Consider the following 242843-nt stretch of genomic DNA (forward strand, 5'->3'; position numbering starts at 1 on the left):
CACCTGTCTAAACTGGAATGCATAGATTCATGCCTTGCCAAATGAGGAGTTAGGGTGAAAAGTGATTAATATCCATTCTTTAATGAGTTTCTAAGTCTTTCTGAACATGTTTTTATTCTATTTATTGCAGTGGTATAGTAACATTTTCATGTTGGTTGCTGTACAAAGCATGATAATACCTTTATTAAAGCAATGTTAATGACATCCATAAGATATCATAAAATATTATATTCTTAATAGGAAATTTGTTATATATAAATAACAATAAAGATCGTAATAAGCTCTCCTTAATTCTGTTTATTTTGACTTCATTATTAAGTTTGGAAACATAGGTGTCAAATTTAGACCTTATTTATATGTAATTATGAAGCCAAATAAATGTTAGAGATTAACTTAAAAAGAGTTTTGTGGCTTAACAATTGAAGTGAGATAGTGAGATCACAAGGGGCTTAATCATTTTGAATTGATTCTACAGATGTCTCCTTTCTCTAAATGCCCTGTAAGCTTCCTATCTTCCATGAAAGGTTATTCCCATAATCCTGGCACATAAAATTAGTCATATAACTCTTTTCCATTCTGAGATTTCAAGGATTAGGACTTTCAACATAGAGAAAACGTGCTGTGTAGAAGCTGAATGTACAAAAGGCAACACTTGGCAACGGAATCCAGTATTTCCCAAGTATTTGAGGAAACTTACAAAACCCAAATCTCTAGTACTTGCTTTCACATTTGCTATCAGAACCAGGAAGGGAGGCCTAGAAATGGTTTGAATGGAAAATTTGTTGTTGTAGAAGGGGTTCCCATTCACTGGTGAATAGACACAACGTATTTCCCAACCTTCTTTTAATCCAAGATAGCAACATTTTTACTGGAGCCAAAGATAAAACCAGTATTTAATCTCCTAGAAATTAGGAGATTTATGACTCTGGAAATGGAAAGACTTTTCATATCCAGCCACATAACCAAGTCATGCAAGAACATAATAAACAAACCAATCAAACAACAAGAATAACAACCACAACATGGTCCCCATTCTGTCTTTAACCTCTGATAGAAAGAGCAGTAATGGTAAGACGAGAAAGCTCTTGTCAAGTGTTTTCCTCATCTACTGTTAATGATTTATTCTTACATCCTGTCCCAGTCCAATTATCAAAAAATTCTAAGAGAGATCCCTTTAACTGACTTGTAATGAATTCCAGGGTCACATTCCAGATATTGTTTTCCCCTGAAATCGTGTAAGTGCACATCAAAATACTATACTTTTGGTGTGAATCTGAGCCAAATTCTATCGTATTCTAAATAAAGTGAAACTCCTATCAGCCAATAGGGCACGGTATCAGTTTCAAATAAGACAAGTTGGTAAAGTCAGGAGAAATGACTTCCTCCTTCCTCCTGATGTGCTGTATATAGATGTATTAGCACTGCCTTTTAATATTTTATGTGTTCAACAGAGAGGGAACTAACATCTTGTTAATCCTCATTTGAAAACAATTTTGCGAATGTAAATGTAGCAGGGCTTTTGCCTTTTTTCCTTCTTCATGAAAAACAAGTAGTGCTGGGGAGCAAGTGTTCCTGTTCAACTGCTGTCACTCATTCCCAGCTCTGTTTAGAAGAAATAAGCACAGATGGTTGGTCTACTACTTCCCCAACGAAAAATTTGCCTGTTGGCCGGGCGCAGTGGCTCAAGCCTGTAATCCCAGCACTTTGGGAGACCGAGGCGGGCAGATCACAACGTCAGGAGATGGAGACCATCCTGGCTAACACGGTGAAACCCCGTCTCCACTAAAAATACAAAAAATTAGCTGGGCATGGTGGCGGACGCCCGTAGTCCCAGCTACTTCGAAGGCTGAGGCAGGAGAATGACGGGAACCCGGGAGGCGGAGCTTGCAGTGAGCAGAGATCGCGCCACTGCACTCCAGCCTGGGCGACAGAGCAAGACTCCGCCTCAAAAAAAAAAAATTGCTTATCTTTTTTGTGTTTTATTCCATCCTTCTCATTGTCATGTGAACAGTATTTCAAGGGAAGAAACTTCTGTAGGGATCTTTGAAATGTTTATCCACTGCTTGTGCATGAAAGAGAAAAAGAAGAAATTAATGATTTATTAAAATTTCAGGAGGGGAACTCAAAAACGCTTTGTTACAAAAAAATTTCATTTAGAAACCGTGTATTTTGCATGCAAAATTGAAGTCTTCAGGGAAGTAAGTTTTTATATCAGACTTGCATCCTAAAGTACTCATTTAATGATGACAGAACCACTTCATCCATGTTAAAAATACCTGTGTGGGTCTTTTTTATTTATACTGTGGCTTAATGAAAATTTGTCTATTGTAAATATATTAAGAAAAAGAGCATAAAGACTTTTTAACATAATTTTCTAAGGCTGAAAATACATACAAACAGTAAAATACCCAAATCTTAACTGTACAGCTCAATACTTCTTTTGTTTTTAAACAAACTTAGCCCTTCTGTGTATCCAGTACTCAAATCAGGACATTTTATATTATTACTTCTTCTAGACACTATTTCATAGGATAGCTCTTATGGTGATTTGGAACATAACTGATGAGTTTTTCAATTTTTAGTGAATTAGATCGTAGAATATGTTCTGTATCTTGCTTCTTTCATTCAATATTTAGTTTATAAGATTTGTCAATCTTTTTGCATATAGTTGTAATTTGTTAGGTTCTCATTGCTATATACTATATCGTTATACAAATATAAGTTCAATTTGTGGTTATTTTGAATGGTGCCTCTCTGAGCATTCATGTATTTGTCTTTTGGTAAATATTGCTGGGTATATGCTCAGGGTCATAGAATATGGTTAGATTTAGCATACATGGGAAATGGTGGTGCCCATCAGTTTACATTTCCATCCACAATGGGAGAGAGTTCTAGTTGCTCCGCATCTTTGCCAACACTTGGTATCATTTCTCTTTTTCATTTGAACTGTTCTGATGTGTATGTATCACTATTTCAATTGTGGTTATTTTGAACATTACAAAATTGGCAAAGAATAACTGATTTTATTAAATCATATTTCATTTGAAGTAATGTGGGTCTACTTTGCAGTATTTTTCCTTATTTACATGATTCATAAGAAGAGTGATCATGAGATAGTCAACAATATAACAGCTTGGAATGAGATTTTTGATCAGCTATAATTGTAATGTATTTTATCTAAATATTATTTAACTGTATTAGTAACTGTGATCATTAAGAACAAAAACAAAAGGTAAGCAATTCCTTAGATTAACATGAAACAACATTCCTGCCTTTTGAAAGAAACTTTTCTGACCTGTAAGTAAATGATGTAAATCAATTAATAGCTTAACTGAAATTAAGAGATGAGTCTCAGTTTTCATTGCCTACATTATATCTGTGTTTCTGGAGAAACAGAAACACAGTATGACAAACCTACGGTCTGCTAGTTTCTTCTCACCCTGCCAACAACTGTTATATTACTGTTTAACTGGTTATATGCAACCATTTGTTGAGGAGGATTGTTTTGTTTTGCTTAGTTTTACTTTTTAAGGCAGACTCTTGCTCTGTTGCCCAGGCTTGAAGTCTATGAGTTTTATACTCAGGGTCACATGGTCAATGAGATGTAATCACAGCTCACTGCAGCCTTAATCTCCTGGGCTCATGTGATCCCCCTGCCTCTGCTTCCTGAGTAGCTGGGACTACAGGTGCATGCCACGACACCCGGCTTGTTGAGCAGAGTTTTGATGAAAATCATTCATCCCTTCTTAATTACAAACAGTAAAACCTTAGAAAATGTAATTAGAGAAAAAAATAACATTTTGCACCAAGCTAATTGTATCTTTACCTTTTATTAGTTGGTTTCAGGATTGGTACTTATTGATGGTTCTGTTTTGGAGTATGCGTTCCCTGGGTTTAAGTCCTTGCAGCACACTTTATAAACATTGTGTGGCCTTACTTGAGTAACTTAAGTTACTTAACTTCTCCAGATCCCAGATTCTCAACCTGTAGAATGGAAGTAATTATAATACAAACATTATGTGGTGGGTTAGTCCAGGTCCTCCAAGAGGTAGATGTTGAAAACGAGTTAAACACAGGAGGATTTTATTAAGGGAAATCCCTGTGAGAGAAAATGGAGAGGAAGCTGAGTAAGCCTGGAAGAGGTCTCAGCTATGAGGCAAGTCTGACCTAGAATGAAGGAAAGAGGAAAGGAAGGTTGAGTGGAAGCATTGGAGCGTAATGTACAGTCTAAGGAAGGGTGAGAAAAGGCTTCAGGGAATCCTGAGCCAAGACTGGTCCTCAGAGAAGCCCTGTGTCTCCTAAAGAGGGATCTGCATTAGCCACCCTGTGGCCCTCAGTCATTGACTGAGGGGCAGATGCAGAAACAGATTTTAGAGTGAAGCAGCAAGTGGCCGTAGGCAGTTAGGCTTTCCATACTTTGAGGTCTATGAGTTTATTTATTTATTTATTATTTATTTATTTAAATTATACTTTAAGCTCTGGGTTACATGTGCAGAACTTGCAGTTTTGTTTCATAGGTATACACGTGCCATGGTGGTTTGCTGCACCCATCAACCCGTCACCTACATTAGGTATTTCTCCTAATGCTATCCCTCCCCTACACCCCCACACCCCACAGGCCCCAGTGTGTGATGATCCCCTCCCTGTGTCCATGTGTTCTCATTGTTCAACTCCCGCTTATGAGTGAGAACATGCGGCGTTTGGTTCTCTCATCTTGTGATAGTTTGCTGAGAATGATGGTTTCCAGCTTCATGCATGTCCCTGCAAAGGACATGAACTCATGTCCTTTTCTATGGCTGCATAGTATTCCATGGTGTATATGTGCCACATTTTCTTAATCCAGTCTATCATTGATGGACATTTGGGTTGGTTCCAAGTCTTTGCTATTGTGAATAGTGCCACAATAAACATACATGTGCATGTGTCTTTATTGTAGAATGATTTATAATCTTTTGAGTATATGCCCAGTAATGGGATTGCTGGGTCAAATGGTATTTCTAGTTCTAGATCCTTGAGGAATTCACACACTGTCTTCCACAATGGTTGAAGTAAATTACACTCCCACCAATAGTGTAAAAGCATTCCTATTTTTCCACAACCTCTCCAGCATCTGTTGTTTCCTGACTTTTTAAGGACTGCCATTCTAACTGGAGTGAGATGGTATCTCATTGTGGTTTAGATTTGCATTTCTCTAATGCAGGTCTATGAGTTTCTTATTCATGGTCACTAAAAAATGCTTATCATGAATTGAAATCTCCGGATAGAGTAAAGCAATGCCTAATTCATAGTTACGCACTTATCAATTTATTTATTCATATTATTCATTATCATTATGAATATTCAACACATTAATAAAAGAGTCACATGTGCAATCTTCTTGGGGTATTGGGAGAGTAAAGAATAACATAGCGGTGCTACAGGTAATTTAAGAGATGGCTTCTCTCTCTATATATATATATGTACATGTATATATATGTATGAGACACAGGTATAATTATTTTCCTTCTACTATTTGTTATTGATGTATACTGCCAAATCCCTAACGGATACTGGAATACTTAACTCTAAGCTCCCTCCACGCCTACAAAAGAAGTGGGTACAAGGTTATTTTTTAAATCAGAAGATTTATTAATAGTATTTTTATCGTGTCCAATTGATATTATCATTATCAAAAAGTTTAATCACTTATTATTACTTGAAGGACCTCGTTAGGAAATGTTCGATCCACGTTTTTTTTTTTTTTTTTTTTTTTTTTTTTTTGAGGCAGAGTCTCACTCTGTCGCCCAGGCTGGAGTGCAGTGGCGTGATCTCCGCTCACTGCAAGCTCCGCCTCCCGGGTTCACGCCATTCTCCTGCCTCAGCCTCCCGAGTAGCTGGGACTACAGGCGCCCGCTACCACGCCCGGCTAATTTTTTGCATTTTTAGTAGAGACGGGGTTTCACCGTGTTAGCCAGAATGGTCTTGATCTCCTGACCTCGTGATCTGCCCGCCTCGGACTCCCAAAGTGCTGGGATTACGGGCGTGAGCCACCGCGCCTGGCCTGTTCCACTTCTTAAAACTGGTCACTGGAAGTACATCGTCTTGGGAAGAACTGGATATTTCTTGAAACCCCTTTCATATAGCCATATTCTCAAACATAGATCCTTCTTTTATTTTTTTCAAAGATTTTTTTCCATTACTGTAGAAAATTCAGAGGGTGTTTATGGATAGTGCAGTACTCCGCTCAAATACAGGGAACGAAAGTTACATTAAAATGATAATATTTTTTGCTGAAAAGTATTATGATATTTAATGTAAGCAAACAAATTAGTCAGCTGATAGTGTTTTGTTTTCATGTTTTAAATGTCTTGGCCGGGCGCGGTGGCTCAAGCGTGTAATCCCAGCACTTTGGGAGTCCGAGGCGGGCGGATCATGAGGTCAGGAGATCGAGACCATCCTGGCTAACACGGTGAAACCCCCGTCTCTACTAAAAATACAAAAATTAGCCTGGCGTACTGGCGGGAGCCTGTAGTCTCAGCTACTCGGGAGGCTAAGGCAGGAGAATGGCGTGAACCCGGGAGGCGGAGCTTGCAGTGAGCCGAGATTGCGCCACTGCACTCCAGCCTGGGGGACAGAGCCAGACTCCGTCTCAAAAAAATAAAAAATAAATAAATAAATAAATAAATAAATAAATAAATGTCTTACTTCAATAGCTTTTGGAGCACAAGTGGTTTAGGTAACATGGATAATTTGTATAGTGGTGAAGTCTGAGATTTTATTGCACCTGTCACCTGAGTAGTGTACATTGTACCAAACATGTAGCTTTTTTATTCCACACCCACCTGCCAACTTCCCCCTTATGAATCTCCAGAGCCGATGATATCACTCAGTGGAGAGTCTTCAACATTCAGGGTGGAATCTTCAGGGTGTGGCCCTCTATCCATTGCTTTCCACCGTTTGTACTCTCTGCTTTATGAATAGAGGCCTGTTCTCCCTGTCTGCCTTGTTCACGTACCTTTGCCGTTTTCCTTGCTGGGATGACATCCTTTGCCCTGAAGTTCTCATTAACCATACCATAGATGTCCTCTTCTTACCTCAATACATCCAAGGCTACCTCAAGTCATAACTTCTCCTTTAGTTTTTCCCTAGTGTCTGAGTTCAAATGGGCTTCTCTATATCCAGAATATCTACCACCTGTCTTATCTTTCCTCACACGTGGCACGTGCAGTTCCTTCCATCTACTTTCATAATGTTGTATTTTAACGGTTCAGTTGTGTTTATATTACACTATTCTGTCAGGCAAACAAGGGTATTTATATGGCTGAAATCTACGGTATTTTTAAAATGTAGTAAAATGTAATGAATAAGCATACAAATGAATGAGTTAATTAATCTATTATATTCTTGGTTAAGTAATGAGCATTATGAGGACAAAAATTGAGTCTTACACCTTCTTAGAATCCTAAAGACCTAGTACAGGACTTGGAATATAGCATTCACTTAAGACATCTTTGTGACTAATGAATTTAAATATTTTTATTAATTCTAAGTTGACGTATGATTGTAATTTGGGGAAGGTAGTGAAATTTCAAATGGCTTTCACCACCTGTGAAATGACCCTTTTACCTACCACATGATTTACCAGATCTTTGTTTAGGTGAACCTAGGCGAAAGCAGATTGTTTCCTCTACTTAGGAAATACTTTGCACATTTTTGTTGCTTATAAATTTGATATTTTAATTTGTACAGTTATAATTTATGATATTGACTTGTACAGTTAATATATTTTTACATATAATATATATTATATATTATATATAGTTATACTATATATAATTTTATTTTCTATAGTAAAGAATATCATTACACATTAACAAAATAGATATAACTGTTTTCTTTCTACTATTTGTTACTGGTGTATACTGCAAATCCCTAATGGATACTGAAATTCTTATCTCTAAGCCCCTCTATGACTATGAAAAGAAATGGGTTCAAGTTTATTTTAAAAATCAAGAGTTTATTAATAATATTATTGTTATCATGTCCAATTGATACTATCATTATTAAAAAGTTTAATCACTTATTTCTTGAAGGACCTAATTAGGAAATATATATGTGTGTGTATATCTATATTCTATCTATATATATCCTATATCTATATTCCATATATATTCTATATCTATATTCTATATCTGTATTCTACATATATTATCTATATAGTCTATATATATTCTATAGATATCCTATATAGTCTATATATATTCTATAGATATCCTATATATAGTCTATATATATTCTATAGATATCCTATATATAGTCTATATATATTCTATAGATATCCTATAGTCTATATATATTCTATAGATATCCTATATATAGTCTATATATATTCTATAGATATCCTATAGTCTATATATATTCTATAGATATCCTATAGTCTATATATATTCTATAGATATCCTATAGTCTATATATATTCTATAGATATCCTATAGTCTATATATATTCTATAGATATCCTATATATAGTCTATATATATTCTATATAGTCTATATATATTCTATATATAGTCTATATATATTCTATATATAGTCTATATATATTCTATATATAGTCTATATATATTCTATATATAGTCTATATATATTCTATATATAGTCTATATATATTCTATATATAGACTATATATATTCTATATATAGTCTATATATATTCTATATATAGACTATATATATTCTATATATAGACTATATATTCTATATATAGTCTATATATATTCTATATATAGCCTATATATATTCTATATATAGTCTATATATAGTCTATATATAGACTATATATAGTCTATATATAGTCTATATATGTATCCTATATATATTCTCTATACATATTCTATATATATATATATATATATACACACACACACATATATAGTAGCCTAATATTTAAAAAATAAGATTGGGACTGCGTAAAATAAGCTGACCCAGACAATAGGGGTACAGACATATGTATAATTCAGCAAGAAATGGTAACAAAGTGAGATATGTCAACTCTTTGTAGCATATTGTTAAGTAGTATTAAAAAACAAGTAATTTTTGGTTGGGTCCATTGAGAGAATAACATTATTTTTAGAATGATCTAATGGCACAATAAGCATTTTAGCATTTTACCTGCAAAAGCATTATAGCTGTGCCAGTTTCTGTTCCAAGAAAAAAATACATTGGTGTATTCTCTAAAGGAGGAAATTCTGACCTCAACTATGTTCAGATAGCTGTGGCAGACAATACTCTGATCAGGTACTAAGTCATATATCTTTCACATTTCCCTTTGCTAGTTATACTCAGCATGTGGTTGGAAATGGAATCAAAGCCCAGTCTGGAAATCCTGAAGTCAAAGTCAAAGTCAAAGGAACTGATCCTGTGATAAAGCAGATTATTGATAAACTGAAGCATGTTATTCAGGTAAGTCCTGATCCTATATTTTTTGGTATAGCCAATAATAAATAATAAGTGGTCACTTTCTGTTACACTTGATAAATTTGTTAACCCTATCAAATAATCCTACCCAAAATATTGTAACACATTATTTGTATCAGGACTTTTGGGGATATTTAGTTTAATGATTTTTGTATGCAGTCAATATGCAGTGGTATTTTAATGTTGGACAATCTGTATATGTGAAAAGCAAGCCTCAGCCTCAGCATTTCAATAATGAGAATCTCAGGACATGCATTGTCTTCAGTGAATAAGTTTGAACATGGGAATCACTGTGACAATTAAAGAAAACACATAGAAGACCATAGAAGATGCCAGAGTTTTCTTTCAGGTAATTCTCTGAATGTTGCTATGAAGGTTTTTGCAGCATTTCAATACAAATTAGGTCATAGATGAATAATATGTACTTCTAATATTTATTTCCTATATCACCTTTTATATGTTATCTTATAATCTACCTAATGGTTGTTTATGAAATACTTCTGTTTTATCTTCAATAATATTTTTCATCAAGTGAGTGTGTATTGCTGTTTTTAATACATGACAAATGAAGCGTGAACATATTTATCAAAATAATATTTCATTGAAATAGTCTATTAATAGGAACCAAACATGATGTTGCATGTTGTAAATATTACTCTGCATTCTGCATCTATTGATGTTTGGGGAAAGAAAGGCTATTTTTTTTTTAGTTAATAGTCATTTTATAAAAATTTATATTTGAATATACTTTCATTTTTCCTAAGCAGAACTTTGCATGGCTAGTTGATGCTTATTTCTAGTATCGTGCATCAGAAACAATACCTAAATAGTACAGAGTTTTTATTGCATACAACATATTCCAGAGTCAGTAGTAGGCTTCTCATAATTGTTCTGCAAAGACAAAGCTTAAGTTTATGCAGAGCCAATTCCTGGGTTTCCATTTTTCACGAGTCCCTATCTCTCAAGGAGAGGATATGTAAGAAGGACTTGGGGGTTGGTGTCCAATACCATAGACTTCTCCCTTCTGTGAGGCAACAATGCTCATTCTACCATTGATACCTATAGAAAACAGAGCTCTCACCCTGGCTGGCAAAACCAAAAATAAATTCTATTGGAAAAGTCTAAGAGAAAAGTGGTATCATGACTACTGATGAGTTAAACCTTCCAGCCTCTGCTGAGCTGGTCCAGTTGGTACCTCACAGTATCGTCCACTGTAGTATAATATGTACAGCTAGATTGTTTGAAAATTCGACCGCATAATTGATAATAAAACCAAAAGAGCTTTAATATTAATGTTCTCTCATTGAGGAGTGAGTACAATCTCACTGTGAGGACACAGTGAAATCTTAGGGGTTTCTTAAGTGGGGTAAGCATTCCACAGAGGATGGAGGAAGAAAAACTAGAACTTAAATATATATTTATTCCATCTCATTCTTTTATATTTCTTTGGTTGTAGTAAGGTATATAAAATATGTAATATATTAGTACAACAGCATATACATATAATTTATAAATACATAAATATACATATTAACTGGACATTTGTTCAGATTGTTTTTCTAAGATATATACATGATGAAAGCAGAACAGAAACCCTGTTACAGATAATAAGGATAGAGCTGTTCCATGAGAAGTGCAGTTATAAGAAAACACATTCACAGAGGAACACATAGATACCCAAGATAGAAAGGATTATAAAAACCCTTAGGAGGAGGGTTCACATATTTATTACCCATTCAGCAACCCCCCTCCCCATTTCTTGTTTCGTAGGTTTCAAAGCCTTTTCAAGGTGGCAGAGGGAAGTCATCCTGCCTTTCTTTTTTAGCTTCTGTGTGAACTTGAGTCCCATTCTTTATTCTTTATAGGAGTGTGCAGATCTCCGATTATTCATGCTTAAGTTTCATTCTGGGGTTGCAAGAGAATATCAAATGCAGTGCTACCTTTGAGGTCTATCATTTTAAGATCTGCTAGATTTATATGATAGAAATGTAGATTTTTATAGAGGACAGCAGAAAGTCATATCTTGCACAGGTGTCACTGAAAATTTACCTTTAATATCTAAGAATATGCTCTTTCATGAACTGCTCTCCTGGAGATGAAGAGAAGTGTTTTACTTTGCCAAGTTTTTATTTATTTATTTATTTATTTGAGACAGAGTTTCCCTCTTGTTGCCCAGGCTGGAGTGCAACGGCGCGATCTCGGCTCGCTGCAACCTCCGCCTCCCGGATTCAAGCGATTCTCCTGCCTCAGCCTCCAGAGCAGCTGGGATTACAGGCACGTGCCACCACGGCCCGGCTAATTTTTTTTGTATTTTTAGTAGAGACAGGGTTTCTCCATGTTGCTCAGGCTGGTCTTGAACTCCCGACCTCAGGTGATCCACCTGCCTTGGCTTCCCAAAGTGCCGATTACAGGTGTGAGTCACGGCGCCCGGCCTACTTTGCCAAACTTTTGACTACTGATGGTGTACGCGTGCCCTGGCAGGGATGGCCATTGTGCTGTCAGTATCAAGAGATGGCTGACAGCACCCACCACAATGTCAGCTATGAAAGGATTCAGAAAATAGCCTTCTGTAAGTCAGAATTTATTAATTAAGGAGTAGGGCCATGGAAGATGTCAACATAGGAATAGGTTTCAGATTCTAAACTGTAGATTTAGATGATCACTTCTTAGTGTCTGTATAAAATTTACTTTATTTTTTATTATAACATGAAGTTCGCTTTCCACCTTTATACTATGAAAAATGCCGTGTCTCACAATAGGGACATACCTGTGTTAAAGTATATGGAAGTAAATCAGCCACAATAGCAAACATTGCCTGCATGGACTCACCCAAAAATGCCTTTCTCGGCCTGCCATTGATCTGAACCTCATTTCTACCTTGCATTGTCTGCAATTAGAGTCAGTAAGGAAGTACATAAAGATTTTTACTTGGAAAATGTCACTTTTTAATGTTTTAATAATTAATTCATTCAAGATACTCAACAAATGCTCACTGAGTTTCTAGTACGGTCCTGGTTCTGTACAGGCACTGAGGTTAAAGTTGTGAATAAAGCAGACACAACCCTGCTCTCATGGGCTTTCCATTGTAAGAAAAAAGTAAATAAACAAACCAATGAAACCAGTATTGTAGCTGACACATGTTATGCACAAAACCAAACAAGTCGAGGTAAGGAAAGATATTTAAGAAGAGTGTGCTGGTGAAGGCCACTCAGGGGCAGATGTTTGGGTTGATGCTGAATAAGGAGAAGAAAGGAGTCATGGGAAAACCTGTGAGAACTGTGTCTGGGGCAGAAGGCAAAGTAGGTATAAAGGCCCTGTGGCAGGAATAAGTTTATTTTATTCAGAGAACAGAAGGCCAGGCGGCTAAAACAGAGTGAGTTAAAGGGAGGAGATAAACATACATCATGTTTTGGGGAGTCCAGTAGGCTCTGGTAAAGAGTTTATATTTTCTCCTAAATAGACTAAGAAGTCATTTTAAAACTGTAAGCAGAAACTAGCTGCGCGCAGTGGCTCATGCCTGTAATCTCAGCACTTTGGGAGGCTGAGGCGGGCGGATCACCTTAAGTCAAGAGTTTGAGACCAGCCTGGCCAACATGGTGAAACCCCGTCTCTTCTAAAAATACAAAAATTAGCCGAGCACGGTGGAGCGTGCCTGTAATCCCAGCTACTGAGGAGGCTGAGGAAGGAGAATCGCTTGAACCCAGGAGTCGGAGCCTGCAGTGAGCCAAGATCGCGCCACTGCACTCCAGCCTGGATGACAGAACAAGACCCCTCAAAATAAATAAATAAAAAAAAATACATCACAAATTTAATAAATAAATAAATAACTGTAAGCAGAAGCTGATACAATTTAATATATGTTTTATGAGGACTTCACTATGAAAACTGGACCCTGCGTACAAGAATGGAAAAAAGAAAGTAACACAGACAGAAGGCCACATAATTGGAGCTAGAATAATAAGAGTGGATAAGCTGAGAAGTGCATAGATTTAGACAAATATTGGAAGCGGGGTTTTTGGGATTTGTTAATGGATTGGAAATTTGAGAGACGGAAGAAAGATGATAGCGAGGTTTGGTGGGGTGATAGTGTCACTAAGTGAAAAAAGGAATTCTGAGAGAGGAGCAGGCCTGGCGGAGGGTCCCTGGGATTGATTAGAAATCAGTGGTTTTGTTAACTGTGAGATGCTTGTTAGATGCCCAAGAGGGATGTGCAGAACTCAGGGAGACCACACAACTGGAGGTGTATGTTTGTAAGCATCAGCACGTGGATAGTATTTAAGCCCTGAGATTGTATAAGGTTGTCACCTTTCCTTTAGAGTATAAATTCACACCAAAACTATTGGTGGAGATGATAGGACAAGGGAATCATACAAAAAAAATTGTACTGCAAAAACCTATGAATGAATAAAACATTTTATTAAATGTATTTGGCACCTTGTATATACTTAGTTGATCTAGGACAGAGAAGATACTTAGTAACATTCATTTTTTCTTACTGTAAGAATAATGACCCAGGAGGCGGAGGCTGCAGTGAGCTGAGATCAGGCCACTGCACTCTAGCTCTAGCAGACAGAGTGAGACTCCGTCTCAAAAAAAAAAAAAAGAAGAAGAATGAATGCTCATCAGAGGGAACTGAATTTTATTATTCTAGGAAATCTGATGGAAAAAGTGAAAAATAAATATTAATACCATTTATAAAACAATGAAAAGACTTATAAGAGAAGCCATCTAGGCTTTTCTCTATACTTAATTATACATATAAATACATCAGTACTTTACTTCAAAAAATAAGATCATAGGGTACATTTGATTTTATGATCTGAACTCCTCACCTGACCACACAAAACAAATACTTTACCATGGCATTAAATAGTCTGCTATCTGGTTGTTAGTGCTGGCATATTATTCTATCACATGGAAAGATTACAGTTTTCCTTCACCCAGTCACCGAAAGTTGGATATTTAGGTTGCGACCAGTTTTTCATGATAATAAAGACTAATAGGAATAGCAGTAGACATAAGATGTTTTTGGCATCTTTTTTTTCTTGTAATACGTTCTACATATTGAAACTAATAATTGTATTTTGCTACATATTGCCACGTTTTTCTCAAGGAAAATTATAGCTAACAGAAAGTGTCAGCTTTCTCTGTGTGTTAAGGGTGTGGGTGGAAGCTCGGCAGTGACACTGAGACATATTGGTATGGAACATCATTGGACTCTCTAGAGATCAAGGTAGCAGTCCTGTAGAAATGTTAGCCCGAGCTGTGTGTCACCTGGGAGTACTCCAAGGACGGCCAAAAGAAATATTTTAGTTAGAAGACAATTTATAAGAAAAGTTTAGAAGCTTCCTAGAGAGGTCATAGCATACACAATTTTATTTCATCCTTTAGGACAAGCCCTATATGTATATTCTGCGCACATCTCCTCCTGCACCCTCCTCAAAAAAAAAAAAAAAAAAAAAAGCTGAGATCTGATGTAAATAGATAGCTGTGAATTATAGCTTGGTCCTTAAGGAATATCTCAGAAACTTCAATGTTCCTTCACCCTCTCCGCAAATCTCTCTGAATTGAGAATGGGAACCTTGGCAACAGAGGGGAGTCATGCACCTCCCTTTTCCATCTGTGACTCTGACATCTTCCTCCAGGTCAGCCATGGTGCAAACTCTCACAGTTACTTTCTGGCAGTTTCCTGCATTCCAAACCTGTTTCTGAAATGGGCAATATTTGTCCCCTTGAAAATCACCTGTGATAAATGTGGTATAGCCCATGGCCAGTGAAAATTTTCCTACAGGGAGACATATTCCTAAGTGTTAACATTAACTTTTTCAGATGTTTGAGTCAGACTCAATTGCCCTTTCATATTATAGATTGAAAACAACACTTGGTTGATGTTAGTATATCTGATTGAGGAAATATGAGAGCCTTTTTAATTTAGATTTGCTCGCCTAGAAAACTCACTTTGAAACTTCTTGGTCATGTTATGTTTGCTTATGGCAAAGTTATCAGCAAAAAAGTCACTGTTATGCAGCAATTTATCTTTAAACACTAAATGACATCTATCATTTTTCAAAGAAAATAATGTCAGCAGTTAAAATCCTAACTGCTTGAGCACTGTTAGTTGACAATTATAATGCCCCATTGCTTAGAAATTAATTGACCTACTTTCAATAAGAAACATAAAAAGTAATATCACAGCAATTTTCTGGATCTATTTTATTCCAAAACCAATAAATGTTACAGTGTTGTTAAAAGTAATAGATTTAAAAACATTTTATTTTCTTAAACTTAACAATTCAAATAACATAAAATAATATTACGTTTCTATTAAGTATTCATTTTTATACAGACCAAAAGTTCTTTAGAAAATGTCTTCATGTATAATATAAATTTGATTTTTAGATGTGAGAAAAGCAACAATCATAATCGTTGCCTAAATCCACAAAATAAGTAGATATTCTATAATATGTATTTCGGTAATCACAATGTATTGGATTCAGGCAGAGATGAGAGACACTCTGATTTTAGTAGAAAAAGACTGTGTTAAATTACCTCTTTGCCTTTTCTCTGTTCCTAGGATAGCAATATAATAAATAGTAACTTTAGAACTGGGATACACTGAGAAAATGTTCTAATTTAAATCTCAATAGATGATTACACAGGTAGTGTTTACACACACACACACACACACACACACAATGACAGGAGTTTTTAAAGATATTAGTATCTCGGAATTTTTGAATTCTGAAAACTGTCCAAGCTTTTATCATTAAATCACTTGTTATGAAACCCATTTTAGAAACACACTTTCCTATTTTTAATAGCCTATGATAGTCATACAGAATGAGTTAATCAAAATTGATTGGTCAATTGCTAATTGCAATTTCTTTGACCGTAGCATGTCAGCTGATTCTATGAACTTCTACAGACTCTTTCCCTTGGTCCGGGAATTGCCACAACACTCTGACTCCTTTCCCCACAACTCCATTACATGATATTGTCACCTCCCCAGGCTTACGATACTAATATTCCAGAGAGACGAACAGTCCTTGATTTTGAATAGCAATGCAGTAGTGACCAAAACAGATTTAGTTTTGGTTCAGAAGAAAGTGCTGGATATGCCCTCAGTAACTTTCCATGGTCATCTAATTCAGCAATTAGTTTGAGTAAATTCAATGGAAGGCTGCTTTCTGGAATGGGTAGTGTAATGTACTGACTTCCCTATTAGACATTTCATTTAAAAAAATCAATTGTCCGCATAAAACAACCATTTCAATCAGTGTACATTCAACTGGAAAGGAAAGTTAGAGAACTTTTTTTGAAAGTAATGGGATTGGGGTTGGCCATTGCTAATTTCTTTTTGATTAAAGCATATGTAATTGTTTTGTGTTGGATAAAAATTTGACTTTTTATTTGCGCGGATGCTGCTGATCTTATATGTTATCATTTCCCATTCAGACTTGAGCTGTTTATCTGCCGGGTTTTCTGTTCATAAAATGTTGAAAGGACGTTAAAATGTAGAACTTTTACATTTTTTATTTAGGTGACTAGGACAAATTCTGGTAATTTGTAGGCTAAAACTTAAATGTATTTCTGCTTAAAATATTTTTGAAATGTGGTTTATTTCACAAATGAGGTTCCAAACTATAACCAGCTCTCACTAAATTCTTATTTATTTATGTATGTATTTATTTATTTATTTATTTTGAGACGGAGTCTTTCTCTGTCGCCCAGGCTGGAGTGCAGTGGCCGGATCTCGGCTCACCGCAAGCTCCGCCTCCCGGGTTCATGCCATCCTCCTGCCTCAGCCTCCTGAGTAGCTGGGACTATAGGCGCCTGCCACCACGCCCAGCTCATTTTTTGTATTTTTAGTAGAGACGGGGTTTCACCGTGTTAGCCAGGATGGTCTCAATCTCCTGACCTCGTGATCCACCCGCCTCGGCCTCCCAAAGTGCTGGGATTACAGGCGTGAGCCACCGCGCCCAGCCAAAAGATCATTTTTAAATTATGTATCTGGGAATATATTATCAAACCAGGCCTGAAACTTATTAAAAAGATGGTAAAATCTAATTTAACTTCATTTAATACTCCTTTTCTCTTAGTCTTATAAAAGCAAATGAGCTTGTTGGCTTTTAATTATGAAAATATAATTTTAATTTATAAGACATATATAACAAAGCAAGATAGCTGCTAAATTCACTCTATCCTAGTAACTTCCTATTGCATACATTCATTTTTAATGTAATAAGAAAATCCTTTCAAAATTTTTAAAAGAATCACATTACCCAAGAAGAGGCTCAACATTTCTAGAAAATAAATATGTTCTTAAGACACTTAATAATTCCTGAAATGAAGACCTAATTCTTCAGAGTTTTAAAATATTTGATGTGCACTCTTTACATATATAGAGAGTTTAAATTTAATAATTTCCCTTCTTAAAAAATAAGTGAAACATACCACAAACATATCAAAGCAAGTTATTCATACTTCTCATTTAAGTAACTGTATTGTCATAGCAAAATTATTTTATATAATCAAAAAGCACAAAAGCCTTATTAGAATACTAATTTCAATGTCTGTTTCACAGATTTGCTCAGAATAGATTTTTTCATGCTTCTGCACTAATTCATTGAAGGACAATGTTTTACCGATTCCTGAAAAAATATCATTATCTGCCCCATAGTGGTGGCTCATGCCTGTAATCCTAACACTTTGGGAGGCCGAAGCTGGCAGATTGCTTGAGCCCAGGAGTTCAAGACCAGCCTGGGCAACATGGTGAAAACTCATCTCTACCAAAAAAAAAAAAAAAAAAGTAAAAAGTTAGCCGGGCAAGGTGGCGGGCACCTGTAGTCCTAGCAACTCAGGAGGCTGAGGTAGGAGGATCACCTGGGCCTGGGAGGTTGAGGTTGTGGTGAGCCATGATTATGCCACTGCATTCCAGCAGTGGGTGACATAGTGAGATCTTGTATCAATAATAATAAGATAAAATAGAAAATAAAAATATCATTAACTGACATTTTAAAAAGTATATTTCCCAATGTATAAATATACTTTGTGGATTAACAAGAGAAAAATTTCAAGATACTGTAAATTTAAAACAAATCTTTATGTATAATACCATCGTAATGTCTTTGACCAGGAGCAATCTATCATGTGAGATAAAAAATATTAAATATACATTTATTGAATAAATGAATGAAAATCATGATTACCTTGATCACTATATTTAAAATTTAAATGAAGCAGGAAAGTAAATCTTCCTAATTATCATATACTTAACATAACTGTTTAAAATCACTCTAATAACAAGTAATATGTTAATTTTGAATTATAATTTTAAAATGCCTGTATTGTTTCATTCACTCATCCTTCCATTAGTTCAGTGAACAAATATTGATTACTTACCCACTATGTGCAGGTATCATCATAGATTCAGGGAGTACAAAAATGATTAAACGAGGGGATCAGCTGGAGTGACCGTTTTCTAGAAACAATGCCTATTTCAGTTATGAACTAGTCTGTTTTGAAGAAAGTGGTGAGGGAAAGCTGAAAATCCTATTTTCACTTTATTCAACAAATCTTATTGAGGTCTTATTATGAATCAGGGGCTCTCCTAGGTAGGGCATACAAAATTGATTAAGACTGTGCTTGCTTGCAGAAAACAAACAAAAAAGCATCTCTATAATAAAAAGGAAAAAGAGGAAATTCCCTTTGTAGGTTTCATAGTTTATAGTGATACTGCTGATGTTGTCTCAGAGAATTAGTCACAATTATAGGAACTCAGAAGGCATTCCGTTGAGATGAAATAGAGACTAAACTAGCAGAGATTACTTAGTGAAATAACAATTCGAACATAGTTATAATTCATTTTAGAAGATATTATGGCTCACACATAGTAGATGTGATGACTGAATAACAGGAATGTGGAACGATGGCACCTTGGTAGCCATTACCCATTGCCAACATGATTCTGCATTAAAAAATCTGTGCAAAACGGCCGGGCACGGTGGCTCACGCCTGTAATCCTAGCACTTTGGGAGGCCAAGAGGGCGGATCACGAGGTCGGGAGATGGAGACCATCCTGGCTAACACGGTGAAACCCCGTAACTACTAAAAATACAAAAAATTAGCTGGGCATGGTGGCACGCGCCTGTAGTCCCAGCTACTCGGGAGGCTGAGGCAGGAGAATCGCTTGAACCTGGGAGGTGGAGGTTGCAGTGAGCTGAGATCGCGCCACTGCACTCCAGCCTGGGCGACAGAGTGAGACTCCATTTCAAAAAAACAAACAAACAAACAAACAAAAAACACAACTTTGGAGTATATTAATAAACATTGTTTTTTAAAAAAAATTTTTTAATCTTTAATTTCCGTTTTCACATATTTCTTCTTGCTTCCAAAAGGAAAGGAGTGGGTAGCTCTGTTGCCTGTACACCGTCCACGGCCCCTGGATCCGGGCGGGGTCCCCCGGGCCACCCGGGGGTCCACATGCAGCCCCCGGGAGGCCAGTGCGGGGTGAGGTCCGGGGGCCGCCTTATTGCTGAGGTCCGGCCGGTTGGGGCCCCGGCGGCCGCTAGGCGCTCTGGCTGGGCAGCTCCTGGGAGATGAAGCGGCGCAGGCGCTCCAGGTACTGGCTGTAGAGCTGGATGTCTTTGTGCCCGGCGCCCTCCACCCACAGCGGCTCCACGGCCTTGGGGCAGCGCTCCTAGAGCGCCAGCCCCTGCGAGAAGTCGATCACCTCGTCTTTCGTGCCGTGGATGATGAGCACGGGCGACGTGATCTTGGACACCTTCTGGATTCTGCGGGAGGGGCGTGGGGCGGGTGAGACCTCACCGGGCCCGGGCCCCGCCGCGCCCCGCCCCGCCCCCGTCCCCGACCCAGTCCCCGTCCCCGCCCCTGTCCCCGCCCCAGCCTGCTCACTTGGGGAAGGCGTCGAAGCAGTAGGCTTCTTGGTGTCGGGAAGGCGACGCTCAGGTCCAAGGTGAGCGGCGAGTGCAGCACCACCGCGGCGGACTTGTAGCGCGAGGCCAGGTCCACGGTGGGCACCGTGCCGATGCTCTGCCGGTACAGGATGATGCTGTCCGGGCTGATGCGGTACCTGGCGGCACCGGAGCAGGGTCAGCCGCGGCCTCCGACTCGCGCGCACCCCTCCCGCCAGCGGGCGTCCCCGGGCCCAGCTCCGGATGCGACTCTCCAGTCTCCCGGCTCAGCCTAGTCAGTGGGTCAGGCCCAGGCTCCACAGCAGTCCCAAGGGCCACCCCCAGTCCCCCAAGAACGCAGCGGTGGGCGGAGCCGGCGGCCTGGTCGTGTTCCCTGGCGCTATGGTTCACTGGCGTTTCCTAGCCAGGATCTGCTGGATCCTGGCTAGGGAGTCCTCCTCGGGCTAGGGTAGGGGAAGCCCTGGCGCCTCTCCTTTTCCTGGTCACCCCGGGGCGCACACTGGGAACTATGTGCCCCCCCACATCCCGAATGCTTCACGCCTTCCTGCCCAGGTTAGAAAGCTGTTCCTGGTGCACTGGCCGGAACAGGGTACACTCTTCCTCCCTGCAGCCCTTGCCCACCCCCTTGGCCATGAGGAATTCAGGCAGCTGTGTCCCCAGATGTCTCCACCCAATTTTGGACTCTCGGGGTCCCATGCCCAATGAGGTGCCAGCCCAACCCAGGTCAACATCGAGGTTGGCGGCTGCGGGGGCAGCACCTCCTCCCACCAGCGCCTTCCCTTGGGAGTGGACAAGTCCTCGGCCACCTCAGCACCACCAGCTCCCACCCAGGGCCACCCCCACCGCCAGGTCACTGGTGTGCGGCCCCTGGCCCAGCTGATCCAGCACCAGTACCAAGGCCTCCTCGTGCCCAGTCCCAACCACGCGGGACCCACGTGCTACCCTGTCGATGCCGCGACCCCAGAACTCTCCTCCCACATGCTCCAGGCTCTGATCCCAGGCAGATGCCCTCCTGCGAGGCAGGAGCATGGGCAGGTGTGCGTCCCGTCTGCCTGGCATTCGGACTCCACCAGCAGGGCTGTACCCCTCCTTGGCCTGGAATCCCAGCCTCCTGGCAGCACTCCACAGCTCACTGTTCACCCATGCCCCAAAGGATGCTGCCTGGCTTGTGCCTGTGGCCCCAGCTCTGCCTCAGCCTCCTTGGCCTGCTCCCTGGCAGCCAAGGCCAGTAGTGTGCTGAGCCAGCCCAGCCCTGTCACCTGCTCCAGGCAGGAGCCCCCAGCTGCCACCTGGATGTCACCTCTCAGACAATCAAACAAGACACATCCTCAGTGGAGGCCCTGAGCGCGATCTGGCCTCCCCCTCACGGCTCTGGGCCGAGGTTCCTGCAGGACAAAGCAGCAGCAGGACAGATGGCTGAGCAGACAGAGCTCAGAGCTGGCCATGGTGGGTGTGACTCTGCCAGTGCCCTGGGCAGTAGAGACAGCAGGGAGCTGAGGAATCTGCATGAAGTGGTGCTTGGTTTCTGCGCCCACACTGCCAGGAGACCCCCAGAGCCAGGGTGGTGCCAGGGGACCCAGCTCCCAGGCCCACAGAAGGGACTGCCTGGGATATCGCCAAGGCAACGAGGACCCCACCTCCCCAGGGCCTCTGACTTCTCAGAGCTGCGCCTGGCCCCTGCAGGAGCGGGGCAGACCAGTGAGGGGCAGGGCCAGGACGAGACAACCCCAGCGGGTGGCAAGCAGGAAAGGCCTCCAGAGGCCCACGCGGGTCTTCTGATCCAGAGCAGCACTGGCCCGGGCGGTGGGCGGTGCTCAAACACCAGTGAAGGGCCCAGGCAAGCGCAGGGCTGGGGACCTGGATGTTTACGAGGGCTGGATCTGGAATGGAGGCTGGCCCAGACCTCAGGTGTGTGCTGGGGGTCTGCACCTGACCCTGCAGGCCCTGCCCCGGGATGGCCGAGCTCCACAGCCACAGGGCCTCATGGGCCAGGCCTCGGGACCTCGATGCAGCAGCCTCGCCTCACCTGGCCCCAAGTGCTGCCTCGGCCCGTGGGCTCCCAGCCACACGTGCACAGACCCCCCCCAGACACCACCCACCCCCTCCCGCCGGGTGGCGTCCACGCCCCTGTGACAAGCTCAGCCCCTTCCTGTCCTCAGGCCAGGGGATCCCAGGGAGCCTGGCTCCACAGGCCAGGGTGTGGGCGGACCTCCTGGCCATACCTCAGCCATGTGGAGGCGGCACCCGCACGCCTGAGCTCACCTGTCCGGCTCTCTGGCCGCATGCGTCCACTGTGGCTCCCCTCCTGCAGGGCCGCCCACCTTCCTCCCAGGGAAGCCCGCCCCTCCCCCTGGCCCCCGGCCTGGTCCCCTCTCCGGTGTGCCCAGGCTGAGCTGCCCCCGGGGTCGCCCTCACCTGGTGCGCAGGGCCTGCCGGGCGGCGTCGATGTTGGCGTAGAGGTTCGTCTCGGAGGGCCTGCCCGAGCTGGCACCGTAGCCGGAGTAGTCGTAGGAGAAGATGTTGCAGTGGAGGCGGGAACACAGGCCAATGTAGAAGCTGCTCATCTGGCCCAGGTCCACGCGTTGCCTTCCTTGTTCATGCACCGCTGGTCAGACGCAGTTCAGCTGATGTAGGCTGGGCTTGGCTAGCATTGGCTTGAAGCTGCAGCTGGTGTCCAGATCTGTTCCATGTATTTGTGATCCTCCTCAGCCCTCCCGGGTACTTGAAGCATGTTATTGTTGTGGCCAAAGTCAGGAGTGCAACCTGCCTGTGCAAAAACATGCCAGGCTTCTGTTGCCTTAAATCCTCTAAGATACCCCTTTGGCTTAAGCAGAGTCACACAGCAAGGATCAAAGTCAAGGAGTGGGGAATTATATCTGTCCCTTAGAGATGGAGATAGGAGAGAGTGTGAACAAATGACGGAAAATGATCTCATCTACCAGAGTGTCCTTAAAGATTTTAACATAATAAATTCAGTATTGTTTTTGTTTGTTTGAATGAAGCTTTGCATGGACACAGTACAGTACAAAAGTACTATTTGAACTCTTTCTCCACATTCATAAAATTGCTACATAGTTTCTACCATGATTATATTTTTATGATCCATTTTTGTGTACAGATCTGAAAACTTTATACTAGAATTTATTAGCTGAGGAAAGGAACATGCACTGACATCATCATACACAAATATTTCTCAACATTTTAATGCTTGTGGTATTGTTAATGTTTCTGTGGAAAAATACTTAAAATCATAGAAGTGATTTCTAAGTCAGTTATTGATTTATTCTGATGAATTATAAAAATCAGACTAAATTAGTAATAGAGAAATTACACTTGAAATACTAGTCTGAGCTACAAATGAGATGGATTTTTGTGCTCATCATTTGTACTCTAGTTATGTTTGTTGAGATTGGGTTATGAAAACATCATTATAACATTATCAGCAGAAAAGCCTGTTGTGCTATAATTAAATCATCTAAACAATCATTTTTGTGGTCTTAATATCCTGGATTTCTCAATTCATTGTAGTAGATAAGAGTTCTCTTTAAATACTACTTATTATCGGTAGCTTGCTTTTCTGTGAAATCTAGAAAATTTAGAATTCTGCATTAACATTTAATAAAATACATGCTATCCTAATATTGATGCATTATATTTATCTATACAACATGCAACAAGAGAGAAATATTAGATGAATTAGAATATTTGCAGCCTATGGCAATTATCTGTAGCCACATTTTTTTTTTTGTCTTCAGAAAAATGTAGATGATTTTGGAAATGGACTAGTTCTAGTCTCAATCTAGGAAGAACTACTTATGGAAGTTTTGTGTACAGGATACTGATGTTTTCAAATATAATGCATTATTATTTTAGTTTAGTTTCTTTTGCCACATACTTAGAAATTGTTCAAGTGAACAGGCTATTAAAACGAATGGTATAATAAATGGTATAGATAGGCATTGTAAACATCCCACTTTTCCCAAGCCATGAATTTTAACACTGGATTAAGGAGATGAAAATGGAGCCATTGGGAATGTGGATTCTTTGCTAATAATTATTTTTCTTCTTTAAAAAGATTCTTCAAAAGGCAAGAATATGGAAGTATTTCAGGAGATATTCTTGAGGTATCTAAAATACATACTCTTCCTATCAAAATCAATAAATAGATTGATGTAAGTAAGATAAAGTCAGGGCAACTGATTTTGCATGTGAGTGTACACACAGACACATATCCATGTTTTCTCCATCTGTTCTCAGTTACTGAATTATTAGACTCAGCTGACCACTTGACTGTGTTTAATCTGATAAACAGACTCTTAACAAGAAGAACAATATTTTAAACACTGGATTGTTCCTACTACTTCTCAGCGTGCATCAGCTACTCTCTTTCCCCATCCTATCTCCTGCCAAATTGGTCTCTACTTATCTGTTCCACTTGGAGACACTATTTGATGTTGCTATAAATGACTTAAATGAATATTCACTCTACCTGGTTTCATATTAATTCAGTTTTCATAGGATGGTCTCTGTGGGATCAAGCAAAAGGACTTAGTGGAATATCTCTTATGACTCCATAAAGTAAAGAATGTGGTGAGTTTAACAGAGTGCCCCTTCCTTTACTAAATGTGAATGATGTGTCAGTATAGGGGGCCAGAGTGAAAAGTCCTAACATACGTTTGTTTGGGCAGCCAACAATTGGTCACATTGCACATTTCATGTTACAAAGGAGCCTCATGGTAGTATAAATGAGGGTCAGGAAAAGACACTTAACTGTGCTCTGGGCTTTAAAATGGAGCCAGGGCAAGAATTCTGGAATTTGACAATGTCAGGAAGGAAACCTCTGTAAGCAGGCACGCAGGGGACTCCAGAAATCTCTTCTTTGCCCCTACAACTCTGGACTTTCAGAAATACACACCCCATTCTCCTGTATTAATACACAATTCATGTTCACAACATCAAAAACCAATTTTAAAATAGTAAACCTAAGGTAGATGGAAAGGCATTATAGCCTCAGCATGCCCGAGATGTGAGGAGCAAATCAGAAAGATGTGAGTGTGACAAGAAAGGGACATTGTGCTAACCAATCATTTAAAATTTTTACTTCAGAGAAATGGCAATATTTCACAGGTTGTTTCTCATCACCAATCTCACAAATATACATGTTTTTTGAAAATTTTCCTCTCAATTCTTCTCCTTGACAGTGAAGTCCAGAAGAGGTTGGTTTAGATCTAACTCTTTTCAGCCTCAATACTCCATAATCACTTTGGCTTTTTTGATTATGACTGGACGGCATGTACTATTATTTTAATATTAAAGATTTAGGTAATAATTTTAAATGTTATCCTTAAATAACTATGGGCTTTATTCATTTACTGTATATATTTCTCAAACATTCATAAGAACTTAAGGATTTTAATTCAAATGGTCCCTAAAGTAGAAAATGCACTCACAGATTATGCATATGTCTTTTAAGAAACAGAAACGTGCCATTTGTTATTAAATTGAGTAGACTTTGTATCCTTTAGAATTTGGGCAGAGTTTTCTTGCTATATTGTAGAGAACCTACAACCATATCTTAATTTTCTTCTTTTTGAGGTCTTCAAAATTAACATTGGCATTGGTCCACTAATTCCTTGTTTTCTATTTTTGGATGAGTGTGCATAGATTACCTCCATCTTAATTTTCAACATAAACTTTTAGCAGACTCTTTCACCTTTCATTGCCATGTAAGCAGATGTGATTTTTATTCTTTTTTCCTTTTCATTGAACAGTTACTTCATTTGAAATTTTTCACTTGATTTAATTTAACTTTATTTTTTGGTGGTAGATACATCTGTTGCTACCTGTGTCTGGTTGGCATTTTAATGTGTTGCCTCGAAGCTGTAACCACAATAGTGGCACATTTTCCTGCTGTTCCTTTATTCTTTGTTCCATGTGTATCTATTTTCAATAAATTGCATTGGTATATTATCATAGATTTTCTTTTTGTCTCTCAGATTTTCTGTTGTAATTATTTTTATTTATGCCTTTGGAAATATTTTATGATTGTTACATAAAACAGCAGAGCTCTTTCAGAAAGTTTTCATGGTTTTCCAAATGTACATTCGTATAGATTATTTAGTAGTTATTACACAATGATCTTTGGAGCAATAAATGCTGTTATATAAGAACAATTCCCAAATGTAATTTGAGTTATAAGCTAGCCTTTGATGGCCTAGAATTGATGTACCTTTATAATTCTAATCTGCATGCAAATTTAAGAAGACCAAGGATTGAGGATTGGGTGCATAATTTTCAGGGCCCAGTAAAAAGTGAAAATGTAGAACCCTTTGATAAAAACTTACAAAGAATTTCAAGATGACCATAATAGGCCATGCACAAGGCCTTTCTAGATGGGTAGAGTGACCATGAAGCCATGGGCATTGTTTGGTTTTGTTTAATCTTACTGTTTGGTTGTAAAGCAGATCTTTAAATCAAGAGAAAAAAGAACACCAAAGAAGATCTCTGTCAAAATGTTTGAAGCATTATAGAAGATTAGATCCATATAAATGAAAGGGATAAAGAAAAAGCACATATCCAACCTCAAATATAAAGCATGGAATTCTCATATGAACTCCATTATAGCACTTGATATTTCAGCTCTATTTTCATTTTTGAACAACTCTAGATATATCTATATATTTTAGTCTAAAATTTAATTTTTATAAATTCTAAGTACTTCCCCAAATTCTACCTTAGATAAACAATTCAGAGATAACTCTGTTTCCTATTCTATTAGGTGGAACCATATGAAATTGTCAGTATTCAGCCTTTTTTGTCCTACAAAAAAATGACAGTTTTGTGTTTCCACCTAACACATGGCAGCCCAATAAATATGTGAAGGTCAGGACCACAGAGCTACCACACTAAACAATACTAAATGCCTACACATACCCTTTCCAAAACCCGGCAGGTCTTCTTTTCCCCAAGCGAATCATTCTTTGACTCTTCACCCATTATTCATGTGAGAAATTTTCCAGGCACTTCAACATGTCAGCTGAGTGACTGTAACAATTAGGTTTATTAATTCTCCTCTCACAATTTGACATTCTTTATTGAAAAGCATGATCTAAATGTTGACTAATAGTCTGCATAGTGAAACATATTTACTAGTTCCAATGACCTAAAACAGTGTAAACCATGATTCAGAAATTTATTTTCTTAAAAACTTCTAAACAAAATGTCTGCTAGGATAAACCGGTGCAATTTCTATGTGAAACCTAAGAATTTCAATGACACATTTTCATTCTTATTGCCATCAAATAATCCCTTTAATAGTGCCCCATCTTTCTTACTCCTTCATATGATTTTCTATATTATTATTTTCCATCACTCATTCTGTTAAAACTATAATAGTTTCTTCAGAGAAATGACAGATTTTCCCACTTCAGAGGCATTTCTGCATTGAGCTCTCATAAACCTCTCTAACATGGTGGGCAATAGACTCAATAACATTTGTGTATAAACTCAGTTGTGAATTACAAAAGGCTCATCTATAACGTCAAAAAGCAACTCGGTAAAAACAATTCTATTGAAGATAGTATGATCTAAATATATAATTTTAGGATGGCTTCAACTGAGACAAAAATAGCATCGATACAGTGTGGAGCAATGAATTTCTAAAATTTTTATCTGCTTAACATTTTTCATCAGCACAATTTATACAGAAGCCCAACATGAGACATTCTTGTTCACATGGAATTTCTCTGCCCGCTGGAGCCCTGTAGAAATCCCACTGTGTTGGTAAACAGCAGCAGCAACAAGAAGATACTAAACTTGAATTCTCAGTGGCTCAACCAAACCAAAGTTTGTTGGTTGCTCCCATAAAGTTCAATGTCAGTCAGAATAAACTCCTCTAGCCTTAACTTATGACACACATGGCACATAACCTTCGAAGTACTGGCAGTGGAAAAGGAGAGAACTTGGGAATGAGGCAGGGGCTTCATGGTGAACATGGTGAAACCTCATCTTTACCAAAAATACAAAAATTAGGTGGGTGTGGTGGAGTGTGCCTGTAGTCCCAGCTACTCAGGAGGCTGAGGTAGAAGGATTGCTTGGGCCTGGGAGGTCAAGTCTGCAGTGAACCAAGGTGGTGCCACTGCACTCCAGCCTGGGTAACAGAGTGAGATCCTGTCTCAAAAAAAAAAAATTATTTGTGAGGGTGAAATTTAAATACCTTTGTGCATAGCTATCAGTTATTCTTTGTTTTAATATTTAGTTTATTGTGAAATATAACACATATAGAAACATACATAAAACAACACACAGGGCCAGGCCCGGTGGGTCACGCCTTATAATCCCAGCACTTTGGGAGGCCGAGGCGGGCGGATTACTTGAGGTGAGGAGTTTGAGACCAGCCTGGCCAACATGGTGAAACCCCATCTCTACTAAAAATACAAAAATTAGTCAGATGTGGTGGTGCATGCCTGTAATCCCAGCTACTTGGGAGGCTGAGGCAGGAGAATCGCTTGAACCTGGGAGGCAGAAGTTATAGTGAACCAAGATCGCGCTACTGCACTCCAGCCTGGGCAACGGAGTCAGACTGTGTCTAAAAAAAAAGAAAAAAAAATAGGCCGGGTGTGGTGGCTCACGCCTGTAATCCCAGCACTTTGGGAGGCCGAGGCGGGCAGATCACTTGAGGTCAAGAGTTCGAGACCAGCCTGACCAACATGGAGAAACCCCATCCCTACTAAAAGTACAAAATTAGCTGGGCGTGGTGTTGCATGACTGAAATCCCAGCCACTTTGGAGGCTGAGGCAGGAGAATCGCTTGAATCTGGGAGGTAGAGGTTGTTGTGAGCTGAGATCACGCCATTGTACTCCAGCCTGGGCAACAAGAGTGAAACTCCGTCTCAAACAAACAAAAAACAAAACAAAAACAAAAAACACAGTGTAACATGTTATTATAAAGTCACTGCTCAGGGACCAACTTGGCCGCTCCTGTGCCTCTAGAGGGAAGCTCCTTCCCACTGTTCTTTAGAGTTTTATATGTTAAGTACAGGAGTCAACAAACTAGGCCTATGCACCACATCTGGCACCCAGCCTTTCTTTATTTTTTGAGATGGCGTCTCACTCTGTCACCCTGGCTGCAGTGTGGTAGCACAATCTCGGCTCACTGCAACCTCCACCTCCCAGATTCAAGCAATTCTCCTGCCTCAGCCTCCTGAGTAGCTGGGATTACAGGCGTGTGCCACCACACCTGGCTAATTTTTATATTTTTGGTAGAGACGGGGTTTCACCATGTTGGTCAGTCTGGTCTCGAACTCCTGACGTCAGGTGATCCGCCTGCGTTGCCCTCTCAAAGTGCTGGGATTACAGGCATGAGGCATGATGCCTGACCCAGCCTTTTTTAAAATGAAGGTTTCGGCTGGCGCGGTGGCTCATGTCTGTAGTCCCAGCATTTTGGGAGGCCAAGGCAGGTGGATCACCTGAGGTCAGTAGTTGGAGACCACCCTGGCCAACATGGTGAAACCCCGTCTGTACCAAAATACAAAAATTAGCTGGGCGTGATGGCAGGCACATGTAATGCCAGCTACTCGGGAGCCTGAGGCACGACAATCACTTGAACCCGGGAGGCGGAGGTTGCAGTGAGCCAAGATCACACGATTGCACTCCAGCCTGGGCAACGAGCGAAACTCCATCTCAAAATATAATAATAAAAAAAAGGATGTCCTTTTTTGTCTCTCAACCCCGTTTTTTATTTTTTTTTATTTTCAGACAGGGTCTCACTCTGTTGCCCAGGGTGGAGTGCAGGGGCCCGATCTTAGCTCACTGCGGCCTCAACTTCCCCAGCTCACATGATCCTCCCACCTCAGCCTCCCAAATAGCTGGGACCACAGGTGGGTACCACCATGCCCGCCTAATTTTTGTATTTTTTGTAGAGATGGGATTATGCCATGTTGCTCAGGCTGATCTCGAACTTCTGGGCTCAAGTATCTCTCTGCCTCCACCTCCCAAAGTGCTGGGATTACAGGCCTGAGCTACCATGCCCAGCCCTGCTTTAATTTAAAGTGTATTACATCTGATATTAGTACAGCCCCTTCAGCTCTTTTTTGGTTACTATTTTAATTGTATCTTTGTATCCTTTTACTTTCAATCTGTTTCTGTATTTAAAATGTTTATCTTGTAGATAGCACATTGGTGGATCATATTTTGTTCTTCAATCCTTTCAGACAGTGTGCTTTTCTTTCTTTCTTTTTGAGACAGAGTTTTGCTTTTGTCACCCAGGCTGGAGTGCTATGGTGCGATCTCAGCTCACTGCAACCTCTGCCTCCTGGGTTCAAGCGATTCTCCAGCCCCAGCCTCCTGAGTAGCTGGGATTACAGGTGCGTGCCACCAGGCCTGACTAATTTTTGTATTTTTAGTAGAGACAGGGGTTTCTTCATGTCGGTCAGGCTGGTCTTGAACTCCTCACCTCAGGTGATCCACCGCCTCAGCCTCCCAAAGTGCAGGGATTACACGTGTAAACCACTGCGCCCGGCCAAAGTGGTGGATTTTTTTTCTCAGAAAATCTATTCCATTCTTTTTCCAGAAACCAAATTTGTACAAGTTAACTAAAATAAATATTTATACTCTAATTTTTTTGTTCTGAGGTCTTACTGAGTTTTTAGAATTTTATCTTTACATGTTTAGAAAAATTAGAAAATATAGATAAAACATAACCAAGAAAATAATAACAACTTTCCTTCTGTTCAAAGTTCATTACTATTAGCCGAGTGCAGTGACTCACACCTGTAATCCCAGCATTTTGGGAGACTGAGGCGGGCGGATCACTTGAGCCCAGGAGTTCGAGATCAGCCTGGGCAACATGACAAAATCCTGTCTACAAAAAATACAAAAATTAGCCAGGTGTGGTTCCATGTGCCTGCAGTCCCAGCTACTGGGAAGGCTGAGGTGGAGAACCACCTGAACCCGGTAAGTCAAGGCTGCAGTGGTGCAGCCTCTGTCCCCCAGGCTGGAGTGCAGTGGTGCAATGTCGGCTCACTGCAACCTCCGCCTCCCGGGTTCAAGCGATTCTCCTGCCTCGGCCTCCCGAGTAGCTGGGATTACAGTCACGTGCCACCACACCTGGCTAATCTTTGTATTTTCAGTAGAGAAGGGGTCTCATCATGTTGGCCAGGCTGGTTTTGAACTCCTGACCTCAAATGATCCACCTGCTCTGGCCTCCCAAAGTGCTGGGATTACAGGTCTGAGCCACCACGCCCGGCCGTTATTTTTCTTTCTTAGAGGCAGGATCTCAGTCTGTCGCCCAGGCTGGAGTGCGGTGGCACGATCTCAGCTCACTGTAGCATTGATCTCCCAGGCTCAGGCGATTCTCCTGTCTCAGCCTCCCGAGCAGCTGGGATCACACGTGTGTGCCACCACACCTGGCTAATTGTTAAATTTTTTTATTTTTGTTTTTTAGAGATGGGGTCTTGCTATGTTGCCCAGTCTGGCAACATGGGATCCTCCAACTCCTGGCTTCGAGGGATCCTCTCGCTTCGGCCTCCCAAAGCGCTGAGAATTACATACGTGAGCCACCATGCCCGGCCTATATTGTTTTATAGTTCTTCAATTTTGTTTTGTGGTCGCTGGAGGTGTTTCCTTCTTTGATTCCCTGCACAGTGCTTCCACAGCTGCTCCATGGAATCTGCCCAAGACTTTTGCTGCGTTCAGTTGAACACACAGGAGGAAGCTCTTCAGGCCCCAGCCAGCCGACCGCACAAAGATACGTTGTCATACCCAGGGGAGCTGGTCTCGCCACTCGACCCGCGCCCTGGATAGCTCCAGTTAATGTGAGCGCCACCACCCGCCGCGGCGTGATCAAGAGCGCTCAGGGCCAAGCAGTCTCCCGTGGGAGTGCGGGCGTGCGTGCGTGCGGCGGAAATCCCGCCTTCCGGTGCCCGCTGTTGGCCTTGGCCGCAGCCAGGGCGCTCCAAGTAGGAAGATAAGCGGGATTGCTGGAAGCGGAAGAGTCGGGAGGAGCGGCGAAGGGCTCCTCTTCCCCATTGGCTGCGCCCACGGAGCAGCCTCGTTGCGATTGGCCGTACGCGGGGGGCGGCAGTCCCGCGTCGGCCCGCCCCTCGGGCCGCGAGAGGCGCCGGGATCGCGGGCGCCGGCTGAGCCAGCGGCTCTTGGGAGGCTGCGTCCGCGCGCCGGCGGGGCGAGGCGGCCGGGCCCTGCGCGTCAGGTCCTGGCCTGGGGCACCTGGGCGGCCGGTGGCGGGGGCGGTACGGGCGCGGGGCTGGCGGGCGGCCGAGCCCGGGAGGCGGGCGTGGGCGCGGCGGCCGCACCGGGGCCTGCGCGGACCACCCGCGGGGCAGCCTCGGGCCTCTCTCCATCTCTTAAGTGGTGGTGGCTGTGGGTTTTTCTGCAGGCGATCCTTTTGAGTAATTTGTTTCACGCACGCGCCCTGCTGTGGGGTAAAGCGGCAGATTCATGCTGCTGTCATTTGTCGTTAAAACGATGGGCTCCCTGTTGTGTGTGTACTTCTTGGATTTGAGGGCAGGGGGATGACATTGTGACTTGGCTTCCTGTGACCGTCCATTCTCAAGGTCTCGTCAGCGTGGTGCAGAAACTCGGCACACCCTGCCTACCTTGGAAGGAGGCTTTCCCTTCCCCACCTCCCTCTCCCTCCATCTGTTCCCTTTCCCTCTCTCCCCTCCACCAGCTCTTCTCTCCCCCCTTTCTGTTCTCTCTTTTTTCTTTTCTGCATTGAACCTTTCGGGAGTGTCTTTGTAAACTATTAAAAAGCGTTAGGTCTTCAACGTATGTGTTTACTTGCAGGCCTGAGACCTGGGAGGAAGCTGGAGAAAAGATGCCCTCTGAATCTTTCTGTTTGGCTGCCCAGGCTCGCCTCGACTCCAAATGGTTGAAAACAGATATACAGGTGGGGTTTGACATGTCTTTTTCTTGGTGTGTTTCTGCTTCCATGTTTAAATTTCTCGTGTAAGGCTTTTTTTTAGGGTATGTAAGGGGAAGTCAGTTGTATCTTGCTGAATTAGAGGAGCAGGTTTATTTCCTGTAACTTAAAATGTAACAGTCTTTATGGCTGTTTTTGTAGATCGTGCGCGGCTGCCTTTTAATTAGTTTCTTGCAAGTGCACGAAACTTGAGTTCTATTAATAGAGAAAATTTTTTTCCTATTTATTATTACTGGTTAAGAAATCTGCCACACTCCTAACCATATCATGGTGACTGTTGTTTGTTACTGATCGTTTTTGAGCTGTTGAGTTAACTGTGGAGGGGAAAATTGGAGAAGTAAGTTGCAGTAATTATGGCCTATAGAAACTCACTCATTTTATGAGGTCTTGTGTTTGTGTTTCTGGAGAGACAAGAGTTAGTTCAGTTGAGCTGTTTGTTTTGTATTTGTAACTCCTTATTAAGAGGAGTGCTCAGATTTTCACATCAAGAATGTGAGGAAACAATGTTGGCCTTAGATCCTAATTTTTTGATTTAATGAGATAATTGCAAGCTTGTCAGGACATTATTAAATAAATAATAACAGTAATATTTCGATAGACAATTATTTACACCCAATCTACTTTTATTTGGAAATGGCTTGGAAAAACTACTTTTGGAACTCCTTATCAGCAGCAAAAAGAAGTGTTTGAAATATTTTGTGTGTGTCTGTATTTTCCTACTCCCTAAGGTTAACCATTTTAAGTATTAAGTAATGTGCCTTGACTGTTCATCAAAAGTCGTGTAAGCAGTAGTTGATCATGCATACTTACACTGAAGTGTTATTGCCCCTTCCTAATTTTTCTTTTTCTTTTTAAACAGGTATTGAGTGTTGGTAGATATGAGAGTCCAGTGTTTAGAGCTGTGTTGCGTGGCCGGGCGCAGTGGCTCACGCCTGTAATCCCGGCAGTTTGGGAGGCCGAGGCGGGTGGATGCCCTGAGGTCAGGAGTTGGAGACCAGCCTGACCAACATGGTGAAACCCCGTCTCTACTAAAAATACAAAATTAGCCAGGCGTGGTGGTGTATGCCTGTAATCCCAGCCACTCGGGAGGCTGAGGCAGGAGAATCGCTTGAACCCGGCAGGTGGAGGTTGCAATGGGTCAAGATCATGCCATTGCACTCCAGCCTGGACAATGAGAGCAAAACTGTTTCAAAAAAAAAAAAGCTGTTGTGGATGATGGGATTGTTATTCATAGTGTAATGTTACATAAGACAGAGTACAGAGAATTGGGTCAAGAATTGGTGTACTTACTCTTTGGGTTTGTTTCTCTTTAAACATTTCCTTTGATTTAGCTATAATGATCTGTTTTGTCATTTTAAGTGGATGGGAGATGTGAGAGATGAGTACTTTCATATTTCTGAAATCCTGAGATTCAGGCAAAGTTTTAATAATTGTTTTATATTAGTGTTTATGTATTTTGAGAAACTTTTTGGAGTAAAGGACTTTACGTAATGAAGTTTTTTTCTTAATAATTGTAATTTAATAACTGCTAAACATGAGTTCTAGTGTCTTGATCTAAAACTAGTTTAATGCTGAATTGAGTTCCTATGATGGATTGGGCAGATAAACATACAGTGAAGCACCATTTATATCTTAGAGGGCCTGTTGTTTTGATTTATTAAGTTTAATACACAGTACTTGGCCCTTGTTACACATTTCCAATATGATTAGAAAGTCTTTTTTTTTTTTTTGAGACGCAGTCTTGCTCTGTCGCCCAGGCTGGCGTGCAGTGGCGCAATCTTGGCTCACTGCAACTTCCGCCTCCAGAATTCAAGTGATTCTCCCACCTCAGCCTTCCGAGTAGCTGGGATTACAAGTGTGTGCCACCATGCATGCCCGACTAATTTTTGTATTTTTAGTAGAGATGGGGTTTCACTATGTTGGCCTGGATGGTCTCCTGACCTCAAAGCGATCTGCCTGCCTCGGCCTCCCAAATTGCTGGGATTACAGGCGTGAGCCACTGCACCTGGCCAAAAAAAAAGTCATCTAAATTCCTCCTAGGAGTAAGGGAAATGACTAGGTTTTGGATAGTGTGCACCAGAGGAAAAATGTGTTACAGGTCTAAGTAGCATGAAAAAAGTGATTGCTAAGCTTTGTTTTATGTTCCACCAGCATTGGTTGTTAAACACAAGGAATGAATAGTGGTGTTTTCCCCTAAGGAATAAGACATGGTTTCCCTCTTTGGGGAGCTTCCCTGCAGACAGGAATTGCAGATGGAAGCCTTGTGCTCACAGGTTTTACCCTTATCTTGTTGAGGATGGCTCTCCCAGCTGGAGTGGGAAGCGCTTCACTGCTTGAGACTTTTGTATTGGAAACAGAATTGACACCTGGGTAATGAATAATACATGGGATAGGAAGATGTTTCTTAGCCATAGGATTTAACCGATCTGTTTTCCACAGCTATTTTTGTTTGAAATGCCCTTAAAAGTTTTAGTAACTTTAGAAAGGAAGAGTTTTTGGAGTGTGAAAACTTACAATGCTTGTGTGTTATAGAGAGCACTTATTGACTTCTTTATCATAGACATTATTTGGATACGTCAGGCCTAGGACCCTACATCCAGCAACCTCTAATGCAGGGCTCATTTTATGCCAGGCATATATATCTGGTTATTACATATAAACAGTTTAATTGTACAATACTTTTTTTTTTTTTGAGACGGAGTCTCACTCTGTCTCCCAGGCTGGAGTGCAGTGATGCCATGTTGGCTCACTGCAAGCCTCCTGGGTTCATGCCATTCTCCTGCCTCAGCCTCCGAGAGCTGGGACTACGGGTGTACACCACTACGCCTGGCTAATTTTGTGTACTTTTAGTAGAGACAGGGCTCCACCATGTGGGTCAGGTTGGTTTTGAACTCCTGACCTCAAGTGATCCACCCGTCTTGGCCTCCCAAAGTGCTGGGATTACAGGCGTGAGCCACCGCGCCCAGCCTGTTCAACACTTTTCTGCTTGGTGTGTGGAGTTATTGAATCACCATGTTTTCCTTCACTGCTCTTGTGAAGAATAATACGTTACAGAGCTAAGAGGTGTCAGTCACATCACTTTTTATTTTTACAGTTAAAGTACTTCTAATCTGATGTGATTGGTAGTTTTTTAGCAAACCAAAAAGTCAGTTAAGCAAAGGAACCATAAAAAACAATATATGATACCTTAAAAGCTTTTTATTCTTAAAACACATGCCTGTTCGCCAGTTTTGTTGTAAGGTAAAGGCGCATGTCTTTGAGCATAAGTCCAGAATGGAGTTATCCTGCCCCTTCTTGCATAAGCTGCACTCAGATGAATTTCCTACAGTTTCTATTTTTGGGTTCTTTTTTAAGTGGCACATGAAATTAGATATGCATGAAGCAATTTTTTAAAAAACTTTTTATTTTGAAATAATAATAGACTCTCATGAAGTTGTAAAGAAACTAGAGAGGTCATTGTATATTTGTGCATACTGCCCCAGTGGTTACGTTTTATGTAATTATAATAGAGTATAAAACCCCAGAAATTGAAGTTGGTACAATGTGTGTGCGTAGTTCTGTGCCATTCTATCAAGTGTCTGTAAATGTAACTACTACTACAATTTCCTATGCAGAACTGTTTCATCACTACAAAGATCTCTCTCCTGCCTCTCTTCTGCCACCATCTCTAACTCCTGACAACCACTAATCTGTTCTCCATCTCTATAATTTTGTTACTGTGAGATTACCAAGTGATATGTTACCTTCGGAAATGATTTTCTTTACTCAGCATAATGCCCTCAGGTCCGTCAAGGTTTGTTGAGTATATCAGTAGCTAAACTGGGACCATTTATTTGTCTCTTCATCTAATCATCAATTAAGAATGACTACGCATAAATGTAAGCTTTTAGAGTTAAGCTTATTGTATATAAGTATTGTCACTTCGGCTGGGCGCGGTGGCTCACGCCTGTAATCACAGCACTTTGGGAGGCCGAGGAGGGCGGATCACTTGAGGTCAGGAGTTCAAAACCAGCCTGGCGCCCATGGTGAAACCCTGTCTCTACTAAAAATAAAAAAGAGCCAGGCGTGGTAGTGTGCGCTTGTAATCCCAGCTACTTGGGAGGTTGAGGCAGGAGAAGTGCTTGAACCCAGGAGGTGGAGGTTGCAGTGAGCCGAGATCATGCCATTGCACTCCAGCCTGGCCAACACAGCAAGACTCCATCTCAAAAAAAAAATTGTCACTTCATGCTTAGAAATATCAGTAGATGGCTACATGGCTGGGTGTGGTGGCTCAGCCTGTAATCCTAGCAGTTTGGGAGGCTGAGGTCAGGAGATCGAGGTCATCCTGGCCAACATGGCGAAACCCCATCTCTACTAAAAATACAAAAATTAGCTGGGTGTGGTGGCACGTGCCTGTAGTCCCAGCTACTCAGGAGGCTGAGGCAGGAGAATCGCTTGAACCCAGGAGGCGGAGGTTGTAGTGAGACGAGATCGCGCCACTGCACTACAGCCTGGTGAGAGAGCGAGAATCCGTCTCAAAAAAAATAAAAAAGATCAGTAGATAAAAAAAGTATAAACATGAGTATCTTGATAAATTCTATTCTCAGGCTTTCAGGTTCATAATCCAGTTGATAGATGACATGTAGAAATAAAAGAATTTGTAAATATAGGAGTCTTCATTGACGTTTTTAGGACTGGATTCTAAGGGTGGTTTTTACCTCTAATATCCAAATACTGCTGCCTCAATAGAACAATTTTTGTTTTCAAAATTCCATGATAAAAAAGATGTAGTAACCCTGTATGTGACATTTTGTCAGGTTAATTGAGAGCATTTTGCAGCAAAAAAAATTTTTTTTGTAGAGGCAGGGTCTTTCTTTGTTGTCCAGGCTGGTCTAGAACACCTGCATTCAAGTGATCCTCCTGCCTTGGCCTCCCAAAGTGCTGTGATTACATGTGTGAGCCACTGTGCCTGGCCTGGTGTTTTAGAGAACTAACTTTTAACTTTGGTTCTTGGAAAAGACTAGTAATACTAGTTATTAAAAAAAAAGGAAAAGGGATTAGCCGTAGGACTTTGATGACAATTCCTTTTTTTTTTTTTTTTGAGACAGAGTCTCACTCTGTTGCCCAGGTTGGAGTACAGTGGCAGTATCTCAGCTCACTGCAACCTCCACCTCCCAGGTTCAAGCCATTCTCATGCCTCAGCCTCCTAAGTGGCTGGAATTACAAGTGTGCACCACCACACCCAGATAATTTTTTTTTTTTTTTTAAACAGCGGAAGAGGTGATTTATTATATGGTTGTTACACTCGGCCACAAATAAACACAGAAATAGTCCAGAATGTCACAGGTCCAGGGCAGAGGACCAACATGGGCATTTTGTTTATGAGCAAGGTGGGTCTCAGGTGATCGGCGATCAGAGGGCGCTGAAGTTCTAGATCCATTGAGACAAGCTCTAGACAGTAGCATGCAGTCCCACAACTTGTACCAGCATCCCCAGCATCTGGCATTCCATGTTTCTGTTCCTGTGGCCTCCACGGTGCAACAAACTAGCGGTTTACTTGGACCTCTGCCTCATCTTTCTTCTTTTGCGCTTCAGCCTGCGCATTCGCTTCTTCCTCCACTTGGCTCTCATGGCGCAGAGGTTTCCAAGAAAATGGCGCTAACGCCGAGAGCCAGATAATTTTTTATATTTTTAGTAGAGATGGGGTTTCACCATGTTGCCCAGGCTGGTCTTGAACTCCTGAGCTCGTGATCCACCTGCCTTGGCCTCCCAAAGTGCTGGGAGTACAAGCATGAACCGTGCCTGGCTGTTAATAGGATCTTTTAATTGCTTGACCCTATTAAAGGTAGTTATTTTAAAAGTGTGTTTATAAACCTTGTCCGACCCCATAGATTCCTTAGCCGCCTCTCTCTGTCCCTCTTGGTTGACTCATACCTGTGAGCCGCCCTTCAGCTCCAGTGTCCGCTGTGATGTCACGCAAGAGAGTTGGAGTATGGCTTCCTGACTGCCTACCAAGGAGCCAGTGACACAGCCTGGAAGGTGTGGCGAGTGTGGGTGTGAATTCCCTGTGGTATGAACGTTCACCACTTTACAAGGAGAGATGAGGGAACTCAGTGTTTTTATTCCTCCCTTTTTTCTTTCCTCCTTGGACTATTTTATGGTGTAGTTTCTTCTTGCAAACCTTCTGGAAAAGCCACATATGCCTAGTGAATGTGCTGGCTGAACAGTTGGTTGTATTTGCAGCTCATTGAGAAGAGGTGGCACTAACATAGGGGTCAACACATTTTTTCTGTAAAGCACCAGATAGTAAATGTTTATGTGGGCCGTACGTGCTCTTTTAGAACAACTCACCTTGGCCATTGTCCTGCGAGAAGCTGCCAAACATGTGTATGGCTATATTCCAGGAAAACTTTGTGGATACCAGAATTTGAATGTCATATAATTTTCATTTGTTGACATATGTTTTTTTTTTTTTTTTTTTTTTTCTGAGAGGGAGTCTTGCTCTGTTGCCCAGGCTGGAGTGCAGTGGCGCGATCTTGGCTCACTGCAACCTCCACCTCCTGGGTTTAAGCAATTCTCCTGCCTCAGACTCCGGAGTAGCTGGGATTACAGGCGTGTACCATCATGCCTGGCTAATTTTTTTTTTGTATTTTTAGTAGAGACGGGGTTTCATCATGTTGGCCAGGCTGGTCTTGAACTCCTGACCTCATGATCCACCCGCCTTGGCCTCCCAAAGTCTGAGATTACAGGTGTGAGCCACCGTGCTTGGCTGACATATGATTCTTTTGATTATGTTACAACCATTGAAAAATATAAAATCACTTTTTAAATATATATTTTTCTTTTTTTAGGAAATTAAAGGAAATAAGAATGGCTCCTACATAGGCAGAGTAGGCTAAAATCACACTTAGCTGACTGTGAAGTCATATACTGCATACCATTGCTTCATTGATCTCCTTGTCTCACTTTCCCACTTCCCTCACCCCATTGCCCCGAGCTGACATCTGCTGAGCAGAGTGTCAACACTTCAGTTCATTCCTCAGGCTCTTCTTTCATGACAGAAGTCTTTATATTTCTGTTTTCAGGATCTACTCTTGGTCTGTTCTGTTGACTTCTATTTTTTTTTTTTCATTTTTCAATGATGTGGTCTTGTATCTTTGTCATTATTACATTTGCTTGACTTTCAGATATTGTATATGCAATATTGTAGCAATAAATTGAGGCTCTGGGTAACAATATCTTCCTCCAGAGAGGATGTTCTAGGCAATCCCAGGTCACTGCAGTCCCTTTGGAAATTGAGAGAATGCGAAACTGGGCTGGTTTTCTGTGAAGGCTGGTCTACTTCTAACTCACCTGTATTTCTGGTGTGTGGCCCTTTGAGGTTCCAGCTCAGAGCATGGGGTCTGCCAGGCCTCCTTCTCCTGTATGAGGGCCCTGGGAGTCTCTCAGAAGCTCCGTTTTGCTTCTCAGTCTCATCCCTGCTTGCTTAGGTTCTCTGGGCCTCTTTCTTCCTCTCGTGGGTCTTAGACTTTAGGAAGACCTCACTCTCTTACTGCTTCTAGGATGTCTTCAAATCGACGTACTTAATGTTCCTGTCTGACCTTTCTAATTGTTCTAGGAACCTGTTCTTAACATTTTTTATATGTTGTCCTACGTTCAGTAGATGTTTAGTATTTTTCTGTAGGTTTAAGAAAAAAAGCCATATACCTTTACTCATCTGCAAATATTTGAAGATTACTTTTCTGTCAAATTGTAAGGACATGAAAAAGAAACATTTTCTAACCTATACATTAATCAGATATTAATTTGTTATATTATTCAGTTTTGGATTTTATTGCCTGACTCTATAGTTCTGAAGTCACTTTAATAAATGCCTTAACGGGCTGGGTGCGGTGGCTCCCGCCTGTAATCCCAGGCCGAGGCGGGTGGATCACAAGGTCAGGAGATCGAGACCATCCAGGCTAACACGGTGAAACCCCGTCTCTACTAAAAATACACAAAAAATTAGCCGGGCGTGGTGGCGTGCGCCTGTAGTCCCAGCTACTCGGGAGGCTGAGGCAGGAGAATGGCATGAACCCGGGGAGCCAAGATGGCGCCACTGCACTCCAGCCTGGGCGACAGAGCAAGACTCTGTCTCAAAAAAAAAAAAAAAATGCCTTAACGGTTTGCTTGCCTAGTCCTGATTGGTATTAAAATATTGGTGGCCTATGTATGGGAGCGTGAAGGCTTGCCCTGGCTGCCGTGCTGCAGGTGTGGGTGCATGTTATGGTGTTGGTGGGAAGCGAATAAGCCTTGGAGTTGGGCCTCTTCCCAAATCCCACCTCTCACAGCCTCAGTGTTGTGTGGCCTTTGGTCAAGTCATTGGCCTTCTGAGCTTCAGTTTAGTAACTTACAAAAAGTGAGCCTGTTACTGCCTCTTTTGCTGGGGTCTTTTGACGATGAAAGTGCCTTTACTTGCCATGTCATTTCAGAGGTGTAAGATAGGAATGTGAGATTGGAAAAGATTGGAAAAGAGTTCTCAGCCCAAATAACCTAATTAGAAGCTTCTGGGATCTGAACCAAAAAAGTCAAAAGTTGAAAATCTACTGGGCACGTTTAGGTAAGTCAGCTACTAATAAAAAGCTAATTGGAGACAGTTGTAGAAATAAATACTCTCACTTTACAAATGGAAAGTCCCATTCATTTTTTTCTTTTTCTTTCTTTCTTTTTTTTTTTAATGAATAGGGTCTCTGTCACCCAGGTTGGAATGCTGTGGTGTGATCAGAGCTTACTGTAACCTCAAACTCCTGGGTGCAGGTGACCCTCCTGCTGTAGCCTCCTGAGTAGCTGGGATTACAGGCACGTGCCATGCACTTGGGTAATTTTTACATTTCTGTAGAGACACGGTCTTACCATGTTGCCCAGGCTGATCTTGAACCCTTGGCCTCAAGCAGTTCTTCTGTCTTGGCCTCCCAAAGCTCTGGGATTACGGCGTGGGCCACCATGCCCTGCCTGTAGTCTCCATTCTTCTCAGTGCCACGGCTGTCTTCCAGTTGTTCCCAGGCTGCTGCTTCCTCAGTCAGGATCCTGTACTGTCTGTGATCTGGAGAGCTCTTCTCCTGGGCTTCACTTTTGCTTGTTCACAGTCTAACTCTCTGGAGACCTCCTCCAGTGAGGCTTGCTTTATTGCCTTAGTAATGTTCCACCTTTAAGGTGCCCAAATTGTTTTTTGAATGGTGCTTACCATTTATTTGGGTCATCAGTTCCTAGGAGGCTTCCACAGTGCATGTCCTTCCAGGAGTCCAGTGTCTACCTTCCAAAAAAGAATTCCTTGTCACTCAGAAGGACAAGGTCTGGCCTATCCTCTTCCTTCCCAGTGCTACCCAGGTAATAATCGAAAGGTGGTGGTAATTATTCTTGTTTCCATGTAAACTGGGCTTCCTCCTTGGCTTAGTCTTTAAATGTTCCATCTTTTGGCTTTTTTTTTAAAAATGGTACCTCTGTAACACTAATGTTTCTCAATCTAGGGTGTACCGCAGAACACTGATGTGTGGAGCCCAGCCAGTCTGGGGCGATCTTAGAGTGCTTTCAGGGCTGGGCAGGGGTCTCCCCTCTCTGCTTGGGTGTTGGCATCTTCTCCAGGACATCATCTACAGTCCATTTGTTGACTACTCCCAGATTTGAGTCTCTAGCCCTGAACACTCTGCTAAGATCTGGATCTATATTTACTGAGGGTTGGTGGAGTGGGGAGGAGCTCCATGTTTATGTTCAGTAGTTAGTGCAAATCTTAGTGGTTAAAACGGAACTAATTCTCATTCCTCTTCTGTTCCCTCCCTTATTTTCCCTTTCACATTTGATTTAACTTACGTGATTTGAAATAGTTTCTTTTTTTGTTTTTTAAGTCAGAGTCTCACTCTGTTGCCCAGGCTGGAATGCAGTGGCACCATCACGGCTCACTGCAGCCTTAACCTCCCCAGGCTCAGGTGATCCTCCCACCTCAGTCCCCTGAGTAGTGGGACTACAGGTGCGTACCACCACGCCTGGTTAATTTTTGTATTTTTTGTAGAGACCGGGTTTCACCATGTTGCTTTGGCTGGTCTCGAACTCCTGCGCTCAAGCAGTCGGCCCACTTTGGCCTCCCAAACTGCTGGGATTACAAATGTGAGCCACCGTGCCCTGCCTGAAATAATCTTAAAGACTGTACTTCCCTGTCTTGACTTGTACTGTCATCCTTTCTTTTTTGGACCCTTGGTAATAGCCTTTTTTTTTTTTTTTTTGGATGCAGTCCCACTCTGTCACCCAGGCTGGAGTGCAGTGGTGCGATCTCCACTCACTGCAACGTCCGCCTCCCAGGTTCAAACAATTCCCTTGCCTCAGCCTCCCGAGTAGCTGGGACTATAGGTGCGTGCCACCTCACCTGGCTAATTTTTTGTATTTTTAGTAGAGATGGGGTTTCGCTGTGTTAGCCGGGATGGTCTTTATCTCCTGACTTCATGATCCACCCGCTTCGGCCTCCCAAAGTGCTGGGATTACAGGCGTCAGCCACCGTGCCTGACCAGTAATAGCTTCTTAATTCATCTTCTCTGTTTTTGTTTTCTGAAACACTTTAAGACACAGGTCAAATGTCGTATTCCCTTGAGTGCCTAAAGATAGTCTGTAACTCCTGGAGCACGGCCCACATGGAGCTGTGAGTTCTGACCACTGTTAGCCTCTTATCATGTGCATTGTGGTAGGGTTTGGACTGAACCCCAGTGCACGTATTCACTGCCCTCCTCTGACTGAAGACTAGAAGAGTCAAACCTTTCCATTCACTCGTTCAACTTCAGGGGCCCTGAACGTTTTCGGCTCACTTTTTAATTTTATTTTTTATATTATTTTAATTTTTTAAATTTAAATTAAAAATTTTTTTTGACAGGGTCTTGCTCTATTGCCCAGGCTGGAGTACAGTGGAGTGATCTCAACTCACTGCAGCCTCTACCTCCTGGTCTCAAGCAGTTCTCCCACCTCAGCCTCCCAGGTAGCTGGGAGTACAGGCGCGCCACCACCTCTGGCTAATTTTTTGTATTTTTGGTAGAAATGCGGTTTTGCCATGTTGTTCAGGCTGGTCTTGTACTCCTGAGCTCAAACAATTCACCTGCCTTGGCCTCCCAAGTGCTGGGATTACAGGTGTGAGCCACCATGCTCAGCTTTCTGGCTAATTTTACAATTTTTTTGTAGAGACAGGGTCTTGCTATGTTGCCTAGATTGGTTTTAAACTCCTGGGCACAAGTGATTCTCTTGCCTCAGTCTTCCAAGGTGCTGGGATTAGAGATGTGAGTCACTCTACCTGGCTAGGGCTCACTTTTTAGGAAGGAGTTTACCTCTCCCCCACCAGCTGATAATTTTTACCAAAAGTCATATGTTTTGGTTCTAAGTATGTTTATGGCAGTTATCCTGTTAGTGATGTGAACAGAAAAAATAAGAGTGCTGAGAGAAAGCTGTTCCTTCTACAAAAACTGAAGGATGCTGGCTTGGTTTCTGTCGCTGCAGAACAAGTTACCAAACACAAATTTGGCAGCTTGTAACAACAAGCATTTACACTCTCACAGTTTCTGTGGGTCAGGAGTCTGGCCATAGCTTAGTTCTATCCTCTACTTCAGGTGTCACAGGCTGTAGTCAAGGTGTTGGCTAGGGCACGCTGTCATCTGGAGCTCAGGTCCTCATTGGTAGAGTTGGATCCATTGTGGTTGTGGGACTGAAACCCTGGGCTCTTGGAGGCTGCCCCTCCCCACAGGCAGTTCATTGGCTGCTTGCTTCTTCAAATTGAAGACCATCTCTTCAGGACGGTGCGGGGGGATGGAAAAAGGGAGAGGCAAATGGAAATCAAAAAAGAGCATAGTGGTTATATCAGACCAAATAGATTTCAAGACCAAAACTATAAAAGGAGACCAAAAAAGTCATTATGTAATGATAAAGGGGCCAATTCAGCAAGAGGCTATAACTATTATAAATATATGTATATATGCACTCAACACTAGAGCACCCAGATACATAAAACAAATATTACAGCTAAAGAGAGAGATAGGCCTTAATACATTAATAGATGGAGGCTTCAACACTCCACTTTCAGCATTGGACAGATCAGATCATCCAGACAAAATTAACGAAGAAACATCAAACTTAATCTGCACTGTAGACCAAATGGATTTAATAGATATTTCTAGAACATTTCATCTGATGGCTGCAGAATTTACATTGTTCTCTTTAGCACATGGATCGTCCTCAAGGTTAGACCGTATGTTAGGCCACAAAATAAGTCATTAAAAATTCAAACCTTGATACTAAAAGCAGACAAAGACACATCAAGGAAAGAATACTACAGGCCAATGTCTCTGATGAATATTGATGCAAATATCCTCAACAAAATACTAGCAAACCAAATTCAGCAATACGTTAGAAAGATTGTTCATTGTGACCAAGTGGGGTTTATCCCTGGAGTACAAGGATGGTTCAACATATGCAAATCAATTGATGTGATACATCATGTCAACAGAAGGATAAAAACCATGTGATTATTTCAATTGATGCTGAAAAGGCATTTGATAAAATTCCACATCCTTTCATGATAAAATCTCTTAAAACTGGTTATGGAAGAAACATACCTCAACATAATAAAAGCCGTATATGACAGACCCACAGCTAGTATCATACTGAATGGTGAAAAACTGAAAGTCTTTCCTCTAAGATCTGGAACATGACAAGGATGCTCAGTGTGGCCACCGTTATTCAACATAGTACTGGAAGTTCTTGCTAGAGCAATCAGACAAGAGAAAGAAATAAAAGGCCTCCACATTGGAAAGGAAGAGGTCAAATTATCCTTGTTTGCAGATGATATGATCTTATATTTGGAAAAACCTAAAGACTCCACAAGAAAATGATTAGAGCCGATAAATTCAATACAATTGCAGTATACGAAATCAACATACAAAAATCAGTAGCATTTCTGTGTGCCAACAGTAAACAATATGAAAAAGAAATTAGAAAAGTAATCCCATTTATAGTAGCCACACATGAAATTAAATACCTGGGAAGTAACCAAAAAAGATAATTACAAAGATCTCTGTAATGAAAACTCTAAAACGCTGATGAAAGACATTAAAGAGGACACAAAAGATGGAAAAATATTTCTTCATGGATTGGAAGAATCAATATTGTTAAAATGTCCATACTACCCAAAGCAATCTACCGATTCAGTGCAATCCCTAGCAAAATACCAATGACATTCTTCACAGAAACAGAAAAAAAAAAATCCTAAAATTCATGTTGAACTACAAAAGACCCAGAATAGCCGAAGCTCTCATAATTGAAAAGAAACAAACTGGAGGAATCAGATTACCTGACTTCAAATTATACTACAGAGCTATAGTAATGAAAACAGCATAGTACTAGCATAAAAACAGACACAGACCAACGAAACAGAATGGAGAATCCAGAAACAAATCCACACATCTACGGTGAACTCATTTTCGACAAAGGTACCAAGAACATACACTGGGGAAAAGACAATCTCTTCAATAAATGGTGCTGGGAAAACTTGATATTCATATGCAGAAGAATGAAGCTAGATTCCTCTTTTGCCATATAAAAGTTAAAAAAATTATGTTAAGTATCTTCTCTGATCACATGGACTGTAACTAAAAATTGATAACGAGGAATTTTGGAAACTCCACCAACACATGGGAATTAAACAATATGCTCCTGAATGACCAACAGGTCAGTGAAGAAATTAAGAATGAAATTAAAGTTTCTTGAAACAAATGGCAATGGCAACACAGCATACGAAATCTGTGGGATATAGTGAAAGCAGTACTAAGAGGAAAATCAAAAAAGTAGAAAAACTTCAAATAAATAACCTAATGATACATCTTAAAGAACTAGAAAAGAAGGAGCTAACCAAACCCATAATTTTAAGGACAGAAATAATAAAAATTAGAGCAGAAATAAAATGGAGTTGAAATGAAGAAAATAATACAAAAGATCAATGAAATGAAAAGTTGGTTTTTCTAAAAGATAAATTGACAAGCCTTCAGGCAGGCTAAGAGAAAAAGAAGACCCAAATCAGAGGTGAAAAAGTAGGCATTACAACTGATATTGCAGAAACTCAAAGGGTCATTAGAGACTACGAACAGCTATATGTCAATAAATTGGGAAACGTGGAAGAAATAGGTAAGTTTGCAGGCCGGGCGTGGTGGCTCATGCCTGTAATCCCAGCACTTTGGGAGGCTGAGGCGGGTGGGTCACTTGAGGTCAGGAGTTCGAGACCAGTCTGGCCAACATGGTGAAACTCCATCTCTACTAAAAATACAAACATTAACCAGGTGTGGTTTTGCGTGCCTGCAATTCCAGCCACTTGGAAGGCTGAGGCACGAGAATCACTTGAGCCTGGGAGGTGGAGGTTGCAGTGTGCTGAGATCATGTTACTGCACTCCAGCCTGGGTGACAGAGTGAGACTGTGTCTTCAAAACAAGAAGGAAAAAGAAATGGATAATTTCACAGGCACATACAGCCTTCCAAGTTTGAACCATGAAGAAATCCAGAACCTGAACATACCAATAACAGGTAATGAGATTGAAACTGTAATAATAAAAAGTCTCCCAGCAAAGAAAAACCCCAGGACCCGGTGACTTCACTGCTGAATTTTACCAAACATTTAAAGAAGAACTATTACCAATCCTAGTGAAACTATTCTGAAAAATAGAGGAGGAGGGAATACTTCCAAACTTATTGTAGAAGGCCAATATTACCCTGATACCAAAACCAGACAAAGACATAATCAAAAAAACAAAACAGGCCAGTATCCCAGATGAACATTGATGCAGAAATACCCAACAAAATACCAGCAAACCGAATTCAACAACACATTAAAAACATCATTCATCATGACCAAAGTGCGGTTTATCCCAGGGATGCCAGGATGGTTCACCATATCCAAATCAATGAGTTTGATACATCATATCAATAGAATGAAGGATAAAAAACCATGTGATCATTTAAATTCATGCTGAAAAGGCATTTGATAAAATTCAACATCCTTTCATGATAAAAACCCCCAAAAAACTGGTTATAGAAGGAACACACCTCAACGCAATAAAAGCCATATACAACTGACACACAGCTAGTATCATACTGAAAGGTGAAAAACTGAAAGCCTTTCCTCTAAGATCTGGAACAAGACAAGGATGCCCACTGTCACCACTGTTATTCAATATAATAATGGAAGCCCTTGCTAGAGGAGTCAGATAAGAGAGAGAAAGGCCGGGTGCAGTGGCTCACACCTGTAATCCCAGCACTTTGGGAGGCTGAGGTGAGTGGATCACTTGAGGTCAGGAGTTTGAAGCCTGGCCAACATGGTGATACCCTGTCTCTACTAAAAATATAAAAATTAGCTAGGCGTGGTGGCGGGTGTCTGTTGTCCCAGCTACTCGGGAGGCTGAGGCAGGGAAATCACTTGAACCCCGGAGGTGGAGATTGCAGTGAGCTGAGATTGTGCTGCTATATTCCAGCCTGGGCTATGGAGCAAGACTCCATCTCAGAAAAAAAAAAAAAAAAGAAGAAGAAATAAAGGGCATCCAAATTGGAAATGAAGATGCCAAGTTATTCTTGTTTGCAGATGATTGTTATATTTGGAAAAACCTAAAAACTCCACCAAAAAATGATTAGAACTGATAAATTCAGTAAAATTGCAGGATACTAAATTAACATACAAAAATCAGTAGCATTTCTCTCTCTGTTTTTTTTTTTTTTTTTTTTTTTTGAGATGGAGTCTCACTCTGTGGCCCAGGCTGGAAAGCAATGGCGCAATCTCGGCTCACTGCAACCTCTGCCTCCTGGGTTCAAGCGATCCTCCTGCCTTAGCCGCCTGAGTAGCTGGCATTACAGGCGCCTGCCACCAGGCCTGGCTAATTTTTGTATTTTTAGTAGAGACAGGGTTTCACCACATTGGCCAGGCTGGTCTTGAACTCCTGACCTCAGGTGATCCGCCTGCCTCGGCCTCCCAAAGTGCTGGGATTACAAGTATGAGCCACTGTGCCCGGCCAAATCAGTAGCATTTCTATATGTCAACAGTGAACAATATGAAAAATCAAGAAAAATAATTCCATTTATAATAGCTACAAATAAAGTAAAATACGTAGGAATAAAACTAACCCAAGAAGTGAAAAGATCTCTACCACGAAAACTGTAAAACAGTGATGCAGAAAATTGAAGAAGACACACAAAAAAGGAAAAGATACTCAGTGTTCATGGATTGGAAGAATCAATATTGTTAAAATGTCTGTACTACCCAAAGCAATCTACAGGTTCAATGTAATCCCTATCAAAATACCAATGACATTCTTCACAGAAATAGAAAAAAAAAATCCTGAAATTTGTATGGAATCACAAAAGAGACAGAATAGCCAAAGCCATCCTGAGCAAAAAACAAAACTGGAGAAACTGCATTACCTGACTTAAAATTATACTACAGTCACTTCCTGGTCTTTTTTGGCTTAGATCAAGTGCAAAGTTTACTAGAAAGGTATACCAAAACAGCATGGTACTGGTATAAAAACAGACACCTAGACCAATGGAACAGAATAGAGAACCCAGAAACAGATCCATACATCTACAGTGAACTCACCTTTGACAGAGGTGCCCGGAGGATACATGAGGGAAAGGATAGCCTCATTGATAAATGGTGCTGGGAAAATGGGACACCCATATGCAGAAAAATGAAACTAGACCGCTCTCTCTCACCATACACGAAAATCACATCAAAATGGAGTAAAGACTTAAACCTAAGACTTCAGACTATGAAAGTGCTAAAAGAAAACATTGGGGAGACTCTCCAGGACATTGCACTGGGTAATGATTTCTTGAGTAATACTTCGTAAACACAGGCAACCAAAGCTAAAATGGACAAGTGGGATCACATTGAGTTAAAAAGCTGCACAGCAAAGGAAACAATCAACAAAATGAAGAGACAGCCCACAGAATGAGAGAAAATATTTGCAAACTACCCATCTGACAAGGGATTAATAACCAGAATATATAATTAGCTTAAGCAACTCTATAAGAAAAAAATATAATAATCCAATAAGAATGGGCAAAAGATTTGAATAGACATTTCTCAAAAGAAGATATACAAATGACAAACAGGCAATACGAAGAGGTGCTCAACATGGTTGGTCATCAGAGAAATGCAAATCAAAACTATAATGAGATATTATCTCACCCTAATTAAAATGGCTTATATCCAAAAGACAAGAACAAATGCTGGCAAGAATATAGAGAAAAGGGAACCCTTGTGCACTGTTGGTGGGAATGTAAATTAGCACAGCCATTATGGAGATTAGCTTGGAGGTTCCTCAAAAAACTAAAAATAGGACTATCATATGATTCAGCAATCCCACTGGTAGGTATATAGCCAGAGGAAAGAATATCAGTATGTTGAAGAAATAGGTACACTCTCATGTTTATTGCAGCACTATTCTCAATAGCCAAGATTTGGAAGCAACCTAAGTGTTCCCAGCAGATGAATGGATGAAGAAAACGTGGTATATATACTCAATGGAGTACTATTCAACCATAAAAAAGAATGGGATACTGCCGTTTGCAACAACATGGATAGAACTGGAGGTCGTTATGTTAAGTCAGGAACCGAATGTCATGAGCCAGACCCAGAAAATCGAACTTTGCATGTTCTCACTTATTTGTAGGTGCTAAGCAAATGAAAGTAATTGAACTCATGGAGATAGAGTAGAATGATGGTTATCAGAGACTGGGAAGGATAAAGTGGGGGTGAAGTGCGGATGGTTAATGGGTATAAAAATGGAGTTAGGGCTGGGCACAGTGGCTGACGCCTGTAATCCCAGCTCTTTGGGAGGGCAAGGCAGGTGGATCATGAGGTCAAGAGACCCAGACCATCCTGGCCAACACGGTGAAACCCCATCTCTACCAAAAATACAAAAATTAGCTGGGTGTGGTGGTGTGAGCCTGTAGTCCCAGCTACTCTGGAGGCTGAGGCAGGAGAAACCCTTGAACCCAGAAGGCAAAGGTTGCAGTGAGCTGAGATTGCACAACTGCACTCCAGCTTAGTGCCAGAACGAGATCCGTCTCAAAAAAAAAAAAAAAGTTAGATAGAGTATATAACCCATATATATATACATACAACTAGTGTGTATCCACAGAAGTTTAAAAAAAAAAAAAAAGATGGGCAAACATCTGTGTCTCTTTTAATTAAAAATGGCTTTTTTTTTTTTTTTGCCAGACAAGAGAGCTTCTGTCGCATACGCAGTTTTCAGAATGGATGCCTTCCCCCAGTGTCTGAAATGCTCCCTTTTCCTGTTCTGGGAAGCCTTTTCTGACTCACAAATGTTGACAAGCAAAGGCGTTTTTGATTTTGATGCTCACAGTTATTATAATTATTATAAATTTGGCCAGGAGTCCCTATCAGTCTTTGAACAGCTGCTTTTTTTTTTTTTTTTTTGAGGTAAAGTCTTGCTCTGTCACCCAGGCTGGAGTGCAGTGGCATAGTCTCGGCCCACTGCAACCTTGGCCTCCTGGGTTCAGGCTATTCTCCTGCCTCAGCCTCCCAAGTAGCTGGGATTATGGGCGCCTGCCACCATGCCCAGCTAATTTTTGTATTTTTAGAAGAGACGGGGTTTCAGCATGTTGGCTAGGCTGGTCTCAAACTCCTGACCTCAAGTGATCTGCCCGCCTCAGCCTCCCAAAATGCTAGGATTATAGGCGTGAGCCACCGCACCTGGCCATGTTTGAGGAAACAGCTTTTTCTTTGAGGAAACAGGCTCATCTTTGTCTGCCCTGGCCCTTGAATCTACTTATTTTCTGAAGAGCCCTAGCGTCTTTTATCGGGAAATGGTTCTGAGAGACCAAAATCTGGGTGCCGCTGTCAGATTGCCTTTGATTCTAGTCCTTTAAAAAACAGAGTAAGCAAATATATTCAAAAATAAAGTTCATAGATTTCCAATTTAAGTTGTTTTTCAAAATTTCTTTGATTTTTTTTCCTCTTTTCCACTGAAAACCTTAATTTTTTTTTTTTGAGATGGAGTCTCGTTCTGTTTACCCAGGCTGGAGCGCAGTGACATAATCTCGGCTCACTGAAACCTCTGCCTCCTGGGTTCATGCTAGTCTTCTGCTTCAGCCTCCCGAGTGACTGGGATTACAGGCATGCACCAGCACACCCGGCTAATTTTTTGTATTTTTAGTAGAGATGGGGTTTCACCGTGTTGGCCAGGCTGGTCATGAACTCCTGACCTCAAGTGATTTACCTGCCTTGGCCTGCCAAATGCTGGGATTACGGATGTGAGCCACCGTGGCCGGCCTAAAACCTTAATTTCTAAGAACATTTAATACTTTATCATAAACATGTTTTATTGTATTTACACTGCTTTATTGTGCAACATGAAGTAGTTCTAAAATTGTGACAGTGTTATCAATACCGATAAATATTTTATTTTTCATTATAGTATATTCTATTAATGATATGTAGTTCAAAAGTCCCTTGACATACTTTTCTTTGTATGTGCATGGGTTAATTTGCTTGTTGCCAGTTGTAGGTTTTGCTTTTTTATGATTTAATTTTAATTTTTGAGGATGAAAGTCATGTATGTTTCAGAAGTAAAGACATATAAAGTATACTCACAATATTGTTGCTTTTTCTGGTCCTGCTGCCTTTGTCCATGTCCCCTCCCCATTTCCCCGTAGGTAGTCATTGGTACTTGCTTTTGGTTTATCTTTTCAGAGCACATGCACGTGTGTGTGTTTGTGTGTGTGTCTTTTTTTTCTTTTCTTTTCTTTTTTTTTTTTTTTTAACACCGAGTCTCGCTCTTGTCACTCAGGCTGAGTGCAGTGGTGCGATCTCGGCTCACTGCAACCTCTGCCTCCTGGGTTCAAGCAATTCTCCTGCCTCAGCTTCCTGAGTAGCTGGGATTACAGGCGCCCGCCACCACGCCTGGCTAATTTTTTGTATTTTTAGTTGGGACGGGGTTTCACCGTGTTGGCCAGGCTGGTCTCAAATTCCTGATCCCCCGTGATGTGCCCCACTCGGCCTCCCAAAGTGCTGGGATTACAAGCATGAGCCACCTCGCCCGGCCACGTGTCATTTTTCTTGTATGTTACATAAGAGGTAGCATAGTATTTATACTATTATGCACCTTTTCATTTATATTTCTTGGATGACTTTCATGAAATGTAAAATGATTAAATCACTAATTCAGTAAATCATTGATTTTATTACCGAATGATGGAATACATAAGGGGGATTGAGATTTTTTTCCCATATCATTCTTTAAAAATTGCAATGTGAGTGTGAGCACTCTGTAAGCTTATCTCGTTTATCATTGCCAGCTTGCATTCACAAGAGATGGGCTCTGTGGTCTGTGGAATGAAATGGTTAAAGATGGAGAAATTGTATACACTGGAACAGAATCAACCCAGAACGGAGAGCTCCCTCCTAGAAAAGGTAAGGGCCTTTAACTAGTGTTTTTTATTTGGTAAAGACCATTATAAAATGCATTTTATAGAAATTTTGTAATGTGCTATAGGAACAGGAGCTTTGAGCTTAACTCTTTGAAGTTTTGCTTTTTACTTTGGAGATTGTTGTCTAAAATGGTAGTTAATACAAGCTGCCCGGATTTTATTGTTTTACGTGAATTGAAGGCATTTTTATTGCAAAACCATCTTGCCGCATTTGTGGTGTTCTTTGGGGGTGTATTAAACACTTATTGGAAGCCTTTGGCCTGCAAGGAAATGCCATTGAACAATCTTATTTAGCGTTGTAGTTTTGCATGCTCAATAAGACTATCATTATGTTGTTCATAACAGTGGCTGTGTTTCAGAGTCCCCATTGAGGTTTAAAAAAATGGTTGCTTGTATACACCCTAAACTTGTTGAATCTGAAAAGATCCTTGGTTGAGAACCATTGTTGAAGTTCGTTGGTCCCCCTGCTTGAGAGTCATCAACGTGGATAAAGCTACCACTTTAGAAAGTATTTATTCTAAGTTGAAATAGCTCAGTTGGGAGAGCATTAGTCTGAAGAAAGTATTTCTTCTTCTTTTTTTTTGGGGGGAAGGAGTCTTGCTCTGTTGCTGAGGCTGGAGTGCAGTGGCGCGATCTCAGCTCACTGCAAGCTCCACCTCCCGGGTTCATGCCATTCTCCTGCCTCAGCCTCCCAAGTAGGTGGGACTACAGGCGCCCGCCACCACGCCCGGCTAATTTTTTGTATTTTTTAGTAGAGACAGGGTTTCACCGTGTTAGCCAGGATGGTCTCAATCTCCTGACCTCGTGATCCGCCTGCCTCAGCCTCCCAAAGTGCTGGGATTATAGGCGTGAGCCACTGTGCCTGGCAAGTATTTCTTCTTCTTTTGTGGAATGAATTGGGATGGTGTCCACTTGAAAATACATGGGGATCGGGCGTGGTGGATCATGCCTGTAATTCCGGCACTTTGGGAGGCTGAGGCAGGCAGATCATTTGAGGTTGGGAGTTTGAGACCAGCCTGGCCAACATGGTGAAACCCCGTCTCTACTAAAAAATACAAAAATTAGCCAGGCATAGTGGCGGGCACCTGTAATCCCAGCTACTTGGGAGGGCACGGCAGGAGAATTGCTTGGAGCCGGGAGGTGGAGGTTGCAGTGAGCAGATATTGTGCTACTGCACTCCAGCCTGGGTGACAGAGTGAGACTCCATCTCAAAAAAACAAAAAACAAAAAACACAAAACAAACCATGGGAAAAAGTATTAGTCTCCCTTTTCAGTTTCAGTGTCAAGCAGAGTTACCTGTGTTTTTAATTTATTTTTTATATTTGTTTGAAAATATTCACACACACACACACACACACAATAACTGACAGACGTGTACAGTGAGTGGCTGCAGACCCACCTCCATGTTCTGCCACCGTATTTGGCTCCACATCCTGCTGTCTGTCCATCCACCGTTTGTCTCACCTAGCTCCTTAGACACTCATGTATGTAATTAATTCTAGTTCAACTTTGTTTTTGACTTTCAGGTAAAATTTATATATAATGAAATGTATCTATTTTGAGTTTACCATTTCACAAGTTTTGACAAATGTAACCCGTGTAACCCACATCTTTATCATGAGTCTTGCTCAGAAAGTTCTCTGGTGTCCTGCCCCTTCTTCCCAGAGGCAATAGCTGGCCTGATGTTTCTCCAGCATTGACAAATTGCGCCTGTTCTAGAACTGCATACATGGAATCATGTAGTCGGGTTCTTCTGTGTCTGGCTTCTTTCACTCTGTTTAGTGCTTTTGATTTTCATCTTTTTTTTTTTAAACAACATAATGGGTTTATATTTAATATAGCACTTCTCATCAGGAGGTGTTACTCAGTTAATATAAAGTTTTTTTTAACATTAAATCTCTTTTCCATGTCAATGTCTGTAGTGTTTTTTTTTCTTTAACATTAAGTCTTTTCTCCATTTCAGTATTAGCTACACTGAATACATTTTTCTAAGTGATTTTTTTTCTTTCCAGAGATAAAAGTTTCCCTTTTTGGCTGACTATTGGATATCTAAATTTGGGAGATGACAAAAGTCTAATAAAAATACAGAGAACAGACTCAGTGATTTAGGAGGCAGTGATTACGACTGAACAGTGGCGATTTCCTAGGATTCTGGGCAAAATCCATTTATGTACCAATTTGTTCCCATTTCATGGAATCAACTCAGAAAGTAAAACTCTCCTACTTACTAATTCTTGGAAACTTTCGGACACCAAAGCTTACATTTAGTTTCAGTAGCACAAAGGTTTTCAGGGTGAAGTTTCATTCATTAGGCCCTTCAAAGTCACATCTGTTCATTTTTATCTTTCGTGCGTATACTCGCAAGCAAGTACAAACGCCTGTAATACTGAGAACCACACCTTTTAACGAGAGAGCAGTTGCATCACTGGCTTCCACTGCCTTGACAACAGGTAGCACCAAAAGCAGTGACATAAGGACTAAGGACAATTGTGTTGAAACTGAGGTCATGATGTTGGGATTTTGAGGGCTGAATGTTCCAAGTAAATGGTATATATAGAATTCTCTCTGACTTGAAATTTTCCCTTTCTGGACCTCTGGATGCTGAGGCTAAGAGTGTCCATATGACAGTGTCTTCCAAGACAGGAATCAGCAACCTTTTTTTTTTTTTTTTTATGTATCAGTAATTCATTCTGTATGTTTTAAAAAGTTTTAACCTCTTCTTCCTAGCCCTCCAGTATTTGTTTATAAATTAAAACGTTTCCCAAAGTGTTTTCTGTGAAACAGTAGTTCTAAAAGGTGCTCTAAGAAAAGCTAAGTACATGGCAAAATCCAAAGTATATGTTTTATTCATTACATTTGATGAATATTTTTTGTGTGTTTTTTCCTCTCGAGAGGGAGTCTTGTTCTGTCGCTCAGGCTGGAGTGCAGCAGCATGATTTTGGCTCACTGCAACCACTGCCTCCCCGGTTCAAGCAGTTCTCTGCCTCAGCCTCCTGAGTAGCTAGGATTACAGGCACCCTCCACCATGCCCAGCTAATTGTTGTATTTTTAATAAAGACGGAGTTTCACCATCTTGGTCAGGCTGGTCTTGAACTCCTGACCTCATGATCTGCCCACCTCGGCCTCCCAAAGTGCTGGGTTTACAGGTGTGAGCCACCATGCCCGGCCCACATTTGATGAATTTTTTTGTCCTTTGTTCTTTTAAAAATCATGATTGGAAAGCAGAGCATAATTGTTTTTTATGTAGATCCCAACTGATTCGGGGTGTTAGGGAGATATTTTGACATTCAATAAATGTTTTTGTTTTCCATTATTAAGACTATGAATATTTCATTTTATTTTCTGAGACAGGGTCTCAGAATTTGTCAAATATGTAAAATTTATAGCCAGATGTAGGGTGGGGGTGGCCTACTTTCTGTAAAGGGCCAGATAGTAAATATTTTAAGGTCTCAGTGGACCCTATGGTCTCTGTCATAGCCATGGGACCTTGCAGCTGTAGTGCCAGAGTAGCCACAGACAATACTACGTCAGCGGGCAGGGGACGTTCATTCTGTAAACTTTATTTATGGACACGAAAAGATGAAGTCCACAGAATGTTTGCAAGTCACAAAATACTGTTTTTCTTTTGATTATGTTTCAATTATTAAAAACTATAAAATACGGTGGCTGGGCGTGGTGGCTCACACCTGTAATCCCAGCACTTTTGGAGGCCGAGGCAGGCGGATCACCTGAGGTCAGGAGTTCGAGACCAGCCTGGCCAACATGGTGAAACCCCATCTCTACTAAAAACAAAAAATTAGCCGGGCATGGTGATGCACGCCTGTAATCCCAGCTCCTTGGGGGCTGAGGCACGAGAATCACTTGAACTTGGGAGAATCACTTGAACCTGGGAGGCAGAGGTTGTGGTGAGTCAAGACTCTGTCTCAAAAGAACAACAAAAGTAAAATACTTTCCCTGTTTTCAGACCATACACAAAGAGGCTGTGGGCTGGGTTTGTCCTGTGGGCTGTGGTTAGTGACCCCCCCACCGCCTCCCCCCGACTCCCCCTCACACACACGTAGGACAGAGTCTGGCCTTTAGAACCAGCACCTGTGTTCTCACCTGAGCTGTGTTCCTGGCTGGGTTCTACTCTGTATTCTGTGACCCAAGGTGTCTACCTTGGTAAACTGGAGGCTGTTTTAGTTTGCATTCCCACTGGCAATCTGTAACATTTCTCTTGGTCTGTGTCTTTGTTAGCACTTGGTATTATCAGTGTTGTTTAGTTGAGCCATTCTAACAAGTCTAGTGGGATCTCATTGTGGTTTTAATTTGCAATTCTGTAATGGCTAACAATGCTGAATATCATGTTCTTTTTTGCCACTCTTGTATCCTCTGTGAGTTTCTGTTCAGATCTTTTGCACAGAAAAAGCTGTATCATGGAACCAGTAAAATAACCAAGGAGAGGTTGATTAAAGTTCTGTTTATAACCCTAGAAGATTCCTGCCCTAGGGATATGGGATGGCTGAACGTAGGACACTGACACTGGACAGATGAAATAGCAGTTTATTAGTCATGCATGCTCACAGCCCTGGGGGTGGGGGACACTGCATGCCACATGGGGGCTGCACTTGGGAACAGAGTGAACCACGAGGAGCTGTGGGAGGCACATTTTGTAGTAAGAACAGGGTGAGGTGACCTTGCTTCCCATGGGAAGATGTGACTGGCTTGTTTGAATAACTCTGGGCCGGCAGGGATGAGCAGGCTGGGGTCGGGTCTCCGCGATAAGGAGGTTGTTTGGCTTTGGGATCTTATCCGTGAGAGCAGAACTCAGGGGAGACCTTGTGGTTAGGCTATTTGAGGCCTTCTTGATTTTACCAATGTCAAGGCAGCACGTAATATTTAGTCTTAATTTCAGGCCACACGAGACATTCTTCTGTATCTACTTTCCGTGGCACTTTTCAAAAGGTTTTGTCCTTAGTGTTTAGCAGTTGATTATGATGTGCCTCGTCATGGCTTCCTTTGGATTTATCTTGTGTGGGCTTTGTGCAGATTCTTCAATCTGCCTGGGTTTATGTCATTCGCTGAACCTAGGAAGTTTTCAGCCATTAGTTCTTTGGATATTTTTTTCAGCATTCACCTTTTCTCTCCTGTTATTAACCTGTGGGGTCTGTGCTAATTCTAGGTAGTTAGTTTCAGAATTGAATTGCACTGTGGGACACACAGCTGGGTGTCGCAGAGAACTGGAGAATTACTTGGTGCAAAAGTCCATGCATTTGGTGTCAGAAATGTTGTAAACAGAGGAACTGTTTCCTTCGAGATTTTTAGATAGTCATTATTTGTAATCTGGATGGGATATCGTGTCTTTCACCGATTGAGATACATTTTTCTAATTATGTTGTTAGACATTTAGTCACAGCCTTCTGTGATGGAACGTGTTTACACTTCAAGGTTAAGGTTAGTTCTGTCTTCTCTTCGCTTACTATGTAAGGAGTTTTATGACAGTTGTTTTTGACTGAAACTTTACATTGTCAGTGGCCTAAAGTGATTTTTCTCAGCTTTTCCTTTGTTTCCCAGTGCTCTTGAATTATGCTGTCAGTCACAGTGCCCCTGCATAGCAGTGCTTCCCAGTTGGCAGTGGAGTAGGGCCTTGTAAAGAGTTAAAAGATTTTTGAATCATACTCCTGTTCTGCACCCTCCCTTTTCCCATGGGTGCACAAGCATTGGGACTCACTGGATAAAAGCAATTGGTGTGAAATTGAAGTAGGTAAATATCAAAGACTTAAGTTTCTCAGTTGAGAAATGTACTAGGAAGTAGATGGAATATCACTTTGGAAGACATGCTTTAAATAATTTGTTATATTGGTTTCTTTTTTCTTTTTTTTTTTTTTGAGACAGAGTCTCGCTCTGTCACCCAGGCTGGAGTGCAGTGGCGTGATCTCAGCTCACTGCAAGCTCTGCCTCCCGGGTTCACGCCATTCTCCTGCCTCAGCCTCCTGAGTAGCTGGGACTACAGGCGCCCGCCACCACGGCTGGCTAATTTTTTGTATTTTTAGTAGAGATGGGGTTTCACCGTGTTAGCCAGGATGGTCTCAATCTCCTGACCTTGTGATCCACCCGCCATGGCTTCCCAAAGTGCTGGGATTACAGGCGTGAGCCACCACGCCTGGCCGATATATTGGTTTCTTTATGAAAATTATACTGGGTCTGTTAGAGGTATGATTGATGTATTTTATTTTTAAGTTGTCCAACATTCAGTTAATGATGTGTGTTGTAACTTTTCGGGGAGGGACATTTGCAGAGACTAATGGTATGGCATTCTGAAAAGCGGTTACAGATTAAAAAATTTTTAATTCTGCAGATGATAGTGTCGAACCAAGTGGAACAAAGAAAGAAGATCTGAATGACAAAGAGAAAAAAGATGAAGAAGAAACTCCTGCACCTATATATAGGGCCAAGTCAATTCTGGACAGCTGGGTATGGGGCAAGCAACCAGGTAATCTTGTGAATTTTGGCACTTTGGAAAGGTTGATCTGACGCTCCCTTTCTAAATAACTTGGATGGATTCTTAGTATTTTTTTGGTAACAATTTTAAAAAAAGTAAATAAAAAATTTAAATATTGTGGTAAAATATACATACCATAAAACTTACCGTTTTAACCATTTTTATGTATAGAGTTCATTGGCATGAAGTATATTCACATTGTTGCCCAGCCATCACGCTTGACTAATTAGAGACAGAATCTCACTGTGTTGCCCAGGCTGGTCTTATACTCCTGGCTTCAAGGGATCTCCCTGCCTCACACTCCTGAGTTGCTGCGATTTCAGGTGTGAGCCATCGCACCTGGCACTACGTGTAACTGTTTGAGGAAGCAGTAAACTGTTTTCCACAGTGGCTACATTGTTTTATATTCTTGCAGCGGTATGCTAAGGTTCCCATTTCTCCACACCCTCACCAACACTTTTTGTTTTCTGATGATAGCCATCCTAATTTGTGTGAGTAGGTACAGCATCTCATTGTTTTGATTTGCATTTCCCTGTTGATTAGTCATGCTGAGCATCTTTTTACATGCTTATTGACCATTTGTATACATTCACTGCAGAAATGTCTATTCAAATCCTTTGCCTGTTTTTTTTTTTTTTTTTTTTTTTTTTTTGGAGATGGAGTTTGGCTCTTGTTACCCAGGCTGGAGTGCAGTGGTGCAATCTTGGCTCATTGCAATCTCCACCTCCCAGGTTCAAGTGATTCTCCTGCCTCATCCTCCCGAGTAGCTGGGATTACAGGTGTCCGCCACCATGCCTGGCTAATTTTTTGTATTTTTAGTAGAGACGAAGTTTCACTATGTTAGCCAGGCTGGTCTTGAACTCCTGACCTCAGGTGATCCACCCACCTTGGCCTCCTAAAGTGCTGGTATTACAGGCATGAGCCACTGCACCTGGCCCTTTTGCCTTTTTTTTTTTTTTTTTTTTTCTTTGAGACGGAGTCTTGTTCTGTCGCCCAGGCTGGAGTACAGTGGCGTGATCTTGGCTCACTGCAACCTCCGCTTCCCGGGTTCATGCCATTCTCCTGCCTCAGCCTCCCCAGTAGCTGGGACTACAGGCGTGCACCACCACACCTGGCTAATTCCATTTTTTAATTGAGTTTTTTGTTTTGGGTTATAGGAGTTCTTTATCATGGATGGACTTTCATAATCTCTTCCCTTTATCCAGCCCAGTAAAAACCATACATTTATTCTTTGCTTACTTTTTTTTGTGTAATTCAATTTTTTAAATGTCTAATGCATTTTCGTTCCAATTAAAAATATACATAGAATATTTCTTATAAAAATGTATAGATTATAAAAGCAGAAATTTCACCTGACTGCCCACCCCAATTTCAGTTTTCCTCTAAGAGTTAGCCACTATTATCCCTTCGGTGTGGATATTCAGGGTTTTTTTTCCTTGCATGGACATACATATGTAAATGTACATACATAAAAATAATTTGTGACGCCCGCCATGGTAGCTCACGCCTGTAATCCCAGCACTTTGGGATGCTGAGGTGAGAGAATTGCTTGAGGCCAGCAGTTTGCGGCTGCAGTGATCTATGATTGTGCCTCTACACTCCAGCCTGGGTGACAGGGTCTCTGTTTCTTAAAAAAAAATTCGTATTTGGGGTTAATAGTAGTACCTACCTCGTAGGTTATTATAGGATCAGCACAGTAGGCCAGACAAAGTGCGTATGCTATTATCTTGCATGTAGTAAGTACCAGCATGTACTACCTGTTATCCAGAAATGTTCTGAAATGTGCCTTGTATTTTCTCTCTTTCCGTTTGGATCAGTCTTCCCAGAAGTTATCAATTTGAGTTTTTTCAAAGAACCAGTTGTTGGTTTTATTGATTTTGTTTTCTTTTTCATTGATTTCTGCTTTACTCTTTATTATTTCCTTTTTTCTGCTGGCTTTGGGTTCCATTTGCTCTTCTGTCTTTCCTAGTTTCTTAAGATAAAGGCTTAGATCATTGACTTTAGATTTTTTGTCTTTTCTAACAAGTGTTCAAAACTATAATATAAATTTCCCTCTAAGCATTGTTTAGCCACATTTCACAAATTTGGAAATGTTTATTCATTTTCATCGTCATTCAGTTGAAAATATTTTCTAATTTCCCTTTTAATTTCTTCTTTTACCCGCTTATTATTTGGAAATTGTTATTTCATTTCCCAGTATTTGGGGATTTTCAAATATCTCCTGTTAATTTCTAAATTAGTTGTAGTCAGAGAACATATTCTGTGATTTCAATGTTGAGGCTTGTCTGAAGCCCCAGAATATGGTGTATTCTGTGGAATGTTTCATGCACACATAATAAGAATGTGGCTGGGTGTGGTGGCTCATGCCTGTAATCCCAACACTTTGGGAGGCTGAGGTGGGTGGATTACTTGAGGTCAGGAGTTCGAGACCAGCCTGGCCAACATGGTGAAACCCTGTCTCTATGAAACATACAAAAATTAGCTGGGTGTGGTGGTGGGTGCCTGTAATCTTGATTGCACCCCTGCACTTTAGTCTGGGTGACAAAGCGAGACTACATCTCAAAAAAAAAAGTGTGTTTTGCTGCTCTGTAAAGCTTAATGAGATCAAGTTGATAGTGTTCAGGTATCCTTGACTTGAAATAATTTTCTGCCTACTTGTTCTATTCACTGTTAGGAGAGGAGTTGAACTAACACACAAGGTTGGCTTACTACATTAGTTTGACATGAATCTCAGAGATCTTACCCATACCTGATTATTTAGTAACTTTAAAGATACAAGTTATATCCTCACTTGTGTGCTCAGGCAAAGTGGGGAGAGATGTGGGAGAGTCTGTGCAACTCCTGCAGGTCCGTCCTCTTTGAACCCCGCCTGAGAGATGAGACCTCTCACTGAGGTGTGTTGTCCTCTCACTGAGGTGTGTGGTCCTCTCACTTAGGTGTGTAATCCTCTCACTGAGGTGTATAGTCCTCTCACTGAGGTGTGTCTTCCTCTCAGATGTGTCGTCCTTTCACTGCGGCGTGTCATCCTCTCACTGAGGTGTGTCGTCCTCTCACTGCACAAGGAGCATTAAGGATGTGCAGTGTTTCCCTTTTGTAGTCAGATAGTTTATACACCTTAGGGAACGTTTTCCAGGGAGCCATGTCCCGTAAGTCCATGGATTTTAGGTATGTTTACCAAACACAATCCTAAACTAACCACATCTTGCTAAAAACATTTCATAGATAAGGACACTTCTCTTAGCGAATACCAGTCATTTATTTATAGAGAAGCCAGTCTCAGCGTTCTGGGGAGATCAGCCCCAGCGACTGGCTTTATTTCCCAGGAGTATCTCCATCATGCTGGGGAGGCATGAAGAGCAATTTCACTGCTTAGTTCCTCTTTCTTCTCAGGAGAATTGAAATCTCTCATGCTAATTATGGATTATTTTCTCTCAGCTCTGCAGGTTTTGCTTCATGTATTTGAGAACTATGTTATAAGGTGCATGCACTTTTAGGATTTTTACATCATATTTGTAAATTTGACCCCCTTTATCTCCAGTGACATTCTTTGTTGTGAAGTCACCTTGGTCTGACTACTCTCCTTTCTTCTGATTTGGTGTTTGCCAAGTTTAGCTTTTTTCACTTTCAACCTTTGTGTATGTGTAAAGTGCATTTCTTTCAGGTATCATATAATTAGGTCTTGCTTCTTTATTCACCCTGGCAACCTCTGTTTTTTATTTGGAATCTTTAGACTACTTGGGTTTAAATCTATCATCTCTGGCGTTTTCAGTTACATCTTTCACTTGTCACTGTCCACTCTCAAATGGTATTACACTGCCTGAGCCGCGGGGCAGTGCTCTGACCGTAGCTTCCTGCTTCTGACATGTTCTTGGTTGGTAGTGTTGCTGTGTCATGTCCAAGTGAAACATGGTATAAACCCCACAATATGATGTTTTTGTTTTTGCTTTAAATAGGCAATTACATTTTTTCCCCTCAAATTTGAAAAGAGAAAAAAAAGTCTTTTTTTTTTTTTTTTTGAGATGGAGTTTTGCTGTTGTTGCCCAGGCTGGAGTGTAATGGCACAATCTCAGCTCACTGCAACCTCCGCCACGCAGGTTCAAGTGAGTCTCCTGCCTCAGCCTCCCTAGTAGCTGGGATTACAGGCACGCACCACCGTGCCTGGCTAATGTTTTTGTATTTTTAGTAGAGACAGGGTTTCACGGTGTTTGCCAGGCTCGCCTTGAACTCATGACCTTAGGTGATCCACGTGCCTCAGCCACCCTTAAGTGCTGGGATTATAGGATTATAGGTGTGAGCCACCACACCTGGCCTCTTTTTTTTTTTTTTTTTTTTTTTTCTGATACGGAGTTTTGCTCTTGTTGGCCAGGCTGCCAGGATGGAGTGCAATGGCATGATCTTGGCTCACTGCAACCTCTGCCTCCTGGGTTCAAGCGATTCTGGCTCAGCCTCCCGAGTAGCTGGGATTACAGGCATGCGCCACCACACCTGGCTAATTTTGTATTTTTGAGTAGAGACATGGTTTCGTCATGTTGGTCAGGCTGGTCTCGAACTCCTGATCCGCCTGCCTTGGCCTTCCAAATAGTCACTATGGCTGGCCAGAAAAAAGTTTTTTATGTTAACTTACATTTTACCATTATGGGCACTTAAGGTTTTGTTTCTGTCCCAGCTGCCTTGTGTTATCATTTTCCTTCAGTTTGAAGATCTCCCTTTACCGTTTCTAGATCTGCTGACAGAGAAGTTTTTCAGTCTGTCTGGGTATCAATTTTGGCTCTATCTCTGACTCTACACAAATCACTTTGTCTCACCTTGGGCCTCTCATGTATAAAGTAGGAATAAGTGGCTGGGAGCAGTGGCTCATGCCTAATCCCAGCACTTTGGGAGGCTGAGGTGGGTGGATCATGATGTCAGGAGATCGAGACCATGCTGGCTAACACGGTGAAACCCCGTCTCTACTAAAGATACAAAAAAATTAGCTGGGCGTGGTGGTGGGCACCTGTAGTCCCAGCTACTCGGGAAGCTCAGGCAGGAGAATGGCGTGAACCCAGGAGGCGGAGCTTGCAGTGAGCCAAGATTGCACCACCACTCTAGCCTGGGTGACAGGGTGAGACTCCATCTCAAAACAAAAAAAAAAAAAAAAAAGAGGAATAAGTATAATATAATGTAAATAATTAAAATTATATATAAAATAAGTGAAAGTACTTAGAGAGTTGCTGTGCAACTGACATGAAGTAATGCATTTGAAGCTCCTAAGTCAGTGCCTGGCACAAATGTTTGATAAACATTTGTTGTGATTTTAAAAATCTGTTGTTTTGCCTTTCTCCTTGTTTCCCCTCACCTAGGTATCAAAGTACCTACAGTTATGGGTGGGTAACTAGACCCGAAATACACCTTTCTTGCTCAGATTAAAGCCCAGCTTATTGACTCAGGGTGGCTTTAATGAAGAGGGTTTACTTGGAAGCTCTGCTTGCTCACAGGTACAGAGCTTTCGCAGAACCGACTCTCTACCTGGCAGCCTTGAAGGGGCTTGGATTCAAAGCATATTCTTGAGCCACGCCATCTTTAATCAAACTGCAGGTGGAATTTGTAGCTGTTAGAATAGCTCCTATTCCTTTCATTCCTTTTTCTGTTTTTTGCTCTTTCATCTCAACCGAAAAAGAAAAACACATTAATTTTGAGCCATAGGAATTTAGAACTTGTTTTTTCTTTTGCTTAGATACGTTTGACTAAAGCTTCCTTTTTCACAGGTTTATTTTTTTCCAACGTTTTATTATGAAAAAAATTATACAGAAAAGTTGAAAGAATTTTACAGCGCGCACCCACATATTCACCACCTGAGACTGTGCCGCTGGCATTATCCCACGTGCTTTATCACCGCTCTCTCCACCTTTTCGTCCCTCTATTCATCCATCAGTCCCTCACATTTTTTTTTGCAATGTTTCCAAGGAGACCTCTGGACACTTGCTTCTCAACGTTGCAGCGTGTAGGCCCTCAGCAGGAGTTCAGAAGTGCACATTTCACAGTGAACCTTCTGAGAGTGTTGACAGATCACAGCTTTTCTTTTTGTCTAACGAAAAGGGCTTGCTGGCCATTGGGTGTTGTAATCTTTTAGGAGAGTAAACTCTTAGTAACTATCTAAATCATTCTTAATGATTCTCTCTGCCGTGTAAATAGGTCTGGGAGGACCCTTTCTGACATTGTTTTTGGCATAGGTTTTAGCTTAAGGTGTTGTAAATGCTGTTTATCAAGATGATGAAGTTCCCGTTTGTTGCTATTTTCTGAGAATTTTTATCATTCATGAGTATTGAATTTTGTCATTTGCTTTTTCTAAATCAATTGATATGTAATTATGTGATTTTTGTTCTTTAGCCTATTAATAGGGTGGGTTACATTGATTTTTGACTGTTGAACCCACTTTACATTCCTGGAATGAAACTACTTGGCAATGATGTGGAATTCTTTTTATATATTGTTTAATTCTACTTGCTAATAATTCGCTGTATATTTTTGTGTCTCTCTCTATATATTGTTCTGTAGTTTGTACTGTCTTTAGGTACAGTACCTAATATTAGCTTCTTAAAATGTTAATATTAGCTTCTAATATTAGCTTCTTAATATTAGCTTCTAATATTAGCTTCTAATATTAGCTTCTTAATATTAGCTTCTAATATTAGCTTCTAATATTAGCTTCTTAATATTAGCTTCTAATATTAGCTTCTTAATATTAGCTTCTAATATTAGCTTCTTAATATTAGCTTCTAATATTAGCTTCTTAATATTAGCTTCTTAAAATGAATTGGGAAGTTTTTCCTCTTCTAGTTTCCAGAAGAGATTGTTTTGAGTCCGTGTTAATTCTTTTTTAATGTTTGATGGAATTATCCAGTGAGTTCATTTGGGTCTGGTAATTTCTTTTTTTTCGGATTCTTTGAATTATGAATTCAGTTTTCTTGATAGTGGTAGGGCTATTCAAATGATCTATTTTATATTTGGTGAGTTGTGGTAATTTGTATTATTTGAGGAATAAGTCCATTTTGCCCAAGTTGTCAAAGTTACATGTGTAGAGTTGTTCCTAGTAATTCCTAATTATCTTTTTTGGTATCTTTAGAGTCCGTTTCATCACTAATGTTGGTAATTTATGTCTTTTTTTTTTTTTGTCAGTCTTGCTTAGAGAGGTTTGTCAGTTTTATTGATCTTTTCAAAGAACCAGCTTTTTGCTTTACTGTTTATTGGTTTTCTGTTTACACTTTGTTTCTACTCTTCCCTTAATTATTTCTTCTTTTCTGCTTACTTTTGGGTTGATTTTGCTGTTTTTCTTTCTTTTAGGTTGTCGAGGCGGGCACTTATATTATTGATTTGTTTCCAAGTTTCTAATGTACCATTTATTTAGTGCTGTAAATTTCTCATCACCCACTGTAGCTCTTTCCCATGCATTTTGATGTATTGTACTTGCATTTTCTCTCAGTTCAGAATATATTTTAAAATTTCCCTTGAGACTTCCTCTTTGATCCATGGATTATTTAGAAGTTTATTGTTTAGTTTCTGAGAGTTAGGCAATTTTCCTGTAATTGTTCTCTTGTTGACTTCTAATTTGTTTCCATTGTTTGAGGGAACATATGCTGTGTGATTTTAATTTCAAAAAATTTGTTAGGTTTGTTTTATGCCTCAGAATATGTTCTAACTTAGTATTTGTTTTGTGGATGCTTGAACAGATTATGTATTCTGCTGTTATTGGCTGGAGTGTTCTGTAAATTTTGATTGGATCCAGTTGATTGATGGTGATGTTGAATTCTATATCCTGGCAGCTTTTCTGTCTTCTAATTTTATCAGCTGTAGAGAGAGACTTTGAGGTCTCCAACTATAAAAGTATAAATGTCTTTTTCTCCTTTCAGTTCTATTCATTGTTTCTTTGTTTGTTTGGTGTATGCACGTTTTGAATTGCTGCGTCTTAATGGTGGATTGACCAAGTTCTCATTTTGTAATGTTGCCATCTGTTCCTGGTAATTATCTTTTTTTTTTTTTTTTTTCCCGAGACGGAGTTTCGCTCCTTTTGCCCAGGCAGGAGTGAAGTGGCGCGATCTCAGCTCACTGCAACCTCCAAGCCCACCGGGTTCAAGTGATTCTCCTGCCTCAGCCTCCTGAGTAGCTGGGATTATAGGCATCTGCCATCACACCTAGCTACTTTTTGTATTTTTAGTAGAGATGGGGTTTTGCCATGTTGGCCAGGCTGGTCTCAGACTCCTGAGATCCACCCACCTTGGCCTCCCAAAGTGCTAGGATTACAGGCGTGAGCCACTGTGCCCGGCCTTCCTGGTAATTATCTTTGCTCTGAAGTTTACTTTATTTGATATAAATGTAGCCAACTTCTGCTGTCCTTTCAGTAATGTTTGCATGATCTTTTTTTTTTCTATACTTCTATTTTCAGTTTGCCTGTTTGAAGTCACTTTCTTATGGACAACATATAGTTGGATCATGTTCTCTAGTCTGCTCTCCTGGTGTCTGTCTTTTAATTGATGCATTTAGACTGTTTACATTTAATTTAATGTCATTATTAGTAAACTGAGGCTTAACACTGCCATTTTGTTTTGTATTTTCTATTTCTTCTGTTTTTCATTTTTTCGGTTTGGTTCTTCCTGTCTCTCTGTGGTTTACTTGACCATTTTTAGCATTCTATTTTATCTGTAGTGTTTTAGAGTGTATCTTTTTGTATAGCTTCTTTAGTGGCTTTTCTAGGTAATATGTTACATACAGATTGAGCATCTCTAAACCCAAAATCCAAAATCTGAAATGCCCCAAAATTTGAAACTTTTTGGCACTCCAGCATGATGCCCCCAAATTGAAAATTCCATTCATAAGTACTTAGCACGAACTTTGTTTCATGCACAAAATTATTAAGCATGCTGTATAAAATTACCTTCAGGCTCTGTGTATAAGTTATATATAAAACATAAATGAATGTATTTAGACTTGGGTCCTATCCCCAAAATATCTCATTTATATGCAAATATTCCTAAATCTGATAAAAATCTGAAATTTGGAACACTTGTGCTCCTGAGCATTTTATAAGGGACACTCAACCTGTGTATATATGAACACTTATCAGATTGTACCTGGTGTTGTCATTTACCAGCTTCAGGGATATAGAAACTACCTCCCTTGACGTTCCTTTATGTTCTCCTGTTCATAACATACTTGCCTTAAATATTTCATTTACTTACATTGATAACCGCATATGACAATGTTATAATTTTTGGTTGAACCTTCAGACGTAATTTAGCAAAGTCAAGAGGTGAGGGAAAAGTCTATTGTATTTATGCATTGGTGTGCTTGTCATCTCCTCCTTCCGGAAGTTCCAGGGTTTTCTTTGATGGTTGCCATTCTGCTTAGAGAACTTCCATTAGCCTTCCTTTGGTGTGGGTCTTCTGGTGACAAATCCTGTTTCACTTCCTCTGAGAATGTTTTGCTTTCCTTTTCATTCCCGAAGGACATTTTTGCTGGATATAAGAATTCTGGGTTAATGGTTCTTTTCATTGTTTGAAAAATATTTTGTACTTTCAGCTGGGCTCCATGGTTTCTGATGAGAAATTCGCTGTCATTTGACTTGCTAATGCACGATAGTTAAGGCAGTTTTTGTTTAGTGGCTTTTGAAATGTTTTGTCTTTTGTTTTTTGGAGTTTGATTATTATATGTCTTAGTTTGGATTTCTTTGGGTTCATCCTGTTTAGGGTTTGCTTACCTTAGATCTGTAGATTTATGTCTCTTGCCAAATTTGGGAACTTTTAAGCCATCACTTCATAGAGTACAGTTTCAACCCCACCTTCTTTCTCCTGTCCCTTCGTGAGTTCAGTGACCGGAGTTGTTATAGTCCTATAGGTCCCCAAGACTGGTTTTTTTTTTTTTTTTTTGCTGGGACATTTCTTTCTTTCTCTCTTCCCTTCCCATCCCGTCCCATCCAGTCCCGTCCCGTCCCATCCCTTCCCGTCCCTTCCCATCCCTTCCCGTCCCTTCCCATCTTCGGAGTCTCTCCCTGTTTCCCAGGCTGGAGTGCAATGGACGTTCTCGGCTCACTGCAACCGCCGCCTCCCTAGTTCAAATGATTCTTCTGTCTCAGCCTCTCGAGTAGCTGGGATTATAGGTGCCCGCCACCATGCCCGGCTCAGTTTTGTATTTTTAATAGAGATGGGGTTTCACCATGTTGGCCAGGCTGGTCTCAAACTCCTGACCTTGTGATCCGCCTGCCTCGGCCTCTGAAAGTGCTGGGATTACAGCTGTGAGCCACCGTGCCCTGCCTTGGGGGCATGTATTTCTTCTGTGTTATTCACATTGGATAACTTCTATCTTCTATGTCACTGATTCTTTGCCCTTTTTCCTCCATTCTACTGCCGTGTCCATTCACTGAGCTTTTTATTTTGGTTATTGTATTTTTCAGTTCTAAACTTTCTATTTGGTTTCTTTTTTTTGTCTTCCTTTTCTTGTCTTAGGCTTTCTGTTTTTTCATTTATTTCACATGTGTTTGTAATTGCTTGTTGAAGCCTTTTTATCGTGACTGTTTTTAATTATTTGCCACATTATTCCAACATCTTTCATCGTGGTATTTCTATAACTGTTTAAAATTTGGTTTTAGATCTTCCTGGTTCTTGGTATCATGAGTGACTTTCTCAATAGAACATGTTGTTAGGCGACTCTAGGTCTTACTTAAATCTTCTGTGTAAGTGGTGAAATCTTTCTGTGACCCTGCTCTGGCAGGGATAGGGCGTGCTTCACCTCATCGCTGGCAGCTGGAGACGAAGTCCAGGCTTCCCACTTTGCCTAGAGGCCCCTGGTTACTGTGAGGCAGGGGTAGGAGTTCTGACTCCCCAGTGGTGTCCATGGTTTGTGTATTTTCTCACCCACTGTTTCAGAGTGTACATGACTGATGGACTGGGCAGTCAGGATTGCGACGGAATAAGCAGGAGGGTGTCAGGGAGAAGGGCACGTGGGTGCTCAAGGGCAGAGCTGCCCTCTTGGAGCTTTGGGGTTGTTTCTGGGCTCTGCAGCCAAGCAGAAGGGAGATGTATTATTTAAAAGCGGCAAATGCAGTGACTCTTCAGGAAGGGCTTAGCCCTTGAAGTGCTGGGCCAGCTCCTTGCCTGAAGGGTGGCTCGGTGGGGCTGCCCTGAGAAGGGCAGGGGCACTGCTTTACCTTTCAGTCTTTCACTTCTCCATCTTGAGCCCAGTGTGCAATTCAGTATTCTTCATGTCGTTTTAAATAACTATTAGCTCTTAGCTGCAAAGCTCCAGGTCTCACATCCTACTGCTGGTGCTGGGCACAGTGTGCGCCTCCCTGTGCCTTTCCAGGGAGTGGTGAGATGTTTCTCTCTACTGCCTTCTAAGGCCCTCCTGTCCCGTGGAAAGCATATCCAGGTAGTGGGTAGCCAGAAAACTGATGTCTTCTGCACAAGGGGAGGCAGCCAGTAGGGGTGTTGCTATTACCTGTGAGGATCCAGGGCTGCGAGGCTGGTGGCTGCTGGCCTCCAGGCTAGTAAGCAGCAGAGAGGCAAGCACAAAAGAGACCAGCTGTCACCTCGCCACTGGGAGCTGTGCTGTTAGAGGGGATTGGTGGGAGGTAACTTACAATTCCCCTATAATGATCTGTGCTCTGAGGCAGACGCATGCTTAATTGAAAGACCAGAATCCTTTGAATTATTTTCACTCCTGTGATTGCCTTCTAGCTACTTATAAAACACTTGTTAGTATGGAAATTTTCAAAGATGCATAGAAGAAGAGAGAATAATATAATGAAATATCACTTACTCACTAGTTAGAATGTGTATTCTAACTTGTTACTTTATCTTCCTCTAAAATATGTCCATAAATGTGTTTCATGAGTCATGCATGCTGGGTAATTTTATCAAGACATCGTTTTTATATTGAATTTGGTTTTGTAACATGAAAATAATGGCTAGTGTTTTTCTCTGTTTAGGAGATGTGCTGCTGATAAATATTGACTAATATTGACTTCAAAGTTCTGTGTTAGTAATTTTTTTTTTTGGGAGACAGAGTCTCACTGTCACCCAGGCTGGAGTGCAGTGACAAAATCTCAGCTCACTGCAACCTCCTCCTCCTGGGTTCAGGCAATTCTCGTGCCTCAGCCTCCTGAGTAGCTGGAATTCCAGGCGTGCGTCACCACACTCGAACTAATTTTTGTATTTTTTTTTTTAGTAGAGAAGGGGTTTCACCACGTTGGCCAGGCTGGTCTCGAACTCCTGACCTCAAGTGATCCACCTGCCTTGGCCTCCCAAAGTGCTGGGATTCCAGGTGTGAGCCACTGTGCCCGGCCAACATCTTTTGTATGATGTTTCCATAGAGAGAGGCAGTGTGCCATGGTGGCTCAAGAGTCTCTGTCATGTGCCGCACTCCTCTGTGTGGCCTCGGACAAGTTGCTTAACCACTTGGTGGTGCCTCAGTTTCTTCATCCATAAAATGGATGGACAACACTGCTTGACAGTGCTGGGTGTGAGGGTTGCCTGAGCTCATGTGTGTAAAATGGTTAAAACCATTATTGCCACATATCATGCCTTCGAGTACTACCTGTCGTCATCATCCATTTTCTCAACATTGCAACAAACTGTGGCCACATTGTCCACAGGTGAGATGTTTTCTTGTCTTATTTTCTAGATGTGAATGAACTGAGGGAGTGTCTTTCTGTGCTGGTTAAAGAGCAGCAGGCCCTGGCCGTCCAGTCAGCCACCACCACCCTCTCAGCCCTGCGACTCAAGCAGAGGCTGGTGATCTTGGAGCGCTATTTCATTGCCTTGAATAGAACCGTTTTTCAGGAGAATGTCAAAGTTAAGTGGAAAAGCAGTGGTATTTCTCTGCCTCCTGTGGACAAAAAAAGGTAACAATAAAGCGAAGAAAGAATCCTGATGCCAGTTAAATATAAAATTCAGACTGTTTTGTTTCAGAAAGTTTAAGGTTTTCAATATAGGCTGTCTTCACCTTCTGAAATTTATTCTTGCTTTCCCTTTTTGTATGTTTTGTATAATCTGGAGAATGGATTTGCCAATTTGCTCATGTAGTAACAGACCATGCTGTGTAATCTGTGTCATTATTTTATTTTATTCAATAAAATTTTTCTTTTCTTTTTTTTGGAGAGACAATGTCTTGCTCTGTCACCCAGGCTGGGGTGCAGTGGTGTAATCATAGCTCATTGTAACCTTGAACTCCAGGGCTCTAGTGATCCTCCCGCCTCAGCCACCTGAGTAGCTGGGACTACAGGCACATGCCACCATGCCTGGCTAAATAAAAACAATTTGTGTGTGTGTGTGTGTGTGTGTGTGTGTGTGTGTAGATGGGGTCTTGCTCCTGGCCTCAAGTAATCTTCCTGCTTCAGCCTCTCAGAGTACTGGGATTACAGGCATGAGACACTGCGCCTGGCTCTGTGTCATTATTGTAAAGACGTTTTTCTGTCAGTAACTGTGGAAGCCAGCCACAGCTTTAGATCAGCTCAAGTATAAATTGGAAAATGAGTTCTGAACGTTGTATATGTTTTATTTTGTTTTGCTGCTGGGTAGGAGATAGATTGTAATGTTTAATGCCCAACTAGTTTAGATGCTTCATGTTTTTCCTTCCTAATGTGATTTTCTTATTCTTTTATTACAAGAGTTGCCTTTGGGCTGGGTGTGGTGGCTCACACCTATAATCCCAGCACTTTGGGAGGCCTGAGGCGGGCTGATCACCTCAGGTCAGGAGTTGGAGATCTGACCAACATGGAGAAACCCCATCTCTACTAAAAATAAAAAAATTAGCCGGGGCTTGGTGGCTCATGCCTGTAATCCCACCTACTTGGGAGACTGAGGCAGGAGAATTGCTTGATCCCGGGAGGTGGAGGTTGCGGTGAGCGGAGATTGTGCCAGCCTGGGCAACAAGAATGAAACTCTGTCTCAAAAAGAAGCAAAAAAAAGAGATGCTTTTGGGCATATGAGTTTTAATTTGTTGATGCCTGTTAATGTATCACAGATTTCCACTATTTGCTAACAGCCACTAGAATGTTTAAGGCTTATGTAAATTTGTACTTTTCCAAAATGAAGCTATCAGACTTTTGTCCTCAGAAGGTTAAACTACAAGACTGCCAGATGAAACTTATATTTTGTGTTAGGAGTGCTGGCTTTATTTGACTGTGATAGTGACTTTGACTCCCTGGAGAGAGCACATAGAAGGTACGGGAGGCAGAAAGAAACAAGAGCAAAACCCTGATCATCTTGCTCCCCAGAGACAGGAACGGTACTTGTAGCTTGTTTCCTTGTTTTCTTATGTTTTAATTTTTGTGTTTGTTTTCCTTTTTTGTTTCCTTATGTTTAAATATAGTTGAAATCACATTACAGTTGGCTGTCTGTATCTGTGGGTTTCACATCCACAGATTCAACCAACTATGGATCGAAAATATTGGAAGAAAAGCAATAAAAAACAACACAACAATAAAAAAATACAAAGAAAAAACAATACAATATAACATCTAATTCCAGAGCATTTACCTTGTATTGGGTGTTACAGTAATCTAGAGATGGTTTTTTTTTGTTTGTTTGTTTTGACATGGGGGTCTCACTGTTGCCCAGGGCAGTGGGGCCATCATGGCTTCCTGCAGCTTTGACCTCCTGGGCTCAAGTGATTCTCCCACCTCAGCCTCCCAAGTAGCTGGGACTGCAGGCGTGTGCCACAATGCCTAGCTAATTTTTGTATTTTTTGTAGAGCCGAGGTCTCACTGTGTTGCCCAGGCTGGCCTCGAGTGATCTGCCTGCCTTGGCCTCCCAAAGTGCTGGGATTACAAGCATGAGCCACCATACCTGGCCAATTTTTTTTTTTTTTTTTAATTTGTATAGATTGGGTTTTGCCATGTTGCCCGGGCTGGTCTTGAACCCCTGGGCTCAAGCAACCCTCTCGCCTTGACCTCCCAAAGGGTTGGGATTATAGGTGTGAGCCACTGTGCCTGGCTGAGATGATTTAAATTATACTGGAGGATGTGCACAGGTTATATGCAAATACTACACCATTTTATATCAGGGACTTGAGCATCCTAGGGTTTTGGTATGGAGCCAGGGTGGGGCAAGCCTGGTACCAATCCCCTACAGATACCAAGGGACACTGTACATGTTGTATTTTTGAAAATAGTTTTAGGGTAAATTAAACCAAGAGACAGATGAGATTCCTACCCATTTGGTAATAGGAGTGCCATGGTTCTTTCTTCCTTCCTGACCGGCTGTGATGGTCATGAATCAGTGTTATGTATGGGTCGGCGGTAGGTGCTAAGATTGTCCAAGCACTGTTGTGTGTTTGTCGAATCAAACTGAATTCCCTCAGCTGCAGAAATGGCTGAGAGCCCAGCTGATTTTTCTCTGCTGTTTCCTTTGTGATGACATAGGGTTGGTGGATTAATTGGAATGTATCTTTCATTAAGTGGAAGAATTCCTAAAATTTTAAAAAAGCCCCCCTTTTTTTTTTTAGATAATTGTGGATTCACATACAGTTGTAAGAACCAGTATAGAGATTCCTTTTGCTGTTCGTCCCGTTGCCCTCAATGGTAGTTAGTTGCAAACTGTGACACAGTCATCACAACGAGGGTGTTAATTTTGATAGCCTGCCTATCTTATTCAGATTTTCCCAGTTTTACATGCTCTCAATTGTGTGTGTATTTCTTTGCAATTTTTTCAGGTGTGGATTTTCTGAGACCACCACTGCAATTGGTACATGGACAAGGGCCCTTTATACCCACATTCACGTCTTCTCTCCCCATCTTAACTGCTGGCAACCACTCATCTGTTCTCTGTGTCTATTATGTGATTTTTTGACATCGGCTTTTAAATTTTTTATTATTGTTATTATTATAATTTTTGGAGACAGGGTCTCACCCTGATGCCCACAAGCTGGATTGCAGTGATATAATCATAGCTCACTGCAGCCTCAAACTCCTGGGCTCAAGCAGTCACCTCATTTCAGCTTCCTGAGTAGCTGGGACTACAGATGCATGACACCACACCCAGCTCATTTTGTATTTGTAGAGACTGGGGTCTTGTTGTGTTTCCCAGGCTTGTCTGGAACTCCTGGCCTCAAGCAATATTGACTTTTTTCACTCAGCATAATCCCCTTAACATTTTCCCAAAGGGGTCATTGCATGTATCATTATTTTATTATGGCTGAGTAGTTTTTTTTTGTTTTTGTTTTTGTTTTTTTTGAGACAGAGTCTTGCTTTGTCGCCCAGGCCAGGCTGGAATGCAGTGGTGCGATCTTGGCTTACTGCAACCTCTGCCTCCCAGGTTCAAGCAATTCTGCCTCAGCCTCCCATGTAGCTGGGACCATAGGCATGCACCACCACGCCCGGCTGATTTTTGTATTTTTAGTAGAGATGGGGTTTTGCCATGTTGGCCAAGCTGGTCTCAAACTCCTGACCTAAAGTGACTGGCCCACCTCCTGTGACCACACTTGGCCCATGTGCTTTCTCTTGTAAGGACTGTGTGTCCTGTTACATGTCTGTGTCTTGTCGTGTTCGTATTTCTCATTTAGGAGCAAAGATTTCCATATTCCAGGTACCCAGTGCCCTTCTCAGAGGTTCTTGTGTTTCCTCTCTGAGCTCCCGGTGCATTATTCAGGCACTTGTGGATAAGCATGTACTGTTGCCCCTGGCCAGCCGTGTTCTTCATTGCCATTTTTATTACATATTGTATCTTGGGGAGATCCTTCTATAACAACCCTTTTTTTTTTTTTTGTTTTTTGTTTTTTGAGATGGAGTCTTGCTCTGCCTCCCAGGCTGGAGTGCAGAGGTGCAATCTTGGCTCACTGCAACCTTTGTCTCCCAGGTTCAAGTGATTCTCCTGCCTCAGCCTCCGAGTAGCTGGGACTACAGGCACCTGTCACCACACCTGGCTAATTTTTGTATTTTTAGTGGAGACAGGGTTTTGTCATATTGGCCAGGCTGGTCTTGAACTCTGTATCACCTGTTTTTATAGGATTTCCCCTGATCATGAAAGCAAATTTTAGTAAATTTGGAGAATATAGTTTATAGTAGCAATACTGTAATATTAGAAACATGATATAGTGTAAAGTATAACATACAATTACTTGCTGTGCATGATTGAGATTATATATGCATTTTTATTTTATTTTATTTTAATTTTTTTGAGATGGAGTCTTGCTCTGTCTCCCAGGCTGGAGTGCAGTGGCGCGATCTCGGCTCACTGCAAGCTGCACCCCCCAGGTTCACACCATTCTCCTGCCTCAGCCTCCCCTATATATGCATTTTTGTATTCTAGCCTTTTCTCTCTTGTACAGGATGATTTTTATGTTGTACCATTTGCATAACCTTTTACAACATGCAGAATGAAACTGTGACTTGTGAAATTAACATACACAAGTGGTGAAAAGCTTAAATAGACACAGGAGGGTGATGAGCACCACCGTCAGAAGAGGGCAACGCCCCACGGAGTGGGTCAAGCACGCAGGGCTTCACCCACGGCCAGGAGCAGACCTCGAGTGGAGGACGCCGGAGCTGGGGCGAGCCAGGCTACCCTCTGCGGCTCTGCTGCTCTTCTTCCAGCTCCTCTCCGGCCTGGTCTCCCATGTGGGGTTTATTCTCCCTCCATTTATGTATTTATCTGCTTATCGTCTGCTTCCTCCCAGTAGAATCTCACTTTGGGAGGTCATTTCATGAGCATTTTCCCAAGACATTTAAAATTCCTTATACATTTCTTTGATTCTTAAAGAGAAAACTTTTCCTTTACAAAAGACATTTGATGAAAGTTGTTAAACAACAAAACGAAAAATCCACTTGTGATCCTGTCACTTGAAGAAAACCATTGCTCGGATTTTGGTACACACCCTTTCATAGTATTGATTTTATGTAGTATCTGCACCCTCTGCTGCTGACTGGTTGTATGTTCCGTGTGTGTCGTCTGCAGTTCCCGGCCTGCGGGCAAAGGTGTGGAGGGGCTCGCCAGAGTGGGATCCCGAGCGGCGCTGTCTTTTGCCTTTGCCTTCCTGCGCAGGGCCTGGCGATCAGGTACGGTCCCTGGTGTGGCGCGTTGTTCTGCTTCCCTAACGCATCAACAGACTGGGTTTCGAGCTTGGTGCAGCCACCATGTGCCCTTTGGCTGATCTCATGTGCTCTCTGTGCCTCAGTTTCCTTGCTTGTGAGATGAGAGGCTGCAGAGGCTGTTTGGCTTTTCACATCTGTGCTTTAAAGAAAAAAAAGAGAGTGTATGCACCCCCACCCCCACGTCAACCACTACCATGGAACACCTGAGTACAGACTTAATTCTAGAAGAACAAGAAGTTAGTGTATTGCTCATGTGACAGCCATGAAACACAGAATTGACTGGAGCAGCTGTGCTAGATTTTGGCCTGTTGAGTGAGGGATTGGAAAGGTGACAGTGGCGTCATCTCTCGCTGAGGGGTGGGAAGCCCAGCGGGAGAGTGAGGGGAGTGGGGGGGGCTCCTCTGACGCGTGTGTGCGCCCAGGCGAGGATGCGGACCTCTGCAGTGAGCTGTTGCAGGAGTCCCTGGACGCCCTGCGAGCACTTCCCGAGGCCTCGCTCTTTGACGAGAGCACCGTGTCCTCTGTGTGGCTGGAGGTGGTGGAGAGAGCGACCAGGTTCCTCAGGTCCGTCGTGACGGGGTGAGTTCTTTCCTTTCTTGCCTTCTGCACGCAGACAGCTGGCCTGCTTGAGGCTGGTTCTTACCACCCTCGCTTTAGAGCTAAGAAGCCTAGTAGGTTGGTTTTTCACCTGTTTTCAGCAGGCTGTCAGTGCTGTGATTCCGGGTCTGGGTTCTCAGCTTTTGAGGCGATTTGATTTATGATACTCTGACTAGACCCAGGAAGCTGTGATACTAAATGAGACGGACGAGAGAGGATGCTTAGAGATTTGGCCATCAGTCATTCGTAGAGGTTTGAGCGCTTACACTGTGTGTCTCTCTGTGATGATTAGGAGCTGCTGTTCTGAGTGCGGAGTGGTGCTTGGTTTGAAGTCTTATAGATAATGTGGGAGTAAACAACTACTCAAGATCAAATTCTTTAGTCCTGTGGCTGATCTTTTTTAGTGTAAAAAATTTTGAATAGGAATCATTTGTGTGTAAGAAACACATGAACTCTGGTCTTGGGTGCTATGCATTTTTGTTAAGGTTTTTAAATTTAAAGAAAATCTAAAATTCAACAGGAAGGACAGATGCAGAGGGAAAGTGAGGCCACTCCTTACCCTCCTTGCAGAGGTCAGCACTGTGCCTTCTTGCAGCCGGCAGGAGGCCTTTGGCGTTTGTGTCCCCGGCTCTGAGTCCACTTCCTGAGCCTGCTGGTGAAGGCATCACCACAGAGTTTTAACGCTGGAGGCCCTGAGCGTAGGCTTGGAGTTGATTTCACAAATTCAGCTGTAATATTGATACCATAAGATCCTTTCTCTGCAGTCTTAGGATAGAATTTTAGAAAATTTATTATTGAGTAACATAGAAAAGTTAAAAATATTTCATTGATCAGAGATAGAAATTAGTGTAGACATTTTGCCTCCAGATTCTAAGGTGGTTTTAGAAATTGGTTCTTTAATTCTGTAGGTAAATGCTGATACTGGTATAGTCTTATACGTCATTGAAACTGGAAAAGATAGCTAGATATTCTTCTACTTATGTTTTTGATAATGAGATAAATTATTTTATGCTTCATATACTTGGAGTATGTCATCTACTGTAATATAGTATCTGAGTGAACACTTTATAGTTGTGTAAGCTAATTGTACACTTATAATCTCTGAATAAATTTGAGTAGCAAGTATCAGAAACTTGATCCTAAATATTAAAAATACATCCTTCCTTTGGAGGGAGCGTGTAGTAAACGTGTTAGTGTGATTGTAAGCATGCTGTCTTTCTGGAGGTCGCTTTGTTCCTGCATCCACTGCTTTCATTTCAGGGATGTTCACGGAACGCCAGCCACCAAAGGGCCAGGAAGCATCCCCCTGCAGGACCAGCACTTGGCCCTGGCCATCCTGCTGGAGCTGGCTGTGCAGAGAGGCACGCTGAGGTGAGGGCTGCCGCAGACGGGAACGCTTTGGGGAAGCGCCTGTGTATGGAAATACCTGTTGCATTGTGTGCGTTTCACTGAATCGTTTGTGACCGCAGCAGATGTGGTGCTCTGTACGGAGAACCATGTCCCAGGGCTCTCTCTCTTTACCTTTTCTTCACTTCCTGTTTTATGCTCAGTGTTCTAGCCTGGGAACTGTTCTTTTTTTTTTTTCTTTCAGTTTTCTTCATTTATTTATTTTTATTCCATGAATTTAAGATCCTAGAACTTTCATGTAAACGTGCTCTTTGAGCTTCTTAACTGGTCTTTCTTATGAGCAGAAGGCGATGTCTTGTGCTAAAGTCTTGGTGTCAATTCAGTGATTTAATTACCACGGCTTTAGTTTAGTTTCCTTTTAAATCCCAAGTATTTGTTCACTTCTATCCAGCTATTTGCTTTTATTTTTGATCAACTGTGAAGAAAAGAAGTTAATCCGTTTTTACTAGAATAAATATCTTTTCTCCTTTAGCCAAATGTTGTCTGCCATCCTGTTGTTGCTTCAGCTGTGGGACAGCGGGGCACAGGAGACTGACAATGAGCGTTCCGCCCAGGGCACCAGCGCCCCACTTTTGCCCTTGCTGCAAAGGTTCCAGAGCATCATTTGCAGGAAGGATGCACCCCACTCCGAGGGCGACATGCACGTGAGTGTCATGATGGAACTTTGTGTTTAGGTGGCACTCGAGTCTAGTTACTTTTAAAGCAAGACTAGCATGCATGTCAACGGCAGTGTTTTTCTCTGGCGTGTGTGTGTTTGGTGGTAATAGCAGCGAGTCAGATGAGACAGGTGTGGGTGGTCACTTGTTTGTGGAGAAGACTCGGATCAGTGAGCACTGACTTCCTTGTCAGCACACAACCAAGGTTGAAACATTCACTTTTAAATAAATACCAGAAAAGAACAACGAAAATAGCGGCCTGCTTTGTTGGCCCTTCCTATGTACTGGGCTCTGTGCAGGGCGCGTCACCTGAGCTGTCACTCTGTTTGGTACCAGCTCCCGCCTTAACGGGTGTGGACAACAAGCTGAGGGAGGAGCAGGCGTGCGGGGCCCTGGGCCTAAACCTCCAGGACTGCTGGTCTTTACATGTCAAGTACAAGTTGGATTTTGCCAGTCTTTTTGGGAAAGTCTTAGGCATTCCAATATCGTGCTTTGGTTTAATTTTTCTATTATTGGCAGTCTTTTTTTTTTCCTTAGATGGAGTCTTGCTCTGTCGCCCAGGCTGGAGTGCAGTGGCGTGATCTCGGCTCACTGCAAGCTGGGCCTCCTGGGTTCACGCCATTGTCCTGCCTCAGCCTCCCGAGTAGCTGGGACTACAGGCGCCCACCACCAAGCCCAGCTAATATATTTGTATTTTTAGTAAAGATGGGGTTTCACCATGTTACCCAGGATGGTCTCGATCTCTCGACCTTGTGATCCGCCTGCGCCTGCCTGGCCCTCCCAAAGTGCTGGGATTACAGGCGTGAGCCACCATGCCCAGCCTATTATTTGGCAGTCTTTAAACTAATGATAATAGGGCTCTTCTGCCTTTAGAAGAATTAGAACTATGATTTAATTTGCAAATGAAAGTAGCTGTTCTCCAGAGTGGGCAACGTTTAGATTAAAATAAAGGTTTTGGTTTTAGATTTCAAGGCCAGCTTGAGATGCTGTGCTGGGTTCCCACAGAGGTGGTTCTGCCTTTCTCCAGGGGTCCTAGGCCTGTAGGGCGGTTTGGTCATGTTAGTAATCTGTGTGGATCCATCTTACCTGTGGTATCATAAATGTATACATGCGCAGTCAATGTTGTGTATGCGTGTACAGCAAATTTAGACATTTACACAGTCAGTTTATATGCTGCATAAATATATAGATGTATAGTATAACTGTATCATCGACATTGTCATTTGATGGGTCAAATGAGTCAATACCAAAATATAAAGAGTGGTTAAAGGTTAATTGTGTTAACTTTAATTTTTCCCACCATTTCCGAATGTTTGTTTACTTTTCCTTTCTAGCTTTTGTCTGGCCCTCTGAGCCCCAATGAGAGTTTCCTGAGGTACCTCACCCTTCCACAAGACAACGAGCTTGCCATTGATCTGCGACAAACGGCGGTTGTTGTCATGGCCCATTTAGACCGTCTGGCTACGCCTTGTATGCCTCCACTGTGTAGCTCTCCGACGTCTCATAAGGTGTGTGCAAGAACCGTGTACTCCATGTGTTTTGTAGCTAGTACCACCTGTAGGTTCTCATCCTGGGCCCGTGTGGAGACTTGCTTTTTCTGGTATTGGTAGGGGGAGCTGGCCTGTGGTTTTTAAACACGTTTGCAGTTGAAGGTGTTATCCGTGTTGAGAGTGAGTGATGAGCAAGCTGAGGCGCACAGGCCTGGCGACCCAACCTGGGGGCCCGGGTTCCAGGTTCAGGTGGCACAGCCCCAGAGAGCTCCCCTTTATCCACAGCCCCAGGCCCTCCCACCTTCTGCAGGGGGTTCCACAGCCTTCTTCATACTCTGAACGCGGACTGTCTTAGTATGTAATGCTGGTGATAGTAGTGACAGTATAATTATATGTTATATATTATATATTATATATCTATATTACATGTCTGTCTGTCTATCTATCTATCTGCCTGCCTGCCTATCTATCTATCTATCTATCTATCTATCTATCTATCTATCTATCTATAAATAAAAAGAGTGGGTTCTCCAGCCTGGCCAACTTGGAGAAACCCTGTCTCAACTTAAAAATACAAAAATTAGCTGGGTGTGGTGGCACATGCCTGTAATCCCAGCTACTCGGGAGGCTGAGGCAGGAGAATCACTTGAACCCGGGAGGCGGAGGTTGCAGTGAGCCAAGATCGCGCCATTGCACTGCAGCCTGGGCAACAAGCGTGAAACCCCATCTCAACAAACAACAACAACAAAAACAAACACAAATAGTGCTGCAAGGCCTGACCTGGAACACGTGTCCTCCATGTGTGCACGTGTGTGTGCCCGTGCACATGCACAGGTGGGGAGGCACCTAGTGTGGGCTGGTTGTCACCAGATTGCTCCCGTACAAGTTGATTTCTCTCACCACCAACATGGATGCTGGTCTCCCAGCCTTGTGTGTGGGCTTTTGGGATTTTGCCTGCTAAAGCACAAAATGGTGACCCTGATATAGTTTGAGCATTTAAAAATATATTAGTATTTAAGGGCCATTTATAGTACTTTTTAATGGGCTCTGTTAAAATGAAATGCAATGGAAATGGAAAAATAACCTGTTCAGTTGCTTCATCTTACCTGTTAAATGAGGTAATACAGGATGGTATGAGCTATTTTGATGTTTTGAATCAGCATATTTTCTCTTTATTTGCTTTGTTTTTATTTTGTAGTAGCTCAGTGTTACTCCCAGCCTTTTTTTATTGTTGTTGTTGTTAAAGGAAATGTTTACTTTCTTATCTTACAGGGATCATTGCAAGAGGTCATAGGTTGGGGGTTAATAGGATGGAAATACTATGCCAATGTGATTGGTCCAATCCAGTGCGAAGGCCTGGCCAACCTGGGAGTCACACAGATTGCCTGTGCAGAGAAGCGCTTCCTGATTCTGTCACGCAATGGCCGCGTGTACACACAGGCCTATAATAGTGACACGCTGGTGAGTGTTCTGGGCACTGTGCCTGCAGTGTTCCCTTGCGGGGCAGGGTCTGTCCTACAGATGCACAAGCTCTGGTGTTTCTTTAAGGCGTTTGATTTCTGAAGATTGACAAGCTTCTGTTTATTGTATATTATGTTTAATGATCTCAGTTGTAATATTGTCAAGATTTGGGTTGTGAAGATTAGGAAGTCCTTACAGTGAAACTCATTGCTAATCGTGAGATTCCCGTTTGTAAACTCATTTCCACGTGTAAACTCATTTGACGTTGGGGCCAGACAGGTGACAGGTGAGGGAGTTGGGCCTCGTGGGGATAGTGGCAAATTGGGACGTGGCATGTTTTCATTAAAGCGAGGTGTTCCTCCCTGTCGGCTGCGTGTCTCTGTGGCATGGGGCTAGCCTGCCCTGCCCCTGCATCGGCTCTGGTCTTGCTGCAGAGCACTTGGAGGCTGCCCGCTGTTCTGTTGGTGCTGGGTGGGAAGGGCTGGAGAGCCGGCCCCGTAGTTCCCAGAGACTTATGCCCCACTTGGAGTTACAGCAGGCTTCGCTTGGGGATACATGATAACGGAGAGCTGAGCTGGTTTCATTTTCCTTGGACTGATGACTACTTTTCTTCGTATTTTTCCTTCTTTAGGCCCCACAGCTGGTCCAAGGCCTTGCCTCCAGAAACATTGTAAAAATTGCTGCCCATTCTGATGGTCACCACTACCTAGCCTTGGCTGCTACTGGAGAGGTGTACTCCTGGGGCTGTGGGGACGGCGGACGGCTGGGCCATGGGGACACTGTGTATGTATCGCTCATTCCTGTAGGGGACACACTCTCCTTTTATGTTGCCATATCCTAAACAGGATGGAGCGCAGAAGTGTGTCCAGGTGTTTTCCAACTGCCCTGACATGTAGCGCTGGGGTGGAGCAGGACACTACGATATGCCTCCTCCTTGGTGATGGCTTAGGAGCTCTGCTCATGTGTGGAGGGCAACAGGAATTGGCCTTTCTGTTCTTCTTCACCCCGTGCAGCCTTGGCCAGCCTTCTATCTACTCAAACTGCATCCCCACTGTGGAGTTTGCCAAAACAAATCCCACACCACTGTTCCTTCATTCACAAACAGTTCACCCTGTCTCTCATAGATAAGGTTGTCACCCTTTTCTTGAACCATATATTATTTTTACAGGAACAAAAGTCAGCAGTTTCTTCCTAATATTATCCTACTCAGTGGAACCTTTTATTGTGAAAGAACAAATGAAACAAAGTTGTTATAAATGCCAGGTTGTAAAAATTGGGAGGTCTGCCAGCCCCATGGAGTGATGGGAACCCTCTTGTACTTTGCTGTTGTGCATGGAACTTTGGCATTAGGTTTAAATGAGGGATGTATGTACACACCAACCCAGCAAGCCCATTTCTTGTGGGCTGGAGCCCTGAGCAGGGAGAGGGCAGTGCAGAGCTTGAAATGAGTGAAGTCATGACTGCACTTGTGTCCCTTGAGAGGAGCCTGGGGGGCATGGCCCATGCACACCACAGGGTGGAGTTGAGGGCATCATTGCCGACAGCATCTGCTGGGAAGATCCCAAACTGGGAGAAAAGCAGAGTAATGCGTATCGTGTGGTACATGTATGCCAAGCTCAGAACAGCCCAACCCTGACAGTGTTGTAAGGGATTCAGACAAATGTAAGACGAGTGAAAAAGAAAAGATTGATCTCCATGGAATTTATAGCTGTTACTCTCACACTGGATTGTAAAGGCTGGGATTGACATGGGGTACACGGGACTTGAAAGGCATCGAGGTACAGGACAGGGTGGTATGTCTGCTTACTTCCTTTATGGTATTTATAACTGACTTTCTATAAAATATTTCATAGTAAAACAATTCTCAGTGGAGAGTAAGTGCTGGGATGAGTAACTTACGCCTTATTCTAGGACTTCAAGGAAGGAAGAGAGATGAGTGCAGATGGCAGAAGCTGGAGATAACCTTTTGGGGAAATTGAAACTTAAGCTGAATAAGGGAGAGTTTGTACTGGAGTAGAGTCATTGGGCTGTCCCTGTGAGCACCTGTGCCACTGTGTGTATTTTGCAAACTAGTAGGTCACAAAGTGAGTAAAGGAGAGGCCTGGCTTCTGTAGATTTTCAAGAAAATGTCATCCATCATAGGAACATATTCTGGATCCTAAGAATAGGGTATTTTGCTAACTTTGCAATTTCTTCAACTAGTAAGACTTCTCTACCCTAATCCCCACTGCCTCATACTTTTCATTTGTAAAGTATAGATTGCAGAGTGCTGGCTTCATTCCATCCACATTCATTTAACAAATACATATAAATGTCGGTCAGCTTTATGAGGCTTCCATACAACCAGATGACTGAGTTTCAGATGTAGAGTTGGATGGGTTTTGACAAGTGCACGCAGTTGGGTCACCACCATCAAGACATGGGGCGCTCCCATCACTTCCAGGGCCCTCTTTGTACCCTTTGAGTTGATGCCCCCTTCCTACCTCCAGTTCCTGACAACCTCTGATCTGCACTCTGTTGTTATTATTTTGTCTTTTCCATAATTTAATATAACAAAGCCATACAGTGTATGGTATTTTGTTTCTGGCATCTTTGACTTAGCAGATGTCTTGAGATCCAGCCATGTTGGGTTGGGTGTATGGGTAATTCATTCCTTCTGTTGCAGATGGACCATGGTTTTGGGACATTGTGAATAGAGCTGCAGTGGACTTTACAAGTCTCTTTTTTTTTGAGATGGAGTTTTGTTCTTGTTACCCAAGGTGGAGTGCAATGGGGCGATCTCACCTCACTGCAACCTCCTCCTCCCAGGTTCAAGCGATTCTCCTGCCTCAGCCTCCCAAGTAGCTGGGATTACAGACACCCTCCACTATGCCCACCTAATTTTGTATTTTTAGTAGAGACGGGATTTCACCATGTTAGCCAGGCTGGTCTCGAACTCGTGACCTCAGGTGATCTGCCCACCTCGGCCTCTCAAAGTGGTGGGATTACAGGTGTGAGCCACCGTGCCTAGCCTATTGTACAATTCTTTAACAAACACTATTTTTATATTTCTACTGGGTACCATGTTTGGCATCGGGTTCCAACTGAACAAAAAGTCATGGAGGTGTTAGGTGTTGGAATTCTCTCTTCCTTCTTTCACAAGGTACCTGGAAGGTGAAACTGGCCTGATGCTATGCTGGTCTAAATTTGGATAGTGAATTTCCTTTGTTAACATTAATAAGAAATAACACCAAGAAGAAGGGCATTCATGTTTGTTCCCTTTCTCCCCAAGGCCTTTGGAGGAGCCTAAGGTGATCTCCGCCTTCTCTGGAAAGCAGGCCGGGAAGCATGTGGTGCACATCGCTTGCGGGAGCACTTACAGTGCGGCCATCACTGCCGAGGGGGAGCTGTACACCTGGGGCCGCGGGAACTACGGCCGGCTGGGCCATGGTACGTCTGCTCTGCATGAGTGGGAGCGTGCAGCAGGAGGTGGCCTCTTACAGGACTTAGTAACCGCCGTCCTATCTGTTTGAAGGCTCCAGTGAGGACGAGGCCATTCCGATGCTGGTAGCCGGGCTTAAAGGACTGAAGGTCATCGATGTGGCGTGTGGGAGTGGGGATGCTCAAACCCTGGCTGTCACTGAGAACGGTACGTAGAGCTCTCGCCACCCTGAACAGGCCCACGAGGACACGCATGGCAGCTTCCCTGGAGGAAGTGAGATGAGTACAGTGGGCCTCACGAGGCCACCCACCCTGTCGCCCAGTGGGTGTGGGGCTCAGTGGCATTGGGGAAGAGGCCCGGGTGGTTACTGGGCTTGTTTGCCTGAGGCCTCTCAGCTGGTTAGCAGCTGCTGCCGTTCCTGTGTGGGCATTTTATTTTTTAAGAATGAGAGTTGAAATGGAATGATTGACACTCTGAATTGTCTCTGGTTAGTATTATTACATTTCTTAACGTTCGGCCACTCTTGATTCCCTGTGGTAATTCCTGCTAAGTCTTTCTGTGTTCTGTAGTCTGATGCTACGGTATCTGCTTGCTTTGAATTTTGGCTTTATGTTTGTGTTCCTAAGGGAGATCATCCTTTTTTCAAGGGTACCTGATGAGGTTTGATGGTTAAAGTCATGTTAATATTTTAGAAATGACTCGTCTTTCAGTATTGTGGTGGTCTGTCCTTGGCATCTTGTGTGTCTCTGGCGTTGTGGAGTCTTTCCGTTATAATCAGCAGGGGTACCTGTCAGCTTGCTTTCTCTCCTGCAGAAGTTGAATGGCAGATTGGTAATTGAGTGACTTTTGGGCATTTCTTAGGTGAAAGATGAAAAATCATTTTAGATACTTCCCTGTATGTCGGTCCTGCTGCCATTGACGGGACAGACCTTGTCAGAGCCGTGTTGTTTCTGCTTTTGTGAGTCCTAGAGCAAAGATGGCCTCATCTGAAAGGCTCCTGCTGTCAAGGAGCTTTCAGTTTGACATCTCGTCATTTTAAAATATCTATTATTGAGTGAGTTGCAGACCTTAAAATATTTCCCAGTTAAAAGTTTTGTAAGGTCTAAGCTGTGTTAGGAGATTAGCCTTGCATTCTTTATGTGTAGTTGCTACTTTAGTTAAAGTTTGCGATGATATGTTCAGTAAACTGCCTTGAATAGGGCTGCAGACATTGTCTTCCTCACACTGGTGTTTCTTTGGTGCAGATCTTGTAGGGAAGTGTCCCTGCTGTGCTGCTATATATTTTCTGAGGCGACTGTTACAGTAGAAGTATCCTACCCTGCAGTCTGGCCTTGGGGGACAGTGGGAAATAGCCAGGTGGGCTATGTGAACAGCGTAATTTTCAGCACAGAATATGGAAATGCATGCTCCGATCTCTGTGTTCAGGTCTGCTGTGCCGCTTTCATTGACCACGTAATAGTGTGTCATCTCCAGTTTCCATTTTGCTTGGGGTTGGCCTGTTTTTGCAGGTAGAGTTGTATTGGCATGCAGGCATGCCACTCATTTACGTACTGTCTGTGGCTGCTTTCCTGTGACAGTGGCACAGCTGGGTAGTTGGGACAGAAAGCCCACAGAGGCTAAAAATATTTACCATCTGATCGTTGAGGAAAATATTTGCCTATCTTTAGTTATTATAAAATAGAGTGTGGGAACTTGTGGAGCAATCTGATATCTTCTCTGGTTTCTTTTTCCTGATCTTTTACAGTTTTCACCTTTACGTAATTTCACTTTTTTTTTTTTTTTTGTAAGACAAAGTTTTGCTCTGTCACCCAGGCTGGTGTGCAGTGGTGCAATCTCGGCTCGCCGCAAACTCCACCTCCCGGGGTCAAGCAATTCTCATGCCTCAGCTGGATTATAGATACTCACCACCATGCCTGGCTAATTTCTGTATTTTTAGTACAGACAGGGTTTCGCCATGTTGCCCAGGCTGGTCTCGAACTCCTGGGCTCAAGTGATCCGCCCGCCTTGGCCTCCCAAAGTTCTGGGATTACAGGTGTGAGCTACCATGCCCAGCCTAACAATTTTGTTTTTTAGCAATTCACTTTCATTAAGTTTTTGCAAAGTTTTCAGCTTAGTTTTCACCATAAAAATAAAAATATTTACTTTTGCAATTGCATTTTATCCCTTTATGTAATATTTAATCAACTTACATAATTATGCTGATATATGCAGTTGGGAACACATACAGTGGTACAGTTGACCACCGGTCAGCATGGTGGCAACAGAAGCAGGCAGGCAAACGGGAGGGTGGTCCGCAAGCATCTGCAATGTGCCAGGCCCCAGTTACTATGTGTTATGGAGGCAGTGGGCCTTTGGTTCTGTGAAGCAGTTAACATAGAGCCCAGGCTAGTAAGAGTCAGGACTTTGTTTTTCATGGAATGAAAACAAGAAGAAAACTCAGCTTTCCCTTTCTTTATTGCTTCTATGTCAACCTCAAGTGTCACCTAGATTTCGTTTGCTCAGTAGCCACCTTTGTAGTGTTAACTATGTACCTGAGTGGTCTAGATTAGTGTGCGTTTTTCATTATATTATTTGCAGTCATTTAAAATTTTTCGTTAAAATGCAGAGTTGTTGTTATTTAAATGCATTTGTATTTTTTAGGGCAAGTGTGGTCTTGGGGAGATGGTGACTATGGGAAATTGGGCAGAGGTGGTAGTGATGGCTGCAAAACCCCAAAGCTGATTGAAAAGCTTCAAGACTTGGATGTGGTCAAAGTCCGCTGTGGAAGTCAGTTTTCCATTGCTTTGACGAAAGATGGCCAAGTTTATTCATGGGGAAAAGGTGACAACCAGAGACTTGGACATGGAACAGAGGAACATGTTCGTTATCCAAAACTCTTAGAAGGCTTGCAAGGTGAGTGCAAATGTAAACTTTTAAAACCCTTCAGGACAGTTTCTTTAGTAATGTTTTAAAGTTAGCAGGTTTTATGTTCTTAACCTGACATTCCATGAGTTTGCAGGTTTTATGTTCTTAACCTGACATTCCATGAATGGACTGTCATTAGAAACTTTTACTGCCTGCTTGGTATAGGTATTGATACTAATTGGAAAGTGGGTGTCTATTACAAAATGACTGAAATGTAATTTAAACCCGTTGAGTTTTACAAACACTGCCACTTTCTGTGGCAGGCACCCATTAATCACTCAGCAGGCTGGACTCAGTAAGGGTTCCCTCTGTGTGGTGAGGTCACTTGTACTGCAGGCACACTGAGACCATGAGTGTGCGTTGTGCTGTGGAGCCACATTGGGAGGTGGGATTGGGTCCACTTGGGACGCCCTCATGTGAACTCATCCTTGGTGGGTGATTCCTGCTTGCTCAGTTGCAAAGGTGTCCAGCATGCATTGTAGTTGGAGGCAAGAGATGGAAGCCAAGGTATGTAGATAAGAGTGCCGGCGCCTTCAGTGTGGGCTGCCGGTGCAGGCAGAGAGGATGGGAGTCTCTGCAAGAAGACCCTGAGATTCTTCTGTGGTGTTCTTACTAGGGATGTTATGCTGCAGGAAGTTGGGGTGGGGGCCATCAAAACTATGATGTTGAAGGGATCTTTCTAAGGTAAAACAGGACTTTTCCGTACCACCTGGCCTAGTGGTTGGGAGATAGTCTTCATCCTAATCGAGAACTGTTGAAGGGCAGACAAGTTGATAAGAAAGTAGGAAGAAGGGAAAAGGCAGTGTGAGAGGTACATCAGATGGACTCTTTAGGATTCTCTTCTCTCAGGGGTGGGCAGCCTTTTTCTTAAAGGACCAGATTGTATTTGAAGTAGGTAGACCTGGCAGTGTTCCAACACCAGTGTCTTCACAGAAGCAGGCCTTGGGCTGCATTGTGTGTGGGGGCTGTAGTTCGTTGGGTCCTGGTACTACATACATTCTTTGTGTGTTTGGTTCTTTACCAAGTGGGTTTGGAAGTGGGACTTTTAAGTGAGACTTGCCAGTTCCTTTCTCCATTAGTTTTATTTTAAAGCAGGTTAATATCTTGATGACTGAGAGTTTTGTGCGCCCATATGGTATTTATTGTTTTCTAAGCTTCTGAGATAAGTTGCAGAGTAAGAAGTTTACTCTGTGTCATTGAATGGTATTTGAATTTCATTTGCCTTCTTGTTTATATTCCCCTCCATTAGTATAGGAAAGCTACGACAATCATTAGTATAGAAATCGTTTACTTTGAGAGTATTTAAATTACTGTTGAGAAACACCTTTTTTTGTTGCTGATGTTAACTTATGGTAAGTTCCTAGGATAGAATTTTTCCCCTTACTGAAGTGTGGTTTTTCAGCTGAATTATTTTATATACTGACATTTCTGCGAAACACCCTTTGTGTTGGCCATGTTAGATTTACCAGGAAGGAAAAATAGAATATTTTGCTAAGTGTTTAAATAGAAACAATGTTTTAAATATCAGTTATATCTAACTGAGAGAACAATAGATTTCTTCTTAGGAAACCTTCCTCACTGAAGAGTGTGCTATGCGTTGTTAAATCTCGGATGGGAGAATATGATCTAATAGTTAATTAAAAGCACCTTGTTTCTTTCTGACTGAAAATCTGAATGAGGAGGAGAAAAAAGAACAGATCCTTTTTGTATCCTAGTATTATGATCTTTGTAGACTGTGGGTCCTAACGAATTGTAGCTGACAAAATACAGCAGTTTTAATAACACACCCAAAGCAAATGAATTGTGCTTAATATTAAAGCAAAGCAGATTATCCTCAAGAAGTTAATGTTAAAAGCTGTCTGACCTGAATGGCCTAGGAAATATCTTTCTTGCAGCGGAAGTCATAGGCTTGAAGCTGCATCTGCATCCCTCTTCCCTTGTAGGGAAGAAGGTGATTGATGTGGCTGCAGGCTCCACCCACTGCCTGGCTCTGACTGAGGACAGCGAGGTCCACAGCTGGGGGAGCAACGACCAGTGCCAGCACTTTGACACCTTGCGCGTGACCAAGCCAGAACCTGCAGCATTGCCAGGACTGGACACCAAACACATAGTGGGAATTGCCTGTGGGCCTGCCCAGGTACTGAATATAGAGCTTGATTTGGTATTTTGGAGGATTTTGGTTTCCAGTTGTTCATTACCAGTATGTAGAAAATACCACTGAGTTTTGTTTGTTGTTCTTGTGTCCTGCAGTTGTGCTAAACTCATTTATTATGAGCTTCACTGTAGTTTCCTTGGGTTTTCTTCATGGACAATTAAATGCTATCTGTATAGAGGGGCAGTTTCATTTCTTCCTTTCCAGTCTGCTTGCCTTTTATGTCTTTTCCCGGCCTGACTGCCCTGGCCAGGACTTCCAGTGTGAAGCTGAATAGGAGAGGTGACAGTGGGCGCCCTGCCTTGCTCCTGACTGTAGGGGAAGGCAGTTCAGTCTTTCACCATTAACTGTGATGTTAGCTGTGGGTATTTATGTAGATGCCTTATTATCAGATTAAGGGAGTGTCTTTAATTCCCCGTTTTAGAAGCTTCTAAAAAATCCTGACTGGATGTTAAAATTTGTTAAATGCTTTTAATCTTCTCAAATGAAATGGTCATGCAGTTTTCCTTCTTTAGTGTATTAGTATGGTGTATTACATGATGCTTTTTACTTTTCTTTTTCTTAAACATTTTTTTTTTTTTCTTTTTTGGAGATACGGTTTCACTATGTTGCCCAGGCTGGTCTCGAACTCCTGAGCTCTAGTGATCTGCCTGCCTTGGCCTCCCAAAGTGCTGGGATTACAGGTGTGAGGCACTGCACCAGCCTGATTTTTAAATACTGATCAAGCCTTGTGTTACTTGGATAGGCATCACTTGGCCACAATTTACTACTCTTTTTTTTTTTTTTTTTTTTTTTTGCCAGATGGAGTCTCACTCCGTCACCCAGACTGGAGTGCATTGGTGCAATCTCAGCTCTCTGCAACCTGTGCCTCCTGGGTTCACGCAATTCTCCTGCGTCAGCCTCCTGAGTAGCTGGGATTATAGGTGTGCACTACCATGCCTGGCTAATTTTTGTATTTTTTTTTTCTTTTTAGTGGAGATGGGGTTTCACCATGTTGGCCAGCCTGGTCTCCAACTCCTGACCTCATGTTGGCCAGCCTGGTCTCCAACTCCTGACCTCAAGTGATCCATCCTCCTTGGCATCCCAAAGTGCTGGGATTACAGGTGTGAGCCACTGTGCCTGGCCCTATTATGTTTCTGTATTGCAAAATTTGACTTGCTAACAGGTTGTTGAGGATTTTTCTGTTGATGCTCATTAGGGATGTTGGTTTGTGGTTTTCTTTCTTTGTGTTATACTATCTTGTCTGACTTTCTATCAGGGGAAAGCTGACCTTATACAAAATATTGGCATGTGTTCCGTCCTTTTTCATTTTCTATAAGGGATTGTGTAGAATTAGTGTTATTTCTTCTTTAAATGTTTTTGAATCCCATCTGAGTCTGGAGATTGCTTTCTAAAAGATTTTACGCCAGACACAGTGGCTCACGCCTGTAATCCCAGCACGTTGGGAGGCCGAGATGGGTGGATCATCTGAGGTCAGGAGTTTGAGACCAGCCTGGCTAACATGGTGAAACCCGTTTCTACTAAAAATACAAAAATTTCGTCGAGCTTGGTGATGTGTGCCTATAATCCCAGCTACTCAGGAGGCTAAGGCAGGAGAATCGCTTGAATCTGGGAGGCAGAAATTGCAGTGAGCCGGGATGGCGCCATTGCACTCCAGCTTGGGCAACAAGAGCGAAACTCCGTCTCAAAAAAACAAAAACAAACAAAAAAAAGATTTTGCAACTTCAATTTCTTTAACAGATATAGAAGTATTCAGGTGACCTGTTTGTTTCTAGGAGGATTTTCCTGATTTTTGGCCCTCAGATGTGCTTTACTTCATCTACGTTGTCTGATTTTTACGTGTCAAGTTTTCCTTAGTATTCTCTTGCTGTCTGAAGTCTGTGGGGCCTGCAGTGATGTCCCTTCATTCATTCTTGATTCTGATAATTTGTATCTTTTCTGGCTTTTTCTTTGTCAGTTTTGCTAGAGTTTTTCAATTTTGTTGATCTTTTCAAAGAACAATCTTTTAGTTTCATTAATTTTTCCCTTTTGTTTTGCTTTCAATCTCATTGATTTCTGCTTTTGTCTTGTCATTTGTCCCTTTGGCTTGTTTTGCGTTCACTTTGTTCTTTTTCTAGTTTCTTAAGGCGGAAACTTAGATTGCTGATTTAGACCTATCTTTTTTTGTAATAGATAATGATTTGATGCTATAAATTTTCCTGTTTAGCAGTGCTTTAATTAAACCTACAAATTTTGGTGCATTTTCATTTATGTTCAAAATGTTTTATAATTTCTCTTGAGAATTGTTTTTTTGACCCATGGATGATGATGATTATTATTATTTTGAGATGGAGTTTTGGTCTTATTGCCCAGGCCGGAGTGCAATGACATGATCTCAGCTCACGGCAACCTCTGTCTCCCGGGTTCAAGCAATTCTCCTGCCTCAGCCTCCTGATTAGCTGGGACTACCGGCACGCACCAGCATGCTCGGCTAATTTTTTTGTGTTTTCAGTAGAGATGGGGTTTCTCCATGTTGGCCAGGTTGTCTTGAAATCCTGACCTCAGGTGATCCCCGCCGCCTTGGCCTCCCAAAGTGTTCGGATTACAGGCGTGAGCCACTGCGCCCGGCCTGACCCATGGATTATTAAGTATGTTGTTTAATTTTGAAGTGTTTGTAGATTGTTCTGTTCATGATTTCTAGTTTAATACCATTGTGATTGGAGAACAAACTGTATATGATTTCATTTCTTTTAAATTTGTTAAGATTTGTTTTATGTCTCAGGATATGTTCTCTCTTAGTGAACATTCTGTATGTGCTTAAAAAGTATATGTATGGCCAGGTGCGGTGGCTCACGCTTGTAATTCCAGCACTTTGGGAGGCTGAGGCGGGCAGATCATGAGGTCAGGTGATGGAGACCATCCTGACTAACACCATGAAACCCTGTCTCTACTGAAAATACAAAAAAAAAATTAGCCAGGCTTGGTGGCGGGCACCTGTAGTCCCAGCTACTTGGGAGGCTGAGGCTCCAGTCTGGGTGACAGAGTGAGACTCTGTCTCAAAAAAAAAAAAGTATATGTATTTTGTTGTTGTTGGGTGAAATGTTCTATAAATTAGATCCAGTTTATTCATAGTGTTCCACCGTTCTCTTAGATCCTTGCCGATTACTTGTTATTTCACTGTGAAAGGTTGTGTGTGTGTCATATGCATCTAACAATTCGTTGTCTAGTTAGAGTTGCTATTATACCACTTCAAGTGGATGGAGATCCTCACTGCCATCCATTAATGTCATTAATCGTTTTGAGAGTGAAAAGATTGTTAAAAATGCTTTTACTTTTTTAGGTATGGCCAAATGAGATGGGGCCAGTGAAATGGGTGGGAAAATCAGAAGCTGATAGTGTGTGAGCTAGACACCCATGAATGCCTTTGGACTGGGCAGTTCGAGGGATGATAGGTAATAGTATAAGGCAGCTCCATCACACACGCTGGTGACTCCTGTGGAACAGACCAGCAGCTGCATTTGGAGATTCATTTTAGATTGTTGCGTTTCCTCTTAGAGCTTTGCTTGGTCATCGTGTTCTGAGTGGTCCATTGGCCTCCGTGTCCCTTTTGTGGTGGACATCTGCTCAGTGACTTTTGAGCAGCTGGATCTCCTGCTGCGGCAGGTGAGTGAGGGGATGGATGGTTCCGCGGACTGGCCCCCGCCCCAGGAAAAAGAGTGTGTGGCCGTGGCAACGCTGAATCTTCTACGACTTCAGGTATTCATGATTTCCCTTCTTCTTCCTCCTTTTGTAAGTGTCTTAGGGATTTGTAAGAAGGTTTATGTATTTTGAAGGGCATGGGTTTTAGCCTGTTCGGTGAAATATTTTAAAGTAAGATTGTAATGCACTAATAATGGACGCGAGGCTTAAAAAACATGATCTGGGCTGGGCGCGGTGGCTCACGCCTGTAATCCCAGCACTTTTGGGAGGCCTGGGCAGGTGGATCACGAGGTCAGGAGATCGAGACCATCCTGCCTAACATGGTGAAACCCCGTCTCTACTAAAAATACAAAAAATTAGCCAGTCATGGTGGCAGCTGCCTGTAGTTCCAGCTACTCGGGAGGCTGAGTCAGGAAAATGGCATGAACTGGGGAGGCAGAGCTTGCAGTGAGCCGAGATTGCACCTGTGGCAGCTTTTTTGGTTGAGTTGGAGCTGTTATTTCTGTGTTTGGTGCAGATTGTTGGCGCGGGGTGGGGGTTGCTGTTGCTAGTTGTTTAGCTCTTCTGCTGATCTTGAGCTTTCCATAAACATGTTCATAGTGGGGTTAAAAAGATTCCTCTAGCAAACACCTCAACTATTGTGGGTAAGAGTTTTTTTAGTCCAGTTTTTAAAAATACATAAACTGAGAAATTGTCTATTTAAATAATACTTGAAATTGACTTTTATTCAGTGTTTAATAAGACTTTGAAATTCACTCATTTTTAGGGGTTCTAAGTGAAAATTGTTTTTCTCCTTTCAGTTGCATGCTGCCATTAGTCACCAGGTTGACCCGGAATTCCTTGGTTTAGGTCTGGGCAGCATCCTCCTGAACAGCCTGAAGCAGACGGTGGTGACCCTGGCCAGCAGTGCGGGTGTGCTGAGCACCGTGCAGTCGGCCGCCCAGGCCGTGCTGCAGAGTGGCTGGTCCGTGCTGCTGCCCACCGCGGAGGAGCGGGCCCGGGCACTCTCTGCTCTCCTGCCCTGCGCAGGTGGGCCTGGGGAAGGAACAGGAGAGGGCATGGGTCAGGGTGTTGGGAGGGAATGGCGTTTCACTCAAATTGGCACACACTTTCTATTTCAGTTTCAGGCAATGAAGTGAACATAAGTCCAGGTCGTCGATTCATGATTGATCTTCTGGTGGGCAGCTTGATGGCTGATGGAGGGTTAGAGTCAGCCTTACACGCAGCCATTACTGCAGAGATCCAGGTATGGCCTTGGAGGCACACGTGACCTGGTGGTGCACTGAGATCAGAAATACCACACTCACACACGTGAAGAATAACTGAAAACAGTAAAACTCTAAACTTTTATCATATCCAAGTATTTTTTAAATTAAAATTCTTTTATGTGCCAATTTACAAAATTATTGAGCTATGATTTAATTGTGATAAAATACTGCATGTTGTCTGTTTCAGTGAAGTTAACAGGTAACCTGTTCCTCATGTAGACCATTCCCGTCACCCGGAAAGATCCCTGTGCTCCTTGGCACTTGCAGCCAGGATACTCCCCTGCCCTGAGATTAGATTCATTTTTCCTGCTCTGAGTGTCGCAGCAATATAACTGTATAGTATGCACTCTTTCCTGCTTTGCCTTGGAGAATGATTTTCAGATTCACTCACTGTTGTGTGTATTGTGACTTCGTTTTTATTATTGGGAAGTATTCCAGTTTATAGGTGTAGTACTGTTGGTTCATTCTCCTATTGAAGGACGTTTAATTGCTTTTGGTTTTTGTTTTCTTTTTTTTTGAGACAGCGTCTTGCTCTGTCACCCAGGCTGGATGCAGTGACCTGATGTTGGCTCACTGCAGCCTTGTCCTCCTAGGCTCAAATGATCCTGCCACCTCAGCCTCCTGTTTTGCAGGGACCACAGACATGTCACCATGCCCGGCTAGTTTTTTGATTTTTTTGTAGAGACAAGGTGTTACTATGTTGCACAGGCTGGTCTCGAACTCCTGGGCTCCAGTGATCCCCCACCTTGGCCTCCCAAAGTGTTGGGATTACAAGCGTGAGCGACCACGCCCAGGCTTTCTGGTTTTTGGCCGTGTAGAGCTGCCACGGTTGTGCTGTGTACAAGTACTTTAGTGAACATATGTTCTCCTTTTGGGTAAACTCTTGGAGTGGAATTTGTTAGGTCCTGGGGCAGGTGCGTGTTCATAGTTTCCCCAAGTGGCTTTGCCATTTACATTTGAACAAGTGTGTGTGAGAATTCCAGCTTCTTCTTGTCCTTACAAGGCAGCTGGATGTTGCTTGTGTGGGGCAGATCACATTGGGTTTTGTGAGAGCCAGTAGCAGGGTTAAGGATTTTAGGGACTTCACAGAAGGAGGCTGGAGAGCATCAGCAGAGGCAGCCTGGACCTTGATTCTGTAAAAAGAAGACACTTTGAAACTGCACAACTGAGTTAGGGTTTCCAACAAGGCAGGTGGGGGCCTGTGGGTAGGTGTGTGCATTAGCCACAGAGGCTGGGATAGCTTGGCACTGGGGTCAGGGCTCAGCCAGCCTGTGTGTCTTCACACCTGGTAATGAGATCACTTGTAAACAATTTCTGTTTATGAATTACAGGATATTGAAGCCAAAAAAGAAGCACAGAAGGAAAAAGAAATTGATGAACAGGAAGCGAATGCCTCAACATTTCATAGAAGCAGGACTCCACTGGATAAAGACCTTATTAATACGGGGATCTGTGAGTCTTCTGGCAAACAGTGTTTGCCTCTGGTTCAGCTCATACAACAGCTTCTTAGGTAAATCGTAGTAGCTGTATTGTATTGTATGTTATTTATTTACTTTTTTTTGTGTGTGTGACAGAGTTTGCTCTTGTTGCCCAGGCCGGAGTGCTATGGCGCAATCTTGGCTCACTGCAAGCTCCGCCTCCCAGGTTCAAGTGATTCTCTTGCCTCAGCCTCTCGCACAGCTGGGATTACAGGTGTGTGCCACCACACCCAACTAATCTTGTAGTTTTAGTAGAGACGGGGTTTCTTCATGGTGGTCAGGCTTGTCTTGAACTCCTGACCTCAGGTGATCCACCCGCCTTGGCCTCCCAAAGTGTTGGGATTACAGGCATCACCCACCACTCCCGGTCTATTTATGTACTTATTATTTTTTTTTAATATTTATTTTTTAAGACGGAATCTCGCTCTATTGCCCAGGCTGGAGTGCAGTGTCATGATCTTGGCTCACTGCAACCTCTGCCTCCTGGGTTCTAGCAATTCTCCTGCCTCAGCCTCCCAAGTAGCTGGGACTACAGGCGTCCGCAACCACACCTGGCTGGTTTTTGTATTTTTAGTAGAGACGGGGTTTCAAAATATTGGTCAGGCTGGTCTCAAACTCCTGACCTCAGGTGATCTACCCGCCTTGGCCTCTGAAAGTGTTGGGATTTCAGGCGTAAGCCACTGTTCCCGGCCTGTATTGTATTTTAGTAGGTGATTATTGGTTTTCATATTAAGATAGTGAAATCTAGCACAAGGATCTCAAAAATTTGTTTGGTGGTTGAAGGAATATTCTGAAAATTACCTAGTATAGATGTTAGGATAAAGAGCAGACCCTTTTCAATATAGGTGAGAGGAGAAGTTGGAGGGTATGATGATACTCTAAAGTTTTTCACTGAAGAGAAATTGGGGTGTGCAGTAAACATGTAAAAAGATTCTTACTAATAAGCAGGTGGATGCAAATGAAAATCATCATGGAAAGGTTATTTTTAAAACTGGTTCTATCATTGCCTCACTTTACATATTACAGAGTTGTACATACTACTTTGTAAGGTAACTTTTCTTTTCAAAACTAAAGTCAATGTGAAAAAATGGTGAGCATTATTTTGGAAGGCCAGACTAGGAGGAGGTGGGAAGAAGAAGTCAGAGTCTGCCTGTGAACAGAGGCTAACCTTGGCAGAAGCCAAAACGGTCAGACAGTGTTGTGTAAAAATGATCACCCAAGAAGAGCGAAAAAGCAAGGTGATTTGTGAAAGAGATTAGAAAGTGAAACACATTTGTACCTCTATGTAATAAAAATCTGCTTTTTGTAAACTTGGGCTCCTGGTTTTAGTTTCTACACATAGAGAAAGCAAAGCACTGGCAGGTTGGGTCAGGCAGCCGAGCACAGAGCAGGGAGCCCTGGGCAGTGGCCGCAGCTCTCAGCTGGCCTGTTCATGGGGCCATGGTGGGTCTGTGGCGTGGGGTGGGCCTGTGGCGTGGGGTGGGCCTGCGGCGTGGGGTGGGCCTGCGGCGTGGGGTGGGCCTATTGTCCACAACCAGAAAAACGAACTTAGTAGACGCACAGTGAAATTTTGAAACAGGAAGTTTTAGAGCTAGTTTCTATCATAGATTTTAGTAAATTCTATTTTGCAAAACCTTTTTCTGATGTTTGTTTTGTTTTTCTAATCTGATAATGCATATTTCATACATTCTGGTCTTTAACCAATGGAAATAAAGAGAACTAAACTTCATATAGTTTGTGTTAATGGAAAGAGCTTGGAATTCTCATAAAATTTCAGTTGCAACAGCTTGTTCACATAGATGAACTTCCAACACAGTAACTATAGGAATAAGAATAAAAGCCGTGTTTACTTTCATGGAGTTAATTAAGAATAAATGAGAACATGGAAGTTAAAACCTTTGTAATTAAAATGTAAAGTTCCATGCAAAGTTTTAAAGTGAGCATTTTCCAGAGGTGCTTTTCTAAGTTCTTGAATGCCCCTCCCTTTTCTGAGGAGGCTGCTTCATGGGCTGTTGGTGTCTTTGGCAGGGGGTGAGTCTAGGGTTCCTGTTGTGTGTCCTTTGTTCTCACGAGGGCAGTGCCCGTTTTCCCCGTCTCCTGCTTGCCCAGACTGTTCCCGTGCGCAGAGAGACTGGCCTGTTTGACCTGCAACTGTGCTGTTTGAGCTGCAGCTGCGTAGCCTGCGCTGGCCCATCTGGCTACACTCAACACCGTTTGCTGATCAGCACTTGAAGTGTATCCATCATAGCTGAGACACTGAATATTTTATCTGTTTAATTTTTATTAATTAAAATGCAGGTTTAAAAACTTGATTCCGTTATTAGGAAGCATTTAAGTATGTTTAGAATCACTTGGCCATGTGAGTCTACTTCGTCAACTGTGTATTTTATGAGTCTAGGGCAGATCAGATATTTTCAATGCAAATTTCACTGTCCAAATTGAAATGTGCTACATATGTAAGCTACCCTGATGGTTTTTGAGGACTTAATATGAAATAACCTATGTAAAATATCTCAATAATTTTTCTTATAGTGATATCATGTTGAAATGGTCATATTTTCAATCTGTTGGGATAAGTATGACACATTATTAAAATTATTATTTTTTTTGAGATGGAGTCTTGCTCTGTTGCCCAGGCAGGAGTGCGGTTGCATAATCTTGGCTCACTGTAACCTCTGCCTCTTGGCTTCAAGTGATTCTCCTGCCTCAGCCTCCCGAGCAGCTGGGACCACAGGCGTACACCACCACGCCTTGCTGATTTTTGTATTTTTGTAGAGACAGGGTTTCACCATGTTGGCCAGGCTGGTCTCGAACTCCTGACCTCAAGTAATCTGCCCGCCTTGGCCTCCCAAAGTGCTGGGATTGCAGGCGTGAGCCACCACGCCTGGCCATTATTAAAATTAGTTTTATGTGTTTTTTTGTTTTTTTTTTTACTTAATGTGACTAAGGACAATTTTTTTCCCCCGAGATGGAGCCTCACTCTGTTGCCCAGACTGGAGTGCAGTGGCACGATCTCAGCTCACTGCAGCCTCTGCCTCCTGGGTTCAAATGATTCTCCTGCCTCAGCCTCCTGAGTGGCTGGGACTACAGGTGCATGCCACCATACCTGACTAATTTTTGTATTTTTAGTAGAGATGGGGTTTCCCCATGTTGGCTAGGGTGGTCTTGAACTCCCAACCTGAGGTAATCTGCCCGCCTTGGCCTCCAAAAGTGTTGGGATTACAGGTGTGAGCCACTGCACCTGGCCACATTTATTAATACAACCAAGAACATTTTGAATTGCACCTGTAGCTCCTTTGGTGTCCTTGGCAGGTGGCTCTGTGCTGTCCACACAGGTTGTCTCCTGTGTCTTCATCTTCACTGCATGTGACTTTTTGGTTCCTGTGGCACGTGGGGTCCTGTATGGGACATTGGTTCTACAGCAGATTTGTAATAAGGATGTACGTACTTAAAAAATACAAAATAGAAAGAATAGACACAAACATAGTTATCACCTCACAAAAATTTTGGAAAGTATAAAAAGAAAAATGCATTCACAGTTTTTCAGTAGCCGATAGTCCAGGCTGTCTTCATAAGCATAGATAATGTTTCCCTCTCCTGCATGGGTAGACACTGTTTTCTCACCTTAAGTGTTTGTGAGTGAAGGATTCTTGATGTGTTGACTTGGCGGATGCAGTTGTTGAACAGTAGTTTATCTAAAGATCGTAAGAGACTTTTGGAGACATTTCATGTCCTTTTTTCCCTTGGAAAACGTGGGTTGGAGAAATCGCTGCTTGCCAAAAATAAGCCGTGAAACGTATTTCAGAGTAGATCGTTATTTACATGCTGGCGAGGAGCCACAGAATACCATTTACATTTGAAAATAGAGCGCTGTGAAGTTTTTATAAGTAGTGAACCCCATCAGAATTACACATTTTGATTATGGCTCTAAATTTTATATTAAATAAACTAAAAATTTCGTTGTATTTTATTACCATCTCTTGCTCCTTCAGGTGTAGCATACATGCTAGATTCTAGACCTGTTTCTTGTGTTACAGTGGTGTTATCCAGGCAGGGTATCAGGTAGTGAAGGTGATGTCGAGTGGTGGTGGTGAGCCCAGTGAGGGCGCGTCCTTGCCGTGTGTGATGAGGGCCTGTGGGTTGCTGTGGGATTCCCCAACCCTGGCTCCTCTGTCTCCTGCTTCTGTCCTTACTCATGCTGCTGGTAGTTTTCTGGTGTGAGCCACGGGGGCAAGTGGGATTGACAAGCCTGCTGTCACATTAGGAACCTGAGTTAAAGTGGAGCTGAAAGCATGTCCTTGCTCTTGGTGTTGTGCAGAGAGCCACCTGTGCTCCTGGCTCAACGGGGCGGGTGCGGTGGGTCTGGAACCAGGCTCTGGTTGGGCTCTCCTCCCCTCCGTGTTCCCATGTCCTGTCTGATTTGCTTTCACATTGACATAAGAGTTAGTTTCCTTAGGCCGGGCGTGGTGGCTCACGCCTGTAATCCCAGCACTTTGGGAGGCTGAGGCGGGTGAATCACGAGGTCGGGAAATCGAGACCATCCTGGGTAACATAGTGAAAGCCCATCTCCACTTAAAAAAAAAAAAAAAAAAAGTTAGCTTGGCGTGGTGGCGTGTGCCTGTGATTCCCAGCTACTCGGGAGGCTGAGGCAGGAGAATCGCTTTAACCCGGGAGGCGGAGGTTGCAGTGAGCTGAGATCGTGTCACTGCACTCCAGCCTGGCAACAAAGCTAGACTCTGTCTCAAAAAAAAAGAGTTACTTTCCTTAAACACACAGAAGGTGTTATTTTCCTATCATAACCTTGGTGGGTTGGCATTGCAGACTCTGGTCCCACAGCCTGACATTCCATTACCTGCACTGTCTCTCCCTTGCTTCCTTGTGTTGTTCTCCTGCCCTTGTTTCTTGGTGTTCTGCTGAGGAACCAGAAACATTCACTGCTCTCCTAACTTTACCTTCTGGGAACATATGTTTCTTCTCTTTTCTTGTCATCTTCCAATGGCTCATGGCTCAAGTCACATCACAGTGTTGGAACTGGAGCCTCTTCTACTTTCTTCGCTGCCGTGCTCTTTGGGCACCTGCTTTGGTCTTCCTTCCTGGACTCCCTGAGCCCTCGGCACCTGCTGCATGGCCCACCCCAGTGCTGCTTGCGAGTAAGGGCTCAAGGTGGACTTGCAAGGCAGATGCGGCAATGCAGGCGAGTCTTGTCTTGAAGAGTAGTATCACATTGCTGTTTGAAATGCAGCTTTGGACAAAAAATAATGACACTGTGTTTTTTCTTTCTAGAGGGTCAGATATTTCTATATTAGTCTCATCAGTATTTTAAATTTCGTTGTCTTAATGTTTACGTTCCTTAGACATTGGGAATGTGGAAGTATTCCTTTGGAAGCAAGATCTTCTGCAGTTTGGACCACTGCACGCAGCTCCATAGGCGCACATTAGTGAAGCACGAGGGCATCATTATCTCTTTTGAGCCTTCCGTGCCCTTCTGCTCCGTTTTGGCTGAGGTTGCGCTTGTTGCAGATACATTGGACACACTTGGGGAGGGAAGCCAGCTGCAGGTCATCATGTATGATCTGTGTTTGTGATATTAGTTTGTCATGATTTACCCCATCCCATTTTCTTTTTAATAGAAATATCTTGTTTAATTTTGTAATCCTCTTCTTTCCTGTATAGAAACATTGCTTCTCAGACTGTAGCCAGATTGAAAGATGTTGCCCGTCGGATTTCATCATGTCTGGACTTTGAGCAACACAGTCGTGAAAGATCTGCTTCATTGGATTTGTTACTGCGTTTTCAACGTTTGCTTATTAGTAAACTTTATCCAGGAGAAAGTATTGGTCAGACCTCAGATATTTCTAGTAAGTTGCTTAAAATGTGAAAGTGTCTTGTATGTGATCGGGGCTCGTTACTTTAGGCTTTTCAACGTGTCCATCCTATATGCCCAGATATGTAGTTGTTATACTACTAAATGCACCAATTTTGGGGCTTCATTTTGCATCCACTTTTTTGAGTTGGACCTTTCTATAATAGCCTCGTTAATATTTTTAATTTTGTTGCCTTAATATTTAAATTCTTTAGACATCAGTAATAGCATCCTGTATGTTCAGTTTAGTCTTACAGAAGATTTATCAGATTTGTTCCATGTGCTATGGAATGCTGGAGACTGGCATGATGTAGGAAGTAAACAGTGACAGCCTATTCATAAGTCACATGGGGGAGCCAGCTGGGTGGAATGGGAAGAACTGTTGGAGAAAGCCTGGGTTTCAGTTACAGCTCTGCTTAATAGTTTAGACATTAGACCAAGTCTAATGGGGCCAAAGACTTCTCACCTGCAGACTTGGGATAATCCCTGAGGCAGCCTGTGAGAATCAGAACAGAATGGTGTGTAAGTGCTCAGTGCTGTGCACTGTTGAGGGAATGGTTCCCCTTCTTCAGCATCCAGGGCAGCGGCTGGCCGTCCACCATGAGGCTTTCTCTGTCAAGGATGGAAAGCTCTGCTGCTTCCATTAGTAATTTTGTAGCTGTTTTTTCCCCAAAGTAACTTAATTACTTTCTGAAGAGTTAGGCTCTTGTCAGTAATGGAAACTCTCAGGTTTCAGTAGGTGAGCTGATAGTTTGAAAGAGGTGACCATCTTAAAGACAAAGTCACAAGGACTGAAAAGCTATTAAGAACCATGTAGGAGGCTGGGTGTGGTGGCTCACGCCTGTAATCCCAGCACTTTGGGAGGCCAAGGTGGGCGGATCACAAGGTCAGGAGTTCAAGACCAGCCTGACCAACATAGTGAAACCCCATCTCTACTAAAAATACAAAAAATTAGCTGGGCGTAGTGGCAGGTGCCTGTAATCCCAGCTACTCCGGAGGCTGAGGCAGGAGAATTGCTTGAACCCAAGAGGCGGAGGTTGCAGTGAGCCGAGATGATACCATTGCATTCCAGCCTGGGCGACAAGAGTGAAACTCCGTCTCAAAAAAAAAAAAAAAAAAAAAAAAAGAACCATGTAGACAGAAAAACTGAAGATTTTATGGAGCAGAAAAGTGCCTAACTTTGTTTTTTGGGAATAATTTACAAGCTTTTAGGAAACATTTGTGTACTGGATATAAAATTTTAAAAATTTAGAGCTGGGTGTGGTAGTGCATGCCTGTAGATCTAACTACTCCGGAGGCTGAGGCAGGAGGATCACTTGAGCCCAGGGGTTCGAGTCCAATCTGGGCAACATGGTGAGACCCCCGTCTGTTAAAAAAAAAAAAAAATCTTTAAATTAAATTATGACTTCAGTGTTCATACACCCAAAATTTCTAGGTACTCTGTAGTGCAGGGTATAAAACTTGACATAAAAACCCTGTCCCTCCAGTCACATGATACAGAAAGAGCGCAAGGACTAAGGGTTAATAGGCTTCTGTTTGAGAAAATTATTATGGGTAAAAGATGTGTAGATGAGAATAGCATCATGGAGCAGTTAGTTTGTTTACAAAGAAAAATTTTAGTAGTGAAAATGAAAATTTCTCAATGCTTCTTCAAGGTCCAGAGCTAATGGGTGTTGGTTCCTTGCTGAAGAAGTACACAGCCCTCCTGTGCACGCACATTGGAGATATACTGCCTGTGGCCGCCAGCATTGCTTCTACCAGCTGGCGGCACTTCGCGGAGGTGGCTTGCATTGTGGAAGGGGACTTTACTGGTACCTTTTGTTTCCTGCTTGTGTACATGTTTATTTTAGGAGATAGATGAAAGCTAAAGTGTCTTTGCTGATCAGCATGCCTGCATTTACTCTCTAAATTTTCTGGGCCTCCTGCCCTTTCACCTTTGTTTTTTTTTTTTAGTTACTGACAGTTCTGTTGTTAAGCCAGCTGGTATGGGACTCATATCACTTTAAATGTAATTGGTAATTTAGATTTATACTTCCATTATTGACATTTCAATAATGAGGTCAAAGGTAATTGTCTAATTTTATTTTGACAGCATAATAAAAATTAGGTACCTATTTAAGGATCTTAAAAATTCTGATATTACCTGGTATGTTTTAACTTTTTGAGGTTAGAGCATTATTTTTTAGTGTTTTTTCCCTGATGATAAACATATCAATAAACATTTAATTTTCTGAATAGAAGACTCTTAGTTCATAGTTCTGTGATTGAAATACAGTGTTTTGGAAAATATTTTTGTAATTTAAAGGGTTCTGTTTAATAGCTATGCCTATCTCAATATAAAATATAAGATAATCCTTTAGAAATATGCTAAAGGACAAACATTTCTTATTTTGTGACTTAGCAGAATTTAAACACAGAACAAGTTTACAAATAGCTTTTATAGGATAAATACTTATTTAAATCTTATTATTTCTTAAATGTAGGTGTTCTCCTTCCAGAACTAGTAGTTTCTATAGTGCTTCTGCTCAGTAAAAATGCTGGTCTCATGCAAGAGGCTGGAGCTGTACCTCTGCTGGGTGGCCTGTTGGAACATCTGGATCGGTTCAACCATCTGGCACCAGGAAAGGAACGGGATGATCATGAAGAGTTAGCCTGGCCTTGCATAATGGGTACGGCGTCTTAAAGGAGTTTTACTAAGGAAAGTTTTATTGTCCTTGTCTAACCTATTCTTGCCTTTCAATTTGAAAGAATACTTTACAAAGGAAGATTTGCCATTTCTACTGATGGTAGTATAAGTAAAAAATGAAGATAATCCAAATCAGAAGAAATTTGGGTCATATATGTATATATTAACCAAATATATGTGTGTTTATGTATGTGTGTGTGTGTATATATGAGTGTGTGTATATATGTGTGTGTGTATATATATATGTGTGTGTATATATATATCTCTGTGTGTGTGTGTGTGTGTGTATATATATATATATATATATATATATTTTTTTTTTTTTTGACACTACATCTTGCTCTGTTGCCCAGGCTGGAGTGCAGTGTCATGATCTCAGCTCACTGCAACCTCTGCCTCCTGGGCTCAAGTGATTCTCTTGCCTCAGCCTCCTGAGTAGCTGGCACCACAGGTGCACACCACCATGCCCAGCTTACTTTTGTATTTTTAGTAGAGATGGGGGTTTCACCATGTTGTCCAGGATGGTCTCGAACTCCTGACCTCAAGTGATCCACCCGCCTCTGCCTCCCAAAGCGCTGGGATTACAGGAATGAGCCACTGCGCCCGGCTATATTTCGGTTATATTTAAGGAAGATTTTTCCATTAGTAATCCTTGTTAAGTACTGAAATGAAATTTTACAAAGTCCTGGTGCCTCCAGAAGGTGCAGTTGGGGTGGTTATCTGTGGTCCAGCTCAGGAGGCAGAGATTGATATGGGAAGACTCTCCAGAGTCCTCTGGTTGTTTGATGTTAGTGAGATGCAGAATTCCTGGAGTCACCTGAGCACTTCCTTACAGGCATTGCCTTGTAGTGCATCCCAAATTGGAATGAGACTTATCTTCTCAATGTTTTGAGTTTTGGGTTTTTGAATCTAAGTCACCATGCTTTCTATGGTTCTAGCTTCCTGGACTCAGAATCAATCAAAATCAGGGTTAAACTTTGATTTATATGAAATCTCAAGCTGGATGGGCTTTTTTTCTTCTTGTGTTTTAGACCATCATCCCCCTAACATGGGAGCTTAAAACAAGAGGTAGCAGTTGTCCTGAGGAAAACAGCCCCAGGACATTGAACATGGTTTTTTATTTTTAAAACAGTCAATACTTTCAGCACCATTCTTCCCCTTTTGTTAAGGAGTGAGCTTAGTCCTGTGTTATTTTGTCTCTCTACTATCATACTGTTGAGGGGCATTCATTTGATCAGATCAGCACCTTACTCACTGTAAAGCCTCTTGAAATTGTGATAAGTAACACATATACAAAAGTACCTAGTAGATACCTGTAATTGATCATAGAGAGAACTGTGTCACAGCCATTCAAACCTTAGCCTGGATGGTGGCAGGACCCTCCCAAACTCTGACTCATTTCTCTGAAAAGTGCCCTTCCCCAGGCTGTGTGGTCATCGCCACCTTACTTCTGATCATCTTATACTAAGTTCTTGTCCCTACCGAACATCATTTTAATTCTGTCTGTTCTCGGACTTCATATAAGTGGAACTAGACGGTATGTACCTTTTGGTTTCTGAGCTTCACCCCGTTACTGAGTTCTTTCATTTTTATTGCCATATGTAGTATACTTTTGTTTGAATATACAACAACCTATTCATTCTACTTGTTGATGGAAATGTAAGTTGTTTCCAGGTTTAGGTTAAAGTAAATATGTTACCTTTTTTTTTTGAGGCAGGGGTCTTGCTGTGTCATCCAGGCTGGAATGCAATGGTGCAATCATGGCTCACTGTAGCCTTGACCTCCCCGGCTCAAGCAGATCCTTCCACCTGCATGGGACTACAAGCATGCGCCACCATGCCTGGCTAATTTTTAAATTTTTTGTAGAGACACGGTCTCCCTCTGTTGCCCAGGCTGGTCTCAAACTCCTAGGCTCAAGTGATCCTCCCACAGTGCTGACATAAGAGGCATGAGCCAGCGCTCCTGCCAATACGTTAACATTCTTACATCTGTTTCTTTAATCATTCTTTCTGTCTGTTTCTTGGTGGGACTCTTGGTTTGTAGAGGATGCCTTTAATACAGAATGCCAGTTTTCCACGGTGATTGTGCTGCTACTCATCTCCACTGCAAAGTGAGAATTCTTAGTGTTCCACTTCTGTGCCAAGACCTAGCATTGCTAGCACTCCCTGTTTGAACCATTCTGGTGGGTGTACACTGGTATCTCATTGTGGTTTCAATTAGCATTTTGTAGATTATTAGTGAGGTTTGATACCTTTTCCTGTGTGCATTAATCAGTTGGAAATTCTCTTTTGTGAAGTGCCAACTCAAGTTTTGTGCGCATTTTTCTATCTGGTTGTCTTTTTTTCTTTTTAGTCATTCATGTGAGTGTTACTGTGTATTTGGGATATGAACTTTTGGCTCTATTTCTGATGGAGGTTTTTCTCTCACTCAGGCCTGTGTAGTCACTTAAAAGTGTTTTCTGATGAACAGAAGTAATATTCATGAAATCCAGTTTGTTTCTGTTTTAATGGTTGTTCATTTTGGGCCTTAAGAAATCTTTTTCTTACCCAGATTTTCTTTTACACCTTAGAAGTTTTATTGCCTTAACTTTCATGTTTAGAGCTGTAGTGCACTTGGACTTGATTTTCATGCCTGTTATGAGAAAGGGGTCACATGTCACTTTTTTTCCATGGGCATTTTGTCCATAGCGTCTTTGTGCCAGCACCTTTCGGTTAAAAGACTGTCCTTGGTCACTCTTCTGGGGTGTCACCTTTGTCCGAACCAAGTGATTGTCTATACTTGTGTCTGGTCTGATCTTGCAGCTTTTCCCCTAGTGACTTATTGCACTTGCTAGGACCTGTAGTGCATTGTGGAGTAGAAATGGTGACAGTGTACATCCTTGCCTTTTTCTTAGTAGCAGAGAAAAAGCTTTCCAGATTTCACACACAAAGTATGATGTTTGTTTAAGGAGTCTCTTTGGAAGTACTTTTGAATCTTAAGGATGTTTTCTTCTGTTGCTGCTTTGTGATGCAGTTTTAACTATGATTGGGTGTTAAGTTTCATCACATGCTTTTCCTGTATTACTTGATCATATAATTTTTATTTTTTTCTATTAATGTGTGAATTACTGACTTTTCAAATGTTGACTCAACCTTCCATTTCTGGAATAAAACTACTTTGCTCATGATATTGGTCATATGGATAGATATTTCTGGTCTTGGTTTGCTATTTTTTAAAGACAATTTTGCATCTGTAGTTGTAATTTTTCTAGATTTTGCATGTCATTTTCCTTGTAATTTTTTTCAGTGACCTGTAATTTTATTTTCTTGTAATGCCCTCCTTTACTAATAAAGAAGCTATAATTCAGGAAGAAGATAGGTCCCATGCAACCCGTTAGTTTCCATCTATCCACCAGAGAACGTTAGCTTGTCGAGGGAAACACTGGCTGATGGATCCAGTAGTAGGAAAACATAATAGACATTCAGGTTTTGGTAACCAAAGTTGTGCTAATCTTGTAGAGTGAGTAGGAGAATGTTCCTGCCTATTCTTTTCTTGGAAGGGTGTGTATAAGATTGGTAAAAGTTGCCATTTAAGTGTACCATTTAGTGGCATTAATATATTCACATTGTTTAATAGCCATCACCGCCACTCATCTCTAGAGCTTTTCATTTTTCTCAACTGAAACTATGCATCTATTAAACACCAATTTTCCCTAGCACCTGGCAACTACCATTCTACTTTCTGTCTCTGAATTTGACTACTCCAGGTACTTCATATACATGGAACCATACAGTATTTATCCTTTTGGGATTGGCTTATTTCACTTAGCATGTCTTCAAGGTTCATCCATGTTGTGCAAAGTGTCTGAATGTCCTTACATTTTAAGGTGAAATCATATTCTGTTATATGAGTATATCACATTTTGCTGTCCATCCATCAGTTGATGACACTTGGGTTGTGTCCATCTTTTGGCTATTGTGAATAATGCTGCTATGAATGTGGGTGTGTATATCCATTTGCGTCCCTTCTTTTTTTTATTGTTTATTTTTTTTGAGACAGAGTCTTGCTCTGTCGCCCAGGTTGGAGTGCAGTGGTGTGATCTCGGCTCACTGCAACCTCCGTCTCCCAGGTTCAAGCAATTCCCCTGCCTCAGCCCCCTGAGTAGCTGGGACTACAGGCGTGCGCCACCATGCCCAGCTAATTTTTTGTATTTTAGTAGAGATGGGGTTTCACCATGTTGGCCAGGATGGTCTTGATCTCCTTACCTTGTGATCTGCCCACCTCGGCCTCCCAAAGTGATGGGATTACGGGAGTGAGCCACTGCGCCTGGCCTGCTTTTACTTCTTTTGGGTATATAGCCAGAGGTAGAATTGGTAGATTATATGGTAATTTTATATTTAATTTTTTTGAGGGGCTGCCATAGTGTTTTTCGGAGTGGCTGCACCATTTTATGTTCCTGTCAGTAGTGTGCAGGAGTTTCAGTTTCTCCACATCCTCACCAACACTTTTTTTTTTTTGATAGTGGCCATCAATGGGTGTGAAGTGGTATCTCATTGTGGTTTTGATTTGTGTGTCCCTAATGATTAGTGATGTCAAGCATCTTTTCATGTGCTTATTGACCATTTGCATACCTTCTTTGGAGAAATGCATATTCAAGTCTTTTGCCCGTGTTTTAATTGGGTTTTTTGTCGTGTTGGGTTTTAGGAGTTAATTATATATTCTGCATAGATATTATTTGCAATCTGTTTTGCATTCTTTCGGTTGCTGTTTCACTCTTGATAGCCTCCTTTGATGCACAGAAGTATTCGATTTTGATCAAGTCCAACTTACCTATTTTTTTCCTTTTGTTGCCTGCGCTGCTTTTGGTGTCCTATTCAAGACACGTCACCAAATTCAGTGTCATGAAGTTTTTCCACAGTGTTTTCTTCTAAGAATTTTATAGTTTTAGCACTTATTTTTAGGTCTTTTATCCATTTTGAGTTAGTTTTTGTGTGTGGCGTAAGGTAAGGGTCTACCTCCGTTCTTTACATGTGCATGTCTGGATTTCCCAGTACCATGCATTGAAAAGGCTCTTCTTTCCCCATTGAGTGGTCTTGGCTCCCATGTCAAAAATCGTATGACCAAATACGTGATGGATTATTTTTGGGGTCTCCATTCTATTCCATTTTTCTGTATGTTTGTCTGTCCAGTGCCATACTCTTTATTATTGCCTTCTTCTTTCTTAGGGTTTAATCTGCTATTTTTCTTGCTTTTTGAGAAATGAATACTTATTAGCACTGTGATGTTTTTGTAATCTGTTTATTATGAAAATTTTCTAACATAGATAAAAGTAGAAAAATAGTAAAATGAATCTAGTTTTAACAGGTGAATATGTTCCCCTCTCATACTTCTCTCTATTTTTGATTGATTGGATTATTTTTATTTTATTTTATTTTATTTTTTTAATTTTTGTTTTTAGACGGAGTCTCGCTCTTTCGCCCAGGCGGGAGTTAGTGACGTGATCTCAGCTCACTGCAAGCTCTGTCTCCCAGGTTCATGCCATTCTCCTGCCTCAGCCTCCCGAGTAGCTGGGACTACAGGCGCCCGCCACCACGCCCGGCTAATTTTTTGTATTTTTAGTAGAGATGGGGTTTCACCGTGTTAGCCAGGATGGTCTCGATCTCCTGACCTGGTGATCTGCCCACCTTGGCCTCCCAAAGTGCTGGGATTACAGGCGTGAGCCACTGCGCCCTCTGATTGGATTATTTTAAAGCATAATTCTGTCTTTAAAACATTTTAAGGCATTTTACCTCTTAATGATAAGGATTTAAAAAAAACCCTACAATATCATTATCTTGTCTATAAGATTAACAGTGATTCCTTAATCTAACATGCAATCCATTTTACATTTTCCTGGACTATCTCAAAAATGCCTTTTTTAGGTGGTAATTTTGAATTAGGACCTGAGCATGTTCTCAGTGTTGACATTGCTTGACATGTGCTTCCAGTCTTTCTCCCAACAACATGGCTCCAGGCCCTCCTCTCCCTGTGATCATACCGTTTTCTTTTTCAAAGAAGGAGGTTGGTTATTTTGGAGAACTTCACATTTTCTGAACTTGGTTGATTGCATTCTCTTATTCTAGACCAACATGTTCTTCTGTTAGTTACTTTAATCTGCTGGTTAGATCTAGAGGTTTGGTTGGATTTGAATTCAGTCTCATTGGGGCGGTGTTATGTCTGGGGTCATGCTGCATGCTTTCTGTTGGCTCAGGAGGCCTGTAATGCTCGGTGGCTCCCCGCTTTAGTTCTGTGAAGCTAGACCAGGGAATTCATGTGTTGCGTATCCTCTATAAAATCCCCTACCAACCTTGCCCTCTGCTGTCTGGTTAGCAGGAGGTACAATTTGTACAGGAAGGACATAATCTAAGCTTGACTTCTTGAACTGCCACCTCCCTTTAACTATTTTTCATAATATTGAGTTGGTATCCTAGCACTTGCATAGGTGACCACCACTCAGGTTTTCTTTTTTTGAGTATTTTTATGAACTAATAGACTTTTATTGATTTGGTGTTTTTCTTTTTTAGCTTTTTCCCTCTAATATACACATTTAAAGGCATTAATGCCCTCAAGCATGCATTTAGTTGTATGTCACCAATTTCGATCTGCAGTATTTTGATTATTAATTGAACACATTTTCTAATTTTCATAGTCATTTTTTTCTTAGAATTTTGGGTTACTTATAAGTGTATTTTATAATTTTCAAATATGTGGATGAATTTTTTATTTATTTTGAATGAATTTTTGAAAACCTATTTCTAATTTAACTGCATTGTAGTCAGCACACATGCTCTGTAAATTTATTTCTTTGAAATCTGTTGAGATTTGCTCTGTGGCCTGGCATGGCCCGATTTGGTATTCATGCTGCCTAGATTTTTTTTTAAAGCATTCTATATTTAACAGAATTTGTATGTGTGGTATTAGTTTCAGAGCTAGGTATGTATTTCTCCCATTGTGATTGTGGGTTTGTTTATTTCTGCTTGTAGTTCTTTCACACAGTTTGTTCTTTTCATTTTACCTGTTGATTGATCAATGGACTGATTCTGGTTTCTGTATATACAGAGTCATTTTTTACAGGTCAGAACTGTAGAAATAATGAGGAAGTGACACTTATACGCAAAGCTGATTTGGAGAACCATAATAAAGATGGAGGCTTCTGGACTGTGATTGACGGGAAAGTGTATGATATAAAGGACTTCCAGACACAGTCATTAACAGGAAATAGTATTCTTGGTAAGATTACACTTCTTATTTCCTGGTTAAAAGTTACAGCCTGTATCATTTTAAGCAGAGTATTTGGCTTATAAATGATTTCTTTAGTTTTGTGCCAGCCCCCACATATTTTAATGTATCTATGGCTTCGGTGTCTGTCTTATCAACAAATTCAGCACATTTGAAGAATTTCCTTTGATTATGCATTTTTTGTTTTAATACTTGGAACTCATTTCAAGTTCTGAGTTGGCCCAGGCAACCCTGGGAGACAGTGGAAGGTCATTATACTCTGGTAACCCTCACTTTTGAGTTAAGCGCCTAACTTATTTCCTATTCACTGTTTCTCCTATATCTCTTCAGGCAAGCTGAATTGAACTCATGTTGCTTTTTCCCTTTTTGTTTCAGCTCAGTTTGCAGGGGAAGACCCAGTGGTAGCTTTGGAAGCTGCTTTGCAGTTTGAAGACACCCGGGAATCCATGCACGCGTTTTGTGTTGGCCAGTATTTGGAGGTGAGGCTGTATGCCTTGAGTGATGCAGAGGATGGCAGGGGATACCCTCTGTGTGTTTGTGATAGGAATATTTGGATCTAGAAGTACTGACATCTGGGTCTTTTGTGGGGCATTAGGGATAAATATAAAGATCCTTTAGAAGTTTTGTCATAAATGAATTTACATTTATTCATGTTAAGATCTGTGATGTACTGGTCTTGAAAAATTGTTTTTTAAATGATCAATTTGTGAGAAATATAGGCAGTGTTCCACAAGAAAAGAGGTTAAACTTTGGTCTTATGTAGAAATTTGGAATGGCTTATAATCTTGAGGTAGTATTTTTTGGGAAGAACTATGTAGAAGTGTAATTCTTTACAGTAGAAATATGTCCTTCCTATGTATTCACGAACACATAGAATTTATATATTGGGATTAGCTTTCCAGGTATCGACAAGTAATAAGATGTATTAAATGCCATTAGGGCAGAGCTTAAAACATTTTATGAAGGGGAGAATTAACTTTGCTGTAAATATCTTCTGTGACTGGAAAAGTTGAACTCTTACTTTTTTCAGAGTTTGATTTTTGTTAGAATAAATTTCATTTCCTCTACATGTGTGGTCACAGTCCACTAATACTTGTCATCGAATACTTGTCATAGTTTTGTTGCCCAGTGGGTTCTTTATGCATGTAACAATTCATTATACTTTCTGAAGCATGGTGTACAGTCACTTTGGAAACTGATTCCTAAGGAATATTCTAGCCAAATCATGTATCTGTGGTTTAGTTTTTCTACAGTAGGGCTGTGCAGTTGCTGCCTGCTTTACTGGGCATGTGGGTTTATGTGGTATCTGCTGTAACTTGGGCACAGCAGCATCAACTCATTACAGGATGGAGGGGCAGAATGCCCAGAGCACCCCTGGGCTCACGTGCGGTTACAGCTGCAGGACAGAGCTGTCCTTTTGGTTTTATGTTTTTAATTAATTCTGTTTCCTCAGATTGATGATGAAATTTATTTTTCCAGCCTGACCAAGAAATCGTCACCATACCAGATCTGGGGAGTCTCTCTTCACCTCTGATAGACACAGAGAGGAATCTGGGCCTGCTTCTCGGATTACACGCTTCCTATTTGGCAATGAGCACACCGCTGTCTCCTGTCGAGATTGAATGTGCCAGTAAGAAAATCTTTGCTTTTTGCTGATCAGCAGATTATTTTTTTTGAACTGTAAGTGCCATTAAGAGTGGGAGAGGGCCAGGCACAGTGGTTCATGCCTGTAATCCCAGCAGTTTGGGAGGTTGTGGCACGTGGATTGCTTGAGGTCAAGAGTTTGAGACCAGCCTGGGCAACATGGCAAAACCCCATCTCTACAAAAAACACAAAAATTAGCCAGGCATGTTGGCACGTATTTGTAGTCCCAGATACTCAGGAGGCTGAGGTAGGAGGATCGCTTGAGCCTGGGAGGTTGAGGCTGCAGTGAGTCATGATCATACCACTGCACTCCAGCCTGGGTGACAGAACAAGACTCTCTCTTTAAAAAAGTAGGAGATGGCCGGGCAGTGGCTCATGCCTGTAATCCCAGCACTTTGGGAGGCTGAGGCGGGTGGATCACCTGAGGTCAGGAGTTCAAGACCGGCCTGGCCAATGTGGTGAAACCCCATGTCTACTAAAAATGCAAAAATTAGCTGGGCGTGGTGACAGGTGCCTGTAATCCCAGTTACTCGGGAGGCTGAGGTAGGAGAATTGCTTGAACCCAGGAGACGGAGGTTGCAGTGAGCCGAGATCGCGCCACTGCACTCAAGCCTGGGTGACAAGAGCGAGACTCCATCTCAAAATAAAAGGAGAGGAGGATTCAACACAGCTGATGATGATAAAAATAATAATAATAAGGATAGTGAGACTCAATCAGGTAGAAACAGCTGTGAGTGGTTGTCATTTGCCCTCATGGTCTGTTGCTGCAGAGGAAGCTAAAAAGTGTGCAGGAATGTCCACCCGTCTACCCTGTGGTGGTCTCACGTATTGCAGCCTCTGCCTGATGGGCCCAGCATGGCTTTTGTCTCCCTGCATGCCCAGAAATTGCACAGAATGTGGATTAGCTGTCCTCTCAGGGAACAGCATTCTACTTGAGGACTGTGTTTTTACCAGACCAGGCTCAAGTCAGTTATATTTCAGGATGGCAGCCTTTGTAACCACCTAAAATAATAAGTTTCTTCCTGTCTCCTAAGATGGGTTTACATTTTCCTTCATATAGTTGTGCATTTCCCATCTGTCTGTCTGTCCGTCCGTGTGAGCAGCTTCTGTTGAACAGTTGCCTGGTGCAGTTACCATGCGAGGTGTTCAGGTTGCAGTGATGGGTAGGACACGCCTCTGCTTTCTGGTGCCATTACCATGCGAGGTGTTCAGGATGCAGTGATAGATAGGACACACCTCTGCTTTCTGGTGCCGTTACCATGCAAGGTGTTCAGGATGCAGTGATAGATAGGACACACCTCTGCTTTCAGCTGCTTCTTGTTGATGAGCCAGCATTCTAAGCAGGTCACGTTACAAGGTGGTGAATGGTGAAATGGAGACGTTCATACGTGGTTTTGGGAGAAGAAAGGCTTCACACTGGCAGCAGTCCTGAAATTGCATGAGGGAGCATTCTGGGCAGAAAACACAGGAGTGTCAAGGGCACTGCTGAGAGGAGCAGGGCTTTCCTGCTGCTTTCGAGAGTGGGTGTCGCAGAAGGCTTGCAGGGAAGGAGGATCTTGGTGTCCACACAGCCCCCCGTTGGGTGGACCTTTGTGCAGTGCTAGGTGCTGGGCTGCCTGTGGTGCCCTCTGAGGTATCTGCTTCCTTCCCTCCTCCTCAAGGCTCAGTGCTTGCCAGAAGATGGGCTTTGTTTAAATTGGCAAGGAGGGCAGGGCTGGCGAGTTCCAGGGCAGAGGGTGCCATGGGCCCTGGCAGGTGGGTCTGATCCACAGGAGGATCAGAGGCTTATCTTGGAGCAGTAAGGAGGGGCTGTCCTGTGCTTAAAGAGAGGGGGCCAGAGAGAGTCGGCATTGGATTAGTGTTTCAGAAGAACGAATGTGGTGGGTTGTGGAATGCTCCTGAGTGCTCTAAAATCTAAATGTCCAGTAAAAGAACAATAAGTGCATCCCCGCTTTGATTGCTTGGATTTGGAGCAGTGTTTGATAACACAGATCATTAGTAGATATCTGTAGTGGTGCACATACTAATTTTGTGTGTATGTGCCGCTCCCTCAAGTGACCATAAGCAGTTGTAATTAACATTCTCGCTGGCTGATCTAGTGCCTTTCACCACGCACAGGTCTCCTTTCATTGGCCCTCCCATCACCAAGGATCTATCCTTCATTACAGATTGTGTGTTTGTTAAATATTTTCTCCTTTTCGTTCTTTTATAAGTGCTCTAGGAATACGTAGCCTACCCTGAGGATGTAGTTCTTTGTAGAAACCCTTCAGATGTGCTGTTCCCTGCCTGGATACTCAGCGTGTGGGTCTTATTCCTCATCTTAGCTCAGTTGTTGCTTCCACAAGTCCCTTACTGACCCCCAGAATAGCGGTGGTCTGTCTTCCAGTCTCCCTGGTACCCCCATAGTCATCCGTTGCACATAGTTTTGGACTTGAAATCCTGTGATTAGTTGTGTCAGCGGTGCCCTTTGCTGCCTTCCCTGTTAGAATGTGCACCTCAGTCTTCACACCGTATCTGTGGAACCAGGCAGCTGCAGGCAGAGCACAGGTATCCGGTGAATGCTGGACTTGAACTACGATCCTGAGTTCTGATGCCATGCCTGAAGCGTGTGGAATCACCAGAAAGTGTGTTCACGTAGATAGAGGAATTATAAGTCAACCTGTGTAAACATGTTAGGTGGAGCTCTTTCATATGAATGATGCTGAATTTCACCTTCTAAATTGAGTGTTCAGTTGAGCGTCTTTTTTTTTTGTTTTAGTATTTATTTTGAGTTGTGCACTTGAGTTTCTCTTTCATGTTTGCGTGTGCATTTTCTAGAATGGCTTCAGTCATCCATCTTCTCTGGAGGGCTGCAGACCAGCCAGATCCACTACAGCTACAACGAGGAGAAAGACGAGGACCACTGCAGCTCCCCAGGGGGCACACCTGCCAGCAAATCTCGACTCTGCTCCCACAGACGGGCCCTGGGGGACCATTCCCAGGCATTTCTGCAAGCCATTGCAGACAACAACATTCAGGATCACAACGTGAAGGTGAGCTAGGCCTGCCCCCACTGCCACCTCAGTGCTCTGTTTATCTGAGGACTTTGACATAGGAATACTTATGTGCTCTTTGGTTAACACAGCACAGACTTTGTTTCATGTGTTATTTGGAGGGTTTTGAGGTGAGAACCTGATTGTATTAACATGCTAGCGAGGCTTCAGAAGCATTAGTGATTGCAAGTGCGTCAGAAGCTGTGGCATGTTTAAGATTTGTGAAGACTCACTGGGTGGCTCTGAAGTTAATTCCAGCTGTTTCTGTTGCAGGACTTTTTGTGTCAAATAGAAAGGTACTGTAGGCAGTGCCATTTGACCACACCGATCATGTTTCCCCCTGAGCATCCCGTGGAAGAGGTCGGTCGCTTGCTGTTATGTTGCCTCTTAAAACATGAAGATTTAGGTAAGGAGCTCGATATCTGTGTACTTTAGGTACACTGCAGATTCCTCGACTAACCTGAGGTACATATTCATTCCTTCCCTGCCCTTCTTTTAAATGTCTTTTTACAGGTCATGTGGCATTATCTTTAGTTCATGCAGGTGCACTTGGTATTGAGCAAGTAAAGCACAGAACGTTGCCTAAGTCAGTGGTGGATGTTTGTAGAGTTGTCTACCAAGCAAAATGTTCGCTCATTAAGGTGATAGATTTTAATTCTTTTTATTCTGTGCTTTGCAGACAGTTGCTGAAATATTTGTTGTTAAAGTTGTCTTTTCCTGGTTAACTTTGCAGACTCATCAAGAACAGGGCCGTTCTTACAAGGAGGTCTGCGCTCCTGTCATCGAACGTTTGAGATTCCTCTTTAATGAATTGAGACCTGCTGTTTGTAATGACCTCTCTATAATGTCTAAGTTTAAATTGTTAAGTTCTTTGCCCCGTTGGAGGAGGATAGCTCAGAAGATAATTCGAGAACGAAGGAAAAAGAGAGGTAAGAATGTAAAAGGACAGAAGATACTATTAAAGCTTGTGCTTCACCCTGCCACGTTGGATCTGTGATTTCAGAGTGAAGTTTCTCTACTGTTGATCCCATGTGACATTTCTACCTGCTGCCATCATTTTTATTATAGTTATGATTAAATACAGAAATCTCGCTTATTTTTCCAAGTGATCAGACAATGAGGCAGTTTAGGAATTGAGTGTGGTATGATTTGATTACTAGTAAATTGATGTTGAAAACATAAATAATCTTTACTAAATTGATGGGAACAAGGAAGTATTTTTATTTTATTAGTTATCCTGGTAATGAGATATAATGGGAACATTTAAACTTATTGCCATTCTTCTAAAGAAATGTTTTTTGTTTGGAAATATTGAGTATTCTGATACATGGAGAATTATAAAGGGAAGCTAAAAGAGTTACTGACATTTTTCTGGAAGTAGCTGTGTAAAGGTACAGAAAAGTCTTTTTGCATTAAATCCAAATTTGAATAAAAATGCTTAGAAATTATAAAATAGTTTAGAATTTAGTCACTTGTGATTATAAATAAACTACAGAAATTTCTGATTATATTCTTTTTTTTTTTTTCTTTGAGATGGAATCTTGCTTTGTCGCCAGGCTGGAGTGCAGTGGTGCGATCTCAGCTCACTGCAACCTCCGCCTCCCAGGTTCAAACGATTCCCCTGCCTCAGCCTTCCAAGTAGCTGGGATTATAGGCACTACAGGCACGCGCCACCACGCCTGGCTAATTTTTGTATTTTAGTAGAGACGGAGTTTCACCATGTTGGCCAAGATGGTCTTGATCTCCTGACCTCGTGATCTGCCTGCCTCGGCCTCCCAAAGTGCTGGGATTACAGGCGTGAGCCACTGTGCCTGGCCTCTGATCATATTCTTATGACTTATACTGATTTACTCACAAACCTGCTTATTGAACAGTATTGATTACTGAGTTTCTGATGGGCATTTTGAACAATAAGCTTATGAAAGACTAAAGTGTGTTAGAAGCCATCCTAATTTGATTGTTCCTGAACAAACCCTACACCATAACAGCCTGTCTGAATGCGAGGGGTGCTCTGGATCAGGAAGTCACAGCAGTCATACTGCTGCGATTCCTTTAACCCAGGCATGCAGGAACTCAGCCTGGGCCCAGGAGACAGGCTGCCTCGGCATGAGGGAGAGAGACTCCACATTTGCCATCTCATATCCGTGGGTTCTGAGCCCACACTGTCACTTTTAGAGTTTCCTGTGGGTTTATAGATTTATTGTGTGTTGTTTCAAGCTGGTTTTCTTTTTTTTTTTTTGGAAATTAAGTAACTTGAAAAGATTAAGTGATTAATATTCCTGTTGCTGTGTCAGGGATCCCCGAGCCTTCTCTCAGGCTTGATGATTCACTAAAAGGACTCAGAAGAGCTGTTATAGTCACAGCTGTGTTTTTTTACTGCAAAAAGGATACAGATTAAAATTAGCAGAGGGAAGGGTGCATGGAGGGAAGTCCAGAGGAAACTAGGCACACGCTTTGGTGTCTCTCCCCAGTGGCGTCACGTGGATGTGCTTAGCTCTCCCAGCAACAGTGTCACATCATGTGTGAAGAATTGTTAATCAGGCCAGCACACCTGAGCCTCGAGTCTAGAGATTTTGTTGGGGGCCAGTCACATACGCAGGCAGTGCCCCTGTGACTGACCTCACTCAGACTCCAGTGCCCCAGTGCAAAAACAAGTGGTCCCTCGCAAGTCCCATCATTAGCATAAACTACCTGGCCAGACCACTGCCACAAGGTCCTGGGTGTCAGGTATACCAAAAAACTTCTCAGGCAGGATGTTCCAAGGGCTCAGAGCTCAGCTCCTAGAAGAAGGACCAATCCTGAAGGGACAGACCTTCCTTGGGAATTTGCAGGGTTTGAGCAACCCCGGCCTGCTATGTTAGCTCTTTACTGCCCAGGTGTATTATCATGTTGCTTATTTTTTATATTATATGCTGAGGAGATTTAGACCAAAAATTTTAAAAGAGATAAAGTATAGGGAGGCAATTCCACATATCACAGTGAATTCAGTTGATTCAGTTACACAGTAACAGAACCACTGAACTGGACCGTGGTGGACAAGCCAGGAACTGTGGGCCAAATTCTACCTCTTGCTGGCTTTGGGTTGCCCATGGACTAAGACCTTTTTTTTTTCAGTTTGAAATTGTTTTTTAAAAATTAAAAGAAGTATATTATTTTGGCACATGAAAATTACATGAAGCTAAAATTGTAGCACCATAAATAAAGTTTTACAGGAGCACAGCCACACCTGTTGCTTTATCTGTGGTTACTTTTTGTGCTACAGCAGCAGAGTTGAGTATTTGCGACAGACTGCATGGCCTGAAAGACTCAAATGTTCACTCTCTGGCACTTGAGGAAGAGCTTGCTGGCTGCCGGGCTTCCCGTGCTTTGGGGCTTCTCCCCTCGTCGCACTCTCACTTTGTCTTTTTGTTCTGCCAGGGTGATCATTTCACTCTTGTTGTTGAGCATTGCAATTTATAATGTTGTTCAGATGTTTATTTGAATGAAATATTTGTCCTTCATGTAAATCTAAGTATTTCTTAATTTAAAATTAGTATTTAAGTGTATGATTTTTATAGTGAATGATGTTTTAAAACACAGTTCCTAAGAAGCCAGAATCTACGGATGATGAAGAAAAAATTGGAAATGAAGAGAGTGATTTAGAAGAAGCTTGCATTTTGCCTCATAGTCCAATAAATGTGGACAAGAGACCCATTGCAATTAAATCACCCAAGGTGCAGTATTTTCTGTGATTCTGAGGTTGGCTGAATAGAATCATAGCATGTAGCACAGGAATCCACAGTCTTGTACCTCTGTACCTGAGCATCTGGAGGGAGGGACGGGCGGTTAGAAATACGGCCCCAGTGATGCTTCATGAACTTGACTTATGATGTCCTGGTCAGAGCTGTAGCTGGAGAAGGGTTTCCTTTTATTTTTGGTATTAGATTGTATCATTAATTATTCACCATTCATTCCTTAAATATATTCTTTGTTCCAGAAACAGTGCTGGGCCCTGTGGCTATTAATATGAACCATAACTTAGCTTTGTATTCCAAGCTAGCCTGTTCCAACATATATTAGTATAGAGATTATAAAATCACTTATAAGTATATTTATAGCATAGTTTTAAAACCATGTATTACTAAATTTAACCAATTTAAACCTATGAGCATTATTTATATTTTACTTGAATAACTTTTAGAGCACAGTTTATTATTAAATAGGGTAGACTAATGATGAAAATTGTTTTCCTTTGTTAGGACAAATGGCAGCCGCTGTTGAGTACTGTTACAGGTGTTCACAAATACAAGTGGTTGAAGCAGAATGTGCAGGGTCTTTATCCGCAGTCTCCACTCCTCAGTACAATTGCTGAATTTGCCCTTAAAGAAGAGCCAGTGGATGTGGAAAAAATGAGAAAGTGCCTACTAAAACAGGTAACATTTGATGAGAAATGCTTCTCTGCATTGGGTAATATACATAACACTTAACTGTATGCATTGATATTTTGCAGTTGGAGAGAGCAGAGGTTCGCCTGGAAGGGATAGATACAATTTTAAAACTGGCGAGCAAGAATTTCTTACTTCCATCTGTGCAGTATGCGATGTTTTGTGGATGGCAAAGACTTATTCCTGAGGGAATCGATATAGGGTAAAACGTTAGCATATTTTTTTCTTAATTGAGGTAGCTATGGCAACAAAATGTTGTTCTGTAACAGTTAGAAGTCTGGCAGTGTCCCGAGTCAAATTCTTTATCTTTATTTGAAAGGGAACCTCTTACTGATTGTTTAAAGGATGTTGATTTGATCCCACCTTTTAATCGGATGCTGCTGGAAGTCACCTTTGGCAAGCTGTACGCTTGGGCTGTTCAGAACATTCGAAATGTTTTGATGGATGCCAGTGCCAAATTTAAAGAGCTTGGTGAGTCAATAATTGTATCAATGTTATTTTATAGTTTGCCTTTAATTATATGTTGTAGAAACTTGCAAATGCCAATTTTTGCTTTTGAGAAGATTTTAATTAAAGTTTGTACTTTGTACTTGTATAATCTATGCTGATGTCAGCTTTCTCAGATTTTAAACAAAACTTCAAAATTTAGCAGGAGACACAATGTTGAAGTACTCTAGTATAACATTTTTACATTTTTATGTGTATCACCACATATCCTAAAGTGTCTGTGTCCTATATTGATATTTATTTCCTGGATAGTTTGAGCATCTACAGAGAGTTGATTCGATTGGTTTTGTGGAGGAAAAGGGAGACATAACTTTTATATTTGAAATGGAAGGAATGGAATAGGGCACCAGAGTATTCAGAGAGCAACATGCTAAGTCCTGTAGACAGATGGAATGACCTGTGCATAGAATGCAGGGGTTAGGCCCATCGTGCAGCATGGCAGAGCTGCCCACTCTGTGGAAACCCCTGGAAAATAGTCAGATGTTTAAAGTAATTGCCAGTGCTTTCTGCATTACGTTTATTCTTGTATCCATGCACAAGAAATGTAGGTGGGTGTCAATGCTTATTAGTCAGATGTTTAGAGTAATCGCCCGTGCTTTCTGCGTTACGTTTATTCTTGTATCCATGCAGAAGAAATGTCAGTGGGTTTCAAAATAGTCAGATGTTTAGAGTAATCGCCCGTGCTTTCTGCGTTACGTTTATTCTTGTATCCATCACAAGAAATGTCAGTAGGTGCCAATGCTCATTAGGTATCCAGCCGGTTCCCCTGCAAACCATCACCAATGAGAACCCGTCGGGACCCAGCCTGGGGACCATCCCGCAAGCCCGCTTCCTCCTGGTGATGCTCAGCATGCTCACCCTGCAGCACGGCGCAAACAACCTCGACCTTCTGCTCAATTCCGGCATGCTGGCCCTCACGCAGACGGCACTGCGCCTGATTGGTAGGTCTGCACCCGCTTGAGCGCCTTTGGGAAAATGTCAAGATTTTGCTTTGATTTGTTTTCTTTTCTTTTTTTTTTTAAAGCTTTTTGTAAATTATGGTAAGACACAAATAGAAAGTGTACCATTTTAACGTCGCAATTCAGCGGTATCAAATACATTTACGATTTTCTAGAGTCATCACCACTGTCTAGTTGTAGAACTTTTTCATCACTATAAATGCACACCATTTAGCCATCAGTCCTCACTCCTCTGCCCTCCAGCCCCTGGTAGTCACAAATCTGCTTTCTCTGTCTATGGATTTGCATATCCTGGATATTTCATATAAATGGAATCATACCATTTGTGGCCTTTGTGTCTGGGTTATTTCATTTGGTATATATCAGTACTTTATTTTTATGGCTGAAAAAGATTTCATTGTATGAATATATAACATTTTGTTCATTTATCTGTTGATGGACATTTGGGTTGGTTTTGCCTTTTGACTTTTGTGAATAGTGCTGCTAGGAACATTTATATACAAATACTTGTTTGAATGCTTGTTTCTAGTTCTTTTGATTATACACCTAGGACTGGAATTACAGGGTCATATGGTACAACTGTGTAACTTACTGAGAAACTACCAAACTTTTCCACAGTGCCGTATCATTTTTACATTCCCACCACCAGTGGGCAGGATTCCAGGGTTCCAGTTTCTCTGCTTCCCTGCCAACACTATTTTTTGTGGTTTTTTTTTTTTCTTTTTTTTTTTGGATGAAGGCCATCGTAGTGGGTGTGAAGTGGTATCTCATTGTGATTTTGATTTGCATTTCACTAATGATGAATGACATTGAGCTTCTTTGCATGTTTATGCTTGTTGGCCATTTGTATATCTTCTTTGGAGACGTGTCTATTCAAGTCCCTTTCTCTTTATTGTTTATTTTACTTTTTTTGAGACGGAGTCTCACTCCGTCGCCTAGGCTGGAGCACAGTGGCACGATCTCAGCTCACTGCAACCTCCGCCTCCCGGGTTCAAGCGCTTCTCATGCCTCAGCCTCCTGAGTAGCTGGGATTACAGTCACACACCACCACACCTGGCTAATTTTTGTATTTTTAGTAGAGATGGGGTTTAGCCATGTTGGCCAGGCTGGTCTGGAACTCCTGACCTCAGGTGATCTACCTGCCTTGGCCTCCCAAAGTGCTGGGATAACAGACGTGAGCCACTGCGCCCAGCCCGTTTCTCCTTTTTAAATAGGGTTGTCATCATCTTGTTGTTGTACCAATAAGTGCACTATATAAGTGTACCAAACCTTTAAAGAAGAATTAACACCAGTCCTCAGACTCTTTAAAAATTTCGTGTATACTAGACCTTCACAGATCTGTAGACCTTTATCAGGTATATAATTTGAGGGTATTTTCTCCTGTTCTCTGGATTGTATTTCCTTTGATAGAGAAGTTTTTTATTTTGATGAAGTTCAATTTATCTGTTTCTCTTTTGTCGTCTATGCTTTTGATATCGTATCCAAAAAGCCATTTCCAAATACAAGGTTGATGAAGATTATCCTCATGTTTTCTTCTGTAAGTTTTATTGTTTCAGCTCTTGTATTTAGATCTTTGGTCCATTTTTAGGTAATTTCTTTTACACAGTGTGAGGTAAGAGTCCAACCTGTTTTTTTTGATGATCTGATTGTTTCAATACCACTTGTTGAGGACTGTTCTTTCCCTGAAGTTCTGGGTACCCTTGGCAAAAATCAGTTGGCTGTGGATATTTAGGTTTATTTCTGGACTCTCAATTACATTATCACATTCTATATGTTGATAATTGTGCAGGTACCGCCCTGTTTTGAACATTGTAGTTTTGTACTGTTTTAAAATTGAGAAGTGTGTTTTCTTTCTCAAGATGATTTTGGCTACTTTGGGTCCCTTGCATTTTCATATGAACTTCAAGGCTGGCTTTTCCATATCTGCAAAAAAGACCATTGGGATTTTTGCTAGGGATTGAATCTGTAGATTGTTTTGGGGAATAGTGCCATTTTAACAATGTTAACATCCATTCTCTGAATGTGGAATGTCTTTCCATTTATTTCTGTCCTCTTTAATTTCTTTCAGCAGTATTTTATTGTTTTACAGTTATCAGGGTAATAGTGGCCTCATAGAATGAACTACGTAGTGTTCCCATATATTCTGTTTTTAGAAGAGTTTGAGGATTGGTGTCAATTCTGCTTTAAATCTTTGGTAGAGTTGACCAGCTAAGCTTTTCTTTGTTGAAAGATTTTTAATTACCGATTCAATCTCTTGTTACGGGTCTATTCAGATTTTCTATTTCTTCTTGAGTCAGTTTGGGTAATTTATGTTTTTAGGAATGTGTCCATTTTATCTAGGCTATTTTATTTGTTGGCATACAGTAGTTCACAGTGTTCTTTTATAATCTTTTTTATTTTTATGTTGGTAGTACTGTCTCCACTTACATTTCTGATGTTAGTTATTTGCATCTTCTTTTTTTTCTTTCTTTTTGAGACAGAGTCTCGCTCTCTTGCCAGGCCAGAGTGCAGTGGCACAGTCTCGGCTCACTGTAACCTCTGCCTCCCGGGTTCAAGTGATTCTCCTGCCTCAGCCTCCCGAGTAGCTGGGACTACAGGCACGCGCCACCACGCCCAGCTAATTTTTTTGTATTTTTAGTGGAGACGGGGTTTCACCATGTTAACCAGGATGGTCTCGATCTCTTGACCTCGCGATCCGCCCACCTCAGCTCCCCAAAGTGCTGGGATTACAGGCATGAGCCACCTTGACTGGCCTCTTTTTTTCTTAATTTACCAAAAATTTGTCAGATTTTTTGTTCTTGCCAGAAACCGAACTTTTGGTTTTGTTATTTTTCTATTCTCTATTTAATTTATGGCTGCTCTAATCTCTATCGTTTCCTTCTTTCTGCTTTGTATTTTTTTGTTTTTATTTTTGTCTTTGTTTTGAGACAGGGTCTTACTTTTCCTTCAGGCCGAAGTACAGTGGCACAGTCATGGCTCACGGCAGCCTCAACCTCCTGGGCTCAAGTTATCCACCTGCCTCAGCCTCCCAAAGTGCTGGGATTACAGGTGTGAGGCACCACACCTGGCCTAACTTTGGTTTTTATTGTGTTATTTTTTAGTTCTTCCAGATGTAAAGTTATTGATTTGAGATCATCTTTTGTAAATGCAGACTTTCATAGTATAATTGCCCCTTTTAGCCCTGCTTTTGGCGCAGCACAGAAGTTTTGGTAGTTGTGTTTTCATTCATCTCATAGTATTTTCTAATTTCCCTTGTGATTTCTTCTTTGACCCACTGGTTGTTTACTGTGTGTTGTTTAATTTTCATATACTTGTAAATTTTCCACTTTTCCTTTTGTTATTAATTTCTCATTTCATTTTGGTTGGAGAAGGTAATTTGTATGATTTTAGTCTGTTTAAATTTAAAACTTTGTGGCCTAACATATGGTCTGGTCAGTCTAAGAGAGTGTTCTGTGGTATACTTGAGAAGAACTTGTATTCTGCTCTTTTTGGTGAGATGTTCTGTATATGTCTATTAGATCTGATTGGTTTATGGTGGTGTTCTTTGGCTAAAACTGAGATGCTGCAGGGCCAGTTATCAAAGTCACAGTGAAAAAGCAAGGTTTTCCCAAGCTCTTTTAATCACATCAGTCTTAAGAGTTCACATTAATCCATTCAAAAATATGTATCAGGCCAGGCTGTAATCCTAGCACTTTGGGAGGCTGAGGCGGGTGGGTCGCTTGAGCTCAGGAGTTTGAGACCAACTTGGGCAACATAGAGAAACCCTGTCTCTACAAAAAATACGAAAACTAGCTGGGCATAATGGTGTGTGCCTGTGGTCCCAGCTACCTGGGAGGCTGAGGTGGTAGGATTGCTTGAACCAGGGAGGCAGAGGTTGCAGTGAGCGGAGATCAAGCCACTGCACTCCAGCCTGGACTCCAGCCTGGGCGACAGAGTGAAATCCTGTCTTGGGGGTGCGTGGAATCTTTCTATCTATCTGTCTGTCTGTCTGTCTGTCTGTTTCTCTCTCTCTCTCTCTGTCTGTGTGTGTGTGTGTGTGTGTGTGTGTGTGTGTGTGTGTATATATAATTTTTTAATTTATATATTTATATGTTGTGTTAAATATATATTTTCTTATGTGTATTACAGCTGAAAATAGTAATCTCGTAAGGGTTATATCTGATTTCTTGAGGCCTCATTAGCAACCAAAAGTTGCATTTAAAAATTACAAAAGCATATCTCCATCGAGAAATGGCCTTTTTATGTTGTCTACTTTTTCCCCAGAGGTTCCAATAAGTAAAAATCACAGCACAAATCATTAAGTACGGGGACTTGTTCTGTTGATAGTATTCATGTGTTTAAATTTCATCTGGCCCACTGGCTGCAAAAAGCAAGGAAGTTGTGTCTCATGAATATCTGTCTATATTTGCAGCCTGCCCTGATCAGGGTATCCTTCTTGTCATTTAAGAAATTATAAGCATATAATATTTTATACCAGCTTAATCCACATGTAACAGCCAGAAAACATAAAGCTATGCAAAATGAAAAATTCCCCCCAGTTTTGGTTGCAAATTTATTCAAGTCCTTAGCAATACATTCAGTCTTTACAGAGTTAACAGTATAGCTGCCCAGGGGATCCTGGGAGATCCACCTAGAATGCAACTCCTGTCCCTTCCTTGGGGCCCCTTCCTGGGGGCCCTAAAGTAGCGGCTAGGCTAAAGGAAAGGCTGTTTCCCCTTCTAGTTTATCTAAAGTTTTGCTCCAGCCCTGGGAATTGAATATCCTTTGTTGCTCTCTTGGAAGAGAGAGAAACACAAACTTTTTACATTTTTTGGTCCACCCAAGCCCACCTTTGGGACTGTTTGGATCTTTTTCCCGCCCACCTGGAGGAGAAAACTAAAATCAAGGGAGTTACCAGAACCACACTCCTACCCCCTCTCAGTTTAGCAAGTGGGAAAAGGGGGGTTAAAAATCTAGCCTACTCTCCTAGGGTTAGCTCTCCTATTTTCAAATCCATTGGTAAGTTTTACTTCTCTCAGGTGACAGCAGCTCGGCTTCTGTTTTGTGCTATGGATGACTCTGTAGCCACCCAGGGCACCAATTGTCAGGGGTCTCCAAGACCACCCCCAGGTTTGATGGTTGGCCAGGAGGACTCACAAGACTCAGCATGTAGTTGAACTCAGGGCTATAGTTTATTACAGTGAAGGCACACAGAGCAAAATCATTAAAAAAGGACATGGGTAAAGTCCAGAGGAAAGCAGGTACAAGCTTCCACAGGATCCACACAGGATGAGCTTAACTGCCCTGGCACTGAGCTGTGTCAAGTGCTGTCTGCCGGGAAGCTGGATAGAGACTCCAGGCCCAGGGTTTCCATCAGGGCTGATCACACGGGCACCCCCTTCCTGGCGCGTATGAAGTTCCAGAACAAGGAAAGCAGGTTTCAGCACAGACCACATTGTTTGTACAGACAGTTCAGGCACAGGGAACCACACCTACCACCTAGGGAATGGGGGAGCCCTCCTGAGATCCAGACTCCAGCCGAGGGCCAGCCTGCAGCAACCCTGTCTGAGGTTGTATCTCGGGCCAGCTGTTAGCTGTCTTCTGCGCAGAACCATGATTAAAGTTTGTTAGTTTCCCACTGTTAGATATTTAGGTAGTTATCTTTGTTTTTCTATTAATAAAAAATGTGATGAGTATCTTTCTAACTCAGTTATTTTGCTTTTTTTGGGGGAGTAATTCCTAGAAGTAGAGAGAGTAGCTTTACTGAGCATTTTAATATCTTTTATATCTTCCTAGGATATTTATGTATTTCATCCTTCCGTTTATCTTCTTTTTATCCTATATCAGTAAAATATTCATAATATTATATTGATAAAACATATAGTATGGATTGTTCAAAATTACGATCTTCATTAGTACTTTGTGAATGTTTTGTGTGTATTAAGGGGACACTGTAGCTACTTGTTGGCTCAGCTATTGTTTTTGACGCTCCGTCAGGCCCCAGTTGTGACAACGTTGAGGAAGATATGAATGCTTCTGCTCAAGGTGCTTCTGCCACAGTTTTGGAAGAAACAAGGAAGGAAACGGCTCCTGTGCAGCTCCCTGTTTCAGGGCCAGAACTGGCTGCCATGATGAAGATTGGAACAAGGGTCATGAGAGGTGTGGACTGGAAATGGGGCGATCAGGTACTCAGAGATTTGATGTGAACACATTAGCCACACATTAGTTATCTTCTGCACAGTTCTGTACGATATTGGTGGGTGGAAATTGGAATAATCCAGGATGTGTCAGTTGATCGATGACACAGGTGTTGGTTCCCGAGCAGCTGAAGGGAGTGAACACAAGTAGGGAATCATAAGTAGGGCATCTGAGCAGAATGAAGTCTGGAAAGAGAGGCAGCTCTTTTCAGGAAACTCAGTGGCATGAGGCTCAGTTTGATGGGTCACTGGAACAAGAGTGTGAGAGTGAGCAAGAGAGTAAATCTCATTCTGAAAGTTGGTGTAGTGAAGGCTCTGAGGCAGGAAGCCCAGATGCTGCCCCTGTGGGCTGATGGCCATGTGCTGCGAAGTGCCCTGAAGCCAGTAGTTAGGGATCTACTTCATGGGCCTGTGGCCACGTTTCCATCTTTCCTCATCACAGGTCTCTTCTGAATCTCTGCCAGGTGCCCCCAGGTGGAAGTCACTTACCACAGCCCTAGCTAAGTTAGGGCAGTGTTCACCTTCCCATGGTCTGTCTGGCTTTTCTCAGCCACGCTGGTAAGCCCTGGCTTTGTCACAGTCATCTTAGAAATAGCAGTGTCTGGAGACAGCATCCATCCTAGAAACAGCTTTCTCCTGCAGAAGTGAGAGACAGAGCTTCCCCCTGGGGCCCGGGGGAAACTGAAGCAAAGGGAATGTGGAGATGCTGGTGCTTGTTTCAGGTTTCCGCTCTTGCAAGGCCCGTGAGGGATTGTGGGGACAGGACTTGCTGCAAAGCCCTGTCTCTGCATTGACTCAGAGGATCCTCATTGAGATGAGATTTCCCCGACTTCCTTGGTAAAGCAGCATGAGCACGTTATTTTATGCCATTTAATTTAAAATGATGCAAGCACACATTTTGTAGGAGAGGTGAAATCTGTGTCTGGGGACAGCCCCTGACAGACAGGGTGGCATATGGCGACATCTGTGTGGCAGGTCTGATGGGAGCCATGGAAGGACCAGGGCAGGGCACGCACCCTCCTAACTGAGGTCTAGTGGGAGCCATGGAAGGACCAGGGCAGGGCACACACCCTGGTAACTGAGGTCTGCTGGGAGCCATGGAAGGACCAGGGCAGGGCATGCACCCTCCTAACTGAGGTCTGCTGGGAGCCATGGAAGGACCAGGGCAGGTTACGCACCCTCCTAACTGATCTCTACTTTGGCTTTCTCAGGATGGGCCTCCTCCAGGCCTAGGCCGAGTGATTGGTGAGCTGGGAGAGGACGGATGGATAAGAGTCCAGTGGGACACGGGCAGCACCAACTCCTATAGGATGGGGAAAGAAGGAAAATACGACCTCAAGCTGGCAGAGCTGCCGGCTGCTGCACAGCCCTCAGCAGAGGATTCGGACACAGAGGACGACTCTGGTGGGTGACTCAGGAAGGTGTTTAGTCCAAGGCAGCCCACAAACTGTCCAGGTGCTGGCTGCCGCCACTGCCATCTGGGCCTTAGAATGGGATGTCAGGACACACCTGCAGCTGGCGCTCTGTCCTCGGAGCCTGCAATTTAAATAAGCTCCCAGGCACCTCCGATGCAGGTGTGTGGAGTGGCTGTGGGATCCAGCGATCTGGCTGGAACTGACTTTCTGCATTTTCCTCTCATGTGTGCACCCGCCCCTCTTTGAGAATGTGGTGGCCAGGCCGGGGCAGCTGCATCACCAGTGAGTCTCATGTGGTTGGCGCTGAGCCTGCATCTGAGCGAGTGAGCCGAGGCCTGGTGGAATTGCCCTGTGGTCTCGGTCCATTGCCTCCTCCTCCAGTGAGAGCCCTCGCCCGAGCACACCCCACCTGCCACCTGCCTTTACTTTTCCTCTGTGGTCCCTGACTCTGAACTCTTCATGTAATGTGGAGTTAGTCAGCACTTTATCGCTTCTAGGGAAGCAGAGGTGAGAATTTAGGGGTGGACCAAGAAAGCTAGATCCTATCTGTGGAGATCCAGGTTGCAGGAGGAGGTTTCGTGACATTTCTTAGCTGTTCCTAAAAGACATGTGAAGCTTCACATGGCTGGGTTTGGTAATACCATCCAAGAGGCTGGGGCTGCCTCCGGAAGCACCGCAGTGTCCCCCATGGCTACAGTGTCATCAGGCTCAGAAATGGCTGTTTCAGTGAGCACGAGATCTTAGAAGGTGTACTCACTAGAGAGCAGGGGGTATGGGGGCTGGAAGAGGCTATGCCATAGCACACCGTCTGGGCTCGGGGCACACAGCTCAGATCCTGATACCACCATCTTTGACACGTCACTTCTGGGGCCTGGATCCCTCAGGTGTGAGCAGAAGTGTTCCCTACTGTGTAGGCCTGTTAGGAGCGATGTATATGGCACCTGGAACCCTGTCCCTGAGGGCGGATGTGGTGCTGGCCACCAGCATCCAGCCTGTAGCATGCTGCCTGACACCAGTCGCTGCTTCCTCCCTCAGCCTACCTTGCCTGCAGGAAGCAGGCCTGGCTCCCTGCCTGGGGCCTTTCCCCACAGAGGCATCAGAGCCTGGGCAGGGGTGGCCCCACGACAGAGGGTGGCCTCATTTGCCACACATCTCCTCATCCCAAAGCCAGCCAAGCTGGCTGCATGAGCGTCTGGCTGCCCCACTCCACAGATGCCGGTGCTTTGTCCTCATCTAGGACACAGCCAGCTCATCAGAAACCAGCGCTTGACATTTGATAAGTTGTGTTTCTAAAGAAGTGAAATCTTGGAATCATTTATTGCTTCTGAGTTATATGCTAATGTTGTTTCGAGAATTATTATTTAAAAGATTCTTGAGGAAGATGGGAACAGAAAATGATCAGGGTGCACGTTTAGTGCATCCTGAGTTCCATCTTTTCTTCTTGTAAAGATCTGTTTTCCTTTCCAAAGCAGAAAAGATGACAGTTTGGAAGGTCGAGGTGGGAGGACTGCTTACCCTGCGAGGTCAAAGCTGCAGTGAGCTATGATCATGCCGTTGCACTCTAGCTTGGGAGACAGAGAGAGCCTGTCTCAAAGGAAAAAAGAACACAAAAATCTCTGTACTTTCAATTTTGCGTGAACCTAAAACTGCACTAAAATTCAAGTCTTCAATAAAACAAGAATGTAATATTAAAGCTGTTGAATTATATGCAGGACTATCTTCCAGTTTTACTTGGGAATATAATTTGTAATTTTGATTATTTTTTTTAGAAGCCGAACAAACTGAAAGGAACATTCACCCCACTGCAATGATGTTTACCAGCACTATTAACTTACTGCAGACTCTTTGTCTGTCTGCTGGAGTTCATGCTGAGATCATGCAGAGCGAAGCCACCAAGACTTTATGCGGACTGCTGCGAATGTTAGTGGAAAGCGGAACGACGGACAAGACATGTATGGAATGAGAGATCGAGGGCCCAGGGAGTCAGCGCTGGGGGCCGCACGCTTGTCATGTCTGGGCGTGCATGTGGGTGGGTGTGGATGTGTGTGGATTCCTTTCCTGTGGCTGCTGTAACAAAGTATACAAACTTGGGGGCTTACACAGTAGAAATTCTCACGGTTCTGGCGGCTGGAAGGCTGAGATCAAGGGTGGTTCCTTCTGGGGCTGTGAGGGGGAAGCTGCTTGAGGGCTCTGCCCCAGCTTCTGGAGTTTGCTGGTCTCTTTAGCGTTCCTCGGCTTGTAGAGGTGTCACCCCTATCTCTGCCGTCATCTTCACATGGCATTCTCCCTGTGTGTGAGTCGCCTCCAAATCTCCCCTTTTCATAAGGACATCATTTAACCTCATCAAACTGATTATAGCTGCAGCAAACAAGGTCACCTGCCGAGGTACAGTAGGGGTTAGGGCTTCAACATACGAATTTTGCAATTCTGAATTCAACCCATAACACTGGCCTCAAACAACAAATTTGTTCTCTCAGAGTTCTGGAGACCAGAAGTCCCAAATCCAGGTGCAGGCAGGGCCATGCTTCTTCCACAGGCTCTAGGGGAAGGTCCTTCCTTACTTTGTCCAGCTTCTGGGAGCTCCAGGCTTCCTTGGTGTTGGGACGCATTGTGCCAGTCTCTGCCTGCGTCTTCACATGGCCCCTGCCCCTGTGTTCTGCATGTCCTTTTCTGTCTCTGAAAGGACTCTTTGAGTTTCTTTGACTCTAATCCAACATGATGTCACCTAAATTCTTACCTTAATGACGTCTACAGAGACCTCATTAAATAAGATCATATTCTGAGGTTCCGAATGTATGTGAAGTTGGGGGACAGGCACAGTTTAATCCATAAAGTGTTTGTGTGTGTGGAGAGTAAGTATGAGAAATGTGAGCTGAGGGAGTGGGGTGAGTGTGCATGTGACTGAGAGTGAGCACATGTGAGTGTGGGTGGGTATGTGGGCGTCCTCCAGTGTGTGTGAGAGCATGCGTGTATTAGTGGTGTGCTGGAGCGTCCGCACATATTGATGAGAGTGAGTGTGTTAGCGGTCGATGGGCAAGTGGCTGAGCGTTTGTGTTGCAAGTGTGATGGTGTGTTTGTAGCATGTGGTTGTGTGGGTGTGTGTATGTCCATGAGAGCATGTGAGTGGGCAGGTGACTACATTCAGGTGAAGTGGGAGTGAAAGTGTCAGTGCATTGAGCCAGTGTGTGTGTGAGGGTGAGCACGAGGGAGGCATGAGTGTGAGTGTGAGGGGATTACTGGGTGTGCGAATGAGACACCCAGTGTAAGTGTAAGTCAGTGAGGGTTGGTGAGCATGAGGAAGTAGGAGTGGGTGGCAGGCACAAGTGTAAGTGTGCAATTGAGTGCGAGCATTTGTGTAAATGTGTATGAGTGCCTTGTGTCAGTGTGAGCACGAGTGATGTTATTGTGAATGCGTGTGAGTGTGAGCATTTTGCTTGTGTCAGTGGGAGGTTGTAACTAGGTGTGAGTATAAAGTGAGAAAGTGTGTGGGTAAAGGTGAGTGGGTGAGTAATCGGTTGTGACTAGTGTTTAGGAGTATGAGCGCATATGTGAGTTTTTGTATGCATTGGGAGGGGTAAGTGTACGTGAGAGTGCATAGGAGTGTGTGTCAGCTTGCATCTGTTGTGTGTGCATACGTATCACTGGGATTGTGCGTGTGTTCGTGATTGTGACAGTGGTGTGAGTGCACCTGAGAGTGTGAGGGTGGGTGTGTGAGTGCCCATGAGTGTGTCTGAATAACTTAGTATGGGTGTGAGTGTGAGGATGCATATGAGGGTGTGAGAGTGTGTGTGTGTGTGTGAGCCCATGTGAGTGTGCTGAAGGAAGGCAGGTGTCCTCATAAGCTTGGATAGCTGAGGGCAGGGCGGGGGAGGTGGGAGGCGAGAGCAGGTCCTGTGGGGCTGCGGGTGGGGTCCCTCAGGGGGGCCCAGCCTCCAAGCCTCAGCCTCCATTCAGGGAGTAGTGGAGTCCTGGAGCCAGGTGGAGCAGAGGTGGGCCCACTGGTGCCAGAATCCAGTGGTGTAAACCTAGTGAAAAACTCATTTTGTTAATGCAGATGTATTAAACTTGGATTGGAAACTGTCTCTACTAAAAATACAAAAAAAAATTTAAGTGGTGCAGATTAAATATAAGCAAGATTGTGGAGATATTTAAAACACGAAATTAAAAATATAATAGATGCACTGTTGCAAAGTACTGTTATTTGAATTATAGATGATTTTCCTATTGCCTAGAAACAATGCATAGCTAAAATTCCCTAACTACTTTCACTACACATACTTAGAAGGTTTAAAAAATGCCTGTAGTCCCAGCTATTTGGCAGGGCAAGGCAGGAGAATCACTTGAACCCAGGAGTTTTAGACCAGCCTGGGCAACATAGTGAGAGCCCTTCTCTAAAAAAAAAAGAAAAATTCAGAAATGTTTCTTGAACTAACTTAAAAGCCGCCTTCCACTTCTCACTTTGAATTAGTTTGAATTAATTTACAAACTGCAATATATTTATAAAGGAGCTTATTGTAGAAAAATAAAGTAAGTTGATAAAAAAATAAGGATATATCTTTAGGGATTTGTCTTTAGGGACTTGTTACCAAGCATGTCTATTTTCCCTCCCGCAGCTTCTCCAAACAGGCTGGTGTACAGGGAGCAACACCGGAGCTGGTGCACGCTGGGGTTTGTGCGGAGCATCGCTCTCACGCCGCAGGTATGCGGTGCCCTCAGCTCCCCGCAGTGGATCACGCTGCTCATGAAGGTCGTGGAAGGGCACGCACCCTTCACTGCCACCTCGCTGCAGAGGCAGGTAATGTGCTGCCAGGCAAAACCAGTTCCCTGAGAGAGGCATCCATGTGCTGAAGTTCCCTGCCCTCAGAGTCAGGGGCCTTTATTCAGTAACGAGTGCAGAAAGGGTCTAGAAGTGACAGGGTAGATTTTCTGGAGGCAAGGGCCGGAGGTCCTTGATAATTGGTAAGTTGCTAACCTTCAGTTTACCTGCTTTTCTCTTAAGTGGTAAATCCTGCAACTACTCACTCATCTGCTTCACAGAATTTGTAGTGTAATTGTCTTAAGAATTAAACTAAAAATAATTCTTTTTAAATTAAACACATGCATCTGTAATGTTGCTTTTTTTAAAGTTCCTGACAATCCTAATCACTAATCAACTTGAGTGTAATTACCTGGCTGTAAAATAATGAATCTCAAAATTTTCCCATGATTACTTGCGTTATGAGAACAGAAAATAGAGAGACGCCGGGCGCAGTGGCTCATGCCTGTAATCCCAGCACTTTGGGAGGCCGAGGCAGGTGGATCATGAGGTCAGGAGTTTGAGACCAGCCTGGCCAACATAGTGAAATTCTGTCTCTACCAAAAATCCAAAAAAAAAATGAGCCGGGCTTGGTGGTGGGTGCCTGTAATCCCAGCTACTCAGGAAGCTGAAGCAAGGAGAATCGTTTGAACCTGGGAGGTGGGAGTTTGTAGTGAGCCAAGACCGTGCCACTGCACTCCAGCCTGGGCGACAGTGCGAGACTCTGTCTCAAAAAAAAAAAAAAGAAAATAACAATCTGTAGTTTCCTCATCAGATTTTTTTTAATGCTTGTCATTTTAAATTTTCTTTTATCAGATCTTAGCTGTGCATTTGTTGCAAGCAGTCCTTCCGTCATGGGACAAGACCGAAAGGGCGAGGGACATGAAATGCCTCGTGGAGAAGCTGTTTGACTTCTTGGGAAGCTTGCTCACTACCTGCTCCTCCGACGTGCCATTACTCAGAGGTGGGTGGCCGTCTCCCTTCCCTGTGCCCTGGTGAAGAGGGGCGCAGTGCCGTCACTCAGGTGGGTGGCCGTTTCCCTTCCCTGTGCCCTGGTGAAGAGCGGCGCAGTGCCGTCACTCAGAAGTGGGTGGCCGTCTCCCTTCCCTGTGCCCTGGTGAAGAGTGGTGTAGTGCCGTCACTCAGAGGTGCGTGGCCGTCTCCTTTCCCTGTGCCCTGGTGAAGAGTGGTGCAGTGCTGTCACTCAGAGGTGGGTGGCCGTTTCCCTTCCCTGTGCCCTGGTGAAGAGCGGCGCAGTGCGGTCACTCAGAGGTGCGTGGCCGTCTCCCTTCCCTGTGCCCTGGTGAAGAGCAGCGCAGTGCCGTCACTCAGAGGTGGGTGGCCGTCTCCCTTCCCTGTGCCCTGGTGAAGAGCGGTGTAGTGCCGTCACTCAGAGGTGCGTGGCCGTCTCCTTTCCCTGTGCCCTGGTGAAGAGTGGTGCAGTGCCGTCACTCAGAGGTGGGTGGCCGTCTCCCTTCCCTGTGCCCTGGTGAAGAGCAGCGCAGTGCCGTCACTCAGAGGTGCGTGGCCGTCTCCCTTCCCTGTGCCCTGGTGAAGAGCGGTGCAGCAGCTTCTCCCCTGGTTTCCTCCTCAGAGTCCACGCTGAGGCGGCGCAGGGTGCGCCCGCAGGCCTCGCTGACTGCCACCCACAGCAGCACACTGGCGGAGGAGGTGGTGGCACTGCTGCGCACGCTGCACTCCCTGACTCAGTGGAATGGGCTCATCAACAAGTACATCAACTCCCAGCTCCGCTCCATCACCCACAGCTTTGCGGGAAGGCCTTCCGAAGGGGTGGGTTTGTGTTCTCAGAATTAATTTAGTTGAACAGTAAACCTGTAGGGATTGGGCAGCTCCGTGAGTGTCCCCGGTCGAGCTCGCTGTTTGGTCTGCACTAGGCCCAGTTAGAGGACTACTTCCCCGACTCCGAGAACCCTGAAGTGGGGGGCCTCATGGCGGTCCTGGCTGTGATTGGAGGCATCGATGGTCGCCTGCGCCTGGGCGGTCAAGTTATGCACGATGAGTTTGGAGAAGGCACCGTGACTCGCATCACCCCAAAGGGCAAAATCACTGTGCAGTTCTCTGACATGCGGACGTGTCGCGTTTGCCCATTGAATCAGCTGAAACCAGTAGGTGAACTTGTGCTTAGTTACTGCATGATAAGGGAAATTGACTTTACACTAGAACCAAGCACCAACATCAGCACTTGAAAGAACTTGATTCTGGTACTTGAAGTTTGCCTTCCAGGAAGCTGTGTGAGCTTGTGCTTCTGTGGTAAGCAGGGCCTGTCTCACAGGGCACTTAAAGCAGTGGTTCGTGTGTATTTCAGCCTCAGAGACACGAAGAGGGCTTTAGCAACCTAGAAGTTACCGTGCATCTATGAGGTAGTTCTAATTATTTTAAAATGTGAATTTATGAAGTTTACTTTTTATTGAACAACTCAAGTTTTAAAAAAACAAACATGTTTAAACACCTTTAAAAAAACAGCCTTTCTTCATGTGGAAAATGCTTAGTAGTTTTGAGTGACGTGACTTAATGTAGCAGCTACTGTCATCTTAATCTGTGAATCAAGGATGCACAGGGAGAAGGAGCCATTTACATTATTTTCATGTAGCCCAAGTGCAGTCTTACTATATATTCTTTTTCTTTTTTTTTTGAGATGGAGTCTTGCTCTTGTCACCCAGGCTGGAGTGCAATGGCACAATGTTGTCGGCCCTCTGCAACCTTTGCCTCCCGGGTTCAAGCGATTCTCCTGCCTCAGCCTCCTGAGTGGCTGGTATTACGGTGTGTGCCACCACGCCTGGCTAATTTTGTATTTTTAGTAGAGATGGGGTTTCACTATGTTGGCCGGGCCGGTCTCAAACTCCTGACCTCAGGTGATCCGCCTGCCTTGGCTTCCCAAAGTGCTGGGATTACAGGCGTGAGCCACCGTGCCCGGCCTGACTATATTTTCTATAAAGTACTCTTTTTTATTATTATAGGAATATATACATGTTGTAGAAAACTTGAAGTATATAGAAAATATCTGAGAAGATAGTAACCACCACACTGATGTAATTATTGTTGACAGGTTTGTAAAGAAAAATTAATATAGATTATACTTATTATATGTGTAAATCTCTATCCTGCCTTTAATGTCATTTTAAAAAATGCTTATTCTCAGCTATAAAAAGGCTTATGGGTATGTGTGGCATTTCAGGATTAAGCCCATGGTTTTGATGACTTTCAGAACGTTTCATTTGTTAGTCATATTGGCCACACTCTGACAGCTTCTGTGTCCTCTCCAGCTCCCTGCCGTGGCCTTTAATGTGAACAACCTGCCCTTCACAGAGCCCATGCTGTCTGTCTGGGCTCAGTTGGTGAACCTCGCTGGAAGCAAGTTAGAAAAGCACAAAATAAAGAAATCGACTAAACAGGCCTTTGCAGGTCAGTACATGGTGCTCCTTGATGAAATAGCTGCCGTCTTAAACTCGTGTCGTTTGTACAGTGTTCTTTTATGAGTGAATTCACGGACGTACTAAAGTCCTGGGGTTCACGTGGGCTCACCATTTGTTGAGTTGCGGTTGGGAATGTAACCCTGTGTTCGTGGTAATGAGTATTTTCGAGTCAGCCTTTGTCGCTATGTTCGGAGCCACACTTGAAGAACCCCATGGCTCACACCCTCTTCTCCGTGTCACCCTTTATCCCGGAAGAGAAGTCTGTGTTCACCTCTTCCCTCCTCCCCTCCATCCCAGGGCCCTGTGGCCCAGTCACCCTGTTGGACCATGGCTCACAGCCTGTTCTCTGCCGGATCCAGGGGCCTCTGTCCCGGAAGCGCCTGGCTTGCCTGTGACATTCAGGATGGCTAAGACTGTGACTGTAGCCTGGCTTGGCTTTGCCTTCCTTCAGGTCTAGAATGCAGCTCTCCTGAGTTTGTTTCCATGTTTCTAGGGAGCTCTTCTCTCTGCTCATTCTTTATGTCCTGGAAGTCTGTGTGGCTTCACCCGTAACTATGGCGTATTCTGCCCACTCTTCTTGAGTTTTTTCCCCGCTTGCTCCCACAGACCTACAATTGCTGCTTCAGCATTTATGATGTAAGCACTTTCAACTCTGGATCTCCCATTCACATCTCTGGTTGGAGGTGCAGTGCATGCAAATCACCACATGTCCGAAATTCAGCTGACTTTCTCTAGTAGCTGCCGTTTCCCATCGTGGTGAATAAACCTGTCTGCCAGTTAGTTGAGCCAGTGTCCGAGCGGCACCTGCGGCCCTCCTTCCTTCCCACCCCATGCTCTCTGTGCTGCTTCTGCAGCCTCTGCTATCAGATAAGCCTTGGGCATTGCTGCCATCTTCATCAGTTAAAGAGCTAGTGGGGCTGACAGATTCTCTCAGAGGAGTCTTAGAAGAAGAGTGGAAGCGGCTGAAACTTCAGCAACTTGGGGAACATTTGATCATATTAATAGTAGCTAACATGGTTCTAACCGTGTTAAACCCATTGAATCCTGCGTCCTATCAAGTTAGGTGCCTGGAGAGCAGGGAAGGAAGACCCAGGAGGCAGAAGATGCTTACCCAGAAGCACCGAGTGTAACTCTGGGAAAGGCGAGCCCTTCATCACGGACAGTGTGTGCGGTCGGCAGATTCCTGAAGGGCAGAGCGTTACTCGTCGCCATGTGGCGGAGGCTTGCTGCTGGCGAGGAGGGAGTCTGAGCAGGGCACGCCCTTCTCACTGAGTCTTTCCTTCCGCAGGACAAGTGGACCTGGACCTGCTGCGGTGCCAGCAGTTGAAGCTATACATCCTGAAAGCAGGTCGGGCGCTGCTCTCCCACCAGGATAAACTGCGGCAGATCCTGTCTCAGCCAGCTGTTCAGGAGACTGGAACTGTTCACACAGGTGTCTTTTTAAAAAGTTCTTAAATCTTTATAAGAAGGGCAGTAGAAAGTAGACAAAGGATGTGAATAATCAGTTCATAAAAATGGACATAGGTGGCTTATAAATGTACAAGACAGACACGTGGCCTGCCCAGCAACCACCAACTGTGAATAAAATTGTCATCGTCATCTTATAAGACAAGACTGAGGGCATCTGGTGGGTGGGGAGGGAAAAAGGTATTTTCATGCCTTCCCATTTAAAGTGTGCTGCATGGGTCAGCAAGATTGGTGGCATGCAGGTATGTGTTAGAAATGCAGACTCCCAGGCCGCACCCCAGACCAAAGAAATAGAGCCTGTATTGTAACAAGATGAACCTAAGCTGGTTCTTCAAATGCGCGTAAAGCCGCACTCCATGAACACGTTGCTGCTGGGAATTTCAGTTGGTGTAGCCATCGAATGGGCGTCTGAGGAAATGAGTTGGTCTTTGACATGCATAGATGTATGTATGTATTTATATACTTTGGCCCAGCAAGTCATTCTGTGGGACTTTATCACACGAAAAGGCATGTAAAGATAATGTATTCACCAGCCAGGCACAATGGCTCATGCCTGTAATCCCTGCACTTTGGGAGGCCGAGGCGGGCGGCGGATCACGAGGTCAGGAGCTAGAGACCATCCTGGCTAACATGGTGAAACCCCATTTCTACTAAAAATACAAAACATTAGCTGGGCACGGTGGCGGACGCCTGTAGTTCTAGCTACTCGGGAGGCTGACGCAGGAGAATGGCATGAATCCGGGAGGCGGAGCTTACAGTGAGCCGAGATGGCGCCACTGCACTCCAGCCTGGACGACAGAGCAAGACTCTGTCTCAAAAAATAAATAAATAAAAAAAATTAGTGGGGCATAGTGGTGGCCGCCTGTAATCCCAGCTACTTGGGAGGCTGAGGCAGGAGAATCACTTGAACCGGGGGGGCGGAGGTTGCAGTGTGTGCGGATTGCAGGGTGCAGATTGTGCCACTGCACTCCAGCCTGGGCAACAGAGTGAGACTTCGTCTCAAAAAAAAAAAAAAAAAAAAAATATAATGTATTCAACAGTGTCATTATGGCCTCCTTTTTGGTATTGTTTTTGTGTTGAAAAACTGTAGACACCAAAATATCTATTCTTATGTTGTGTATCCATACAGTGTGATACTATGGTGCCATTCAAAATGATGGTACTTATATAGTCTTCCCTGAATATCCATGGGGATGAGTTCCAAGACCCCCAGTTATACCAGAATTCACTAATGCTTAAGGCCCTTCTATAAAATGGTGTAGTATTTGCATATAACCTATGTACATCCTCCGAAATACTTTAAAAATATAAATGATATATAGGCCGGGCGCGGTGGCTCACGCCTGTAATCCCAGCACTTTGGGAGGCTAAGGCGGGCAGATCACGAGGTCAGGAGATCGAGACCATCCTGGCTAACACGGTGAAACTCCATCTCTACTAAAAATACAAAAAATTAGCTGGGCGTGGTGGCAGGTGCCTGTAGTCCCAGCTACTTGGGAGGCTGAGGCAGGAGAATGGTGTGAACTTGGGAGGCAGAGCTTGCAGTGAGGCGAGATCGTGTCACTGCACTCCAGCCTGGGTGACAGAGCGAGACTGTGTCTCAAAAAAAATAAATAAATAAAAATAAAATAAAATAAATGATATGTAAATAGTTGTTATTGCTATTCTTTTTAAAATTATATTTTAAAAAATTGTTTTATTCTGAATATTTTTGATGTGTGGTTTGTTGAATCTTTGGATGCAGAACCCATGGATATGGAGGGCTAGCTGTATATGTTTATTGCCGTGGAAATATGAAAACGATAAGTAAACAGAAAAGCACATTGCTATGTATATCCGTTTATAGATATGCCATAGTTATCCGTTTAGTGAAATAGTGACCCAGTAATCTTTGGTGGAATTTGGCTGTCTTTATTTCTTTATATTTCTCTATATTTAGTTTTCTAGAATGAGCTTGTGTCACTTTTAATAGAAAAAAACATTTTTTGATCTCCTGCTATTGAAAGACATTATGCTAAGTCTTTTCGGGGAAAGTCCTTTTCTGTGATCATTGCTCTCTAGGGTTTGGATGAGGAGAGGAAGTGAATGCAGATGGCTCTCTTTGTCCTCTGGGGTCAGGAGGCAGTGAGGCATGTGAGTGGTTCCACAGGCATCTGGAGCCAGTGTCAGCTGAGCACTGGACAGGCAGCCTTTGAAGGCTGTGGCAGACAGATGCCAGCAGACAAGCACTTTGCTGGTGGTGGACCAGGAGGAGAGGAGTGAAAGTGGTGAGTCTTTGGAAGCGTGTTGAGCAGCTCTGCATTGCTTGGAGCTCAGGGTTTGTCGATGAGTGGTGGGGCTGAAGCTGGATGGGTGGGTGACATCCTGTTACAGAGTACCTGGGAGACCAGGGTGAAACTTGAGGCCCACTTGGAAAGCTGTGGTAGGGGCCACATGGTAAGCATTGACCTTTGGGTGATACACCTGCTAGGAAGGTATAGGAGTATCTGAAACAGGAGATGACAGAGATGGAGAATTGCTCCTGCCTCAAGTGATGAGGGGGAAGGCATGAAAAGGGAAAGAAGGTTCTGGTGGAAGGAAGGTGCCATCCACTGTGATGATGTAGTCTTGTAGATGATAACTTTATGGGGAACCAGCAAAAAGTGGAAGGTGACTCTGCTGTTTCAAGCTTGAATTGAGGGGAGAATAGTGAGTGGTGCGTTTGAAAAAAATATGCAAGTCCAGTAGAATGTGGAGTATGTGGGTTTGTTTCTTAATCTTAAGAGGAGAGGATGCTATGAAATTAATTTTAAGCCTGCTGAGGATGAAAGAAATCAATTGAAAGTATAGAATCAATTAATAGTAGAGGTTATAGGGAACATGAAGATTTCCCAGTTGTAGAGATTGGAAGATTGGAGCCCGGGAATTGGATTGGCTGTTCTGTTCTGCACTCAGCCCAATAAGCAGTTACAGCAGACCTGAATCAGGATGATCAAGTCTGTGCTTTGGGCCGAGCAGGGACTCCGAACAGAGCTAGATTGACAAAACTACCGTGCACCTGTTTTTGTAAATTTTTATGGGAACACAGGCACACCACTTGTTTACACATCATCTCTGGATGCTTTTGCTCTGCAATGGCAGAGCTGAGTAGTTGGGACAGAGACTGTACAGCCCATCAGCCTAAACTATTTACTCTCTGGCCCTTCAAGAGAAAGATTTCCAGCTCCTGGTCTAGTTAGTTGAAATTGTCACTGAAGAAAACCAGCACATGCAAATGCTGTGCGTACCTGGATGAGTACCTAGATGTGTGAAGTGGGCTTGAGGGCAGTGGATCTCCCTGGGGCTGTGTCAAACAGAGTCCTAAAGGCTGCACCTAAAGCTACTCATAACAGACAAAAAGCCATCACCCTGAGCACACGACACATTTGGAATTGGGGTCACTTAATGATCTCAACAAGGCTTAGCTGGAAAAGCTACAGCTAGAAATATGCACGTGGGATGTGTCTGTGTCAGGGGTTACTGAAGCCGTGAGTGAACACGAAAGAGAGTGTGTAGGTCAGGCATGGTGGCTTACACCTGTAATCCCAACACTTTGGGATGCCGAGGCGGGTGGATCACCTGAGGTCAGGAGTTCGAGACCAGCCTGGCCAACATGGTGAAACCCCCATCTATACTAAAAATACAAAAATTAGCCAGGCGTGGTGGTGTGTGCCTGTAGTCCCAGCTACTGGGAAGGCTGATGCAGGAGAATCGCTTGAGCCAGGAGGCAGAGGTTGCAGTTTGCCAAGATTGTGCCACTGCACTCCAGCCTGGGCAACAGAGTGAGACTCCATCTCAAGAAAAAGAGAAAGAATCAGACCAAGTGCAGAAATCTGGGAAGGAGCATTTGCTGGCTCTAAGAGACAGATGCACTAATGAAGGACAGAGACCAAAAGCAGGCAGTGAAAGTGGTTTAGAGTCTAGTTTTTCTTTTTGTTTTGAGATGGAGTCTCGCTCTGTCACCAGGCTGGAGTATGGTGGTGTGATATTGGCTCGCTGCAACCTCCAACTCCCTGGTTCAAGCAATTCTCCTGCCTCAGCCTTGCGAGTAGCTGGGATTACAGGCACGCACCACCATGCCCAGCTAATTTTTTTTTTTTTTTTTTTTTGAGACTGAGTCTTGGTCTGTCGCCCAGGCTGGAGTGCAGTGGCACGATCTCAGCTCACTGCAAGCTCCGCCTCCCAGGTTCATGCCATTCTCCTGTGTCAGCCTCCCAAGTAGCTGGGACTACAGGCGCCCGCCACCATGCCCAGCTAATGTTTTGTATTTTTAGTAGAGATGGGGTTTCACCGTGTTAGCCAGGATGGTCTTGATATCCTGACCTTGTGATCCACCCGCCTTGGCCTCCCAAAGTGCAGGGATTACACGTGTGAGCCACCGCACCCAACCTAGAGTCTAGTTTTTGTTCGATGTCTGAACCTTGAAGATTTTGGTTTTCTATCACATAATGAGGCAGAAGTCATACCTGATTTAACATGGTCAGTGCATTTTCTTTAATAGTAAACTGGTGTTCGCAGTTGAAAATAGAATCTTACACATATTTTGTTTTTAAATTCAGATGATGGAGCAGTGGTATCACCTGACCTTGGGGACATGTCTCCTGAAGGGCCGCAGCCCCCCATGATCCTCTTGCAGCAGCTGCTGGCCTCGGCCACCCAGCCGTCTCCTGTGAAGGCCATATTTGATAAACAGGAACTTGAGGTACAGCCATGCAGCCTTGACAGTTTTTAATCCACAGCACTAAATTGTGAACACTTTTTTTCTAGATGTATATTTTCTTAAGGATCTATTCTGAATGTTAAATGATAGTACGCAAATAATTCTAATGATTCATTGGGGTTTAACCATGTTTGTGGATAGTCTGCAGAACATTATAATACTAAAGACTGAGAGGGTTGAAGTTTAACCTTATTTGTGGTTTGTGTAAATTGTGAAAAAATATTAACTAGATGCAGCATGGGTTAAATGCTCACATCTTCATGAAGGGATCTTTTTCCAGGAAGTAGAATTATTCAAAGAGGCTTGTCAGGACTCTGGCAGCCGTTTGTCTGTTTCATTCACTCAGGAGCCTCTTCGAGGGTGCTCTGGTGCCGCCAGCCTCTCCACTCTCTCCATGCTGTGGAGCAGGTGAGGGCAGCAGCGAGGCACACGGTCAGGGCTACAGGACGTTCGCATAGAGGAGGCGACGTGATTGAGTGTAAGAGGGATGGGAGCTTTCATGGCTGGCAACATAGAGGATTAGAGATGTTCATTCCAAAATCTTTCTTGCTGTGTAATACATTAAAAATCTGGACAAAATATCAGAGACAAAAATAAAACTATCAGTACTCAGTTTGGCAGTCAGAAATTACCCTAACAGAAACCCTCAGATAGCAGGGCTCTTCTGGGAGCAAGGGTCCAGATGAGGCAGCCACTGCCTTGGACAGGTGGGAGGCCTCCCCCAATCCTAGAATGAGCTGGAAAGATGGTGGGGGTGCAAAGGGAGAAAGCAAGAAACGGGTGTGGGCAGGAAGGGAGGAGGTTGGCCATGAGCTCTTCTGAACTCCAGCTTCTTCTCAGGTCTGGGAACCTCCAAGGTGAAGGTTCATTTTAAAGGGCCTGGTTGTGTTTCCAGTCTCCCTGGCAGAGATCAAAAGAAGACGCTGAGCAACTTGAGAGCACGTGGGGTGGTGCACGTGCTCCCTGCAGTCATGCTGGGAGATGCCAAGTGTGAACAACTGGAAGGCTGTGTAGAGTTGTCCTTCAGGAACTGAGAAGGACTGTTGTACAAAAAGAGACCTTCCGCTGTTTTGTCTCCATGGATTCCGATGGAGAGTTGTTGTTCTCATCTCTTCTTTTGTATGAAATGTCTGTTTTCTCTGGTTGCTTTTCGTATTTTCTGTTATCTTTGGTTTTCTGCAGTTTCACTAAGCTGGGCTCATGTATGCAATGGTGGCCCACCCCGCCCACCCCACCGTCCTCCTTGAAATTTGCTGAAGCTGCTTGCATCTTTGGCTTGATTTTTGTTCCCCTACCAAATTTGGAAACTTTTGACTATTGTTTTTTCCCCCTGCCTTGCTCTTTTTGTTCTTTTCTGGAAATACTATTATACATCTGTTACACTGTTAGTGAGTTTCCTTTTACGACTTTAATAGAAAGTCTTCTCCTTGTTAGTAGCTTGGTTAGTTTGTCTTGATCTGTTTGAAAGGTCAAGATGCTTTGCTTTGTTGGGCCTAATCTGTTGTTATGTCCATCCAAGACATACTTTATTTTATATTTCTCACATCTCTTATTTCCATTTGGCTCTCATTTAATAGTTTTATATCTCTTCTGACAGTTCCTTTCTTCATCCTTTAAGTCTATCTTTTTTTTTTTTTTTTTGACGGAGTCTCGCTCTGTCTCCAGGCTGGAGTGCAGTGGCGTGATCTCAGCTCACTGCAACCTCTGACTCTTGGGTTCAAGTGATTCTCCTGCCTCAGCCTCCCGAGTAGCTAGGACTACAGGTGCCTGCCACCACGCCTGGCTAATTTTTGTATATTTAGTAGAGATGGGGTTTTACCATGTTGGCCAGGCTGGTCTCGAACTCCTGACCTCATGATCCGCCCTCCTCGGGCTCCCAAAGTGCTGGGATTACAGGTGTGAGCCACCGTGCCTGGCCAAATCTATCTTTTACTGTACATTTTAAAACATATTTCTGATAGTTATGTTGAATTTCTTGTTTGCTAATTCTAACGTCTGCCCACCTGTTGGTCTGCTGCTCTTTGCAGTTTTTTTTCCTTGATTATAGTCAATTATTGGTTGTTGTCCTTCACATATGAGAATTTTTATTTCATTCTGGATTCTTTGGACGTTACATTGTATTGGCTCTGGGTTCTGCCTCCTCTGGAGAATGGGGAGTTTTCTTCTCACAGGCAGTTCAGTACCTGGCAGTCCTCCTTGATCCTGAGGTGGCTTCGTGCCAGGCTTTCTAATGATTTTGTATTTGCCCTTAGCCCTGGTTGTGGATCCTTAATTCTCAAGGATTTAGAATCTCTTCTGGGCGTCACTGGAAGCCTTGACATTCTCCTCCCCACCTCTAGTTGGTTGAGCTTGAGCCTCAGATGCTGTCCTGGCCCTGGGCAGCTGGGGAGCCCCTGCAGCCTTCCAGCAGTCCCTTTGTGCCGAGCGCAGGCTCTTCAGTGGTGCTTCAGTTTAGATTCAGCTGTAGATTTGCGGGTAGTCCGTCCGCACATTTCGTGGATTTCCCTCTGTGGTTTCTTTCTCAGGCGGGCTTTCCCTCGCATTCTGGTTGCTCTGGCAGGCCCAGACCCCAGGCCCTGCAGTGCAGGAAGGTGCGCGGTCTGTGGTTAAATGCGCGTCTTACCTGCAGGCTTCTCTGTGGTTTCTCAGGCGGGCTTTCCCTCGCATTCTGGTTGCTCTGGCAGGCCCGGACCCCAGCCCCTGCAGTGCAGGAAGGTGCGCCGTCTGTGGTTAAATGTGCGTCTTACCTGCAGGCTTCTCAGGGTCAGGGGTTGTACTCGTTTTATTGCTGATTGCGTCAGCTGTTCTCCAGTGCCCTCAAGCAGTTTTAAAAAATATTTTATCCAGAGTTCATGATTATTATCAGCCAAAGGTTAGTCCAGTGCATCCTAACTCTCAATTATCAGAACCAGAACTCTTGGCGCAATCTGGCTCTGAATATTAAACTTTTAGGATGAAACCTGTCACTTCCAAGTTACCCAGACTTCGCTGCAAAACCCTAGGCTTTGATACTTCCTGAGCACCGGGGGGCTCCGCAGTGTCCTTGGTTTCTTCCTGATTCCTTCCTCACATGCTCCGTTTAACAAAATAGCAAGTCAGTGCTATGAGAGCAGCTGGGGAGGAGGACCAGGGAGTTACAGACAGATCAGGGAAGTGCTATTTGTGCTGTAGGTGGGGAGTTCCCAGCTGCAGAGACTGGCAGTTTAGATGTTCACTGATTCATTGCAGTGTGTTTCCCAACTAATACTCTTTTATTTCTCTTACTTTTTAATACCTTGTTTAACCTCACTGTGGTTATTTAACCCTTCAATAGTTGAGGGTTGTTTTAATGGTACATGAGAGTCCTGTGTCATTTCTGGCCTGTCTAAAACACAGGTGCCTGTGGCCCCCACCACAGTGCCTGGTTAAGGCAGGGGAAATGCCTTTCTCCCTGCTCCTTCAAGCCCCTGTGACTGCTCGCTTGGGGCTGTAATGAAGTTTTCCTTAATGGACATTGATACTTGGCTAATTTAGTAGGCTCTCTGTCTGCTGAAACAGGCAAGTTATTTTACCCCCACGTATTTTCTCTGCATTAAACTGTGAAACTTGGCTTTGTCATTTTCTAACATGTTTTAGGAACTCATTGAAAAACACACATGTGAATGCGGGCTTTCTAGACTTGCGTACTGCGGTTCACAGTAGAAGGCCATCACCCCCGTGTTCCTAGACTGTGTAAGCTAGCTGAGGGCACTTCCCAAACCTCCCAGGACCCTCTTGTCTGCCCAGGCTGCTGCACTGGCCGTGTGCCAGTGCTTGGCTGTGGAGTCCACTCACCCTTCGAGCCCAGGATTTGAAGACTGCAGCTCCAGTGAGGCCACCACGCCTGTCGCCGTGCAGCACATCCGCCCTGCCAGAGTGAAGAGGCGCAAGCAGTCGCCCGTTCCTGCTCTGCCGATCGTGGTGCAGCTCATGGAGATGGGATTTTCCAGAAGGAACATCGAGTTTGCCCTGAAGTCTCTCACTGGTGCTTCCGGGAATGCATCCGGCTTGCCTGGTACTTCGTTTTCCTGGCCTCTGCTTGTACGTGTGTGGGTTCCCGCTTCAGGGCTGTTGACTCACAGTGGCCGGTGTGCTGTGTGTGCCTCTCTTAGGTGTGGAAGCCTTGGTCGGGTGGCTGCTGGACCACTCCGACATACAGGTCACGGAGCTCTCAGATGCAGACACAGTGTCCGACGAGTATTCTGATGAGGAGGTGGTGGAGGACATGGATGATGCCGCCTACTCCATGGTCAGTGCCTCCCATGTGACCGCCCGCACCTGGGCCGCTGTCCGTCTAGCGCTCTAACAGTCTTACACCTTGGCTTTCTCTGTCCCTTGAAAGAATTAACTATATCTACTGTGGACTGTTTCATAAAACCAACCTATGGTATTGCCGGGCACAGAACAAAGCTGTGTTTCACTACTGAAGGGATGATTGGGTTTCTATATCATCATTACTTTTAGCTTCAGAACAGACCCTTGTTCAAACATCTCATGATCTTCGGTAGCCATTAGAAGATATTTTATTAAAATACCATGTTTTGACACATCAGTTTCTGACCTGAGTAAATTGTTCATAGGATTAATTTGGAAGTGCCTTGGAAATTTTGTATACTTGTAGCTTTTGAGATTCATTCTGCCTACTATGCTACTGCTATTAGTCTTTTTTAAATGAAGATTTTTATAGAGAAAATAAAGGATTTCATCCTCTACTTTTTAATATTGTAGATTTCACAGACTTATTTCTTTTTGAGTAGGTTTATCGCGTTCTCCTGTTTTTTTGTTTGAATGTATTTATTTCTTGTAGTCTACTGGTGCTGTTGTGACGGAGAGCCAGACGTACAAAAAACGAGCTGATTTCTTGAGTAATGATGATTATGCTGTATATGTGAGAGAGAATATTCAGGTGAGTAATTGTCTTAAGCTGGAGCCTCGATCCGTTTTTCACTCAGCAAATATTTGAGTATGTCCTATATGCCAAACATCAGTGGACAGAGGCCCCTGCCCTCAGGGAGCCTACCTTCTGGTGCTGGAAGACATACCTGACCAGTGAGCTCATGGTACGCTAGAAGGTGCTGTGTACCCTGGAATGAGAGAGAGCAGACTACAGTAAAGGGGTAGGAGTGAGGGCACATTCCAGGGATGTGGGGCTGCAATGAGAAGGTGAGATGGGTGCAAAGCCTACAGGGTGTGAAGGGTGGCTGAGCAGGATGGGCACCCAGACAGAGGCTGCTGTGGCTGCCCCGGTGTAGCCAGAGGACAGAGGGGCAGATGGGCTCAGGGGCAGCCGGAGAGCACAAGTGGCCTGTCCACGGTGGACATGGCGCAGAGATGGCTGTTTTCTACTAGCCCCACTTGTGACACTTCCTACATACCTTTCCTTGTTTTTCTTATGTAATTCTCATTGCCATCAAACTTTAAAAATCTAATTATGTTTTATATAGTCCTTTATCTACTTTAAATCATTTCTTGTCCTAATTCTCTTGTTTTAGTATATTTTAGAGAAAATCCCCCAAATCATCTCATTTCACCTGTATATATGTCAGTGGTATCACTAATAAAGAATCTTAACATAATGACATTTCTGTTTACCAGCATTACCTAACAAAATAAATAATAATTCCTTAATATCATCTCATATCTAACGCTTGCTTGTAGTTTTCCAGTTTTCTCAGAAATGGTTTTAATGGTTAGTTTTTGAACTTGGATACAACCAAGATTGTATGCCTTATCTACATTTGGTTGATGGATCTTTGAAGTCTATTCCAAGCTAGAGTGGTTCCCCCTTGTCTTAGCTCAGTTGGCTATAACACAGTACCATAGACTGGCAGCTTCAACAACAGACATTTATTTCTCATGGTTCTGGAGGCTGGAAATCCAAGATCAAGGTACCAGCTTGGCTGGATTCTGGTGATGGCCCTCTTCCTGGCTTGTAGGTGGCTACCTTTTTTTTTTTTTTTTTTTTTTTTTTTTTGAGGCAGAGTCTCGCTCTGTCACCCAGGCTGGAGTGCAGTGGCGTCATCTCAGCTCACTACAAGCTCCGCCTCCCGGGTTCATGCCATTCTCCTGCCTCAGCCTCCCGAGTAGCTGGGATTACAGACATGCACCACATGCCTGGTTAATTTTATATTTTTAGTAGAGACAGTGTTTCCTCATTTTTGTCAGGCTGGTCTCGAGCTCCTGACCTCAGGTGATCCGCCTGCCTTGGCCTCCCAAAGTGCTGGGATTATAGGCGTGAGCCACCATGCCCATCCTGGAGTCTCTTCTTATAAAGACCCTAGCCCTGTTGTGTCAGAGGCCCACTCTTATGACCTGATTTTACCTTAATGACTTCCTTAGAGGCCCCATCTCCTAATACTGCCGCATTAGGAGTTGGGACTTCATGAATTTTGGTGGGGGGGACACAAACATTCATGATAATACTCCTTCCCCCATCCTCTCCTTTCATGCTGTTTATTTGTGGCTGAAACCATGTCCTCCAAATGTCTTACAGGCTGCATTTGGTGGTGGCTTCCTTGTGGCTAACATCTTCCTCTCTCCCTGTTTCTCCAATACAATAGGAGTTAGGGTTGGAGGGTGATTTGACCAGGCTGAATCTCAGGCAGGAAGCTTCATAGGCGTGTACTCCCTCCGGCCCCATCTCAACAGGCAAGCAGGTTTGGGTGGGTTAGGTCTTGTCAGCCTGCTCCTTCCTTGATGACATTCTGTATTAATTGTCCATCTCATAGCTCCAGCAGGCATTAGTGTCATCATCTAGACCTATCATTAGGGGCTGCACCATAGTGATTTTCTAACTTCATCTTCTCTGAGTTCATTAGCTGGAATTCTCTTCTGTGAAAAAAAGCTTTGTTATTAATCTTGGTTGCTCTTGATAATACAGGGAGACTTTATCAGTTTTCAGAATGATGCATTGGTGTTCTGATATGTATAAAGATGACCAGGAAGCTTTGTTTTCCTTATTATCATGATGACCAATCCATTGGCTTTTAGGGTGTGATGTTTCCACTGTTATGTTTTTGATGATCAGGGAATCCTTTTGAGTGAACCCAGTAATCTTTGAAAGCTCCCTTCCTTTATGACACAAGTTGATCCAGGCTCTTCCTGTATATTTCCTGCCTGAGACACAAAGCCAGACAGTGTTCTAAAGAGTTTCTCTTCCCTTTATCATTAAATAATACTTAGAATGCACTCTGGGTGCTAGATGAAATTCTTTTTTTTTTTTTTGAGATGGAGTCTCACTTTGTCACTCAGGCTGGAGTGCAGTGGTGTGATCTTGGCTCATTGTAACCTCCACCTTCCAGGCTCAAGCAATCCTCTCAACTCAGTCTCCCGAGTAGCTGGGACCACAGGCATGCACCACCACGTCTGGCTAATTTTTGTATTTTTGGTAGAGGTGGGTTTCGCCATGTTGCCCAGGTTTGTCTCAAACACCTGAGCTCAAGTGATCCTCCCGCCTCAGCCTCCCAAAGTGCTAGGATTACAGACGTGAGCCACCATGCCCAGTCAGAATTCTTTATTAAGAGTAGAGTAATACTACTTATCATGGCTCATTTCACCTGTGTACATGATGGACTGGATCTCCAATTTCATTTTAATTCTAGGTGGGAATGATGGTTAGATGCTGCCGAGCGTATGAAGAAGTGTGCGAAGGTGATGTTGGCAAAGTCATCAAGCTGGACAGAGATGGATTGCATGATCTCAATGTGCAGTGTGACTGGCAGCAGAAAGGGGGCACCTACTGGGTTAGGTACATTCATGTGGAACTTATAGGTGAGCACATTCTTTGTTCAGTGCTTTTGTTTTTTCTTAGAGACAAAATTCCCTTAAATGAATACTGATTATAATGATTTGTTATTGAAATCTGTAGGCTATCCTCCACCAAGTTCTTCTTCTCACATCAAGATTGGTGATAAAGTGCGGGTCAAAGCCTCTGTCACCACACCAAAATACAAATGGGGATCTGTGACTCATCAGAGTGTGGGGGTTGTGAAAGGTAATATTATCTGGGTAATTAAATTCCTGATGTTAACTTTTCATTGACGCATGTGTACTTAGTATTTCTTTTTGTTCAGGCACACAAAAAAGAAAACAAGTGTTGAAGAAAGATAGAGTGTTCCTTTGCTTGTCAGTGCCTTCTGCCAAAGGCCACAGAGGAACTCACCTGCAGTGAAACAATCAGATTTATTAATATTAACTCACTGCAGTACAGGAGAACACACACCTTGGGGAATGGGTGTCTCCATCAGAGGGAGTGAGCGAGGACTAATGAAGTTTATGTTGGGTATTTGGGGGAGGGGTCGAGAAAGCAGGGGTAATTCTAAGACAGGATGTCTTAATAAATTTACCTAGCAGGCAGAAAGAACGGAGCCATGCTAACGTCATGATTGGTAAGGAAGCAGTCATTCATATCACCAGGATAGGGGACTGTGTGGTTGTTTGTGGTTTGGATTAGACTTGACTTTCATCACACATGGTTAAGGAGGGGTTTTGGTTGTGCCTTGATTCATCAGTCACAGAGTGGCCTTACCTGATGTTCGTGTTCTGTAAACTTGTCCCGTCAGTTGTTCTGTGAAATGTTCTAACATTGACATTAACAGGCCAGCTCCTGACTGTCAGGACTGCTTTTTCTTTCTCTTCCCCTGACCAGGCTGGAGTGCAGTGGCACCATCTCAACTCACTGCAACCTCCGCCCCCGGGTTTAAGCAATTCTCCGGTCTCAGCCTCCAGAGTAGCTGGGATTACAGGTGCCAACCACCGTGCCTGGATAATTTTTGTATTTTTAGTAGAGATGGGGTTTCACCATGTTGGCCAGGCTGGTCTCGAACTCCTTACCTATTGATCCGCCCGCCTCAGCCTCCCAAGGTGTTGGGATTACAGGCGTGAGCCACCATGCCTGGCTCTTTTTCATGCTGTATAAAAATTTAGGACTGAATTTAAGAAATGGAAATGTGCTAATGATGGGAATTAGGAACTGGGAACAATTCTCAGATTATATTTAATATGATACTATTGAGATTCCAAATCAAATCCGTGGCACACTTTGAAAGGTATACTATGTCCGTTTTAACAGTTGCATGAGAAATAAGTATGTGTATAGTTTTATAAACTCTTGATGCCATGAAGAGATTATTTGTTTGTTCGTTTGAACCTTGTGGAAGGCTCTCTTTTCATCAGATCGCTTAGAAAATGGCCACAGTTGGTGGTTCCCCAGTGGTGAGAGGTTCCTAGAGCTTCTCATGTTACGTAAGAACAAATGGATTATTTAATATTTTACTTTAAACATTTTTCTTTGCTTAAGAGATTGTTAAAATACTTGCAAATCAAAACAAGACAAATTTTAAAAATAAGAATTTGGTTTCTTTGTTTTGAGTGACACGTTGCTCTTATCAAAGGACGAAAGAAGTCTTCACATTATTAATGTGGTTTTTATTCCCTGAGATACCAAAGGTATTGTGTGGAATTGTTGACTTGGTGTAATTAAAAACCAAAATGTCCTATTTTAAACCTAATGCAAAAGTAAGGAATGTAGTTTACAATGAACCTCCATGTGCTCATTACCTGGCTTTAACGATTGTCGCCTCAGGCCAAAATTATTCATGCTCCCTTCTTGTGATTATTTTGAAACCAGGCGCTGACATCATGTATTATTTCATCCATAAGCATTTTAGTACCTATCTCTAAAAGATAGACTCTTTGTAAAAAACAAATAACTACAATGTAGTATGACATGGCTAGGTGCAGTTTTAAGTTCAGGTTTTTATTGGTGAAGAGGAAGATGGATCAGGTGATTTCTGTTCTGTCCTAGCTTTCAGTGCCAATGGAAAAGATATCATTGTCGACTTTCCCCAGCAGTCTCACTGGACTGGGTTGCTATCAGAAATGGAATTGGTACCCAGTATTCATCCTGGGGTTACGTGAGTTATTTTTATGGTTGCTAGATTTGCTTTGGGACGAATGGTTTTCTGTTGAATTAAGTTTAATAAATGACCTTTCTTAACTCAGTTGCTATTTTACAAATAGGTGTGATGGATGTCAGATGTTTCCTATCAATGGATCCAGGTTCAAATGCAGAAACTGTGATGACTTTGATTTTTGTGAAACGTGTTTCAAGACCAAAAAACACAATACCAGGCATACATTTGGCAGAATAAATGAACCAGGTATGGCAGAATGTTTATATTCTCTCTTCCACCAAATATTAATGAAATACTTATTGTGGACCACTGTGTATTGGAATTTGTTATTTTAAGGTTCCTATGTATACGGTAATTCTGTAGAGTGAGTACAGTGAGACGGAAGTGACGGTCCTACCCGCTGATGACTGGCTGGCTTTTTAAAAAAATCAGGACGGGGTGTCGGGGAAGAATTAGAATAACTAGGCTTGTTTGCTTGTTTTTCCATAAAGAAACATTAAAAGAATCTCAAGAAACTAGTAAGTGTTTAGTTGCATGGCATGTGGAATTGGTTAGATGGAGAGTGAGTTTTTTAATTTATATACCTTTTATTGTATTTTTCATTGTGGCAAAATATATATAACTTAAAATTGGCCACTTAGTCATTTTCTAAGTTTATAATTCAGGGTATTAAGTACCTTAAGTACAGTGTTGCACAACCATCACAACTGTCTCTTACCAAAACTTTTCACCACTCCGATCAGAAACTCTGTACCCATTAAGCAATTTAACTGCCCTACTTCTCCCTACCCCAACCCTGGTAACCTTGAATCTAACTTTGGACCACTCCAGATACCTCATCTAGGTGGAACCATGTAAGATTTATCCTTTTGTGTTTAGCATAATGTCTTTAAGCTTCATCCGTATTGTAGCATGTGTCAGAACGTCATCCTTTTTAATGGCTGAATAATATCCCACTGTATGCATATATCACTTTTTTTCTTTGTGAGACAGAGTCTCAGTCTGTCGCCCAGGCTGGACTGCAGTGGCACGATCTTGGCTCAGTGCAACCTCCGCCTCCTAGGCTCAAGCAATTCTCCTGTCTCAGCCTCCTGAGTAGCTGGGATTACAGGCCTGAGCCACCACGCTCAGCTAACTTTTCTATTTGTTTTTTAATTATTATTTTTTTGAGACAGAGTCTCACTCTGTCTATAAGGAGTGCATATGTTATATACATTTTTAGTTTTAGTAGTTACTGAAGATATTAATTATAACATCTATTTTTGACTCATTTAAATCTGTTATTAGTATATTCTCCACCTAAACAATGCAAAAACCTTAGTTCTCTTTAAGATCATTTATCTTCATTCTGATTTATATGTTCTTAACATATTTTAATTTTTTTTTTTTTTGAGACGGAGTCTCACTCTGTTGCCCAGGCTGGAGTGCAATGGCGCGATCCTGGCTCACTGTAACTGACACCTCCCGGGCTCAAGCAATTCTCCTGCATCAGCCTCCCGAGTAGCTGGGATTACAGGCTCCCACCACCATGCCTGGCTAATTTTTGTATTTTTAGTAGAGGTGAGATTTCACCATGTTGGCCAGGCTGCTCTTGAACTCCTGACCTCAGGTGATCCACCCACCTCAGTCTCCCAAAGTGCTGGGGTTACATGCATGAGCCACTGCATCCAGCCAAAATTTTATACATTTTATATAAATACATATCTAACAGAACTATAGAAGACATTCTTTTATGCACACAGAAAATGTTCATAAAATCCAGTCATATGCTAAGTGGGTCATATGCTCAAACAAAAGTTCCAAAAAATGTCAAAGGATCGGCCAGGCGCAGTGACTCATGCCTGTTTTTTTGTTTTGTTTTGTTTTTTTGAGACGGAGTCTCGCTCTGTCGCCCAGGCTGGAGTGCAGTGGCGCGTGATCTTGGCTCACTGCAAGCTCCGCTTCCCGGGTTCATGCCATTCTCCCGCTTCAGCCTCCCGAGTAGCTGCGACTACAGGCGCCTGCCACCACGCCCGGCTAATTTTTTGTATTTTTAGTAGAGATGGGGTTTCACCGTGTTAGCCAGGATGGTCTCGATCTCCTGACCTTGTGATCCACACCTGTAATCCCAGCACTTTGGGAGGCCGAGGCGGGTGGATCACGAGGTCAGGAGATTGAGACCATCCTGGCTAACACGGTGAAACCCCGTCTGTACTAAAAGTACAAAAAATTAGACGGGCGTGGTGGCGGGCGCCTGTAGTCCCAGCTACTCGGGAGGCTGAAGCGGGAGAATGGCGTGAACCCAGGATGTGGAGCTTGCAGTGAGCCGAGATCGTGCCACTGCACTCCAGCCTAGGTGGCAGAGGGAGATTCTGTCTCAAAAAAAAAAAAAAAGGTCAAAGGATCAAACAATACATGTGGGGCATGTGATGATTTTATGTAGTCAATATTCATTTTGATTTTTCTGCATACTTTGTAATTTCTCTCCACTTTTTTCTTCCTCTTTAATTTTCCATCTATACTGTTTTTCTCCTGCCTGAAGATACCCCTTAATATTTTTAAAAATGTGTCTTTGTGGGTTACAAATTATCTATTTTTGTATGTCTGAAAATGTCTTTATTTCTCCTTTATTTTTGAAAAGTCTTTTTGCTAGGTGTTTTCTTTCACCACTTTAAAAATAGTATTCCATTGCAATTTTGGTTTATGTTATTTCTCCTGAAGTTGGATGGAAGTCTAATTGTGGTTCATTTTATTTTTCCTTCGTCTGCTTTTCAGAGAGTCTTTTTGTTTTCATCTTGCACAGGTTTTACATGTGCATGGAGATGTTTATCTTTCTTGGGGTTGGTAGGGCTTCTGGGGCTTGATATCTGTTGCCTGTTTTGGAAAATTCTGTCTTTCAGTATTTCTTCACATGTTGCCTCTGCTCTATTCTCTTTTCTATCTTTTTGGGGGGACTCTTCTTTCATTTGTGTTAGGCTTAACCTCTGTCCTGCAGATCTTTTACCTTCTTGTTATGTTTTCTAAACTTTTGTTCCTCAGTTCTTCATTCCAGATATTTTTACTTTCTCTTCAGCTGAGTTCAGTGTGTTCTAAACTTACTCATTAAGTTCTTAATTTTAATTATTCAATTTATCAGTTCTAGTCTTTCTATTTTATTTTCAGTAGTTTTTGGTTCTCTGCTGAAATATTATCTTTTTGAACACAGTAAGCATAGTTATTATATTAAAGTCTGTGTCTTCTAACTCCAATATATGGAGCCCTTGTGGGTCTGTTTCTGTCCTATCATTTCTGGTAATTTTTAGTCATATTTTCTTGCCTCTTCATGTGTCATTATGTACTGGACATTGTATTTAAAAAGTTATTTCTTGACTCATTTTGAGGCTAAGATGTTATTGTTCTCCAAGGAATGGAGGAGAGAAGGTTGTTGTTCTGCGAGCTACTTGGTAAAGGTTAGTGACTATCTGGGCTTACCTTAATCAGCATTCATTGATTGAGATGATTTTATGCTGAGTTGCAATCTGTTGGAAAAAAAAAAAAGGGGAAACCCAAAAACCCTTCATAGTTCACTGTGACTTTTGGCGTATTTCCTGTTGGGGTTCCAAGTGTGGGTTGTATTTCTGTAGCATCCTCAGCCTTCCTGGTCTTTCTGGACCCCATTCCTTTCCCTACCCTTTACGAGGCTGTCAAAATGCTATGTGTCGTCTCAGGGACTTTGCTTGGAACCTGGTGATGCCATCAGGGAACAGCAGCCTCTGATCCGTGGTGTGCGTCATCTTGACACCTCCATTTGCCTCGGGTCTTCCTGCGGTTCTGACCTTGTAATTCTTTATTTTCTCCTGAATTCTGATAGTTCGAAGAGAATTTATTTATTTTTGAGTGTTTTGTCTGGCTTTACTAGTTGTCTTTGATGGGGAATGCCAGTTGAATTCCAGATTTGCCATTAATGGAAGTGGAAGCACTTTACAATTTACTTTTTGCCTTGTATTTATAAAAGCATTTTTAATAAGAATGGTTTTTGTGAGTGCTGTTATTGAACTTTTCCCACAGCTTATTTTGTTTTCTTTGGAAATATATTAATCTGCTGTTGTTCCCTGGGAGGTTTTAGTAGAATAAATCATAGCATTATGTGGACTTCATCTCATAAATTGGTGTAACTATATCTTGACTAGGGAAGCCATTTGTGGCATTTATTAACTCCTTTCAGTTTGAAACTTTCTATTTTTCTTTAAGAAGCTCCTTACTATGTAATATTCTTGACCATGATGTTTCTCCCCAGTTCAGCAAGGGTTAATTCTCTTTTTGACTATCATGAAATAGGTCAGTCTGCGGTATTTTGTGGCCGTTCTGGAAAACAGCTGAAGCGTTGCCACAGCAGCCAGCCAGGCATGCTGCTGGACAGCTGGTCCCGCATGGTGAAGAGCCTGAATGTGTCGTCCTCCGTGAACCAGGCATCCCGTCTCATTGACGGCAGCGAGCCCTGCTGGCAGTCATCGGGGTCGCAAGGAAAGGTAGCATCTAATAGGGCACAGCAGCGGGCACTTTCACACAGATGGTTTTGCCTTGTACATTTTCAAAATGAACTTTGAGCAGCCTGCAAAGTTTTGCTGATAGCACCTGTCAGTACTCACATTATGTTTTAATTTATAAGTTATTTCAAAGTTAGAGTTATATACCATCCAATTTTATTGTCAGAGATTTTAAACAATACGAGTAATAGATTTTATCTAACTGACCACTTGATAGAGGATGTGGTCAGGCTTTTTTTCCTCCTCTCCTGCATAGAATGTATGAATTCAGATTTGCTTCTGGTTAGAAGTTTTTCTAGTATAGTCTAGCAAATTTGTGTTGCACATTGGAGTGCTGTTGTGATTATACCAACGCGTGGAGGCACCTCGTGGGCACACAGGTCAGACTTTAGGACAGGGCCTTTCTCCATCTCGACTGTAGTGTTTTCTGTCACTCACTTGGTGGGTAAAAGGACCACCCTAGGCCAGGAGTATATAGATACATGGTTTCTGGGTCTTAGAGTGAGACTTTTCTCTAACAATCAAAGAATGGCGTAGAATATTCTTGTTGCTGCCAGGGTGAGGGAAAATTCTCTCTCATGCTGCATTTTATATTGAAAAAATCTCATGTAGATTCAAGCTTCAACGATACTATTGTAGTAGCTAAAATATAGCTGAATTTTGCTAACTGAGAATGTGGTTTTTTTGTTTTTCTAAAGCACTGGATTCGTTTGGAGATTTTCCCAGATGTTCTTGTTCATAGATTAAAAATGATCGTAGATCCTGCTGACAGTAGCTACATGCCGTCCCTGGTTGTAGTGTCAGGTAATTCAGTTAGTTTACCTAAAAAGAAGTACCTTCTATAATAAAGACGCCTTTGTTTGATTCTTTACCCATTTTTTCCTAGGTGGAAATTCCCTGAATAACCTTATTGAACTAAAGACAATCAATATTAACCCTTCTGACACCACAGTGCCCCTTCTGAATGACTGCACAGAGGTAAGTAGCTATGCTAGTGTTCCATTTGGATGATTTACAGATGACAAGGGAGGTGACTTGGCCATTTCTATACTAGCATTGAGCCCAGTTTTTCCCCGTTTAAATAATTGGTTCTATCTGTTTTAAATTTTGACACTTTAAAAGATACAACTTATTTTGTACAACTGAATTTGCTGCTTATCAGTTCAGCTTGAAAAGGAAACAAATTTCATTCTCACTCTCTTTGGTAGCAGAGGTATACTTGGTAACTGCTCCTAGCAAAAGTTGTCATCAGGCATTTTAGGTTGCTGATTGCATCTGAACACTTCGGTTTTCATTAAATATCTCAGTTTCTGGTGGTTTTCCTGACCATATATGTGACGCTGAAGTTGCTTTTTTGTCATCACACCTGTTGGCATCAAGTGCTGAACTTGTCACAGAGTGGCAATTTTTTGGTTAATAAGGCGGCTTTCAAAATGAGTCTAAGTTTATCTCTGGAAAAGTTTGAAAGAATCAGTGAAGGTTCTTTTAAACAGTACCCACATACTACAGATCAGCAATTCTCTCTCTCTCTCAAATTTTCAGTAAACCTTTCCACATAGGATGTCAGCATGATTTTTAATACATTAAATATATGTAAAATAAGACAAATTAAGATACTTTTGTTGGCCGGGCGCGGTGGCTCACGCCTGTAATCCCAGCACTCTGGGAGGCTGAGGCAGGCAGATCACGAGCTCAGGAGATCAAGACCATCCTGGCTAACACAGTTAAACCCCGTCTCTACTAAAAAAAAAAAAAAAAAAAAAATTAGCCGGGCATAGTGGCAGGCACCTGTAGTCCCAGCTACTTGGGAGGCTGAGGCAGGAGAATGGCATGAACCCGGGAGGCGGAGCTTGCAGTGAGCCGAGATTGTGCCACTGCACTCCAGCACTCCAGCCTGGGTGACAGAGCCAGACTCTTGTCTCAAAAAAAAAAAAAAAAAAAAAAAAGAAAGAAAAAAAAAGATATTTTTGTACTACCTATACTGTTGTCTGGTGTAGACTAATTATAATGATAGCAGATAAAAATATCAAATAGTTGATTTTTGTATTCATTTAAAGTTTATAACTGATGAGTTTATTTTTTAATTATTAAATGTAGTTAACCATTCATTTTTTTAAAAAAGTTTAATTTTAGTTTTAACCAAATAGTAATTTGTAATAATTTGTATTTATTTTTGGAGAACACTGTGATGTTTTGTTACGTGTATACTTTGTGGAATGATCAAATCATGCTAAATAATGTATCCATCACCTCAAATATTTATCACTTTTTTGTGGTGAGAACATTTAAAATCCTCTCTTTTAGCTATTTGGAAATACGTAGTACATTCACAGTAGTTACCATTTATTCTGGAATGTCATGGAACTATTTCATAATACACTGATTCATTATAGCCAATACCAGTGGTGCTAATAAGTGAAGAAATTGGCAAACTATAAAAATGAAAGATAATATTGAATTTATCTGAAAAAATTAATCTTGAGTTTTAATGCATTTTACTGGTAACTTATTGCAATGTAACTGAATACAGCCTGTAGAGTGCCTTAGTTATATAGTTCAGAGGATGTTTTTACTTTAGCCAAACCAGAAACTAAGTAATTAAATCAACAACGGAGATTATCATTCGTAAAAGACATCTTTAATCCAAGAAATTTTCAATTCAAAACCATTCATCCTGTGATGCTTAGTATATGTCATGTACATGAGAAATACGAAGCATTGCAGGTAAATGGAAAACTCCTGACCTAACCTGCATGCCCCCAGCTGACCAAAGAACTAGACTGTACCATTCCTGTGGAGCCACTGCATCTTAAGCATGGCCTTTGCTGTACAAATAGTTTGTTATGGGAATTTTCTTTTCTTTTTTTTGAGACTGAGTCTCACTCTGTCGCCCAGGCTGGAGTGCAGTGGCAGATCTCAGCTTACCGCAACCACCACATCCTGGGTTCAAGTGATTCTCCTGCCGCAGCCTTCCGAGTAGCTGGGATTACAGGTGCCCACCACCTCACCCAGCTAATTTTTGTATTTTTAATAGAGACGGGGTTTTGTCATGTTGGTCAGGCTGGTCTCGAACTCCTGACCTCAGGTGATCTGCCCACCTTGGCCTCCCAAAGTGCTGGCATTTACAGGCATGAGGCACCGCACCCAGCCGGGTTTTTTCTAACATGTAAACAAAAATAGAAAGTATGCTGGAACCCTCACAAACCTGTCACCCAGCTTCAACATTTATCAACATTTTGCCAGTCATGTTTCACTTTCTCCCTCCCACCTTACTTCCCTGCCTCAGCAAGTCCTAGTCATGATCTTATTTCAGGAGCACTTGCTTCAATATTCATCTCTGACAGGGCTTAACAAAATATAACCTTGGTACCATTATCACACCTCTAACAAGTACTCTTTTTTTTTTTTTTTAAGACAGAATCTCACTCTGTCACCCAGGCTGGAGTGCAGTGGTGTGATCCTGGCTCACTGCAAGCTCTATCTCCCGGGTTCACTCCATTCTCCTGCCTCAGCCTCCCCAGTAGCTGGGACTATAGGCGCCTGCCACCATGCCTGGCTAATTTTGTTTTTGTATTTTTAGTAGAGACGGGGTTTCACCGTTAGCGAGGATGGTCTCGATCTCCTGACTTCGTGATCCACCTGCCTCGGCCTCCCAAAGTGCTGGGATTACAGGCGTGAGCCACCGTGCCCAGCCAACAATTACTCTTTAATGTCATATAATATTCAGTCAGTGTCCAGATTTTCCTAATTATCTTGTAAATGTCCTTTTGCAGTTTCTGATTCAGATGATGTTTGCATTCTACACTACACTTAAGTCACTCTTGGTTTTTTTTCTTGCTAAAGAAAAAAAAAACTGAGTAATTGTTTTCTGTAGCATTCTTCATATTCTCAACTTGGCTTTTGCATCCCTATGGTGGTGGTCAAGCTGTATTTCCTCTGAAATGGTAGATCTTGAGGTTTGAGCAGGTCGTTTAGGCAATAAAAAGTAATTGTTAGTGTGTGCTTCCAGACGCATCTCTCTTCGTTCACATGAAATACAGTGATGGAGGAATGTTGTCAGTACCACAGCAGGCATGCAGTCGGCCACATGGGGTGTGGGACATTTGCAGGACAAGTAGACCAACTCCACTAAATGCGTGGCAAAGGCAGAACAGAGGAAGGTTGTGTCTTGCTTGTGTTCTGATTTGAATGAGGCAACAATAAAATGACATGACATAATCAGAAAAGTTTGATCACTGTAGCATATTGGGTGATATGGGAGTTATTGTTTGTGCTATGATAATAGCAATGCAGATATGTTTTTCAAAAAACTCCATAATTCTGGCCAGGCGCGGTGGCTCACTCCTGTAATCCCAGCACTTTGGGAAGCTGAGGCAGGTGGATCACCTGAGGTCAGAAGTTCAAGACCAGCCTAGCCAACATGGTGAAACCTTGTCTCTACTAAAAATACAAAAAATTAGCCGGGTGTGGTGGCAAGTGCCTGTGGTCCCAGGTACTCAGGAGGCTGAGGTTGGAGAATCGCTTGAACCCGGGAGGCAGAGGTTGCAATGAACCAAGATTGCACCACTGCACTCCAGCCTGGGCAACAAGCAAGATTCCATCTCAAAAAAAAAAAAAAAAAAACCAGACCTCCTTAATTCAGTGATATATACTGAAGTTTTGAAACAGCATAATGCCTAGAATTTTTTAATGATAATCCGTATCTGAACAAGATTGGTCACATGTTGGTAACTGTTGAGCTGGGTCATGGAGTCATGGAGTTCTTTGTACTATTTGTTCTGATTTGTGTATATTCAAATATGTTTTATGTTTTAAAAACGATGAAAGGTCTGTTACTACCTGACATTTAACATCTTCCTTAGTTAAAGCATCTTGGTTCAAGAAAGCTCTAAGACAGAAGAGTTTGCAGTCATTCAGTAAGGCTGTTATCCTATTTAAAAATTTTAGGAAGAAAATCAGTGAGTGTCTCATGCCTCAGGTAGACATCTTGATGAGTTGACCACTTCTTTTGAAGTAAACGTTACTCAGATGTGGCTGCATTAACTTTGAGTAACTCAGTTGGTATTTCCAGAACTGAAGTAAAGGAGCTCTAACCGTGTGTACATGTTCGTGTCTCACACATCCCATTCTCCAGTTAGAGGATCTAATATGCTTGATTCTACAGAGTCTATAGATCATGGTTTTTGTGTCTAGTATCACAGGTATATTGAAATTGCTATAAAGCAGTGCAGGAGCTCAGGAATCGATTGTAAAATCCATGGTCTCATCCTGCTGGGACGGATCCGTGCAGAAGAGGAAGATTTGGCTGCAGTTCCTTTCTTAGCTTCGGATAATGAAGAGGAGGAGGATGAGAAAGGCAACAGCGGAAGGTGAGAACCATTTGTTACAGGTGCTCACTTACCTCCCGCTACATTCCTGGATCCTCACTTTCGAAAGGAAACATTTAATTAGAATGTGTCTCATACTGAGAGTCATTTTATGTCCACACGAATGGTAAATTACAGTTGTTTCCAAAAATTGTATTTTTTAAAAAATAAAGTGTTTAATGTAGAAACACATTATATTTAGAAAAATACCATTAAAAGAGGGAAATGAAAATGTTTAATATCTCTACCTAAAATATCACTGTTACTATTTTGGTGTATATCTTTGTAGTTTTCCTTTTTTTCTGTTACTAAATGTATTGTCCTATTGAAGTTGTATGGTATATTTTAAAGCTCTTTTTGCTAAGTATTTTATCATTAACTTTAAAAAATATATTTATTTTTTATTATGGTGAAATATATATATTGTTTACCATTTTAAGTGTACAGTTCAGTGGCATTAAGTACATTCATATTTTTGTGCAACCATCACTATTGTCCATCGCTAGAATTTCCATATGATTAGTCTTCAGTCCTGTAATTTTTGAGTGCAGTATTTCATCTTATGACTGTTCTCATTTACTCACTCAATTCCTTATTTTATCTGAGCACTGTGATGATGACTGTTGTTGTATTTATTCATTCAACATCTTTTGAATGCCTACTGTGGGCCATTCCCAGTTATGTGTACTGGGAACACTGTGACGAACATGCAAAATGAAACAAGACAAACACATGCATCAGTGTGCTATTAGGGCTTTGGTAAGAGGCAGGAAGAAGTGCATACAGCCTTGAGAGTCTGCATTGGAGCATTGATCTGTCAGGACAAGGAAAACTTCCCCCCAGGCCATACGTACAGAAGTCAGAATTACTGAAACAAAGTGGACAGGCAAGGGCGTTTCTGATAGGGAAGACAGCATACCAGAGGAGAATGATATCTGCGAAGTTTTTGCATGCTTGTGCATTTCCCAGGGCATGTATCTAGAACTTGCATTTGCAGGGGCTGCTCTAAGCCTTGTTTACCATCCCAGCAGCAAACAGCGGATAATAGTGGATAATAACAATGGAGGATAATCAGTGTCCTCATAGAAGTTGTATTTTCCTAGATAAATTGCTGAAAGTGAAATTGCTAAGTCAAAGGGTATGCAAAATAAATGGATATGTTGTTAACATTCACAAGGCGCTTTGGATTGCTAGTGTGACTGGGGCCCTCCAGACAGGCACAGGAGGCAAGCCGCCAGTGCTGGCTGAACTCTGTTGACCAAGACACCCTGTGCTCTAAGTACTCTGCAGCGTGTGACATGAGGAGACAACAGAGCACTGCCCTGTGCCGCTGTTGAGCACGTTATATAGACAGAAGTGGGGGGTAGCAGTTCTGGTAATAAATCAGGTTATTCTAGGGCTCTGTGATCTTGGCTTTGGATTCTGTCCTGTTTTATTTCAGAAACTTTGTGTAGAAGTTGAAAAGAAAATAGTATCTATAACATTACCTTATCTAGAATATATGTTATACTATATGCTGTAGTTCAAACTGATTGCATCTGTAGATATTAATTAAATAGGGACAATACCAGTTCACTTAAATAAGGAAGTCATTGGGATTTTTAATAAAAGGATTATAGATTAGCATTTTGTTACTCAGTAGCTACTAAAATGAATTGGACAAATAAAATTATTATTTATTTATTTTTTGAGATGGAGTCTTGCTCCGTCACCTAGGCTGGAGTGCAGTGGTGCAATCTCGGCTCACTGCAAGCTCTGCTTCCTGGGTTCAAGCCATTCTCCTGCCTCAGCCTCCCGAGTAGCTGGGACTACAGGTGCACGCCGCCATGCCCGGCTAATTTTTTTGTATTTTTAGTAGAGACGGGCTTTCACTGTGTTAGCCAGGATGATCTCGATCTCCTGACCTCGTAATCAGCCTGCCTCAGCCTCCCAAAGTGCTGGGATTATAGGCGTGAGCCACTGCGCCTGGCCATAAAATTATTAATACATATATTGTATATGTGGAATAACCAAAAATGTTTTGAGCTTTACTCATTGATCAGATTTTTGTGTAATTGAATATATTGTCGAAAGAAAAGCTAGATATTTGATTGTAATGGGTTTTGTTCTGGTAAGATCTTATTAATTAGCTAATAACTTCAGAATGAGTCAGTGGCCCAGGCAGTCTCCTCCTACAGGGCTGCCACCCAACTGGGATGTTCCCACACTGACCACGTACAGCTGGCCTCCACTCTGGCTGATTGATACTTACATGGTGCCAGACATTAAATATCTTGAGTATCAGTCCTGGTTTCCCATACATACATGCATACATATATGTGTGTATATATATGTGTGTATGGAAAATATATATATATTTTGAGATAGGGTCTCACTCTGTTGCCCAGGCTGGATCGCAGTGGTATGATCTCAGCTCACTGCAACCTCTGCCTCCCGGGCTCAAGTGATTCTCCCACCTCAGCCTCCCAAGTAGCTGGGATTACAGGTGTGTGCTACCGCACCTGGCTAATTTTTTGTATTTTTTTTGTAGAAATGAGGTTTCACCGTGTTGCCCAGGCTGGTCTCCAACTCCTGGGCTCAAGGAATCTGCCCACCTTGGCCTCCCAAATTGCTAGGATTACAGGTGTGAGCTACTGTGCCTGGTCCCCATACATATTTTTAAGTAAAAATGTATCACAAGATATTTCAATATTTTGTGCTTATGCTTGCTCACCTGTGCCTAGTATTGTATGAAAGAGTTTTCCACTTTTATTCCAAAACATGAAATTTTGAACCCTTAAAGTAAATATTTATTAGTATATAACGTGTGAAAAAAGTGATACCTGTCTGGAAGCCGTCTGGTGCCTTTGGGCATCTATCCTAGCTTATAAAAATAGAGCAAAAGCAAACACAAAGGTGAAAACCCCAAACACAGAAGAAGCAATTCCTTAGCACCTGGCATCAGACCATCAGCCAAGAAAATCTAACACTGTCCTGTGTACTCTTTTCAAGTTGCAAGAATTGGAGTGTTTTGGATGCTGTTGATTAAACTTCTAACCTGCTGGGTGTGGTGGCTCCCACCTGTAATCCCAGCACTTTAGGAGGCTGAGCAGGGAGGATCACTTGAGCCCAGGAGTTCAAGACCAGCCTTGACGATATAGTGAGACCCCGTCTCTACAAAAAAAATGCAAAAATTAGCTGGGCATGATGGTGCAGGCCTATAGTGCCAGCTGTTTGGGAGGCTGAGGTGGAAGGATTGCTTGAGCCTGGGAGGTTGAAGCTACAGTGAACCGGGATTATGCCACTGTATTCCAGCCTGAGTGACAGAGCATGACCCTGTCTCAAAACAAACAAAAAATAAACTCCTAACCTGTCGAGGGCAGGTCAGGAGATAGATGAGCAAGCTGGAAGGAGCAAGCCCTCTGGGAAGGACAGGAGACGAGGACTTTCAGCTTAGCTGGCCGATGATCAGGTTCCTCTGGCTGGTGTCCTGGGCAGAGGGTATAAAGGAAGAGAGAAGCATTTTACACTGGGACATGTGTCTGTATTAAAGTAACTCCATGGTCATGTGGCCACATCCGTTTTATTCTTTCTGTGGGAAAATAATTGGCCAAACAGCTATCTAGATTTGGGGACAGTGCTGCAAGGCCAGACCCAGCGTGGCTCCTGGGCAGGTTTCCTCAGTGTCTCTACAGTGCCATTTGTAGCAGCTGTGCGTCTGTTTCCATGGCTTGGAATGATTCCCACCCATGTTCACGTTGGTATTTAAGATGAAAGAGAAGGCCTAGTGTATCATCGTTTTCCACCAAAAATAAAAGCTGAAATTAAGTGCTAGTATTAAAAGGTGGCATGGTTGTATCTAGAAAATTTGACCCTCCAGAGGACTTACTCCTGTACATGCTTGAGGTTTTATTCTATTAAAGCAAAATTTTAAGAGTTTCTGAAAGTAACCATAAAACTTTGAGTGCTTGAGGTTGCTTTTCTTTTTATTTTTTGAATGTTTTATGCTGAATAACCTCTCTTTTCTTTTTCTTTTTTTTTTCCGTTTGGTTAGCCTCATTAGAAAGAAGGCTGCTGGGCTGGAATCAGCAGCTACGATAAGAACCAAGGTGTTTGTGTGGGGCCTGAATGACAAGGACCAGCTGGGCGGGCTGAAAGGCTCCAAGGTACGGCCTGCTCCCTGGGACCCAGCAGGGTGGGGCACTCGGCAGCAGCCACACCTCGTGAAGTTTCTATAATAACTTTACTCTCTATATGTTGTATTGTTTCTTCACACGAACTAGAAGACATTATCAAATTACCCCTCAGAAGCGTCTCTCCTTGAAAAATTTCACTTTAGGTATAATTGTCTTATTGCGGTCTTGTAAACTAGAAAATAAGCTTTTGAAAAGATTTAACAAGTGCATAGATGAAAATTATAGACTATCAATAGGTGTATCTTGCCTTCCCTACAATAAACACTTTAGACTATCATGAACAAAATAATGTGTAAAAAGGCCGTAGTGGCCCACAGATGAGCAAATTGTTGTCTCTGTCCTCCAGGTGCTTCGTGCCTGAGATTCTTCAGGGTGAAGTAGCTTGCACAGAGAGAGAAGGCTTTGCAAGCACAGAGAAACAAGCAGAATGCACATGTGTGCGCATACACACTTGCCTTATTCTCTGCAGGGCTTGTTGTGGGTGGAGAGCGCCATGATCTCATTCACCTTGTCAGTAAACCATGAAGCTTGCACGGGAAGCCGTGCCATAGCCTCTGTGTTCACAACGTCCTTCATCCCCTAGGTACTTGGATGAGAGGTTAATTTGTATTTTGAGTTGCTTAGGAGAAAAAGACCATATTTTGAAAAGAATAGGTGTAAGAAATGATGCATTTGAATTGGAGTTGAATTCAGCATTCCTTGTATTACTTAGTGTCTCCTGGCTGAGGAGCCACAAAGCAAATTCCTCTAAATTTTATTGCCCAGAGGCACTCTCTGTGTTCACGTGAGCTTATGCTTCCTGTTAGTATTCTGTGAGACATCACATCATACGTTTTCTTTATTGCCTGCCCTATTGAGAAACTGAGAAATAAAGTTAGAACTCATTCATTTAAACTCTTTCCTTTCAAGGTGCAATTAGTTTTTATCTGTATTGGAGCAGTCTTGAATTGCATTTGTGTTTCAGTGTACCTGAGCTTGGTTTGGGAAGTGGACAGTGGGCAGTGAGCTGTGAGTGTCTCAGCTGCGGGAATGCAGGGCTGTCCAGAGGTCCCTGAGGTGCAGGCCATTGGTGGGAGCCTATGACCTTGCTCACTGCCTTACATGGAGTTTTCACTTCAAGGACAGAGTCGGTGTTCCACGGTTGTGATGAAAATCCTTTCTTCCACTGCAGTAGTGACTATTTCACCCATGGAATCATAAAGGTTTTTTAGACAAAGGGCCCTAGGAATTTTAAATTACATCCATCTACAATGGGAAATTTAAGCATATGATTTCTTAGAGATGTCAGAGTCAGAATCAGAGAGTGAGCAGGACATGACTTGAAATAAGGCATAGTCTACAGGCGTGTGTTTTTATCTTTACATTATATGCATAGTCATCCCTCAGTATCCGTGGATTTGTTCCAGGACTTCCTGTGGATACCAAGATCTGTGGATGCTCAAGTCCCTGATATAAAACAGTGTAGTGTTTGCATATAACCTATGTACACCCTCCCAAATACTGTATATCATCTTCAGATTACTCAGAATACCTAATACAATGTAAATGGTATGTCAATAGTTGTTATATTACATTGTTTAGGGAATAATGGCAACAAAAATATCTGTACATATTTAGTACATGTGCAATAAAAAATATTTTCAATCCATGGGTGGTTGAATTCATGGACGTGGAACCTATGGATACAGAGGACCAACTGTATTTTATTTTTCACTTTCTACTATGGAACTGTTCAGATGTACCCAAATAGAGTGAATAGCTTCATGAACCCTCATGTCCCTGGTACAGCTTCCATAGTTACCAGCAGCTGTCTACGTTTTTCTGTCTTTATCCTCCCATTCCCCCAACTCTGGTTTAAAGTAAATCACAGTGTATCATTTCATTCTTAAAATACTCCAGTGTGAATCTCTAAGGGATAACCAATGCCTTTGGTTAATGTAACCATACATATTAGTAGTACAGTCATGCATTACTTAATGATGGGGATATATTCTGAGAAAGTTTTGGTTGGGTGATTTTGTCATTGTTGGAAAATGATAGAGTGTACTTAACACAAAGGTAGATGGTGTAGCCTACTACACACTCAGGCTATATGGCATAGCCTGTTGCTTCTAGGCTACAACATGGAACTGTACTGAATATGGTAGGCAGTTGTAACTCAGTGGCATGTGTGTATTTAAACATCGAAAAGGTACAGTAAAAATACATTGTAAAAGATAAAACATGGAACACCTGCATAGGGCACTTACCATGAATAATGGAGTTTGCAGGACTGGAAGTTGCTCTGGGCGAGTCAGTGAGAGAGTGGTGAGTGAACGTGAAGGCCAGGACATCACTGCACGTTACTGTAGACTTTAGAAACACTATATGCTTAGGCTACTCTATACAAAATATTTTTCTTTCTTTAATAATAAATTATTTGTAACTTTATGGACTTTTCACTTTTTAAAAAACTTTTTGACTCTTGTAATAATACTTAGCTTAAAACACAAACACATACAGCTCTGCACAAAATGTTTTCTTTACATTCTTATGCTGTAAGCTTTTTTCTATCTTTAACATTTATTCTTTTACTTTTTAACGTTTTTGTTAAAAACTAAGACCCAAACACATACATTAGCCTAGCTAGGATCATAGTGTTGCTGTCTTTCACCCCCACAAAGGAGCTAGCTGTCCTTTCCTGTGACAGCAGTGCCTTCTGGAATCCCTCCTGAAGCACCAGCCGCAGGCTTTTTACAGTTAGCTTAAAAAACAAAAAAGTAGAAGGAATACACTCTAAAAGAATGATAGAAAGTACAGGAGAGTGAATATATAGCCCAGTAGCAGTAGTCTGTTATCATGGTGAGGTATTAGGGATTGTTGATATGTAGCTGGCAGCACAGAGGCTTGTTGATACCAGCATCACCACAGACACATGAGGAATAGGTTGTGCTGTGACGTTGTCACGGCCAGGACACCATTAGGCAGTAAGGATTTTTCAGCTCCATTATAATCTACTGGGACTGCCATCGTATATGTAGCCTGTGGTTGAGTGAAATGTTACACAGTGCATGATTGTAATTCCTTGTATCATATAATAAGGTAACATAATTTTAAACATGCAAGTAAAATTTTCTTTTCTTTTTTTTTTCCTTAAAAAAATTCTGTTGTAGATAAAGGTTCCTTCATTCTCTGAGACACTGTCAGCTTTGAATGTGGTACAGGTGGCTGGTGGATCTAAAAGTTTGTTTGCAGGTATGATTATTCTAATCTTAAAAAATTTTTAAATTATGCTTGGCACCAAAAAACAAAAAAGTTTTTAATGTTGTGAAAAGTGAGTCCTCTCCTGGCTGTCGTTTCTTGCAGTGACTGTGGAAGGGAAGGTGTACGCCTGTGGAGAAGCCACGAATGGCCGGCTGGGGCTGGGCATTTCCAGCGGGACGGTGCCCATCCCACGGCAGATCACAGCTCTCAGCAGCTACGTGGTCAAGAAGGTGGCTGTTCACTCAGGTACAAGCCAAGCACCAAGAGGCCTGTGCGGGGCGGCCTTTGCTCCTGCTCCGTTGTTAACCAAAGCCCTAATTGGTGTCCTTACATTCTTTCTTAAGTTTTTACTTAGTAGGAATAAAAATTGGATAATGTAAATCTCTAGGTGGTCTAGAATTTAGTTATTGCTGCTAAATCAAGTTCTTTGCCTAAAAGTAGGCTGTTTTTCTGAGAAAGAGTCTATAACTTTCTTCAGATTCCCAACACCATCTATGAACCCAAGTAATGAGAAAGATCCTTTAAAAGAAAATGAAACCACTCTTTCAATGTAGGGAGTGTTTATTTTGGAAGCACCGTGCTAGGCCTCTGAGGAATGGAACTGAATTAGACACAAAGTTCTAATTCAGTTCATGCCTATGCTGAACGGGGCTCAGTGTAACTTGCATAACAGGAAATCCAAATGATGGTGGCTTAAGCAATATAGAGTTTTACTTTTCTCCTTTGTAAAAGTCCAGAGGTGGTGTCAGAGTCTGTCCAGCAGGGCTGTGTCTATGAGGAGTGCTGGTCCTTTGTGTCCACCTTTGTGGGAAGATGGTCTTAGACTAGCTCTCGCCCCCAGAGTCCAGGGCCAGGCCTGGCAGAAGAGGCAAGCACCACACAGTGTGCCCTCCTGCCCACGCAGCCCCCTCTCCAGAGCCCCTCGGAAGCCCCACTCATTTCAGTCACCATCTCCTGGGGGCAGAGGAGGCTGGGAATTAGCTGAGCACTTTAACATGGGGGTTCTGTTGGTAAGGAAGGGGGAGAATGAGGGTTGGGGGAAGAAGCGGGGTCTGCTGTGATGTTCTCAAAGCCCAGGAGTTGGCAGGAACTCACTGTATAGGAGCGGTCATGCCTTTAATCCTGAGGCAGGTTGTATGGACTTTGAGAATATTCCATGCTGGGGAAAGAGCATAAGCTGACGTGTTTTGGGAAGAGTGAATATATTGCATTAATCGCAAATGATTGAATAATTTCACTGTTGAGGTACAGTTCTCAAAAACTTAAATTGACACTATTTTTACATTTTGTCTAATCACAAATTATTCTTACTTTTTTCATCTAAATTTTGATTTTTCGTGTATTTAACATAATAGGAACCCCATTAATAATCAGTATTATTTTGCCTCTTTGTAAATTCTTTCTAGAGTTAAAATTTGTAGTTTAGTGAAAATTCACCTATTTGGCACATATGTCCCAGAAAGCTTTCCTGCTAACTCCGCTGTTGATCCTGTTGAGTTACTCATTTATTCGGCTCACGCTCATTGAGTGTGTGCTATATGCCAGGCAAAATAGGGAGCTAGCTATGCTGTGGGCTTTCTGTTCCCTGCCCTTTGGCAATCCGTGTGTCTGTGAATGTTGCAGGTGGCCGGCACGCGACGGCTTTAACTGTCGATGGAAAAGTGTTTTCGTGGGGTGAAGGTGACGATGGAAAACTTGGACACTTCAGCAGAATGTAAGGGTACTTTCTTTAGTCTCATTTGCTAATAAGAAACTGTTTCTGACTGATACTCTTGAGAATTATTTTGCAGAAAATTAGAATAGAATAGATTATAGAAATGGTTCTTAAACAAAATTTTTTAACACGGTTGTTTGTGTTTTGGTCTCACCGGTTCTGCTTTAAGTTTTGATAGTCGATCTGTGGATCCTGTGTTAACTACATGTGGATCAGTATAGATGGCTTTTTTCCTTCATCTCTAAGAAGGGACAGATTGACTGTAGCGAGCTGATTTCATCTTGTTGTAGGAACTGTGACAAACCAAGGCTGATCGAGGCCCTGAAAACCAAGCGTATCCGGGATATTGCCTGTGGGAGCTCGCACAGCGCAGCCCTCACATCCAGCGGAGAACTGTACACCTGGGGCCTCGGCGAGTATGGCCGGCTGGGACATGGGGATAATACGACACAGCTAAAGCCCAAAATGGTGATTATACGCATTTTTGTTGCTTGCAGAAAGCTTACCATCTGAAGATGTCAAGAGAAAATAAGCTTCGAGTCTAGGAAAGTTCATAAAGATGTGTGCATGGTTGGCTTTATCTGTGGGAAAATCCATTGCTTTCTCCGTGCCTGTGCGTGATTCTGTTTTTAAATTTGTAATTGAGTAGGTGAAAGTCCTTCTCGGTCACAGAGTAATCCAGGTTGCATGTGGGAGTAGAGACGCGCAGACCCTGGCTCTGACCGATGAAGGTGAGTGGCTGGCAGGATTCTGTGCTTCTGGGTGGGTAGGAATGATACGAAACGCTGGCCTGAAGTATATGTGTTTCTTAAACCTAGGTTTGGTATTTTCCTGGGGTGATGGTGACTTTGGAAAACTGGGCCGGGGCGGAAGTGAAGGCTGTAACATTCCCCAGAACATTGAGAGACTAAATGGACAGGGGGTGTGCCAGATTGAGTGTGGAGCTCAGTTCTCCCTGGCGCTCACCAAGTCTGGAGTGGTGTGGACATGGTACGTAAACGTCCTCCCTGTCACACTGTGTGTGCTTGTGCAGGTGCGTGCAGGGAACCTGGGCCTTGCCCCAGGCTCACCCGGCGTGATTGTGACGTGTCCTCTTTTTACTTATGCATGCATCTTTGTCCTTTAAAGGATATTGAGTTGGGATTAGTGACAATAGTACAAGAAGAAATTTCCCATTGTAACTGGGTCATTTTGAAAATACTAGAAAAATTTTAGGCCACTTACCTTTCCTGTTTGGGTGAGATTTATAGGAAGGGTTTCTTCTGCTGAAGCCTAAGGATAAAATGGAGCAAAATAGCCTTCTGAATCCTTTGATCCTGAAAAAGTTAACATGTGTTTCTTGTAAAAGCTTATTTTATTAATATGCAAAAGAGCAGGTGCCTGGACTGGCTGTGGATGGTGTGTCAGGCCTTAGTGCCAATGTCATGACCCGAGGCAGCTTGAGAAAGATGTATACCAGATAGGACTTTGGATAGGTGTTTGCAGTAGTGTGTCTTATTTTCAGTCTCTTTATATGAAAACCTACAACAGTAACTTAAATATCGTAAAATATGTATTAAGGTATTAAGGTTTTTCCCAGCTGGCTTAATAAGTTAATTTGAATTAATGGTGTATGATTTTGAATACAAGTTTGAAGACCTTGGATGCTGTGTGTGATGTCATTGAGCTGGCTGTGAAAGATGTGAGACAATGAGTGTCTTCTTGTATAGCATTGTCAGACCATAACCATATTGTAACTCTCCACCATGGGCCTTCTCTCAGGGGAAAGGGGGATTACTTCAGGTTGGGCCACGGCTCTGACGTGCATGTGCGGAAACCACAGGTGGTGGAAGGGCTGAGAGGGAAGAAGATCGTGCATGTGGCTGTCGGGGCCCTGCACTGCCTGGCGGTCACGGACTCGGGGCAGGTAAGGCTGCAGGTGGCCTGGGGGTGGCGTGCCATCCTGACTTGGGGGACGTGGGGGTCACGACACAGCCTTCGTCCTGTTGAAATCACAGCTGTTGACGAAATCAGCTGAGTCTTACTGCTTGGAGAACCATGAGGGCAGGTCCTGTCCCTTTTGCCCGCTGGTGTATCTGCCTGCTTTGCAGCAGGGGTTGGGGGCGGGGTCCTCAGAAAAGAGGCGTTCCCACTCTGAAGTCCACGTGAAAAGTGTGAGGAAAGATTGTTATTCTTGAAGATGCTCCTAGTGCAAGATATTAGCAAGACTTTCCTTTAGAGAATTGGTAACTGGCGAGGAGGGATCCATGCCTCATTTTAGAGACAGAGCTAGTGCCTGACAAGTGTTACACTCTCTTCTGCTTGGAGAAGCATACGCTATGACTGGCTTGTGGATATTCAATTTTAAATTTTATTTATGGAAACAAAATTACCATTACTGTATTTTAGTCAAAATGAATTTTACTTTATAATTCTATAAGGCCAAGAAGCAACTTACTTGAAAAATGAGCATACTGTTTTTGGTCATTTTTCTTTGCAAAATAAAAGGGAAAAAATTATTACACTTAGTTAGAGAGAGGACCTTCTGTGTGTCTTGCAACAAAGCAGAATTGGATTAATATTAAGAAAATACTCCTTTTATAGGTATTAGCAAGCATTTTCATGGTTAGATTTTCTTCAGAATTGTAGTACGCTGATGCCGTTTTGAAAGATTGTGAAATGGTTTGCTTTTACTTTTAAGAACTCAATTCTTTCAACTACCGTGGCATACACGTTAAGCATTTTGAAGTAAAAATTACATTAAAGAAAATGTCCTGAAATGTTGAAAAATTATAAGCCTTTTTCTCCTCGTAAACAGGTGTATGCTTGGGGTGACAATGACCACGGCCAGCAGGGCAATGGCACGACCACGGTTAACAGGAAGCCCACGCTCGTGCAAGGCTTAGAAGGCCAGAAGATCACACGCGTGGCTTGCGGGTCGTCCCACAGTGTGGCGTGGACAACCGTGGATGTGGCCACGCCCTCTGTCCACGAGCCCGTCCTCTTCCAGACTGCAAGAGACCCTTTAGGTGCTTCCTATTTAGGTAACACCGATTTGTATCTTCTCTGAGATTTTTCTGTAGGTTACAGCAACCTTATATTTATTTAATTGTGCCAACACATTAGAGGTTGTAGTGCCGTGTTAACTGCATTATGACTCTAAAGACACAGAAGAATTATGGTGTGCTCTCATGCGATTTATACATGCTGGAATGAAAATTTTAGAAGAAAGTATGTTGCTGATTCTTGTATTTATGATCAGGTAAACTCACAGCGCTGCCCTTCTGTGTAAACAGGACTCCTAATAACTGCCTGAGAGATACAGGCACTGTACTGGGCCCTTTTGTATTTTTTAACAGCTTTATTCAGTTATAATTGACATATAATAAACTGCACCTATTTAAAGTATGCATTTTGATTGACTTTGGAATATGTATGATCCATGAAAGCATCACCACAATCAAAGATAATGAACTCATACACTACTCCAGCGTTTCTCTCTGGCACTTTGTACCCCTCCCTTTTGCTTTTAACTCCCCTCCTCCTTCCTGCCATATGCACCAACTTAATTTCTGTCACTATAGATCAGTTTGCATGTTTTCTTTTTGTTATTGTTGTTGTTTGGTTGGGTTTTTTTTTTTTTTTTTTGTAGACAGGGTCTCACTCTGGAGTGCAGTGGCACGATTTTGGCTCACTGCAGCTTCCACCTCCTGGGCTCAAGTGATCCTTCCACCTCAGCCTCCCGAATAGCTGGGACTACAGGCACATGTCACCATGCCTGGCTAATTTTTGTTTGTTTGTTTGGTGGAGAGAGGGTTTTGCCATGTTGCTCAGGTTGGTCTTGAACTCCTGAGCTCAAGTGATCCTCCCATCTTGGCCTCCCAAAGTGCTGGGATTATGGGCAGGAGCCACCGTGGCAGACCAGTTTGCATGTTTTACAGCTTACTATAAATAGAATCATACAGCATATACTCTTTTTAAAAATCTTTTTCCGCTCAGCATAATAATTTTGAGATTCACTTATGTTGCATGTATCGATAGTTTATTCTTTTTAAATTGTTGAATAGTATCTTAAGATAAACAAATGCAATTTGTTTATCCATTTATCTGTTGATGAATGTTTGGGCTGTTTCCAGTTTTTGACTATGCAAGTGAAATTGCTAATGGACATTTCCATACAAGTTTGTGTATGGACATCCACTTGAAATTCTCTTGGGTAAACTCCTAGGAGAGGAGTGGGTGGATCATATGGTAGGTGTATGTCTAGCTTCTTAAGATCGCTACATACTGTTTTGCAAAGTGGATGTTCCAGAGGTCCAGATCCTCCACATTTTTGTCAACCCTTGATACGTTCAGTCTTTAATTTTAGTTATATTGACAGATGTATGGTGGTATCTCATTGTGGTTTCAATTTGCATTTCTCTAGTAACTAATGATCTCAAGCATCTTGCTTATTTACGAATCAGATACCTTTTTTGGTGAATGTCTGTTCAAGTCTTTTCCCATATTTAAATAGGTTGATTGTTTTCTTACTGAGTTTGAGAATTCCTTATATATTCTGGGTTACAAGTCCTTTGCCTAATATAGAATTTGCTAGTATTTTCTGTCAGTGTGGCTTGTCATTTTATTCTCTTCACAGGTGAATCTTAAAGATTAGAAGTTTTTAATTTTGATGAAGCCTAGTTTATTCATTTTATTCTTTTGTAAAGTGTACTTTTGATGTTGTGTCTACAAAACCTTTGCCTCAAGATTATAAAGATTCTCCTTCTATGTTCTGTTATAGAAGTTTTGTAGTTTTAGATATGTGTATCTATGACCAGTTGATTAAATTTTATATATGGTGGGAGGTTCAGATTGAAAGGCTTTTTTTGGCATGATTGTCCAGTTGTTTCAGTTGTATTTGTTGAAAAACTACGCTTTTCCTACTGAATTGCCTTTTGCCTTTGTCAGAATTCAGTTGTCTATGGATGTATGGATCTATTTCTGGACTCTCAGTACTGTTTCATTGAATTATTTGTGGATTTTGGTGGCAATGACATATTGTCTTGATTACCACAGCTTTATAAAAGACCTGAACTCAGGTTGCAAGAGTTCTTTAGCTTTGTTCTTTTTCAAATATATTTTGGCTGTTGTAGGCCCTTTGCATTTCCATATAACTTAAAATGAGCTTGTCAGTTTTTATAAAATCGTTTGCTTGGGATTTTGATGTGGATTGCATTAATTCTGTAAGTCAATGTGGAAAGGATGGATTCACAGTATTCAGTCTTCTAACCCATGAACATAGTGTTTCTCTTTATTTTTTTAGGTGTTTAGTTTCTCTCAGCAATGTTTTCTAGTCCCAGTATTGTGTAGGTTTTTTTTTTTTTTTTTTGAGACGGAGTCTCGCTCTGTCGCCAGGCTGGAGTGCAGTGGCGCAATCTCGGCTCACTGCAAGCTCTGCCTCCCGGGTTCACGCCATTCTCCTGCCTCAGCCTCCCAAGTTGCTGGGACCACAGGCACCTGCCACCACGCCCGGCTAATTTTTTTGTATTTTTAGTAGAGACGGGGTTTCACCGTGTTAGCCAGGACAGGATCGATCTCCTGACCTCGCGATCCGCCCACCTCGGCCTCCCAGAGTGCTGGGATTACAGGCGTGAGTCACCGCGCCCGGTCTATTGTATAGGTTTTGCTTGTCTTTTGTTAGATTATTTCTAAGAATTTCAGATTATTAAATGGTCTTTTAAAAATATCATTTCTTCTGTATGGGAATATTCAGATTGCTCTTTGCTAGCATGTAGAAATAAGTACAATTGCTTTTTTTTAAAAAAAAAAGTGAGCTTCATCTTGTCATACAAATATTTTGTTTTTTCCCCTTCTGTCTCAGGAGGGGACATTTAGGCTCCAGCAGCATCTGCTTTTATGAATAACTGGAATGTGATCTTCTGGCTGTGTTAGTTACTGGCTGTATGAACTGGGGCGAGTGGCTTCACCTTCCTGTGCTGTCTTCTTTTCTGGGGTAGATGAAGATAAGGCTTGACTCTCATCTTCTCCTTTCTGGTTCAAATTACTCAGTATCTTCTTAACGTATAGCTCTTTTCATGTCACATTATATGTATAACTTTTGAGTCTGGCTTTTTCCGCTCAGCCTAATCCTCTGGCTATTCATCCAAGTTGTTACATATTACGTAGTATGTTCAGTATTCCATCGAATACTCAACCATCGAAGGACATTTGGATTATTTCTAGGTTTTGACTATTACAAATAAAACTGCCATGTCATTCATATACAGGTGAATGTGAAAATTTACTTTACGTGAAAATAAGTTCTTATTTCTTTGGCATAAATGTCCAAGAGTGTGATGGTTGGTCATATGGTAATTATGTTTAGTTTGATAAGAAACTGCCAAACCGTTTTCCAGAATGGCTGTGCCATTTTATATTCTCATTAGCAGTGGAGGATGATCCAGTTTTTCCCATATCCTCACCATCTTTTTAAAATGTAGCCATACTGATAGATAGGTCATTGTATCTCATTGTGGTTTTAATATTTTCCTTATGGCTAATTATGTTAACCATCTTTTCATGTGCTTATTTACTGTCCATATCTCCTCTTTGGTAAAATATGTCTTCATGCCCTTTTCTAATTGGGTTTTTTTTTTCTGTTGAGTTTAGAGAGTTCATTATATATTCTAGATGTTTCTAGTCCTTTGGCAGATGTGTGTTATGCAAATATTTTCTCCTGGTCTCTAGCTTGTCTTTTCATTTCCTTTCATAGAACAAAAGTGTTTAATTTTGATGAAGTCTAATTCATCAGGTTTTTCTTTTATAGATCATACTTTTGGTGTCAAGTCTATTTTTGCCTAGTGCTAGTTCCTAAAGACTGTCTCCTATTTTTCTCTAAAAGATTTATAGTTTTGTATTTTCTACTGAAGTCATGATCCATTTGGATTTAATTTTGCATAAGGTGTAGACTTAGGCTGAAGTTTGGGTTTTTTGCCCACAGACGTCCAGTTGCTCCACCACCACGTGCTGAAAGGCTGTCCTGCCTCCGAGTTGCTTTTGCATGTTTGTCAACAGTCAGTGAGGCATATTTGTGTGGTTCTGTTTCTGGGTTCTCTGTTTATTCCATTGATTCTTATGCCAGTACCACACAGTTTTGGTTATGGTATTACAACTTTTGAAATTGGGTAGACTCGTTCCTCCTCCTTATTTTTCTATTTCTATTCTTGCTCCTTTGCCTTTCCATGTACATTTCAGAATAATCTTGTCTGTTGACAAAAACTCTTGCTGGAATTCTGGTAGGAATTGCATTAAATCTGTGTATCAATTTGGATGAGTTGACATAGACACATGTCCCAGCTCTACTTGGCTCCCTCCTTCTGCTGAGACCTGGGAGTTCGCAACGAAGTGAGCCTGATGAGACTTTATTGGTGAACATCTTTTCTCTTTGTTGTTTTGTATTCTTTTTTGTCTTGTCTTACCGGGGTAAGAAAATACAGGTAGTTATTGTAGCATTTTCATAGTTTATATGTATATAACATAAACTGTTGTAAGTGCATTTTATAAAAGCATCTACATCTTTTTGCAGTTACAGTGGAACTATGCTGAAAATAGCTTCTTTATCGAAGTATGGATAAGTGGTTTTCTTATTTTGAAGGCCTGTTAATGAGCCTGATAGGTGCTCTGTGAAATAGCAAAATGCAGATTGCAGTGTGTTTTGGAACTAACCTGTAAGGTCAGATTTTATAGAAATAGAGCAAACTGTGATTTTAAAAACAATGCAAATTTTATTTTCCTCTTATAGGCGTGCCTTCAGATGCTGATTCTTCTGCTGCCAGTAATAAAATAAGTGGTGCAAGTAATTCTAAGCCAAATCGCCCTTCTCTTGCCAAGATTCTCTTGTCATTGGATGGAAATCTGGCCAAACAGCAGGCCTTATCGCATATTCTTACAGCATTGCAAATCATGTATGCCAGGTAGGCTTCTGTGCTAATTTTTGAAATTCTGCAATTATGTGAGCTTCAGGTTTTTGTGATTTTTTTTTTCTTTTCGTTGATCAGATGTCTCCAAGAATGTTGTATTATTGTCTTTAAATGCTGTATGTTGTAAGTCACATGTTCTTTGATGGTGATTGGTGATATCTTAGTGTGTGTCTTAATGGGCATTGAAATATGAATTAGAAAACTAACTTGAACATTTTCACTATTCTTTTTGACCAGTAGACTCGAACCATCAATATTTGGGGGAAGAAAAGAAGAATTAGGTGATACTAATTTATAGTGATGTCTAAGACGACTTAGCATCCCCTTCGCTCACTTGAGAAGGCTGAGTTTTGCCAGTGCGGCATTTTGCAGTATTTTTCTGCTGCTTTCCCACAGCCTAGATAAGTTTCCCATCTACTAATGTATCACACATGTGGACCTGACAGGTGTCCTTACATAGGAAAATTAGTTTCAGAACAAAAACAGTCATTCAGTAGAGGCCATTGAGTCGTTGCTGCTCAGTATGTGGCTTTCAGTAAACACAAAATTGCCTGCTGGTCAATTATCCAGCCCTCAGGCTCTCACAGCAGCCCAAGAGGATTTCTTTCTCAGGGAGAGCCAGAGTCTCATTCTGGTCTGGTTTTTATGTTTGGCAGTTTTTCACCTGCCATTACTCTGGTTTTTCAAATAAATAGGATCCAGAGTAAACATTTTAGCTATTAGCCAAAGGATACATGGTAATAATGTTTGGTAGTTTTCCAAAACTCTTCTACATGTATTCAGTAAAAATGAGGAAACGCCTCAGTGCGTGCTAGCCCTGCCTCTCCACTTCCTGTGCTGCAGTGGAGAAGGGGCAGCTCACCACAGGCCTGGCTTTGTGTCCTGACAGAGATGCTGTTGTCGGGGCCCTGATGCCGGCCGCCATGATCGCCCCGGTGGAGTGCCCCTCGTTCTCCTCGGCGGCCCCTTCCGACGCATCTGCGATGGCTAGTCCCATGAATGGAGAAGAATGCATGCTGGCTGTTGATATCGAAGACAGACTGAGTCCAAATCTATGGCAAGAAAAGAGAGAGGTAAAAGCGAATCTAAAGCAATGTTAGATCAGAAAGGAAAAGGTGGCTACTTTGTGTCTAGGAAAGTCTCATTGTGTCATTTAGTTTAGGCTGTTTCTGTGCCTCCCGCTTAGATTTTTGGCTTTACTTAGAAGAATATTCTCTGTATAGGAGCTTTTAAAGTGCTTAAGTGGAATTGGCTTTCTTTTATTAAAAAAACCATTAAATCAAGTTCACAGTCCTTTATCTGCAATTCTGAAACCTTAAAGTTCTGACAGTCAAGAATTTTAGTAACATTTTGGGGGAAAGAACCAACTCGAAGATATGTGAACTCATTTTAGTCTGGTTCATGTGACCTGCTGTGAATATTAATAGTTATTCTTGAAAATATGAATGTGCTTGACTTTGCAAAACTGTCCTAGGCCTGACTGGGGGTGGTAGTGGCTATGTCTGGTGGGCACCATGTTACCTCTGTAAAATCTGGAACATTCTAAACAGCCCAAGTAGTTTTAGATAAAGCATTTGGGACTTGCATAGGAAATGTGTTATGCTGTTGAGTTTTTCCACTTAAACTTCCCCTACTGTGCACTCTTGGACTAGATTGTTTCCTCTGAGGACGCAGTGACCCCCTCTGCAGTGACTCCGTCGGCCCCCTCAGCCTCCGCTCGGCCTTTTATCCCAGTGACGGATGACCTGGGAGCCGCAAGCATCATTGCAGAAACCATGACCAAAACCAAAGAGGTGAAGAGGCGTTCTTCTTTAACTTTGTATTGTGAAATAATCTTAAATGTACACAGAAGTAGAAATAGAACTTAGGAGTGGAACACAGTCTATTCCTATCCCATTCACCTCGGCTGTCCACTTGTTAGCATCTTCGAAGCGTTTGTGGGAATGCCGCAGGACACGGTCCCTGTCACTGCTTACTGCTTCCACGTGTATTCTTTGAGTATCAGGACTGCAGCTTGATCCAGGATTACTTTCAAACCCATAGACATATTCAGATTTTGCTCATCATCCCAATAGTATCCTTAAAGGTCTAGCACTCAACCTAGGATTGCATGTTGCCTCTTTAGTCTTCAGTGTGGAACAGTCCTTCAGTTCTTCGTTTTGACAGACACCACAGGAATGGTGCAGAATTCTTTTCAGTGCCTCCATTAGGACTCACGCATTGCTGATTTGCTGCATCATTGGTGAGATAGCTTATCACTTGGTTAAGGGTCTCTGCCAAGTTTCTCCACTGGAAGTCAGTAAGTGTGTTAAGTACTCATGGGGAGATACTTTTGAGATTATGTCAATGTCTTGTTCCTCATCATACTTTTACCTCCCAGTTTTTAGCATCTTAAAGATTCTAGCTGAATCCATTATTACTGTGGTGGTTGTCACATTTTCATTGTTCACATTTATTGTTACTTCTGGAATGTAATTGTTGCCATTCTTTTGCAAGAGACAGCTTTCCCTTCTCATCCGTCTGTCTTCTACCTACCTACCTACCTACCTACCTACCTGTCTTTTTATATTGTATAGAATCAGGAGTTCCTGTTTTAGTCAAATAGTGACGTTTGTTGCTGTCATTATTTGACACCCAAATTGTCCTGGACTTGGTTATTGGGACTCCCATGGACTGGTCACTGGGACTCGGTCACTGGGACTCCCGTGGACTGGTCACTGGCACTCGGTCACTGGGACTCCCGTGGACTGGTCACTGGGACCCAGTCATTGGGACTCCCGTGGACTGGTCATTGGGACCCCTGTGGACTGGTTCCATTGTCTGATGTGTCCCCGTAATTTTGAGGGCTCTTCCTTCATTTCTGGCACAACTGTGCTCTAGACTTATCTTTCACCTACCCTCCCCCTGCCTGGAATCAGCCATTTCTTCAAGAAGCCATGGTTCCTGCTAGTGGCTTGTAGGATTTGGAAACCGAGATCTGGGTGCTTGGTAAGCTAATTGTTACTGAGTGTCTTTGGTTAGGCCCTCTCAGCAAATAGACCTATACACATGAACATTTATTTATCCTTCTGCATTTATCTATATAATAAAAAGCATTAACAGCCCAAATCAGTACTTTTAATTCCAATCCAGTACCACAGGGCTTATTCCTACTCTCCCTTTTTCCATATTTTTTTGGTGTATAATGCTTTTATATGTTGCTAGATTTGGTTTGCTGCTATTTTGTTGAAGATTTTTACATCTGTATTCATAAGGGATACGGCTCTGTAGTTTTCTTGTGATGTCTTTGGTTTGGATATTATAGCAATATTGGCTTCATAGATTGAGTTGGAGGGTGTGCCTTTCTCTTCTGTTTTTTAGAAGAGTTGGTGAAGCATTCGGGTTAATTCTTCTTTAAGTAGTTGGTAGAATTTTATCTGTTCTTCTGGCATATTCCCATCATTCTTTGAGTATTTCCTTACTTTTTGGCACAACACAAAATTCCAGGCTCAATAAGATGTTTTATGCTCCAACATAGGAATCAGTTGTGTTTCTGAGAAGTCCTAGTTCTTTCTGGTGGAGAAGGGCATTTAGAGGTCAAGATCTGGGCCCTTTGTGTGCTTGTTGCTGTTTGGGTGACAGGGCTAGAGAATGAATATGTGTGTGTGTAACATAATAGGTACATACATCAGTTTTTGTTTTTGTTTTGTTTTTAGACAGGGTCTTGTTCTGTTGCCCAGGCTGCAGTAGAGTGGCACGATCTTGGCTCACTGCAGCCTCAACCTCCTGGTCTCAAGCCATCCTCAGCCTCCCAAGTAGCTGGAACTACAAGCATGCACCACCATACCTGGCTAATTTTTGTATTTTTTTTTTCTCTTTTTTTTCAGAGATAGGTTTTGCCGTGTTGCCCAGGCTGGTCTTGAACTCCTGGGCTCAAGTGATCTGCCTGCCTCATCCTCTCAAAGTGCTGGGATTACAGGCATGAGCCACCGTGTTTGGCCTACATCAGTATTTATGTTGTTATATATTTACGTACATGGAAAACCACCGGTTCACACCAATATGATTGATTGTAATCCAACTAAGATTCATTCTAGTTTTCACCCTTTCTGTATTTATAACTTCCTTCTCTGAAAGTGAGAAACCTGGCTCCTGTCATCAGCAGGCTATTTACTTACAGTTCAGTCCCCTTAGATAACCAACCTCCGATCTTGGCTGTCCCCCACTCCGTGGTGGGCACCTTTCTTTCTCTGTACATCCTCTGGCACTCAGAACCAGTCTGCCTCCATGGACCTCCATGGTCACCCTACATGACCTCTGGCCCTCCCCTCACCTCCATGTTGACCCAGAGTGTGGCACCTTCCTCACTTGGCCTGGCTGTGTCTCTCCAACCCCCCATGTGTGGATGCCTTCCCCAGCCCGCTGAGGCGCTCCCCACACCAGGCCAGCCCCTGCTCATATGTACTCCCTTGTCAGCCTTTCCACCTTGGGGGCAAACACTTTATTTTTAATTACATTTGGAACCCTTGATTTATTATGCTGTTACTGCTGGCAGAAAATATGTCCTACAGAAATTATTTATAACCATCCATGGTAGTAAGAAAGCCTCTATTTATGAATTAGGTGCCTGGAATCAACTTCTAATTTTTGGCAGTCTCCTGGTTTGAGGGTTTAATGCAGAACTTATTCTGAGGAAGGCAACATTTTTGTTTTAGGTAAAAGGATAATATGATTTATTTCCCCCCAATTTATTTATGAGACATAGGCATTATCCAGGTTGCAACCCTGTATTTCTATTATTTCAGTTTTGGCTTGACTCATGAATTTAAGGCAAAGCAATTTTAATGTTAGTATTAAGCTATAATTCATATTTAAGGATATGCCGCTAGTGATTTTCTTCCTTAGCAATTCTTCTAGACATATTTTCTGTGTGTGTGCATGTTTTAAGACACCCTCATAAAAAAAAATGGTAGGTACATTTCAATCTCAAGACTAAAGATATTCTTGTTAATATGTTTCACTGAATGCTTTTGCTGTCCTTCAGTGAGTTATGTTCTGGAATGTTATCATTTATAATGAATTTCCCTTACTCCTTGGGTCTCCATGCAGAGGCAGGAGCAAGGTCTGTTTCCCAAAAGGGAGAGGAACCTTGTTCCTAAATCAGAGTGTTGTGGTTTCCAGGGTCCACTGGTTGGGTCATTTTCCCCTTAAGGGGAACATGTGGGGCTGTCCTTCCCCCAGCCTGTTTATGTTTGTGGAAAGAGTTGCACTGGATTTGCTGAGGTCCAGAAAGCAGGAGAGAAAAGCGGCACTTCCCTGGCTCTCGATCTTCCTCTGGGGAGCCAGACTCTGCCTGGGGAATGAGAAGGGCTGGACACACTCCTGCTCTGCACAGGGTCACAGCGGTTCCCATGCTGGGTCGGAAGCGGTGGGAGTCCCTGGCACTGACAAGGGCCTTTCCCCTTTCCACAAGCTCAGCCCCAGTGCTGCCCTCCAGGAGGCTTCTGTGTGCCAACAAGCAGGGTGGGGGCGGCCATCCTGGGCAAGGCACCTCCATAGGGTGGGAGCTGGGGGTGCAGTGATGCTGGGAATTAGCTCATAGCAAACAAGGAGAGGAGTTGAAGGATCAAGATGTGGTATGTTTAGGCTGACATGGCAGGAATGGGAAGTACACGAGTGGTAATGAGAAGACTTTTATGTATGATGTTTTCAATGAACCCAAGGAGAGAGAGAGACTGGATAGTGTGTTACATGCCAGTGAGTTGCTTGAAATAAGATTCCAGGAAAGAATTATGGAGAGGATCTAGACAAAATGTATACAATTAGAGAATACAAATTTAGTTTGTAAACGATTCCCAAGCGTATCTTATGGGTAGATTATGCAGGATGCAGCTTCATTCCAAAACTCCCCCTGTAGTATCTGCTTATGATCCAAACTTGGTCCCAGTAATAAATTGTCATTTCTTTATAGCTTAAGTCATCCCTTTTTGATAAATGCCATTGATAATACAACAGTTAATTGGTCTTGAAAACATAGTACATGGCTTGGTGGAGATTTTAGGGGCCGTTGTTTCTTAATCTGTTTCTTAAGGTCTTAAACACCTTCAAGTTTCTTACTCGTTGGTATTCATGTGTTCTCTGAGTTTATGGGTAAACTGGTGACTCTTTATCTCTTAGCATATCATTCCTCATGTTAATTGTTGGATGTCATTTGACTTAGGATGTTGAAAGCCAAAATAAAGCAGCAGGTCCGGAGCCTCAGGCCTTGGATGAGTTCACCAGTCTGCTGATTGCGGATGACACTCGTGTGGTGGTAGACCTGCTCAAGCTGTCGGTGTGCAGCCGGGCCGGGGACAGGGGCAGGGATGTGCTCTCCGCGGTGCTTTCCGGCATGGGGACCGCCTACCCACAGGTGAGTCTCAGGGAGGGCGGGGCCATCTGACTCCACCTCCTCCATGTTGGGCCACCCTCCTCTCCAAGGGAGAGCTGCTATGGATCACCGGTGATCTTGTGCTGGGTTTCATCCTAGTAGACTGCAGGTTAGGAGCACTCCTTTAGAACAAAACGTTTTAGCATTTAACCCAGTGACATCCTTTACCTGTTTTTTGTTTTTTGTTTTTTTGAGACGGAGTCTCGCTCTGTCGCCCAAGCTAGAGTGCAGTGGCGCCATCTCGACTCACTGCAAGCTCTGCCTCCTGTGTTCACACCATTCTCCTGCCTCAGCCTCCCAAGTAGCTGGGACTACAGGTGCCCACCACCATGCCTGGCTAATTTTTTTTTGTATTTTTAGTAGAGTCGGGGTTTTACCGTGTTAGCCAGGATGGTCTTGATCTCCTGACCTCGTGATCCACCTGCCTCAGCCTCCCAAAGTGCTGGGATTACAGGAGTGAGCACCGCACCTGGCCCCTTTACCTGTTTTATAACTGATTTGTGCATCTTTTAAAAATGATTTGTCAAAGTTCTTTAAGTCCCTTTTCTATCATATGTCTTACAGTTTCCACCCCAGTTTATTTTTTTATATTAGTTTGATATTTTTTGCCATGTAGAAATTTTTAATTATTATGTGGTCAAATCTGTCAGTTTTTTTCATTTATGCCTTCTGAGTTTTGTATTATGCTGAAAAAAAAATGCTTGCTTATGTGACATTGTTTTAAATAAATTCTTCCAAGTTTTCGTCTAAGGTTTTTGAGACAGTCTCCTTCACCCGGGCTGGAGTGCGGTGGCGCAATCTCAGCCTCCCAGGATCACCTCTACCTCCCGGGATCAGGTGATTCTTGTGCCTCAGCTTCCTGAGTAGCTGGGATTACAGGCATGCGCCACGATGCCTGGCTAATTTTTGTATTTTTAGTTGAGATGGAATTTCACCATGTTGGCCCGGCTGGTCTGGAACTGCTGACCTCAAGTGATCTACCCACCTTGGCCTCCCAAAGTGCTTGGGATTACAGGCATGAGCCACCATGCCCGGCCTTCTTCTAATTTTTTATGATTTCATGTATTGTTTACATTTTTTAGCCACCTGGGATTTATTTTGATGTAAGAATAAAGTAGGTATCCAACTTTACTTTTTTTCCTAGATGGTAAACCGGTTGCCCTAACATCATTTATTGAATAACTCATCTTTTCCCTGGCGATTTAAAAACCAGTTTTATCATATTCTAAATTCCTGTATGCATTTGGGTCTATTTACAAAACTTCTTAGGTTCTGATACTATGGTATTTTAACTATTACAGCTTTAAAATGTCTTTTAATATTTGGTAGCACTGGGTCTGTAGGACTTTGTCATTGTGGAAATGTTCTGGACCAGAGCCATCTGGGACCATTGGCACCAGCCACATATGGCCACTGCACACTGAAATATGGCTAGTGCACCTGAGGAACTGAAGGTTTTAAAACACTCAACTTGAGGCACATGTGGCTAGTAGCTGCTGAATTGGTCTGTAGGTCTGCAGTATAAAGTGAGTGTCTTACTAGTATGTCTTAGAAATAGGACTGATCAGTCATAAAGGCTGTGGGCTTCCTTAAGAACTCTTCTTTATCAGCAGCCATGCTCTGCCCTGCCAGGGAGCCTGAGATGTCCTTCCTGGCTACAGACACTTCATCTGTTTCTCTGGGTGCCTACTTTGTGTGGAGGAAAGTCTTACTCTGTCACTTAGTTTAGGCAGTTTCTGTGCCTATTAGGATTTTTGGCTTTAGTTAGAAGAATATTCTCTTTAAAGGAACTTCTGAAGTTTTTAAGTAGAATTATATTTAAAAAAAAATCATTAAATGTAAGTTCATACTCCTTTATCTGAAATTCTGAAACATTAAAGCTCTGATGGTCAGAAATTTTAGTAACTTACATGATCACCAAAACGATAAAGTACTTAAGTAGAGTTGAGCAGTCTTGAAAGCGCAGCAGAGTTTGGTAGATATTTTAGGGGCTTGTTATTTCTTCATCTGCTATTCATGAAGAACTAAAAAGCTGTAGGTATCCTTTTTTCTAGTTTTTTGAGACAAGTTACTTGGCATAATTCTAAGAGATGAAATCAAGGTGAATTACCATAAGCACTATTATTATTTTTCATAAGTTTATTGCATTTGTGAGAGGGAAGGGTATGAATGAGAACTTTGATTTAAAATAATGCTGAGCGGGGGGCGGTGCCAAGATGGCTGAACAGGAACAGCTCCAGTCTACAGCTCCCAGTGTGAGCAATGCAGAAGATGGGTGATTTCTGCATTTCCAACTGAGATACCAGGTTCATCTCACTGGGGCTTGTCGGACAGTGGGTGCAGGACAGTGGGTGCAGTGCACCGAGCATGAGCTGAAGCAGGGCGAGGCATCGCCTCACCTGGGAAGCACAAGGGGTCAGGGAATTCCCTTTCCTAGCCAAGCAAAGCTGTGACAGAAGGCACCTGGAAAATTGGGTCACTCCCACCCTAATACTGTGCTTTTCCAACGGTCTTAGCAAATGGCACACCAGGAGATTATATCTTGCGCCTGGCTCGGAGGGTCCCACGCCCACGGAGCCTCGCTCATTGCTAGCACAGCAGTCTGAGATCGAACTGCAAGGCAGCAGCCAGGCTGGGGGAGGGGCGTCCACCATTGCTGAGGCTTGAGTAGGTAAACAAAGTGGCCCGGAAGCTCAAACTGGTTGGAGCCCACCGCAGCTCAAGGAGGCCTGCCTGCCTCTATAGACTCCACCTCTGGGGGCAGGCCATAGCCGAACAAAAGGCAGCAGAAACCTCTGCAGACTTAAATGTCCCTGTCTGACAGCTTTGAAGAGAGTAGTGGTTCTCCCAGAACGGAGTTTGAGATCTGAGAATGGACAGACTGCCTCCTCAAGTGGGTCCCTGACCCCCGAGTAGCCTAACTGGGAGGCACCCCCCAGTAGGGGCAGACTGACACCTCACACGGCCGGGTACCCCTCTGAGACAAAACTTCCAGAGGAACGATCAGACAGCAACATTTGCTGTTCAGCAGCCTCCGCTGCTGATACCCAGGCAAACAGAGTCTGGAGTGGACCTCCAGCAAACTCCAACAGACCTGCAGCTGAGGGTCCTGACTGTTAGAATGAAAACTAACAAACAGAAAGAACATCCACACCAAAACCCCATCTGTACGTCACCACCACCAAAGACCAAAGGTAGATAAAACCACAAAGATGGAGAAAAAACAGAGCAGAAAAACTGAAAATTCTAAAAATCAGAGCACCTCTCCTCCTCCAAAGGAACGCAGCTCCTCACCAGCAATGGAACAAAGCTGGACGGAGAATGACTTTGATGAGCTGAGAGAGGAAGGCTTCAGACGATCAAACTTCTCCGAGCTAAAGGAGGAAGTTCGAACCCATTGCAAAGAAGTTAAAAACCTTGAAAAAAGATTAGACGAATGGCTAACTAGAATAACCAATGCAGAGAAGTCCTTAAAGGAGCTGATGGAGCTGAAAACCATGGCATGAGAACTACGTGACAAATGCACACACTTCAGTAGCCAATTCGATCACCTGGAGGAAAGGGTATCAGTGATTGAAGATCAAATGAATGAAATGAAGCAAGAAGTTTAGAGAAAAAAGAATAAAAAGAAATGAACAAAACCTCCAAGAAATATGGGACTATGTGAAAAGACCAAATCTATGACTGATTGGTGCACCTGAAAGTGACGGGGAGAATGGAACCAAGTTGGAAAACACTCTGCAGGATATTATCCAGGAGAACTTCCCCAATCTAGCAAGGCAGGCCAACATTAAAATTCAGGAAATACAGAGAATGCCACAAAGATACTCCTCGAGAAGAGCAACTCCAAGACACATAATTGTCAGATTCACCAAAGTTGAAATGAAGGAAAAAATGTTAAGGGCAGCCAGAGAGAAAGGTCGGGTTACCCACAAAGGGAAGCCCATCAGACTAACAGCGGATCTCTGGGCAGAAACTCTACAAGCCAGAAGAGAGTGGGGGCCAATATTCCACATTCTTAAAAGAATTTTCAACCCAGAATTTCATATCCCGTGAAACTAATCTTCATAAGTGAAGGAGAAATAAAATCCTTTACAGACAAGCAAATGCTGAGAGATTTTGCCACCACCAGACCTGCCCTACAAGAGCTCCTGAAGGAAGCACTAAATGTGGAAAGGAACAACTGGTACAGTCACTGCAAAAACATGCCAAATTGTAAAGACCATCGATGCTAGGAAGAAACTGCATCAACTAACGAGCAAAATAACCAGCTAACATCATAATGACAGGATCAAATTCACACATAATAATATTAACCTTAAATGTAAGTGGGCTAAATGCTCCAATTAAAAGACACAGACTGGCAAATTGGATAAAGAGTCAAGACCCATCAGTGTGCTGTATTCAGGAAACCCATCTCATGTGCAGAGACACACATAGGCTCAAAATAAAGGGATGGAGGAAGATCTACCAAGCAAATGGAAAACAAAGGCAGGAGTTGCAATCCTAGTCTCTGATAAAACAGACTTTAAACCACCAAAGATCAAAAGAGACAAGGCCATTACATAATGGTAAAGGGATCAATTCAATAAGAAGAACTAACTATCCTAAATATCTATGCACCCAATAAAGGAGCACCCAGATTCATAAAGCAAGTCCTTAGAGACCTACAAAGAGACTTCGACTCCCACACAATAATAATGGGAGACTTTAACACCCCACTGTCAACATTAGACAGATCCATGAGACAGAAAGTTAACAAGGATATCCAGGAACTGAACTCAGCTCTGCATCAAGCTGACCTAATAGACATCTACAGAACTCTCCACCCCAAATCAATAGAATATACATTCTTCTCAGCACCACACCGCACTTACTCCAAAATTGACCACATAGTTGGAAGTAAAGCACTCCTCAGCAAATGTAAAATAACAGAAATTATAACAAACTGTCTCTCAGACCATAGTGCCATCAAACTAGAACTCAGGATTAAGAAACTCACTCAAAACTGCTCAACTACATGGAAACCAAACAATCTGCTCCTGAATGACTACTGGGTACATAACGAAGGCAGAAATAAAGTTGTTCTTTGAAACCAACGAGAACAAAGACACAACATACCAGAATCTCTGGGACACATTTAAAGCAGTGTGTAGAGGGAAATTTATAGCACTAAATGCCGACAAGAGAAAGCAGGAAAGATCTAAAATTGACACCCTAACATCACAATTAAAAGAACTAGAGAAGCCAGAGCAAACACATTCAAAAGCTAGCAGAAGGCAAAAAATAACTAAGATCAGAGCAGAACTAAAGGAGATAGAGACACAAAAAACCCTTCAAAAAATCAATGAAGCCAGGAGCTGGTTTTTTGAAAAGATCAACAAAATTGATAGATCTCTAGCAAGACTAATAAGAAAAGAGAGAAGAATCAAGTGGATGCAATAAAAAATGATAAAGGGGATATCACCACTGATTCCATAGAAATACAAACTACCATCAGAGAATACTACAAACACCTCTACACAAATAAACTAGAAAATCTAGAAGAAATGGATAAATTCCTGGACACATACACCCTCCCAAGACTAAACCAGGAAGAAGTTGAATCTCTGAATAGACCAGTAACAGGCTCTGAAATGGAGGCAATAATTAATAGCTTACCAACCAAAAAAAGTCCAGGACCAGATGGAATCACAGCTGAATTCTATCAGAGGTACAAAGAGGAGCTGGTACCATTCCTTCTGAAACTATTCCAATCAATAGAAAAAGAGGGAATCCTCCCTAACTCATTTTATGAGGCCAGCACCATCCTGATACCAAAGCCTGGCAGAGACACAACAAAAAGAATTTTACACCAATATCCCTGATGAACATTGATGCAAAAATCCTCAATAAAATACTGGCAAACCGAATCCAGCAGCACATCAAAAAGCTTATCCACCATGATCAAGTGGGCTTCATCCCTGTGATGCAAGGCTGATTCAACATACGCAAATCAATAAACGTAATCTAGCATATAAACAGAACCAAAGTCAAAAACCACATGATTATCTCAATAGATGCAGAAAAGGCCTTTGACAAAATTCAACAGCCCTTCATGCTAAAAACTCAACAAATTCAGTATTGTTGGGATGTATCTCAAAATAATGAGCTATTTATGACAAACCCACAACCAATATCATACTGAATGGGCAAACACTGGAAGTATTCCCTTTGAAAACTGGCACAAGACAGGGATGCCCTCTCTCACCACTCCTGTTCAACATAGTGTTGGAAGTTCTGGCCAGGGCAATCAGGCAGGAGAAAGAAATAAAGGGTATTCAATTAGAACAAGAGGAAGTCAAATTGTCCCTGTTTGCAGATGACATGATTGTATATCTAGAAAATCCCATCGTCTCAGCCCAAAATCTCCTTAAGCTGATCAGCAACTTCAGCAAAGTCTCAGGATACAAAATCAATGTGCAAAAATCACAAGCATTCTTATACATCAATAACAGACAAACAGCAAAATAATGAGTGAAATCCCATTCATAATTGCTTCAAAGAAAATAAAATACCTAGGAATCCAACTTACAAGGGATGTGAAGGACCTCTTCAAGGAGAACTACAAACCACTGCTCAATAAAATAAAAGAGGATACAAACAAATGGAATAACATTCCATGCTCATGGATAGGAAATCGTGAAAATGGCCTTACTGCCCAAGGTGATTTATAGATTCAATGCCATCCCCATCAAGCTACCAATGACTTTCTTCACAGAATTGGAAAAAACTACTTTAAAGTTCATTTGGAACCAAAAGAGCCCGCATTGCCAAGTCAATCCTAAGCCAAAAGAACAAAGCTGGAGGCATCACACTACCTGACCTCAAACTATACTACAAAGCTACAGTAACCAAAACAGCATGGTACTGGTACCAAAACAGAGATATAGACCAATGGAACAGAACAGAGCCCTCAGAAATAATACCACACATCTACAACTATCTGATCTTTGACAAACCTGACAAAAACGAGAAATGGGGAAAGGATTCCCTATTCAACAAATGGTGCTGGGAAAACTGGCTAGCCATGTGTAGAAAGCTGAAACTGGATCCCTTCCTTACACCTTATACAAAAATTAATTCAAGATGGGTTAAAGACTTAAATGTTAGACCTAAAACCATAAAAACCCTAGAAGAAGACCTAGGGAATACCATTCAGGACATAGGTATGGGCAAGGACTTCATGTCTCAAACACCAAAAGCAATGGCAACAAAAGCCAAAATTGACAAATGGGATCCAATTAAACTAAAGAGCTTCTGCACAGCAAAAGAAACTACCATCAGAGTGAACAGGCAACCTACAGAATGGGAGAAAATTTTTGCAATCTACTCATCTGACAAAGGGCTAATATCCAGAATCTACAAAGAACTCAAACAAATTTACAAGAAAAAAACAACCCCATCAACAAGTGGGCGAAGGATATGAACAGACACTTCTCAAAAGAAGACATTTATGCAGCCACCATACACATGAAAAAATGCTCATCATCACTGGCCATCAGAGAAATGCAAATCAAAACCACAATAAGATACCATCTCACACCAGTTAGAATGGCGATCGTTAAAAAGTCAGGAAACAACAGGTGCTGGAGTGGATGTGGAGAAATAGGAGCACTTTTACACTGTTGGTGGGAGTGTAAACTAGTTCAACCATTGCGGAACACAGTGCGGCGATTCCTCAGGGATCTAGAACTAGAAATACCATTTGACCCAGCCATCCCGTTACTGGGTATATACCCAAAGGATTATAAATCATGCTGCTATAAAGACACATGCACACATATGTTTATTGTGGCACTATTCACAATAGCAAAGACTTGGAACTAACCCAAATGTCCAACAATGATAGACTGGATTAAGAAAATGTGGCATATATACACCATGGAATACTATGCAGCCATAAAAAAGGATGAGTTCATGTGCTTTGTAGGGATATGGATGAGCTGGAAACCATCATTCTCAGCAAACTATCACAAGGACAAAAAACCAAACACTGCATGTTCTCACTTATAGGTGGGAATTGAACAATGAGAACACTTGGACACAGGAAGGGGAACATCACACACCAGGGCCTGTTTTGGGGTGGGGGGAGGGGGGAGGGATAGCATTAGGAGATATACCTAATGTAAATGATGAGTTAATGGGTGCAGCACAACAACATGGCACATGTGTACATATGTAACAAACCTGCACGTTGTGCACATGTACCCTAGAACTTAAAGTATAACAAAAAAATATATATATATAAAATAATGCTGAGCATTTGCCATGCACATCCCCACATTCTCAGTGGAGAGGGTAGGGGTTACCTTTATATATGGATGAGGAAACTGAGGCTGAGAGGTTACTACTGGCTTGAGGACACTCACTTTGCTGGTAGGTGGAAGAGATGGGTTGGAACCCTGAGTGTCTGAGCCCCAGCTCCATCATGACCCCTCTGCAGATGATGTGCTTGGCAGAGCAACCTTCTGAAGGCCAGAGCCCCTGATCGACTCTGCACATGGGCGCTTGATGATGCCAACATCTGCTTTCAGTTACTCAGCCAGGTTCCAGGAGAGACAAGAATAAGGATGCGGCCGTTTTCAAACTGCCCTTGCCAGGTTGGCAAGATGGCTATTTCTGTGTCCTGCCCTGACCTGATATTTGGGACTCAAAAAGAGAGACAAATTTAGATTTAAAATCATGCCTATGTGACAATGATATTAGTTTGTTAATATATAATATTTACTAAGCAAAGCTATTTCTTACCTAAATATGAGGAATAATAGAAAAAAGAATAATCTATTTCTAAAAAGTATAGAATGGGCATTAGAAGAGTTTTATTTTTTCTGGATTAAAAATGTTGGGGTTAATAGATTATTGCTGTTATGATGTATTCTCTCATTTATTTTTAAAAATAACAGAGTTTATAATCACCACTCTTAACCTTAATCGTAAAAGATGTGAATCATCAATAAGTTTTAAAATAAAATAAGAACACTGTGGATTGTTGAGAATGTGGTATGGGTCTGACCCCTAGTGTACTGGGTCAGCAGGGGCAGCTGTGTTGGGGTCGGCGGTCCCTCCTGTCACAGACTCTCCCTGTCTCTGTCTGGCCTGAGCGGCTTGATGGTTCCTGATTCCCGCCCCTCCCACCGGGCTCTGTTGCCTTCTAGGATTGTGGTCATTTTCACCTACTGGGTGCTCCTTCCCTTGATGTTTTTGTTTCCGAGGCCAACTTTCCTCACTAGGAAGTAATCTTGTCTTGGTGTAAAATGAAGCTATTGTCACCACGGTGTTTCATTTTATCAGCTGGCACATATTAAGTGTTGTGTGTGTTGGGAGCCTTCCAACTACTTTTTTTTCTTTTTCTTTTTTCGAGACAGAGTCTCTCTCTCTCGCTCAGGCTGGAGTGCAGTGGCGTGATCTCAGCTCACTGCAACCTTCACCTCCTGAGTTTAAGCGATTCTCCTGCCTCAGCCTCCTGGGTAGGTGGGACTACAGGCACGGGCCACCATACCCAGCTAATTGTATTTTTAGTAGAGACGGGGTTTCACCGTACTGGCCAGGCTGGTCTTGAACTCCTGACCTCCAGTGATCTGCCTGCCTCGACCTCCCAAAGTGCTTGTATTACAAGTGTGAGCCACTGCGCTCCACCCAATGACTTTGTTTGAGACACAGTCTCGCTCGGGTCACCCAGGCTGGAGTGCAACGGTGTGATCTCGGCTCACCGCAACCTCTGCCTCCCAGGTTCAAGTGATTCTCCTGCCTCAGCCTCCTAAGTAGCTAGGATTACAGGCATGCACCACCACGCCCAACTAAGTTTTCATTTTTAGTAGAGATGGGGTTTCTCCATGTTGGTCAGGCTGATCTCGAACTCCTGACCTCAGGTGATCCGCTTGCCTCGGCCTTCCAAAGTGCTGGGATTACAGGCGTGAGCCACAGCGTCTGGCCCCAACGACTTTTTAATATAGATCATCCCTAAGCTTCACAGCATCTTACAGGCTCTGTGCTGTCTCTGTTTTATGTGCAAGGAAGCCAAGCCCTGATTTGAACTCAATTTCTCAAACTCCAAGCCCTCCACTCTGCCATGCTGTCCTTGTGGAGCTCCTGAGCAGGATGGGCAGAGGTGGCATGCAGGTGACCAAGTGTGGGGCTGTTGGCCCCCTCATTCATGTCCTTGCTTCCTCTCCAGGTGGCAGATATGCTGTTGGAGCTCTGTGTCACCGAGTTGGAGGATGTGGCCACAGACTCGCAGAGCGGCCGCCTCTCTTCTCAGCCTGTGGTGGTGGAGAGTAGCCACCCTTACACCGACGACACCTCCACCAGTGGCACAGTGAAGATACCAGGTACGGGGGCCGGCCCCAGAGGGGAGCTGCAGCCTTTCCCACCTTCAGAATGATGTGATTCTGTAATTGCTTCAGTAGAAACAACCATCTCCATTTTATAAAAAGAAGTTACAGAATTGCTTTAGAATCACTTTTCTCCCCTTTTCTAACAAACTACTTTTGCACAATAAATCATGATATAGAAAGTCACACAAAGTAAATGTTTAGCTTCATGATAATCAGGCAGATGCCCTAGTCATCATGACGCAGGTCTAGACCTAACCTGTGGCAAATTCTGGAAGCCCTCAGTGTATCCCCTGATGTTCCTCTGAGTGATACTGTCCTGATATTGATCCATCACTGACTTGCATTTCTGGACAGCTTCTGTTACCCATGTGTATATCTTTTGTTTTTAATAACTCAACAAAAATTATTAAGAAGAAAATTGTTGAGGCCCTGGCCTTTGATCTGGCGGGCTTCACTGCAGCCTGGATCTGCTGACAACACGGCGTGCTGCTGTTCAGTGTGTTCCTCAGGCCCGTCCTTCTGCAAGGTGCTGCCCTATTCGGAGGCCCATAAGTTCCGCCCCTTTCACCAGCTCCTTAGTGGTTGTGACTCAGCCTCAGCAGGCACCTCCTGTCTGCCTGTCTTTCCTTTGTGACATCAGCAGCCCCTGAGGCTTATTAGCACCCGAGGCTATTGGCCCATGAGGGGCTACAAATGGTGCTATTCTAGTGGAATCATTTCTTGCTTATTTGTTAGCTGGAATACTTTCTTGTAAAGAGACATTTCCCTTCATCCTGTAGTTAGTTGTTCAAGGTGCTGTTTGCCTGAGAAAGACACGATAAAAGCTTGATTCTTTCTTCCATTTACCAGAGAATGAATTGGTTTCCTATTATTTCTTGAAGGTGACCTGTTTTTTTTTTTAATGTTATTATGAACTCATGGATTGGAACATATGTGATTGTTTTACTCTATTGTGATTATCTTTGTTGAAGCTGAGATTATCCTGTTTCTAGACAGTGGCAGCCTCTTCAGTGTAGCTCCCGAAGTGATTCTGGTAGTCTTCAGTAGCGTCCAGGCAGTCTACACAAGGTGTCCTCGGTTTTTTGTAGGTTGCCACTCTTCACCTGGGGTCTGCCCTGGATTCTCTTGAGTTCATACTGATACGTAAAAATTTTTTCCTTTTATTTATTTTTTATATTTTGTTTATGTATTTATTTGTTTAGAGATAGCATCTTGCTCTGTCATCCAGGCTGGAGTGCAGTAGTGCAATTATAGCTCACTGTAGCCTCGAATTCCTGGGCTCAAGTGATCCTCCTGCCTCAGCCTCCTGAGTAGCTAGGAGTACAGGCACATGCCACCTTGCCTGGCTAATATGCTGATTCCTTCTACTCAAATTCAAAAGTATGAGGTCTGTACTTCTTCTGTTACATCTGTCTCTCCTTTCTTCCATATCAAATCCTGGTTCCAAGAGTGTTTGATAAAATATCTCATGATTTTTCATTTGCTTTACATAACCACATTTCATACACGACAGACTTAGGATATAATTTCAATACTGCCAACATCAGTATAATTACTGAAATTCTTAAAAATCTTAGAATATGCCCTAATTTTCTCGAATTTATTAAAATAATTATACTGCATCTACAAGAGCATAATAGTTGTTACATACTATACTTTCTTTCAGTCTTCGAGTCTTAGTTTTACTGACTGGTCCTCGTGGGGTCTGAAGTGCACTCTAGTGAATTCCTCATTAGTCCCTGAGATCAGACTTGTCCATGAGAGTTTTTGGCCTTCAAATTTGAAAGGTAGTTTTTCTGGATATTAAAGCCTTGGATCATGTCTTTTTCCTCTGTGAAAGTATGATAATGATAACATCTTTTCCCCTTAGAAGTCACGTGTGTTTTTTCAGTAATTTTACTAGAATATACGTTCGTGTGGCCATTCTCGGTGATGTTCTCGGTTAGTTAGAAGCCGCGTGTGTTTTTTCTGTAATTTCACTAGAATGTCTGTGTGGCCACTGTTGGTGATGTTCTTGGTTAGAAGCCGTGTGTGTTTTTTTGGTAATTTCACTAGAATGTACGTTCGTGTGGCCATTCTCGGTGATGTTCTTGGTTAGAAGCTGCGTGTGTTTTTTTTGGTGATTTCACTAGAGTATACGTTCATGTGGCTGTTCTCGGTGATATTCTCGGTTAGAAGCTGCATGTGTTTTTTCGGTAATTTCACTAGAACATACGTTCGTGTGGCTGTTGTCGGTGATGTTCTCAGTTAAGCCAGTGTGTGTTTTTCGGTAATTTTACTAGAATGTGGGTTCATTCGGCTGTTCTCGGTGATGTTCTCGGTTAGAAGCCGCGTGTTTTTTCAGTAATTTTACTAGAATATACATTTGTGTGGCCGTCCTCAGTGATGTTCTCGGTTAGAAGCCGCGTGTGTTTCTTCGGTAATTTTACTAGAACGTACGTTCATGTGGCCATTCTCGGTGATGTTCTCGGTTAGCAGCCGCGTGCGTTTTTTTCGTGATTTCACTAGAATGTGCATTCGTGCGGCTATTCTCAGTGATGTTCTCGGTTAGGAGCTGTGTGTGTTTTTCGGTAATTTTACTAGAATGTGCGTTTGTGTGGCCGTTCTAGGTGATGTTCTTGGTTAGAAGTCACGTGTGTTTTTTTGGTAATTTTACTAGAATGTGTGTTCGTGTGGCCGTTCTCGGTGATGTTCTCGGTTAGGAGCCGTGTGTGTTTTTTGGTAATTTTACTAGAATGTGCGTTCGTGTGGCTGTTCTTGGTGATGTTCTTGGTTAGAAGTCGCATGTGTTTTTTTGGTAATTTTACTAGAATGTGCGTTCGTGTGGCCGTTCTCGGCGATGTTCTTGGTTAGAAGTCACGTGTGTTTTTTCGGTGATTTTACTAGAATATACATTGGTGTGGCCGTTCTTGGTTGGAAGTCGCGTGTGTTTTTTCGGTAATTTTACTAGAACGTGCGTTCATGTGGCCATTCTAAGTGATGTTCTCGGTTAGAAGTTGCATGTATTTTTTCGGTAATTTTACTAGAATGTACGTTTGTGCAGCCGTTCTCGGTGATGTTCTCGGTTAGGAGCCGCGTGTGTTTTTTTGGTAATTTTACTAGAATGTATGTTGGTGTGGCCGTTCTCAGTGATGTTCTCGGTTAGGAGCTGCGAGTGTTTTTTTGGTAATGTTACTAGAATGTATGTTGGTGTGGCCATTTTTGGTGATGTTCTTAGGAGCTGCGTGTGTTTTTTCGGTAATTTTACTAGAACACGTGTTCGTGTGGCCGTTTTCGGTGATGTTTTCAGTTAGGAGCTGCGTGTATTTTTCGGTAATTTTTCTAGAATGTGCGTTGGTGTGGCCATTCTTGGTGATGTTCTCGGTTAGAAGTCGCGTGTGTTTTTTTGGTAATATTACTAGATTATACGTTCGTGTGGCTGTTCTCGGTGATGTTTCGGTTAGGAGTCGTGTGTTTTTTCAGTAATTTTACTAGAATATACGTTTGTGTGGCCGTTCTCAGTGATGTTCTCAGTTAGAAGTTGCGTGTGTTTTATCGGTAGTTTTACTAGAATGTACGTTCGTGTGGCCGTTCTCGGTGATGCTCTCGGTTAGAAGCCACATGTGTTTCTTTGGTAGTTTTACTAGAATGTGCGTTCATGCGGCCGTTCTTGGTGATGTTCTCGGTTAGAAGCCGCATGTGTTTCTTCGGTAGTTTTACTAGAATGTGCGTTCGTGTGGCCGCTCTCGGTGGTGTTCTCGGTTAGCAGCCGCATGTGTTTTTTTGGTGATTTCACCAGAATGTACGTTCATGCGGCCGTTCTCGGTAATGTTCTCGGGTAAAGGGTGCTCCTTTAGTCTGTCGTCCCAAGTCTGTTTTGCAGGGAGTTCTCTTGAATTACAGTCTGCAGTGTTTGTTCTGTAGCCTTGCTTAGCAGTCTTTTCTGGGGACACTTGGTAACTCTCCATGCATTGCATAGTTCATGCCTTTTAGAGTTAATGTTGGTTACTTTCTCTTTCAAGTACTTTTTACCTCTGTTTCTTTTTTTAAAATTTCCTCCTTTTTTCCTATTTGTCTTAAGGTAGCATCTGCTGTGTTTATTTGATTTTACACTCTGTTTTAGTCTCCATTGGAATGTAGTTTTATTGTAATTCTGTCTTCAGCTTTATAAAATGTTTTAGTTTTTGTAAGTCTGATTTATGTGGTTCTTTCATGTCTTGTATCATTTTTCTAATTTCACTCAATTTGTTTTGAAATGTTCAGGGTTGATGTGTTTTGTGGGTGTATCTTTCTGGCCTACTTTTATTGCCTGTGGGGATGTTATTTTGTTCCTTATTCTCACTTTTCTTTTTTTTTTTTGGAGACAGAGTCTTGCTCTGTCACCCAGGCTGAAGTGCAGTGGTGTGATTCTGACTCACTGCAGCCTCGACCTCCCAGGCTCAAGCCGTCCTTCCCCATCAGCCTCCCGAGAAGCTAGGACTACAGGCTTGTGCTGCCACACTTGGCTAACTTATTTTTATTTTTTGTGGAGATGAGTCTCTCTGTGTTGCCCAATCTTGTCTCAAACTCCTGGGCTCAAGCAATCCTCCCAGCTGGGCCTCCCAAAGTGTTGAGATCGTTACAGGTGTGAGCCACTGTACCCAGCCTATTCCCTTTTTCTAACAATAACTTTTTATTGTATTTGGTCTTATACTTTTATCTCACTCACTTTTTTTGTGAAATCATTTTTCTTCAACTTTTAGAATGAGGTGAGATTCAGAAAAGCTTTGTCACTTTGTCTCCCAGGTTGGAGTATGGTAGCACGATCGTGGCTCACTACAGCCCCAAACTCTGGGCTCAAGCGATCCCCCTTCCTTAGCCTCCTGAGTAACTGGGACTATAGGCCGTGCCCAGCTAATTTTTAAAATTTTATATTTTAAAATATATAATACATAATAAAATATATAGCCTGTTGTCCAGGCCTGTCTTTAACTCCTGAGCTCAAGCAAGCTGCCTGCCTCGGCCTCCCGAAGTGCTAAGATTACAGGAGTGTACCACTACATCTGGCCCAGAAAAGCATTTTTAAACTTGAAGCTATTACTTCATGATAGAAATTTAAAGAACAAAGGGTATTTCTAGTCAGCCTTTGCCTAGACGAAAATCTTGTGACCCTTTTTCTCTTCTGTTTCTCTCTTGCTTTATATCTAGTCCACCAGCAAATCCTGTTTTCTCTGCTTTAAAAATATATTCCAAATTCAACCATTTTTCCCTCACTCTAGACATTCTGGGCTAGAGCACCGCGGGGTCTCACCTGGTTTATCATCCTAGCAACCACATACTAGCTGCCTCCCTGTGTTCCTGCTTCCACTCCCCACCTCCTGTGTGCCCCCCCCCCACAGAATCAGCCCCCAACAGAGCATGCAGAGATAGTATCTAAAAACCAGTCCAAGCCTGTCAACCCTGTAACCGTAAGAGAGGACCTGAGCCCCTGCCCCACGTCCCTCCTTCTTCCCTCCTTCCTCCCCTGCCTCTTTCCTGGCCCCTCAGTGCCATCCTCTGCTAGATCTTAAAGATCTTCCAGCCTGAAGGAAAACTCTTGTGCCTCTGCTCGCACACCTCTCACACCAGATGTGTGGGTTCTCCACACCAAGCGGTTCTCCAGTTCTCTGGACACGCCAGAAGTTGAGGTGCTCCTCACCTCCAATGCCCCTCACTTCCCAGGTGACCCACAGCTGCCATCTGACTTGGCTGCACACTAGGCATTCCCACAGCCCCTGGTCAGTGTGATGTTCGCTGTAAAGCTTGATCCAGGGGAGTGGGGTTGCAGTAGGAAAGTCTGCCCGGGAGTGACCGCACAAAACAAATTGGCCAAGTGGAAGTGTTTTCTGGCCTTCCAGTCCACAGACATAATCTTCAGTGGGGATGAGCTGGGGAAAGGGTGGTCAGTCTGAGATGCTTGTCTTTGAGGCCAGTTCTTTCTGACTTTCTGCTATTCATTAGCTGTTAAATGTGGTTTTAGTTTCACTGTTTCTACTTTGGGTGCTGATCTGGAGTGGTTGCTATGTTTTGTGCTTGCCTGTCCTCCAGGTGCAGAAGGACTCAGGGTGGAATTTGACCGGCAGTGCTCCACAGAGAGGCGCCACGACCCTCTCACAGTCATGGACGGCGTCAACAGGATTGTCTCCGTGCGGTCAGGTAAGGACAGGAGGTTGAGCAGGGCATGATCTACCCACCTGTGTCTCCGTAGACACAACCCTTCACATTTGTAGGGCAGAATGCTGCCTTCGTATTCTCATGGAAGTCTTAAGGAAGGGACAATATGCTATTCAGCTGTGAAACACAGTGGGTTTGCTTGCCTCTTTCCCATACTTTTAAATACAGTAATTATCTGTGATGTATGTACCACATCCCTGTCGGATGGGCCCTGCCTCCTCAGACAGTTGCAGAAGGTGCTGGAGACGTGTGAGGTGCCAGGGCTCGTGTAAGGTCATGGTTGGCATACCGCAGAGCTTCTTCAAAAGGTTTGTTTCTTACTGGCTGCAGTGAGGGCATGGCCATGTGTGGAGTGACTTCTGTATGTAGGTGGAGGCAGCCACATGTCCGGCTTGTCTCTGCTGCTGGGCTCCATGAGGCCAGCGGGGACAGGTCAGGACGTCTTTGGGTGCTTGTGAAATGCTCTTTTACCAAGTGTTTTAGAATTGCCAGTGCAGGGGTGTGTGTATGCACCTTTTAAGACCTCTTTATCCTTCATCTCGAGTGTTTCCTGTAAAGGGCCAGGTAATGCAGCCTCTGTCATAACAACATGCAGACTGGATGCCAGAGAATGGGCGTGGCTGTGTCCCAGGAAAACTTTATTCACACAGTGTTACTTAGTTAAGTAAAGCTTTGCATGAAATCGTATGGTCCCAGTGCGCGTGGGTTTTTCTGGTGCTTTGACAGATGTCTGCCAGTGTAGTTTTCAGTAGTGTTGTTGAATGTGGGTTTTTCTGCATCCAGCGGAAAGCCTTTATGGGCCATCCCTGAGTTGCTGGCAGATGGTCCTTCTGAAGTAGAAATCTGGCAGGGTTCTCTTGGCCTTCTAAGATCCTGTAGATCTTAGGTGTAGTACACCACCGCTCCTGTCCACAGCAGCCAGGCCCTCTGCTCCCTCGAGGGCGGCCTACTCTGGGCCGTGCTGAACCACACACATGGGGCTTTTGTTGGGAGAGCTAGGGTTCTTCCTTCTGCTGCCTGGTCACCTGGTTGTATCAGAGCTTTCCCGGAAAATGTCCCCATGGCCCCTGGCCTGATGTGTGCTGGACACCCGGAGGCCACTCACTGTATCCTGGCTGGTGGGGTCATTTCCCCACTGGGTGGTGGCTTCTGCCAGGGCAGTGTCTGCCCGCCTGCCCCAGTTTCCTGGGTACCTGGTACAGGGGCTGAATGCGTGTTTGCTGAAGAATGGTATGTATTAAAATGTGAATCCCAAGAGTGTTGTGTCACTGTGCACTTCGGCTTGGGAGAGCTTGGATTGGAGGAACTTGCTCTTCACACGTGATGGAAATCATTCTGCTTTGCGTCTAAGGAGGTTTGTGTTGATTGGATGATGGAGTGAAGCTAACCCCGGGGTGCGCTTTCCTCCCGCAGGCCGAGAGTGGTCCGACTGGTCCAGCGAGCTGCGCATCCCAGGGGATGAGTTAAAGTGGAAGTTCATCAGCGATGGGTCTGTGAATGGCTGGGGCTGGCGCTTCACCGTCTATCCCATCATGCCAGCTGCTGGTAAGGAAGGGGCTTATGGCGATCAAGGTTAGATGACTGGCTGTGGATTGTTTCTGGAGCAACAGGGACGCGTGCACATGTCCACGTAGTGCCTGACAGCCTGCCTTCTGCTGTGTTGGGGTGAGTGCTCTCACAGGCCCCGCTGAGGTGTGGAACAGAACACAGAGATCTGTCCCAGCCATCCAGCTGTCAGGCTCACACTCCTCCTCACCTGGTGTGGAAGGAGTTGTTGCTGGTGCGGTTCTTAGGCTTTTGGTTTACAGTGGAAGTGTGAGTGTGAAGAGCGAGGCTCACCGACTCGCAGTGGCATGCATGGGCACACCAGCTGTTGCCTTCTGGTGGGTGGGGCTGGGTGGAGCCACCCTTGTTCGTTGGCGGCTTCTTATGGGGTGGTACCTAGCTTGTGAAACCCGGGGATGTTTACAGTGTTCATTCACAGGCCCTAAAGAACTCCTCTCTGACCGCTGCGTCCTCTCCTGTCCATCCATGGACTTGGTGACGTGTCTGTTAGACTTCCGACTCAACCTTGCCTCTAACAGAAGCATCGTCCCTCGCCTTGCGGCCTCGCTGGCAGCTTGTGCACAGCTGAGTGCCCTAGGTAAATGCCACCATTACAGTTACATCTGTTTTCCTACTTGGAAGAAACCATCAGACTTCTGATACTTTCTCTCTGCTCATTTCAGCTGCCAGTCACAGAATGTGGGCCCTTCAGAGACTGAGGAAGCTGCTTACAACTGAATTTGGGCAGTCAATTAACATAAATAGGCTGCTTGGAGAAAATGATGGGGAAACAAGAGCTTTGGTATGGAGCATTCTAGTACAATTTCTAGATTTGTGACCCTTGGGGAATAAAATGTTGCTTTAGTAGTCTAAACCTCTAAATCGTTGAGAGGAGTTGGGGAGTTTCACATAAGAATAAGGAGGCCTTGGACCGGGCGCGGTGGCTCATGCGTGTAATGCCAGCACTTTGGGAGGCTGAGGTGGGCGGATCACGAGGTCAGGAGATCGAGACCATCCTGGCTAACACGGTGAAATCCTGACTCTACTAAAAATACAAAAAATTAGATGGGCGTGGTGGTGGGCACCTGTAGTCCCAGCTACTTGGGAGGCTGAGGCAGGAGAATTGCTTGAACCCGGGAGGTGGAGGTTGGAGTGAGCTGAGATCGCGCCACTACACTCCAGCCTGGTGACAGAGCGAGACTCCATCTCAAAAAAAATAAATAAATGAATAAAAATAAGGAGTCCTTTGTCCCATCCAGACTTCTCGTATGTTGCAGTGCATACTGAGTTCAAGTTGGACTTTGATTTTCTGAAAATCTGTCTCGACAGCTGTGAACATAGGATTGTGTGGATTGGACTTCACAATGAGGCTAACTAATGGCCTCCCCTTTATTTTGCTGACTAAAGTAGTCCCTTTTGATCCTACCCATGGGAGGAGACAGGCAGCGTTTGTGGGCCAGAGAGGGGCTATTTCTCTGGAAGCGGATGTACTGAAATCAAGACCAAACATTCTGAGATGAGTCTTCAAACTCCTCTTTTTTATTTTAGTGTTTATGTTCTTTTAGCTTTTTTCCTACTTGAGAATTTTGATAAGCTTTTTTTTTTTAGTTTTTTTAGAAGAATTAGTACCAACATAATAAAACATTTGACGGTAGAAACAAATGGTCAGCCTCCCCGGCACCTGGATTCCTGCGATAGAATACTGTTCTGTTGTTTCTTAGAGTTTTACAGGTAGTGCTCTTGCTGCTTTGGTGAAAGGTCTTCCAGAAGCTTTGCAAAGGCAGTTTGAATATGAAGATCCTATTGTGAGGGGTGGCAAACAGCTGCTCCACAGCCCATTCTTTAAGGTAATGTTTCACTTCTTTTTTAAAGTGACAGTAGAGCTATTTGACTGAAAGAGCCACTGAGAGTTGTCATGTGCAGTGTGTGTGTTTTAGGCCTCTGAGGGCAGCTGTAGGTATTGCTGAAGTCAAATATGAAAAAATCTCAAGAAATGATCGTGTAATCTAAACCCTTAAACCATAAGCCTGTAACCGTTAGCATGCCTTGAGATGCACAGCTGTTCTTGTCACTTGATGCAGGCAACAAGTGTTGCAGCAGTTGTGTGGCACGTGGCTAGGAACTGTCAGAGATCGCCACATCACTGATGGTGGCCGTATGCTTGCTGTGCCCATGGCCGCCATCCTGGAATAGGAGGTCCTGCGGAAGGAGCCACACAAACCTTGGCCTGTTCACTGCATTTCTGAGTTTCCCTGAGTTTGTCATTTTTGGTGCCTGCAGGTACTGGTAGCTCTTGCTTGTGACCTGGAGCTGGACACTCTGCCTTGCTGTGCCGAGACGCACAAGTGGGCCTGGTTCCGGAGGTACTGCATGGCCTCCCGCGTTGCTGTGGCCCTTGACAAAAGAACACCGTTGCCCCGTCTGTTTCTTGATGAGGTATTGCATGATATTTTGGAATCACTTTTGGGATGCAAAAACATTCTTTAGCTATAGTGTAACAAGATGCCAATATTATGAGACACAGAAAAATTTCGCTTGCCAAGGAATATCAAAGAAAATAACACATAGGTGAAAATGAGTGAACTGACACTGTGAATTTCAGTTAAAGTTTATTTTTAGTAAACTACAGGTAGAATGATACTGTCTAGACATTTCTAATATGTTAGACTTGATGCAGTCATTATTGGTTTTGCCCATGAACCATAACATTGCAATGTTGCTCTTCCCTCATATTTTTAGGCAGGGATTCCTTCTGTCTTTCCTTAGTATTTATCTATTTTGTTTGAGATAAGTGTTTGATATGTAACATCATAATAATTTTGTTTAGGTGGCTAAGAAAATTCGTGAATTAATGGCAGACAGCGAAAACATGGATGTTCTGCATGAGAGCCATGACATTTTTAAAAGAGAGCAAGATGAACAACTTGTGCAGTGGATGAACAGGTTATTATATTAGAAACAAGCAGTAATGTCGATCGTGAGTGTGAGAGGCTGTGTGCATTTTTCTTGCCCATGGCAAATGCTCACTTGATGTGTATTGTAGGCGACCAGATGACTGGACTCTCTCTGCTGGTGGCAGTGGAACAATTTATGGATGGGGACATAATCACAGGGGCCAGCTCGGGGGCATTGAAGGCGCAAAAGTCAAAGTTCCCACTCCCTGTGAAGCCCTCGCAACTCTCAGACCCGTGCAGTTAATCGGAGGGGAACAGACCCTCTTTGCTGTGACGGCTGATGGGAAGGTAAGAGCTCTTTTTCTATGTCACAAGGTCATTGAGCCTGAGGCAGTTGTGGCTAAAGGTGCTGTGTGGTTCTTAGCACGTGCAAGGATCTGTACTAAAACGTTTCTCAGGATTAATAGTACTGTGGTATGCAGGAAGCAGCTAGAGTTCTAAGATATTTTTGTATAATCTTTAAATTAAAAAAAAAAAGTTTAAGACAGTTTTGCTCTTGTTGCCCAGGCTGGAGTGCAATGGCGTGGTCTCGGCTCACTGCAACCTCCACCTCCTGAGTTCAAGTGATTCTCCTGCCTCAACCTCCCGAGTAGCTGGGATTATAGGCGCCCGCCACCACACCTGGCTAACTTTTGTATTTTTAGTAGAGACAGGTTTTCACCATGTCGGCCAGGCTGGTCTCGAACTCCTGACCTCAGGTGATCCACCCACCTTGGCCTTCCAAAGTGCTGGGATTACAGGCATGAGCCACCACGCCCGGCCAATTTATTTTTATTTTTATTTTGAAAATACGTCATGTATGCAAAAGTATTACAATTTTTGTTTGCATATCACTCGTTAGATGTATTTCTTGTTTGCTATTGTAAATACTATCTTTTAAAAAATGTATTGCTGCTGACCCGGTGCGGTGGCTCATGCCTGTAATCCCAGCAATTTGGGAGCCCAAGGTGGGTGGATCACCTGATGTCAGGAGTTCGAGACCAGCCTGGCCAACATAGGAAAACCCTGTCTCTACGAAAAATACAAAAATAAGCCAGGCTCAGTGACATGTGCCTGTAATCCCAGCTACTCGGGAGGCTGAGGCAGGAGAATCACTGGAACCCGGGAGATGGAGGTTGCAGTGAGCCGAGTTCACACCACTGCACTCCAGCCTGGGTGACGGAGTGAGATTCTGTCTCCCCCCCAAAAAAAAGATTGCCACTGATATATAGAAATATTGGATGTTTATATATTGACTTTATGTTTGGTGACCTACTTGACTGTCTCCATTCTAGTATATGTGAAGATTTCTTGTATCTTCTTTATAGAGTGCCGTAGTCTCTAAATGAATTCTGTTCCTTTCTGTCTAGCCTACCTCTCTTTTATTTTTCCCGTTTGTGTGGGAGAATGGGAGCTCATGGTGCAGGCTGGGGTTGCGGTGTGATTCTGGGTAGGAGTGGGCGGAGGCTCCTGCCTTGATCAAGACTGGAGCGGGTGCAGATGGAGCGTTCCCAGGCTTCCAGTGGGGTTTGAGTAGAAGCTCTTGATCAGATTAGGCATGTTTCCTTCTGTTTCTAGTCAACAGTGGACACTGATTTTTGTTCAACACTCTTTCTACGTGTTTTGAAATGTTCTTTCATAGATGTTTTCTTCTTCTTTTTTTTTTTTTTTTTGAGACAGAGTCTCACTCTGTCGCCCAGGCTGGAGTGCAGTGGCACAGTCTCGGCTCACTACAACCTCTGCCTCCTGGGTTCAAGCGATTCTCCTACCTCAGCCTCCCGAGTAGCTGGGACAACAGGCGCCCGCCACCACGCCTGGCTAATCTTTTTTTTTTTTTTTTTTTTTTGGTAGAGACGGGGTTTTGCCATATTGGCCAGGCTGGTCTTGAACTCCTGACCTTGTGATCCGACCACCTGGGCCTCCCAAAGTGCTGGGATTACAGGCATGAGCCACCGTGCCTGGCCAATGTTTTCTAATGGATTAGTATAGCCAGTTGGATTAATTGGTTTTCTCATATTAAACAAACTTACATTCTTTGGATAGATCCAGTTTGGTCAGGATATGTATCTGGCTTGTGTTTGTGATAGTTTTGTTTTAGATTTTTGGGAGATCCTATTCATGAGTGAGATACTCTCATGTAATGTTCTGTCTCACACACATTTATTATTTCATAGTTTCTCTGGGTCAGGACTCTGGATGCAGCATAGCTCCGTCCTCCAGCTCAGAATCTCAGCAGGCTGCAGTCATCTTGAGGCCGTCCGAGCAAGGATTCAGTCCCTCATGGACCTTTGAGCTGAGGCCTCAGTCCCTTATGAGCTGTTGGCAGAGCCTCCCCTCACTCAGCCCTTTGCCACGTGTCCATAGAGCATCTCACAGGGTGGCAGCTGACTCTGTCAGCGAGAGCAAGGGAGGCGCAGGAGGGAGCACCAGCAAGAGAGAGTGGAGGAGACAGAGCCCCGGTCCTGTGTAACTGAATCACAGAAGTGACCACACTCCAGTTCTTGCCCTATTCTGCTCATCAGAAGCAGGTCATTAAGTCCAGCCCACACTCAGGGAGAGGGAGCTGTAGGCATACTTGGAGATATGCAGGCTTGGTTCTAAATCAACACAATAAAGCAAGTGTCTTCACAAAGTAAGTCACACAAATTTCTTGGTTTCCCAGTGGATATAAAAGTACTATAGTCTATTAAGTCACATCTTTAGACTCCACTTCTAATTCTAGTTCTCTTGCTGTTTCCACCACATCTGAGTTCACTTCTTCCACTCGTGTTGAATCCCTCAAGGTCATCTGTGAGGGTTGGAATCCACTTCTTCCAAATCCCTGTTAATGTTGGTATTTTCACCTCCTCCCATGAATCACAAATGTTCTTAATGGCATTTATAATGGTGATGGCTTTCCAGAAGGTTTTCAATTTAGTTTGTCCACATCCGTTAGAGGAATCACTGTCTATGGCAGCTATAGCCTTATGAAATGTATTTCTTAAATAACAAGATTTGAAAGTCGAAATTACTCCTTGATCCATGTGGCTGCAGAAAAAATGATGTGTTAGCAGGCATGAAAACAACTTTAATCTCTTTGTACATGTTCATCAGAGCTCTTGGGTGACCAGGTACATTGTCAATGAGTAGTAATGTTTTGAAAGAAATCTTTTTTTCTGAGCAGTAGGCCTCAATAGTGGGCTTAAAATATTCAGTGAACCATGCTGTAAACAAATGTGCTGACTTCCAGGTTTTGTTCTATTTCTGGAGCACAGTCAGAGTGGAGTTAGCATAATTCTTAAGGGCCCTAAGATTTTCAGAATGGTCAATGAGCATTGACTTCAACGAGTTCAACTAATAGAGTCACCAGCTGCGTTAGCCCCTAACAAAAGATTTGAAGCTTTGAAGGCAAACATTGACTTCTCCTAGCTATGAAAGTCCTAGATGGTGTCTTCTTCTGATAGAAGGTTGTTCCATCTACGTTGAAAGCCTGTTGTTTAGCGTAGCCACCTTCATCACTGATCTTGGCTAGATCTTCTGGGTAACTTGCTGCAGCTTCTACATCAGCACTTGCTACTTTCCCTCACACTTTTATGTTATGAAGACGGCGTCTTTCCTTAAACCTCAGGAACCAATCTCTGTTACCTTCAGACTTTCCTTCAGCAGCCTTCTCACCTCTGTTAGCCTTTGTGGAATTGAAGAGAGTTAGCAAGCTCTGGATTAGCTTTGGCTTAAGGGAATATTGTGTCCGTTTTGATCTTCTGTCTATGCCAGACATTCTCTATATCAGCAATAAGACTGTTTTGCATTCTCATCATTTGTGTGTTTACAAGAATTGCACTTAATTGTGCTTCAAGAACTTTTTCTTGGGTAACTGGTGCAAGAGGCCTAGCATTCAGCCTGTCTTGGCTTTCAGTGTGCCTTACTCACTAATCTTAATCATTTCTAGCTTTTGACTTAAAGTGAGAAATATGCAACTCTTCCTTTCACTTGAACTCTTAGAGGCCACTGTAGGGTTATTAAGTGGCCTAATTTCAATAAGTTGTGTCTCAGGGACATAATAGGGAGGTCTGAGGAGAGGGAGAGAGATGGGAGAACAGCTGGTTGGCGGAGCAATCAGAACATACACAACATTTATCATTTAAGTTCACCGTCTTCTATGGGTGTGGTTTGTGGTGCCTCAAAACAAGTACAACAGTAACATCAAACATTACTGATCACAGATCATCATAACAGATAAAATAATGAAAAAGTTTAAAATATTGCAAGAATTATCAAAACGTGACATAGTGACGGTAAGTCAGCACATGCTTTTGGGAAAATGGCGCCGATAGACTTGATCAGTGTAGGGTTGCCACAGACCTTCGGTTTATAAAAAACAGTATCTGCGAGGTACAGTAAAGCAAGGCACAGTCAAATGGGGTGTACCTGTATACAGGAGCACACATATTTAGAAGCAGGGATCATTGTGAACCGTATCAGAGGCAGACTGCTAGCACAGGTGTCGAAGTGGTCTAGCCTCATAAAAAGGTTTGAAATATAGCCCCTCTGTGTCAATTCTCAGGAGAATTCTGTTTCTTTTCATTGTTTCTCTGGTTATTTTAACATAGGTACTTAAAAACCTAAAGTTAATTAGTATTTCTCCCCTCCTCCCAATCAGTGACCCCTTGTTACCCAGTGTTTGGGTTCTAACCTATTCCCCTCTGCCATAGACGTTGTTGTTGTTTTGGTTGTTTTATATGGACTGTGGTTTTTTTTTTGAGTTAGCCAAATGTTGCACATCTTTGCTTACTATCATTTCTTACCATCATTTGTTATGTCTCAGATCTTATAAAATCATTTCCTTCTCCTTTAGCATATCTTTCTCAATTTAGTGAAATTCTTTCGTTGGTTAATTCTGATTGTTTGTTTCAAAATATCTTCATTTTGTCCTTTTTCTAGGGTAGGGGTTGGTAAACACTTTCTGTAAAGGGCACAATGGTATTTTCAGCTTTGGGCCATATGGTCTCTGTTGCGACTACAAAAGCAGCCCTGGACATATTATAAATGAGTGGGTGTGGCCGTGTTCCCGTAAAGCTTCATTTACAGAAACAAATGATGGGCCTGATTTGGCACATGGGCCATAATTTGCCAACTCCTGTTGTAGTTATGAATTCTCAGGGGCAAGCCTCTGTCTCGCTGTCAGTGCTGAGGCTGAGAAGGGCAGCTTTCTGTGGTGTTCTTCTTATTCACAGTCACTGAGGGGCAACCCTTTGGAGCCCCACTTTATATAGGAAGTCCTTGGAGGCATGCTGCATTACCCTGCACCATGTGCACCCCAGAGCCTCACACCCTCCCCACTAGAAGCTGGCTTTGGGTGTGGGGCTTGTTTATCCACCTGAGTTTGGGTTTCACTTCCTGCATTGGCCCTTGTGGCTTCCTTATATTATGTCAGTGCAGCAGCACGTTTGAAAGATGTCTAAAACAGCATGGAACAGCATTTAAGTTTTTATCAGGAGGGATGTTTGCCTTCATTTGGAAAACGGCAGTCTGATTTAGTGTGTGTATGTTTTTAAATTAATCATTTTTTAAAATTAATCATAGATGTTTTGTGTCCTAAAACATTCCCACTTAGATTAAAAAAAAAAAAAGTGTTTTTTCCCGTGTGGTTTATATGCTGCCCTGCTGAAGTATTAAAATGTATTTGTGTTCTTTTATGGGTATGTTTTGTGGCTGTTATTGTCAGAGTTTTGCATATAGTAGATAATTAAATTGTTTTTTATTTTTCTTGGTGTTAATTGTAGTTGGTATTCTACACAAAAATGGAAGAGCTTCCAGCAAGAAGACCTTATTTTCACAATATGTTTTCTGAATTTGGAATTTCTAATAGTCATGTTTTTATTTCATTTCTAGTACTTTGATAGAGCATGTATAAAGGCATAAACTTATATTCCTGAGATTTTTAACTTTAAATTTTATTTCTATGTGGTAAAAATGTCTAAAGCATGGATTAGGTTTATGAATTAGTAAATTTAGGGGATATTGAGATTAAAAACTGATGTTACTATTGCTTTTTATTTTCTTAGCTGTATGCCACTGGGTATGGTGCAGGTGGCAGACTAGGCATTGGAGGGACAGAGTCGGTGTCTACCCCAACATTGCTTGAATCCATTCAGCATGTGTTTATTAAGAAAGTAGCTGTGAACTCTGGAGGAAAGCACTGCCTTGCCCTGTCTTCAGAAGGAGAAGTTTACTCTTGGGGTGAGGCAGAAGATGGGAAGTTGGGGCATGGCAACAGAAGGTATGATGTGAAAAAATTATTTCAACATTCTATTTGTCTTTGTTTTTGTTTGTTTTAATGCTGCTACAATCTATTGGCGCTTTGTTTTTCAAGGCAACATTTACAATACTCTCAAACTAAATAATGTTAATGACTCATTTGGCAGAAATAGTTTTATGTTCCAATACGAAGGCTTACCCGTATGATTCCTCTGTTGAGAGGGAAAAAAAAGTCAATTCTGTGTTTTTGATGACAAGTACTAAGTAAGTGTTTTTTTGTCCTTCTCCCTTAAATCATCCACTGAATCACGTTTGGCATTTTGTGTAACGTGCGTGATACTAGAACTGCAAATACAGAGGAAATGGCAGGGGTGAGGAAGAAAGAACACACAGTTGACACCATTTTTAAAAGAATGAACCAAACTCACAAGTATTAAAAAATTAATGAGAACTACCAGCCAGATTGGAGTAACAGGGGCCTTCTTATCCTAGGAATAACTAAACCACCATATAAAATATATTAAACAGGTCCGGCGTGGTGGCTCACGCCTGTAATCCCAGCACTTTGGGAAGCTGAGGTGGGCAGATTGCTTGAACTCAGGAGTTCAAGACTAGCCTGGGCAACATGATGAAACCCCATTTCTACAAAAAATAGAAAAAAAGTTAGCCAGATGTGGTGGCACACACCTGTAGTCCCAGCTTCTCGGGAGGTGGAGGTTGCAGTGAGCTGAGATTGCGCCACTGCACTCCAGCCTGGGGAACAGAGCGAGACTCCATCTCAAAAAAAAAAAAAAGAGGAAAAAATAATTTGGCAAACTCCAACATCCATTTCTGATAAAAACTCTGAGTAGTCTAGGAGTAAGAGGTCTCTTCCTTTACCTGATAAAGGGCATCTCTGTTAACCTAGAGCTTAGGTTGTAGTTAATGGCAACAGACCAAAAGCTTTCCCCCTGAGTTGAGGATCAAGGCAAGGATGTCTGCTATCACCACTTCTCTTCAACATTGTGCAACAGGTTTAGTAAGTGCGGTACAGCAGTGCAAAGAAATAAAAGGCATCTAGATTGTAAAGAGAATTAAAACTGTCTTTTTTGCAGAAAACATTGTTTATGCGGAGAACCTGGTGGTATTTACAAAAAGCTGCTAGAACTGATAAGTGAGGCTAGCAGTGTTGCGGGATAGAAGATCAATAAATAAAAGTTACTTGTATGTCTATACGTATACATATACGTAACCAGAAAGTGAAATTTTAAAATACCACTTAGAATACCCTCTCCCAGAATTGAAAAACTATGGGATAAATCTGACCCAAAAATGTGAATGACCCTGTAGACAGAAGACTACAAAGTATTGCTGAGATAATTTTTAAAAAACCTAAAGTCGTGAAGGGGCATGCTGTGTTCATGGAGCAGAGGAGTCAGTATTGTTAATTTGCTGGTTATCCTCAAATCTATAGATTCAACACCTTCCCAATCAAGATTTGTATAAAAATTGATAAGCGGAGCATAAAATGTATATGGAGATGCAAATGGCCTAGAATAGTCAAATCAACTTTGAAAATGAGGAAAAGGTCGGAAGACTTGCACTACCTGACTTAAGCCTCATTTATAGCTGCAGTAAACAGCATGGCTTGGTGCTGGCAAAAAGAGAGAGAGACAGATACATCAATGGAGCAGAATAGGGAATCCAGAAACCGGCTGGCAAATGCTGACAAGATGAGTGTGGAAAAATGAAACTGGACTTCTCACAGTTTCTAGTGCACAGTTTATACGAGTGCACGGCCAGTTCACTGGAGAAAATATACTATTTTCAACAGGTGGTTTTGAATAATTGGATAACCTATGGCAAGAAATGAACTTAAATTCATACTTTACACCATATCCAAACATTAATTCAAAATGAACCATAGTCATGAATGTAGAATGTAAAATGTAAAACTTAAAAGTTCTGGAAGAAAACATGAGAAAATTTTTGTGACTTTAGGTCAGAAAAGATTTTTAGATTGAACTCCAAAAGCATGATTCATGAAAGAAAAATATAACTTGGACTTTATAAAAATTATGAACTGTTCTTCAAAAGACACTATGAAGAGATTGAAACCACAAGCTGGGAAAGGATATTCACAATCATATAATCTGACTAAGGTCTGACAGCCAAAATATATAAAGAACTTCTTTCAGAACTTAATAAGAAAACAAAAAGTTTGTTATCAGTAGTCACTATGTTATAGACTAGTGACATTCATATGTTAAAACTCCTTAAATGAATTGTTAATTCATAGTGGGGGTGAGGTGCAAACTTTCCTTATAGGGCCAGATGGTAACTATTTTAGGAGTTGCATATGATTCTTTTTTTTTTTTAAACCCGTTAAAACGTAAAACCTGTTCTCAGCTCATAGGCCTTTGAAAAATGGTCTGTGCTTCGAACTTGACCCAGTATGTGTGGTCACTTTCCAGCCTCTGAGTCAGAGCTGGGGAAGCCCTGTCCTCTGGCCTTGTACAGGAAGGAGGTAGGAAGTGGTGACCTTTTGAGTTTAGGTCTGAATGATTCTTCTTGATTGATTTAACAATTAACTGATTAGGAAGGTGTAGATTGAGAGGTATTTAATACGCTGAAAAATGTTTAAGAATAAAAATGTGTTTCCATTATATTTGGTGACTTTTTTGCAGTCCGTGTGACCGCCCTCGTGTCATCGAGTCTCTGAGAGGAATTGAAGTGGTCGATGTTGCTGCTGGCGGAGCCCACAGCGCCTGTGTCACAGCAGCCGGGGACCTCTACACATGGGGCAAAGGCCGCTACGGCCGGCTGGGGCACAGCGACAGTGAGGACCAGCTGAAGCCGAAGCTGGTGAGGAGGTGCCGTGCGCAGAGGCCGGAGGCTGCATGCTCCTCACTGCTGCTGTCAGATGGGGGCGGTTTGCCACCGTTGTTATGAAAAATGCTTTGGCTTCTAGAAGGCCCACTGTATTTTTGGGTGCAAGAAGTGAATAAACAGCCTTCATGGTGATGTAGGGTTGGCTCATCAAAGACGCTGATACCTCCTCCTGCGGTTTAGATGCATGTAGTTCAAATAGATGAAGGTGCTTTCTCTTTTGTCTTATAGGATTTTAGAAATCACCTCTTTGTAAAGGCTTAAAACAGGTACCCCCATAAAAAAAGAATGGCAGTGTTGTGAAGCCAGTCCTGTGGCAAGCCTTCTTGTGTTGTGCTTGGCCAACCCAAGTCCCTTTTCTCTGAAGGTGGAGGCGCTGCAGGGCCACCGTGTGGTTGACATCGCCTGTGGCAGTGGAGACGCCCAGACCCTCTGCCTCACAGATGACGACACTGTCTGGTCCTGGGGGGACGGGGACTACGGCAAGCTCGGCCGGGGAGGCAGCGATGGCTGTAAAGTGCCTATGAAGGTATTTCCCATTCTTTCCCTGCCCAGTGCTCTCCCAGCTCACCGCAGTCAGGGGCCCCCAGGGCCCCTCTGGGAAAACACAGCCTCAGAGCCACCATTACTGCCCCCCGTGTGTGCTCCTTAGGAGCACTTTAAACTCCTCTTTACCTTCTTTCCAGTAAATATAATGGGTAATTGGCTAGAAAGTGTGTGGAGGGCCTAGAGGGAGTAAGGTGTTCTGTGTGCTGTGTGCATTCTCTTGAGAAGTGGATGGGATCATCCGGGCACCGTGGAGCCTCCTGGTTTATAGCATGTAGGCCTGTCTCAGAGAAGGATATCACATGGCTCACACTCTCTCAGTTTACAGTGGTGTGGAGTTGCCACGGCACGCGCTTGGGGGTGCCAGTGCTTGCTAAAGGGACTGCATCTGGGTTAGCCGGGGCCATCTGAGGTGGGTGTCCTGTGAGGAGCGAGAGCAAGGCCTGCACAGCGCCTGAGTCCTGCAGTCCTGGTGGGGTCGGCGGCTCTGCTCCACTCAAGCCCGGTGGCTGCAGGCGATTTCTTATCTTTGCCAGAATGTCTTTTGCTCTTGTGAATGGGTGGCTTGTACGTGGATCAGGTCCTGCACATGCTTCTCAGTGACCTCAGTGCATGCACACCACACTGCCGTGTGTAGCCCAGGTGCTCTGCTGGGTACTTGGGAGCCTGGTGCTGCGAACCTGTCTCTGCCTGGCCTCCTCTCTCGTGGGGCTGTGGGGTTGCACGTGTGGCACAGGTGCTTCTGGAGCAGACCCTCATCAGTGGCATGTGTCAGAGGCCCCTCCTTGTGGGAAAGAGCCTGGGGTTTGCACTTCCAAGGCTGAGGATGCTGGGCATCAGAGGGGCTGGAGCAGGACGTCCCGATGCCATTGTGGTAGGGCCGGACACCAGGGCCCTACCACATTGTCTCATTTAGAGAATGAAGTCAGTTTTAATTAATTTGAGTTCAGAATTGAATATAAGAACTTACGTATGAGAGCAATCACAGAGGTCATGAGGAGCAGCTTGCGGGATAGGGAAAGTTGGCTGGCAGGTGTGCAGTGTGGAGGGTGGGTGGGGCCCAGTGCTTTTGGCCATCCCTCCCCTTGCCTGCTGCTCCTCCCCCGCGGGCCTCTGCTCTGAGAGGGCTGGGGCAGGTGAGGAGAGACACAGGGATTGCTGGAGTTTGGTGCTCCTGCACAGAGAAGCATGGTTGCGGGAGGCCATTCTGGGGAGAGGCTTGCAGGCCTCACCTGCAAAGCTCCCATTTCTGGTTCCCTTTGCTGGGTCCCACCAGGCCACAGTGTGCCAGCGGGTGTGCTGTCAGTCACGGTCCCGCCTGCCTCCTGAGAGTGCTGAGATTAAGTGGAATATGATTTTACGTTGCACTAATTATTCATCATGGGTACAAGTTTTCAGAATTCTTACTAGATTTAGTTAAATCTCAGTGTGGTTATAGCAGTCAGCAGGAGCCTTGTTGCTGTCTGTCTAATTGAACCTTTTCCCCCTCTAGATTGATTCTCTTACTGGTCTTGGAGTAGTTAAAGTGGAATGCGGATCCCAGTTTTCTGTTGCCCTTACCAAATCTGGAGCTGTTTATACCTGGTACGCAAGATTCTGTTTGTTTAAACCCACTAAAACCAGATTTGTATTGGGTTATATGCACCACCTTTTCATGGATGGGAATGTAGCTTCTGCAGCAGGCTATGGTTGTGTCCTGAACAGCAGAGGCTGCCCAGGAGGCTGGTCAGGGTGGTCAGTGAGATCACCTTGCCCCATAATTTCCATGCTTCCTTTGTGTGCAGGGGCAAAGGCGATTATCACAGGTTGGGCCATGGATCAGATGACCATGTTCGAAGGCCTCGGCAGGTCCAAGGGTTGCAGGGGAAGAAAGTCATCGCCATCGCCACTGGCTCCCTGCACTGTGTGTGCTGCACAGAGGATGGTAGGTAGGGGCTCAGTGCCGCAGGACTGAGGCCTGTGAATCTAAGAGGGTTGAGCATGAATGACATGCGCAGCCTTAAAAGGGGGCACAGGCCAGGTGTGGTGGCTCACTCCTGTTGCCCCAGCACTTTGGGAGGCTGAGGCAGGCGGATCACGAGGTCAAGAGATCGAGACCAGCCTGGCCTACACGGTAAACATCATCTCTACTAAAAATACAAAAATTAGCTGGGTATGGTGGCGCGCGCCTGTAATCTCAGCTACTCAAGAGGCTGAGGCAGGAGAATCACTTGAACCCGGGAGGTGGAGGTTGCAGTGAGCCAAGATCGTGCCATTGCACTCCAGCCTGGTGACAGAGCAAGACTGTCTCAAAAAAAAAAAAAAAAAAAAAAGAGGCAAAGGCTTATACTGTGTCCTGAGAATCTATCTGCAGTCAGCAGGGCTTTGGCCCTGTCATCTTCAGCCCCTGCTGTTAAACCTGTGAATGAGTTCTATTTATTACTTATTACTGGGCTGTGCAGAACAGAGCTAGCAGCCAGCCTGAGACGTGTCCTTAGACAGACTTGCTGCAGGCTTGGCCCTCTGCTGGTGTCTGGGAACCTGGGTTTCGGGAGGGATCCCCTGTTCCCTAGGTGGTAGGTGTGGTTCACTGTGCCTGAACTGTCTGTACAAGCGACATGTTCTGTGCTGAAATCTGCTTTCCTTGGTCTGGAACTTGGTACACGCCAGGCAGGGGGTGCCTGTGTGATCAGCCCTGATGGAAACCCTGGGCCTGGAGTCTCTACCCAGCTTCCCGGCAGACATCACCTGACACAGCTCAGTGCCGGGGCAGTTAAGCTCGTCCTGTGTGGCTCCTGTGGGAGAGGACTCTGGAAGCTTGCTCCTGGTTCCCCCACTGCTTTGCCACAGGTCCCTATCCCTGTGCTGGTCTTACTCTGTGTCCTCTTGCCATAATACACTGTAACTGTGAGGAGGAGTGTATGCTGAGTCTTGTACGTCATGCTGGAGAATCAGGAGCGTGGGGCGGTCCGGGGAACCCCAACACAATGGCAAAAGGGACTTTTCAGGTCAAATGAAGTTTGTGAGTCAGCTGACTTGATGATATGGAGATTATTCTGGATTATTTAGTGGGCCCAGTGTAATCACACAGACCCTTTGATCAGAAAAGGAGGCAGAAGAGTCAGTCAGAGATGTGACTGAAGAGGTAGTAGAAAGATTTTCAAAGTCTGAGAGCTCTCTACCCTCTGTTGCTGGCTTTCGTGGAGGAACAGGGCTGGGGAATGGGGTGGCCCCTGGAAGCTGGGAATAGCTCAGCCAGCAAGGAACCTGGACCTCAGTCCCACAGAGAACTGAGCTGTGTCTGAATGAGCAAGGAAACTCTCCCCTGGGGCCTCTGGGAAGGGAGACCCATGCGGGACTTCTCACCTGCAGAGCGAAAGGATCCTAAGTGTGGTTTAAGCCAGCCGGGCCGTGGGGATGTGTTATGGCAGCAGTGAAAAACGTGGGCGCCATCTTTCATTAACATGGCCTTCGCACAAACTGTGCTCCTCGTTAAAGCCTTTGGTGAATTATATAAGCATGCACCCTTTAATCATTTCATTGAGGGAAGAGGCTCATGGATGAATGAGCAACTTCTGTGGCCTGTAGTGGAAGGACATTGTAGTTCTTGATCCAGAACTTTTTATTTGATTTATTTAATTCTTTTAAATTTTGAGACAAATCACAGTTGGAAGCAAACCAGTTGGAAGTACATTACCTAGAACTTGCTTATCCCAGTCCACATGAGAGTGAGTTGCTGTCCTGCTGCCGCGTCCTGAGCTTTTCAGTGTGTTTCCCACAAACAGGGAGGCTCGTCCTGCCAGCCAGTTCACACTCCCCCACCCCGCCTGACGCCCATGCCCATTTGCAGCACATTGCCTGCCAGTCAGCTGGCAAGCTGTATCCTCTGTCCTGTGACACTCTCTCAGTGCCTGGCATCATCGTTTCACTTCCTCGTCTTCCTGGGCTTCTTGCAACTTGACACCAGTTATTTTGTAGCACATCTTCTGTTTGGATTTTTTGCGATGTTTCTGCATAGATTCGGGTTGTGTGTCTTTGATCGTCACAGTTCATCCTTGCAGGTGACATGCAGTTTGTCTGCTTGCTGATGATGCTCACTACAGTTGCTTGGTTACATTGTCTGCCATGCTTTTCACTGCGAACATTCTTTATAATTAACAAGTATTTAGTAGGGACATCCTGAATCTATTTAAATATTCCTTTCTCATGCAGCTTTGAATCAATTCATGTATTTGTTTTATCTGAGTGGGAATCATGGATCCTAATGTATTCATTGGGGTATATAGTCTATTTATTTTGATGCTCTAGTTGTGCTCTATTTGGCTGGCTCTGCCCCCTTTTTGTGTGTCCCCGTTGTCTGGGAGTACTTCCTTGCTCTGGCAGAAGAAGATGATTAGCCTCCGCTTGTTCCCGCCATGCCCCACGCCTCGAACTGGCCATTTCTCCAGGGAGCCCTGGCATCTGTGGAGGAGAATGGCCTTGAGAAGACAAGGTCTGGATGATGGGTGTGCTCATTGCTATTGAGGCGTCACCGCTCCCCAGACCTCCTCAGTGGACAAAGCCAGGGAATAGTAATGTAAACAATACCCGGGTTTATGTTTGATGTCTGTTGAAAACTGTGAGTTCCCACCAGTATCCCCAGGTCCAGTTTGGATCCACAGGGTTCATTCCAGTTTTCTCATGGCAACCTTGCAGATCCTTTCTCTTCTGGCGACTTGGCCACTCCCCCCGTGCATAACCAGCATCTCATCCTCCCCTGTGTGGCTCCTCCCCTTGCATGTGGGGCTCTTGGCTGACTCCCCTCGGAGCTAGCACCTGGGTGGAAGCCCTCCTCACTCTCACAGACTCATTCCCTATGCCCAGCTGCGTCTGCAGAGACACCCTCCTCACCTTGTGTGTGCGACACCCGCCTCGTGGCTTTAGGACCAACGTGTGGAGAGCAGGCAGGGGCAGGAGACAAGTACACTGCCCTTGACCACGCAGGCGTCACACTTTCCAGACACCCGAGGAGTCTCTCTGGATTTGACAATCCTGATGGTGTCTCCAGAGAACATGAGCCTTGTTTCCATCCTGGTCACCAGGGACCTTGCCTGAGAATATTTTCCGGTGGTATTTCTTGGTTGAGGTCCCACACGGTGCACTGAAAAGTGTGATGATTCTTGTGAATGGTGAATCTTATGTTTAGGATATGAACAGAAACGGCATGTTCTTTTTTTATGTTATTTTTAAAATTTATTTTTATTTCAACAAGTTTTTGGTGAACAGGTGGTGTTTGGTTACATGAATAAGCTCTTTAGAGGTGATGTCTGAGAGGTGGGTGCTCCCATCACCCAAGTAGTGTACACAGTACCCAATGTGTAGTCTTTTATCCCTCACTCCTCTCCTACCCTTTCCCCCGAGTCTCCAAAGTCCATTGTGTCATTCTTATGCCGTTGCATCCTCATCGCATGAGAACATATGGTTTGGTTTTCCGTTCCTGAGTTACTTTACTTAGAATAATGGTCTCTAGTCCCATCCAGGTTGTGGCAAATGCAATCATTTCATTCCTTTTTATGGCTAGTAGTATTCCATGGTGTATATATACCACATTTTCTTTATCCATTCATTGATGGATGGGCTTTGGAGCTGGTTCCATATTTGTGTAATTGCAAATTGTGCTGCTATAAACATGCGTGTGCAAGTGCTTTTTCAAATAATGACGTCTTTTCTTCTGGGTAGGTACCTAGTGGTGGGATTGCTGGATCAAATGGTAGGTCTACTTTTAGTTCTTTGAGGAATCTCCACACTTTTCCATAGTGGAGCGTGGAAAATGCTTTCCATCACAACGCGTTTTCACAGATAGCTTGTTGTTAGTTTTTATCGCCCTCTAGTGGGGGAAAATCTCAATGTGTTGTACTGGTTTCTGTTCCCACCAGCAGTATAAGTGTTCCCTTTTCACCACATCCATACCAACATCTATTTTTTTTTATTCTTATTTTATTATGGCCTTTCTTGCAGGAGTGAGGTGGTATCACATTGTGGTTTTGATTTTAAAAACATAGATTTTCAGGTGGATCACCAAGTCAGGAGTTCGAGACCAGCCTGACCCACATGGTGAAACCCTGTCTCTGCTAAAAATACAAAAATTAGCTGGGCATGGTGGCGCGTGCCTGTGAGCCTAGCTACTCAGGAGGCTGAGGCCGGAGAATCGCTCAAACCCGGGAGGCGGAGGTTGTGGTGAGCTGAGATCGCACCACTGCATTCCAGCCTGGGCGACAAAGTGAGACTTCATCACAGTGGTTCATGCATGTAATCCCAACACTTTGGGAGATGAGGTGGGAGGATCACTTGAGCTGGGGAGGTTGAGGCTGCAGTGAACCGTGATTATGCCAGTTTACTCCAGCCTGGGCAACAGAGTGTGAGACCCTGTCTCAAAAAAAAAAGTATAAAATAAATAAAACAGACTTTTCCTTTTCTGTTTTGCATGCAAGAGCAATTTGGAATGTTAGGGATATTGCTATGTGTTTTAATATTAGATGGATTTGGGATGTTCGGGATATTGCTATCTGTTCTAATATCATTCTGATGGAGAACTGCTGCTGTTCATGCCTAGTCCTGAGAACTAACACTGTTGGAGGCTTAAGACCAGAGTTGTGTGTCTCTCACTAGAAGAGGCCTGGTGGCCAACAGGGGCTGTGGAGAGTCCTGGGAAGTACACTCGCCTCTTTGGATGTGTAATTAGCATGTATTCATGTTTAGGTCATACATAAAGCAGACTTTCATGTCTAGGTCATATGTAAAGTTGACAACTAGGTCAACACCAGCTGAAGGGCAGGGAGCGTTGGTGCTGTGTGTGGTGGGAAGACACTGGCAGCCATGCGTTTGTTGGCCCTAGTATACAGGTTCTGATTCTAAATTCACTTCATTCAGGTGAGGTTTATACATGGGGCGACAATGATGAGGGACAACTGGGAGACGGAACCACCAATGCCATCCAGAGGCCTCGGTTGGTAGCTGCCCTTCAGGGTAAGAAGGTCAACCGTGTGGCCTGTGGCTCAGCACATACCCTCGCCTGGTCGACCAGCAAGCCCGCCAGTGCTGGCAAACTCCCTGCACAGGTGAGTCCGGGCAGGTTGGGTGGGTCGGGGGCAAGCAAAGTGTGCTCCTGTCACATGCTGCATCCTGTCGTTGTGTGTTTACAGAGGCTTCTTGGTGAAAATAATTCAGGCTCAGTAAATGTTAACCACACAGTGGTTTAAGAACCTTGATATTTGGCTGGTTGCGGTGGCTCACGCCTGTAATCCCAACACTTTGGGAGGCCAAGGTGGGCGGATTGCTTGAACTCAGGAGTTCAGGACCAGCCTGGACAACATAGCAAAACCCTGTCTCTACAAAATTAGCCAGGCATAGTGGCATGCACCTGTAGTCCCAGCTACCTGGGAGGCTGAGGGCTGAGGTGGGAGGATCACTTGAGTCTGAAAGGTCCAAGCTGCAGTGATTGCACCACTGCTCTCTTACTTGGGTGACAGAGTGAGACCCTGTCTCAAAAGAACCTTAATGTTCATGCCAGCCAATATTCTGTGTGTACAGTGTGTATCACCTTCTGTATCTTATAACCCACACCAAACTGTTCCACACCAAACTGTTCTGCTAGTACATGCCTCACATTTCTTAGTAAATTTATTTGTATAGACTAATTTTTTTTACAGTCAAACTGGACAGAATATTATTTTAAAAGCAGCACAGTGAGGTTGTGCAAACCAAACTCAGACACCATAGTGCTTCTCTGTTTTTGAAACAATTGTTTTCAGAATCCTTAATGGATGCCACACTGGCCCCCGTGTGCCTTTGGTGCCTGAGGGGCTGAAGGCCATTTCTGTGTTCTAGGTCCCCATGGAGTACAATCACCTGCAGGAGATCCCCATCATTGCGCTGAGGAACCGTCTGCTGCTGCTGCACCATCTCTCCGAGCTCTTCTGCCCCTGCATCCCCATGTTCGACCTGGAAGGCTCGCTCGACGAAACTGGACTCGGGCCTTCTGTTGGGTTCGACACTCTCCGAGGAATTCTGATATCCCAGGGAAAGGTATTCAAGTGGCAATCTTTGCTCTAGGGGAAACTGGTGTCTTCAGTACATGTAACCCAATAGAATTCCTATACTGGGAATAGAACACATAGAATACAGCTCATTCAGCAAATGTTCACGGAATGCCTCCTGCATGCCAGGCTCTGTTCTGGGTACTTTATATCAATGAGAAAACAGACAAAAATCTGTTCCCTTTTGGAGTTTATATTAAAAACAAACAGTAAGATGCTGCATCTCTCCTTCATAATCTCTGCCTCTCACTGCTCCAGAAGGATGAGGTGGGGCCTTCATAAACTAAGCCTTTGTTCCTGCTGTCCTTCTCTGCCTGCCTGGCCTTGTGGCTATGGCAAGTCCCCACTGACACAGGAAGGCCGGCGATTGGGCTGTTTCTCTCAGGATGTCCAGCAGAGGGGGCCAGGAGTCACAGATATATCACCTCGAAGGTCCATGCCTGAATGTGTAGAGATTGCTGGCCAAGTGAGAATTAACAGGTGGTGAATAATACAGTCATGAGTGAAGGCATCTGAAAGTCACCAGGCAGGTTTTGACCTGTAGATGTTGCTAATAGTTGGAGCTTTCTAGAAGTTGGGTTAGTTTCTGGCAAGCAGCTTGACAAGATGATCTCGAAGGGGCTAATTACCATACGGTAGGGGCATCTCTGTATAGGGAAAAGTTATAGAATTGGATTGAGGACCACTAATCTTGATTGTGATTCTCTAATGTATTTTGTTGTCGAATATTATGGCCCATTCTTAGTGATTTAATAAAATTGCAATGTTTTGGAGTCCTGTCCCAGCAGGTTACTTTTTAAAGACCGGCTTTGTTTCCACTTGGCTAGAACGATTTCTGCTGAACAGGACTGGTACATTCATTTTACTTTCACGTGTGCCTGAGGGTGGAAGTGGTCAGGCTTGTGTTTAATGGAAAGACCATCTCTCTGATGAGAGAGGCAGAAGAAATCTTGGGCAGGTAAAATGGATAGGAAACATAATTTCAATTACTGTTCAATAATAAAAAGTAGCAAACGATTAATTTTACCTTCTTTTTTTAATCCTTCAAAGTGGTGATGATAATAGGCAGCACAGAGGAAAAAAACCTTTCTTTGTAGGGAGAAAAAAAGTGAGAGGCAGGGCACGTCCCACCTGGCCCTGTGCGAGCGTTGTGCAGGCTGTGAGCGGGGCACGGGTGGGAGCTGGTGTGTGGTAGGGGAGCGGTGGGCAGCAGCATCTGGCACCTGCTGGGGCTGCAGGAGAGCAGGGGAGTGCTGAGGGCGTCTGAAAGGTACCTCTGGTCAGGGAATGTGTAGGCAGCCTCGGTTCTGGTCCTGGTTATGGTGAGGATCGGCCTCAGAGAGTGGGTGTTACTACTCCTGGTCCAGAGCACCAAAATGGACTCTCCAGGAAGGTGGGCGGGCTGGTGACTGGGAGGAGAGGGGAGTGCTCCTGTGGAGGGAGAGCTGCCCTGAGGTCCAGGCAGGGCCTCTGGGAGCAGGATGAGTCTGGGCTATGCGAGAGGCATGGGGCTGGGGTGCCGCCAGGATACCCTTTCTGGGTCTCCTCTGGCACTTGGGGCCCTCACCTCCTGCCTTCAGGGCTTGGAGTTCTTAGGCTTTGAGCTGGGCAAGGGCTCAGCCTCCACTGAGGGACCCTTGTGCTCCCACAGCCCACCCCTAACCGAAAGAAGGCACAATTGCCTACTTGGCCAAGAGAGCTGAGACCCCTGCTGACCTGTCTCATCCCTTTCCACTGGCACGGCTGCGTGCTGCATCCTCTGCCCTTTCCCCACGGGCATGGCCGACCTGCTCCCTCCTGGGGAACGGCTGGGTCCTCACTGTGGTGCTGATGTTTGGCCACGCCCTGCTGTCTTCACCCCAGGCACTCCCGATTTCTTTTAGTGTGATCACAGCCAGGACCTTGTTCCCCTCCCTGGTCTGTCTTTTCTGTCCTGATCCAAGGTCTAGCTGGCTCCACGGTGCTCCCTGGCCCCGTGGCTGCTGTATGGCAGTCAGTGGTTTAACATCATTCCCTGCCACTGGTGGACTTGTTTGGCAGGGAAACCTTGACTTCAAGACCTGAGTCAGAGCAGGTGCTTGCCAGGCCCAGCCCTCCCTGTTCTGTGCCCTGTGTGTGCTGGGCTCTTCCAGCCTCCGGAACGCTGCTGGGTGGAGGTAGTTTCCTGAGGGACCTGCCTCTTGCCTGGCCATTGGCACTACCTGCCTGGCCGTCTGTCCCTGTGTGCTTCGGGGCCAGCCTGTTCCCCTGCACCCTCACAACTTGAGAAAAGGGAACTGGCAGTTTTCTGTCCTTAAGAAGGTCTTCAACACAGATTTTAAACAAAACTATGTGATGATTTCTTCAGGAGTGATGCTTTCCATATCAGATTCTAAATTTTGTCTGTTTGATGTGTTTTAGGAGGCGGCTTTCCGGAAAGTAGTACAAGCAACTATGGTACGCGATCGTCAGCATGGCCCCGTCGTGGAGCTGAACCGCATCCAGGTAGCACATGGAGATTACTCTCCAAGTCTGACAGCCTTAGAAGTGATGCTTTCGTGGGTACCTGGGCTGGGACGAGAGCGCTGGTAGCCTGCCATCCTGTGCACCCCAACTTTAAAGAGCAGGTGCCACCTTCCTTTTTGTGGGCTTCCTGTATGTGATGTGCTGGGGCTTCCAGGAATGTCAGTGTGTTTCTTTATACAGAAGTAATGAAGATTTATGTCAGATAGTCCAAAAGCACAAACACAGGTCAGCAAGAATGGGGAAAATAAAATCAGCCCTCTTCCCACTGCATGATGATAACCGCTGCTGTTACATTGGGAGGTGTGTGTCTATTTGTTACAGCCAAAGCGGGATCACTGCCTTTTGAAATTTGCTGCTCTCCTGCCTGCCATGGAATAGGGTCCTGTGGGGCTGCTTGTGTTTGGCAGCTGCCTGCAGCCTGCTCCTCTCTTGCAGGGGTGTGTCCTGGTTTACTCTGTCAGATTTCTCTGATGGTGCTGGGGGGCCGTGCCCACTTTTCTGTGGTACAGGCAGGGCTATCTGGGTGTATCTTCGGTCACCCCTTTTGTTAAGTTCTGAGAAGTGGAGTGGGTCAGAGGCCCAGTGACAATTTGATGATACATCCGATTATAGGTTATAACAGTTCATGTTCCCACCATCCTCACACGCTCCCCACCACTGGTAGTTTTCTTTGCCAATTTCATAGGCCAGAATTACTAATACTGTCTCATGGGTAGTAATCAAAGAAACGACAAGTAGACCATTTCTAAATGTATACTGCTTCAAGTGTATATAAACTCACAGTTAAAAACAATTAATTAAAAACAAAGAGAAGCCTCGGCCCCTGATGATGATAGCGTGCAGAACTTGACATTTAATGCTCAAATGAAACTGGCCTCGCCTCTTGGATCAGACACAGAGAGCCATGAAGAACAAATTCTTTGTTCCTGTACCTTTGTATTAACACATGATTTTTACCCTGATGTTGATTACAAGACTAGAAATGTTTTCAGAGTTATACTTGGGGGCATTTTGAATTAAGACACGAAACTCTTGTCCTTTGTTGGACAGCTCATGTGACCACATTGATGGAGCTGGTCTCTTCACTGACGTCAGAGTGTTTAATGCTAAGCTGTACGTCAGTCACGTCCTCACATAAATAGGTTGTTTAACTAGGTTCATAAAAAAGCTTTTATTTCCCTACCTTGGACGATGGCTTCAGTTTGCTGTGCATCATAAACATTATAGCTTGTAGGCAAGGCCAGCTGATGGCTTCTGCGTTGTCTAACCCCCGCGATTGAGTGCACCTTGACTTGCACCTCCCTCAAAACCGCACGCAGACTTTTTGGGCCAGGGGCTCTCAGGGTGGGTATTCAAGCCTGGGGGGCTCTGGGAATCAGTGAAGTTTTGATAAACTAGGATGCAGGTTAGGCACCCTTGTTTCTGTCTTTGTATCATCTGAAATTTTTAAGAAGTCATTACATGCTGAGCACCTCTTTCTTACTCATCTTGCTATCCCCAGCTTGTGTTACAAAAACGTTCAGTATGCAATTGAAAAAACAAACTGGGTAAATGGCAAACAAATTTATATTAGTCGTTGGTGGTGGCTCATGCCTGTAATCCCAGCACTTTGGGAGGCTGACGTGGATGGATTGCTGGAGCCTAGGAGTCTGAGACCATCCTGGGCAACATGATGAAACCCCGTCTCTACAAAAAATACAAAAATTAGCCTTATGTGGTGGTGGGTGCCTGTAGTCCCAGCTACTTGGGAGGCTGAGGCAGGAGGATTGCTTGAGCCTGGGAGGCAGAGGTTGTAGTGAGCTGAGATCATACCAGTGTACTCCAGTCTGGGCGACAGAGCCAGACACTGTCTCAAAGCAAACAAAAAACGACAACTTATATCAGGCCTTTTTTTTTTTTTTTTTTTTTTGAGAGGGAGTCTTGTTCTGTCGCCCAGCCTGGAGTACAGTGGTGCGATCTTGGCTCACTGCAACCTCCACCTCCCAGGCTCAAGCAATTCTCTTGCCTCACCCTCCTGAGTAGCTGAGATTACAGGCGTGTGCCACCATGCCAGGCTAATTTTTTTTTTTGTATTTTTAGTAGAGACAATTTCACCATGTTGGCCAGGCTGGTCCCAAACTCCTGACTGCAGGTGATCCACTCGCCTCGGCCTCCCAAAGTGCTGTAGGCATGAGCCACCGCACCCAGCCTTTTTTGTATTTTTAGTGGCGACAGGGTTTCACTGTGTTGGCCAGGCTGGTCCTGAACTCCTGACCTCAGGTGATCCACTCACCTCAGCCTCCCAAAGTGCTGGTATTATAGGCGTGAGCCACCGTGCGTGGTGTCAGGCCTTCTTAAGAATCAGATAAACACCCTTCAGCCTAGTGTGCAATGTGGATTGACGTCTGGGGGCTGCTCTGACTCAGCCACGGCCCCGGGTGCCAGAGGTGGCTCCTTCCCGTTCAGGGTAGCATGCCCCTCCCAAAGCGAGGAAATTTTCTACAGATGTAGAAATAGAAGTGATTTTCTGCCTAAAAATGAACGTGGAGAAAAACATTGTTTGAATTCAGGGTGTGCACAGGACACCAGCACGGAGCCAGGAAGGCTGCACAGGCGCCTCCAACCCGCCACCCCATGGCCACGATGATGGGCTCAGGGACACGCCTCCCAAGAGGATGCCATGGGAGGGACTCTCACAGCTGTCTGGATAGTTTCAGAGACTCCAGAACACAGGTCATCTTACTGGAAGGTCTTGTTTGTTGGGAATTTTATTTAGTTTTATAGCAGGATCTGAACATCACTACATAAAAACTTTTTTATACTTAAAAATTTATTACAGAGTTATTGCATGCACATTTCTGAAAATTTAGGGAATTCAGATTAAAGACAGTTAAAATCATCTGTGTTTCTATTGAGCAGAGAAAGTGCTGTCCCGCAGGAGCCTGTCTGCCTCCAGCCTTATGGCTGCTGTTTTCTGCAGCCTCTGAGTGCAGACAGCCTCTACTAGTGGGTGTCGTCGTGGAGGAGAGGCAGCCCCGTGGGCTTCGGGGAGCTGGGTGCACCTCTCCTCTCACACAGCCGCCGTGACATAGGGCATGTCCTGTTCTTTTCTTGTAGCCTAGTCTCCTCTGGGCATGATGGAGCCTTAACAAGCTGCCGCGAGTTTCCAGGAACTCACGTCTGTGAACACTAGCCGTGTGTGTGGCACGCAGACAAGTTCATTCTACAGGCAACTGTGGCTCCTGTCATTCTTCTTGTATTTTTAGTCTTGGTTATGGCAGCCTGCGCTGTAAGCTGTTTAAACTCAACTTTATGTGAGCTAAAGGTGAAGAGAGCTTCACTGGAGGAGTCATCAAAATACACTCTCAGGACCATTTTTTCTTCAATTTTTCTTTTTGACATCCTTCCAGACTGGGCTTCCCAGATGATTCTGATGCACAGCCTCAGCCACCTGCCCTCCGATGTGTCGAGGTCCTGCTGCGGCGGGACCCTAGGGCTCCTGCCCTGATGTCTTTGGGAATTGGAGTCCCCTGAGCCTTTAGCAATTGTAGCTTAGGATGAGAAGGATGGGCAGGGAGAGTGACTGCCTGTGTTGGGGAGGCTGAGTGGCCCCAAGGCTTGGAAATAGGATGGGTGGAAGCAGATGTGGGGAAGGGCTGGTCCTGGCTGAGGCACTCACTCACTGTGTCTGCTTCAGTCTCAGGGGCATTGGGTTGAATCTTTGAGTGCCGGTAGTCTGTTCTGGTCTGCTGGGGGAGCTGCTTTTGGAGTTCCTGGTGTCTTATTTCATGAGGTCGTGGCAAGATGGTGAAGTAGCAGCAGTGCATAGGGTGTGAGGATGGTCCGTGCCAGGGTGGTGCTGCCGGGCCGCAGATGTGGACGTGGTGGTGGTGTGTGTCGTATTGGAAGGTGTGTTTGTTCAGACACACTAGTCCTGGGGGCTGCTGGGCACATCACTGGCGACATGCCCAATGGGGTGAGGCAGTGGTCTCGGGTGTCCACAGTCGAGCGCCCCAGACGGCAGGGTCTGCCTGGCGTCCACACAAGCAGGTGTGTGACCAGGGAGGGGCCCATGCACGGTGCCTCCTCCTCATGCACTCACCAGTGCCGCATGTCCCCGACTGTGTGCTTCCTGCCGCGGCAGCGGCCTCACGCTTGCTTGCTTCCTCCTCTCCAGGTCAAACGATCAAGGAGCAAAGGCGGGCTGGCCGGCCCCGACGGCACCAAGTCTGTGTTTGGGCAGATGTGTGCTAAGATGAGCTCGTTTGGTCCCGACAGCCTCCTCCTTCCTCACCGTGTCTGGAAAGTCAAGTTTGTGGGTGAGAACTTGCCACGTGCTGGAGCACCTGTGTCCCCGGCAGTGGTCGCCTGAGCCCACAGGGAGCACAGAGGCCACATGGTGTGGGAGCGTTGGGGCTCTTTACACAGGACTGTGTGAGGGGACTTCGAGTGGCTGCTTCTCCCCTGCAGGTGAATCTGTGGATGACTGTGGGGGCGGCTACAGCGAGTCCATAGCTGAGATCTGTGAGGAGCTGCAGAACGGACTCACGCCCCTGCTGATCGTGACACCCAACGGGAGGGATGAGTCTGGGGCCAACCGAGACTGCTACCTGCTCAGCCCGGCCGCCAGAGCACCCGTGCACAGCAGCATGTTCCGCTTCCTGGGTGAGCTTCTCGGCCGCTTGAGACTGTGTCGCTGTGGCCTGTGCCTGCTCTTGAGTTAAAGTGTACCATCTGTTTGAGGAGTGACAGTAGATATCTTGAATATCTGCTTTTAGTTTTTGAGACTGTTACCAATAAAAATGACTTTTAGGGTGAGGCACGGTGGCTCATGCCTATAATCCTAGCACTTTGGGAGGCTGAGGCGGGCAGATTGCCTGAGGTCAGGAGTTCGAGACCAGCCTGACCAATGTGGTGAAACCTCGTCTCTAGTAAAAATACAAAAAAAATTAGCTGGCTGTGGTGGCATGCACCTGTAGTCCCAGCTACTCAGGAGGGTGAGGCAGGAGAATTGCTTGAACCCGGGAGGCGGAGGTTGCAGTGAGCTGAGATCGTACCATTGCACTCCAGCCTGGGCGACACTCTGTATCAAAAAAAAAAAAAAAAAAAGAAAAGACTTTTAATATTGATCGTGCCTTTCACCAACATTGTGGAAGCGAACCAGGTGCTGTTGACTTCCGTGCCTAGCATTGAGGGCCTGACGGTGGTGGACCGTCGGAAGCTCTGTGCACAGCTGCAGGCACTGGCAGAGCCAGCCCCGGCCACGTGCTGAGGACTGGATACTGCCTCGGGTACTCAGAAGATGGGAGATTCTGTTTCTGCATCTTCAATGTTTGTCTGAGACTTGGGATCAGAGTGGGGTGAGGTCTTCGCCATTGGCCAGTCCCTCCTTCCTGTCCCACTGAGGGTGTGCAGGGTGTCCTCAGCTGTGCGTCCCACCACAGCCAGCACCTCCTGGGCAGGGCTATAGCTCCCTGGAGGACACTCCCGTGGGGAAGTTCCAGCTCTTTGCTGTCATAAGAAGAAGAATTGGCCACTGTGTGGCTTAAACTAGTGTGCCTGCAGAAAGGATGTGAAGAGTTAGAGGCTTTTAGGCACAAAAGGATAGATTTAGAGCAGGACAGGCGGTCTTGAGGAAGGGCCTAGACCTATGATTTGGGTGTTGCTGCTTCAGAAGGCTCTGAGTCCTCAGTGTGGAGCTGCTGTCAGTGGCGTGTGTGAGTGAGCGGGAAGTTTTGTCATCCTTTTCAAGTGTCCTCTGTCACTTGTGTCCTGAATGATCAGGTGTGTTGCTGGGCATTGCCATCCGAACCGGGAGTCCCCTGAGCCTCAACCTTGCCGAGCCTGTCTGGAAGCAGCTGGCTGGGATGAGCCTCACCATCGCGGACCTCAGTGAGGTAACTCCCTGGGGCGGCAGGCGGGGCCTCCAGGGTCTTGTTAACAGGCACAGTCTGTTCTGCGGGTCTGGTCAGGCTGTGAACTCTGGCCTAATCTCAGTGCCCAGGTGACGCAGAGGCTGTTGGCTGTGGACCACCTTTGAGTAGCAAAAAAAAAAAAAAAAAAATAGACCATCTATTTTCTGGTGTTTTGTAACATACACTGTCTTGTCAGATAAGGAAGCTCACTGCCTCCCCTGTGAAGAAGCTGAGCTTTTGGGCAGCTGGGGGCCGTGAGTCAGGCTTGCACGGGAGGCTCTGTCCTGGGACGACCACAGCCAGCTCATTCCCCATGGCTGTGTTGTGCCTCGGCTGCAGGGAGGGAACCCTTGCTAGCCAGTTGCTGTAACTTTCTCGGTGGTTAGTTTTAAGCATTTGGCTGAATTGTGAATTCTTCGTTCAGCTCCTTGGGTGAAGTACTCTCTCGTTGCTCCTCTTATATCTTGGTGTGTGCCGTGCACTTGCAGCCTCGAGATGCACTTGAGGCTGACCCTGGTTCCTGCTTGACAGAGTGTGCTGGGTGGACTGGAGTCTGGGATGGAGATGAGCCGTGAGTCGACACATGGGCTTTCTTTTTCTCCTTAAAAGGTTGATAAGGATTTTATTCCTGGACTCATGTACATCCGAGACAATGAAGCCACCTCAGAGGAGTTTGAAGCCATGAGCCTGCCCTTCACAGTGCCAAGTGCCAGTGGCCAGGACATTCAGTTGAGCTCCAAGCACACGCACATCACCCTGGACAACCGCGCGGAGTACGTGCGGCTGGCGATAAACTATAGGTTGGTGGTCATCTGTCTCTGTTGCATTGACATAAATAGCAAAAGTAGCAGAACGTGGTTGTGTGGACATGTGTGTTTTTCAGGAGTGTCATACACAGTAAAGTAATGGATTTGGCTCCAACTATTGCTGATCTGTGGGTATAAAGCTTATTTTGTGATCAGGGTCGGTATTTATTACTCTGACATTCTTGGCTCTAACCAGAATACCAAGATCAACAAAATCCACCCATTTGGGTCACTGCACCTGGAGAGGCCATAGTTTTTGCCCCTGTGTGCTTTCTTTGTTGGCTTCCCTGGGACAGGGCTGTATCTGGGTCTGTCTCAACCCCCTCCAGGCTGCTTGAGTGACACAGAGCAGCCTTTGCCAGGTGTCCAGGTGTGACTGTGCCCAGTCCTTTGGGTGCCGTGATTCAGGCTTGGCAGGTCATTACCACCACCCACAGCTTCCACTGCTTGTCCCATGTCCCCTGGAAGCACCTGAGAGTGTCTGGGTGAGGCCCCGTGTGGCAGGTGGGCCCTGTGGGCTCTGGTGGGGGTAGTCCTGGCAGGTGTCCTGGGCGGTGCTGTCCCCCGTATCGTGTCTGCTGTGGGTCAGCACAGTGTCTCGGGCCTGGGGCGGATGCACATGTGTTTCCCCTCTTGGTGCTGGCTTCTCCTGGGGTGTCCTGTGGGTACTGAGAGTGGCGTCTTGGGGTGTGCATAGCTGTAGGTGGTCATTAGGCCGTACCCTGTCGGCTGGACGAGATGAGCCCAGTGTCAGGAGAAGCTCTGCAGTGCCGAGCTGCTAAGCATGCTCATGCCATCTGGAGCTGCTCCCTCTGTTCTCCCAGCTGGGACGTGTGCGGCCACAGTGCTGCATGCCAAGGCTTGGTGTGAGCAGCATAAAGTCAGCGTCACTGAAGACAGAAGTGTAAAGTGAGCTTTTTCTTCCAGACTCCATGAATTTGATGAGCAGGTGGCTGCTGTTCGGGAAGGAATGGCCCGCGTTGTGCCTGTCCCCCTCCTCTCTCTGTTCACCGGCTACGAACTGGAGACGATGGTATGCCGACCCCCAGGTGGGGCTGCCCTGCAGCTGCCTTTTGCCTGCTGACCCACAAATCAGTGACAGCAGTCAGAGTCAGAACCTTGCCCTGTGTGTTGACTGAAGGGAGTGCACTCTGAGCGCGTCCCTCCACCCGCCTGCAGGAGGCTGTGTGTGGGCCCACCCAGAGCCCCCAGACCTTTCCCCACCCCAAACAGGCCTTGGTGTAGAGAGGGAGCGTGACGGAGTCTTGCGGAAATGCCAGGGTGGGAAGCATCACGCGGCCCTGACAGACATCCTCCCGCAGGTGTGTGGCAGCCCTGACATCCCGCTGCACCTTCTCAAGTCGGTGGCCACCTATAAAGGCATCGAGCCTTCCGCATCGCTGATCCAGTGGTTCTGGGAGGTGATGGAGTCCTTCTCCAACACAGAGCGCTCTCTTTTCCTTCGCTTCGTCTGGGGCCGGACGAGGCTGCCCAGGACCATCGCCGACTTCCGGGGCCGAGACTTCGTCATCCAGGTAGGCTCCTGGCTGGGCTTGCCAGCCCTGGGCTGATGTCGGCTGACGGTGGCTGGCTCCTCACCCACAGTCCTGCAGCACATGGAAAACAGGCCTCTTGAGTCTTTACAGAAATGAAAATGGAAAACATCGAACTTCTCTGATGTGAAGGCTCAAAATGTTATGATTATGTGTTTTGGGTACCATTACCTATTTTTAAAAAATGTATCTGGCCATCCCCAGAATACATCACTGCTGTGTCAGCCTGCTCTAGATTTCAAACACACGTAAAGCACTCATTCAGTTATCTGGTCGAATTAGGTGAGTCACTAAGTAACATGCTACATACCAAGAAAAATGAGGCCGCTCGTTGGATTGAGAACAAGGGTTTTGCTTTGGGTTCCAACTCTGTGGGCCGGTGGTCAGAAACAAGCTCAATGGACCTGCCGGGTCACTGAGAGGGGATGGCCTAATGCCCCCACTCTCTGTTGGGACCGTAACAGCAGTGCCTGGGTGGATGGATCGATGGGGTCCACTGTTCCCAGCATGTGTCCAGCACAGCCTGACCTGCGTCTCTGCCAGGGTTAGAAAAGTGGCCGTCTTTCAGGGTCACCTTGGAGAGCATGCATAGTTTTCTATCTTAGAAGGTCAGTAATTCTTAGTTTTTGTCCATAATTCTTGCTGTTTCCTAGTATCTTAATCTGTAGGGGTCAAAGTTGGGCTGGTAGACTCATGAAGAGCTCTCCCGTGGTCACGTGCCTGGTCCTCCGCCAGCCAGGCCGCCCCGCATCCACACAGGTGGTGTGGTCCTCGGGCCCTCTTCCCGGGATGACAGTAGAGAGCCGTCATCTCCATAGTGAGGTGCTGTTTCTTACTCCAAGTTCTAGGAATTAATTGCTCCTTGTTACTCCTAAAGTTGTTTGGATTATGTTTTCTGCTGTTTTGTTCTTAGCAAAAAATATGGTTTTGTGAGCACGAAGAGTCTAATGAGCACAGTAAAGTAGACTGCAGCCGTACTCAGTTTCTAATCACTTCATGTTTCTGCTCAACAGGTGTTGGATAAATACAACCCTCCAGACCACTTCCTCCCTGAGTCCTACACCTGTTTCTTCTTGCTGAAGCTGCCCAGGTATTCCTGCAAGCAGGTGCTGGAGGAGAAGCTCAAGTACGCCATCCACTTCTGCAAGTCCATAGACACAGATGACTACGCTCGCATCGCACTTACAGGAGAGCCAGCCGCCGACGACAGCAGCGACGATTCAGATAACGAGGATGTCGACTCCTTTGCTTCGGACTCTACACAAGATTATTTAACAGGACACTAAGATGGGGAAACGTCCTCGTGAGACGAGAGCCTGAGCCAGGCAGCAGAGCGCTCGCTGCTGTGGAGACTGTAGGCCGCCTGGTGTGTCTGATGAGAAGCGTCCGTCCTCGAGCCAGGCGGGAGGAGGGAGTGGAGAGACTGACTGGCCGTGATGGGAACGACAGTGAGAAGGTCCGCCTGTGCGCGTGGAACACTGTGGACGCTCGACTTCCAAGGGTCTTCTCACCCGTAATGCTGCATTACATGTAGGACTGTGTTTACTAAAGTGTGTAAATGTTTATATAAATACCAAATTGCAGCATCCCCAAAATGAATAAAGCCTTTTTACTTGTGGGTGCAATCGATTTTTTTTCTTTCCCCTTCCTTTCAAGTGTCGTGAGTCGTCTTGATTGTATATTGGAAATAACTGTGTAACAAATCGTATTATAAATATTTCAATGAATTTTACTCTGAATTTGTTTATTAAAAGACTTTTGAACATGAAATGATTAGTATTACTTGAATGCATCCAGAGGATATTTAAACCAAAATGAAAAACCAGAAGGCCATTTGGTGTCCCCTCTCCCAGGTGTCCCCTTGTAGCATATGCATTATGTCATCTGAATTGAGGCCTTTCTGTGAACAGCATCATAACTTCTATCATGGAAAGTGTACTATATATAATGTTTGTGTCATGTATATGCCTAAATTTTAATTATCTATAAATAAAACATCTGACATAAAAGTGTAGGCTGAGCTTTCTTAACCAGTACAACCAAAAAATCAATTAGTTCTTGATACAGCAGTAGTAAAGATTTCAGCCAAGTTGAGATTATTTTTTTGTTAGAGAAACCAAACTCAAGTCACAAAGAAGTGATTAGGAGAATGGAAGATTCCACGGGACCAGCTGGTGGCAGGGGCTGAAGGGCTCTGGAGCCTTCAGGGTTTCCTCCGACTTCCTCCCCAGCCCCATCTGTCTGCACAGCCTTGGCTTCTGCTTTCATTGGCCTGGGCTGAGAGTCTTCGGTCCAGGCAGCCATGGTACACGGTTTGGGCTGCTTGTGTATGGCACACACTCTGCAAAGGGTAGAACTGAGAACAGGCTAGGAAAACTGGCTGGCAGGTCTAACGCATTAGAGCTTGAGCTGAAGACTATCAGATTGAGGCAAAACTATGTATTTCACGTTGGGAGACAGTTTATTCAGGGACACGATGTTTAGCACTGGCACAGAAGATCCAAAGAGGGAAAGTTTTATTTTTTTTCTGGGAACCTTTCCAGGACTGAATTGGTAAATGCCAGGATTAGTCTATTTTCAGCTTAGCTCAAAACGTCCATAAGCTGTGTGGTATTATTTTTGTTAATATCACCAACCCTTTTGTTGTCAGCTTTTGCGGCATAACAGAATTGCCCCTGAAGTCAGTGAGAAGCAGCGTTTCTCACTCGCGCGCCTGGCTGGGCCGGCCTCTGCTGAGTGGCTCTGGGCCCGCGGTGAGGAGGTGTCAGGCTTCACATCTCTCTTCTCGCTTCGGGCGTGTGTATCACGGTGGTGACACAG

The 242843-nt window shown here is 43.4% G+C and overlaps 2 protein-coding genes across 4 annotated transcripts; one reads left to right on the forward strand and one right to left on the reverse strand.

The window, feature by feature from the left end:
- Nucleotides 1-15778: 15778 nt before the first annotated feature.
- LOC117975964 (uncharacterized) lies at nucleotides 15779-23691 on the reverse strand. Its single transcript, XM_034938397.3, has 3 exons — nucleotides 22805-23691; nucleotides 20370-20547; nucleotides 15779-20248 (listed from the first exon to the last, which is right to left on the reverse strand). Exons 1-3 carry the CDS (start codon nucleotides 22951-22953, stop codon nucleotides 19826-19828), a joined length of 750 nt encoding a protein of 249 aa, XP_034794288.3. The 5' UTR covers nucleotides 22954-23691; the 3' UTR covers nucleotides 15779-19825.
- Nucleotides 23692-32472: 8781 nt separating this feature from the next.
- On the forward strand, nucleotides 32473-242032 carry LOC100976978 (E3 ubiquitin-protein ligase HERC2). 3 transcript variants are annotated; one of them, XM_034938387.3, is made up of 93 exons: nucleotides 32473-32596; nucleotides 33193-33295; nucleotides 53672-53786; nucleotides 60141-60275; nucleotides 72936-73155; nucleotides 78206-78306; nucleotides 78765-78921; nucleotides 80200-80310; nucleotides 80819-80990; nucleotides 82337-82510; nucleotides 83765-83953; nucleotides 84585-84736; nucleotides 87225-87382; nucleotides 87468-87581; nucleotides 90015-90266; nucleotides 92222-92415; nucleotides 95965-96165; nucleotides 96909-97137; nucleotides 97230-97354; nucleotides 98708-98886; nucleotides 104528-104712; nucleotides 106373-106528; nucleotides 107201-107386; nucleotides 114481-114651; nucleotides 115036-115139; nucleotides 116140-116290; nucleotides 119122-119336; nucleotides 119610-119742; nucleotides 119850-119977; nucleotides 120070-120265; nucleotides 122916-123049; nucleotides 123575-123748; nucleotides 123826-123962; nucleotides 124080-124231; nucleotides 125017-125208; nucleotides 131203-131390; nucleotides 132614-132806; nucleotides 134587-134769; nucleotides 137431-137612; nucleotides 138429-138576; nucleotides 139207-139403; nucleotides 139508-139738; nucleotides 140897-141035; nucleotides 142335-142478; nucleotides 147091-147233; nucleotides 151017-151284; nucleotides 151382-151518; nucleotides 152077-152175; nucleotides 154871-155039; nucleotides 155137-155262; nucleotides 157075-157183; nucleotides 157290-157429; nucleotides 161480-161670; nucleotides 162387-162492; nucleotides 162575-162666; nucleotides 166882-167057; nucleotides 171088-171199; nucleotides 174382-174463; nucleotides 174575-174718; nucleotides 176096-176186; nucleotides 176477-176654; nucleotides 176836-176917; nucleotides 177005-177176; nucleotides 177948-178092; nucleotides 178984-179209; nucleotides 183949-184120; nucleotides 185016-185199; nucleotides 185779-185919; nucleotides 190326-190517; nucleotides 200752-200905; nucleotides 206957-207064; nucleotides 208496-208627; nucleotides 209067-209225; nucleotides 209311-209429; nucleotides 210349-210474; nucleotides 210908-211063; nucleotides 211455-211570; nucleotides 211671-211869; nucleotides 217605-217819; nucleotides 220464-220641; nucleotides 221033-221194; nucleotides 222704-222795; nucleotides 222996-223135; nucleotides 228100-228287; nucleotides 229057-229254; nucleotides 231666-231749; nucleotides 235927-236068; nucleotides 236220-236414; nucleotides 237534-237646; nucleotides 238274-238464; nucleotides 239398-239503; nucleotides 239793-240005; nucleotides 241037-242032. In XM_034938387.3, exons 2-93 carry the CDS (start codon nucleotides 33224-33226, stop codon nucleotides 241307-241309), a joined length of 14505 nt encoding a protein of 4834 aa, XP_034794278.3. In that variant the 5' UTR covers nucleotides 32473-32596; nucleotides 33193-33223; the 3' UTR covers nucleotides 241310-242032. The 3 variants fall into 3 exon arrangements, with proteins under 3 accessions (XP_034794278.3, XP_034794279.3, XP_034794284.3); XM_034938388.3 differs by having other exon boundaries at nucleotides 114496-114651; XM_034938393.3 differs by lacking the exons at nucleotides 53672-53786; nucleotides 60141-60275.
- The last annotated feature ends 811 nt before the right edge of the window (nucleotides 242033-242843 follow it).

The sequence above is a fragment of the Pan paniscus genome, chromosome 16, assembly GCF_029289425.2.
Source record: "Pan paniscus chromosome 16, NHGRI_mPanPan1-v2.0_pri, whole genome shotgun sequence".
NCBI lineage: Eukaryota > Metazoa > Chordata > Mammalia > Primates > Hominidae > Pan > Pan paniscus.

Coding starts and splice junctions, on each gene's coding strand:
- LOC117975964 (XM_034938397.3), bottom strand. CDS start 22,953: ATGAGCAGCTTCTACATTGGCCTGTGTTCCCGCCTCCACTGCAACATC. Junction 20,548..22,804: donor CGGCAGGCCCTGCGCACCAG/GTGAGGGCGACC, acceptor CGGTGCCGCCAG/GTACCGCATCAGCCCGGACA. Junction 20,249..20,369: donor TGCTTCGACGCCTTCCCCAA/GTGAGCAGGCTG, acceptor CCCCTCCCGCAG/AATCCAGAAGGTGTCCAAGA.
- LOC100976978 (XM_034938387.3), top strand. CDS start 33,224: ATGCCCTCTGAATCTTTCTGTTTGGCTGCCCAGGCTCGCCTCGACTCC. Junction 178,093..178,983: donor CGGTCACGGACTCGGGGCAG/GTAAGGCTGCAG, acceptor CCTCGTAAACAG/GTGTATGCTTGGGGTGACAA. Junction 238,465..239,397: donor CGGCTGGCGATAAACTATAG/GTTGGTGGTCAT, acceptor TTTTTCTTCCAG/ACTCCATGAATTTGATGAGC.